Genomic DNA, 258,788 nt, shown 5'->3' with positions numbered 1-258,788 from the left:
ATTACACAGTTTATTTCCAACCTAATTGCAAGGGAGTGACTCTTTAACTAGTTCTTCTGATTTTTACCCCAGGCATACTTTATTAATTATGCCACAGTACATTGCAGGCATTATAAATCTTACTGTGCACATCCCAGTGTCCTTTAAATTGATCTTATGGGCTTTTATGTTGGACTTTTGCCAACTCATTGGTCCAGTTTCAATCTCCAGAGCATTTTTTAATCTAGTCTCATTTTCACCCCTGAATGTGTTGTTAATTTTACAAAATTGATTTAAAAGTCTACTTATCATTGTGCTGTCATGTTTGACAGAGATATTTAACTGTTTGAGGGTAAAGAGATGATAAATTAATAACACTTCAATTTAATGCTTTGAAAAGTTTCAGAATGGAGAGAGAAGTGCTCTTCGTGGTCACTATGATTAAGACCAGGATTTTGCCTGAGATGAGATAATACAGTAATGCCAAAGGCTCCACTTTAGGAAGGTGTAAGAAAAGTGACTATTTGCTTTAATAGACAATCGCAGAAAGGGAACAGATTACCAAGGAATGCTACAAGAGAAGTACCAGAACTGTGGTGAGAGATGGAGAGCTGCATGTAGTGCTCTGCCACCAGACACCAAGCAAGTTGGGCAGGAGAGAATTGAGATGAGGCTCGACAGACCTATCAGAAGAGCTATAAATGAAACATAAAAAGTGTGCAGATAGATTTTAGGTTTTGGAGTTGGTGTAAGGTCACCTGTATCCTCGCTCACACTGAGCACACCTGTGGCTGTATCTCACCTTTCCTACCTTTGCACTTGCTATTGCAGTCAGGGGCACTGGCTGTGGGCACACTGAATGAACAGCTTTGTGTGCTCCATGGTTCACAGACCTGCTCTCATCTGTGTGTGGTGGGGGAACCCCGGCACTGATGTTAATGCTTTCATCTTTTCTTTACCAGACTGGTTACTCAGTTGAATCAAGAAACCTTTTCTTAGCCCTGGGGGTTTCACATGTATGTAACTGCATGACCATTAAATAGACATTAGAAATGTTTTCTCTCCCTCATTCCCTTGGTTTTTTCTTATTTTCTTTCATGAAGCAGTTTTGGTTGGCCACATGCTGAGTCTCTCACTCATTTCAGCATTTAGCAAGAACACTCTGGCAGACAGCCTTGGCTTATGAATTCATTTCCATAATGTTCCGACATCCACATCATGGGTTTATGCCTGACAAGTGGGATATTTAAAAAATAACAATAAAAAATAAGCACATTATAACCCAGCAGGAATGATTTTTGCAAAGTTACATCTTAATGCAAGAATTACGTAGTAGGAGGCTTTTTAGGTCAGTGTAATTGAGCTCCGGAGTTGGTTTGGTTTTTGTTTTTCTTCATGTTTGTTTTTTTTTTTTTTTCCAGTGCCTGCTATAGTTTGATGAACTATGCTGTTTGTGCTGTTTCAGAGATCTCACAAAGAATTAGCAGATGCAGAAAGATCACAATGGTGCCAAACTGAAGCAACAGGAACTTCTGTAGATGTGTTTTGTTTGAGTGCAATGGCCCTCCAGGAAGAGTAAGACATTCAAAGAAATCCCTGTGTAAGTTTTGTGTACATGTTATAAAAAACTTGCTGCTGCTATGTGGGGGAGATAAGAGCAATCATATTACAAGGACTTGCAGTACCCAGGCTTAAGAGAAGTTGTAAGTTCACATGATGCTCAGGAGAAAAAGAAACCATTATCCCCACAGGCAGTCTCCTTCACTTTTCTGTTAGGGAATGAGGCCATGTAGAATGGGGCTAAATAAAGTTGTTCAGGGTTTAAGGAGATTTGCAAAGGTTTTCAACATTTTTTATAGGCTCTCTTCCTCAGCAAGTCATCAGAGATTTCCTCTCAACCTTGGAAAACACAGGAACCTACCAGCACAAGCTGTGCCGACAGCTATTCTTGCCACAGCCAGAGCGCTTCTGAGTGTTGTGTTTCTACAAATTAGCCAACGAACTTCTCACTTTTCAACAAACTAACTGGAAGCTGATGATGGGAGCAACAGAAAACCTGTCACCTCTTCAGTGCTGCTGGCAGGATAAGCAGCCCAGGAAGGTGTTTGCCAGGGAGATCATCGTGCTGTCAGAAGGCATTAGAAGAGTCTAAGCAATGTGAGAGCCCAGTATCCTGGACAACACGTGCACACAAAGTCAATGGTTGTTTCTTGATGTGCTCACAGTTTAAAAGACACATTTGAGATGGAGGTGCTTGCAGAGTTATCTTCTTGTTTTGTTAGCATCTTGTCCTCTTGAACTTGAGAAGTGCAAAATGGACACTGTGGAGTCTGAATATGCAGGTTTAAATTATTAATTGTGTTGTTCAGATCAAACAATTTAGTGTGGCTTGTAACATCAGAAAGAGTTTGTTGACAGAATAAAATAATAGAATGTATTTGTAAAAATGTTGGAAAATTTAAGTGCCTGTGGATTGTCTTTAATATAGATACTGTAAATTTTACTTATGTTTTGTTAAATCAGTAATTTAAAATATTTACAAGTGTTTGCATTTCCTTATTACTCATTCTCTAAAATATCTGAACTGAAATAAAAAAAAATGGTCAAGACAGTTTTCTCTTAGCTGGTTCCAACAAACAGGCCTGTTCAGTCTGAGATTTGAAAGGCTTTCCGCCCATCTGTTTTCTTTTTTGAGTTTTGGCATTTTACCCACTGAGATTAAGTGATGGAAGAGGTAACATCTGTACTCTTTCCAAACCTGGATTACACTCTATGGGAAATAATCATAGTAAATTTGGTGAAATTAAACTTTTATAAAAGATCTGTGACACATGAAACTCTTTTAAGTGTGTGTGTGCTGTAAATACAGGGAAATCATAGCTTGTCCTCTGGGTTTCACACTGGCATACAGTGAAAGGCTCGACAGAAAAAAAGAGAGAGGGTGTTCTTGTTTATTCAAGATTATGCATTTTTCTAACAAAGAGCTGTTTCAGCTAACTTATAATACTGTTTTTCTGCTTTGTGGACTAAAAATAAAAAAGGAAATTGTAGACAATACGGGGAATTCCAGTTTATAAAATAATAACTGGAAGGAGTGCCACTGCTTTTCGTTTTGTAGCAACAAACATGGCACTCTTAAATGGCATACTCTTAAAGCAGGGCTTTTATGCATATAGGGCTTCATTTATAGCACTCCAGCTCCTGCTAAAATTAGTGACTCAGAAATAAGGCATGTAGTCTTCCTTTGAAATAAACTCCTATTGCATGAATATTTCATGAGGATTTCTAGACAGACGGAAGCAGAAAACAAAAACTTGCCTTGGCTACACAAAATGTACCTTGGAATGAGAGTCACTGGGCTATTTTCTAGAAATCTGACAAAGAAGGTCCTGTCCACATTTCTGGAAAATAAGACCAAGCACTGAGCATACTCCTCCAGTGGCCAAAAGGAAACTACTAATACTTAATTTTAGGAATTATTGCTAGGAACAACTTGAAAATAGGACTTTCAACCTCTCAAAAAACTCAACAGTCACTACTATGGTCTTCATTATTTGATTTTGTTTCACAATACCATGAAAATTTTATTGTCTTTTCAGGTGGTAGGATAAAGTCACCCACTGTTCAGAACAGTTAACAACAGAAGTAAATAATCTGAATAACCACCAGAACTGTGAAAGATTTAAACCCCTTCTCTGCTAACTCAGTGAAAAAAATATGGAATTTGTGGGCAGCCAAAACCTGCTTAACCATCTGTTTGTCACTATACAATCTTTGCTTACTCTGAGAGTATTCCATACTCAGCCTTAGGCAAAAACAGTGTATTTCTTTTGAAACTTTCGTCTAGGTGACTTGACCATTTTCTACTAGATGAAGAAATTCTGAATTAAAAACTTCCCAGGCAACACATACAATCAGGTCCAGGAACTATCTGTAGTCCAACATAGGGAAACAATCCCATGTGGTGGCTCAAATCATACCTAGGTAACTCATGTGCTGCTTCGATCCAGTATGCTTTTCATCCTGTACTGGGATGCTACTGAAAGCAGAAGAATATTTAATAGGAAAAAAAAAAAAAAAAAAAAAAGAGAGTAAAATATTACTGAGGAACCAGATGCAGAAGAAAAATTGTATATTATGGATGAAATTGTTAATATAAATGTGAAGTAGTTCTCAGCATCTTGGAAGATCCAGAAATTTTCTATTTAAGATTAATTAAGCACATAAAACTCTGCTTTGTGCTCACCCCCATCCAACTGGGAAACATCTGGCTTTGAGCTATCAGAGATCATAACTGTGCTAATAGAGAGAAGATTCTGAGAGCAGTGAGAATTATTTAACATTTGTCTTTACAAAGGATGTAAATTGTCTTTTCTTAATGATGTTTCAGCTTCAAAAATTTGCAAAAAAAGAAAGTTTGAATAGATAAGAGGCAAGGAAGTTCAGCACACACATAGAAGGATATTCTTTGAAGTTCTTTGCTACCAAGGACAAATTTTGCCATTAAAACATGAACAAAAGATACTTTTACAGCTAAGGACTCAAAAGCCTCTAAATATTGCAAAGTGCTGAGGCCATCTCAGAACAATAACAAAGATTTTGCATTGAAGGAATCCAAGCTAGGACACAGTACAATTGATTTCAGAAGTCCGCAGACTCTTGAAGGTTTCAGAATTCATTTTCTACTAACACTTCACCTATGGTCTTTACAGACATTTTTTATCCATGCTTCAGCACAGTTGCCCTGTTATGATCGATCTTAGGACTAATATGAACTTATCCTTTGCTACAAATGTTCTTTATGTAAATTATAGAATAGAGAACAAATAAGTTTTATAACCTTTTATTGCTTAATGCTTCATAATATGGAACAAAGATTTTATATTGTGTTTTGGAGATGCTTATATAAGGAAAAGGATGAGAAGGCAAATAAATGCATCCTTAACACTATGGTAATTTCCAAAAGGACAAAGGACACCAATGTTTGTTTCGCTGGCATTTGCTAACTAATAAGTTTTTATGAAATTATTTAAAGTTTTCAGTCAAGCATACTCTCATCCTCTTTTCTCCTATGTTCATACTGCATACTCTATGCAACTGAAATGTCATTTTTCTTCCATAACCTCTCATAACCTCTTTAGCATTGAGTGTTAAATTAATTATTTAGATAAAAATTCATAAATTTGTCATAATTTCAAAATATTATGTAACCTACCATGATTCCAAATTCTTCTGCAGACATTTCTGAACTTTAATACTTTTTATAGAATAAGACATGGGATATTTGTGGATTAACATGGCATTCATCTGGTTTGGCTTGAGTAATATGTTTTCACATGTTCCCACCACTTACTGCTACAGTTGTACAAAAATGATATTATTGGTTTATATCTTTACACCTTTTTAAAAATGAGTAACTGTATGAAGAGAGGTTACATTTGCAAATCTGTCTGAGAAGGTTTTGGCTGTTTCAATGGTAAATGTTCTGTGTTCTGCTGGGTTAGAGTTAATTTTCACAGGAAGCTGGGAGGGGACACAGCCAGGACAGCTGACCCAAACTAGCTGATGGGATATTCAATACCACATGAGGTCAAGCTCAGTATGTAAGTGAGGGAACTGTCTGAGGAAGGGAATATCTGCTTGAGAGATCACTGCTTGGGGGCAGGCTGGGCATCAGTTTTCCAGGTGGTGAGTGACTGCACTGTGCATCCCTCGCTTTGTATATTATTTTGTTGTTATTATTGTTGCTATTTATCTTTTCCTTTGTTGTTCTGTTAAACTGTGTTTATCCCAACACATGAGTTTCACCTTTTTTTTCCTCCTAATTCTCCTCCTCCTCACAAAGGGGAGGGGAAGAGTGAGTGAGCAGCCACGTGGTCCTAGTTGACACCTGGGCTAAACCACAACAGTAGTAAAATATAATTATAATTGTCTGGTATGATTAAAATATTATGTACTTACAGGCTGGCAAATCCACTCTTACGACACTATTTAAGTAATTATGCACAGTTATTGCTAGTATTACTAGTCACTTAGTAGTGTACATAATTTAAAGAAAATATATTTGTGGCTGATTTTGCATGGTTGCATTTCAGAGTGAGAGAAGAGCTTCCAGACAGAAATTTTGCTCTTTTATTGTATTGAAATGATTCACTGGTGCATCTGATGTTGGAACTATGCCTCAAGTCTTTACATCTAATCATGAGATAAAGGAAATGGAAATGTTTTTTATTGGCAAAAAGTCAAATGTTTCAATGTAGAGACCCAAAGGCTGCTTACATTTAAGATATCTGGGTGATGCCAGGTGAAACATCATTTCAGGAGGGGCAATAACATGTTCAGAACTTGAAAAGTTAAAATCTAAAATTTAGAATAAAATTTTAATCTGCTTATGGATAAACCCCCTCCCAAAATAAGAAAATGCTCTTTATGTTAGAATGTCCAGTTTTGAAGCAGGAGAGGTGATCTCAAGTGGAGGACAACCAGAGACTGGAAAAGAGTGCTAGAAATTAGGATATGCTGAAAATAGAAAATGATACAAGGTAAAAAATTGGTTACCTTTCTCTGCTTGTTTCTGTTGTTGAATGCATTGATTATTGGCTTCAGCCTCCTCAGCAATGTTCTAACTACTGATTATGTTGACAATTCTTTTTCTTTCTGCTTCATCTTTTACTTTTTCCAAAGTAGCTGGTGCTTTGGAGTCAGTAGCTGATAGAATTTACCTACACATCAACCTGATTGTTGCACTGTGTTCAAAACATTTGTTTGCTTCCTTTGCCATATAGCCTAGTACTAATGGGCAGGTATTTCAAAACTGAGTGCCTTCAGTATATGAAGGGAACTGGCACTCAGTCAGTCCCAGAGAGTTTCCTACCTAATTCCAACTTGATAGTGTCCTCTCAGGGTCAGTGATGGGATTGAGAATGGAACTGAGGAAAGACTCAGGGATATTTTTTAATACAAAGGAGGATGAAGACAAACGTGTGACTGAAAGCAGTGTCAGATTGGACTGCCATTTTAACAGAGCGGTGTGTTCTGTTGTGTTGCTGCTTAGTACAAGGAGATAAATTAATCATGATGTAGGCCAGTGTTTGTGTGCCTTTGGAAAGACTTCAGAAAATAACTGAATAAAATGTGTAGTATATGTGGAGTGTATAGAGGGCAACTTAGAAGGCATAGGCAAGCATGCAAGGAGGACATTAAAGGATGATGGTATGGTGTGCTTTATTTTTTATACTTCTGACCATTTTTATATCAGTACTGAATTAACACATTTACACTGAGTTGTTGTTTTGTTTTTTTTTTTCAATTATTCTTCCTGAACAGTCAGTTACAGTGTCTCTGTTTATTGTTCATACTCTGTTGTAGATGTATTGCCAGATGGTTGGTCAAATCCCTCATCCCTCTCTTGAAGTATATGGTACCAAAAAAGCTCTAAAAATCAAGATTTATTGTACCCATTTGAAGCTTCTACCCAGGGGAATTTTCTATCAGACATCTCAAAGAAGTTCTATTTGTTCTGCCTCGTTTAGCCTTTTTTCTACTTTGTGGATAAAATGAAAGACATTTCTTTTAAAAGTAATTTTCTCAAATCCTCTACAAAACTCAAAATCAGTGACTTTAATGATTCCCTTGGCAACTGGCTCCTTAGGCAACTATGCAGCAATTATAAATAATACTAATATGTTCATCTGATGTCTTTTGATAATAAGTCAATTCAGAATTCTCGTTTTCTTTTTATAGTATGGAGCACTGGTGGTTGAGAAAGAAGCAGAATTTTTTCTATGAGTATGTGTGTGAGAGAGAGAAGCAGAACTGATTTGCATACTAAACTACAATACATAACTGGAAAAATAGGATCAGGAATTCATTTTAAGAGATTTACTTACAGGGATGTTATGACCATCCTCTTCAAAACAAAATGAAACAGGGACCTAAACCTAATTAAAATTATTTGGTGTTCAGTAAACAACCTGTTTGAAAAATTTAATTGATTCACCATAATAAAAAACAGAAGCGTGTCATAATCAAGGTTTTTAAGAAGCAATTTGGATACTTCCATTTCTGTGGCAGCCAATTGAAAACATTTCGAAAGACCTTGATCGTTCCTTAAGGGGACAGTCAGAGATTCCCGGCTGCTGTACCCAAAAATCTGACTGACACAGGTTTAACTGCTAATACTTATTAAAATAATGATGATGATGATAATAGTAATAATAAATGGATCCAGAGGAAGAAAGGTCAAATTTCATATTCTTGAACCTGCAATAGTATCATCATTACTGTTAAAGAAAGAAGAGGTGTAGATGTGCATAACAGAGGTTGTACAGAATATTGTGTAAAAGGCCTCATAATGTGTAACACCTGTGCATTAATGGCTATTATCTGAAGTTGAACTAGCCTGCTTTAATTCTTGCAATATAGTTCAGTGGGTTTTTTTTCCCAAATTATGGAAGTTAAATACACAGAAATCTCACTTGAAATAATGTTTCAGTAATTACAGCTCTTACAATAAATATATTTATGTAGAACAAATATATTTTGTACTTCACAAACAGTACCTCCCTATTAGAACTGGATGTATATTACATTTAAAGAAGGCTGATTAAAAAAATGCTTGTCCACATATCTTCTTGAAGCTGTGTATACACAATAATTTCTGTATAGAAATACTGCTCTGTGGATTGGTATAGACAATAGTCTGTCATAAAAATAAATGCAATTTTATTGGATGCAAAGGTCATATGAAGAGGTTCCTTCTCTTTCCTAAAATTTTCATGAACTCAAACAGTAGCTGATTGACTGAATCTGATGTATCAGTTATATATGTATAGTTAATAGTCTAACTGGCCTTCACTGTTGTTTCCCAGCCTAACATTTTTTTCTCATTTTTAACCTCAACAAGGAATGATTTTCTATTTCTTCTAGTTAATTGGCTGAAGTTTTTTAGTACATTCTAGTCAAGATTTCAACTCTCTGGGATGCAATTAGGTAATTATTTCCAATTAACAGTCAATCTGTTATTACTGTAAAAATTAGCTGTATTGTTCATTTTGTTTTTTAAGTTGTTTATTTTGTAATTCACAACATCAAGAAGGAGCAAAACAGGTACCTGACAGAAGACCAAGAAAATTTAAACCAGTATAAGTAAATTTTCATAAAGAACTATTGAATAACACGCCCAAAAGCATACAGAATTGTGTTATCATGTGCAGGTGACTTACAAGTTTAACAACGCATCTAAAATCTGCCTGATGTCCCAGATTTATTTCTCTTAACTTAAAATAGAGATGATATTTTGTTAAGTCTTGTTAGAAGAAACTACTTAAAAAAACAAACAGCAAAACCAAAACAAAAAACCAAACCAAATTAGCAAAAACTCCTTGTACTATAGTTTCCAGACATTACAGTGTTAATCAGACACTGGAAAGCAAACATAAAACTTTCATGAAGGTAGAAATATCAGACCTCTCTGAAGACAATATTTTCATTGAACTACACATACATAAAGAAAAAACAAGTTAAATTAGTAACATGCCACAGCTTTTAGATTCTGCTTCACAGTAGCATGTCTCACAGTAACACTCCACAACCACTGAAGATGTTGAAGTTCATAGGGTAACATCTCTATGTGTCAGCCCATTTTCTCAAATATGGATCACGATGGTGATTGCCTTCATTTTGAGCACAGATGCAGATGGATGGGTTTAATGTAATTTGCCAAAAATAGCTCAAGTGGGATTATCCAGAATGTGTAAGGAGTGTTAGAAATGTAAAACTTAAATGTCTTTTTGTCAAAGAACAAAACAACACAGACAAATGATTGTTCAGGCTGAAATTGTACAGGAAAGCACAATTCAAAAATCCCTGTTATAAATGAGAAATGTTTAACCAATTATATTTATAAAGGATTAAAAAAAAAAAATAATTATTAATTCCTGTTGCTGAATTCTCCTTTCTGTTACTGTTGTACATAATGGAAATTAGTGATGATAGCACTTCTTTCCACAGTTGGATCTCGATTACTGGCCAGAAACATTTATTTACTTAAAACCCTTTGTCATATTTTCATTGTTGAAGGTGGTGGGGAGCTAACAGAAGTAATTTTATTAGTCTTGATGTGATAGGCACTGCAGTGATAGGCACTGCAGTTTCCCTGGTGAAATAACTAACTAGGTTCTGTGAAAGCTTTAATGGTTCTTTTAGTGCCAAGTAAAGGAAGATTTGAGGCTTTCAAAAGTGTCTGAGATAAGAAACTGAGAAGTAATATGTTCAGAGCTTTATTTTATTTTTTTTTTTAAAACTGATTTATTACTATGGATTCTTCCAAGTAATTGCTCTCAGGAAATTGTCTCCAACCTCTCAATTTTTCTGTGTCCATAGGCAAATGCTAGTTACTTGACATAAGCAACAGTATTCTCAGGTAGGTTTGCAGAGGCTTTTGCTGTAGAGCACGGATGTGATACAAAGGGCAGTTTTCAGGAATGATGTCTAAATCACAAGGCATAAGAAAGGCTCAGAGAAGAGATCTATTCCCTTGTTAAAGAAGGAAAAATGATATGTGCAGGAGTTGGAGAGTTTATGAGCTATAAATTAGAGAAAATGGGTCAGTCAAGCTTAGAAAAGTAAATAACATGGAAAATATCAAGATTCAGGGACCACTGTGCTTCTGTAAAATATTTTGGGAAGCAACATTTATGTCAAGGTTCATTTCACATGCCCATGATATCTTGGGGTTATGTGCATGTGGTAAAGAGACAATCGAAGTTACTGAAGAAGCAGAGGGAGACAGAGGCTTTAGATGAAAGCTGAGGTCTGGTAGGATTATGGTACTACAACAAGAAAAATAGTACTTGGTAGTTTGTTAGTCTCTGGGCAAACAATGTGAGAATTTATACTTTCATATAGATAAATAGAATTATAGAGAAGATAAATGGCTTAATTACCAATTTCTTTCAAACTAAAAAAATTCCCAGAGTGATTACATCTAACCAGATTAAAAAAAAAATGTTCAAAGTTAATTTGGGTCTAATTTAAGGGGACAGACATCAGTGCAGAATATCTGTAACCAGGCAAGCCTATCATCTACATGAGAAAGCAGATACATATTCCACCTATAGCTGATGGGGGTAGTTACCTGCTAGACACAGACTGCTGTTTGAGTCTGAATTTAAAAAGTAGAGAAAATGTATTTGGAAACTATTCTTCTGCCACTATTGGTTCATAGTAGTACTGCAGATAGGTCTTGCTAACATTAACAGAACTAAATTTTTTGTGAATATATTGTGTCTGAACAGTGTATGAAAAAAATCCCTCCCATACCTTTAGTTAGGGTTGCTTTATTCCAAGCGATTCATCTGAGTCTTACACAGATTGCAATCTCCTCAAAAGATGAGGAAAACCTACTGAATATTCCCAGATATGCACTGTGTTTTGTCATGTAAGACACATGGTTAAAGTAGTTATAAAGACTTACTTGCACATAATAGCCCATGTATAAAGGCTACTAACAAGAGCCGTGGTGTGTCAGTAAACATCTGGACTAAATTTGACTGCTTCAGTGGTGCTTAGCCTGTGACAGCGTTTTCAATACTAGAGGCCGAGCACACTGGAGAACCTTTGCAAATTGCATTATGCCCCAGAAGGCATGTCCTTAAAATTTCTATAGAAAAAGTGTTTCTCAATTTGATAATCTAAAGGCTTTGTGCTGGTTTTGTTTTTCTTTTAAATGTGTTTCACTGTGATTAGTACATTTGAATGCCACTGTTTTCCAGACAACTCCCTGATTGAATTGGGGACCATGTTAGTTCTCCCCATGACCCGTCAGAGATAAAGAATTTGTTTACTGTAAATTGCTCACCACTCACTCTTATGCACCATCTGCTACACTCACCCACAAAGAGCTTCATTTCTAATAATAGCTCTTTAACTTCAGAAAAAATAATAGATGTTTCATGTATGTGCATGGGATATAACTGCAGTTTTAATCCTCCTGGTTACTTTACCCTTGCATACTAAGCTTTAGTGCCAATAAATCAATTCATTTTAGATTTCAAACTTTTTGTGTAACAGTCAAAGTTTGCATTATCAAGGAAAGCAATTAGGAGGGTACTATCTTGCCATAAATTTGCCTCAGCTGCACCCATATGTATGTTTAGACTTCATTACCAAATTAATGCCTTTTAACCAGCCTTTTCTCATTCTGTATCTATGAGGTTTTACTTTAGTAACAGGGAAATAAGATACAGAGAAACAAGCACTAGATATAGTAGACCAAATTAATGCCTACACCTAGGATGCATAATGAGTTGGTATGTGGCCCTGGAGCAGAATCCAGACCAAGCTGGATGCCTGAGATGGATTAGGAATGGGAGTTGTAATGGGAACTGCCATCCTAAAATTAACAAGCAAGAGAGGTTGCAAGGAGAGGAAAGGGAGTATCTGACTGAATTCTTGCTCATCCCTATGAAACTCAGAGTTGAACTGAAGAATGCTTACAGGGTGCTTCTATCCACTTAAGATCCTAAGTGTATAGTTGTTTTATAAGATAGGATCCTCCTCATGTTCTTAAAACAAAACAACAAACCACAAACAAACAAAATGAACAAACGAAGAAAATCCCACAAACATGGAGAAACCCCCAATGAACAGGCTTTTCTCTTTATTTAAAATCTATCTGAAAGAGAAACTGCTCCTCTCAACTTCTCACAGTCAAATCTTGGTGGTTCTTTTTTGCCTGATTTCATGATAGCTAGTGACAGTGAAAACCAGAAATGACATAGCATCATTTAGGTGAGAAACAACCCTTAAGATCATCAAGTCTAACCATCTAAACACCACATCTACACATCTTTTAAATACCTCCAGGAATGGTGACTCAACCACTTCCCTGGGAAGCCTGTTCCAATGCTTGACAACCCTTTCAGTGAAGAAATTTTTACTAATATCCAATCTGAACCTCCCCTGGTGCAACTTGAGGCCATTTTCTCTTGTCCTATCACTTGCTACTTTGGAGAAGGGACCAACACCCTCCATGCTACAACCTCCTTTCAGGTAGCTGTAGACAGTGATAAGGTCTCCCCTCAGCCTCCTTTTCTCAAGGCTAAACAGCCCCAGCTTCCTCAGCTGCTCCTCGTAAGACTTGTGCTTCAGACCCTTCACCAGCTTAATTGCTCTTCTTTGGACATGCTCTAGAACCTCAATGTCTGTCTTGTAGTCAGTGGCCCAAAACTGAACACAGGATTCGAGGTGCAGCATCACCAATGCCACTGGTGATGACAGCCTCTGGCTTTACATTTGGCAGCCCCTCACTTTGAAGGTTTGAGTTTTTTTTTTTCCATTACTTTTGCCAGAACTACGAGGGTTTGGAATATACTTGTTAGACCTGCAGTGGGACACTTGGGTTCAAATTCTTTATTGATTCATCAGCATCATATCTCCAGCTTTTAGGGGAGTCTTAGTAACTATCAGGTTAGGCCATGTGTGAACACTTCCCACTCTTTTGGACACTGCAGCAAAGTATACAAGGTAAGAATGTGAAAAGGCACATGAGAAGACCAATGACATTACATCAAATGTTTAAGGATGTACCCACACTAGATGGGGTCATTGGAGCCTGTTATAACTAGCCCTCAACAAAAGGATCGGTTTCTTTCAGCCAAGTATTTGAACCATGAATCTCCAAAACAGCAAAATAAAATGGACTCGGTGGGTTTGTGGCTGCAAGTGATTTCTAATGCTTGGTTAGTTGTACGTTTCTCTCTGCATCTGCTGTTAATCTCTGTGTGCAAGACTCATGTAATCATATCATTTAATGGCTTTGATAGGTGTCCAGTGGGTACCTACTTTTACAGGATCAATTACTGATAAATATTTTAGATTTGCCACCCTCAAACCAGCCCCGGTTTGAAGCCCATCTTTCACAGGTCTAGTTGTACCTGTGTATTACAGAATGTTTTAAATACTAGAAAGTTGGTTATGTCAATGTAATGCAATTCTTCCTCAGGGTTAGCAGGTGCTGCCTGAGGGAATCAAGAGCCCTGATTTTTTTCCAATTCAGAAGAAGGAGAAAGAATGTTTCACATTTATTTATTCCTTTTTTTTCCTTTTCTCAAATTTATTGTTGAGGAATGGTGGAAGTAGACAACTTCACTGAAGTAGCTGGGCATTCCTGCTCCAAATTAAGCTCCTGTTTCTTAAGCTGTTTAAACTTAGGACAGCTTCTGATTTCCTTTCAATTATAAGTCTTTTACCAGAAAGTTCTACAAGTTCACAGATATACAAGGAATATCTAATTTTTGTAAATATCTTCCAGTCTTCTGTAGACTTTTGTTCCAGCTTTAATTATAAAATTGATTTTTCAAAGTCTGAGAGAACTAAGGCATTTTCATATAATTTTACTTGAATTCCATAATTTTTCCATCTTTCCCAGAACTCTTCTAGAAGTCTTTGTCTAGAAGTATCTGTCTTTCTCTCTTTTGGTATTTAGGATGCTCTAGTTCACCAAGTACCTTTTCTTCATTTATTCCATGGGACTTTTTGTTCCATGGAACATGTATACGTGTTCCATGTATATTGTTTAAGTGTATTATGCCTTTACCGGAAGTCATTTAGTCCACTGGCTAAGTGTCATGAAGGAAATTCTTTTTCCTGTGTATTTATATATTTTTTTCTTTCCTGTGTAATAGAAGCATTATTCAGCAAATCTTTCTGTATTTAAGTATTTTCATAGACTTACTGCTTTCATCCTTTTAACGTATTTTCTCTCTGAAGAATCACAACTACATGTGCTCACACAGCTTATTTTAACACTTTCTTCTTTGCAGAATTCTGTTTTCTTAAGTAATCAGTATGAGTTAAATCAAATATCATTATTAATACAAATTTTGATTCTATGTACATGGTATTAACTCTTTTATTTCAGAACATCATCTTACAACAAGTGTAAAGAGACAAAAATTTGTCAACTTTCACACAAAACGCAACTCAAATTCTATCCCACCTCCTGTTTTCAAGAGCCTAGGAGCCATAAATGAAAGTAAACAAAATATGCTTCCAAATTTTATTGTTATCTTGTAATGGTTTTACTATATTTTTTTCTAAGCATCTATGGCAGTTGTCTCTGGGCCTGTCAAACACTTGGGGTTTCCATGTTCCTGCTTTTGTCTCATGATAACTGAGGCTTGGTTAGGGTCACTGATTGGATACTTTGTAAATGATATTTAAGATATGGAAATAAGTTTCTCAATGTGTTCTGCTTTTGAACAAAAATGATTGTATTTTTTATAAGAGTCCTTCAGAAGCTGTCAGACATTTCCTAACAGAAAATTTAACCTTGTAAAGACTGGAAAGGTGTACTCTTCAATAGCATTATTCTTGTAAATATAAGTAATGTTAGGAACACTGGTGGAAATTTTGAGGCCCAGCCTTTCTGTCCACGTTCAGTGTCTTACAACTGAGTTACGACACATTTTCATTAAAATCATTTATTTGCATTTTTAATAAAAAATGGTAGTAATACCAAACTCTTCGATTATTTGCATAACCAAAAGTTAGTTTGGTCAGACTATTCAAATATGACTACTACTGACCACTAAAGTTAAACTATTTCTTAAACAGGAATTTAAATACGGATTAAGAAGCCTAACAGTTTTGACTTAGTATTCACTTTTCTACTTCATTATTAAGAAACCCATCTTCCATATCAGAACTCTCATTTTTATTTAAGCTAATAGTATTAAAAACGAAAATACTTTTTAAATTTTTTTTTACTGCTATGATTGTTAATCTATGTGATTTTATGACGGTGTTACCTCATTCGTTATTTGTAGATAGTATGGATGATATGCAAGGGCTTATTCTTTTATTTTACATTTTAGTAGGGTAGGTCTATTGATGAATGACAACCTATGGGACATATTTTTAAGTCTTTGTAAAACTATGGTCTTAATGTAAATACAAATGGAAGACAAAAAGCAATCTATTTAATAACAGTCAGAAGAGTTTTGGATGAAACTACACATTCATTTATGGAGATGAGCATAATTCCATATCAAAAGATCAAAGCAAATTAATAAAAGAAAGATACATATATATGCAATCCTAATTATTTTTGTCACTCACTTAGGGTTAGGGTTACATATTGCACCTCTATGACAATTTTAAAGGGAACAAATCCTGATATGAATTTCTTCAGTATATTAACAGTACATAATTTGCTTGAGTGACAGAAAGTTCTAAAATACAAGGCTTAAGTTATAGTCTGACATTAGTGGAAATAGCAGAAAACCTGGAAAGTAATTGACAAATCAATTGATACAGATTCTCAGAGGAAAGAGAAAGAAGATGATAATCTACCCTCCCTAAACATGTCATCATAATTTGTACCAGAAAAAATTGTTGAAACCATTAAACAGGACACTGCATAACTTTTCCAATTTTTTTCCTACTATTAACTTATTGCTGTGACTACAGTATGATCTACCATTATTACTCTAAGTCAATCCTTTCCACCTTTAATGCCAACAATCAGTGACATGAGTTTACCACAACTATAGGTCTGCCTAACAACATGGTGTGTGAAAAAAACAAAAATCTTTTTCAGATTTTGTTTTTGTCATAGTTCATTATTATGAATATTCCCCTGCTCTTCTGTTAATGAGGATCTGCCATTTTCCATTCTTTACGCCACTCATTATCATCTTGGCTGTCCCTGTTGCTGTGATGGTTGAGGGTTTCCTGTGAGTGATGGGATTTGTCTCAGCTCTCTGATCATGGCAGGGACAGGGGCTGGTTTATGCCTGCTGGAGTGCACTCGTTCCTAGTCAGCATGCCAAGTCCTGAAGCTGTTTCTTCACAATTGGAAACGAAGCATTCTGCAGAGTCCAAATTTCTTATTGAGCAGCTTCAAACACCCCAGTCTGTATGAGACACTGCAAGTTTGCGGGTTTCCTACTTAGCCCCACTGCCTCCAACACCAGACAGACTTAATTGTGAAGCAAAAATTAGTTTAGTATGTCTAAGTTTTGTAGGTCTAAGTTCAGAAATTACAAATTTAGAAAGGGGAGGTTCCAAAGAGGCAAAGAGAAAACAATTCCAGCTGTCCAATTGCTTAGCTGCTCGTGAAAGTCCCCAGGGCTTGTCCTCATGTCCACTTTCCCTGCTTCCTACCAGCCTGGATTCCTGTTTCTGGTCCAAAGAAACAGGCAACGTTGATGAATTACACTTCACATCTACACTGTCCTTTCAAGACATGAATGTGCTTGGTGACTTAGTCTTGGAGCCAGATCAACTGGGTATTTATAGTTGACTTCCCAGCTCTGTTATGCAGCTAATCAGCCAGCCAGCCAACTGTTTCTCCCACAATTTGGATTTTCGACCTTTTTGTAGGGCTGCTTGCACCCTCATTTAATATATGATAAATATAATAATATTTATTTAATTTAGATGTTTATTAAATATATAATATTTAAATATTACAAATATCACTTATAAATAAGTTTTGTGAAAATTTTGATTTCTTTCTTAATAACTTCCTGTAGAAATCATATATGATGTTTTACTAATACGGATGGGAACTTTAGCAACAAACTGTTCTTCTACAGCAACATAACATAAGCTTATGTCCTTGGTGTTCCTAGAGTCCAATGTGCTAGTACTCCTAAATTTTCATTTTCTGTTATAATAAATCAAGGTTTTCAGTTGCACTTAGGTGAAATTTTCCATGTTTCTATTGTTTTATCATCTTTTATAGCTCTTCGCACAATGCAATGCACATCCCTCCATGCAGTGCTCTAGAACAAGGCTCCTATTTAGAAAAATAAATGTCATATACCTCTTCAGCATGGCTCTGAGTGTTACAAAAGCTGGATGAATAAGTTTTGGTTTTAAAGCTCATCGGGTGCCTGGCTATGAATTTGTGTTTAATTCAAATAACAGTGTTGTCTGGAAGCTGAATGAGGCTTACATATTAATTTTTAGTATTTAAAAGCTTGAGCTTTTGCTTTGAAATTTTCAACTCTAAATAGTTTATGCAGAAATTTTAAAATATAACAGTTTGTTATATAAAATATATGTATATAATTTTAAGTATATAAGAAAGAAACATATTACAGTATAAATACACGATATAGCTACATTTTTAATATGAATATATATGTGTTCATATATAGATGCTCTTCCTTCTTCCAACTTTGATCGTAACATCTGGATTGCTTTTTACCTTCCTGCTGCTCCACTGTATATTAAGTAAATATATACTGCATTCACTACATGTAGTGGTGTTTTCTCAAGAAAATATCTGGGAGATCACTATTCCTTATATTCTATTTGAATAATAATTTTAAAACTAGTTGTGTATAGTTATCACCATTTTCACTACAGTAGAATGTTCTGATTTGCTTATCTTCAAAACGATTCTCATAAAATAAGAAGCTGTTTTCTGTTAAAATATTTTCAGGAATCAAAGATGAATATCTAAACAAGTAACCTCAAAATATGTGGGGATAGGGAAAAATATTAACTATTTTCAGAATCATAGAATGGCTTGGGTTGGAAGGGCCCTTGAAGATCATCTAGTTTCAAGCCCCCTGCCATGGATAGGGACACTGTCCATGAGACCAGGATGTTCAAAGCTCCATCCAACCTGGCCTTCAACACTTCCAGGGGTGAGGCATCCACAGCTTCTCTGGGCAGCCTGTTCCAGTGCCTCAGCACCTTCATGGTGAAGAATTTCTTCCTTATATCTGATCTAAATTTAGCTTCCTTCAATTTAAAGCCATTATCCCTTGTCCTATCACCACATACGCTTACAAAAACTCCCTCTCCAGCCTTCTTGTAGGTTCCCTTTAGGTACTGTAAGGTTGCTATAAGGTCTGCCCAGAGCCTTCTCCAGGCTGAAGAACCCCAACTATCTCAACTTCCTTTCATAGGAGAGTTGTGCAATCCCTCTGATCATCTTTGTGGCCCTCCTCTGGACCATCAGGTCCATGTCCTTCTTATGCTGTAGGCCCCAGAGCTGAACACAGTACTCCAGATGGGGTGCCATGAGAACGGAGTAGAGGGGGAGAATCACCTCCCTCAAACTGTTGGTCACGCTTCTTTTGGCACAGCCTAGGGTACGGTTGGCTTTCTGGTCTGCAAGCACTCATCGCTGGGTCATGTTGACCTTCTCATCAGCCAACACCCCCTAAGTCCTTTTCCTCAGGGTTATTCTCAATCCATTCTCTGCCTAGCTTGTGTTTCTGCTTGGGATTGCCTCAAGCCATGTGCAGGACCTTGCACTTAGCTTTGTTGAACTTTGTGAGGTTTGCATGTGCCCATCTCTCAAGCATGTCAAGGTCTTTCTAGATAGCGTTGCTTCCCTCCAGCATGTCGACTACACCACACTGCTTGGTGTCATCGACAAACTTGCTGAGGGTGGACTTCATCCCACTGTCCATGTCACCAACAAAGGTGTTAAACAGTGCTGGTCCCAATACCGACCCCCCAAGGAACACCACTTGTCACTGTTCACTGCAACTCTTTGAGTGTGACCATCCAGCCAATTCCTTATTCACTGTTTGATCCATTTGTCAGATCCATGTATCTCTAATTTAGAGACAAGGATGTTGTGCAAGCCAGGGTCAAATACTTTGTACAAGTCCAGATAGATTTATTATTTATTTTACCAGGTTCACAAAGGGAAAAATAATTTTTCTCTGAAAGAAATTATAGTGTACAAATGCTTCCAAAGGAAGGTTGATTTTTATATGCTCTTCACCTGATTTATTATTCACAAAGAAACTTTGAACAGGAAGTGAGCTAAATACTGATTTAAAGAGGTCTTTTGGGTGTAATAATTATTGCCCTGTGAAAATCAGAGGAGAATATTGAAAGCATGTTAAACTTCGTGTTTGAAAGTTAAATCTGATAAAAGTATACTTACCAAAACATATTTTGTAAAATAAAAGAAAGCATTTCTTTGATATCTTAAGTTCTTTCTCTTCTGAGGTATAAAGAAATGCATGCTACTTATTCTGTCCTGTATTTTCAGTTTTTATATCTTACTAATTTCATTTTTAGTGTGGGAAAAAAAGTAAGAAAAATATTAGTTCTAATCTAATTTCATTTTAATTTGGCTTAATATAATGATTGCCAATAAAAAGAGGTGAAAATGACCTTATGAAAAAATCTCAGAGGCAGCAGGAAAGCTGTAGTCTTTTCTTAGACCTTATGGACAATCTTCTGTCTCCCAGGGCAAGACATTTAGTCATCATTACCTCAGACTTCCAACCCTTAAGTAAGGTAATATGCTGCTGTCTTTGGGGGATTGTGAAAGAAGTGCCTGCAAACTCTTGGAACATGTTATAATTGAACAATGTCCTCTCTTGTTGTTGATAAGTGATAATTATCACAGACAATGATGGTCCATGTACTAAGTTTTCAATTGTATTGTTCATAAGAATTTGTTTTTACAATGTGCTTATAAAAAGGGAAGTTCTGATATCCAGACTTCTTTTCTTTCAAGATGTAGAAACCACTCTTACTCTAGATATAAGAGCCTCTCTCTAAGCAGCTAGTGACAAGGAAACAAAGGGTTTTGTTTCTTCTATGTGCTGTTTCTCTCAAGATCACAGTCCCTCACCATTGGCACCTCTGGAGAATACAAATTGTACCAGCTGTAGCCAAATCAGCATCAGGGAGTTATAGCCTCACTCCTACTGGGACTCGAGGCTTAGCAGGCTTTTGTAGTCAAATTGTGCTTCAAGCCAGCCCTTATAGGTATTGACAAGAGAGCTGACTTCCTTCTTATGCTTTTTTTTTTTTTTTTTCTATACCTGTTCCCCACAGCAGAATTAAGCAATTTAATAATTGCTTTTGGAAAATGAAATGCACATGGTTAGGCAATTCCTTTTTCATTTTGAAAACATGTTTTTCCTCTTGTTTCTGAGAAAGGAGATGGAAATCATGCTTGCTTATAGCTGAAATTAGTTTGTAACTGGTTAGGTATTTGATTATTTGAGCATCTGTCTTTTAACAGCTCAGATAGTTCTATTGCCTTGAGCAGAAATCAGTGAGGTGAGAGCAGATATTGGGAAAGAGACAGAAATTGTTCTCAGGCTACTCACCATACTAACAAGAAGTCTAGTTGGAGAGGACAGGAGTTGTTGAACTCAAATGGTGAATGTACTGGGAAAATCAGAGACCCACTTTAAAAACATACATTTTTGCAAGTAGAAATAATTCCAGCTGCAAGTCTTTTAGTGAGAAAGTCTTTTCCCTCTGTCATATATAACATCATGAGGGTAAAGAAAATCCCTGATAAAGGAAACAGCATGGACTAGTTGAAAATTCAGTGAGTCTTGTGTTGCCCTGCCTTGCAGTAGTCTTCTGCCCCCAGGATCCTAGCAGACATGTAAGATTGAAAAAAAAAAAAAGTAACTCAAAATTCAACTGACAGAGGAAAAAAAGTGGTTTCCTGCTATTTTGAAATATTTTTAAATCAGTCTCTTCATATCATTTTTCTTTTTAGGGAACACTATGATATTTGTGTTATATCTTCCAATTCTTCACACATCTTCTCTTGTTCTCATGTCTCACACTGCAAAACTAAATAGGACAGGGAAACCGAAAAGAGCAGCTAGGCAGCCTGTCCTCATAAACTGAGCTCGGAGCCCTGTTGCTAATCCAGCTTCTGACAGATACCCTTGTTTGCCCTTATCTAGGATTAGAGATTAGATGTATGGATCAGGAATGTGACATGGGAGGTAAAGAAACACACGAACTAGTAGTGTATTAGATCAAATGGAAGAATACTTTGCTCTGTCAAAGGAATGAAGTAAGAATCTAGCATATTGCTGTTGCTATTCCTCATAAATAAGAAAAATAAAAGTAGCTGATTGACATAAGATTGTGAGCATCCCTTGGGAGGTAGGGGGGAGTAGAATGGATCCCAAAAGAACCACGGGCCTTTTCCAGGACATCTATGTTGTTCAGTAGAAAAAGGCCTATTAAAAGAGTTTGGTTTACAGCTATTCAAAAGATTTTTGTTTCAGAAGAGCTGAAGGACAACACCCTCATGACTGAAAATATGCACTGTCTGCCAGCCCAACATCTGCCTTCTGGCAGAATCCCCAGGACCTTAACCTTCAGAAGCCAAAATATCTGAGAGAGAGAGAACATTCCCCACTTGGTAAGACAGCAAGTGTATTTGAATGATAACTAAAGTTTCCTTTTACAGTTCATATAACATAGCTATACTATACCAAGGGAAAGGACAGAGCTTCTCAAAATAAAGCAAATGATGCATGAACAGAAAGTAAAATATGCCATGTCATTTCTGTCCAAACCAGGGAATATACCATGCTTTGTTACACAGCCTGGCACATTTCTTTCATCTCCTCTGGAAGAATGGATAAAATGTGTAAAATATAAAAGAAGTAAAATTAGTGTAATCAAATCCTTATCTTTCAAAAGTGTCCCAAAAATAAATGGCTCAGGTGAGACCCACTTGGAAACAGTTTGATGCTGTATCTCTGTGTTATATAGAGTAGTGACATTTCTATCATTTAAAAAGCTATTATTTGAGTCTCATGGTAAGATGAAACTAATAAAATGTAATAGCCAATCACAAAAAAATTCTGTTTGTGAATGTATGGTCCTATATGTGTTTGGTCCAGAGAATAATTAATTCTGATGCTTTTTTATTCCCCATACAATGTCACAATAATATTTTTTCCATACAGTATGATAAGAATCTGTGAGTGATGGAGATTTTTTTTTAAGAAAAAATATACTTGATATCAGCTATGGTTAAATCATGGCTACTAATATGTATTCAGCCTACTATGTGCAATGAAGGAAGGAAGATGTCGTTAACCAAGAAGGTATGTGTTAAACAGAAACAAACCATTTTACTGTCCTGGGAAGCAGATTGGAATTGATTGGAAAATAGATAATAGCCAGGTGTGAAGTGTATCATTACCTACAACACAATTTCTTAAGTGCCAAACACACACAACTATCCTACAATACTCTGGCCAGCTCATAGATTGCTCTGAAATTAGTGTCTACCTACCAGCTCAATATATCTCCCAAGTAACAAAGTTGTTTTGCCCTTATGTCTTTTGCAAATGCTTGCACCCTGTAACAAGTCATGTAGTGAGATAAACTACTAATGACTGCAAAACCATGATAATTTGTACTATAAAGTTCTTTAAAATATGTTATGGAGTTTTTTGTTTGTTTTTTTTTTTTTTTTTTAAAAAAGGAGGATTACAATGGCAGAGACCCTCACCAACCATAAATCTCTAAAAGCAGTAGATCACTTTTACAGATAAGTCATTCTAGCACAAAGAGACATCTAAATAATGCTGATAAAACATGAAACTCCTTTATTAGATATTTAGAAAACTGCATTTATAAAAAGTAATTGAAGAGAGAAAAAAAAAAAAAATTCCTGGGACCCTATTTTTTTCCAGAGGAAAAACATCTGAATTTTGCATGTTTAAATTAAAGGAATGGAAGGGGCATTACATGAATCATTGCTATATCCTTATAATTGTTGTCTTAAATACCCTGCAATTATACAGAAAAGAAATCTCAATTTCTGACCAAATTGTATCCAAAGGCCCCATTGATGTTGTGCGTTTTTTGTTTTTTTCTACTGCTTATCTTTGGTCGACTCATGTGGCCTAATCACCCACAGAGCTGAGGACTAACATGAATCCTTCAGATGACTTTGGTAATCCTGGACTGATAGAGTTTTGACATTTAGGAGAGTCTCGAGTACAAAATGTGTAGCATATAGCAAGAAAGGAATACCATATGTAAAACTATCTATCTGTTCATTTATAAGTCTGCTCTGGCACAGTTAAATGGCATCTTTAGACTGGAAGATGCAAATTGTGGTTGTTTGCATCACTGGTTTCCTTAAAAAGATTATAAGTGACAGACTTTCTGCTGGAGTATTAATCTTGCCCCAAATTTTGATGGGGTTGTCTCGGAGGCTCTGAGACAGCCTCAGAAAGACAAAAAACTAGTCAAACAGCTAGAGCTGTCCAGATGGCTTCTTCTTTATTGATGACCCACCTCTTGTAGCATAATTCCTCTGCTGCTTTTGGAAAAAAAAAGATCAGAAATCCCTGTTTTGTTTCCTGTATGGCTCTCCCTTGGTAGTTCGTTTCATTATTGTGGAAATTAATATCAAAGAGAGAACCTGAAAGACATATACAACAGAAGGTTTGTCTCCACAGATACAAGGGCAGGAGGGAGGGGACTGCAAGCATCATGCCCAAATAATGATAAATACTGTGATTTCCAAATGTGCTGAAGTGAAGAAAGAGACTGTGTGTCATCTGCAGATGTGTTACAACTGATTTGATGTTAATTGACATTCATAACAGCTACCTCTTCTCCAAATCTCTTTCAAAATTGAACAAATCTCCTAGTTCACCAAGTATTATTAGTACTTAAATATTTGCCTGTGTTTTTTTTGTTGTTGTTGTTGTATTTTTGTTTTGTTTGTTTGAGTTTTTTTGTTTCGTTTTTTTGGTTTGGTTTGGTTTTTCGGGGTTTTTTTTTTTTTTGGTTTTTCTGTTCTTTTGGCGTCCCAGCATCTTTCTAAATCTCTGTTGAACTGGGCCTGTCTTCCACACAACATGATAGCAGAGAAAACCAGCATTCAGCACAGCAGTTCATTAGCAAGAAATGCTAATGGGAGCAGTCAGGCATTTCGGCTGCCTCAGTATAAATTGAAAGAATTTCAGCCTAATGCTCGTCAAGGCCTCTTCACCAGGATCAGCCAAACTAAAGCACTTGTGTTAGACACAAGCTTCTCTCAGTGAGGGGGCTTTAACTGGACCTTTTAACCTAAAGAAAGAAAGATGTCCTCCTAAACACGTGGGTTTTTTGTTTGCTTGTTTTCTCAATTCTATTTCAACTATTAGGGTGTGGATTTTTTTTGTCTGCATTATCATGGACAACTCTGTTCTCCCTTTTTCAAGAGTGACTCAGCTGAACTTCTGCAGTTCTGCTTGGTGTTGGAGAAGTTATGATTGTTTCTGTACAGGCCAGCAAAGTTCTCACTTGAATTACAGGATCTATGGAAGTGTGGAAGGCATACAGCTAAAGGCGTCTATAAAACTGGTTTGGGGTTTTTTTTTCCAGAATTTTCAGAAAAAAAGTGTGATGTCCAAGAGGTTTAAAATCCCTTTTGCTTTAGGAATACAAGCCTACAGAAATCCTCATGTTTTTGTGTGCTATGAATGTAAAACTCATAGCACCGTAAAATGGCAAAACCATCTTTCTGTATGAACCGAGCATAAAAATAGGTATTTTTCCTACTCATGCTTGGCTTTTCCAGTGCTCTTGAAATAATTACCAGATTATTCCACCTAAAAATATTTTCACATATTCATATGCTTAAACATGCATTTGAGTGTTCCATAATATATCTGTGATACATTAATAAAAATATATCCCTTTCCTGCAAGTGAATATGTCCTTACGTAGCTACATGGTGGAATATATTTCTATAATCTTTACTATAGTTAATTTGCTAATAGTTATCACGTATTTCATGTGAACACGTTCTACTTTGTCACCTTGGAGCAACATAGCAATCCTCCCAGCATTCAGGAACTACTGGGCGCATTTGCATTCATTACCTTTTCACAGTGGAATGATAATCAGAAGGAAAAGCATGGGAAAACAGCAGGTTTCTGTAATTTCTTTCTCAAAGCCAAGTATATACTGCTCTCTTGTGGAACTTGTGAAGTAGTTGCCAGCACTGGATAAAGTTGTCCTTGACTTTCTGACTGTATTATTTTGTTCCACTGAATATTACTAAACAAGATTTAGTGCACATGATGTAGCACTTTTTTCAAACTCTGCAATATAAACTCCAGTCTTTCCTGCTAATGTACTTTGTTCTATTTTTGTCTTTGACAGTCAGCATCCACTGTTGACATAGCTGTCTGTGCTGCTTTTGGAATTAGATTCATGCTCTCTTGCAAAAAACTATATGTTTATTCGTACTGGAAAATTACCTTTTCCTCTCTTCAGGTGACATTGAAATACATCTGTAGTTTGCTGTAGTTCACTCTTTTAATTAGCCTCAATAAGAATATAAGTGGTTTAAAAAAAGGAATGAAAACTTGGGTATTCGTCTGCATAATGTTTGTGTATAAGGTGTGTGTTGTCGAAATGATGGACTCTAAAATCTTTCCTCATGTATTATGAAACTGAGTGCTGAGTAAAATTTTTAGAATAATATTGCAAAATATATCACTGTCCAATCAAAGAATGGAGGTGGTCCAGTCACAGAGCTTTCCTTACTGAGCCCCTGGGAAGCAAAGAGCTTCACAAGCAGGAGAGCTTCTGATATATGGTTTCCTGAGGACACCTGGATGAGATTCTCTGCTTTACTAAAAACATGTGTGTTTCAGTTTATGCAGCAGTTGCTCTACTTTGCCATCCATTTTCATTGCAAGTATTTGAGGCCATTGTCTTTCTGTCAGATGTGGTCAGAAATGTTATTTGCAATTGAGGGATAGAGAGACAGAGAAATTTTATTACCTGATTTACCTAGAAAACTTTAGATAGATCTGTTTGTGCCTGAACAAGCCCTACATGTTACTTATTTTACAGCATGTTTTATCTAGCAAGATCCTAAGGGAATATACAGACTACAGACAAAATTTCCCCCTTCTGACTCAACCTGAGAATTTCTACTGCAAACTTTATACTCAATTTGTTTTGGGAAAGGCTACTTGAGTTCATTGATATAATACATACACAGCAAAATGCTTGACTGGAGAGAAACACTTCATTCCCCTGCTATAAATTCTTGCTCCCACCTCTGCTGAGGAAACAATTCTCCTTAATGCAAGTACTTATCCCTGTAAGCACCAACGATTTTGAGGATAAGTTATGTAAAAGCATCCCCATCATTAAAACCGCACAGACAGTTTTAAGGAGGCTGTTTACCCTTGCCAAGTAAGCCCTGTTCAGTAAGTTGGGGTAGGAGTTTAGATATTTGGTCCACCCCAACCCTTGGAGGAGTACAGCCCATTTTCAAAGGGGATAAGTGAGGTCTTAGAGGGATTTTTAGTGCAAAATGTACTTCCATGAGGAACTACTGCAATGGTTAATGTGCTATAAACACAGTCTCCAGCTCCCTGCATACCAGCTTCTCTGTGTAGCCAAGCCTTGTATTCTCTTGCTTGTAGACAGGATATTCTCTGTTGAAAAGAGGGAGTCTAAAGAATCGAGTCATAATCAGCATGCTTTTGTGAGTCCTGTGAAATAGAGTGAGAGTTACAAAGGAAAAGAAAGTAGATTTTGAGTGTACAATATTTCAGAAGAGATTGGAAGAGGGCATTTTTACAATATTCTATTATGTCTCCTCTTTAGAGAAAGGCTAAGCCAGTGCCAAAGGAATAGTTTCCTGAAGTGCTATTTATTCCTAGGATGGATAGGAGCTGACAAGCCAGCCATCAGAATGGCTTCTTTGTCCTTGGAGCTCCAGGTGGTTTAACAGTGTAAAAAAGTTACATGTTTTTACCAAAATGACTGTTCATTCCTTTTTAGATGGCTTTCTAGTAATTTCCAGTGTATTTTCAAGGGCTTCTAAAGGAAACAAAACAAAACAAAAACAAAAACAAGCCCAAACAAGGCAGTGTATAAGGGGAGGGAGGTGGGGAAGTGAAGATAAGCTAAAACTGGGCGTACACTTGATGTGGAGAGTGTCTCTCTTGCCTTGTCTAGAAATACATTCAACCAGAGAAGGCTCAGAGTCAATGTATTATTAGTATTCATGCTACATAAATAAGAATCATGGTGGAATCATTGCTATAATCAGCTTTTCTAGCAGCAGCATTAACATGGCTATATTGTATCCCATGCATTTTCTGACAGCATATTTAAGGATGTAAACAACAATATTAAAATTGTACTCAAGAGCCTTATAAGAACTTTTTTAATATAACATTTTATTGTTTATTGGTTTAAAAAAATATTTGAAACCTCAGCCCTTTAGGACAGGTAAAGATAATATGATAATTACCTAATGTAGGCCGCAAATAACATTGTTGGTTTTCATTCTTATAATCAGGTTTCTGACCAGTTTGTGGAGATGTAAATTCAAGGCTGAGCAGAGGGGACTCAGAATCTCCTTCAAGCTGTTCTGATGCAGCCCTGTGTGCAGCTGTCTCCCCCACTGCCAGGGTCTGCAGCTGGGTCAGTCAGCTTCTTGCCCACCAGGACACTTCTCCAGACCTCTGAGCTATCTCAGTAATTTCTCTGCAGTGTTTGTAAGGATATATTTATTTTCGTTATTCATTTTTTCGTAATTAACATTAAATTCTTTACTTCTTTTGAAGTAATCAAGCAAAGTGCTTCACTAGTTTAGCAAGTAGTGACACTTAATTTGGTCCAGAAAGGGACAGTAATAGGGAAAAGCAATTGTATATAATCTCTATTGAATACTTGGAGGTAGAGAGAATGCTGACTTCCATACACAGTAGTTACACTGTTAGCTTTTCAGGCAAGAAAAAGGGGAGAGAACTGGCTCATATTGCACAAATTAGGCTATGGACCTGGAATCCATTAACTCAGAATAATGTTGACTTGGCTGAGGTCTGGGTACTGTTGGGAAAAACTGGAGAAAGGCACTGGCCACACTGAATTTCCAATAAAATTACATTGGCAGTTCATCCAAAGAGAGAAAAGTATACACATGCGGGGTATAATGGAGTGATTATATTTTATTTGTATTGTTCCTAGGAGCCAAAAGATGGCTGTGAAATTTGTTGGAAACTGAGACCTTCATTTTGAAAGGTTTCACCATTATGTGTATAGCAAATGGTTGTGCCCAAATGCTTTCCTGTGCAGTTCGTCTGCTTTGCTGAGCTTCTGCAGGCAATGAGTAGCAAAATCTTTCTGCAGATTTTAGTTCCTGCAAGAATGCTGCTCCCTTTATAAGTCTTTTTAACCAGGATTCACTTTCACCTTTGAAAGTCAGTTTTCCCTGGCATTTGGTCCTTATGCTGTTCTTCCATTTATTTGCAGAAAGCGCTTGTTAGTGCATATGATTGTACCTACTCTTCACCAGCAGCGTGAACAGTGCTGTGCTTTGTTCCATCTCTTCAGAAAATTGCATTGTATAGTTTCCTTCTATCTTAAGACTTACTTCCATCTGCTTTTTACAGCTTATTCATAGTATTAAAGTCTTTACTCGAAGTTGTTGTGTGTTCACTAGGCTTTTACCACGTGTGCTAATCTGATTTCAGAAGGGAGATCTATTCATACACACTGCCGATTTACATGTTAATGCTTCTAGGAGTGCTAAGTCAGCAAAAAGGAGCACAAAGAGCTAAAGCCAGAGAAAACATTGGCAGAGCAGGGATTTGCCAGATGTACTGCAGGGGACAGTGCAATGCTGTATGTAAATATATGTAAATAACAGCAGGAATAGAAAAAGGAAATTTTGGTCTCTGATGGGACATTCCCAGTGCTGCAATCTGTGTCCCTAAACCTCCACGTTGCCTTGATTTTATTTCTGCCTCTGCTACATAGGCAACATCCTGGGAGAATTTATAGGACATGCAGCTCCAAAATATAACTGCATGTGTATTTTGGACGAATGTGTTAATTTGCTCTGTTCGGTTTTATTCAGTGGAACTGAATGAACAGGAAACAGTTTTTAGCCTCCGCTGGCCAGAGGCTGAGGCGCTCGGCAGGCGCCACCGTGCGGCCGCCCATCCTGGACATGTGTGTCCCTCTGCCGGGGCGCCGCCGGGCTGCGGCTGCCGTGTCCCCGGCCCGACGCGGGCCGGGCAGAACTGTGCTGTTCCTTCGGACTGTCCCTTGGTTGTTTGGGGGGCAGCGGTTACCGGCAATGTATATGGTTTTCCGTGAGGTATTGATACACTGGACAAAACCTGACGATATTTTGGAGTCGACAAGGTTTGGCAAATGTCAGCTTCTGTTTGATTTTGTGGAAGGTAGCTCACTTGTTATGACAGTGCTAGCTGGTACCTCGTTACATTTCTCCTCTCTCCTTGCTGCCTCAATTACTTTTTTTCCCTTTGCATCTTGTCTTCTGTACTTAACACTGTTGGACTGTCATCTTAACCATGGCTGAGTGTTGCTGTAGCAGGTGAGGGGACAGATCACTGGAAAGCCAGACAAAGGGATCACCCCATTCTTGCCAGACCTCCAGCATTCCATTTATGCTAAAGCTCAGGGTTGTAAAAGCTCGGTTATTGTAGTTAGGTGGGGAGGAGAGGTCGGACTAGAGAGATCCCTTGCCAGGGAAACAATTAAGATATCATTTTATCCCATCTAAAATATTAATTGCTCAGACCTGGTGAAGGATACAGCAACAGGATTTTTCAGATGCAGCCAAGGTCTTTCATAGCAGAAGCCTCAATATTTTTCAGGTAATGAGGCCTTCTGATAACCAAACGTGAAATACTTGCATTACTCTTGTGTTCATTTGCATTCTTATTTTCCACTTTTTTTCCTCCTCAAAACACATAAGCTCACGTTCCCTGGAGTCTTATGGGCTTTGTCTCTTCATTTTATTACCTACTGCCAAATAGTCTTCTCTCCTCCTATTTAAGTCAAGTGCACATTTCAGCATCAGGACTGCTAGGCATAACCAGCTTGGCAAAGTTTATCTTAGCAGCTATTTACTGTAATTTGTAAGGGAGATAGGAGACACTTCAGTTGTTTGACAGCTGCTCTGAAGTCAGTCAAAAGAAGAGATGTAATTTAATTCCAGTGTCCACTCCAGAGAAATCCTTTGAAAGCACTATTATAAAGTGGGAATAGGTCTGACAACAGAAAGAAGCAGAGGACAGAACAGACACCCAAATGTGCCTTGCCCATTATTCATGTGTTTGGTTCAGGCCTTACAGACTCAAAAACTGTCTAATGTCTTGGGCTCAGGAGTATGTCTTGACTCACTAGTACCCTGCTCAGATTGCTGGTACCCTGTTTGCAGTTGCTTGTATATCTGTTTAGTATTTATTAACAGTGTTATTAATGTAGTTTCCAGAGATAGTCCCCTAGCAATAGATGTTGGACACACTGAGACTAAACCCAGCTTACATATGTAGGAAGTTTTCTGATAAACAACTTTGTTCTTCCTTCCTGGTCTTGTACCAAGACATTATAGCAAACTAGTTGTTCCAGTCTTTTAAGACACGTATATACACAAGGAGATCAGTTTTAAACTATAAGTAAATTTTCCAGAAGTCTGAAGTTTGTAATAATTAGCACTTGGAAAAGTCTGTGAAGTTTTTTACCATTCATAGTTTGATGTGCAAAGACTAATATTTGCACTAAAATCTCTGCTAGACATTCATTGCTTTCATTTGCACCTCTATTTGATTAATCTTTTTTCTTGGACCATCACTTTTGTTCAGCAGTTATGGTTCTTCACTCTTAATCTAATGTCTTTGATGTCCTGCTTTGATTCAAAGAAATGAAAGTTGATGGTAGTGTTTGAAAAGGTGCTATTGATGTTAAATGATGAAGTCATTCTGGTTCAGTTTGTTCATTGATAGGTCTCCTTTTGGCTAATTGGTCTAATGACATGTAAACATGTCTAGAAGACATCACGAAAATGACAGAAAAAAACACGCTCTCAATTTGTTTTAGTGTGCTGATAAACTTTTCTGAAGTTTCTACCTTCTTGTTAGAGCTGTAAACATCAGAAGGAGGCTTTATTAAATTGCTTTTACCTCAGACTACAGGGGGCTTTAATGGAAAAGGGAAAAATGTTTGAAACTGTTGAGTCTTTGTTCTTTTTCTAAGGCAAGAACATTGAGAGTTCACACAATGGGATTTTAATAACTGGGTTTATTACCTTCATAGCAGTAAAAAAGTCCAGAGTATCTGGGTTTACTGAACTGGTTAAAAGGATACTAAGCAATTCCATACATTATGTACTAGAAAAAGCACACAGAAGTATGTTATTGTCAAAATGTTAATCAGTCCTATATAACATATCTATGAAGTCTAAGAAGATATTCACAGATTCTGTTTTGCAGAATTTTAAGTACCAAAGTGAACCCTGAAAGCATGGCTGTATTTCTCTGAGTAACTGAGTCAATAACAGCATCCTTTAGAGCCCTTATGGATCCATCTGTGCTAGTGCTGGACCACAACTACGGTGTCTTCTTCAGGAATGAGAACAAGCAGCATGGTGCACCTTGCATTATCATAGAATAATTTGGGTTGGAAGGGACCTTCAAAGATCATCTAGTACAACCTCCCTACAATGAGCAGGGACATCTTCGACTAGATCAGGTTGCTCAGAGCTCCATCCAGCCTGGCCTTGGATGTTTCCATCTACCACATCCCTGGGCAAACTCTTCCTGTTACTTACCACTCACTGTAAAAAATTTCTTCCTCGTGTCTTGCCTGAACCACCCCTCCTTTAGTGTAAAACCATCACCACTTGTCCTATCGTAACAGGCCCTGCTAAAAAGTCTGTTCCCATCTTTCTTATAGACCTCTTCTAAATACTGAAAGGCCACAATAAGGTCTCCACAGAGCCTTCTCTTATCCAGAGTGAACAACCCCAACTGTCTCAGCCTGTCCTCACAGAAGAAGTGTTCCATCTCTCTGATCATCTTGCTGTCCCTCCTCTGGACCCTCTCCAAAAGGTCCACGTCATGAATAGAGCTGCGTTTCTTCATTGCCTCTCCTTTCACCACCACCAAAAAAAACCCCACCATTCACAGATAGGTTTTATGCATACTGCCATATAACAGCTGCACAGTGCCTCCACGTACACATTACCTGGGAAAGTTCTGACCTTCACAAGGTGAGCTGTCCTTGACATTCAGTCCATGGTCACTTCACTTATGAGCTGGAGTGTGAATGTATGTAAAAGTAAACAGAACAACAAGGATATTCACAGTATATATTACTATACATGTATGGCAAGGAGGATAGGTTCCACAATTAAAAAAAAAATACATATATATTTTAAGAATTGTAATTAATGGTGTCATGAAATCAGATGTAAAAGATCCTCTATGACCTTGATTTTTCTATTTCTCCTCATGTAATTGAAATAAATGTTTCCTTTATTGTCTTCTAAATTCAACTGTTGTCAAGATACCATGGTATTCTCTGTGGACTCTGTGTTATCACAATTGATGAATCTGAAATTCTCTGGTATTGCCTCTGGAAGGAGACGATTGTGATTTTTTGCACCAGTCTGTCCATGTTCTGTGAGTACTCTCATTTCTTCCTGCTGTTTATTGTTTCTTCTTGAACAACCATTAGTGTTGGACAAGAAAAACATGCAATCTTGAGAGTTTTCTGTGTCAGGATTTCTGCCTGGTTTGCTTTCCTTGCTGTTGCTGCAGGATCTCATAATTCTGCGGCAGCTCTCTGCTCTTCATAGTACAGTATTAATTGGAATTGCAATTTCTAGTGCAAGCTGTAATATCAAGGCAGGTATTGTGAACAAGTCAATTTTCTGTTACTTCATTTCTCATATCATTTATCAGCTGATCGCCTGAATCATTTAAGGCCACCTCAACCTGACATTGCTTTGGTAATTTCTGTTGTTTTGCCATGTAATCAGACTTTTTTTTTTTTTATTATTTTTATTTATGAAACAGAAGATATCGGCAATAATTAGAGAGTTTATTGCTAGGTTTTGTAAAATTTCTATGGTTACCTATGTGTCTGTGCAGCTAATTTAGTAGGAGTCAGCTGAAAAGTGAGTTCTTTTCATCCTTAATTCAGTGAAGCTGGCATCTTTTTCATCCTTTGAGTCATTAATTATTACATGTTTCTAGCATATTTGTATTGGTGCTCTGGCCCTTGGCTGTGCAAATAAGCAATGCAGTTTTCCTCCAATTTTTTACCCTTTTCCTACCTATATGATACCTCATAAATTGTTCTCGTATTGTGACTGTAGTTGATTTTCCATAGGCTCACACAGTTACACTCCATGCCACTGTACACCTGGACAGATCTTGGTGCCCAACTGTTGTGTCTTTGCTCTGTGCTCACCAGACTGTAGGGAAATTGTTCTGAGAATCAAAATTTAGCAAAACTATTCTGTAGCTTCAGACTTTATTTTATTTCAAGGTACTATTCACTTTGCATGGAAGCCCCATGCATGAGAATCATAAATATTAAAGAGGGTCTTGAGAAGCCCCACAGGCCATTGTTATAGGTGTTATGAGTCTGAAACCAAATCTGGTAATTTCACTATTCATTTTGCAGCACAAAGACTTTTCTGTAAAACAGAAACCAGCCTTTGAGCATTTGTTATTGAAAGATCATCATGAAATAGATATTTGTTTAGCCAGAGAAGCTATTCAGCTTCCTATTCCTCCACTGAAGACTACAGAAAATTTACATCACTCTCTTAGATAAAGATAATGGCCTACAACTGCAAGATTAACAACATGTTGGCTGAATTTGTTAGCATACTTATTAGGGCATCAGCTTTCCCATCCCTAAGTCACACATATGTTCATTAAAAAAACAGTGTACGGTGTGTGAAATAGCCTGCTCTAATTATAATCTAGATACTTCCAGGAAAGTGAAGCTAATTCATATAAACTCTATTAAGTCATCTAACACGGCAGTATATGCCATGAGGTAAAATTGCTTGGATGCAGGCTGGCAACAAGGGAAATATTATGTGATGAGATCATGCTTTTTTTTTTTTTTTTTCTCTCCTTTCAGCCAACAAATTGTAAGCTCATTTGAGAAGTCAGCTTAATTTGATATACAGATGTGGTGATGCCAACCTGGACAGCATTTAGCTCTCAGGAAGCATATCTTGTAAAAGCAAAGCCCAGCTTCTTCAATGGTGGAATGTGTTCTTTTCAGAATCTTTAATTTTTGTACCTAAAAATCTGAAGGTGGTAAGGTAATATCTCTGGGCCATGCTTTCGCTATATTTTAGGTCCATTTTACAAGTAGTGAATAAATATACTTCTATTAGACAAGCAGTGTAAAAAGGAAGTTGAACCTGGCAATTGGTTGTTTATGTGATACACTCAGTGCAGATAAGCTGAAGGAGAGAAAGCCTTTACTGAGTCACTAGATGGTTTTTAAAATAAGGAGAAGTGAATGACAAATTTATTTTCATTTTCCCTTTTTACTTTCATATTTTTCCCCTCAAAGATTACTAGCTGTAGTAAGGGGAGGGTCTTTCTTCACTTGCCTATGATTAATTAATTAGTTTTATATAATGGTTTTTAATATTTTGCAGTCTCCGGGAGCCCAGTCTGATCTCCTTGTGCATGTGAGAAATGAAGATATTGTCCATGTTTGTGTCTGCAAGTGTTGGAACCTATAAACCAAACCATCTGTTATTTTTTTAATCCAATCATATCTTTAATGAATCCAAAACTGTTATCTACCTCAGTGTCTGAACAAAACATAGTCATGCATGGAAGCAAAAATGTATGTTTGAGGATACTATCAGTTATATAATCGCATGGTATTTTTTCTCATAGGGTCCAATCTTTATTCACTTTAGATAGTCAACTGTTACAATTCACTTCTCTGCATCTGCTTCTCAATTTTCTTCCCCAGCCTCCTCCCACGTTCATCTTTCCTCTTGTCCATAAGTTCCTTAACCTTCTGCTGACTCTTTAGTGTGCCATGCCAAAGAAATCTTGGGGGAGTTCAGCTTCCAGTCTTCTAAAAAGTTTATATGGGACAAGGGCGAAATGAAGGGCTTCAAAAGCTTTGTAATTTTTCCTGATTTGAAAGGCTATATAAAGGTTGATTTTGACTTTACAGTCAGCTCCTCCTTGCAGTTCCCCAGTTTTGGATTCTCCTATGAAGTGAAGGAAAAGTAAGGCTTCTAATCAAAGGATTGTCAATTATTTTCTTAAATAAGAAAGTCAACATATGGTATCCAGCTTTGGCTGAAGCATGAGAACAGTATTAAATTGCATAAAGATTAATGAAGGTAAAAGTAATTGAAACAAGTTGTTATAATGGTGAATATGCAGAATATCCTTACAGTGGAGACCTGGGTGCTTTCCCTTGGCTAGCAAGATTGTTTGGCCTAGCAAATGTTCCACTGCTGCAGGCAGTTTATTCTGAATGATTTACTAGTTGAGACTTCTGCTTCTTGGAGAAGGTATGCTTTAGTCTTGGAAATCATGAATATTCGAGCCGAAATCTGTCCAGATAGTTTTTCAAGGCCACAGGTCAAAGTCTTTTTTCTGTTTGTTGGTCTACATGCACATCAGTTGGTTACGTTTTTGCTTGCCTTATTCTCACAGTACACTGAGCATCTGAATGTGCTGGAATTTACTTCTGTTCTTATTTCACCTCATTATGACATTCACATTTCTTCAAATCCTCCTTTTGAGAAGACTTTGTTCAGCTGTCTGCAGCTCATGACTCTTTCAACCGTGCTATCAGTGAGCATGGACATTCCAGGCACTTACCTGTGCTCGGAGCTGCCCTTGCTGCCCAAGGAAGAATCACTCCCTGAGGAAAGCAAAGACTGCCAGGCACTCCTGCTTCTCACCTTTCATGACTTTATGGCTGTAGGCCATACCTTGGGTCTGCTTCTTACTTGAGCACCCCAGAACCATTAGAAGAACAGTGGATGCTAAGAGGTAGTTCAGGTTCAAAAGCAAATTAGTCCCAGCATAGAAGAAAAAGCCACCTAAGTCTGCTAGACACAGTGGCTGGTGGACGACTTCTTGCCTAGGGAGTCCTGAGAAAAAATGGCACTTGGCTTGATAGTGTAAATGCAAGAGAAAGCCCCGCAGGGTGTTATGAAAAGCTTACATTTTTTGTTGCTCTTCAAACATTAATTTCAATTTTTCTACTCATATTTTGCTACTAGCATATTTTGCTAGTAAGTTGTTTTGTAAGAAGAGATGTTATACTACTATTAATTCCTTGCTCATGCTGTCCCTGTCTTCATCAGTTCTTTGGTGAGCTGTAGTTAAAGGCACTATTGGGCTATTTACTATCACATATGTATTCTATTTTGAAATAATTAAACTTCGCTCTTAAGGGAGAGAAGCCTCACAGCACATGCTTTGTTATGTCTTTGATCATATCCAATTTTGCTGTGGCTCGTTACTTTATGACATATTTTCCCTTGTTCTTCTTTGTCCCCAACTACTATCTTGCTGTGTTTAACAGTTAATCCTAGTTAGTCTTCACTTCACGCACTTTTTTGTTCCAGTTGCTCATAATTTTACTACTTTCAGTAACTATCCCACAGGCTTCTTTACCAGGTGTGCTCAGTCAGTCCTTTATTTGTTTTTTTTTTTTAGCATTAGCAAGTTCTGTGTCCTTATTGAACAGTTTTCTAGATCATCGGTATATTATGTAGACAAAATTAGTTCAACTGATTATCTTTGTGACACATCATCTGCCATCATGATCCAGATAAAAGCCTTGCTCATGCTAATAAATATGTAAAAGTATTTCCTACATAAAATATCGTTGTTGATTTTTTTTTTTTTTTTTTTTCTGTTATCACATTGCTTTGCATATAGCGCAGATGAGGTAAATTTAAGATTTTTGGTTGAGTTCTGAATTAAAAGATCCTATTAAACCAGCTGAAATTTCTCCATTAAAAATAGCAAAATGTGCTCTTATGGTTGAAATTTCTCCACTAAAAATAGCAAGATGTGCTCTTATTGTAAGGACAACCTTTGCTTTCATTTCTACACATTCCTCTAATTATTTGAAGCAAGAGTATATACAGCTTGAAAGTTTTTTTGTGTTTCTTTTTTGAATTTGATGTACCAAGAGAGGATTACTTTATCTATATTCATATAACTCAAAAATTAATCCATGTTTTTTTCTCATCCATCTGTCCCAGAATTCTCTCAGCTGCTCCAGAGTTACACTAAAAATCTTGCTTATGGGCACACCTTTTATATAAGTAAACCTAAATATTTATGTTGGTATAACTGAAAGCGAAGCAGTCTAACCATTATTAGTTCAGATCTAATTGTTTAAAAAAAAAAAAAAAAAAAAGATAATGAGTTGAAATTCTTATACACACACCTCCTAGTGCCTACCTCTTCTCCTAGTGTCAGACTCATGTCTCTGCCGCTCCTCTGTTTTCATCCTGGTGGCAGTGGTGGGATGTTGTGGTGAATCATCAGCATCTGGAGTCCTTCACCGTGAGGAATACAATGTTTGTGTTGATCGTTTCTCCTTCCTCAGTCTAGGATCATCTTTGTGTCACTTTTTTCAGTCTGCCAACACCCTTTTATGCTTTTATTCTGTATTAATTGACCTGCAGTTCCATATTACATCCAAATTTACTTTATATTTTGTCTTTTAGGTGATCGATGCTATTTCTTTTTTTTTTTTTTTTCCTTTTTACCCCTAAAACCAGCTCTATCCAGCTCCATGTCTGCATTTCCTCAGGTGCCCATGGGTGAGTTATAGCCAGGGGGTCTGCAGTGACAGCCTGTGCCCCTTCCTCAGCATCTCGTGCTTGTGGCCCTCTTCACTGTACCAGACCTGTCTTTTGATGCACTGCATCATCATGTTAGAGTCTTAAACACTATTCTGCATAGAATAACTGCTTGTTATGGCTATTTATGTAAAACTATGGTTATACTATATGAAGGCAAACAAACCAAATTAACTGCAGACATCTCATACCCTTCCTGCTAATCCAACTTGTTCTCCTCTGTTGATGCTCTTAGCAGCTGTTTCAGCTGGGTCGAAAGACTTCCAGGACATGAGAGAATGAAGCATGGACATGGATATATGTGGCTGAGGGTCAAATATGTACAGTGTTGACAATAAGACAGAAGGGGAAAGATTTAATTATTTTTTTTTTTTTTTTTCCACCAGAAAGGGTACGGCAATATAAAGAAAAGCACAGTCAATGGATTGTACAAATCTTCCATTGAAAAACTGAGAGCACAATGAACAAATTCCCTTCCTTGTCCTTGGGGATTGTATGGCAAATGCAAGAGCTGGGGTTTTTTTTTTAAAAGCAATGAGAATGAAAAGCTGGAAATTCACATGCAGGGATTTGGACAATTTTTTAAAATAATATTTTTCCCCTCTTTGAAAACAATTTAATATAATTCCTTTCTATTTAATTGTCCTGTGATTCTGCTGGGAAAACAAAACAAAAAAAACCCATGGAACAAAAAGCCAAGACAAAACAAAACAAAAGACCTCCCAAGCCTATTTTCTTCTTCTGTACATAGTTCAATTTAGCTGATGTGAGGAATAACTAGGATGTTTTGCACGGTAATTGATAACTATTGAAGTAGGACTTAAAAACTTGAAACAATGTAAATCAAGTAATAATAGATGTTATTATCACATTACTTTCTTATAATCTCTATAGGGTTATTGTAGGTATATAAAGCCTTAAATAGTAGCAGAAAGCTTTATAGCTTATAAGAACTTGTTAAACCTAAAGACAATTTTTAATACATGGTGATAAGGCTTTTTTATGAGATCCATGAAGTATTCTGGAGAAATACACTGTACTGCCATTTCACTGATCTAAGGTGGCAGATGAAAGTCTTGTCATTGCAGTACCACCTCATTTCAAAGAGAATGTGTTAACAGAGATGGAATGTTGCAATTCTTAACTTTAAAATGTTTTACCTTTCTGAAAGGGCCCATTTATAATTTTGAAGCCATTAGACTTCTGCCCTGGCTTCTTTAGCACTGTGATTCTGCAATGGATTTGGAGAGCCATTTTGAGAATTACAACTTCTTGCTTGTGCTGCAAAGCTTACTTTTATATTTCTGCAAAACTGAACAAGTGACTTCCTCATCAACTAGTAAGTGGAGACCATTTAAGGGAGAAATGTAGGGTTTAGCTCCAGTTGCTGTTCTAATGTTGCAGAAAGCTTTTTCTTCATTTTATTAAATTCAGCTTCAGGCAGTCACAAAACTTCTTTCCTTGGGTGAGTGAAACCTGTTGTCACCAATTTCCACTCATAAAATGGAGCTACAGAATGTTTCATTCTTGGAGACTGAAGAAACAGAGTAGTGAGGAAGATACCAAGATAATCCTTAAAATAACAAGCAGCATTGAGCCAGCGAAACTTTATTTCCTACCAGTTTGTCAGACTACCTTGGGACTCGAGCTTCATATGGGGCAATGGTTCTTTGCTAGTAGGTCACAGAGACAGTATTAATAACTGGTAGTTTATGGTTTAGAGGCTAATAATGAGATGAGTGCCTAACAGAGCCTGTTTGTAAAGAGTGATTTCAGTAAGAACTGTTCCTTGCAGAAGATGATACCAGTGAGGGAAATATGCGAGGGCCTGCATGGACATGCTTATGAGAGGTATTACTATTCAGTACTGAGCATGTGGGGTGTTTTACTCTCTATTATGTTGGTTCAAATCAAATTAAGTGATGAAGATTTCTTTCATTTTGTAGAATATAAAAAATAAAAATTAGATTCAAAGCTGAAATATACATGTATGGAGATTCCCATCATGACCTTAAGTACAAAATATAGACCTGAACTCAGTTCTGTGTTATCACATGTATGATGCTACATATCTCAGATTGTTTTAAATATACCTTGAAATCATCCGTACTATCCATGATTTTAAGTTGTTGGTGTAGCTTATAGATAAAGTAACTAAAACCAGAACGTCCATGTGTGTTTAGGGTAACAGTCAGAAATAGGAAATGTAAATACATAAACTCCTGCCAAGCTGCTGCTCACAGAAATAGAGGCTTTTGTTGACTTCTGTGGTTATTTATTTACTCTTCAAGGACATCAGAAATAGAGAACACTTCCAAGCTATTCCACCAAGCTTTCACCACAGAATTGCTGGAAAAATACTATCTACTGAGAATCTGAGCTTCTCTCAGTTGTTGTTCATTGTCATATCACAGTCAGGTTTTACAAAGAGGGAGTTATCTGTTCTAATTGTACATACAGAGGAGACAGCTCTTACTATGATTTTACAATTAAAATTAACACAAAATGAGTATAACAAGTGAATAGTAAAGTAATAGCAATAGAATTGTGTGAATAAACCTGAAATATGTAGAATTAGGTATCTTCAAGGTTTCAAAATATATAGCTGCAGCTTTATTTGCATTAAGAGAGGAAACAAGTCATTTCAGCCTCAAGATTCACATTTTAAACATGCATATTTTGGGATTTGATAGCACGCCTTCAAATACCTGTAAGTTGTCAACTGGTAAATATTGTTGATCTTAAGACCAAGAAGACAGATCAAAAGAGAATTAAGGCTATGACAGCAATCAGTGCAAATCAGAAAACTTCCAACTAAGGATGGAATCTGGCATTTATTTTAAGCACTAAGACACAATGGGGGCACAGGAGGAAAGTTTTTAAGGGAATCAGCTTTAGACTATGAAAGCAAGACACAAGATGTCACTCTTCCTTTATTTTTTCTGTGACAGTTTTCGTATTCGTTCTGTGATACAAGTGGTGTAAGTTTGGGCAAGTTTTTTTTCCTAGAACTTCATTAGGCAGTTCATTAAACATAATCTGACGGTACTGGATAGCCAATGAACTGTGAACGTGTATTCACAGAACTCTTAGCTACATTCTGGTCAGGGGTTGAAATCCTATTGCTGTTTACTTATGTGCAACTCAATGAGCAGCACTGGAAAGAATTAAAAAGCTGAGATTTAAGTCACAGTTTGACAGCTACAGGTAAGAAAGGGTTTTTGTTTTTTTGTAATTGTTAAGGGAAGGAAAAAAATAGAGTTACTTTCAAACCTTACACTGAATTTATGAAGAAACTTTTTTTTTTTATTTGTAAGCTAAACAAACCTAATCTGATATTTTCTGAGAAAGAAATAAGTAATCCTCTGCTGTTTTAAAGAAATACAATGATTCTATGTAGACTATGTTTGAAAATAAACAAAAACTCATTCAATAATTTCACTTTCAGAATACAATAAACTTTAGGACTAGGTTTTGAAGCAACCCAAAAAATATTAAAACATATGTGGGAGCCATCAGTCTCTCATCTGTAAAAAGACAAGTACCAAATCTTATTTTCTCTAAGACCACAAAGGATTTGTGAATACATAAACACACAGTAATAACTGAATAGGTTCAATCTTGAACTGTTTGAAATGTGATTTCTTTTAATATGGAAAAATAGCTATGATTGTGGATTGTGATCATATGGCTTAGTCTTAGCTTCACCACAGTGACAAACTGAAAGTCTTTTAATCAAAGGGGGTCCCAAAACAGACATGGGGCTTCTACTGAGCCTTGTGAGTGCTGAGGGGGACTAAAAATCTCCTTAAAGCTCTTGCCAGTGCATCCCTGTGTGCAGTTGCCTCCCTCAGTGCGAGGGTCTGCAGCTGGGTCATGGTCATCTGAGTGTCCACCAGGACCCCACACTCACACAGCCTTTTCAGCACCAGCATTAATTAACCAGACTGGGAGCAGCAGGATTAGGCAGCATCCAACAGTATAAGCTTGTCAAGGCAGGTCAGAATATTAATACCAGAAATGACTGATGCATCAGGCTGGAAGGGGCAGCTTCAAGCGCTACCACCCGTGAGCACCAGCAGATTGCTGTGAACCTTTTCCACTCCGCGACCACTGCGCTCTCACGAGACACAACCCTCTCCCAGTGTGAAGCTGCCTGTCAGCAAACATTGCTGAAGGTGTGCGGTGTGCCTCACGGTGAGCCTCGCAGCCTTCTACATCAAATTGGGACTCTGCAAAGATGCCCGTTTTCGAAAGCAGGTAGGAGATGCTTCACCCGCTTGCCACCAGAGGACAATCCTCTCCATGGCCAGGGGCACTGCCCAAATTAAGGAAAGCTAAATGAGTCGTCTGCTCCCTCTGCTGGAAAACAAACGAGCAGGCAAGCAGATGCTAAGACACTCCCCCCCCCCCCGCCCCGTAAATCCCCACCCCTGAAAAAATGCAAATCGTTTGTTCAACTCTCTAGTCATTGGCTGCTTTTGCATAGACATTCAGCTTTCCTGTGTCCCAGAAAGCAACCAGCAGATTCAGAAATAACCTTTTTGTGCTTAGAGATGCCAAGCAGATCCTGAATGCATGCTTAAGCTCACTACTGCCTCAGCAGGATAGTTTCCTTGACTTAATACTGTAGATCTTTACGTTACTAGAAGTCTAAAATATTTACAGTGCTCATCTAAGCTTTTTGATTTACCTATTTTTAAATCTCCTTTCACTATACTTGTATTGGAAAATAATATTATTATTTTTTTTTAATAAATAAAGAATACATTTCCCAATATCTAAGCCATTACTCTAGAAGGCTTGCAATCAATTGCCAAAGTCCTACGATAAGTTTTGTTTACTGAGTGTGAAGACCTTATGATATTCATTAGCATATCATAGGTAATTATCTTCTGCAGAGTTTAGATTAGAGTTTTATCATTCTTCTTTCAAGTATCTTGTGTATCTGTTTGTAGAATTAAACAATTTTAAATGGTCTAAAAAAACACCTCTATTACATTGCAGGTAGGAAGACAAGTCCAATGCTTCTGTTATTTCACTGTGTATTCCAGAGGGAGAAAACAGAGATAGCAGGTACTTTTGAAAATCCTGAAATGCCTCTAAAATCAGACTTATGTTCTCTCAAAATTGGATTGAAACCTTTTAAGGGTAGCTTGGAAAGGTTACTGGGGAGGTAATAAGCACTGAAATGGGACAAAAACCCCATAAATTGTCTTTTAAGTGAGATCTTGATCCATTTCTTATTCCCCACAAATAGGTTGTTATTTCTGACCTAAAAATGGCCATTAAGGAAAAAAAAATTAAAATACAACTGATTATATTTATTGGATATTTATCAATCAATTAAATATGCATTGTAAACTTCTATGCCAACAAGGATTGCAGAAACAGACTTCGATAGTCACCCTTCTTTCTTTTTTCAAGAGAAATACTAATTTTAACAAGAATATTTTTGCTAATTTATTTCAGAGAAAAAAAAGAGACTATTTAAAAGGTGGTAATATTTTAGGTATCTGGCTTTTATTGTTACTCTATTCCAGCACAGTATACTACATTTATTTAAAAAAGACATTAAATGATTTTGTGTTCATCTTTTTTGTCAGCAATACACCAGTTATGTAAAAATAACCCAGATGAAAATGTAAGAGGTGTTACATTTTCATGTCATTTGTATTAACTGAATAAAGCTTAGTGACAATATACATGAATTTGCAGTAGTTGTACGTAAACATTTTGTGCATTAAAAAAGAAATATACATAATTTAAAAAATAAAAATGCATTACACAATTTACAAATTAACATTAACAAAAAAAAAAGGTAAACATTCCTCAGACAGCTGCCTCCTTATCCTACAAAATAAATATTCAAGTAAATTAAGTTAGGCAAAATAAACTCTTAACTTTGTGTGAGCACAATTTACATACAGGTAAAAAGACAGATTTCCATTTCACTCAAAGTATATTTTACAGTGATTTATACACAGAGTTTTTAAATTGGTCTCTTCAGATTGTTATACTAGAAAACAAACTTTATTATATTTTGGCAGGAGGGAGTTTCAAAATCGATGTTTTGTACCAAATATAGACAAACTTGTGCAGTTGCATCAAAGCTTCAAAAAGGAACTGCTCCAGGACTCAAAGCAGACACAGTAATCTAAAACCTACAGATTTTAAAAGGAAAATACAAACCACCACATCAACAGGAAAATGTCTACTTTGCTATTTTCTGAATGGTTTCTTTGATCACTGGAAACATTACTTTCACAAACTAACAATCTACGGGAGTGGCTGCTTTAGGCACTGGATTGGTAGAAGCACTCTGATTTTTAAAGCAAATTGCTTTTCATTCTGTACTGATAGTTCACCTATTATTTATTTCTGTTTCAATGCTAGAGGGCTTAATCATCTATGCAACTTGTAGCTTTACATAACATTTCAGCCCTTCTTATAGCCTAATATTTTTTCTTGATAGCGACAGAAGTCATTCTGACTTCAAATTTCCATGCACTTTGTTCATTTGAAGGAAAACAAAAATCTAGATTTTAAATGCAGCACTAGTATGATGCAGATGTGCACCAGCAAAATTCACTGACAGAATATAAAACGTGACACATACTAAAATACTTGCATGGACTGGAAAGGCCAAATATACTTTAAAAAAACCTCATCTTTATTTGTCCATTTTCTAAAGTAATATAAAGGAGATAGCATACTTTTAACTTCAACTTATTAAATTCTTAGACTTCAGACATAAAAATCTTCAAGGCAAGAACTAAACAACAGTTACTGCTATGACCACCTAGTATAATAAAGATGACTCATAGCCAATGAAAGAAATCCTGTTCCCTCAACTCCTTATTGGTCCAATACTATTTGACAACACAGAATCAGACTTTTAAAGGTACAGAAATCATGGTTAAGCTTTATGACTCCACATGGTAGTTATTCTTAAAAAACTTTATAACTTTTCCACATTTCTTTTTGTACATCTGACAAAATAGGAATCAACTAGGTTTTTCTAGTTTTCTAGTCAAGAATGCTGAAGTAATTAAATTCATCAAAACATCTTTTTTTCCTATGGATCTTTACAAAGTGATGCAAGACTGAAGTCCCCAGTCCCGCAATGCGTATGCAGAGGAGCTACTGCTGTGGCAGGGGGCCATGGCACGTCACCAACTGTGGCCAGATCAAGGTATAAAATGAGAAATTAAACCTGTGCAAAAGATTGTTACTATTGTTCCTCTCTGCTTATCATTCCTGTTTGGGGAATACTTATGTATTTGGAGGAAGGTAATTGCTTTGATGTAGTAACGCCACACCAGTAATATAAGTTATCTAAGTTAAAGTAGGACCATAATCTCTCTTGAACATTCACAAAATGCACATTGGTTCCAACAACTATTCTACATGGAACAAAAGTAGATATTTTTAAGGACTGATGTTACCCATTGATGTCCACAAGAGTCTTGTCATCAATTTCAGTGGATCTGGGCTAAAGTTTGCGAACTCGGTGTGCAAAAACTGGTGCTTCTTGAGTAAATAGTGTGTTGAATAGGCAGAAATGGTTTAGGTTATAAAAAAGACCTGAGAACCTAATATTGAACTTTATATAACAATTATTTTTGAGAGGTTGCCTGATAAAAGTTTTATATTGCTTAGTAGTGGCACAGTCACTCATATGTTCAAGCTACATGTAGAAGCCATTTGATGACAATAACCCTTCTCAGGTCACGAATCACACCTGTGATAAGCATGTAGATACAGTGGCAAGTCAATGAGCTTCATGTTGGAAGCATAACACTGAAAAGCCATAAGCATGGAGGAGGTTAAAAGTTTTTATACTGCCAGAGTTGTTAAAAAAGTCATGAGTATTAAAATAGCAGAACTATTGATCTTATTGTTGACTTGCCAGTATACTCATGAGTTTAACTGAATAATTAAGAGTCTATCCAACTGTCCTAATTAGAAAAGACAAAAGGGCTCTGAGTATTGCAACAGTGAAAATGGTCATTACTAGCAGAAGAAAAAAAAAAGGCAAAATGATTTTATTTGATTTGAACAAACAATCAGAATACCTTTTCAGACAGTAAGTATGTCACTCAGTATTACAGGGCAACCACTTTTTCTTTTCTTTTTTTTTTCTAACAAAGTTAACAAATATAAAAAATCTAGTCATAAACAGCCTTCAAAGTACAATAAGAAACCAGCAGGACACTCCATACCAGTACAGGTAGATGGGCCAAGAAACTAGACACTTGTATTACTGCCATGATATAGACTACAAATGGCCGCTGTGACGAGGAGCAGTGGGTACAGTACACGTCGTCAGCTGATTCCATCCAGTCGCAGTCCAAACAAAATGCTACTCTCTTCTGGATTCAAGACCTGTCTACTGGACAATCCTTACACAAGATACATCATCATCCTTTCTGAAAAGAGGCAGTTTCTATGGCAATACTAGTTAAGTGCATATCATGCTGCACTAATATAGTGCAAAAATTTGCCTTACATGTAGCAAAAAAAGATGCAGGCAACAGTCTGAGTTAGAGAAAGTAGAAACGTATTGTAACATTTACAATGGGTATTCTTTTTCCAGACAAGAACTGCTAGAAAATACTGAATCTGAGAATGCCTCCTTTCTGGATGTAGATATGAGGCCTTTATACTTTGGAGTGATAACAGGACAGAATTTTGCAAGTGAGTCATTGCCCTCTGAAATGCAGGTTAACACAAGTTATCGTGAACTGGCAAACTGTTGAACTTGCTCAGTGGGTTAATCCCAGTTAAAAGTTAATACCGTACTAAGCACTAAAATGCTCTTTAACAAGTATATAATTTGATAGAGCAATACATATGGTTGAACTGAGTATATATGTTATTCTTGAATATAGAGTCATAGCTTGGTACAAACTCTTCATGCGTATTGATTATACTTGGTTAATGTTGCCGGGGCTTCCAACTGTTAATACTATGTCAGCTACAGTATTCTGGAAACAGAAGTGGTGCTTGTAGTTTGTAAGATTGAGGAAAGACTACAAATCTCCAACTGTAGCATCTATTAACGTGATTCTGCCAGATTTCTCAGTGTTGATGGTCTAAAGTAAAGCAATAATACCTTGAATATCCATAGGCATTATGAAATCCATCCTTCTTTATCCATGGTGCAATTACAAAAAAAGAAAAAGTCAAAACACTTATTCCACTCCATAGAAAATCCCTGTGGCTTTGGATACCTTCTGATTTCAATCCATTAATTTAGACTCCATTTGTCACCATGAGAAGTTATATTTTACATATCTGCATCTCCATCATAAGCCAAGGTTAAAGGTTTCAGTCGGTTGTTCTGCCTTCTCTGGGGCTTCTTTGGCTTTTTGCTGCAACAATAAGATAATTTGTAAATAGAACAAGAAACTAATAACATGGCAAAGATGGATTTCAGTCTTAAATGAAAGATGAGTGCGTTGTTTTAAGATAATGCATTTGGTTGTTCATGTGTAAAAGCTATAAGCCTAAACCCTTTACTTGGATCAGTAATTATCTCTGTATCAACCCAAAGCAACATCTAATTCAAAGTTCATTTGTTCAGGAACACACTGTTATGGGGCTGATGTGACTTGACAAAATCCTTGGCAGGTAATCCTGCAAGATCAGTCAGTTTTCAGAAAAACCCAGAGCCTGCAGTGCAATATTTGTTCATGTATCAAAACCGTGATCAAGTTCTTTTAAATTATATGACTCAAATCTTAACCTCTGCTAACACATCAATGGTTTTTACAGGAAAATTCCATCTTTAGATTAGTATTATCTCATTATACTTGCTGGAATGACTACAGTCAATTCTAGATGTTATAATCAAACCAGTCATAAATAGCAGGGATATGGCTCTTAGCCATAACCATTCCCCGCCTAGCCATGAATTAAATTTCAATCCAGCAGTATTTCCAATCCATTTGATGAAGTTTTAAAAAATTACCAAGCCAAAAGAAAATGCATGTTTATGCATGCTTTAGTACTTGTCTTCTTTTAGAGGGTAATATAAGCCTGTGCTTCCTCAGTCTTGTCCAAAATCTTATCTCAACTATTGCACTTAGGCTGTCCAAATCTAATTCTTTGTTACCACACCAGTTGTTACAGCGTCTTGCAGTGGCCATAGATTTCAGCCTGAAGAATCTGCAGTGGAGTTGTATGTTAATGGATTTTTTTCCTCAAAAAAAAAAAATATTTTGTTCTTTACTCAGACAGAAGTGGGGTTTTGGGGAAGGTTTACTAAAAACCAAACAAATCCAGAATCCCCTCAAATGTCTACTAGTGCAGTCTGGCCAAAAGCTTGATGCATGCAACCACGCTTCCCTTGCCTTCCACCTGCATAGTCATGTGGATCAGCAATTTCAAACAGGACCAAAAAAAATGACAGGGAGAGCATTCTTGAGGAGTACTTGTTCTTGCAAAAAATCTGTGTTTTCATATACACTAAGACTTTTCAACAAAACATCATTTTATGTATGAAAAACACATAAAGTTTTCAGAATTTTTTTGGTTGTGTCTCTCTATATCCTGCCAAATACCACATCTGTCTTGCCTGATTAGTAAATTTTCTTCTTGTTATTTCTCTCTGCATTTTGTGATACAGATGCAATGAAATTATCATGGACACAGTACGTTATTAACAGAGACAAACTGGGCAAAAATAAACTGTACATTAAGCTATGCCTTTTTTGTAAGAAATTTTAGCCATCATCTAGAATACAGCTGGAGTCCACTAACCTGAGCCTGGACAAAAGGACATAGAAAATTAAACACTGCAGCTCACAGAAGTGCCTGCAGCTTCTACAGCAGCACATATAAACACTTGCATTACAGTCTGTGTGGGACTGCTTGTTTGTAAATAATTAAAGAACTCACCAGGCTAGATAGATCATAGATACAATAAAGATGAGTAAAACAAATGCACCAGCAGCTACACCATAAACCCAGGTCTTCAGCCTCCCATCTAAAAGGAATGAATGTTAGTCAGTAGTGTTTGAGTTAGTCTTATTGAATTATTAGTTCTGACATAGTATAGAAATACTTCTATAATGCAAAATCAATTTCTTTATTAGCACTTACAGCTTAATAAGAGTAAATACTGTTATAAAATGGAGCAATATCTTGTCTGTGCACTTGTGTTCTGCTTTTCAGATGAAGCCAGGATAATCCAAATGGAACTGAGATGTGGGGCAGGGGCAAGTGAGACCCCCAGAAACCCAGACCCTGGGCCTGCTGGTAGCGAACAGTCCTTCAGTGCAATCGCAGGGTAGCTTAGCAGCCTGGAACTCATTTATGCTGTTGGCATCACTTCCATTCTCTCTCTGGTAAATCAATCTGCCTGTTATTTTCATTTTTGTTGCTATTTAATTTTATGTATTGAAATACCTTTAGCATGTCTTACCTCATCTACACCTTAACTGTACATACACAGCTTTCACTACTGCATAAGTAATAGTATCAAAATTTCTTCCTCTACCGTATATGTTTTGTTGTTATAAAACAACTTCCTCTCACAGAACAAGTGAAAATACACTGAAAGAGACAACCCATTCTCATAAATAGAACAACTGTCTGTTAATGAGGACTGCATTTATGTGCAGCTTGTGCAGTTTGTGTGCTGGACATGATGTCCCTGCAGGCAGAGATTGCCTTGATCCTACGTGCACCCACTTCTCCCAGGAAAAGTGACATCACTTTTTCTCTTTGAGGGGTTTTGTTCTGAACCCCGAATGAGTGTGTCACAACCCAAGGTCAGTCTATGCTGTTTGACTCATTACATTTATCTGACTCATTGTGCTAATTTCTAAGTGGCTTTTTGAAAACATTCTTTTACAGGAGGTTAGCTAGACTTGTTGCACCTCCTTAACAATGAAAATTCCATTAAAAAGCTGAATTCTTTCATTTAGAAGGAGAAAAAATATTTCACCAATTCATGTATACTTTCATTGTAAACAAACACAGCTAATTTTTTTCTGACCAAATACTTATTATTTCCTGATAACTCTTTAGAACAAAAAGGCATTATCAATGCAGTTGATGTTTCTACAATGTAATAATATTAACAAAAATTAGTCAGACTGACTTTGCTCAGATTCACAGTAGCCCTCTCCATTGCTGTGCAGTTAAGTTCAGGCTTTCTGTTCTCTAGCAATGCACAGTCTTGCAGTCATGTAGACAACTTGTTCAAGACTAATTAATATAAAAATATTTTAGCATCATTACATTAATTAACATAATGAAATATTATAACTAATAATAACTGATACAAAAAACTGAACCATTAAAGATAGATGGAACAGTAGATTTGACCTGATGTATCCAATGATATGATAATAGGAATGAGAGGAATGCAGGCTTCAGTACCGCTAAATAGGTTAGTTTCTTCTCCCTTAGGCTTATTTCTATTGGCAAATGTAAGGGGGTTTGGGTTGTTATGCATTTGCTTGTTTTAAAATAGTATTATCTCCTTGAAAAAAAGACTGGCATTACCTTGTGTACAAATTTATTTATTTTTGCCAAATCAGGGAGTTCTGTTAATGAGGTCATAGGCTACTACTCACATCTAACCCAGGCTTTCTGAATTCCCCTGGACAGATTATTTCTACATATACAAGGCAACTGGCATATCAAATTCATCAGTTTTGGGTAATACATCAACAGAGACACCTGAAGAGGATAGTTTAAATAACTTCCTTTCTGGAACTCCAATATTATTTGTTGAAGACAGTGAAAGAAATATTTTAAATCTAAATTTAGAAACTGTGAGGAAAGGCATGATCATGCTAGAGTAAATCAAAACCTTTCCAATAGTTACTCGATCCTAGAATTAAAACAATCAAGCATAAATCTCATCTGAAGTGCGAAATGTTTACTTTCTTCCACATTTGCTCATACCTTCACTGAATAAAGTATTAGTTCTATTGAACACCATTGTTTTTGTCTGAGCTGACTTATGTTTACTTCCTAATTTGAATTACTGGAAAACTGGTGAGTTTTCATGAAATCTCTCAACTGCTCCTTGCTGCAAACCCCATGTCTGAGCTCACATGAGCATCCACGTTCCTAAATGGTTGAAGGCGACTGTCTGACATTTCCTTATTTTCAGCACTCTGGCTGCTCCAACTCACCCTCTGGCATTTTCAGGAGTTAGCTAGAATGAGTAAAAGATAACATATCTGGTAAGATGCTATTTTTTTAAAGGAGGACCAGAAAACATTAATTTTATATATATAGATAGATATATTTTATTGTGGATTAAAGTATTAACTATTTGGAGTAAAGACCATTTTATTGCAGGTACAGTACAAGTAACAGTAAATACTAGTAGGACTAATGGGATCTAACATAAGTATTTCTAAACCAAATATCAGAAGTACTGTTGTAGTTCTTGATTTGCAGCATTTTATGGATTATGCATGTTTTCAATTTTCAGATTAAAAACATTCATAAAAGCTTTAGAAAGGAACGAAAACTCTACGATACAAGTGTGTTAGAATATTTAGCTCTAGGTAATTTAAAAGACATTTAAAAAGATACTCAATTTTTCTGTTAATATAATTAACATTTTGGACAAGCATCATATCTCTTTATGAGAAAGTATTTGGTACTTAAAATTTAGTTATTTCAATGCCTAATAGTACCAGGAAATATTTAGTGAAATCTGATTACTTGATAGACTTTATAAAATATTTTTAATGTGAAAACTGTCAGTATTGCACAGCTCTAGAGCTTGCTCAGCTCTAAAGAACATGGTCTGTCATAAAAGCAAATATTCCCTATAGAGACTTAGAGAATGTCTATACTAAATATCAATAATATGGTTAGCTCTTGTCTAACATGAATTAGTTTAAATATGGATATGGCAGAAAAGCATTCGGGTATCTATATGGATTGTTTTTCCACAATTTATGCTATGGTTGCAAATTTTAAGCAGCCCTTACCCTCTGCAGTATTGAGTGCTACCTTGTCACACCTCTGTCAGAAGCATTATTGGTTGAGAGAGAATAATCTAATATCCTGGCTTGCAATTTTGCAGCCACTTCCCTTCTAAAGTCACATTTCAAATAGCATCTGTGAATTTTAACAGGTAGAAGTGATCGAAAGGAAATCTTCTGCAATACAAGATTTCATTACATACACTGATGGAGTGGCTGAGATGGCTAAGGGTTTGCTTATGTCTCTTCCATTGTTTTCAGTCAGGGTAGATGCCTTTCTTCTTAAATGAACACCTAAGGGATTTTCTTCCTTGGAATCACAAAAATGGAAATGCCAGACCCTGCAGCAGTACTTAGCATTAAGGACTGCTCATTGCATGAATTCACCTGGCCCAAAGGGCTGTAGAAACCAGGTCCTTCCTCGTCCTGACTGGTTACTGGAGGGCTGAGTAGGGTTCACAGCTCGACTGGTTTTCACATCTCCCTTTTTGTCCTCCATGGTGGGGATGACCACCACTGGGATGAGAGTGCACTGTTCGAGTGTGCCATCAGAGGACATAACTTCGGTGTATCCATCTTCACAAGTGCACGTTCTAGTCTGTAGGGAACAAGTGGTTTATACTGTGTAGCAGAAAAACTGTTTTCTGTGCGCTATAAAGCGTAACAACATGGGTGACTGGGAGAGAAGACTGTTTTGATGGGTGCTAGCCTGAAGAGTACCTCTTCTAATATTTTTATGCAGGTTTGTAGCAAATCAACAAAGATTATTCAATGTTTAACTGAAAGGCAGAAAAGGGACTGAGGTTTATTTTAACAAATTAATGATTAGCAAAATCTCTGAAAAAACTTCTTGTTGGCATTAACTTTGTAATGCAGAGAGATGTGTGGGAAACCCTCATGGGGGTGTTTTATGCTCCAATGCAGTAGCACATACCTCACTGCAGTAAGCGTGGGGTTGACTGCACGGTGGGTTACATGATCTGTCAGCATCTGGCTGGCGCATCACTAAACAGCCCCCTGTAGGACAGAAAATCATATTTTGACATGCTAATACCTCACCACTGACAAAATTACTGATGTCATTGCCTGCTACAGTATGTCATGGATTACAATTTTATTGCTAATTTGAATTTAAAAGTCCTCTTATTCCAAGGTGAAGGATAATTGGTGTCAGGTATTTTCTTCTAGGTAAAGTAAGGATACAGCACATGTATTTGCATTCATGTGCATTTTGAAGAACTAATGTTTGGCAAGTGAATCTTTTGTTTTTCCCTTTGTTCCTTTGATTGATGGCTCAAAAACCAGTTTAAATGTTTTGTTGTGCTTGAGGGAATAGATTTTGGTTCTTTAGGGCCCTTGTTATGATTTACACACTAAAACTTTGGTCACAAAGAAAATAAAAGTGTATTTTTGGTTTGTATCTTTGCCTGTTAAACTGAAATCAAACTAAACCGGATTATGAATGGACACCTGTTTACTGCTGCTCCTCAGCAGTCACTTTTATATATGCTATCGCTTTGCCTCTTATGAAGCCACACTTCATGCTAGTCTAAGAATTTTCAGAAGGAAAGAAGTATTATCAGTTAAGCATGTACTACATCCTTGATACTGATGATATAGTGAGTTTTAGTATGTATCCTTTTTATACAGCCTGGTTCTCATTTCTACAGCTCTATGTACAGCGCAGTTATTGTTAAGGACCAATACACACAATCAGGCTTTCACTATCATTTCATCCAGAATTATTTTAAAAGACATTTAGAATCAGTTTTAATTTACCCAGGTTTCCTTATAACTTAGAGAAGAGGGATATGCATCACATAGTTTAAAATTTATACTACTATAGGATGAGTTATCTTGCATCTCTCAAATTAATAACATTTTTATACTGGTGTGATATGATGATGAAATCCTGATAGCTGAGGTTGGTCACAACCATAGCAGATGCAGTTAGATGTGGTTACGTAGATCCAAGTGTTAACAGGATGGTCAATGAAGAACAGAAACCCTGCTGGTTGCATAAGTTTTCCCCACCCTCAGAAAGGAAAAATGTACAACCTAGCATACAAATCACGTGCCCGTGGGAATCTATGTAATAAAATATCAGTCATCCAAGGAAGCTGCAGAAGGAAAGAGTTGACTCATCACCCATAGGAAACAACACATTCAAGTAAAAAAGAACTATTTAGCACAATAATATTATGCAAGTAAGTAAATAAATAAAGGCCTTAAAATACCAACAGGACTCATAATAATTAAAAAAATAAATTGATAATGTCTGAATTAAAATACACTACGTTAAAGACAAATGTGCAGCAATAAGGCAGCAAAGAAACACAACCATCAGAGATATGGGTTGATTCTAGATCAAAATAGCTGATCTCCATTGAAATCAATCATGTATACATATCTATCATTTGAGCTGTAGTTTATGCAAACCACCTTCAAAAAACTTTCAAATATTAATTATAATCTGGTTCATAACTGTATACTTCATGCAGAGAAGTTCTTGAAGAACATTATACTTAGGTTCTTTGTTTGAAAACTAGCAGGAACATTTTAAAAATATAATTTTGCATTGCATGGAAACTGGTGATTACATTGTCTGGAATTTTCCACTAGTCTTAATTTCAAATCAGAAAGTTACCACACATACAAATAAACTTTGAAAAAAGACATACAACATAGGTTCAAGATTAGTTTGCCTAGCAGGTCCCATCATGAAAAATCTGCCGACACATGTTCATACACTTGTGTTTCCTGGCCTTTATCACATGATTATTCAGTCACACCAGAACAAACTATTATTTTAACGTTACTGACTGTGACTTATGAATATATTCTAATTTAATCATCTCAGACCCATAATTGCCAAGATGCTGTAGGACCTGTAATAGATAGTATAATACATTAATCTCAATAAGAATTCTTACTTAGAGATTTGCTTACCATAAGAACACCTAGGCAGGAAGCAATCAAGGTACATAAACAGTGTTGCATTCATTGCGAAGTTGATGCATTTTAATATTCTTACAGTACAAGGTTATACTTGCAAAAGAGACCTGGGCCTATTAAGCATTAATTCAAAACCTTGCAAAAATAATAAAGATATTTTGTTTCTACTGTTACAACAGACAGTAGTGGTGGATTCCAACATGAAGAAGTATCGTACTGGCAGTCCATGAATTAGAGCTCCCCTCCTGTGACTGACTTGAGAGTGGCTGGCATTGAGGATGTGCTTACAGTCTCTGGGATTCTCTTATTAATTACTATCTCCTGGGCTGATACAAAAATTATTTAACAACAAATACATTACTCTTAGCTTAAATGAATCTCTAGTTCTGATAAATAAATTCATATAAACAGACATATAGGAAGCTTTTCTTGAATTCTGAGACTTCAGTCTTTCTCAATTGAGGTTTTGTGCTTTGGTTTGCACGAAAAGTAACTACATCCCATAGCTGTCCACTGAATTATCCTGCTACAGGCTTGTGTTGCTGAAGTAGAGAAATAAACTTCTATTAGAATATTTATTAAGATTTGATATTTTGCAATTTTAAGGATATATATGATCTATGCATGATATCAAGATTTGCATCTCTGCCTCTGTATAAGCACTGAAATGAACTTTGATACATAAAAGTTCTATTTATTGTAGGGTTCGAAACCCTAAATTTAGAAGTGTAAGTATGTCTATTCTAAAAAGAAAATACAATGTAAATTTTCCAGGTCCAGTACAGAAGATAATTATATTTACTTTTAGCATTACATGCTGCATAATTCTGGAAAAGAAATTACATCTTCAGTATGCAAAATCATGATGATTCAAGACAACAGCACATTAATTCATGCATCAGAAACAAGTATTTTTAGCAGATTCTTTAAAAAAAATGTTGCCATGTGTTGGAAAAAGACATTATACACCTGTTTTCCAGGTCTTTGTGTGTATATGAAAAGAGTAGTTACCTGTGACATTTAAACCATCTGACCTTTGGCACCACACGGTTCGAGAAGATCCCTTCCAGGGGCTCGCCATCCACTTGTATTCATAACACTGGCCATCTACACAGAGAACATTCACTTTTCAAGAAATTTGATGAGAAGACTAGTGGCAGCCACACTCATCAGTAGAACATATTCATTAAGTTTAATGGCTTTTATGGCTAAGCAGACCCCTCCTTCCTTCACTCAGCAACTTACAAGGGTGCACTGCACACCTGGAGGCCCCAAGGTCTCCTGCACTTACTGGGTACATACAGAATAGACCAGATGTGTCCTGGACACTAGATATAATGGTTGTACACACTGCTCGTAGAGTACGCCTAATGTAGTTAATGGCCAAAACAGATGCTTCCAATAACCTCATAATGGCTATGGCCCATCTGTTGCACAAAACTCATTTAGGAGTCAGGTTCCTTTCCTGGTAAAACTGAGCTTCAGTCAATGCTTCAGTGCTTGGTGAAGTGGCCTGGGCTGCATGTGGCTTCATGTCTCAGCTCTGCTGTACTCCTCTCATATGGCCTGGGATAAATTACAAAGTCTTTCTGACCTTAGTTCCCTTATAAATATGAAATTCCTTTTTGCCCAGTCTGTCTGGCCTCTGAATGGAAAAGAAATGTCTGTACAGAAAATGACTTTTCTTAGATACTTTGTCCAGTAGCAGTAGTAAGCATGGCTGAGACTTTTTAATGTCACTGTCATGTGACTAACAACAATTCAAAGGGTTGAGAGAAATCAAAATTTCATTAAGTATCAAAACTTAAATACTTATTTTTATTAATGTTATCAAGGAGATGAAGCAAATATTTTTCCCATGTTATAAAAACAAAATTTGTTATGGAAACAAAGGGTAATAAATACTCCAAAGATTGTGTTTAAAGTGGTAATACATGATAGGCAGCATTTGAAAGTTTTTCTGTTTACAGTTGATACATGGAAAACAAAAAATTAAGTGCATTTCTATGTCTACTAAATTTGTATTTGCCTAAATTTGATACCACAAACAGAATGAAAACAAAACTATTGTTCTGTATTTTTTTCTTACAGGAAGTGGCCTTCTGTGTATTTTGGTGCTTACCATTGCATGGTCTTGTTTCCAAAGCCTGTTCTGGACAGAGATGTTGATTCTCTAATTCCTGAATGATCACTGCTCGAGATCGGACTTGGATCCCTCCAAAGCCGAGATCCTCACCGTTAACACAGGTCAGCTGACAAAGGCTCCATTCTGACCACTCTCTTAAGTAACAGTCTCCTGTCAAAAGCAATTTTATAAGATGAATGATCTTCAGATGTTAAGAGTTTTTTGCACTGAATATATTTTAGAAAAAAATGTCCAAATTCAGTTTCTTAGTCTTCCCACTTTATAGTTCCTTTCATTCCTCTTTTAAAATGTAAGAAGATAATATTTTGACGCTCTGAATATCTGTGCAGTAGAAAATAGTAATAAAAATATTATATTATACAAAAAACTATTTGTTCTAAAGCAGAGCAGTTTCCTGTAGTATTTGCATAAGATCACTCTCACTTTGAATTTCTGAGTAACATTCCACCCAATGTCTGGATTTTTGTAAACTTTAGAGTATTGTACACTGTATGCCTTATGCTAAATTCGTCTTTGATCTTTAAAAGAGAAAACGTTTTCTGGTTTTCAAAAGATTAATAGTTACTTATCCTCATGCAGAATTTCTCTAAACAGACAGTAGAAACTGCTGGAACATTTGTTGCAAGAAAGGGAAATGAGAAGGTGATTAAAATGACTGCTCTGGCTATTTCATGTTAGGATAACAGAAATTTGCAGAATGTTATCTTATAGAGAGACTGAAAAATAAAATTATACTATTAATAATAACACTAATTAGCACGATGGGCTAAACAACATTTAAGGAAGATCTGAGGCACAACACAAAGAGACCATTTTGTTAAAACTGCAATAGAAAATGGGACTAGACTGTGCACAGACTCATAAATAAACCTTTCAGTTCTCATTATTTCTGTGAAAGAGCTATTAAAAATTCATGCTACCTTGCATTATACTGATGACAGATATAATCAGTAGTGTGTTGACCAGATGCCTGATTAATGAAGGAATTTTATTTCCCAATGTTAGGAAAGCATGCGAAGAAATAAATAATTGAAGAACTGATATACACATAATAGGAAAACAAGTAGTGGTTTTTGGAAACATTAGTTGGAGTGTATCATTAGCACATCCCCACAGGGCAGTTATCCTTGATGGCTAAATGCAAAATTGTTGAAGAACAGGTTCCTGGTCAGCAAAATTTTAAAATCGAGCACTAAGCATATAAATATATATGTATATATATATATGTATGTATGTGTGTGTGTGTGTGTGTACATATATACATTTATTTTTTAAATAAATTCAGCTAATTCAGCTAACCAGAAATCATAGCTACAAGCTTTTTATTCTTCCAATTTTAATTTAATAAGTAAAAATATGTCAAAACCATGCAATTGAAAAGCTGTGTGCAAAGCAGTGATAGAAGTCTCTCTGGTTTTTATTATTTTCTATTTATTGAGGCAACTTTACCTTCAGTCCAGTCCAAAATGAACTGGAAAAAATCCTGAGAAAGAGGAGAGTTGCAAGAGAGCAAAACCAGAGTACTGATATGGAATGATAGCTACATCGGAAATGAAGAAATTAATCCCTATTTGTGAAGATACATCAGTAATGACTCTACTGAACAACAGCACTACACTTCAAACTCTACAAATAAGTATTTGAAATGAGCTGGGGTGGTTTTACTGGAAATTCAACAGCTCTTATAGGCTCTTAATTCTTCTCAGTATGATAGTCATGGACCTGGTAATTTATAACGGCTCCTTTGGATTCAGTCTTTGAGGGCAATGATAGTGCATGTCACATTCAGCAAGTTAAACAGCTAGAAACATTCAAATTTTCTCAGACACCAAAATATTAGTTTCATTTGGAATAGTCCCATTAAGCAAAAAAATAAGGCTCCCTAGCTTAGCGTCCTTAGACTCCTGTAAAAGGCATCAAGTACTTAGCCACTGCTAAAAGTGCTAATAAAGCTGTTACATGATCTAAGCGCTTAAGACAAATATCTAACTGTAAAATAAAACTCTTTCTTGTAAAGTTAAACACAAGTTTTATTTCAAAAGACTTTGTGAAAAATTTTATTCTTATTAGGTACAACATGAGACCGAGACATATTTTTTTATAAAATTTAAAACCTGGTATTTTTTCTAATTGATTTGTTGTCAAGAAGCCACTATCAGAAAGTAACTCTGTTGGTCATTTGATGGATGAATCTAATCAGTAAAGCACATGAAAAAGATTTAATTGCCTGTGGTTAATGCTAGGCACTGATAATTGTAATGATACCCAACAAATCTTGAAAGGCAACATTTATTTGGAATAGCTTTGTTACCTGGACAAGGGACAGTGCAGGTTTCCTCAAGTATCATCTTCTTATTGCCATCTACAACAGGCTCTATTTCTCCACAAAATTCCTCATCTACTACTTTGCCAACATCTTCAGTGGTTCCATCAAAAACCACACAGGAAATGTTCCTCACTCGTGTTCCCTCTCCACATTGAGCATCCTGGGGAAGGAGGACATACATGAATGCTGGACATAAGCTCCAAAAGACTAAATCCGAGCTACATATCACTCTCCTATTATTTTTTGCTTAACTACATATTCATTCCAGCAGGGAGAAAAAAAAAACCAAAAAACAAAAAAACAAAACCCAAAACTTTGTTCTCTACTTCTGAAACAATCAATAAAAACAAACCCTAAACTCTCCAAAACTCTGCTGGCTGCTACTACTGTTTCTTAAAGTATAAGGCTAATTATGCCTTTAAATTGCAAACACAGCAGTATCTCATGTGGAGATTTCTTCTAGAATGCCAATCTATTTCCTCAGATATTCTTTTACAATAGAAAGATTTAGATTATTAGCAAAGATGCTGCTCAGGTAGCAAAGTTTACATTTATACTTTGAATATCTGTAGGACATTTTTATAACTGTTGACAAATATGAACTCTAAGAATAAATCTTTAGTTTTTGTATAAGAGGGGTGGAAAAAAATTGTTTACACTGTTATGAAGCATGTGTCAGAACATATCACAAATATGCCTAGATATGCAAGCTCTGTAATGCCAAAGTCCCATATGGCTTTTACCTCTACTTTGCATGCAGACCATTGACCATATTGCCATCGATAACAAGGTTTTACTGGACAGGGTTTGAATTGCTCCATCTGAGAAGGACAAGGTCTCCCATCACCCTGAAATGGCTGATTTATGGTCCTTCTTCGGATCATTTTTCCTATTAATGAGAAACAGCAATATAACTAACAACAAAGTGGTTAGACTGATTTACTCCTCAAGATCCTTCTACTTTGGTGACGAGCATTGTGTTTGAATAAAGTATTTTTTCCACATTTCACAAGCTGGATTGTAAAATAGGTGGAAAATGTAAATCCCTAAACCAGAGACGTCAGATACTTTATATTGTATCATTTGTACTGCAAGAAGTGCAGGAGGGTGTCTGATTAGGATTTCAGATTGTTCCTGTAACGGCAAACAAAAAGTATCAATTTCATAGTTCAGAAGCCCGGGGAAAAATATTTTTTCTGAATGTGACATATTTGTGGCACTTCACTGGTGATACTGTCTCCTCATCTGGAGTTTGCTACTAGAAAGAAACAATTCATCTATCTCTTCTTCCCTGAGTTAATACACAATCATGTGTCCCGTGATTGCCTGATGCCCACAACCAGGAACAGCTTGCAATTTTCTCTCACTGTCTGTCTGGATAACGTGATATGCAGATTTTGAAGGGCGTGGAGGATTCTTGACTCAGAAAATTAAAATACAACAGGCTTATCCAACATTAATCTTGTCTTCAACCATGAATAGCACGCTATCCAGTGTCATTGAGATACAGGTTCTATTTCAAATACTTATATAAACAGAAAGGGGAAGACATTTTTATCCTTTTACAACTCTTGCTTCTTTCATCTTGCAGTGAATATTAGACCATTTCAGAGAGATCATGTCATATAACAAAAACAATTTTTGTGTGCTAGAAGTAATGCTATAGTGGCTGCTCTAGACTTGGCACCTCACAAGTGTTTCCACAAAAACAACACAGCTGTGGTATTTTAATCTGTATATCGATAAAGACATGAACCAAGTCTGAAGTAAGATGTATATATTTAAATTGTTTACTAAGGCTTATAAAAAAACTAAGGAATCGCATAGATTTATGTACATAGAAACCAGGGTTAGCTGGCCAAAACAATTCATCTTGAACTCCACACTTCAGACTGAGGCATCTGGAATTGAACAACCTTATGATCATGGCACAAATCTTTTGCTGAGAGCAAGCTACACAAGCCACGATGCAATAGCAGAACTATATCAGTCTCCTAGACATCTGTGTTCATTGCCGCTAGCTAGAAGGAAATTCATCAAGTGGAGCCTCATCATTCTTGGATTCACAGCTGCTCCAACTGACATGTCACAGGAGGAAAAAAAAATATTGAAAAATACTGAAGAAAAAAATGAAGATAAGCAATGAGCAGAATTCTTGCATACAGTATTCTTCCTAAACTTTATGGATATTTGCATGGGTGCATAAGAGTGATTCAGCTTTGTGGTCACTGGGTTTATTAGATGGTCATCACTTATTGAAAAAAGCAATTACTTCTTACTTCCTGACTAACAGGAAAATTATAGCTTCAAGAATTACATATGAGGTTGCCATCATCTGTTAAAAACACTGAAAATTTGAAAGCTGTTTTACATTACTATTTATTTATTTTACTTCTACAAATAAATTTTATACTTGTAATGCACAGGGATTTCAGATAGTGACCCACAACCACATTTTCAAAAAGCATAGCAACAATAATTCTCACTTGGAGAAATATCAGGTCAGTTGTTGAGTTCTTGTATATAAACAGGAGCTTGTAAAGGAAATTCTGTCAACATATAAAAGCCTTCGATAGAGCTGTCAGTTCAATTCTTACTCTATAAGGGTTATTTTGAAGATAGAAGTGTAGATTATTTGGGGTTAGAAGACATGCTTTGAGAGGTAATGTCAAGAACTGAAACCTTACGTTATTAGATACTACAGTATCAAATTATTAACTGTAGTAATTAAAAAATCCACAGGTCTTTCTGTTCAGATCCTGAGGTCCTCAGAGCTTTCAGATGTTTTTGCCCAGACCTTTTCCCTGTAGTGTGCTCCCCAAGGAGCACAAAAAGATGAGCCCAGCAGTTGAAAGTGGTTTCCATACACCACTAGACATTCAATATCTGTAGTGACGTATTCCAGACATGATTAGAGAGTGAAGAGGCTTCATTAACTTTCAGTAGTCTGTACACTTTAGTTGCCTGCCACAACAGTACTTTCAGGCTCTTCTTCTGAGACATATTAGTACAAATACATAACAAGAGTTCCCCTATAACTAGAATATGGCTTTGATATCCATTCACTGAGATCTGATTTAAAAACACTCAGTGTTTAGCAACATTTTGTAAAAAACAAGTTAATGTGATCGCAGTGAAAGTAGCGTGTCCCCCGCCTTTATTCTGTGTTTAAAAACACAGAATTTTGCAGAGAGTAAATTTGTTTTAATCACTGTGATGTTCTACAAGTTTAGTTGTTCTAAACTCACTCTTAATGAAACTTAGGAAGAAATTCTTCCCTCCTTCCCCCCACCTGCTGAAAAACAAATATTCAAATCAGTGTTCATCTTTGTCTCAATATATCATTCATCATATCTCACTTTGTTCCCAGAGTCAGAAACTATTCTGGGCCAAGTTCTCCTTATCTTCAGTGAGTACAGTCTCACTGAAGCATATTATTTCCATGAATAAGGCTGATTTAGATCCTCATCACTCTCCCTAGCTAGTCACATTTACTAGTTCTGCAAAAGGAGATATTACCAACCTGTAAGGCCACATGTTTGAGAGCACTCAGACCAAGGGGACCAGTCAGAGAGCTGACAGTTCACGGGACACTCCACCACACAGGATGTATTCATTTGCCATGTCTTCTCCAAACCAAGCTAAAAGTAAATATTCAATGGTCAGCACATAACACTCAGTCTGTGTCACTGTTGCAGGCTACGCATTTGGATACGGTGAATCTGAGACAGCTAAAGCTTTAAGAAAGCACGAAGTCATTATTAAATAAAAGATAAAACACTTAGAACATTTAAAAATCTCACTTCAAGGCAGTCCTAACACATATCTTGATTTACAAATATATGTTTAAATCCTATTTTCATCAATTATTTTCTAAATTAGAGTCTATAAATGGAAGACTTCAGCTCTACAGTATCACTTTATAAAACAGGTGAAGGACAAAGTAATTTATGAAGTAGCAATAAAATATTTCCAAACAGGAATATACAAATGCTGAACTATCAACAGCTATTAACAGCTGAATTCAAGTGATGCTAGGAGCCAGGTTCAAAACTAACAAAAGAAGAAGGATGAACACGCACTGGATAGTCAATTTATGTGTCAGAAGTTGTTGTGGATGCTAAAAGTTTACAGGAGCTCCAGAGAGTCTGAATTCGTTAATGGAAGAGAAATCTGAATATTAAAACACACAGAAACCCCATTGATCAAATGCAATCAAAGAGCTGAAAACAGGTGGCAGCTGTGAGAGGAGTAGATGGATACTCATGTATGTCTGTTCTCCTTACTCTTCCTTAAGTGTCTGCTTATGTCTCTCTCATTTTTCTCCTAATGTGGTATATAATTTTATTATATATGTTATGCTATCCAATCTACTGTATGCAAAAATATTGATATGGCATTGACAATGGTTTATTCTAAAAGACGTAGGGCTTTGTGTGTTTTCTGGAAACCTTTGCAAAATGCAGAATCCTCTAACATCCCTAAAACAAAAGCTCCAAATGCTGGAGGAGTATGAGAGAAGGGGGACACAGAAAATAGCCAGACTCCTGTGTCTTCCCAAAAATACATTCTGTGCTGAGCTGTTCTCTGGGCAGGAGTCAGCCTAACACTATAAAATGATAGAACCTGCACAGTGAAGGACAAGTTTTATAGCCATGCTTGGAGATGGCACAGTGACTACATTGCCCTTTGGTCTAATCCTGTAAACCCATTTCTATGTTCTTATAAACTCCCATGCTCCAGACTTTCCCATTCAAGGAAGAAAAGAAATATTCTCACTAACACATGAGAATATATGATGCAGGGTGGAATACTACTGATGGCATAAATATTAGCATGACAATAATAATCCCTCCAGTCTGTAAAACATCAGAATGAGTTAAAACAATAGGTCGATTATAGTGTTTATGACATAAAATGTGAAAGAAAAACAATCCTGCCAATAAGAACTGATTTGCAGCTTCTCAGTATAAAACAGTCTTCTTCATTGGCCCTCAACAGAACCTTAATCATCGAGGCCTTTCAGAATCCCAGGAGGTTGTGATTATTATTATTTTTTTTTTTAAAGGCAAACTAGATGTTTCAAAACCTATTAATTTTAATGAATGGAAATGTTAATGACATAAAACCAGCAGTTAAGACTTTAAAAAGGAAATAAAACCAATATTTCCTACTAAATGCTAGCATAGAGCAATAATTAGGCGCAACATTAACATGTCCTCCATAAATAAGCTACTACCAGTACTGGAAATGTCTCACCCTGATAGACTCACCAAGTCTTAAATCTGTATTTGCAGTACCATTTATTGAGACAAATGAGGTTTTAGACCTCTGTTCTGTTTTATACATCAAAGAACGAGTTCTTGGCTTTTCTCTGTGGCACAGTATAACCTTGATTATCCAGCTATCACACACAGGTAACACCTGAAACCTTTGGATAATCTGGAATTTGGATAATTAGGAAACCAGAGAACCTTCTTTAAAGTCTGTATTTGGGTCAAATCTTCTGAGCAAAGGCTTTAAAGCCTGCTGAATTGATTCCTGCTAATTATAGAAACACGACTGCTCTCTTTCAAGACTGGCCTTCTCAGCTGAACTTTGGCAGCTACAGAAGGAAAAGCCCAAGAGAGATATTAAAGGTGAAGAGGAGAAAGCTGAAGGCCAGATTACCCACTGTGATCTGCCATTTACATGTCTTAGATACTGAAGTGCTGTTGAAATAGATTTAGGGAACAATTGGCAGGTTGCAGTTTTATATTAATTACACATTATTTCCCGCACCTTAAAGAGCCTTTGTTGTGGATGAGGTGTGGTTTCTGATTTGAGAATGACAAGTACTGGAGGAGTTACACCAAAAGCTATCACTGGGTGCCCTGTATTCCTGGTCACACACGTCAGGGGCAGGAGGCTGCCAGACCAACCTGCTCCATAAACCCTGTGATCCACAAAAAGTATCTGTATTTGCTGAAAGGAATGTTTGGCACCACAGATTAACCTCTGCTGGAGGTTAATCATGTAATCTGACAAGCAGACTATTTGCCAATAAAACAGAAAAGTTTGCTTTCTAATGCAGACAAAACTGCTGGTTTCCAGGTTTTTCTGATCTTTAAGTGAAGGTAAATGAATAAAAACAAGCCCATAAATATGAATATGACCAGGACCAGCTTGCTTTAGGTGATTTGATTTCCAAATACTGAAGGAAAAGACGAGCCAAGTTCTTGTGATGTGCTAATTTTGTAGAGTTAGAGACCAAGTAATCCAGTATTACTGTGCCCTGAGAGTTTGAAAGGAACTATGTTAACATAATGAGGCCTTGGAAATAAGCTCTAGAAATTGATTTATCCTGGCAGTAATCAGGATGACTGCCTAGCTTCTTTAGCTGATTGACTGAAACAAACACAAGATCATATGGATGCATTATTAAAGCAGAACACGGGGGCTCAAAATAAATGGTGCTTATACATGGTGATATTCAAAAGACAGAGTGAAGGGATTTTTTTAATATATAGCTTTTATATGTTGCTTGAACCTCATATTATATATAGGAACTCAGACACTGCAGTCAGATGCCTTCCTTTCTCAGGGATCAGGATAGATTTAGCTATTCTGATCACTCTTCTTTGCATACAATAATGAGAATCATAATTCTGTAAATGTATCTACACATAAATTAAACAAAACTTTTGGTTTATTCATCCATCTTATGATTGTGCAGGGGGAATTCCATTAGCTGTCACTACAAAATTATTTCACCTTTCTCTTACTATCAACTTTTCTAACCACGTGCACTCTGTTTTGAACTTCAATTAATCTTTCTGCACTGCTCTTATAATGCAAAAACACAGGTGAAAAACCAAACAAACAAACTCAGATCCAAGCAAACAAAAAACCCCAAACAAACAAACAAGGGGAAAAAAGAGAAAAAAACACGCAAAACCTCAAACCCAAACCAAAACACCCTGAAGGATTACCTGTGATAAGATTAGTAAGAAGTGCATAGTATGTATTCACATTTTAGTAATTTCTTGAATACTTTCCTCTCGTGACTTGGAAGGTCACAGAGTTTGCTTTCACATCTTCAGAGTGAAGGGTCTGGTAAGATCTGGACAGCCTGGCTTTCTTGTTAATCAGGTTAACAGGTTTTACTCCTCACACTTATTGGATCAGCCTTTGACCTTGTTGTACTGCTGCTTACACATCCATAATGCAACAAATAGTCTTAACAGTATGACTGGGGAATGGTTCAGAGCTTTCTACTGGAAGATGTACCTCTATATCATCTAGCAAACCAAAAGGGCAAATAAGACTCTATAACAGCGGTTGCTGATAAAGCCAGGACCTCACTGCAGTGACGTCTGTTGGCCAGTCATTTACAACAAGTAGCTTTTGAAATATTTTATTGTTGTCCTAATTATTTATCTGAGTAATAAAGTTTCATTTCTTAAATGCAAGAAAGCTCCAGATGTTTTCTGCAATGAGATTTCAGTGTAAAATGTAATCATTTATTCTAAACGTTGCTCAAAATCTTTGGTTAACAACAGGAATAATTTCTTGGCTTTATGTTAGAAGAATTATTTTTCCCCTTAATATCTAATAAAGCATATTTTCCTCCCTTGAAATATTCACGTGGATGGATATTTTCTATCGTGTATTGGTATGAATTAATCAATATTGCAGTCTCTTACAAGCCAAAAGCCATTTTTTTTTTCCTATTAACATATTAAAACATTAACAGATTGCATTAATGCATTCCCTTATTAACTTCACAGAAACTTGCTGGTGGGTAGCCAGATCCTGAGTCTTTTCCTGAGACATAAATGATCAAATTATTAGATTTGAATATAATCCCAAGAGCTATATGTGAAGGAGAAACCTGGAACAAAAGTAGGGTTCCAGCCTCAGCAGAAACCTCCTGCCTTTGCTAAGATTTTATGGATTCAAGAATCCAGGATGTCAGAGTGGGTTGGACAAGCCTATGTAGGTCAGATACACAATTACAAAAGTATTGTCCAATGTACATGACAGGTTTCCTGATTCCTCCCACTCCTGAAGAGACTCTTCTCTATGGGCACATCCTGAAGAGCAGCTAATAAACAGGAAGGTTCAATAGAAAAGGTGTTGGTACCAAAGCTGCTTGTGGAGCTGCCCATTGCAAGTGATTTTGTTTCTGATGTCAAGGTGGTGGTGGAATGGCAACTGAAAGAAGTTCAGTTACTTTCCATCAGAAACACATGTAGGATTGCCCTTAATGTAACACTTTTTGGGCCCCTCACTACAAGAAAGAAATTGAGGTACTGGAGTGTGTCCAAAGAAGAACAATGAAGCTAGTGAAGGGTCTGGAGCACAAGTCTTATGAGGAGCGGCTGAGGGAACTGGGGCTGTTTAGCCTGGAGAAAAGAAGGCTGAGGGGAGACCTTATTATTCTCTAAAGCTACCTGAAAGGAGGTTGTAGCATGGAGGGTGTTGGTCTCTTTTTCCAAGCAACAAGTGATAGGACAAGAGGAAGTGGCCTCAAGTTGTGCCAGGGGAGGTTTAGATTGGATATTAGAAAAAATTTCTTCACTGAAGGGGTTGTCAAGCATTGGAACAGGCTGCTCGGGGAAGTGGTTGAGTCACCATTCCTGGAGGTATGTAAAAGATGCGTAGATGTGGTGCTTAGGACCTGATTTATTGGTAGACTTGGCAGTGTTAGGTTAATGGTTGGACTTGATGATCTTAAAAGGTCTTTTCCAACCTAAACAGTGATTCTATCACACAGCATCACTTGTGTTGCATTCCCATTTTTGTTTACATTATTACCTCCATGCAATTGGAAACGTTTAGACCAACTCACAAAATGTCAGAAAACTAGTGCTGTCAAATTTGAAGTTAGTTCATACATTTGAAAAATGTCTCTTTAAAAATTTAGGGCTTCTGTCTGTTGGTTAGTTCTCCATATATGCTCCTATTTAATATTGCATTCATGCTACATATTTTTTTTAAACAGGCTTGGGTACCTTTTGCAATGCATAGCTGTATACAAGAAGTTAGCATTCAACCTAGCTGCAGAATGGCACATGAGAAATATTTTCCAACACATTGAGTAAATGATTGATACTGGCAGCTGTCCAAGGCTCGATGCAGAAATCGTATCAAATTAGAATGATGATTAGTGTTCTGATTAAGATTTATTACCTTTATTCTACTTTATCAATTATTGTTTCTAAGCCATTTCCTTCAGGACGTAATAATTAGCATATGTTCACGGAGGCACTTAAAAGTTAACCGAAGGAAATTGTATTAAAATCACCGTTGATGGCACAGTTCATTTCAGGGGTACTTAACAATCCATGAATAATGTTGCAAAACATCTGGTGAAGATGGGTTACATGCCGTATAGCTCAGATGGCTCAGTACTAATTATCACCATTAGAAGGGAGCTTACTCACAGGTACCCACTCACCTCTTCACAGTACTTCAGGTCAACTGATTTGCCATCACTGCGAACACAATCAAGCATCCGTGTTTTGATGCCATTACCACAGACAGCCTTCTCACTGAGCTGACACGTGCTCCAGTCTGGAAGTAAGGAATTCATTAGCGTAGCAGACATTTTAGATGAAACTCATAATGATCCAGTCTCCCACCTAATTCTAATTCTGATGCCCTAAAATAATCCTCACAAACAACTTTTACATATGCAAGAGCTCATGAAGCCCAGCTCCTACACATTTTTGGAAACAGTGACTGTTACTGCAAGTTGTGAGTGCCATGATGCCTTCCAGAAAAGCTCATATTTGTTTTCATCTGCACTGATTTTGAGCAAAACACAAAATTATAGGAGAAATACATTTCCTGGAGTTACAGTATGCATGCTTCACCCAAGTTGCAAAGCCTCCAGTAATGTTTTATCTGGATCAAATTGCCTGAATCAGTTTTCAGTACAACCTCCACAGCTCTCTCTGGATAAGAACAGAAAGCTGAAAAACCTGTCCTGTAACATGAATGGAAGTAAGCTCAGGCTGTCACTAAAGCACAAATACCTGTCACATTGTAGTCATAGTGGTAGCAGTTTTTGTTCAAAGTGCAGACTTCTGTCTCGATGGCAGCAGGACAAGACTTTCCATCTTCTGGTTGTCTCAGGGCTTCAGCTGACCTTTCACGGACACCACTTCCATTGCATGGCTTGAAAGAGAGATTGGAAACAGGTTTGATATTTTGTCACCATCATACTTTTTCATGACACATTACAACAACCTTTCAAGTAATACCTTAAAAATCCACAAATGTAATGTAACAGGATCATGCTGTTGCATCAGAGAAATCATCTTCATGTTATTTCAAAGAGAATTTAATCCATTCTTTTACCTTGTAGTACACAGTAGTACTGTGTAGTATTCCACAATAGTACTGTGGAATATTTACTGAGGGGTGCAATTATTGAAACTAATTATCAAAGGTGCAGGAGAATGGAACAGTGTGGAGATACTGTGGCCAGACCCTGTGTATGAGGCAGGTACAGGAACTAGATGGTTCTGTGTACATAGTTTCTGTCAACTAAGAGGTAATATTCCATTCCATCCAAAATGCTAGTTGCTGAACTAGCAGTTGTGGCAAAATCTGCCCTGTGGATGAACTTTGCTGATTATAATCTCATTATAAAACCTAAACATACATCTATCCTAAAAGCTCCCTGCCTCCACCATGCCTCTATTCTTTCTTGAGCATGCTTTCTGAATTGTTTTAGGTCTATACCTTTAAAATCAAATTGAGAGAACTTTACACCAATCAATAACAAAGGTATGTATCACTAGGCTCATTCAAACTCCACCTAGATGTAGAAGATAGTACAAAATACCCTAACAACAGGGGAAAGTTAGGGAAGACACCATCACTGAGAAGTCAAGGAAACAGCATCACAGACTTCTGGGATCAGCTGACAGGCTGAACCTATCTTTCCCCCCAAAGAAACGCTTTTGAGTAAGATTTGCATCTTGATTATACCAAGTGTTTCCCCAAGAAACTTAGACTTCAAGCTTGTATTTGTAATCACATTAGTAGCACTATATAGTCATCTTAAAATACATGTACTTGGTACCAATGTTTATCTTTGCAAGTAAGGTGCATTTTTGCAACTGAAGTGTATTTTCAGACAGTATTTTATCACCAGGTATCTAAAAGAACTTGTACCTGTTGCTTTAATAAATCTCAATATCTGTGGATCTAGTAAAGAGAATCTCACATTGTATGCACTCACATTTATAGTACATATTACACTATTCTTGAATATGTGCAAGTGTGTAAATTCCATGACCACAACCCAACCCTGCACTATTGGTGAATCAATAATCATTTGAATTCAGCATAATGCCAGACTGGCTGTTAAGCACGATCAGACCTGTAGTGCTGACTTGAAATCATTTTGGGTGTAACTGGACATCACTCAGAAGCTAAGCTCAGCCACCCCCAGCCCCCAGTAATATACTGAACACAAGCTGGAATGCAAGGGGGTTCAGTTTCTGCCAAATTAAACCTTTTAACACAACAGCTACTCAAGGTGAAATATCCTATAACTTGGTAACACCTCAGGACTTTCCTAACCAGTTCATATTTCAGTACCAGTGCTTTGGAACTATTTCACTCTCAAACTGGATATTGAGATGCTCACTTTCCAAATGTGGTGCACCAGAGCCTGAATACTCAGTGGTCCTGAAACACTTTTTATATTTGATTTGGTTTTTTTGGCATTCTTTTTTGAAATTGATGGCAGGAAAGCTCTTGACCTACAGACTTTCCTTGTTACAGGATAGTGACATTTTTAGTACAGCAACTGCACTCCTATGGAGAGGCTCACAGCTGGCATCAAAGATGGACTCACAGTCCAATGCCAAAGCTATTCCACCACACAGAACCAAGACCACACCTAAGAACGACCACTGGGGATATTATATTTTGTGTTTTAGAACAATCTCACTTAATGGAAAATAGTGGCACGCTTTATTTGCAACCAACTATCAAAGACCCTAAAGATGACAAGGAAGATAGATATTTACATATATAATCACTACTCAATTCAGCATCTTTGCACAATACATCATGTATAGATTTTTAAAGTATCCTCCTAAAACCATAAATGTTACATTTCAGTATACTTCTACTTCTTACCAAAGAACATCGAGACCACGCTCCCCATTCAGAAATAACACAGTCCTCAGGACATGGTAATGTGCATTTTCTAGCACCAAGTGGCATCTCTTCAGGATCGCACAGATAGTCCTCTACAGTGTCAGAAGGACCATCCACAGTGTTCAGCATGCACCTGGAAAAAAGGGCTGCACATAAACTGCGTTTGCCATGGATTTTGTACAGTAACTGTATTCCACAGCATTCTGAAGTATTTTAGCATTTTGTCAGCACATAACAATAATGAAATAACTCAAATAATAGAACTAAGTATTGATCTATGAATATCCATGAAAAGCTGAAGAGCCAAAAGTAATTCCCACTTTTACACATGAAAGCCATATAGCAAAATGCAGAGTATTTAGATAGTCCCTATCAACAATTTGCTGAGAGTTTCCAGGCAGGTGATTTACTTGATGTTAGCTTACCCCTAAGCCTGAACAATGAAAATCTTCTATAGTTTAGACATATTTTGTGCATGTTTCAACTGATATTTTAAAATCTAGACATATAAAAACATTTAAGATTTTATATTCTTAGTATTAATCCCTAATTTACACAGATATGTTTTAATTACCATTATATTAAAGTAGCAGCTGGAGGCCCAGTTGAGAAATTAATATGCTTAGTCATGTAGAGCTGAAGACAACAGTCTTCCTTCCACAGTATTTCCAATACGGTGGCATCTATTGCTAACGTATCCCTTCTACCTGTCCACAGAAGACCAACTAGTACAAGACCAGAATCATTCAAATTAAGAGGTTTGCATCTGTTTTACAGAATTGCAAGATAAAAGCTCGTATCAATAGGAAGCCATTCACACATAGGGAAATACGCAGAGATTGTTCTATTAGACTACATTTTCTTTTTTTTTTTACAAGTATCTTACATTATCAGACTAAATTAAACTTTAATGACATCATATGATAATAAAGGAAAAGTTAGATGTTTATAGTCCTAAAGGGCTGAAAACATTTTATGTCTTTGATTGGAGTATTAAGGTTTATTTTTCAAAATAAACACTGATTAATTTTGATTTTTCATACTGGAGTTTTTAAAGAGTATTCTTGTGTTGTTGTTTAGATGCTACCTGCGTGAGAACAGTTATGCATAGTCTTTCTAACTTGAGTCAAGCAAGGATTAAGACTTTGACCTATTTGAAGTGGTTACACTGAGAAACAGTGCTATTGTGAACAAAACTGTGTAAATGTGCCAGTTTCTAAACACTTGTGGCAGGGAAAAGAGAACATTTGGCAGTTCACTGTATAAAGCTCTCATTTTGGACCTCCAAACTGAATTCACATTATGCTTTATTATTCAGATGTATAATATCAAATTGCATATTGCTTTGTGGTTAGCCACCAAAGAAACCCAAACTAACCCCCAAACAACCCAGACTCCATGTACTGCTTTACTTGCTGTTGTACCGCACTGTGTGAGACTAATTTTAATTAATCTTTGATTAGAGCTCTAGGATGATGAGCAAGCATACAAGATGCCTAAATCAGGTTCAATAAACAACATATTTCTGGATTTTTCTATTTCACTTCATTCTCTTTTGCCATTTGTTCCTGCAATAAGTGTAACTATTATTCCCAAGTGCTTATGTACTTAAAGCGTTTTTAAAATAATAGTTTCACAGAGAAAGAGGACCATTTCATCTTTCAGAAAAACACTAAAATTTTACATTGCAGTGTTTGTAGTAGTATAAGTACAATATATATTAGTTTATAAACTAGGAATCAAGGTCTATATCTATAACCACTAGACAGAGCCATCATATTAGACTCACTGAAGCTATTTTAATTTACATCAGCCAGTATTCTGGTCCCATATACTTCAGCTGGACTTAACACTACACATTACACAGAATTACATAAAATTTAAATACAGTTAATACTGTTTTACCTGACTTTCCTTGTTTGAACACCTTCTCCACAGTTCTCTTTTAAGTCCACATTGGTCACCTTGCAGACACTCCAGGGTTCGGTAACCCATATGTACTGGCTGCAGTCACTGTGGCAGGGGACTACCTCATATACCTGGAATCCACATTGAGTGTCAGATTTGTTGCAGACAAGTAAGATAAATGTGCAACAGTGATCATGCAAAAAAAAGGGTTAATGGTCTTTTTGGTAAGAATAACAAAAGTAAACTCGCCTAATTAGAGGTTATAGATACAATATTTGATAGAAAACTATAGAAATAACAAAAAGTCAGAAGCTAAGACATACAATGACAGATTCCCTAGTTTGCTCTCCCACTAAACCCACATTATGCCACTTCTACCAATAACATCAACACAACTAACACAAATTCCCCAACACTTGACACTTTGAAGATTCAGCTGAACAGGGTGCTGGGTCATCTTGTCTATCTTGTCTTGGCCAAGAAAGGGTGGACCAGATGATCCTTGTGGTCCCTTCCAACCTGGTATTGTATGTTTCTATGAAAATCTGTAACTAGGCTGGCTCACGAGTATATCTTTTAGAAAAATGCCACTAAAACTCTGCTAAAACTTTACTTCTGTACTTCACATCTCTCCTCAACTACTCCATACCACTGTTGCAGGGTTTTTGTATTTCTAAAGAGAGGTGAGTTCAAGGTAAATTACACTAATACATACTGTTTCACTTTATTTTTCATTGTGGATAATTAAAATCACTCTAATATATTGGCGTGCCAGCATTAGTATTGTGTTTAGACTTCAATACAGATTTGAAACAGTATCTCCCGTGTTTTCTCAAACATATATTACAAAAAAGGACAGACAATATAACCATTAGAGCACAATCAGGAAGCACATGTTAAGGTTATCTCTCTATTTTAGAAACTCTTACCTGAGCCTGAAGAAAGTATTTTCATGAACCCAAGAGAAAAAACAAAGATGAAAAGAAAGATTAGAGTGAAGCATAGGTATTTAAATGGCATTAATTTAGCTTTTATTATAAACAATATTCTATGACTTTTGCCAAGCAACAGGCATCCAATTTTTCCTCTTGGATCTCCCTTGCTGTCGTGGGGCATTTTTGCAAGAAATTTGCCCTTGGAAGAAAATAACAGTTTATAAATGACAACAAGTTGGAAGAGACTATAAATTAGCTAGCCTCTTTCTTGGTTCTTAATACACACTGTTTTCCTTTTTTTGTCTATAACAAGCACCAACTCTTCACACAGTAGGGAGTCCAGTTCCCTAAAACAAGCAAAAATCCTCAATGGTTTTGGAGAGGATACTGGAATTCTCTATTAATTGAAATTGTTCTGATAGCATTAGTGCAACAGATTCAGTGGAATAGAAAGATCTGGCATTTCTCATCCTTCCAAAGTTCCTAAGTCCTTCATTACTTATTTTAATAATGCATAATTACCTGAAGCCCCACGCCTCAAAATTATCTTTAACTTCACATACCATTCTGGGTATCAAGTCAGTATAACTAATATTTCTCAACAATCTAAGACATGGTCTTAAAGAAGTCCTTGATGCTTTTCAGCAACAATGTTTGGGTAGAAAAAGAGGACCGATGGTTTGATTGTTTAGCAGTTAACCTGCAATAAAATACCATCAGTCAAAAAAAACAAACAAAAAAACCTTGAAAAGTGAATGCATATAGAGTCTGGTGTACCACTATGCAGCTGATCAGCCCACGCACAAGAAGACCAGCAGAATCAGCATATTTGGGCCACCTTTGAACTACATAAGCATTAACTCAAGCATAGAGATGGGAGTTGTAAATGTATTTTAAGGAAGGTATTGGACTCAGTGCACAATTTTTAGTCACATGGGAAATGGTACTTTATTTATTCTTGCCCAGCATTTCCAAAATGAGAATAGGGGAAACCCTGTTTTAGGGAAATGTCTCTGTATCTCTCATCCTGGTTGGCACAAGAAGAATACATAAACCCCACATATTCAACAGCCTTTCCAGTAAAATAGAAATTGGATATCTTCCCAGCAAACCAAAGGAAAATTCTGTATTGCATTGCACGTGCTTAGTAGTGTTCTCTTGACCCTACTGGCATTTTTTAACTACAACCAGGGCAGCCAGGGCAGCTGGGTGGTATAAGGATTGTATACACCTGCTGGGTAAGGGGGCAAATAATGCCTGAAGCCAGGGATGTCCTTATTTTCTCTACAGTCTCAGATTAGTCTCTTCATTTGAAATCCTCTGAAGGCCATTGACATGCTTTTATAATAGAACTGACTATTATTATTACATTATGAAGACTTTTAGCCTACTGAAGTGAGTAATGAGCAAGCTTCATTCAGTTGGAGCATGGTTCAGGAGTCACCCTGGCATGCATGGCCCAGGAGGAGAGACACTCGATGAGACATCTACCATTCACTGTGTTCTGTCTCCCTCCAAAATACAGCTGTACACGTCAGCCCTGTGAGATGTTGAATAACTTGTTCTTAAAACTTGACGAGCATCTTAAGCACTGTATTTCAGTGTTTCACTATCTTTACCACTAGAAAGTTTCCCCAAGGCTTAACCCAAATCTGCTTGCAGCAGTCTAAGCCTGCTGCTTTTTATCCTATCCATGATGGCCATGGAAAATGGATTATTTCCTCCTTCTTTGCAACAGCCTTTTATGTACATGTTACCAGACTGCCAGCATCCTCTTTCCCATCTTTTCTTCCACATTGCAGTCTTTCCCCAGAGTACCTAATTCCTAGATCTCAGCTTATAGCATAGCCCCTCTGTACATCATCTTATACATACTTGTGGGCACCAAAGACCCACTCTAACCATTGTGTTTTGTATATGTGCAAATAAGCATGTTACATATATAGTAAATAAATACATAAATAAAACAAATTAAATTTTATAATTGAAGTAAATATTCTGAAGAGTCAGTACTTTTCCAGTTGAATGAATTCTGGATCACATTTAGATTAAATAATTAATGCAAAATTGGAATGAATGTGTATTCCCTGCATGTTTCTGAATTGACAGTGAATGTATTTGAAATTGAAAGATCAGCCTCTATATTCTTCCACATTTCTACCTTTAGAGTTCCCTTCTCATAAAAGTACTATATTACAATTTTATTTTTACAATAATTACATCTTGAATCATCTAGTATTATTGGGCAAGTACCATGTAACATTGCAACAAATCAAATACAAGTCAAAGTACCAGTAGAGGGCAACAGTGTTGCATTCAAGTGCCTAACAGACCGCTAGCAAAATCACCTTTGATGCAGAAAAATACGAGCCTATTATGTACTACATAAATATTAAAGAAGGATAGACTACATTTTGCTCTTGTTGAAATACATTCCTCCTAATTTAAAGCATATTTGCATGCTGACCCGTACCCAGCAACCCTCATTCTAGTTTGCATTTTGTTAAAGTAGATCACAGACTTACTTTATTAGCTGCAGTTTAACACTTATTATTTTATAAATTAGAACTAATTACATTCCCTAAAGTAGAAAATTAGATCAACAAGCCATTTCACTCTGTGCTAGCAAAATGTCAATAGGATAATATTAAGTACCTTCAGTTTTATTCTAATGCAAATTGACAGCACATTTTTTTTTTCAGACTTTGAATATGTACAGAGAAGATTGTGTGGTTGTTTAACATGCCTCTGCAGACTAAATTAAATTAAACAGTAATATGGATATAAACTAACTCTGAAGAGCACAAGTTAATTGACAAGGAAGGTTTTTATTTCTAAAACTCTCCAAGCAAACAGGAGCAAACAAGCTTCAGGGCTCTGATTTGGACTAGTGCTAAACTTGATCCCAAAGACTAAATGCTCATCAGTGGTCAAAGCACTTCCAATGTGCTCTTTGGTCACATTTTTTGGCTTAGTTTCACTTGAAGAAGATGCAGACTGGGCAGCCAGGCTGCTTCGTACTGGAAAATCCAGGGCGGCTGGTGGGACAACTGGGAGACGGACTTCAGAAGTGCATTTCTGACTGGAACCACAGTATCAGGGCAAGTATACCTGAAAGGTCAAGCTCCAGCTTGTCTAAAACCCATTAAAGGCCACTGGGATGATACTGTGTGAGTGTCTGAGAGTTTTAACTTGCTTTCTGATCTAAGATGGTCAGGGAATGACACTAAGAATCTTACCAGTTTGAGCATCTGTAATGAGACATTTTACTCTTTGTAACAGAAGATCTTCAGAAAAGTGGTCTTCACAATTTGCATATAAGAATGTTTTATTGTCTCCAATCTGCACTTCAGATAATGCACTAAATTCTTGCAGATGAGGAACTAATCAAGGCAGATCCTAAGCTCACTGAGGAAACCTAAGTCAACACATGCTCTTCCTTCTATCTGCATCTGCCCCTTATGTTTTTTATAGTTTTTCTACATCAGCAGACAAAACAGCTAAAGGGTTATCTGAGGTATGGAAAAAGCTGTATAAATAATGTAAATATTAATTACCTGATTGACGTGATCTAGCTTTGGACAGGGTCTTCCACCATTGTAGGGTTTTTCACGGAGCCATTTAGACCGAACCTTTACCCCGCTCCCACAGGATTTACTACAGCGAGACCAGTTGGACCACTCACTGAGCTTGCAGTCTGAGGGACATGGAATAATGCAGGCTTCCTCAATATAACCTGCATGAATGGAAAAGAAAGTGAAATCTCTTCATCATGTCACTCTGCCACTTCTCCCCGAAGCCCTCGTCTACTTCATTTAAATTGTCCAAAGTTTGACTTGACAGGACTGTGTGAATAGAGAGATTTCTTCATCATTAGGGAAAAATTAAATTCTGCAGAAAATTGACACATATAGCTGGAGACTGTGTCAGAGTAGCAGCTGAGCATCCTCACTGCTATCTGATTAGGATTCACAGTCACCAGATTTCAGCATTCAAACTTTCTGACAGCTACAGTGTAATTGACACTAACCCATCTCTCAGTTGCACCATTCTTACACTGTAAAATCAACATATATTTTTAAGGAAAAAAAGGTTTAATTAAAAGCTCCTCCATAACTGTAACAAGTAACTCAGTTGTCGTTATACATTAAAAATCCAACTGAATCAAAAGATATGCATCTTACCAGCCTGGAGCGAGGGAACTTAACACCTTGTGACCTTTCTAGGGCTAGAAAGAGAGAGTGGCCTGCCACATTAATGATCTGTCGATTAACAACCATCTGCCCCCAGTAGCACACTGAATAATTGCACTGAATGGAAAAGCAGATGTTTGCTTTGGATAAGTCATCGGTCCTGGGAGGTTGGAAAAGGCTATGACATGGTCTGCAGGGAGTAACATGAGGCCTCAATTCACTGAATGAGTGAAAATGCCTTTCTTTTAAAAGCAACATATGCCATAGCTCTACAATATGTGTCATTTATGCTAATTTTTAAAACAGAAACTATAAGACCTCAAACAAAAAACTGGCCTTTACTGCATTTTTACTGCAACTATTCCTTATAGCCTATATGAACTCTTCCCTTTCCTGTGTCAGACCTGCAGTGTATTTAGTGTTGGCAAATATTCACTTTAAAGAGTAAAGAAACCTTGGTGCAGTTAAAAGTGAATTAAGATATTTGATGAACACAGTTGCAAACCTAACACATATTTAGGTAATATTCTCAAATGATTGGCATAGTTTGCTAGGCATGGTTTTAAGTGTTTCTCACATATCTTGATTTTTTTGTTTGTTTGAAAGAAATCACCATCATTTTCATCAGAACTGATGTTAGCGGCTCTGTTTTTTTAATCTATACTTCTAAGTAAAGGTATTCTGTCTCTTCTGTAAAGCAACCAATATCAATTACAAGTAAGTAAAGACTTAAAACACTTAGAATATTTTAATTCTATAAACCCATTTCTAGTTGCTTCCACTAAAGGGTTTCCACAGAAGGGTTTAAAAAAAGGTTTAAAGGGTTTAAAAAAAAATACAGTAACATTCATAATATTTTCTGGTTAAATTCAGGTGATTATTTTACCCTATATAGCCTTCCTTTGTTTGGAAGTGTTAAATAGTTAAATAAATGTAGAGAGCACATCCTCATTTTGAGCACTGTGGAACTACTGTTCACCAAATGGGTCTTCTTTAAAATGGCTAGAATGTTATTAGCTTGAATTGCAAGCATGTTTATTAAATATCTCTCACCATTTGATTGATCAGCTCCATGATACTGTATGAAAGGTACACTGTGTTAGACAAAATATATTTTTGAAGATCATATCACTGCATATCAGAGGTGGTGACACAGACTGCCCTGCAGTAGTAAATGCAAAATTGATTACATTTCACCTTACCTGACATCTCTGAGTGAGTCTTAGAAATCAGATGCACCCTATTTCAGTGCCTCATCCTACATTGGACTTAGATTGCATAAATATAAAAGTCTTTATCATCAGCAGAAAGAAGCTTCTAACAAGCACTACAAACAGCGCTACACAAAATCATATGCTCATATAATCAAGAAACTACTGAATGAAAATGGAGAATAACAAAAAATTTAAAATAAACAGTTCCCTCCAAGCAATAAAATAAGTGTTTAGTGTCTAAGTGAAGATTATGCTCTTTATGAATTTGCTTGAGATTCTGAAATGATGTCTTCCAATATGACTTGTCAGTAGGCTTTTGTTTGTTTGTTTGCTTTGTTTGGGGTTTTTGTTTGTTTGTCTGGGGGGTTTGTTGCTTGGTTTTTTGGGGAGGTTGTTTGTTTTAGTTTGTTTCTTTAGTTTGTTTTATTTTGGGTACGTGTTGTTTGTTTGTTTGTTTGTTTCCCGGATAAACCTTTCAACTGTAACACACTTATGTCATTTAGCATTTGTTAAATTTCTGCCTCTGTAATTAATGTCTGGAAGAAACAAATTCCAGCTGCCTTAAATACATTGTGCATTCTTAATAAGGTAACTTCAGCTGCTACAGCCTGCTTGAGGAAGACTTTATTTTAAGGATGACTTTATTTTAAGGACTTCATAAGCTATTCTGAGCTATTTTAAATTTGTCTTGATTAATCTCAAAGGTATCTTCCCAATCTAACCCAGTCATTAAAAATTATCTCCAGGATATCACAGTATTTTGGTAGTTGGACAAGTATAGCATGGACATACTTCATAGCCTACCAAAAGGAGTCTGTGTGGAACACACTAAACTACAGCAATTGAAAAATTAGAAACTCTTTTCATTAGTTTCCTTTCAGATCAACCAAATGAGGACAATAAATATTTTTGTGAGATGATGAGAATGTTAGCCAAAAAGTTTAGACAGACATGGTATCAAATACATGATACTATGTGGAAGTCCCAGGTAACATTTTAATTATACTCAGCTGTAGTTCAAGTGATTCCATAAAACATCAAATGAAACCCTATCACTATAGCAACTTTTTTCATGTTATCTATGAAATATCTACATCAAAGTCAGGCACTAAAACTGCTTCAGCATTTAATGCAATAAAGCCAGAACAGCATCATGTTACAGGTATAGTGTCAGCGTTGTAACATGGAAAACTACAAGCCTGCTGATGTGCTAATGCATTCTGGATAGAATACAGTGGGCCAAGTGACATTTCCCACTCACTTTATAATGGAAAAATACTGAACTGCGATCTTATACTGGGTCTTTGATCCTATAAGCTTCATAGAATAGGTTCTGCTCACCATATAGCTCTTTCCTACGCCATTTCTTGGACACCTGGCCTATGATACTCTCCTCTCACTTCTTCCTGTTTGCTCAGAAAAGCTAGCATCAAGACCGAAACTCCCCATGTGAAAATTAACCAGCTGAACAAGAAAAATGGAAGGCTTGGAGATGCTGGAATTGCAGAATATTTTTTTGAGAGCAGAGAGAAAAACACTTATTATTATGCAATATGCAAGAGAAGCATAAAAAATTCCCAACCACTGGTACACTAAGAACACTGGATAAAAAATAGGTCAAGAATGTGAACAGAATAAAGGGATCCAAAAAACGGAGTTTCGCTGTTTCCCAGTCACCTCCAAACAGAAGGAAAAGAAAGTAAATGAGTGAAGTTACTTTTCATGGCAAAGAGTCAGAAGTCAAAACAACTGAGGAGACACAAGACAAAAGAGAGACTGAGGGGGAAGAGAGGAAAGGGTAAGAAGAAACAAGGAGAGAGAGAAGAGGAAAAGAAATGGCTACGAACACAGCATCAAGAGAATTATAAAGACACACTGCATAGACAGAGAAAACAAAGAAAGAGGAGAAAAGAAATAAACATCCCGCCAAAAGCAATATCTTGGTGAAGCAGAAACAGAATGCAATGCCCTCAAGAGCCTACTCTGATATCTCCTGACCAGACAGTGAAATGTAATGAAGAATGTTGCCACAAATAAAAATGGAAAACAAAGGAAAAAAAAAAAAAAACAACCTGCCCCCTGATGTGCATTCTATAGGTAATTAGTGTGTAGGATGAAAATGACCCTGTTACACCTGACATTAAGTTTTTGGCATATTCATCCCTTGGCATATTCTTTTCCTCTCAGGCACCTCACTATTGTGCTCAACAGACTAGTTAGCATTTAGCTGTGCCACTGGACTCCCTTGGAACCCAGGCAGAAGCAGACTTCAAATTCCTTGCAGATATTTCTCTAGCCAAGAAAGAAGATGGAATTAAAAAAAAAAACAACTACTTGTTCCAAATGACTTGTTCCATTCCATTTACTACCCATCTAATGGTACTTTTCAGAAAATGCTTCTCTGAAGCATATCACTTCAGAAGCCTTTCTATGTCAATTAAGTCAACATATGTTTTAGGGTGACTAAGGATGATAATCTCCAAAAGTTCATAACAATAACCCCTCAAATTCAAAAAGCGTATGTTCAGGAACCTTGAAAAGCTTATACTATTTTTGTTATATTTTATGTGTTTTTATTTGTAAACTTTATCCACACTGTAAAAATTTTAGCAAGTGAGAAGAGATAGTGATATAGAAAAATTACACAGAAAACATAGAAACCAGAAATATTACATGCAAATGGGACTAGTGATGCAGATACATGGTTTCTGACATGAAAAGGACATGAACAAACCATTTTTCAGTTTTCAGACTTGTTTTCACTCTAATCTAATCACCCTTGAAATGGTGCCCCTTGCATTAAACAGTGTGAAATCTTATTAAAGAAGCAGGCTTCTAATGTGTGGGTGTCCACATGGTGGAATATCATCCAATTATATCACACAACTGTTTGTGTAATATAATTACAGTAAATGGCATGCTTAGAGCCTTGAGTTTTGAAGAACAAGCAAGATATTACCAAGGTAGAAATACAACAGATGCAGAGAGAAGGAAATAATGAGAGCAGTGACGCTGCTATTAAGAAGAGCTGAAGAAGAGTGTGACGGTTAGGGAGGGACAGTGAAATAGAAGACCAACACTGTAAAGGCTAAAGGTAGTTCCCTGGACATCTGTAGTTGATATTTTGCCTGCTGTTTCTTCTCCTGACTACAGTCTTTCACTGTGTGCTTCCTGCAGCTCGCTCTTCTCCTCACAACATCTGAGGGATGCTGGAGAGATGAGACCTTGGGATAATGTGGTACAGAGCATTGGCCCTGCATGGTCTGGAAGGGTACTAGAAAGAGACACCCATCCCGGAATGCCTGTTCCTTTTCCCAGTGCAGTAGTTTCTCAATTACTTCAGCTCCTGCCAGCTGAACTTCATAAGGCTGTGAAATGGGCAGTTGCCTACTACCAGCAAGAACACGGTTATTTTATCATTAAAGATTTACTACTGAACCACAATTTACCAAATGGCTTTGAACCACTAGGAGTATGAACTGAACTCATAATTAAAACGGAAATGTTTACTGTCCCATTGTTAATTGGTTATTAAATCTGGACTCCTAGAACAAAGTTATTGACAGATGTGACGGATAATTTATAATGGAGGACTTCAATGGACTTCACAATTCATCTAATGACAAAGCAGGTTAAGTACGTTGATATGAGGTTTTTCCCCACAAATTGCATGGCCAATATCTAAGAACAGACAGGCTACTTGAGTTGAAGGGTGAAGACACAGAATATCTTAAAAAGTGTTTACATGAACTCTTTTGTTCCTTAGGACTCACAGAGTTATGCTTCTGCTTTCATGACTAAAATGTCATGCTATGTTTCCAAGAAAAAAACCTGCAATGTTAGAATGGTTTATGTTCTTTAACACTTTTTTATTTTTTTCCCCAAGGAATTATAAAGCTCCCGGATCTCATCTTCCAGCGCAAAGAAAAATATAATTATCTGCATTTCACTTGCAATAGAATATATATATTTCTTGAGAATATTCATATTTCTGCCTAGCCATGGGAAGATAGATTGAACTCCAGAAGATTTTTTTTTTTTCCAGCCTCAAAGCCTCAGAATCTGAGAGTAATTATTAATGCTTAACTACCTTCTGCATCAGCAGTTCTGTCTCTGGTGAAATAACTACAGCTCTTTGGGTCGATGGATGACTGTTTCATAACTGGTGTCCTGTCAACAGGGCAGATATGGTGGCACTATAACACAAAGGCCTAAGCTAGTATTTCTGGTGCAGGGTAATAGGGAGCATATTTCTAGAGAATACACAACAGGACAAATATGGCATCTTGCATATATATATATACATATATATATATAAAATCTTTGGAAAGATCCAAGCAATGAAACAGTAAAGAATCCTAACAACAATTCGAGAACCTAAGCCTACTACCATGCTAGATTAGAATCTCCTATGGGAAATATATTTATATTAAAATAAAAGCTCAACAGAAATTCTAAATTAAATTTTAATTTAATTTTTGATGGTAAATTTGCATCACTTCAGGTTAGAGTACTCAAAGTGAAAAAGAATTAAAAAAAAAATATCCGAATACAAGTGGATACAGAAAGTTCTAACTGATTTCTTGGACCCTGTAGACTCTTATAACAGATGAGATTTTACTAATGCACACATAAGCAATTAGATACAAAACTCCTCGATTCACATTGATACTCCCAGCAGCTGTTGCAAAAGTATTCACTGACACACAGATAGTCCTCTCTAATCCCCTGCAAAAGCCTTGTAGCCATGGAGGACTTTGTAGAGTCAGCACAAATCAATGCATCTCATTTAATTAATGCTAAAGGGGGAAATAATCTCACACTAATAAGGCAGCAGACAAAGTATCCTGGACTGGTTGACTATGCCTAAGGTCTTAGCAATAAATAGACATGAATTAAGAAGGGTAATAAAATCTATATAAAAATGGTGCATCTGCCATGCTACTTTGCTTGCCTTCACCACACACACATAAACAAAATCACCGTTTAGCTAATGTGGGTCATGATTCACAATTCATATATGATGGAGGAAAACTAAATATTGAAGAGTAAATAGTGTAGTTCATAATCACAACAGTGGCCCACTTTCGATTTTTTATCATGAAAATTCCAAGGTAGAGTTTAAAGGGATCGTTAGGAGACCCTTTAAATTTTTTTCACAAATACACTGAAGCAGATTGTTGGCAGACACGTCATTATCCACAGAGCTCTAGTATACTAGTGATGACAGGGATAAAGCTATGAAAAAACAACTGCTGCTTTCCTAATGGAAAACAAAAACAAACCAAAAACCCTAAACAAACAAACAACAACAAAAAAAACCCCAAAACCTCTCTCACTTGACTATCAAGAGAACCATGTATTTTTTGTATTTCTCCAGTAAAATTACCTATGTAGTACTGAAACAAAGCAAGAATCAGAGAAAGGGAAATTTATGTGTCTTCTATTAAGAAAAATGGGCAAACATCTCAGTCACCAGTTTTAGCTGACATTACCACATCTGCTGACAACTGTCAGCTGTTAGCTCCTGCCTGCACTCCACAGAACTGGTACAGCTGAAAAATACCAGTGGCAGAATATTTCAGATGGCTGCTGAATGGTGTTAACTCTTTCATCAATAAATTTAGCTCAAATTTGAAACAAAATATTTCAAAAAGAAATTAAATTTCAAAAAGAAATTAAAGTATTAGGCATATATAACACTGAAAAACAAAACAAAACAAACCAAACCATAAAAAAGCAAATAAGAAAAAACCCACCTCGTCTGTCTGCAGCTGAAACCTAGGTCTTTTTCAGCTGTTAGTTTGGGGTTTATTTTGAAGTACCTGTTAAGCTACAGAAAACTAAAGACCTGCTCCAGAAGGACTCTGTCCTTTGCTTCTCCAGTGTTCTCACCTACCTGTAACAAGAGAGTCCTATAACTGTATTTTGGCTTTCCTTTCTTTTGTTACAGTCACTGCTGTCTTTTTGAGAAACTTGTTTGTACTTGGGACTTTATAGCTACACCCAAAATTTCAAAGATTATCACAAGAATCCTAATCCTTTTATGGGTCTACTAATTTAGGGCCTTCCTTGTGCCACACTCTTCCTTTAGCTCCTTGTTGTCTGTGAAACTGTTACCTCTTCTCAAATCTTTTGAAAATGAAATCTGTCAAGCAGTAAAAAGACCTCAGTAGTATTTGTTCTTCTGCTTCTGCAGAACAACGGAATTGTGATTATAAGCACACAACATTCTGCAAAACAGTTTATGAATTTTTTGGCATTGCATAGCAGGTCTGCCTTCTGATTCCTCCCACTCAAAACAATTTGACTTGCAACACTGACCTGTTCACGGCCTCATAAATTTATACAGCAGTATTTACATAAAACCTTTGACAGTCTCAGTCTCACAATTTGAGTTTCTTATGGCATCATAGCATATCACATGATATATCCCATGATATATTAATAACATCAGTGTGGGTGTAGTTTCTCCTTCTTGTCAGATATAGAGGATGTTGTTGTAGGTGAAGAAGTACAATTATCCCCATTTCCCACCTCATGATTTCATGGTGTCAGGAGATAACAAAACCTCACATAAAAGCAGAACACCGCACAGGAAATATTGTCCCTTAAAAAAAGGTCTTTATTTCTCTCCTAGTCCAAGCTAATTCACCAAATCATATACCATAAAAACTGTATTTACATACTATGCTACTAGGAAAAGAAATAACAGACAGCAATCAACAGTAAAACATATTTATGAGTAAAGCAGATAACAAACCAAACAAACCTCACTCTTCTTTGGATCAGTTATAAAATTAGTAAAAAATTTAGTGCTATTATTTCCATAGGGATATGAGTAATTTTGTTAGAGTTTACAAAAATAACTGAAGCAGGCTTGAATTATGAGTCTTGTCAATTTTAGCTTGAAAAACTAAAATCAGATTGATGGGAAGCTACAAGGTACTTTTATTTGCTAGCATGTGGGGTAACTATTGTGATACCACAGAAGTCCCTTGTTGATTTAGCATAATACAGCTTTTGTGTTTGTTCTTAACGAAAAAAGCCCACAACAAATAGCACACCGAAATCTAGAGATGCTGTCAAACTGAAGAACTGTCATACACCAAGGGCATGAAAACAATAAGAAAAACATAAATACTGGCAAGATATAAGATAAGGTTTAACTGGCAAAACAGAAGTTTATACATGCAGAAGTTTATACAAAGGATCAGAACATAATCCACGAATACAAAGCAGATATTCAGAAAAGACAGCAAACATAAAACATACTGAAATAAGACTGAAACATCTATATCATCTGTTCTAGTCTCCTTGTACCTGCAGAAGTAAGCTAAACCTGAAGAAAAGCTGAAGACGGACAATAAATCAAGTAAGCCTTAGAATTAATCTGTATTATGTGTATGTGCAGCACCTGTTAATAACAGATTTTTGTTCTAGAAGAGCTAGTGTGAAGGAAATAATAATTTTAGTGACATATTCCTTTGTGTCAGTTTAATTCCTTGCTGTCAAAGTCAGGTTAGATACCTCATTCCCTATAAACCTGAAATTCCTGTCAAACAATTTTAGGAAGTACAAGGGATGCAGGATTTGTTCAACAGCAATTCCTAGTTTTATCTGCCCATGCACTACACCATGGACCAAGATAAAGGAACTGCCTCCATCAAATGGAACTGATGAGAAGATATGCACAGATCCCTTGAGCTTCACTATCAAAACTAGGTAATGAAACAGGGCGAGGGGTGAGGGGGGGAATCAAAGTACCAGACACCTTAATAAACTGATCTAGAGGGAAAGAATTCAGAACAACTCCAAAAAACAAAGGGTTCAGGCTTCTCAACTTACAATAAATATAGTAACGACTGTCAAACATTTCCAGTTTACAAAGAGAGCTAAAAGAGACTTCAAATCTCCCACGAGAAAAATGGGATTGAACTGTAGAAATAAAAAAAAAACCAAAGCAATCCTGTATTGTGCTTTGGGAAGGCTGTCTCTGGAACCTGCTAGGGCTAATAGCATGTAAATGGTAGCCTTGGGTATAGTAGGTAAAATAACAATATATTGTTAGTAGCTTTTCTGCAGGATTATTATTCATTGTGGTCACTGTGAGTGTAGGTGGCATTCACTGATAAAATCCATTAGATTAGAATTTGCTATCATCAAGAATTATAATAGGAGAAACAAAGATACTTCTTCCCCTCCCCGTCCCAGCCCGCCCCCCCCCCCCCCCGCTTTTTATTCCTCTTTCATGTCTCTCTGATTCCTGCAATGAAGTTACACCTCAGCATGTACTGCCAGGGCTGGAAAGCAGCTACATCCATGCTCATTCCACACAAAGAAATAGCTCCCACCTCTTTTTGGAAGCTACTTCAAGCAGCACATTACCTACCACATATAACACCTACAATTTTCTCTTGGACATACAGCTTCTTCCCTCACATGTCCTCCCTTGGCTGTTGACATGACAGTCACCATTCTTTGAGCCAATGAAAACTGACTGGCAGCAGGACATCAGTTCCTCTAGTTTTCCAGGCACTTAAGCACTTTTATAATTTTCCACTTCTCAAAGGTCACTCTGGACATAATGTTCAAAGAATACTAACACAGTGCCACATAAAGTTTAAAAAAAACCAAAATCAACAAATAAACAGGAAGAAGTTTCAGTCTGTATTTTACAATGGTGTCTTCTGAACAATTCATATTGTTCCATGACTCCTTTTTTCAGCATTCCCTACCAGCTTTTGGAGGAGCTTTATAATTCCCTCAGTTTATACAACTTTTGGTCATTAGAGGTAGTTGTGCCTTTTGGTACTGCAAACATGGCAAGTGGTCCTGCTCAGGCTAAGTATAGCTATACAATAGAACAAAACTATAATAAGTCTTTGTGGACCTCAACCCAGAACAAGCGTCTGGGAACAGAATTAAAGAACATTCTCAGTGTAGAAAGATTTCCTGTCCCAAGAGAGTTTAGGATTTAGATATTGTCATTCAGATGTATTTATGCAAGTGTATCTTTCAGTGTGAGTTAACTACAGAAAGAGATGATTTTGAACAAAAATTGAAATGGTAAAAAAATTCTTCACAAAATTATCTTCCAGCTTAGCTTTGAGTTATAAAGCTGCATGGTCCATGCATTCCATGGAATCGCAAAGATACAATACAGTTTGGCTTCATGCATTCAGTTCCTAATTTATCATAGATCAAAACAGGAATTAATAGTGCTAATTAATATCCCCTTCAGTCATTAAATTTCTTTGATTAGCTATTTTAACTTTGCCCAAGTAAATAAATGAAATTTCTGTTTTCTTAATTTAACATCATAAAGTAGAATGTATATACAAATTAAACTTACATTGACATTTTAATGGCACTAACATCCAGCTTTCCATACCAATAGGTCAGATTCAATTTTGCAGTGCAAGCAGGAAAAGAAATGAACACCAAAACTTCAATGATGTAAATTAGCACTTTTCTGCCTCACTGAAAATCAGAAAGTGCCAATTTTGATCCCAACACTATAGATGCATCCACTTTAGGAAGGAACACTCTTCCCTTCAGGAGCAACATGAATACAAAGAACATAAAGTCTTTAAATATATGAGCTTTACACATGGTAGAACTGTACAGAGAAAGTGTTGTGTGCTGTTGAAGTCAGGTCAATGCATGCCTGTTGAGGTGTTGAAGAGCAAATGGTAGTGATAAGGCTGTTTAAGGAGATTAAATCTATCTAAAGAATATGTGGAAATAATTTCAGCCTTTCCAAAACAGTCCTGTGCTATCCTTCTTTATGTTTTGAGGATCTGACCCTTCTAAATGAATTTATTCTCAAATTTACAGGTACAGTAATCAGGAAAAACAACAAGATTTTACTTTTCTCTATTACAATACCTAGTTAGTAATTACCATAATCTTACTTTTAAATATTGCACTGTAGGAATCAGTTAAACTTAAGTTTACTATTTTGTGAGTCAGCAAAAACACGTGCTGGGTTTGAAGGTATCTTGGGAGAAAATGCTGTCTAAGCCATAAATATTAATCTGCTAATTCTACTTGAACACACATTATGTTAAACAAAATTAAGCAGATCAGTAAACGGATGAAAGAAAAGAGGTTTCTAAATACCGTGACTGTTGCATCGTGATGTTTCCACAAGTCGATTGTTCTGGTCATAGCATGCCATGGCCTGGTAACGATAGCCTTGTCCACATTCCTTAATGTCTCCTTGTACTTTCATTCCCAGCAATACTTCCAGTTTACCCTCTGGTAAAATACAGTCTGACCAGTTTCCCACAGGCTGAGCACTGTACTTGTCACATGGACAAAACTGATTCTCAATCAGAGGATACAACTGAGAATTTTTGCATTTATCCCTTTTCTTACTTTTTCCTAGAAAGAAGAAACAATTATTTTCAAAAGTTCATATTAGTTTTCATCTCTCCAAAAATTTCATGTAGACTTCTGTAACTAGTGCTTGCAAACAAATACACATGCCTAAAAATATTTACATTAATCTTTATTCGTTTACGTTAATGATGTGAATTTCTGAAGTAATGGATGCCTATAATTTGTACAAAGGCAATATCATTGAAAATAAAGCCATATATTTATATTTTGGATAAAACTTCTTGGGGAATACAGTATGAAAAAGTTAGCAATGAAACAAATATAACAGGCACTGAACACACCTTTAGTGCTTGTAATTACTACTGCCTTCAATTAGAATAGAAAGAAGGTATCTGAAGAAAACTTTCTTTTGACAACACAACTTCATACTAAAAATATACTTCTCTTCATTTTCAACATAAATAATTAGGAATTCACTCTAGTTCAGCTTTGCATGTTAGTCTGGGCAGCACATTGCCACAGACAATGCACCACAGCACAGATCACAGTCTTAGCAAGTTTGAAAAGGTAACTTAACTCTGGACAGGGAAGTATCGCAAGGTGTTAATAGTGTGGTAAGAGAATCTGTTCTTTCTTGTCTTTTAAAAAAAGAAAAAATTCTTAGTCAGGTTTTTTTTTCCCTCATGGAAGCAAACCTGGCATAAAGCTCACTGGAGTTATGAGACAGTCACAGTGAGTCTTCTTGAAGATCATGAATTATTCACTGTCCAGAGGTTTTCTGATTTACAGGGGGATGAAGTGGGGGACAGGGTTTGGATCCTATTACATTCTTTCTGAGGCTGCTAATGGGCTCCCCCCTTAGCTAGCTTTCCTCCACCGCAAACAATACAGTCTAATTGGCAAATAGCACTGTGACAGAGACCAAGTCTCACTCCCGAGGCTTCGGTTATAATTTAGGAGCAGAGCATGTTTTTTTCTCTTCATTCCACGCGGAAGAAATAAAAATGTAGATTAGAAAGAAGTTGAAGAAAGGATTTTTCAAACTGGAAGCACATCCATCACACGGACCAAGGAAAAGTTCGCGGCAAATGGTTGGACATCATTGGAAAACCTTTTTATTCTGTTAACTAAAACCTCAAGAGTTTTCAAGGGATACAACAGAAACTCTACCTACTGAAGAGGAAAATCACCCACAAAATAGCATTCCTAGCTGTGTCAAGAAATGAGGCAGAAAATCAAACAACATTTTGCCTCATGCAGTGGTCTGAGCTGCTGGATGAAGGCAGCGTAAGAACAGAGAACACAAAGAATTTGGGGAGCAAACATTCAGCCAGGGAAAGGACTGTCTTAATCATAAATCTGATGTTAAAGACTGCAGCTACGAAGTTCAAAAGAGGCACACCAAAGCTTAAGGCTGAAAACCATTCGGCTGCATAGTAATTCTAATGCATTAAAACACCATCTGAGAGGGAAGTCCTGGTGTAGCCAAGACCATAAGCAGGAAAAGGAATGTGAGCAGTTAACACCTTATCCTGTTAAAGAGAGATGACTGTTGATTGGTCTGTCACCAATTAAAAAAAAAAAATGAAATCCACTTTCACAAGATTTTCTATAAAAAACTTTTCTATTGGAAGCTTCAGAGGAATTTTAACAGGATTTTTTTCTCAATTACAGGTCAGTGTAAAGAAAACAGAACCAAAGAAACAGACCAAGTTAAATCTGGTAATAATTCAACCTGTTTAAACAATGCCAGCAAGATGCAGCTTGTGCACAGAATCATAGTTGCTGAGGAATCAAAACAAATTGCAGACCTAATCCCTAAACTCAGCTGAGAAAATACACATAAACTAAGAAAATGCATATGAACCAAAAATATAAAAATCATTAATAGGGTCTGCAGCCACTCTGGTTTTCATTACCAGCTTTTAAAATCTACTTTCTTGTCTTTATAAAATTAAATTTGTTTAACCTTGTTTGGGACTGAAAGTGATCTGAGAGTGATGTGAAGGGTTTTCCTTCTCCAGAACAGAGCAAAATTGTTCTGGACTTCTCTGATTGCCTCACAGTAGCTGCATCAGGCTGAAGGGCCCAAGGTCTGTGGCTTTTTGCACCATTAAGCCAATCAGTGTTTGTGAGTTATATCCTTTTTGATATTCACTGAATTGTTCAATACCTACTTGAAAACAATCAGTCAAAGTTGAAGAAAAAAAAAGCTCTTGAAAAAATATTTTCATATTTTAAGCTGTAACTCAGAGAAACCGCTTGAGAGAGTGTAACCACAGACATCTGCTTCTTATATTTGATAAATGTTTATCACAAATAGATAATCTCAAGGGCATAATTCTGTGGAAATGATAAACCAGGACCAGCAACCGTCCTGAACTCTTTGTGCACAGAAGCAGGCTGCAGAATCAGGATTTTGAACAAAGATGGTATGAGAAATGTTTAAATAGAAAACAATTGTGCCCCTTTTGGTGAAAAGATAACAGAGTGTTCAACAAAATTGTAAATATTTTTAAATTTTATTTCCTTAGACTGTATCGGATTGTTGGTTAATTATGCTATTTTAACTTTTTCTACTGCCCTGGAACTACAACCAATGCTGACTTGCCTGTCAAGAAAAGAAACGGTTTGCTTTGCAATTTACCACGTGCGCTCCATTCAGAAGAAACCCTGGACTCCTCTCTTCTCCCATCTTTTCTCTAGCCACTTCCCCATGATCAAGAGGCTGAGACATATTGCAGGAGGCTGTTCTCTTGAGGGGCTATTTTTTGTTCCACCCCCAGCATATAGAGCATGACAGTGACATTGGGTCTGCTTTCTGCCATGAGGACAAATATTGCTTGCTTGTCATAGTGGAACCTCAGAACAACACAAGTTTTAATCAAAGCACTAGCAATCATTAATAAAAGAAGTGTTCTTTTTTGTTACTCTTACCAACAAGAGTGCGTTTTCTTGTCCTGACTCCTCCACAGTCCCCATTACAGGAAGAAAACTTTGACCAGTTCGTAAACTGACAGTCATCTTGGCAGGGAATCTGGCACGTCTGTGTTAAGGACGGTAATGGACCAGCATATTTAAGGCACTCACTGATGTCAGCCTGTCCTCCATCTTGTCTGCGACAAGTAATTGCTGGAAGCAAAAAGGGATGGAGTTTAATTCAGCAGTTTTCTCATCAATGTCTCTATTCAATTTCATAAGTCTACAATATTCTACCACAAAATCACACTGAAAACCCAGAATAGCTATACAACAACCTAATATTTGCCATTGGTTATATCTTGAACAAATATGCTTGACATTTTCAACCTTTCTGAGATTCTGTTTAAATTTCTATTTATCAGAATTTGCCAGGGGGAAAAAAAAAAGGCAAAAAAACCACACAAAACAAAACAAAAAAGAAACCCCCAAAAAAACAAAACCAAAACAACCAACCAAAACTTAGAGACAACTGTAAATATTATTAAGATTACACCATGTTATCCACACCTGTTATACCACTTTTTGCATTATCATTTTTCCTACAGATAGAGCCTGTAACTCAGACACAAAAGCCCTTGCAATGCCATTTCAAGTACTTGAATATTCTATAAGCTATAAAGCTGTATCAGAAGCATATACTTTAGAAAAAGGAACAGACATAAAATTTAGAAACACATTTTAGTTCTGGATAACACTTAACCACCCACAATTTTTACTCTTGAAAAAGGGCTGAGGGACAAAGCATGTCTGCTAGGGATGGAGTTTCAGCCAATAGAGGTAAAATATTTTATAACAGGACAGCCATATCCTGAATAAAAGCCTCTTACTTAGAAGAAAAAAAAGTTTATTTAGAAAACTTCAGGTAGCACAAAAGGAAGAAGTTAGAACACAACAATTTATGAAGAAAAGGGCTGCTTCATTAATGTAGCCTTTGACAATGGTCTATTATTATTCCTCACAGTTTTGTTGTCGTTGTTTTTCACCATGGTTGCTTATCTATTATTCTAACCAAAGCCTCAGTAAATCTCAATCTATTTCCTTGCCCAAAACAACATAAAACTTATTATACAGTAACAAGATTGGAAACTTCTATTTGTTTGTTACACAATAGACTCATTTTTATGATTCTTAGCACCTGACAGCACACAGTCTATGCAGTATCTCAGCGTGTCTGTGGAAAGTAATTTGGCTCTCCAATTGTCACAGTAACATTGCATCCAAACAAAACATATCATTCTGTATATATAAGAAGGAACATAAATATTTTATATTATACTCCACTCCATAATTTAAGCATTGCACTACAATTGTACTGATGATAATTGTTTTATTGTTACGTGAATTGAAAAAAAAAGTAAAAATGGAAAACTTCCTAACAAAAGTATTATGGCTTAATCAATTTCAACCTTTGGAGAAAAATAGGCTTTAATGCAAAGTGTCAAAATAGAAAACTAGCTATCAGTGTGTACTTCCTCCTGGAGGAAGAAGGAAGAATGCTTCAGGAAGGTAAGTGTAAAGGTTTAGTGACCTACGGTTTCAGAAAAAGGCTATTTTGTCTGATGGGTCTAAACTAAATTTCTACCTCATGATGACTGTAGGAAATTGATGACCTCCATGGCCTTCTTCAAGCCTGTGTGCCTACTAAAATGTATCCAGAGGTCCCAAGTGAATTGGTTTTCCCATACGTCTGTGGTAAAACACTGTGAAAGTGGGGGAGGGGGATGTTTTTCCAGAGATGCTAATCAAACAACTTCCCTGATCCTTGTCTGCCCTTTGGAGCAGGGCTGCCAAGACTGTTTGTAATAGGCTCAGTACGGTATTAAGTTGTGCTTATTGGGGGACGGAACAGCTGTACATTTTCTAATACAATTATTCTGTCAAATTCTGTTATTATTGGTGTAGTTTACATGATGAAACCCTTTTTACTTCAGATATAATTTTAGTGATTCCTTGAGAAAAAACAAATATCTAAAAATTGAAAATCCATACAACAACTATTTTAAAGGATGTGTTAATTGTATCTACTACAGGATTTGTAAAATTATACAAAGATTTTGGAAAAAAAAAGGTAAACCAGTATCTTCCTAAATTATGACTTTGCATTCTTGTGAGATACTCGTCTCTGCTAATAACAGAGATCAGTTTCCCTAAGGTAAAAACACAGTTCAGACTAGTTCTACCATGTGGAAATTCACAGAGGTCCAATCTAAATCCTCTGTCTTGAGTTTGAGTTTGGCATGTGCATGCATAAGCAAAATTAATAGCCTTATCTTCAGTGCATTCTCAGGGAGATATAGCCCACCATTTTTTAGCAATGAAAACTACACCTAGCCAAGGAGTGCACTGATTAAGCCAATAACTTTCAATAACCTCCTTCAAAAGTTTAATACCCATTTTAGATACTGTCTCTCCATCTAGTTCTTTGACAGGCTCTAAACATTGTCCATTGAATAACATTATTTTTTTCTACCTAATTGAGTGTCTCTAAAGCCAATATTAATTCTCTTGGTTATTAAACATTACCCTGTGGACAGATATACACTCTGTCATAATTTTTTTCTGACTCATATTAGTGCATCTAACTTATATCAAGCAGACCCAGGTGAGAAGCTCCCTTGAGGAATAACACTTTCTTTCTTTTCCTCCAGATTAACTGTCAGTTGTACCGTAGCAATCAAAGCAGGAAAACTCATTCTTGAGACCTAAATATTTCACCTTAATAACAACACAAATTAGAGGACAACTTGGCATACTAAATCAGTTCCTGAATCTTAATTTTCACACTGCCTGTCCATAACTATTCATGTTACTTCTAGTTGACAAGACCTGGATGATTCACTCTATATTGCATTTTCCTAATGTTATTCTACAGATTCAAGTATCAATTTGAAAGGTTTATACTCCTTGTGATTGTTGAAGATTGGTATTTTTCAATTACTTAAAGTAGGGACTTTGACAACTGTATACATTCCATTAATACATTATTTTGGTCAGGTAAAAGTTTTACTTGACAATGCTCTTACTCTTAGTGCAGTTACTTTTTCCACTCACAACCTAATTTGGGCAAACACAGCCCCTGCCTCTCTGATCAAACCTGTGGTTCTCTAATCTTATTCCATAAAAGTCACTGAGATTGATGACTAACTCACTATACAGAAAACTGTCTTCAACTACTATAATGCCATGCAGTGCCAGACTAATTATTTTGCCTGTAAACCATGTTATATTTATTACAGACATAGGCAAAAAGTGGAAAGAGCGTGCTGCTTCTATTACTGAATGAAGCCCAAGTAATTGTTAAGTAATTGCTAAAACAGGAGTATGGCTAACAGAAAAATCAAATTTAACGTGGAAGTTATTCACTTACTAAATTGTTTTGGTATTCAACAATTATTATCTCCCAGAAGAAAGGTGGGAAATAAATAACAGTCTAAATTTTCTAGACAAGGGACTTTGATGTAAGCAAAACTTTATCTGATAGCATTGTTTACACCAAGCCACATGGGACTACAGGCTAATAAATTTGTTGTTCGCATAACGAAACAATAAGACTGTATTTAACAAGTCTTGTTATGTGTGGGTTTATATAAAAACTTTGCCAGTGTTACCATCATCAGTATACTTCACTAAGATGTCACTGAGATTACAGATTCTGTGTCCCCTACACCTAAAAATTAAGATATTTTATTAACAAATGTCATCTATGTCCTTTGTTTTATAACACAATTGTGATACCATTTTTTCAATTGCTAAGTATTTTTAACGAAAAAAAAATATTCTATTTCATTTCTAGAAAGGCAATAATTACTTCAGCAGACTCCGTTTTCTTACACCTACGATCAATGCTGCCTGGGCTATTATTTCATCTATGTAGATTTCTTTTTCTCTGGGACGTGGCAGACTAGACACTACATGATGAAATGCTTCTATCATGAAGTATCTTAAACTGGAGCACATGACAATAATATTGTGAAAATACAAGCCTGAGCATTATTTACACACCAAAGAGAAAAACAATGTGTTTCTGCCAAATAAAGTTGTCTGGAGATTACGGGTTTTGTCAATAAAAAAAATAATTTCTCATGTACATACTGCTCTTGAGCACATTTGTGCAAATTCTTATTTCCGTACAAAACCTGAAGTTGCTGGTTGTACTTTGCAGTGACTGAAATAGGAACCAGGCAATAGGGCACTCTCATCGGTTAAGTCTTCATTACATCAAAATAGTAGTTTACAGCTCCATAAAGGAGCAGCACTACTTCATGACTTTGTCTACTTTCTCTTCCATAAGGGCACAAAACCCCCACAAAACTAAGTCCCCCCACCCCCATAAGCAATGCCCAGAGGGTGAGGTTGCTGTCCCTGCTTAGCCACAAGCAAGAGGAAAGGCCTTTTGGCCACCCATTCTGCCTCCTTGCCTCGCCATGACTTGACCAAGCCTGCAAGGCCTCCTCGTGTGCTCATGGCCATCCTGAGAAGCTTCCTCTGGTTACCCTGCTCCACTGTCTTTCAAATAACTCCACATATACCCTGGGAATGAAGAACAGTGAGAGCTTGGAATCAGCTCTTTAGTAATCGCTAATTCCCAGTGACATCGAGTACAGCTATTCAGATATTTTCTCTGACAGTTAGGTTACTTAAGCTTCTGCTTAAATTTTACAAATAACCTTCCTCTTGCTATTACAGAAAATGCTGACAGATTTCACAATTTTCATCCCCTCCCGATTACAAAACTCTCAGGAAGATTTTTGGTGCCAAGGACTGAAGATATCATCAAGACATCTGGTCAATTTACTCTTGTTAATTGAGAAGCAGTTTATGAAAATAAACACAACATGAATGCTATTGCAGTAAAATATGGCTTTTCTCTACATTTCCTGTTCCTGATGGATAGAATCAAAAGGAAGTTTCAAAATCCTTGCTGATGCATCCATAAAATCCTTTCTTGGGGGTTTCGAACAAGAGATAGTTAGAAGTCTTAAGTTACTGCAATTCTGTAATACAGTCCTGCCATGTTTATCCACTGGTAAAAGGCAGTGATATGACTACAAATTTTCATTCATAATTGAAATTCAATACAATTGTCATGACTATCTGCCTTCTTCAAAAGAGGATCATGACTACAACAATGAATGTGCTGCTCAAGTATTAAATGCTGTTACTATGCTTAGATTTCGATATAAGCATTGATCCATCACATGCATTAATAATTACAAACTTTGTTCTTTAAAAAATTCCAAAAAAACCCTTGTTCTTGAAACAATAAAAAAATCCAACACCAAAGCCTTCTATTCTCTTTCTTCTGCATTGACCCAAGTTCTAATTTGGCAATGTTCATTTAAACTGACATGATTTGTAACAAAACCTTAATTATACAAGACAGCTAGAAACAGAGCTGTCTTCAACAATGAATCACAATTTTAAACTTTATGATTCACCCACATATCTCTTCCACCAAGGAAGACCAATGTGATAAAAAAGATAAAGAATGGAAATGTAAATAATAAAGCTGTGATACAAAGCAAAGCATGCATATGCTTTAGTTACTCATAGACACAAATCAGACATCTAACCAGTTGTTTTTAATGATCACTAACTTCTAGGTTTTCCTTCAGATTTAATTATCTTTCCAACTAAAATATGAACAGTGCAGACTATTTTATTGAAAATAAACCACTAATGAATGCATAGTCAGATGTGCCTTTTCCCTGCTGTAGATTCCTATTCTTCCTTAACACGTATGCTGATACATTACGTGTTACAGTGTGTGTAGGCAACCAGGTCAGAAAGAGAACAAACTGATACCATTGGCAACATCCTCTTGCACTGAAAAAGAGGAACTGAGAATGGTTCTCTCATACAAGAACGTAATTAGTTGCTTTACTGAATGTCGACAGAAAATGAAAGAACAATCCACAAGAAACGAAAGGGCTGAGATTACTTCGATGAGATTATCATTTCACTTTGTCGTCAAAAGTAAATTACCACAAATAGATGAATGAATGTGTGTTTTCTGCATTCATGAGCATAAAAAATTTGAGAGGTAACTCCTCAATTGAAAAAGAAATGCTGTCATGTCTACATTTTCTACAGTATGTTAAACATTTATACAGATATCACCGACAAAAAGTTAAATAATCTGTTCAAAATATCTTTATTCCAGTATCACATTATAAATGCAGTATCAGAATGTTGTACCATATGGATTTCATATTTCACTGTTTAGTGTTTCCTGATTTGGGGGTGGTTAATAGTACTTGCACAGTAGTAGCTCAGTCTTTTCCGTATCTACATCACAAAATAATCTTTAAATGTTTTATAGTACAGAACTTTTAACAATATATTGTCATGCAAAGTTTTCCATAGCCTGAAGAAGCTTTATTTACAAGCTAAGTGTGCTAGAGGGAGCCATGAATTAGCAGGGAGAGGGGACAAGTTGTCTTCCAGAGTTCGCCTTCAGAAACCGCTGAAATCTCTCTAATACAGTGCAGGGCAGAGCTCAGTCAGCCAGACACCTGCTTTCAGGTCAGCTCCCCTTCAGTGAGCACCTTGAATGATATCAGCTCTTGTGCATGGGACCAAACAAAATAATGTGCACCGCTGAAAACTCATATGTGGCTATTTTAATGGCAGAATTTGAAATCTCAGAGGGGGAAGGGTAATTTGTTAATGAGCTGTGTAGGAGATAACATATAAAAAAGAAATAAAACACACTATCCATGTTCAAAATGCAATTTTCTGAGATATGATGTAAATAAAACTTCAACCAATAACCTCTAGAATCAAAGAGGTATGTTTACCAAAGTGAAATTTACTTTTGTGCAAAAATTAAACTATTACTTTCAAGTCATATTCATTGTAAAGGTGTTCAAGAAAACAGAAAATATTGTACTTTTCTTAATCTAAAGCAAATCTGTACTAGCTAATTTAGCTCCTACAGAATATCAGTTTACATTACTGAACACAAAAATAAAGATACATTCAAAACATTGTCAGGTATCAAAAACACTCCCAGGGTTCCTAATTAATGATTGTTCATCCTACCACTTGACCACATTACACTAGAGAGCTACTTCCATTATATCTGCTTGTATGAACAAGACTACTGCTTGAGTACATTGTTCTTTTCAAAATCCAACTCCGTGTAGTACAATAGGGAAATTCTGCCAATCTGTTTTACCAGATTTGAAAACTGTGTGCCCAGTCATTCCAAAATAATGTATTACTCTGCACATGTGTGTACCACACAACTGAAATTACAGTTTAAGAAAAGGAAAGTCTCAAGATGCACAAGAATAACAAAAACAATTTGCATGCAGCACAGTTAGCTATCTTTCTTTATTAACTGACTTTGAGGCTAAGTCAAGAGATTTAGGTACTACCATGCAAGTACAGAAGATATTTTGTACTATGTGGGCTCCTACTGTCAAGTACAGAAATCTTATTTTTTTTTTATATTGTGTAATCTGAATGTATCCTCCAGAGCTGCTAGAAATAAACTGCATTAGTGACAGACCTTCAAAGAATTACCACAGCCAAAAGTATTTTGTATTAGCAGGCAATACCCTCAGGTTTCATTTTGTGGTAAGCCCTAAATTGATCTCCTGTAACACTTTCTGAGTAAGCAGTAGTACTTACAAGCTTAAGATGTACTCTTTGACTTTTTGAAGTATACCATAACCTCCTCTAATACTGCAAGGAAGGTTACTGACCAAAACATTTCACTTTTGCAGTTAGCAGTGTCCTTGCTCAGGAATTCCTCAGTCTGCTGAGCCAATATTGTTTTAATGGATAGGAGTTTGCAGTCAGAAAAGGCAAAAGAGAAAAACATTCCTGGAATTCAGGGTTGACTAGTAGTTCAAAGCAATTCCATTACTGCAACATAATAAGTAGGAACTGCAATTATTTTCATACTGAGTTTATTTAATGCACCTATAAACCATCTCCTGACTGCACTTAACAGAGTCACACATACACGGTTCTGTTAAATCCACAAAATGCTCTATGAAGACAGGTGGCAGTAAAGCTGGAAAGAGATGCTAAAATTACTTGTTATCAAATGGAAATAGCAGAAAAGTGTCTGCATCACTGGGTTCGAAGGGTCAGTCATTTTGAAGTCCAACCAGAAGCTGGTTAAGAGTGCTGCACTGCAGTGGTTAATTCCAGGGCCAATTCTGTTTAGCATCTTTAACAATCTGTATAGAAAGCATCCTCAGCAAGTTTGGAGATGACACCAGTTTCAGAAGAGCAGTCAATACCTTCCTAGAGGGTAGGGCCGCCATTCAGAGAACCTTGACAGCCTGGGGAAATGGGCTGGCATAGAATTTTAACAGTGTAAATGCAAAGTCCTGCATCTCTTATGCTACCTAATTCAAGGGTGTAGAGAAGTAGGAGCCAGACTCTTCTCTGAAATGCATAGTGAAAGGATAAGAGTCCACAGACACAAATTGCAGCAAGGGAAATTTCACCTTAGATATTAGGAAAAAAAATGCAGTGTTAGACTGGACAAGCTGTGAAGCAAACTTTCAGAGAAGCTATAGGATCTCCACCCTGGGAGATACTTCAAACATCTCAAAACATGACCCTGAGCAGAATGCTATAGTCTGGATGGAATCTAACTTTGAAACTGGCCCTTCTCTGGGTAGGAAAATGGACCAAGTGACCTCCAGACCATCCTTCCAACTCAAAATTATTATATGGTTCTCTGATCCTAAATTTTTGAACAAACACTTACAGGGAGCAAAAGTCTTATATTCAGTCTAAGGGATATACCCATAAACATGTCTTCACATCCTCGCCACGTGAAAAATGTGACAATTTCACAGGAGAATTTACACAACTTTTTTTTTTTTTTTTTTTTTTTTAAAAGCATGTAAAGTCACCCATTCCTTTTGGGTTTGTTTGCTTTGGTGGTTTTGTTTGTTTGTTTTTGTTTTGGTTTTATTTGTTTGGTTGTTTAATTTTTGCTTATTTTTCCATAATTTCCACAAACCCCTCTGCAAACTTGCTTCAGGTAATGATGGTAAAATAAGCTAAACAAACAATACCACAAAATTAGTCACTGATGGGGTATCTGTACTTAAAAATAAATTAATACTGATATTTTATGAATAAAATATCTCCAAAATACCAGTTAGGATGGACTCTACCATACTAGCATTTGGTATTTTCCTTTGCTGATGCACATACAGATAGATAAAATGTTAGGTTATCATGAGAAAAATTTTAGGCATTTCTCACACCATTGCAATAGTAGATGTCTGAATAATTAATGACAGAAACAAAAGGTCTAACCTCTTGCTTGTAGCCCAGGTCCACAAGTCTCATGTGCTCCTGGACTGTCTTGGCGCACATACCAGGGCACTAGCTGGCATCTGCGCCACTTGTGGGTCTTCCACCTGAAATGAGGGGGAAAAGAATCAACTTCAAACAATCCATCTAAACTTGTGGCAATCAAAGTTGAGGCAGCATTAGAAACCACCATAAGCTATTGGTTATTATTACTAACTGGTCAAAGCCAATTCACCACAAACAGTAACAATACTGTAAACTTTTCCCTCTTTCCTATTTCATTTTTTGCTCCTTTTAGGATTTGGCCATTAAGAACACAGGGAAGGAAGGAGGCAGAGGAGGGAAGAGAAAGCAAACTATATATATTTTCAAGGATTTTAAAGTGCAAAGGCACATTAACACTACCTAATAAATACACAGGGAATAGAAACCATAATCTGAGGATTATACATTAATACAAAGCATTAACACATACAAGGTGTGAGAAAAAAAAAATTAAAAAAGAATGACATACAAAATAATAAAAAGATGTGACTTGAATACCCATTTAACAGAAGAACTCATTTGCTATGGATTTATATCTGAGCATGCTCAGAGTATCTTACCAGTCAACAAAATGACATGATAAAATTTGAAAAGTAGATTTAGCAAGTGACACTAACATCTCATATAAAGGGACCCATTAAACAAGGATGAATTTTAAAAACTAGCACACCCTAATAAACTTCCTCTCTTCCTCACTTTGCCTTCCTTCCTTTCCTCTTTCCACCTGTCTCAGTCAAGCAAATATGTGTTGAAGTTTCCCAAATATACTCCACAGATAAAGCTCTAGGGTTGATTTCTGGTTCACATGGTATTGGGGTGTCTTGTAGCAGTAAGTAGTCACATACAGGTGTTAGTGCATTCCTTTCCCTTTCTTTTTTTCCAGGTTTTTTCTTCCCCTTCCTTAGGCATACCTTGCAGCATAACAACAAATGAAGCAGTTCTGCCTTGCTTAGAGCACAAATAATTTACAGACAAAGATGAGGTCAGATGAACAAAGTCAGGATTTTTCATTTGTTTTCTCAAATTTCAAATGATATGATTACAAGGGTAAAGTTTTCACAACAAACAAATGCATTTGCTAAGCTTCATCTTCCAAATACTATCCCAAAAAGAGAAATCAGAAGGAAAAAGGGACACCAGCCACAGTGGGTTTAAATGACTGTAAGGGTGCCTCAGTCACAGCATGTGCACAGGTCAGAAAGATGCTAAAGTAAATATACAGAAGACATTTTTAGTATTAGTTTGTGCCATGAAATTTAAGTCACTCAATCTACCACTGCCTAGCAACATTTCTTCTTAAGTTCAGCATATCATAATGCACTAGCTCAGGTAAAATTTGATACTGAAGACACTAAACAGATGAGGAGTGGCTAGCATTTTAAAAGATAAAACTGTGACTCTGGTATTGAGTAGAAAAAGTTATTCAGCTATATTTCTCTCAAGTCTAAGCTGTCTATGGTTGATTTAGACCACCTGTAGCTATAGCAGATGGGAGAAGCTTCACATTCCTTTTCCTCAAACAAAGAGTCCGGGCACTCACGACCACCGTTGGCAGGGAGCTGGATGATGACTCGGTGACGGGACTGCTTCGTTACTGTGACACCCCCTGCAAAGAGTAGAAGAGCTTGTTTCTCCTACTGCTACACAGGGATGACAGTAATGAGGGTAAAAATAAGATTTAGCATAACAGGTATTTAAGTCAATTGCTATAACAGTGACATACTATTTTGTCCATAAGCAGAAAATAAGGCCTAATAGAAAAAACCCACAATCTCAGCTAAAGACCAAGAAGTAGAACAGAAAGAAGCAGTAGCAATACTGTACAAATGAATATACAGCTAAAGTGAACACACAATTCAAGTGAACAATAATTAAACCACCTCAGTTTGCTGCTATGCTTTATGGTTTCAATGTGTAAATTTGCCCTAATCATTTGCATGCAAAACCAGAAACAGAAATCAATGGAAATAAGTTACTATACTTTACAATTTTTCCATTCAGTAAATACCTCAATAAGAAAATCTGCTTGCCTTTTGCTTATCTCCACAGACAGGAATATAGCAAATTTAATTTACAGTCTTGGTTCTCTCTAGGCTGGGTTTTAATTCTGCTCCCTATACCCCCATTTTCCACCTGGGACACACATTAGCCTATCTAGATACACAAAAAATATTCCAAAAGAGCATGCTTTACATTTAAATGTGAAATTTTATTTCCCACTCTGGAATTAATTTACAGTTTACAGTTTTTAATCATTATAGTTATTCATTATTAATGATAAAGGGTAAATAGTTCCTGTAGGAATTTTTACTCCATTCATCTTCAGATATCAGTTCTTCAGGCAGAAAATTAAGAGAAAACTCACAAATTTATATTAATTCTGTAGCAATACCTAATACACAAATATTGTTAGGTTAAAATCTTGGATTGTTTGCTTTTTCTTTTTTCTTTTCAGAGAGCTGTAGCACAGACATTTGGCTGACTGGTGGGTTATTACAGCAGCTGCGGCTTGTCTGAACACAGAAGCATGCTGGATCACGGCCAAACAATTGTAATTAGGAACAAGCGGTAGGAGAATCCCGGCGGTGACTCTTCACCACCTGGCTGCTTTTCAACACAGAGGAAACCCTCCACTCCTGAGTCAATCAGCTTCAGGAGATGCCAGGAGCTGGCACAAGGGGCAAGACAGACGTGCAGCCCAGCAAAGCTGCTGACCAGCTTGTTCACACATGCAGGTAAAGCCCATGATATAAAAAATGCTTGTGTAGTATGAAAAGTTTGACTCACTGAACAGACAAAAGGCCTATATTGGTTTGCAAATATATTGTTTTTTAACAACATACATGTTAGTTTGTAGTCAATATTCGTGAAGATATGTTCATTGCATCAAGACCTTTCTTAAAAAAACACAGAAATAAGAACAGAAGAGGATGGCATTTTTGTCCAAGACGACAGCAAAAGTATTTCAGAAAGAACCACTAACATTGCTGTAAAATAACACAGTATTTAATAATTAATAACTATTTCATAGATTCAGATTCAATGGTTTTACTTCTATGTTCTTTTTCAATGGTTATAAATTTAATCTTCATAACCCTTTTTTTTATTTGTTAGAATGAACTAAGCACTAATAGGAATTACTGCAAAAATGACTTCATGCTTGTGTCCTTTATAAAGCATGAAGAATTGGCCATGACATTCAAAGTGCATTTATTTGATGTAACAATATCTTACATTCTGATAATATGGCAGCTGTGAGTAATCACTGTGTCCCACATGGGGATTAGCACTGTGTCAAACTTGGGGTATTATTATAAAAATACCTCCTGTTAGGCTTAAAAGAGAAAAACACATGAGGCAGAAAAATGTGGGCAATATTAAGCCAGTCATCACTTTAACTTTATATATGATTTCTGTGTAATAAAAATTCAAGGGAGACCTGCACTGTTTTTAAGACCTTTGCCAAGTGTATTAAAATGGTATTGCAATGTATGTTTAAGTGAGGTCATTAACATCAACTTAAAGCCTGCTGATTTTTATTAGCTGCCCTTCAATCTTCCTTAAAAGAGAAGAAAACAGCCAAAATTATACACAAATGCATATCTATCTATCATCTATCTATCTGCTGATACAGAGCCTCAGGTTTTCTGATGAGTAAGCAGCATCTGTATTTTCAAATACCAAATCTGACCATTTTACAACCTGACAATTCAAATACAGCTTCTATTATTGTACAAGTATCTGTTTTTGTCTTACACTACAAGTTATGTGTCTGCTCTGTGACTAGTTCTCTCTTTATCAGTGGGAGATGCAAATGGCAGTTCATAACATAAAAGAAGGCAAAATGGGGAAAAAACAAAACAAACAGATGCTTATAGAAAATTTAGAGAAATAACTCTTTTATTCAACAAAAACACTGTTTCGTCTTTGCAGGTGCTCTACCAGCTATTACATGCCCTCTGTCAGAAAGAGATTTGTATAAGTACTTTACCAAAAGTGACTGCTAGCCTAAGACATTTTTTTCTTACAATCTGTCTACTAGCACACACTAGATAAAATCACCTTCTTGACAGGAAGAAGGACACAATGTCCAGTCACTGAATGGAGTCACAATACAATCCTTCCTACAGGGAAGCAGACAAGGCCTCACAGTTTCTGGCCGGAGGTTCTCAGGGCATCTAAAAAAAAAAATTGAAAAAGAAGAATTATCAAATAAACAATCATTCTGCAGTGAAGTGGTGAATCATGAGAGATACTGAATGCCTGCAGGCACATGAGGGGAGTGCTAGTTGCCCAGAATTTACCAGCATGGAGCTCAGAAATAAAAACTCTTAGAATTTAAATATAGCTGGTGGAAGCAAGCCAAAACCAGTGCATTCTACACAGGGGATCTAACAACAACAACAAATCATAATTCCTCACTCACCATTCCAGACTTTGCCTTTTCAGTGTTATTTTCAAGCTGCCAAATGATTATGAAGTTATCTAGTTTAGTTTAGCGAAAGAGATTTTTAGCTCTTCACATATTTACCAGAAACAAATTCTGGAAGGAGGCGTATTTAAATTAAATGACATCACTGACCTAGGAAAAAATAGGTATAAGCTGGCCATGATTATGACAGAAACCAGATAAGGGTTTGAAACTGCCAGATCAATGAGACTATGAAAGACTGTCAGAAAGGACAGAAAACCTGGTTTAAGGAAGAGGCTTGATCAGCATACAAAAGGGCTGATGGGTCTGCCACATATGGGACTCATTAACCCAAGATATTTTTCCACCTTTCTGTGCTCCTATTATTTCATCAAGGACAAACAACTCTCTATGCTACAATACTTGTTTTCAGATTGATACAATAACTCTTGCCAAATTACTGCAAATCTTCAATATAATTTCAAAATTACTGTTGCCCTAAAAGTGCACAGAATGTGAACTGTTTGAAGGATTAGATAAAGAGGTAAGAAAAATATCACATCTACATTTTAGAGCTTTTGGCTCATTGCAGAAAATTGTTACTATGACTAGCCTTTCCTCTTGTGGCTGCTGGGCATCTTGGACCAGAGAAACGTTTTTATTTGGATTGGATCAGCTGGAGAAGCTTGGCTTGCATAAGGCATCTTTCTTGTCAGGCTGAAGGGAGCACAGGCAAATCTAACAATGAACTACAAAGAAAACGTGGTCTCCATAGTCAGTGGAGAACTATGCCTGTGTCAGTGTGGGAGGAGAAGCAGAGGGGAAGGACAAGTTGAGTAGCAGCTTTACAGGAAGGTGTTCTTCATTAATAATTCTTGCAAGTTCGTTATTTTCACCTCTGCATTTTCTTGCCAATTCACATAAACCTCTATGAGTATGACCCAGTACTGTGAGCCAGCATCAGCTTCTTGGTGACCTCTTATAATGACATGTCCACCCTTTCTCTTTTCTCTCCAAAAATACCAGTGTGAAAGACTATGAAATATTATAGCTATAGCAACATAAATCTCCATTGCCTCTCCATAAGATATCTACATTTTTAAGGCAAGTTGTGCCTTGTTTCTATGTGGTTCATAAAATCAGATTATGTATGCATAGGTGTATCATATCTGGTCATGTACACTTTAAAAAGACATCTGCCACAAATCATACACATTGACTACACTTTCAGAAATTTTCTCTAATGTTAAAATCCAAAATGCTTCTGAAAAGTATTGAACATTGGATTACTAGTAGCTTTTTCCTTAAAGAACAACAGAAATTATAAACATACAAAAAGGCTGAATTATACACATTCATGCTTTCATTGACAACTTCATCTTTTAGGAGCACTGAACACTATAATTTCTCTTCAGATCCTTGGGCAAAGCAATTAGTTCAATTAGAGCACCATTTCTATCTTTTATATTGTTTGTATTTAGTATATGTGGCTTGAAGTGAAGTATTGATTTTTTGCAGTCCTTACTGAAGGTCAGAAGAGATACAAGCTGAAGTCTGTAACTTGTGAGGTAGATAAGGCCAATAATATTGATTGTATCATACCACAGTAATCCTTTTCATTAAGGGGAGTTTAAAACAAGGTTCCTATTTACATTTTGATGTTAAATGTCTGGTTCTTATAAAATGATCCAGTGATTTTAAAGGGATAATTTGAAGGATCAACCAAAACTTCTCTCTAATTTTACAGGATTCATTTACGACACAATAAAACAGACCTCCTTCCAAAAATTTAAGGTCAAATCAAAGACAAAGACATTAACAACAGATTTAATAAGGAAGATAAATCATTAGAGGCTTTTAAAAAATATAATATGAGTACCAAATAAAAGATATAATGGTCTAATGACTGAATAGAAAACAACTTAATGCAGATACACAACAATTTAGATTACTGAATGTGCTGGCATTATTCCCCATATTTCCATTTAAAGTAAATTAGGAATGAATCTACTGCTGAATAAAGCAACAAATCACAGGCATCACGCAAATATTTAGTTTAAGAATAGCTTCCTCATGAACTTTCTAAATGACCTCTGCTATCAGCTCTTCCAGCTTCAAATCGGTCCTCAGTAGGATACATATAAAAACTGCAAATCTGCATGAAGATTTATCAAATGTACTTTACTAGCAGGTAATCTGTATTTAAAACTGGACATACATTAAACTGCAAAATTAAATCATTGGGCCAAAGAGATGTCTTAGAAATATATGTATATGGGGAAAAAAAGCTCACAAAGGTTGTCAAACTAATGTTCAAACTAATGTCCTGTCAGAGCTGTAATATACTTAACCTCTTCAGTCTGCTTCTGAGAAGATGAACTTATACGGGCTGTACTGTATTTAGACTCAAACCAGTGTTTTCACAGGGAACTGCACAATCCATATAGTGCACTGCCTGCTTGGACGTACCACCAGGACCTTGGAAATGGTGCTGCACTGCACCCCACACAAATGCCTCAAGACTTTTATTTCAACTCAACCTGATGATGATTTTTATCACCCATAAAAACTGTAGCTTCAATTTTGTATTTTTAAAAGATTAATTGTTCTCTCATAACAACACAAAGATGGGGGTCTTTTTGTCTTTGCATGCAGTCATCGGTGATATAAATACAGAGCATTAAGATCCAAAGATAACTACAGCATGAAGATATTTTTGATGATCTTTACTTTTTTGGGCCCACTTGTCCCACGTTGACTCTCACACAGATGACCTTTCTTGTCTGCATCCCCACAGAACAGGTGGCCTCCCCATTCCAGCTGGCAGAGGAGTTGAAAGCAGAGACAGACGTATCCTCTATGCACTGTCCCCATGGGCCAGTCTGCCAATGATACACAGTGCAAGAGTGTTCGTTACAGCTGCGCGTTTCCTGTAGGGCACTGCTATTTGGGCACTGCATTCCTCCTGGAACAATAAAATAGGGCAAAAGTTCATGCAGCGGAAGGAAATAGAGTTTTCTATTAAAAAACAAAAACAAACAAACAAAAAAAAAACCCCAAGCAAACAATAACCATTGTGCAATGTTATTAGCCATATATTATCACTTGGATTAAAGAAATGTTCCTTTTTCCTCCTCCTCATATGCCCAATATGGACTTTGACAAACTTCAGTCAACAAACTACATAAAACAGAATGTACTTGGACAGTAAATGTAAATATGTAATATGTAAGAATGCCAAAATAACCATAACTGCTATAACACACTAATGTGTTTGCAGTAATCTACAGCGTTTTTATTTTGGGGTTCTCTAAAAGAGACTGCATAAGGAGGTCACATAAGGAGGTATGAAGGCTCTAGGCAGGAGAAATGGTTAAATACTCTAGTTATGCATCTGTAGAGGTCACTGTTTTGTCTAATTCACAAAGCAATTAAAAAGATTTTTTGAGCTATTGTCCTAGTTACCAGTGGCTATTTATTAATTTTATGTAATTACTAAAGAGGGTGGCACAGCTGGCAATTTAAAGTCCACATTGAGATTACAAAGTCTTTTGCAGGTAAAGACTGAAATGTGTTCATGTGTCAATAATTGTGAAGAAAAGCTCAGATAATGCTATTTTTGTTGTGTCCGGTTTCAGATGGTATGCTCAATTTCTTATATTGAAGTACTTCAAAGCTAATCTAGGCTCCAAGACCTCCATGAGTAATGAAGAACTCTTTCCTACCAGGCTTGATCAGAGGCTACTAGATGTCTGGCCCTGTGAGTAGACAGCATCTCTGCTAGATATCTGGTGTTACTAGACATACAGAATTTAGTTTTAAGAATTAATTTAAACATTCATGGCCTACACAGGAACAATAGGACTCCTATCTCCAGATGAAAGAACACCAGCAGAAACGTAAATAAATTTTCTTCTTCCCTAAAAGACAAGAACAGTGAGAAGATGAAGAAGAAGAAAAAGAAGAGAGAACAAGAACTGAAAGAGGAGCTTTTTATCAGTTGTCACAGAGGAGCTATACTTCTCACTGAAAAGACGAAATGTATGCTCACACTAAGTACATATCAGAGAACATATGAGCCTTTCTATCCCACTACTGAACTTAGGTTGACCTCCCAGACTAAAGACATTCAAAAGGGAAGGGATTTTAAGAAGTCATTGCTGAGAGAAATTAAACATGTAATCAAAGACACAATGGCTACTTCAAATATTCCGACACTAGTAAGTCAAATATCACAAGTGGTATGAATACTTTGTAAACCAAGTTGCTTTTGTGGAATGTCTAGATCTGCAGCAAATGTGAGGAAACTGTCATTCTAGTGAAAACAAAGGACAAAACCTAAATTCTCAAATTGTTTCCATAGAAATAATTTTAACTTCTGACTTTGGGCTAAAAATGTTGATGCAACCAAGAAAGAGTAAACATCATATTAAATGAGATGTTATGCCAAAGATGAGCTACTCTTAAATTTTACAAAGAGGGATTAGAAAAACCTGAAAACGTGTGAATGTATTGAAGCAATGACTGAAAGGGAATGCGTTCTGGATCAGAATGGATGCAAATCAAGTCTATTAGATTTGCTTTAAATGTAAGTCAATATGCATAGCACCAAGTCCAAACATGTTAAAGGCATTTTCTTTAAAACAAAAACAAAAACATAAAAATATCAAATAGTAAAACAAAATTATGGTTATGAAAGATGTTTCAGAAAGTTATTTAAGCAGCTTCCTTCAGGAAATAAATAAAAAAATCTTCCAACTAATAGCAGCAGATGTGAATATAAGCAATGAAATTAGGAAAGTGAGTGCATTTTGAAAATGAAAAAAATATCAAGGATAGTAAAGTCACAAATTATTTCACATGGGAGAGAAAATTGATCCACCTGATAAGGAGTCTAGACATGTTCCTCCAGTACAAAGGTTAAAAAAATGAGAACTTAGAAGAGATAAGGAAGGTTAATAAATTATTTCTATCTGATGTTAGCTCTAGAAGAAAAACTAGAGAAATATTTAAGCAAATTCATAAATTAAAAGGGGGAGTGACAGAAGAAAGGTTTCCCCAGGAATGGATGCCATAACCACCAGTTCCTAAGGCATTTGAGAATAAAGTGACAACTTAGATTCAGTTTTGACAGCTATGCAAGAATGTATATTCAGGGGAAAAAATGAAAGTGACATTGACTTGTAAAAGAAAAACATTGGGGCATGAATGTCTGCAGCTCAGTGGGAATCCACTTCTGTTCAGATGAAACCAGTAGTTTAAAAAATTATGTAGAGAATGAACAAAATGTGAAAATTATATTACTGAAATATAAAACAACTATCACTAGTACTAAATCTTTCTAGTAATTAAAAATATACTATTTATTTATAAATCACTGTGTGCCATTCTCTCCAGGAAAACAGCATATCCTTGTGCTCCATCAAATTAAAATAGGTACAAAAAGAGTAGAAGAGGTTGGAAAACTGGCAGATAGAGATGCCCTTTCTAACATCTGCATAGGGGTAACAAGATCAGGGCTGCTCAACTTCAAGAGCACTTCACCAAATGAAGGTAGTTTTGACAGGAATATAAAAATTAATGAGCATCACAGAAAAAAAAAAGGACATACAGTACTAAATACATTTTATATAATATATGATTAGATAACTATAACTGCTTCGCAGTACTAAAAGTATTCATTTCAAGGTACAAAGAATAGCTGGAGCTGAAGCATTTCTTTTTGGTTTTGGATACTTAAGCAAAGCACATTTGGAAATAAAAGGCTATCTTTACAGAGGTACTTGCATATTACACATAAAATAACAGAGATATGAATGTAGTTCAGAATTGCCATATGCTTAGATTGATTTTCTGACTGATTTGGAGCTGGTAATGGATAAGACATCTTGCTCTAGGACATTCAAGGATTGGATTTTAGAAGTATTTTTTTTGTTTACACTGTTTTGATAACTTCAGATTTCAAAATGCTTTACAGTTTTTAAAGCATTCAGGGTAATTTTAATTAATCATGTTGATATCACTCATTTTCCAAATGCATGTGATTTCATATATGCATTTCAAAATAATCTTTGTATTTGACTCGTGGATTTTGTGTGTGTGGTGAGTTGTTTCTGTTTGGTTTTTTTGTTTGTTTTTAAAAGCTTTATTTCTCCAAAAGCAGTATCAGCAATTTACTATTTATAAAACTTGGAATGCATCCACCGTACCAGTATTATTCTGAATGATACTGATTTGGTGTTATAAATCAATGCCAGTGTATAATCAATACAGAATCAATCTGCATATCTACTATTTACTGAAATTTAAGAATCATTTAGTACTTTTAAGTCTCAGGTTGTGGACTATGTAGTCAGTGCATATTACTAATTATATAATATTTATTGTACACAGGAAATTTTAAAAATAAAAGAAATATTAAACAGAAAATAAAACAAAAATAGAAAACCCCTAAACTCAAGAGAAGAAGGCTGAGCTATATAAAATGCCTTCGCTAAACTTATGCAGAACAACAATATATTGTATCAGGTAACATCATTATGTCCTTTGCTGTCATTTTAAATTTTGAGACAATGAGTTTCTTGAGTTTCTTACTGTACCATGAATTTGCATGTGACAGTGACACAAATGAGCTACCACTATAGGCAGGCTTACGGACAGGCAAATTTATAAATCATTTCGCCTTTCAAACCTTCAACCTGAGGACAATGATCTCGGAAAATATATGAAAAATGGTTATTGTGACACCAGTTTCCATATGGAGTCACCTCACAAACCATAGAAAGTCTTTATCTTGAGGAAAGGGACTCTTCTCTCTCTTCACTGAATGGCAATAAATCAACCCATCCCAGATGTGCACAACCACACTGTGCTTGAGGCTCTACAGCACATGGTTTGACCATGCGGAAGAGGTGTTGCTCTGAATGAGGACATGCCAATGAGAGGGCCTATGGACGAGGTCAGCTCCTGCCTTGAGGAGAAGTCAGCGCGGTGCTGGAAGGGCAGTCATATCCCAGAGCTCATTAGAAAACTTCGTCACTACTGTAATTTATGTATGGCTTCAATTTTTCCTGTGAAGTTACTGTTGTCACAAAGGAATTATTATAATAATACTGAATTATTCCTATTCTAAGTCATCCCAGAAAATCAATTATACTGTGGCTGTTTCCTGGCAGCCAGTTATGCTAACTTGATGGCTTCTTCAAACCAATTCAGCAGTATAGATAGCTGGGAAGTAAGAAGAAAAATAAGGTCTTAAGTGTGAAATTACATAGCTCTATCACAGGCAGTCATCTGCCGACATTAACATATAAAATGACAGAATATAGAATCTTTATTTCAATGAGGAGAGAAACAGAACAATCATCACGAGACAATACCTTGATAAGAAGCCATCTAAGATCCAGATAAAATAACCTATTTCGTATGTATTTGTAAACCCTCAAAAATTTAAATGGAGTGTTCACTTTTAAATACTGCAATGAACAAAAATTAAGTGCTTCAGATAATTTGAGGGATTGCAGTATTCCTGATGTAAGCAATGCCTGCAGAGCACTTTGATCTTGCCAGGCTTGTAGACTGAATCCTTCATGATTAGCAGGAAGATGCATGTGATCAAGGACTCACAGTGAGAAACCTGGACTCCTTAGGTCATCTTGGAAGCCAAGTTTAGCCTTATTCATAGACTGACAACAGACTTGCACATTCATTCAACAGTTAATGTCCAATCCTGATATAATAGGAATTGTATATATATCTATGTACAATATATTTGTCCTATTGTGTTCTGAATAAAAAAATCTCAAATATCATGGCTATATTATACAGGAATTACTAAATGGTTTATCTAACCTGGTCTTTCTTTCACATCAGCAGTTCAAGGGAAGGTTCAAAGATCCAAAGGGAACACCTGTGGAACCATTCACCTGAACAGAACTGATAGCTATTTTCAGAACTCAGTTTTAATGTGCAAATGGGAATTACTGGTCTTACATTTATGAGACCTTGGGTTTTGTAGCTACACATGATGTTTACAGAGTTTTCATCAACAGTAATTTGCATTTTTATAGGCTCTGAATAGAACAGAGAACTGCATGTTTCCCAAAAAAAGGTTCACATGGAGCTTCCTTTTTATATCAGCAGAATACAGACATTCAGATATATTAATATATTCTGTGCCCCTAGAACATAAAATGACCACTCAGCATCAACCACACAATCAGTGTTTTATGTTTTGGGAATACTCCTGTTCTCTATCCTGCAATTGTGGAGGTGAAAAGTATTCAGCTATTTATCATGCAGCAAATGACTAAAAGGCATAAGATATGTATGAGGAGAAATATGATAATAATTCTAATTTGAGTGAAGCATAAAAAATAAAAACAACACTGATACTTTTTAAATATAACACAAGCAAAGGTGAATAGCACCTTCCAGATAGAGCTGCAATGACATACAAGGTGTATCAAAAAGATGGACCCAGTTTCAAAGCTAATGGTGGCACAAACCAGAGACTTTGATGTATTCCCACAAGAAGTCGTCACGGGGTGTAATGTCTGGGGTGTCTGGGGGCCAAGAGTGTAATGCCAAGTCTTGGCGTCCCGTGCGACCTATCCAGCGTTGAAACAATGTGTCATTTAGATGTCCACCTTTTTGAAACACTCTGTACTAAGCCTTGAAAGCTTATTTTATTTATTTCTATATATTTATTCTCTGGAGTTTGTACAAGAGTGCAAAGGAGCACAGTGTTGAAGATATCTGACCAAGATGAGAGTGAATTGCTGTAAGCTATGTAGACATACCAGGTTGCATCCTTAAAAAAAAAGCACAAAATAACCTCGTCTTGGAATAGTGGTGAGGAGGCCATGGTTCGAGCGAAGCTGAAGCACTACGACCTCTAGGTAATGAGTAGTTTAGGCATCTCTTCACTATTGCCTGTGTGGGTTGAGACCTGCCAGTTTGTGATCACTCAGTGCTGGTTCTGATCATTGCACAACAGACATAAATAAAATTCACACACCTAAAATCCAGCCCATGCTTAGCTGCTTTGCCGCATCTACAGCCTTGTAAATTATACTTAAATGTAAGTTCCAAACTCAGAATAAATACTTTCTAAAAAGAAGCATAAGAAAGTAGAATAATTTTCTAGATAAATTTAGGTTTTCACTTGTGTGGTATGCTTGCCAGGATGTTAAACTTCTGTCTCCAGTAAAATTGCATAAGCATATGGAAAATATATTATCTTGCCCTACACGGAAAAGCAAGAAGCATATGATTATATGTTTATTTGAATTATCATCTAAAAACTTGGTTCTGTCTTTGCCTCAAAAAGAGTCCATTTGACACACTATAAAAAAAGGGACAACATAAACTCAATTCTGTTTCTAATTTTACAAACATTTCTACTTTGTTACACAGATCCATCTAAGTAATTTATTATTTGCATCACCTACTAAAATGAGTATAGTTCTGATTGCTTCTTACACTTGTAGTAAAGCTCCCTTCCAGGGAAAAGGTTGAATGTTCCAGGTCTGCTACATATATATTTTTTTATAATTATCTGAATCACATCAAATACGTGGTATACTTTTAGCAATGAAAATAATTTTGTTTGCAAACAAAGAAGTTTCACTTTTCAGTTAAATTTCATCTTAATTCTGAAGTAATAAAATGCTTAACAGCTTGAAAGAAGAATTAAAACATGCATTTATCCTTTTAAATTGAAGGCATTTAACTTTACCGTCAGTAGTACATTTGCTCTGTTACCCCCAAAAATACTTAAGAACAAACCAAACCATTTATAGGAAGCATGGAAAATCATGAAAGGATATGAAACTACATCTAAAACCTTTTCTTCTTCTCCTTTATATTGCAGCTGTCTTCTCTAGGCATTTGCTGCAGATGCTGCACAGGACCATTTGCATGAATGGAAACCATTAACATGAGTGAGGATTTTCAGGGGTAAAACCAAAGTCTTACTATGCATAAAAATGGTAATGGGGTAAAATCAGTCACTAAGTCAGCTAAGAAGCTAAAAAAGTAATTTGTTAGCATTTGAGCGGTCATCTTTTTGAAATAAGTAAAATAAAATAAAATCTCCTCTTTAAAACAGTTTTAGGTACCATGAGTAAATATAGGATAAACATTTAAATATTTTTTCTATATTTAAAAAAACGACAGGTCCATCTAATAATTTGTTTCTGCTGATCGAGAAATTACTTTGACACTGCAAAGACAGTTGAGAATTCACAATCCAACAAGAGTCTGCAAGTGTATGCGACCTTACCTTCACCTGCATACGCCAGAATGGAGCGGGCGCGCATCTGCTTCCCTTCTGTGGTTTTGCCGGAGCAGGTGTGTGAGCAGGAGGACCATGCGGACCACATGCTGAGTACACAGTCCTTTGGGCACGGAGCTTCACAGACAACTGGGATTGGGTAGATTGCATCTCTACACAGCTGTCTGTCAACCTCTTCTCCTGGGAAAGAAAAAGCCAGTAGCAGTCTATCATTTGTTAAATTAACTTAAAATGAGCAATCTAGTCCAGATGGGCACACAAATAGATTAGATTCTGTTCTTCTATATAAACAAGGTAAATAGATTTTTTATTAAAATGACTGGTCTGCTCTGCTTTTGTTCTAGAAAAACATGCTTAAGCCTAGTTTATTTCATATTCGGCTAAAGTGAATGGCAGCCTGGGGGGTCTTTAGGCTTTCATTTTGTTATTACATATTTGATTCTACAGAAAATCCTAATGTGAACAGCAGAGCATATAATACGCCTATGGAAAACTGGAAACACATGTACATTAATCACCTAGTCTTCATTCATGTTTGTGGGAGAAGGGAAGAAGTAGCCTAACTTCCAGCTCAGTCAGTTTTATAACCCACAATTCATCCTTTGAACTGCAGCTATACATCAAAATATGAAGAGAGTTGCAGTCAGAGTTTCCTGTTTGGTTAGAAAGATCTTAATTTGCTAGCGAAGCCACTAACACATCAGTCTTTATGTCATGGAAGTATATTAAGATCTATGCATTTGTCCTCTGTCACATTCATTATAATAAAAAAATCCAGGTTGGTATAATTTTTTAATGAAATAATAGCTAATGTTTAAATAGCAGGGCTGCTTTTGTTTTCAGTAAGGAAATCGGGGGAGCGCTGTGTGTGAGATCTGTCTGAACCACATCCTAATCACAAAGTGGTTACTTTTGCAAGGTGAGATATGATTTCCTGATCAAATCCATTAATATCCATTCAATGAGGAATGAATAAATGGCCACATATTCAGACATCAATAAGTCTCACTAACAGTGACAAAAGCCTTATGATATAACTTAACTTTAAAGCAAATGAGGGAATAAATGAACTAAGGAGGGAGACATTTGGATTCACTGTTTGATATAGCCTTGTTATAATAGAAACCAGTTACAGAAATTGCTTCCAACAAAAAGCACCAGGAATTGTGCAGTAGCCCAGTATATAATGCCAATTACAAGTAACTGTGAAAAGTTGCATTTAAGATCACACTGAACTTTCGAGGCCCCGATACTCACGAGCAATTAAGGCATGGACAGAGCCAGTCATTTGTAAACATGAAACTTTTTGGGTTTTTTTTTAAAGTTTTCTGAAAAGCAGAAGAGTTTAAAAGCACCTGAATGCCTTTTGTGTTATATGATCCTTGCTGTACTAGTGCAAAAAAACTTCTGTTGAATTAGGATTCAGATGCTGAAACATCATTGAAGCATGTAAGATCTCAATGGGACTGAAGAGGAATGTATTGCATTGCACTTGCTATATTCCATCATGTCAACTCTTTTGTTTTAATAGCTAATGTCAACAAAATAGTCTCATTAAGATTTGCAACGAACATAAGTCTTTGATACAAAATATTTTTTAGAAATAATCATAAAATACTCTAAAATTTTATGATAAAGACATCAGCCAGTATTAATAAGCACCACTCGGATTCTGAAAAGCTAATTCAGTGAGCATTGTGAATGCTGTAAATGAAACAAAAGATCTATAAACACTGCTTTACCCATGCCTCAAATTAGGCTTTTATTGCTTATTAGAAAAATAACAAAATGCATCAAACACTAATCTAAACAGAAACTACATTTTTGTCATTCAAGGTTTGCAGACTCTTGAAACTTTTCAAAAAAGAATCTCTGATAAACTGAGTACCTGAAAATGGAAGGTTCTTTAGTGCTAGTGACATATCATGAGTCCCAGAATTACTAATGACCAAATTCTTTATAAAAAGCAGAAAAGATGAGTGCCATCCATCCAATATTGTATCCCTTTAACTACTGTTGAATATTTTATTCATACAGAATCCTTAGGTACTACAGAAATGCAAACATCAATCTTCCTTTGCTCTGCAAACCACAGGAAATCCTGCAGCTCATGCTTTTAAAATAACCTAGAGTAGTAATAATCATCTGAATTATAATGAACTTTGACATCAAGTCAGTCTCAGAAGCTGAATTTTCCCATACTAAAAATACTAATCTAAGGCCTGCCAAAGCCTTCATAGATCTCCCCCATCAAGTTCCACTTCCCTCAGCGGACTCAATCTCTGCATTTATTGCTCCTTCTCTTGTATCACAGGTCATCACATCCTGGCAACAATGCAGGAGGGATTCCTACCTGATGCATCAGAATGGCACATGTTCAGGTTGATAAGACCGCAAACTTATTCTCCAAAGAATGAGGGGGGGGGAGAAAAAAAAGCAAAAGCTAGAAAAAGGATGAGCCTTACTCTCAAATTGTTCCATCACCAGGTAAGACTCCATGAGGTAAACTGTTGGGACACTTTCACACTTTGCAAAAAATACTACTATTACAACACAGTATGTCACAGTATAAACAAACAATACTATATGGAGCTTATTTATCACCTGCCAATTAAGGTAGCATTAACTTGAAACTCAAGCTATATTTGGGGTCACGATGAGAAATTGTGTTAGATGTGTTTCAGTCTGAGTTTCTATTTCAAACAAACAAACTAAAAGCCTTCACTCCCCTCAAAATTAAAGCCCTCTTTTATCCTTTGCTTTTACGGGGAGAATATTGTCAAATGTATACCTGCCATATTATCATTTAGTTCTTGCCAACTGCCCAATTCTTATCCGATGAATTCAACAGCACAGATATGCAGTTGGAAGGAATCTTTCATAATGGGTACTTCTTATCTTTAGAGAGATATTTTATTTAGACTAAATTGTTTCTGACATTTCACTAATGATTTTACAAACAACTTGACCTTTTTAGTCTTCCTCCTTAAAGTGCATAGTGTAGTCCAGGAACTGCTCAAGAATACACTGGGAACAATGCCAATGTAAAGGCCAAAGTTACTTAGAAAAAGTCCCATTTGAAAAAAATCTTGTGTAGTCTATTTTTTTTTTAACTTTATAGGTATATGTAAATATAATATATGCATATTTTGCGTAAGAGTCAAAAACAGAACTCCAAAACCATGAGTCCAAAGTCTCTGCCCTGAATTATTTATACTCTAAGCAACAGAGTGACAAAAGTAAACACCAGGAAGATGAAAACAGAGTATGACATTTGCACCAGGAAAACTCTTCACCATTTATTAGTTGATTTCCTCATTAAAATCTGGAATCTGGTAATAATCCATATTCAGAAACAGTACCTATGTAGTTGAATGATATTTCTATCCTATGCAACAGACGCGCATTTTCGGCTAAATTATCCAAATTCCACTAAAGGGCATGACTGCATGTAGAAATGGCAGGAGGCAAAAGAGGCTTTCTTTTTCAAGGATTTAAAATGTCAAAAACTGTTTAAACCTTTGCTGGGATTATCACAGACTTGTAAAGACTGCCAAGGAGATAGTCTTTTGAATCCACATCTTTTCCTTGAACGGATATGCTGGATCCAGATAGACAATCAGCAAAGTGAGTTAAAAACATCCTTTGTGGCCACCTTCCTGGTATGGAGACCTTCTAGTATGTGTACACACATCAGAGCTGCAAGTGAACCACTAAACTATTTAATTGCTATAAAACAAACAAAGAAATCCCAAACAAAACAAACAAAAAAACCCCAAACCACCGACTGAATTAGCAATTTTTTACAGATTAAAGAGAGGTAGCTTTTGAATAGCATGCAGGAGGAACTCGCTAACTGTTCTTAAGTAGCAGACTGTATTCATATCACCATTCTTGTTTCATTACATTCACAAAGCAGATATGGTATCTGTGAAAATTTGGTCTAGATGCTAACGGTTCGGCTAGACCACAGAAGACTTGTATTCTGTGTTTGATGTAGTTGAATCATGTCACTCCTTAGTGTTTTTGTTTACTCATCTGTAAAATGTGTCTGATATTTAAGTTTCTTGTAAAATGCTTTAAGATACTTCCAATGGGAAGCATTCCCAGAGCTGGTATCACAAGAGAGACATCGCAAGGAAAGCTTCTTGCTTACTGTGCATCTCTTAATATGATACATGCTTCAGTGCACAGAAAAAAATTGCTGTCAAAATCTGACCTGTTATAAATGGTAAGGCAAGTTCTTAACAGAGGGCAAAATTTTTTAAAGCCTTAAAATGAACAATAAAATTACTGCAAGATTCAATGAGGCACAGAAAACAACTGAGGGGAAAAAAAAAAAAAAGGCAACACAAAATAAATATGCTGCTGGGGTCCTGCACAGTAAGACAAGGAACTTGGTCTCAGTCATATACCTGGAAACCAGCTATAGAAAGGCTGAAGTATAACCTGTTATAAACTATGTAAAAAAATGTCAATAAAACCACAATAAAAGGGATCAAATCAAGAGAGTGTTTAAAACATTAATGTTGAACATTTTTTTAAAATGCCTGTGTTATCAGTAAACTACAGGAATATCAGAGAGTGATAAAACAGATCATGCAGTTACATTTTAAAGTTCATAAAAGAATTCATTACAGCAACTGAGCCTAGATGTTAAAGTTGCAGACTTCAGACTCGGTACTGCTTAGTTGAATGTGGTCAAATTTACTAGTGTATCTGTAACTTTATGAAAAAAAAAGAAAAGGTTCAGTTTTGCCAATATCTCCTTTCTGTGGCTCCTGGTAGCCAGATATGATAGTCTGCTTTTAAGCACAACAGACCACAGGAAACTAAAGTGTACTATTGAAATGTTTTTAAATGTGCACATTTAAAATTATCATGTAAAAATACAAAAGGATGGAAAAGACTGACAGCTCGAAGCACTGCTTGATCGGGACATACTGGTTATACAGACTAGGGTATATACTGTGTTGTGTGTACGGAACTATCAGTTTTCTTGACTGTTGTTTTTCTTGGCTTTTCATTGCATTCTTGGCTGATGCTTCTCTTTACAGTTTCAATGTCTTGACAGTAAAGCGGAAAAGGAGGCACCCAATGTGTCATCTATTGGAAAACAGGTAGGCACCTGGAATACTTGGTAAGGCACCCCAAAGCTCAATTTATCAAGTGCTCAGTGTTTGCAGGTAAAGAAGGTCTGTTATTATTCAATTGCCTTCAATAATGCCTCTAACCGTGAAGGCTACAGGCAAAAAACTGTATTTAGTTCACACTGTGGTAAAATCTGTGAGCTGTGCTGGTTGCCATTTATGCCTGCCTGCCTGCCTGCCTTGCTTCCTTCCTTCCTTCCTTCCTTCCTTAAAAAATAATCAACAGGAAAGTATCGTACTGGCTTATAAAGGTTGAAATAGCCAAAGAGGCTATTCTTTTATTGAATTCCCATGCATTTTCTCATATGAATTCCTTCCACATGAGGAACTATACATGTCCTTATGCTGACACTCTCATTAGTCTTCATATGCATTGAATGACCTCCTCGGACTGGCTGAGGAGTCAAAGCTGTTGTGTTCACTCTGTCCCTCAAGAACAATACATGCCTATGTATTAATATATTCAAGATGCAGTAAAAACAGATCTGTGGTATGTGCTCAGTCCTGTTTTTCATATGGAACTAACTTTATCACTGTCTGTACCCAAAGTTAGTTAGGCATATGCTTCTCTACTAAAAAGTTCATAACTGCTACAACTTTACAATTTCTGCATTATTCCTGTATATATCCAAAAATAGTTTGACTATGAGAGGGGAAAATACTTTAAAAAAAACCAAACCAAACCAAACAAACAAACACAAACCAGAAACAAAGAAAAAAAACAAACTTACAATTCCAAAGTGTCTAAAGATGTTTTCATTATAACTTGGGGCAGAATATAAACAAGAAGTCAGTCTAAAATAAATGTAATTGCCTCAAAATTACAAGAATACCACAACTAGACTGTAACAGTATGGAAAATGCATTGCTAACTGTCATTATGTTAAAGAAAATTAAAAAAAAAACTTCAAGAAAAACACTGAAATAAGAGAAAACATACAAACTTACCCAAATTTGAAGGTCTATACTAGACTTTCATTAGTAATAACCTTGTCTACACTTTAACTGATTAGTCTTATGCAAAATGGACAATCCTTAACACTACAGGAAAGCTTTTAAAGTCATTACAAGTCCATTCATTTTACAGATGCTAGGGCACCTTATATCTGCTAATAAGCCAATAGTAATCAGTTACCAGGATAAACTAACACTATCATTTTAATATCTAATGCTGTTGCATTTGTTTCAAATCACTAAGCAATAAACAGTCCCCAAAGTTCATCACAAAAGGAAAAACCCTGCCTGGCTAGCCTGAACTGTCACAGAAAATTACCTTTTCCTTCCAAACCATGGTGCTGCAGTAGTGTGTGTGGTTTTTTTTCTCAGTGATCAGAAGAGCTAGAGAACTGTGAACTATGTATAGGAAAAAGTGGAGGCCCATAATACTTTCATTGAAATTCTGTACTTTTGCATAATAAGGCACTTGAAAACTGTCTTCCTCAAACCTCCTTATCTTACTTCAACTTTATCAGAACTGCTGATTGGAAATTCAGTCTCGTATCATGACTGAGGTTTGTTGGTTTTTTTTTCTTTTGGCAATTTATTTGTTTTGGTTTTAGGTTGTAGTTTCTTTTCTTATACAAGAGGAACTCTCTGAGGAAAGCTGTCTTTCTCACAGCACATGTCTCTAATTAAAATGCATACACAACTGCAAAAGGCTGACCCAGATTTTTCAGTAGGGAGAATTTAGAAGTTAATCTCTCAAAACCTAATCAAATAAGCCACAGAAAGGGGGAAAACTAATATTTACATGCAATTTATAATTTACTGTCTTATTTAGCCCAACAATCTTAAGAGTATTTGGACAGACAGAAAATAACAAAAAAACAGCACATGCAACAGTATCTGACTGAAAGACTATTTTTTTTGCTCTTGAATCAGTTCAATACTTATATATAACACACACTTTGACAGACATTAGGAAACTTCAAATGTTTTATTAATCCCAGCAGTCTTCATATCATCTTGACAGTGTTTATTTAAATCTGCTCCAAAGATAAAGGCTGTCAACATAAGCTTTAATGTTAGAAAAATGGCAGTGTCCTTGAAAACAGTAGCAAGGCTATATTACCTTGTATGTAATTATCTCCCGTTCTAGTTCTTGAATGACCAGCTGTCAAAAAATCTCTCTGCATCAGGTAGCTTGATAAATTTTCAACATTTGGAATGATTTTTAACCTCTCTAATCATTGAACATAAAGCAACATTAACCTACAATTTACATTCTCAATATATTCTGCTACATTTGCTTAGCAGTTTGGGAACTAACACAATGTGAAGACATGGTGTATTTTCCCCTTGTATTATTCTTATCAAGTGAAGTTTCTGTGCTCATATCAATAGCTTAGATGCCTAGCTGGTAACTCCAAGTGTTAAATCAGTTGGTAATTCCCTAATCATATGTCTTTCTCTCAATTGCTTTTGCTAACCAGTATTTGCATTTAATTATGTCTTAATTAGTTGATGGTTAATATTTGTGAAGTCATTTTCATCTAAGAAGCCTAAGTAGAATGGCACTGATTTCAATGAAGACAAATACACTAGTTTCTCACATCTGTTCATTATGCAGAAAAGAAAGTTTGTCTAATAATTTATTGATATGAAAACACTGTAGGATCGCAAACTATTTGTTGATTTGTGTGTGAAAACTTACTGAGGTTTTGGTTTCAGTGTAGAATTTCAAGTAGTATCGTGCAGTCTATTCCTTGCCAAAAGAAATATTATAAACATGATACTTTAGGCACTTATTCAAAGAAACCCACCATGAATCTCACAAACATGGATGGATTTTTATCTTAAAACGAGAAACCTGCTAGCATTAGCACATATACTTTGATCTTATTTACACATTTACCATGACTGAACACACCAGTGCCATATGGAAAAGGGCACTGACTACTCCCCTTTCACTATGTAAATCCTTTAAAATGGCTTTTAAAATATAATATTAATTTTTAAAATGTGGGTTTAGCCTTTTTTTTTTTTTTAAGCAAGTATTTGTGATGAAAAATGACCAATATTGTCAAGGAATAATACTATACAAAATGAAAATAGGTGGAGCTTGGAAACTCACCATATCCAGTGTTTCTCAAATTAAAGATAACAGCATCTCAATACACTTAAGAAAAAAAGGCCATGAATTTTTAAAAATATTCTTCTATTCCCTAATGAGAGGAAACATGCTTTACAAGCAATAACTTCTTGTTGATGACTTTGTGCAATTTTCCCCACGTATTCACCTTTTGGGAAAAGACATTTTGGCAAGTGAGAATATGTCAGCTTCAAGAACTCACACATTCATGCAGAAGTCTAATTCCAACAATAGTACCTGAGCACTTCTGCTCCTCCTCTTCAACCAAACCAGTAAATGCTACCACTACACCTCAGCTATAGCTTAAACAGTAGCATGTGTTTGCTAACATTCCTCACAAAACAGCTTCTTAGCAGCTATGTTGGAAGAATGCAGAAGCAAGTGAATCCCTGTGAGTAGTTTATAGGAAAGCTAAAAAGATGTGAAAGACATTCTGCTGCAGAGGTAAGACAATTCTGGTTCCAAAACTTATTCCCTGTCCTTAAGCCCATCAAAAATGTCAATAATGCAAATTTCAAGAAAAGTGAGTCACTGCTAAGAAATCCAGTTCTGTGTTCCTTAAACACACTAGGTGAGAGGTAAGGCTTTGCACCATATGCAAAACAGTTACAGAGGTAATCCAACCCAAAATAACACTCCTTACTTTGAAATAATTACAGCAATAAAGGGACAATTCTGAAACAAAAATTAAGAACGTATTTTAAAGATTTTTTTTCCTGCTAAAATTACTTCAGATGGGAAACATATTTGTATGTTCATTGGATGTAACTGGTTAAAAGTAATGAACTCACACCTTCAGATATGACATTAATGCTTCCAGTAATCTCATTTTCATGTCTGGTAATAGAAGAACATATGTACCTCCCTTTATATTAGAGTCATTGATCAGGATTACAGTCATGTAGATACAGTCTAAATGTGACAGAGGGAAATGAAAACAGGGAAAGGAATAGTATTTCTTAATGTAAATAATATTTTTTGATGTACAATGTGGTGTCATTTGGCCAGATTAAACAAAAGTATGAAAAAATAATATTCCATAACTATGTTAACTCAGAAATATACAATAACCTGAGGTATTTGGAGGGGGGTGGGGGGAATAAAATATAACAAGCAAACAAAAAACCTTATTTTTTTTCCATTCAAGCGCAAACTTCTTATTTATGCTTCAATTCCTGATGAGAATGAGAATAGCAGAAGAAACTGTTCTGCTTTCCTCGTCATCTTAAAAAGAAGAACATTTTGTGGTGTCCATTTTTAAATTTTACCTCTTATTCCTTTAAACCTTCTCTTATTTTTCACTACTCTTTTCTAGGTTTACTCAAGTTGAAAAACTAAATTACATGTATTTTGCCTAGAAAATATGGACAAAAGTTTTCCAATTCTCCCTGTATTTATTTACATAATTTTGTAATTGGTAGTCATGAAGGCAGCCACAGTATCTGTTCCCCCAAGTATACAATAATCACTTGGCTACCTATGAAGTTACCAATTAGAAAAAGATATATATACATATATATATATACATACATGAGGTCAGTTCCTTCACTGTACACAGAGGCACACTGAGGGTGTCTTACAGTACTAACTATGCCTTAAAAGGTAACACAGTTTTTTATCTATGACAAAACGCTATAAGTTACTGAGTGCATATTTTGTATTACACATCAAGGACTACTGGAAAACTTCTTGCAGATGATACTGTCTTTGAATTTGCACTACTTCTGACACCACTAAATATCCACCAGCATGAAAGAGGCTGTATCTGAACTATTAGTGATAATGTGTCAGTGAAAAAGACTGATCTAAGTAGGAATACTGAAGAATTAATCCAAATTAATTAAAATGGGACTTTGAAGAAGATTAGTTAAACTGTATTAGCAGTTTGTATGGCTATCCTTACGCAGAATGAAAGAGAAAATAATTAATAAATAGAATTAAGGCCACCTTAAAACTGAATAAGAGGATTCAGATACATGTTTAATATAGTTTTACTAATATTATTTTTGCAGTTAATTTGGATTAACTTTCTTCACCATGAGGGTGGTGAAACACTGGAACAGGCTGCCCAGAGAAGGTGTGGATGCCCCATTCCTGGAAGTGTTCAAGGCCAGGCTACATGGGGCTTTGAGTAACCTAGTTTACAGGAAGGTGTCACTGCCCATGGAAGGAGGTTGAAATTAGATGACCTTTAAAGTCTCTTCCAACCCAGAACATTCTATGATTCTATGAACTTTCCTTTCTCCATGCAGACAAGACAAAGTAAACAAAACCAGAAACATGATCTGCCTTTAGCCAAAAATCTGCTATACTTTATGCTGTAGTAGACAAGTACCACAGGAATAGTGGTCCAGTATTTCTAATAGAGCTAAGAAGAGCACCTACGTGTTGCCTAACAACAGGAGTAAGCTTTTCCAACTGCTTGACAGGTGGTTGAAATATTTTCATGGTTCATTTGTTAATGCAGTCTTACTGAGAATGATAAGGAACAGAGAATACAAGTGCATTGATCATAACCAAGTGCAGTTGCCTTCTAGTGTCAAATAAGCTAATCAAACGTCATTTTGATATGAAAGAAAAAGTAAGTTTGATGAAAGGCTATGGTCCCATTGAGAATAAAATCAATATTAGTCATGGGACCAAGTGGGATCGATATGTCAGACCAATAGGCCATTTTAAGCAGAATGGTGAAAGACGGGAAAAGTGCTGACAGAGTCATAAGGAAACAAGAAGTCACAGTGCAAATCTGGAGGATAAGATCACTTGAAAATTCACAGTGTGTTCCTAAGAACACTTGGCAAAAGCACCAACTCACCTTAAAAAGATACAGCTGATCCCAAGACCAACTGGACAGTCTCGTAAACCCTTCCCAAACAAGACATTTGCATTTTTTTGTAAAATGTTACAGACACAGTTGTGTTTAAAAGTGAAAAAAATTCCTTTGTCAGACTTCAGAAATATTTGCAGTGTAATTTTGAACATTGGAAATAGGATTTAAAATACAGGGATCTGAAAATGCAATATGCTTCTATTTTAGCATTTCACTATGCCTTTTTGATTATTTAGAAAACAAGAACTTTTGTTAAATATGGGGAATTATATTACTATTTTTTTCACTACCAGATATTCTCATCAAATTTTTAAACTCATCAGATATGGACAAGTAGAGTATTCTAACTTTAAAAATGTTTCACAGGTATTTTATTGTAACTGTTATTTTAGACTTTTCTCTTTCCTCTCCAATAAGCAAATGTTAAGAGGAGAACTAGTCCAGGAAGGGCAATGGAATGTCAGAGATTTCAAACAAGTACGATTAGAAATTATAATTCTGACGTGCTGATCTGAACTAGATTAACATTCAGGGATGTGAATAAGGAATAGAAGCATAAAAAGAAAATAATGGGCAAGATTACAAAAACAGTAGCATGAAAACAATGTGACAGCTCCATTAACATCACTAGAATGACAGTGCTCTCCACAGTCAATCTTTCCAACAAATCCCTAATAACCTGCATATTTTAAACAGCTACCTTAAATGGCCTAGTTTTCGAGAGACACTGAACATCCATAAATTTCATGAACTTCACCCTTCTCATTTTCTGCATAAATATGAGTTTTGAAGGATAACTAATACATTTAAGCTCAGAAGTTCACAAAGTTGCATCACAAATTGATTCATAAATACTCCAGCAACGCAGTTTCATCACCAAGTATTTTCCTGGAATTTGGCCACCAACATTTTAATGTTATTCCTCTCTTTAATGCAAGAGTATAACTCACAGCTAAAGAGAATGACTAATGACATGCAGCTGACAGAATATTAGATGAATTCTTCAGTATGTCAATTATCTAATATTTCACTACTATAAAGTGAATTTGAAGCAAGTTTACAGCTATATATTCACAAATATCTGTGATACCTCTTGCCACACAAATACACCTGTAACTCAAAAGGACTTTTGAAAGAATAAGAATTATTTTATATAGTAAAAGATGATTGCAAACATTGTCTTTGCATTATTCATCCAGCTGCAGCTAGTAAAGAGTTGTCACTCTGTATGTAATCTGACAGCTCAATTCAATCACAGTTAAAACACAGGACCCAAGAGGTGTAAAAGAGATCACTGCCACTGTCATGTTTACACATTTCTGAGAAACAGTTTTATAATTAATTTCATGGGTGCTTCTTTCCATGTCCTACTACTGGCAGATAAAATGCAGTCTTTGGAGAACATAATTTTATCCATCTTGCAATGAATATCTTCTCATCATTACAAGTGAAAGACACAGCATGCCTTTAGGGAGCTCAGACTGCAAATTAATCTTGTCCTTTGGAAACATTTTCATAACTGATTCCTCTCCAGAAGACTAAAACTAACCTATCCTTTTGATTTCTGCTTTCTCCCAGCCTCTCTGTATATGGTTTCAGACAAACAGCTCTCAGGAAAGCAACCAGCAGTAAATATCACTATTTATAAGAATAACCTATGCTAAATTAAGGAAATACAACAACATAGTCATGCAACAAAACCGAAAGTAGCAGGAACACATCTGCAAGTATAGGGACCTTATAAATTTTCTACTTCGCTAGTAAGTTATACAAGCTAACATGCTAAAGTCACAGAAATCTGACAAATGTCACTGCAGATTTGAACCTACTCAGAAAAATTGGTGATACCATAGAAATAAGAGCCCCTTCCCCTACTAGAAGGACATCACAGGTATTCTAGAAGCCTTCCACAAGACATAAGAAGCTTCTAGCTAGTGTTATTCTTCTTTTTCCCATCTTAAAAAAAAGTCCATTCTGAGACATTCAGAACAAGATATATGATATAGTTTCTACTTAATGTATTTTCACTGGAAAAGACTAACACAGCAATTTGCTATTTATAAAATAATATCAGTACCAATAAAGGATGTCTCAAATTAGTAAAGTTAAAACCAAATATCTGTTAATTCCTAGGGCAAGATGTATATAGCTAATCCATAAATTACCCCCACAATTACATCAGGAGATCAAACAGCAGTAAATGCCAGAATTAAAGACGCCTTTGTAATATAGGTTTTTTTCAATTGCATAATCACATGCTTATTATTTTTCCACTGGGTCCCTTCCTCCTTCAGTTCACAGATTGGGAACTCCTTAATGAGTAGCTCTTTGGTATTTTTAGTTTTATTCTCTTTGCTCAAGGCCTGAGCCTATGTTTTATTTACCACACATTAATTAAAAGTGTTATTAAAACAGAATTGGTAATTTTCCTAAGATCTTTCCATCGTAGCAATCAGACGCCCATTAATACTTGCATTTTCAGAACACTTAAGATGTAATAGGTCAGTATTACTTACGTTTTGCTGATGCTGAACAAATGTGAAGCAAAATTAAATCCTGAAGAAGGAGACAACTAAGGCTAGTTGTCTCAAAGACAAAGCATTCATTACCACAAAAAGCCACTTAATCCCCAAAGCAGATACATACGTTTCATAGCAGGTTCTGTGGGGAAAATGTCATGTAGACATAATTAAATAATTAAAGACTTCCATCTGATACATTCTACATATGAACCAGACAACCTACCTTAACTTCCTAATGTTTGAAGTCTTGGCTTTGCAACCTAAAATACTTATTTTTGACATAATATTTATTTCCAATTTTCTGGTTTAAAACAGAAACCAAATGAAAAACAGTACTTCAGCCATGGGTGTTGCATTGACTTTGGACACTTACTGCTCTGCAGGGTGATGTCATGGGACAAAAGCATGAGCAGACTATAGTGCACTGTGTTCCAGCTCCAAAAGTGATGAATTTCCTTCCTTCCTCCCCTTCTCTGGCTTCTTATCCAGACGAATTTTCTCCAGACACTAATTCCAGTCAGTCAACTCACTGTGCCTTTCACCCACCTCTTCCAAGTTCCCTCCAACTGCTTGTCAAATCTCCTCTTGGGCTGACCATCCCCAAACTGAATCCTCGCCCTAATCCCTGTCATATAGAGAAATTTTGCAACTTCCTTTGAGTTCCTTACTTGCTCTCGGTAAAGTGTTCTGGCAGAAATAAGGGTCAAATCCTACCTTTCCCCAGTTCTTAACCTCATTGCTTGGTCAGTATCAGTTTCTTCCTCTTGTCTTCCACCCACCTTTTCACCAAATCCCAGGTACAAATCCATTATTTTTCCTCTGCAACAGATCTGTGACTCTATGTAGCTGAAAACCTGCAAAAGGTACTTGCACCCCAAAATCCAGAACAGATGACTGGGAACACTGGAGAAGGTTAAATCCTCAGTTGTTTGCTCTGATTTTAAGTAATCATTGTGGCTGAGTACATTTTATTCTTCGTCTAAAGTTTTCTTAATTATTTGGTAGAGATGGTGCTTGTGCAGTGCACAGGAGTTACAAGAATTGCAAAATGACACAGATTATCTCAAGCCTCTTTAAGCTCCCACTGGAACACTTGTGAAATCAAATATTTCTTGGCAGATAAGAGTGGTTTTACATTAATCAGGACTCAACACAAATTATGATCTGAAAGAAAGGTCAGACAATGAGCTGCTTAAGGCGAGAAGTACTGAGAATAAAATTCCTATTTTACTGGCTCAAAGTGACTGGCTAATGAAGATATTTTAATTGTCACTATTTATCAAAACACTAGTTTCACAGCTCTGAAGTTTGATAACATTTATTAAGAAAATTTACCATTATCATGCAGGTTGTCAGAAAATATAAATAGGCCTGTAAAACCTTTTTCTCTCAGATGGAAAATTGACTCACATCAAATACACAAATACAAAACCAAGGAAATTCAATACTGTGTCTATAAATCCAGTTTTACAACCCATCCGTAAGTCCATAAACACCTTTTTTTCATAACAGCATAATTTGAAGTAACAAATAGAAAGATTGTAAAGCATTAAACTGACCTTCCTAAAAATAATACAACAGTACTTTGAAATGTATCTACAGTTATGACTCTCTGCATTATTATTATTATTATTATGAGGAAGCTTGGATTCTAATCAGGACTGAGTTCCTGCTTTACAGACTGCTATGTAAATAAAAATTCATGCATCAAAATCTCCCCTCTCCTAATTTGCCTGTTGCTACTACAAGCAGTTCTTGCAATATCTTACTCTTCCATCTGGTTGTGCCATCAAAACTAAAGCAGGTTACTAAGAGCATACATAATATGAAACAGGTAATTGCACTCTCTGCGGTATATTTCACGAATATTTGTACTTCCCGCTAGGTCAGCTTCTACTCCTAGACGTCCAATAAATTTTAAGTACACCAGTACAGCTTCTCTGCAAAGATATTATAGTATATTTCAGAAGTAAACATGCCAAAACCCAGGGAACTCATCTGACTAGAGTGTCTAATTATGATCTATGACAAAAGAAAAAGATTTTGGTAATTAAGTTAGCCCACCTATTTTTAACTTAATTATATTCTTTATGAACATTAATGTCTCTGCAGGCATTGCCCATACCAACTCTGTCTTCAAAAATGTGATAAATTGGAAACAAGGTCTATCGCACTGTCATAAATGATATTTGTTTATTGCACAATGCAGATGAAACTCTGGCTTTGTTTTATTTATCCCTTTAATGGAAATAATCACATCACATTCCAGGCCAACTATTAAAGACACTCAGAAAGCAAGTGATGCATTTAAGCCATCCTATACAATGAAATCACTTAATGTTATACAAACACTAAAAACACCGGCTCTTATGTGGAACTTAATAGGGAAATATCCACTTTCCTAATGTCAAGATGAGAGGCAGAAAGGAATTAGTAGGATATATTAAATGTGACTCTTTATTGAAAGAAGAATTATCAATTATCAAACTTCTCAGAGAACTGAAATCGTATAGTTTAAGCAATAGTGTGCACTATTTTTTCCTTATATTCCTTTATACTAAATAAAGCAAATCTTGTTAAAATGAAATGCCTTAGAAGTCCAATGCTCTGAAATGTCATGGCCTGAGAGTATCAATTTTAAGGTCCTTTAAACTGACTCTGTTTTACCGTCAGTAACAAATTCTTACCTATAACAAACATCCAGTCAACATACTCAATAGTTTTTATGTAACCAGACAAATCAAAGGAAATAAAGGACCGGGTTATAAATTTAATATCCTATGCATCTACAGTGAAGACCAAAGTGTGCACCTCACATTTGATTTAAATGCCTCAGATGGTCAACCTAAAAGCTGTCCGACAGATAAGAACAGTTCAAATCAATTCTACAATGACAACAGCTCAGAAATTAATATTGGGAAATGATGACTAATGCCCATATAACCAAGTTCCTGTAATCATAAGGCAGTACGTGCCGAAAGAAACTGTCATTAGCTACTGTATTTTTCTACTAATTGACTGCTGAACATTGGCCAGATTTTGATCTGGGTTCTCTTACAGGATTAACTCAATAATTCAATGTAATTCGAATTCCAATCTGGCCCTTCTTTCTTTTTAAAGAACTAAGTCATAAAGTGACACAAAGTAGATATTTTCTTTCTAAGTAATCATTAAAAAAATCCAACCAGTCTGGTGGATTCTTCATTCAATACATATAGCCACACAATGGAAAGGGCAGAAGTAGATTCTTTATAACTGGGCACACATATAAAGTTTCCATTTATTGTCCTATTGTTTTCCATTATAAAAATTAATGAAGACCAGAAGCTATTCCTTTAGCATGTATTTGACTCAAACCATAAACCTATAGAAAGAGTCAATTTTTAAACTAGTCAAAATATTTTAAGTGAAAATTGTTGCACAAGATGATCTTCAGTTTTTCCCGGTTTATTCTATATATTTAATTAGATGCCTACTGTAAGAAGATATAATGTCACAAGCTAAAAATTAAGAAACTACATACAGATGTTGATCAGAAAACTATAGAAGAAAATTTAAACTACATGAAGAAGTTTTATAAGCTTTTCTTCAAATTAAAACTCAATAAAAAGAAGACAAGAAATATTACAGAAATAAAGATTTCTAAGTCTAGAGGAAAACAGAAAAGCAATTAAATCCTATAGGATTGTCTTATAGCTGAAGTACACAGTCTTCAGTCAGTCACACTAGCTGAGAATAAGCACATGTAAAGGAAACGTACACAGTTCCATTTTGGACAGTACAGTGTTTGAGCCACTCCACACAAAGTAGCTGAACTAATCCATTTGAAATGCTAACATCTGAGTGTCTTAACAAAACAGTCTTGTTTACCTTCTGTATCTTTTAATTAACTACCAACACCACGGTTTAAATTCATGCTCCAGTCTCAAGAAGACCAGACCTGCGTCACCCACATATGTCCAGGTGCCAGAAGGGAACCTGTGGCACTCATCTATGTCAGCACGTATCTATGCCTAGAGTACTTCAGGAACAATTTTGCTACTTCAAAGAGTTGCAGGAATTTGCCTGTACACAAAGAGCTTTGCTGTTGCCATGGCTCCCTCTTCTAAGGCTCGTCATCTCTCACAGCTGTGAGGCAGGAGATGGCACTGAGTCCATCCTTTTCCCCTGTGGAGCTAAATGTAATCCAACAATTAGTGAACTCGAAGAAGGTCCGGAAGAAATTTGCCCTTCAAAAGCGAGATCTGTTTTATCCAGAGTAATACATGCAATGGTACAAAGCTCAGTATATTATAAAGGTTGTAAAGCAATTTATTATTTAAATGTTCCTACAAAATGAGCAAGTAATTTCAGCCTACTGTCTGAGGGTCAGAAGAGCATTGCTAATGCTACAGCCCCTGTGGTACCTGTGTTGCAGAGTTTGGCACAAAGGTAAAAACCTAAAAAAAGTGTAATGCATGAACCAGCATTTTGTAGGCATTTTCAGCAGTAGATAATTTTGCAGACTTTTATGTTAGAAATTATTTTGCCCTGTTTACATATAAATAGCACTAATGTATCTGTTATGGAGTGGAAAGGTGGTCAGCTATCCTACAATAGACTGAGTCTTTAGTACAGAAATATTTTTGAAATGGTATTCTTCGCAGATTTCCATAGCTACAGAGAAATAGGGATAATTCTTCTGTTGTAAAATCACTCTTCTGAACGACATTAAAGGACTTAATCATAGATAATATGTACATACCTCTGTGTGTGTATGCATAAAAGTTTGCCTTATATATATTGCATAAATATATAAATAGATGAATTATGATTTACTAAAAAATGTCATTCTATCATTAGCGAAAGTTGATCTGTAGTGTGTCTCTAATTATTAAAATAATGCATATAATAGAGGAATTCTGATCAGTTTCTGCCTAGTATTGGAGTTTCCACAACTGAAAGGTTTTTTCACAGAGAGGAGCTTCTTTGTAAAATTTCCTGGAAGACTAAGAATATTTATTCTGAAATGTTCTTTCCACAATAAAAGGCTGAAGTTCCATTTATATAATAAAATACATCAAAGTTCATTATAGCCTCTACAATGACAACCTAGGGTACTAACTGTCATATTTTTTTTCAGCCTGAATGAAAATTCAGATTACTGCAATCCGCTGTGGAAAGAGAATGACAATCATAAGCCTCCAGCAACAACACAGGAGGATAATCTATTGTTTGCTGTTGTCTCAAAGGCTGTAATGACTCTTATCTTTACACCAAATGGAAGAGAGAAGCTCATTCCAATTATATAAAACAATCTCACAAACACTGTTACTTGATTCTAATTGCAAAGTAAAACACCCAGGTCAAGACATGTTATCCCAACTAATTATGCTTTAAACATATATAATGATACAACAGTCAACAGAAAGAAAAGATACTCATCAGCATGGGGTTTATCTTCTGATAAAGCAGTATATTTACAGTACACAATGCTTAAGTCCCTTTGATTCAATCTCTCCTATCCAGGCACTGACTTAAGATTGGCTAATTAATTCATATGAACTAAAAACCAAAGCAAAACAGAATAAACTCTTGAAAATACTGAAGAGGGTATTGTTAAGTAAAAATTATTTCAGATTAAGTAACACAGCAAACTCAATCAACAATTAATTCTCTCCACATGTCGTTTCCCTTCACAGTCATTTTTACCTGTAAAACTGAACGAAACTCCGTGTGCCATTTAGAACAAAATTATGACATGCGATTATCACACAAATTATCCCATTAATTGAACCACAGTCTTCAACTGACAGTCAATGCAGTCTTCTCCAAGAAGTGCTCAAAGAACACTGAATATCACAAATTTCATATTATGATTCATTTAAACCATGATGTTCAGACAATGGAAGAGTAACATTCTCCAAACTTTATTTTACTGCAAACTACCTTGCAGATGTAGGGCTTGATGTAAAACCTGCCTGATTGCGAGGTGCTGCTCTCCTAGATTTTGCAAGCAGAATCTGGATGCCTGCAAGAAGCATTTGATGAAGGATACACATGCCAGGGTAGGAGGCCAGAGTACTAGATGGGAGTTACTAAGGTTGGTGGTTCCTCACTTCGCAATTTGCTTCTACTGTATCATGCTAATCTTTCTCAGGAGAGACCCAAGGAAAAGTCACTTAGTGTTACTGGTGAAGATCACAGAAGATCTTAACTAAGAGAAGGAAGTAATTTTGAGGGAGAGCTGAGGCAATCCACTGCATTACTCTCCATTGCTTTTGCACTCTGTCAAAGATATTGAACCTTTGTGGGTGATTAGACCTTTGCAAAAGAAACCATAATTGCAATTCATTTTCTCCATTCTTTGAAGCTATGTCCAAAACTCTTTAATCTTAAAGACTAACAGGCACATGGCCAAAGCCTGATTTCTCCCTCCTTTTGGGATGGATTACTGATATAGGCAATGTATAATGTCATCTAATTACAGTAATATATAACGCCATATAAGTCAGAAAGACAAAGATTAATACTGTCAGTAAAGAAGTTAATCACAAGTCCAATTTTGCCAAAAAAGACGTTGAAGTGCAGAGAGCAAATCCTGTGAGTTTGAAACGGAATAGAAAATACCATACACATAAAACTTATCTCAAAGTTGAGAAGCTCAATTGCATCTTCTAAATGTATTATGGTTACAATAAATTATAGCCAACATAAATGTCTGTATTACAATCTCAGAAGAAATTAGGCTGATCAGAAGTTAGACAAGTGAGCAAATAAAACTCCTCAAAACTGAAGGTAAACCAAACTATGTGAAATCTAGTAAAGGAAAAAAATACACTTGATTGTTTGGTTTACAATTTTTTTTTGCTATTAAAAAGAAAAAAAAAAAGATAAAATTTCAGAATTACATAGGGAAAAATTTAATTTATGAGGAAAAGGCCACTTTTCACCTGACAATATATACAAACAAAATTTCAAATATTTTTAGTGTTGTTGTCAAGAAATTATTACACTGTGAAGGGATTGTTTTAGGAAAGGAACATAAAATGTAGTCGATTCAATATCATAGTTCTAGGCTAATCTGAACATGAAAGCTGAAGATTTAAATCTCTCTATAATCAGTTCTTATTACTTCTGATGAATTTAATTATAAAATATTTTGTGTAGCTGTTAAATACTCATCAGAGATGTACACTTACTTAATCCTCTATAGGGAGGTAGAAGTTTCTTAGCATAACTACACTGTAGTCAGTACAATTATTTTAATTCACATGCTGCTCTAAACTGTAGTATTATGAATTAATAAGGAATATTCTTGCAACAGTAATCCATGAGTCTTCCATAGATTAAAGTATTTTCTAAGCAGCTTTCAAAATAGGTTTTCATGACTGTGTCATGCAAAATCTGTTTTCTCTCACAGAGGATAACTAAATAATGATGGTATTTTTTCTGACCTTTTGAAAAAGAAAGACAGCCTGGACTGTCAAACCAACTTCTTAACACATATCAAACCATGCTTTTTAATAAATACATTATTATTTTTCTTCCAGCTATGCTTAGTGCAATACATCTTACTTTACTCACACTTTATATGGTTTTGGGCTCAGCAGATCAGATTTGTTAGTAGGATTACATCAGAAAATTCAGTCAAGTCATTGCAGGCATGAGTCTGACCTACTGAAAAGCAATAGCCATTTCCTACTGACTTTTCTCAAAGTCTCTTTGGGAACTTTTGAAAACCTAAAGCATGTAGGAGAAGGAGCTTGATCCTAGAGGGACCAGAGGGCCTATCCTACTTAACCAATACAACAGACATTTCTCTCTGTTCCAGTCATCTTGGTCTTAAGGACTGAGAAAGCTGAGAACAACAAAAACTGCTACCCTTTTGGACTATATTTTAGCATCTTCACTCTAGTTGCTGTGGACTGTGGGGAAAAGCATCTTACCATCACTGTTGATGCAGACAACAATAGGAACCTGTGTACCAGTGCCACATGGCTTTTCATTGTCAGGAATGCACTCCTCCAACCCCACGATTCTCCAGTCATAGCAGGAGGGCTCCTCACATGGGATGGCTTCCAGCAGGTGAGGGCAGTTTCCTGTTCCTCCCGTAGGCTCATTGGTGATGCGCCGTTTCCTTAGTTTAAAGCCTAAAATGTCCATGAAAATAGAAAAGAAAGAATAAGTCAATTCTAAAATGCAAAGTGAAGAGGTTTTTATCTATCTACATCTAAGTGAATGGTTAAGTTTCTCTTCTGTGTAAAGGATACCACGGACACTCAGTGCAACACTGCATTTAAGAGAACTGAGTAGAATTAGTTGAAGAAGGAAGGGAGGTAAAACTTAACAAGATCATAATGAGTTTTGAGTTTATTCAGTAAGCTTTGCTTTGAATCCCTGTTTATCCTAGTCATATGTACTCCAGGAGGGAGACAGGAGTAATTTCCTGTGCATCTCTCTTGCTGGATCATCTAACAAATTGTTGACTACATTGGTAACTACATTGTGGGGTTGCCATTTCTCAAACATGTTGTTTGTTTTCTTCTCAGGTACCTTCCAACAGGGATAGATTATAAAGTGAAATCAGCTTCTAAACACTCTCCTTGTGAGCATTTACAAATTTCCTTAAGACTACCTAGGCTCATTTTCAATTGGAGAAACTCATGGGCCTTTATACAGTGTGTCATCTGCCAAGCCCATGTCACCCTCTGAGAACAAGCCCTTCTCTCACTTTCAGGATGGCATGTTGAAAAAGCCAGACTAATCTACAGTCAGAACAACCTAACCAAACTGAACAGAATCGGGAAATAGTTTCTTGTGTAGAGTTTCTGATATATCTGATGAGAATATTTTAATTTTGGCAAAGTTTTCCTTCTTTTCACATCTCTTCATAGTCTTTGTTTCATCTTGATATGCAGACAGGTTAGTAATACACATATTTTATTTTTATATAAAATATTATGTATAACTCTTTAATATCTACCAGGACACAAACTAAACAGGAGAGATTTTCCAAAGACATGTGTGCAAAAAATAATTCTTTGTTTGAAGATGTGCCTCTTAATTATAACAAATATTACTCTAAAAATATATTTCCATGTATCTATTTCTTTTCTAAATTGAAGAGGTTTACTAAGCCTGCCACAAAAGACTGATATAATTTCACAAAAAGAACCCCAGTGTCTAATGTAACAAAGGTGGCAAATGATCCACAGTAAAAGCTATTCCTGAAATATGTAGAGAGACTCGCTGCTAAAACTGGGAGTGCCAGTACAACTTCCACATAATTCTCTCAGAACTGTAAATGTAACTGTAAAACAAAATCTAAGTATTTCCAGATAAGAGGAAAACATTGATAGCTGAGAAAAGATTCCTGGTCATGTGTGCAGGAATAAAGACTTGCATAAAATACATCCTAATACATTTCCATTAGGCAAGTGTCCAAATCAGTCTCACAAACCTAAACATTAGTCCTGAAAATGTAGCAAATCTTTCAGTGATGAAACAACAACAGAAATAACAGGCTACTTGACTGTTATACTCAGAGAATACTCAATCCAATGGGCTTACACAATGAACTGCTTTTTCTTTCTTGAATTGATCAAGGTCAGGTCACATTACCCTGAGACAGCATTGTAAAACTTGGATTATTGCTGCCCAGACTGAAGGGCAGCTAACAGTATATCAGGAAGAAGCAGCTAAGCTAATGTGGCAATTACAGTTGCTCCTTCAAGTGGACATATGTGGCTGCTCTTTCTAATGAGTATTTTCAATCAAGGAAGCTTGTATTCTCAGCTTTTGTCAGATAATCACATCACAGCAATGACTTGGCCACTTTTTCTTATTTAGGGCTAGAAACCTGAAGTCTTCTTACGTGAAGTCCTTGTCACTGTATTCTTGCTTTCCAATATTTTGATATCAGGTTACTACAACCTGTTTTGCATAGGAATAAACTGTTAAACACATGAAAATTGAAACCAGTACATATGTCACCAGTAAACTGTGTCAGTTATCAACAGCTAATGGTCTCAACTCTTTGCCAGAGAATGCTTTACAGTCTACTGGTGAACTCTTAAGCTATCACTGAACTGTAAACCTTTAAGTGACTTGGACACTATCCACCTCAAAGGCTGCTTCTGTCCTCCTTTGGAAAGAGAATTGTGATTTGAACATGTACACAAACCGTATGCCTTTCAGTTTAAATTTTAAAACTGGAATTGACTTGTAATTACCCAACCTGATCTTGAGAGCTTAGTAAACAGCCTACATTTTTGCCAGCTTTGGTGGAGCAGTACTGATAAACACAGTCCTAATTCAATGACCTTTTTTTTGATGTTGAGGCACTGGATATAGTCTTCTTGGTACAAAATTCAGTATGCTTGCATAGCCAGTGGTCCCTAGTGACTTAGGAATAAAAAATAATCACCACTAAAAGGCTTCACTGAATTTTTACATACCCTTCTTGGCCTGAGGGTCATCACAGCTTTCATAGGTGCATGGTCCCCAGGCTGACCATGCTGAGGTCTCACACTCTGTAGGACAGGGGATATGGCACAGCTGGGAGGTGCTGGGAAGAGGTCCCGTACACAATTTACGGTCCACTGGCCTTGAGGCTGTCAAAACAAAGTCAACACATTTCTTACATGTCATCACTCACGATCTTTTATTCTAAGAGGAAAGCACTATCCTTCATTCAAAAAGACTGCTGTCATCATTTTAATCTGATGAAGTGATGGTAAAATGCCTATCTTGAGAAAATGAAGCAGAAACCAGTTTAACTCCCTGCATGAACAGAGCCAAATCTGATAACGTGGAGTTGGGAAAATAGTAGATATTGCAGCACCCTCTTGGACCTGGTCCTCTCATGTAATGGATAGATGATGTTACAACAATTGTCCGCATTGTGCTCTGTGTAAATCAATGTCTTGCTGTCTTGTTCAGTTTGTCTTCACTTAAGAAACTGAAGAAAAAGCTGTATAAATCCATTTGCTCCTGTGTGATATTATAACTTCAAAAGCCTGCCTAATTAATGTTTAGAAGATTAATTTTAAGCTATAATCTGAAACACAGTTAAAATTATGACCACATTTTGTTTTTTCTTTACTCTAAAGACCTTCAAGTGCACATTCAGCAGTAAGATTTAGTTTGAGAAAGGCTTTATTTTAGATACATCTATGGTTTGCATATAAATAATTAAAACTCTGCTCAAGAGAATTGATTTTTTCATTAAAATATTAATCTAAAGAGAAATGTCAAGGCAGATTCTTGTGTTCTTTAAGGACCAATAAGCTCTGGAAGAGACCAAAATCACCCTGCTCCTTCCATAATTTACTCTTTTGAATTCCCAGGTTACATAAATAAGAAGACAACTCTATAAGGTGCCAGACTAAAGACACAGAACTCTAAATCAAAATATACTATTCATTACAAGTGAGATTTTAATTCTCTTGCATAATATAGGACTTCACAAAATATTAAACTAAACAGAGAATATCTGCTGGAAGGCAAATTGAAGTCTGTTATACTCATTCACTTCAGTTGATTGAAGAAACATGCAATTCCTTAGCTTAAAACACACTCATCCTACTCCCTCAGCATTTTTTCACAGGAAATTTACCTCATTATTTTTCTGCCATCACTACAAATAGTCTCTTTTGATGGAAAGAGCTCTCTGATTAAACATATTCTGAAATAAGGTCAGAATATGACAAAATATCCTTCTGAAAGACAAGATCAATAACCGTAGATACAATCTTAAAGTAAACACCAGGTTGTTTAAGCATGGTCTCATTTGTAGATATATGTGTCTCTTTCCATTCAGAATTCCTAAGTAGATCATTCCAGTTATAGAAAAAGCATTTAATTCTCACTTTTTAAAGGAAAAGGGAATGAAAAATCATCGGCCTCCCTATTCTGGCTTCCCATGTCGCATCCTTGGCACAGTTTTACACTGTGTTGCTCCATACAATGAGGGCATGAGGATGGCATACAGTTATTCAACATCACTGCCTCCAGCTCACCAATCTCTTAATAAAAAATGATACAAGAACAAATATTCCAAAATTTGAATAATGCTATGTTGAAATTAAATTTTATGACAGAACACTGAATTTTACAATAAGCATGACATGGGCACCTAACATGCATGATAGTCAACATAATATGCCTATCTTGTGTAGAACATGGATATAAATACAAATAATTTGCCTGTAATTCAATTTGTATTGAATAGTTTCTAATAACAAAATAAAACTGGGGAAAAAAAAAAAGTAAGTAATTGCTAACTGTACTTTTTTTAACCTTGATTTAATCAAGGAATTGCCCAAGTGAGACAGCTGAAATTAAGGGTCAATTACACCCCTGAGATGACGCCTTGCTTCAGGGAACAGAGAAAACATTCTGCGGAATTCCTTGCTTAATCTCCAGGCTGTATCAGGATAAAGCACTTACCATCAGAGTAGTTCATGGTCTGTTACTCAGAAAAAAACCAGACACCTTTCATCATTAGCAAGCTTTAAGTAGCAGATAATAATATCACAGGTGTTCCACACCTCAAATAGATATTTTTAAGACTCTGCCAATAGAAGTTACTACTGTGCTATTATCATAATCCATTTCGTTTCAAGTGAAATTTGTGATGGTCCTGAATTTCTAAAATATGAAGAATTGTCACTGTGTTTGGCTTTAAACAGACTGAGTTAAATAACAAGAATGCAATTTCAATTTTTTGGAGGTTTCTGTCCAGTAAGAATTCTAGGTCTTGTCAGCAAACACTGTAAAATAAACTTATGGTGGAAACACTTACTGAAAATATCTACCTTTTCCATGACTCATTAGAGTGTAGAGGAAGAAACAAAATGCTTTGGGGACAGGTAAGTGGTATCAATAAATCTATCAATATGCTGAAGTATTTTTGAAATTCTCTTCTTAGAATATGTGATGTATAAATGTTTGCTACCAGATGTTATATATTGCTGTTAAAACAAAAGAATTCAACAGTAGGACAGACAAGTGTTATTCCAGATTATTACAAAAAAATGTTTCATCATTGAAGACTCAGGATGCATTTCACCCAGGATTACTCAGAATTTTTTCTTTGAGATGACAGTAAAATAAGAAAACTTTGTCTTGCCTGGGTATCTTAGGAACATCTTGATCCCACTGATTTAAACAGATTTTTTTCCAGCATCAAGAAAGTATAATGAACTCAACTTTTGCTGCTTATCATTTAGCAAGGACACTTTGAGAGAGGATGGTGCTGGATGCAGAAATTTGCAGTTTAAATCCCTATATTATCTCTCCTTTAATACTCTCCTGTGGCAGCAATAAAGACAGTTCTTTATTCCTTGGCAGTGATGCTGAATGCTGATTAGGTTGTGTATAATACTAGAAGCTCTGTGTGGAATTTGACCCAATTTGGGGCCAAAAATGGAAAGAAAAGTGAATGCATATTGATAATCTCTCTTCTTCAATCTAACTAAAAAAAAATTTGCTCAGTTTTGAATAAATTTCAGATTTCAAGTAATGACCTAAAAACTAAAATGAGATTCTATCACCCTGTCCTCAAATCATCCAGTATACTAGGAAATTTTAGCTGAATATGTTTTATCCCCTTGTAAAGCATCTCTCAGAATGACTGCATTTGAAAAAGAACTGAAAAGAAAAAAACACAGGTCTGTTCTTAAGTTCTTGCTACATTTATCAAGATCTCAACCTCTTCATTCTTCTCCAGGACCCACAAACATACCAGTGCCCAGTACTGACCAGGCTGGCAAAGAGAGTTAATCTCTACATGGCTGCAGCAGTATAAGCAGATACAACTCCATTTTCCTCCCTCTGGTCATTTGTCGCACTGGTTTCACAGCTAATAAATTTATGCTCGTACAGGAATTTTCCTCCCATCCTCATTCTATATTGAGAGTTTTAAAGGTACTTGGAAATGGATGACGCAATCTACTTCATAGGCTTACCGCAAGATAAACTTCATGACTAATAGGTTAAACAGGTGAACAGAGATGAAACAATTTATGTGGGTGGCAAGTAAATGACAGAATTACAGTGGCCTCCAGGAATCTTGATTATCGGCTCCCTAATTACTACATTCAGCATTGCCTCTTCTTCCTCAAGTCTAAATTTGTGAATTCTGATAGGAGACAATACAGACCTGAGTGTCATTGAGGATTCTGGTTTAGCTAAGTATTAAAAGTTTAAATTCTTTCAGGATCCCTAACTCAGTGTTTTAAATCTACAAAAGGGACTAGAATTAATAGCTGTTATGAATGCAACAAAGCAATTCACAGCGCTCAGAGTCAGGAGAAATATCAGTCACTTGCTGAAATGGCTCAGGAGCGGGAGCAGGGAACTGTCCTGGCATCCACACTGGCTAATGAACTTCATTAGTTTGAGTTCAGGCCTGTCACTTTCAAATTGATCTCAAATTTTCTGAGAATGCACAAATCCAACTATTTCAAAGCTATATAAACACGTTCATAATAGACATTCAGCCAATGTAGTTCCCCTGAAAGGGACGTTGCCTCCTTTGCACGCTTTTGATTGAAAGGCTAAGCCAGAGGCCTTAATTTACCTACCTGTTATTTCAAAAGTGATCGATAGCAGAGGTGCAGCACTAGCCTTCGACTTGCTCTGTGACTGACTTTCTGAAATAACAGGGAAACGCCACCATAAGTATATGAGAATGGAGGTCTTCAAAGCAGGCTTACTGAGACAGCATTCACTACAACCAACAGCAAACGAAGGCGTTTCCCCACAGCTAAAACTGCTAGATGTCTCCCACAGGTTTCTCCCCTCCTCAAATCACTCCTAGCTTCTAAATGCTTTTGTTTTTAGAGGCACTGATTTGCTTGTTCCTAGGAGGGCCTGGAAAGCAGCTCTTGCCCACACCAAATCCAAGAAAGGAGGGGGGAAGGAGGGGTGAGGGAGGGGGAAGAGAGGGAGGATGAATGGAGATGCAGCTCTTCTGAAAATCTGCCTCCTAATACAGAAACACCCCAGAGCTCCTTTTTAAACTAAGACCCACTTCACCCCTAGTTTGAGCTCTTGAAGAATTGTTCTCATGTTTATGCATCCAAAGACTAGTTACATTTTAATCAGCTTTCTGGGGCCTGCAGAGATTACCTCCTGATGGGCTCTGCGTATTCCTGTCACACTCTGATAAGGGCAGATTTCACACCCGCCTAAGCCGGCGAGACTTCACAGCCTACCAAAATCCTAATCATCATTCTGAACAGTAAGCTGCCACTGATTTTATTGTTACCTCTCCTTAGCTGGGAGCTTTTACTCCTTTACTCTAAGGTGGGGGCATCTAAACTCTGCTCAGCAGAGGCGATTTACTACAAGCCCTTGGATAGAAGCTGATTTCCATTAAAAGAAGCGGCTTGAAAGCTTCTTCTTCAATAACTACAGTTGTGGGGCCAATGGAGCACACAAGTCACACTCCACTGATCTGAGCAGTCACACTGAGACGGATGTCAGCATTAATACTGACCACAAGGTCTACTTCTACCTGCAAGTTTGAGAGCACCTTTAGCCCACAGCAGAAATGTCATTATCCTGCAGTTTGGTCAGCTCTGCTCTAAATGTTGTATTATAGGACTTGTAAAATGATGTTACTTTTCCTAAAATGTATGGCTGTATTTATTTCTTTATTACTAATAATGTATGTTTGTATAAAAGAGCTATGGAAGAGGATAAAATTTAATTAATGAGCTAAATGCATTTAGCTTAATTAGTAATTTCTACATCCATATGTATGCAGAAGTAGAAGTAACATAAAATACTCAAATGTTGTTCTTTAGTGTGTATTTTACAAAGCGAATCAAATATTTTGTCTCTTAAGCTACTCTCTCTTGTCTTAAGAAGCTGTACAGAATGTAGTAATGACAAGGAATCACCTCTTCTCTCTTTCCATTCAGGAAGCAAACTCACAAAATCACATTGGCTTAAAGTTCTCAAAGTGACTGAAGAACTTGAACAAATCAAGAAAATAAAAGGAAAGAAAAAAAAATCCCTAAGACAGGAATTCTACAGTATATGAAGGAACCACATCTAGAATTTTTGACTCACCTTCCCCAAGCTCTTTCTTACTGAGGGATATTCTTCCCATAAGAAAAAAATGTTTCAGTAAATATTAAGAAAAAGTAATTTGTATCTAAGAACCAATGTTTGCAGCATAGAGAATGAAATCTACTGCAATTAAGTATTTTAATCTAAACCAAATTTTTTTTTAAGTATGGTTAAGAGTAACCTGCAAGGTAAGAATGCATTCATGACAGAATCCAATGCCTGTCAAGAAGCTTTGGAATTCTGGAGTCCTTTGATTTCACACTAATTCTATTGCAAGTTAATCAAAATTACCTTCTTTTTCCTTGAGAGTATTTAAATAGGAGAGGAGATTTTCATTAGCTTGCACGCAGTACATTTCCCGAGTTTGAATGCCACCTCCACACAGTGCTGTCTGATTTCCTCGCCTCTTGTCTTGTTGACTAAGGAGAGGATCGACCCGGCATTCTGTCCACTCCGTAGTCCGCCAACCATACCTGGATCAAATTTAGTTAATTGAGTCTTTAGAAATCATGAAGCCATTCTACACATCATTAAGTTACACAAGCTGAAACACCTTAATAGCTTTATTCATTTTCTAGAAGGCCTGAGCCCCACAATTTCTTGGATGTAGAGATGCATTGTCTGATATTTTATGTGGGTGGAAACTTTTATTCTCTTATTTCACTTTTAATATTATCACTTCATAGAAAGGTCTTTTCTGTTCTATTCCTGAAACATACTGCACATATGAATACTTTATTTGAGGGAAGAAAAAGTTGATATACAGAGACACATAGCCTGTGTTCAGATAAGCTGACTTTCAACACTGTGACTCTTGGAATTTTAGAGCTAGATAACTTATATAAACCAAAGGGGGGAAGGGAAAAAAAAAAAAAAAAAAAAATCAAAGAAATGTCCATGCTGAGAAACATAAGAGCCAGAAGAGGAGAGGGAAAAAAATCACCACAACCCAACCACCCAAAAACAAACCCCAAAGCCTCTTGTTAATCTTTGATAAGAGAGACAGAAGTTTCTCCTGAACATCAAGGTTAAACTATAATTGTATTTTTTTATTATTACTTCAGAAAAACCTTCCAATAAGTTCATTTTTCACTGTGAATAGGAAGATGGCTCTGCAGTACTGAAGCATCCCTACTAGGTACTGATGAATGATGAGAAGATGTGGGCTTTCTAATCAGTGAATACACAGGAAAGAAGATCTGTGACTCCCTGTTAAAACTCCAATCAAGATTACAAACTGCAAGAAATGCCACACACTTCTCCACTCAAGAAGTTTTTTTAAGGCTAAATCAAGCAAATTGCTTCCCAATGTGGCTGAAGATGGGGAAAGATGACATTTCAACTCTTAAATTAAAAATATGTGCTACAGTCAAAGATGCTTAACATCAAATGACATTTCCCCAGACCCTTTTCCCAGTTTGATAAAGAAAAACACAGTTGCAACTTTTAACATTAACCTCTGTTAGCTGGTAGGGATTACAGAAATCTCTTGCATCATAAAGTGCTTGCTGTCACCCCTCCTAAATTTTAAACAGGGTTAATTTATTTAGTATCTCTGTTAGCCTCTCCCATTTTCTATTTGGAGCCCAGTCCTGTCTTTGTTGTGCTGAACTTGAGCATGGTTGTTAATCAAATGTTTATCACCTCTTTCCTATGTTAAGCATCTGTCTGCAAAGAGACAAGTACTTCAAAAAACAATGGTTCTCGTAGAAATGTTATGTAGGGAAAAGATCATTGGCAAATTATTACAATTGATTTATTACGGTCTTGACTTTGCCTGCATATGCACAAACATCCCCTTTTAAAAGTTAACACTAATAAAAAATATGTATTTTTGGTTTTCCTGCATTTAGAGAAGGAAGTGATTTCACTATAATAGCAGCTATTTGCACACTTTAGGCTTTTAAGAAGAGCACTGAATAAGCAAAGTATATTGAAGCAAAAAATCAAAACCATTACTTCTTTAATAATGATTTGGTTAATATTCCATTACCAGCCCGGCATGCTTATTTGAAATTCTTCATTTTAGTATAGGGAGAACTGAAATGAACCAACTTACGTAATGCACGGTGCCACACCATCTCCTTGAGAAACACACTGCTCTGTTTCTTCTAATTGTGGGCATTCGCTTTCACTGCCAATAGGGAGCTGCTTAATGGTCCGTGTTCTTGTACGATTCCCTTTAGGGGTTGTCATGTCAAAGCAGGTTTTGGAGCAGGGGGTCCATTCTGACCACTCTGTCACCTGGCACTCCTTCGTGATCACACAGGACTGGAACGTAATGGGTAACTTGTCTTGTTTGCAGAAGCTGCAATAAGAGAGCATTACAACCTTCAGCACACGTTCACACTCAGTCATTAACTTCTACAGAAAAGTGCAGTCCATTGCAACACGCAAAGACAGTAAATATTTGTAAAGCTATTAAGTTCCAGTTCACATGTATTTGATCCCAAAAGATGAGGCAAAAGGGCTTTTGTTTAAACTGACTCAAACCAGATACATATAATTTGCTATAGTTAGAAGTGTTCGATATTGACATATCTGTGATCAAAACTAAAATATAAATCTTCGTACACATATAGAAGTAAAAGAAGCAAAGAAATCAATTTTCCACAGGTTTTTTTTCAGTTTTAGGTATACTAGATTATTTTTTCTAGAATGAAAAGGAAGTGAAGAATCAATAACAGAGATGTCTACACAGTATTTTTGAAGAGAACCAAGTGCTCAATGTCTTCTTCAGCTGATTTGCAGACTTTAAATTGTTTAAAAATGCAATGTCAAATATATTGAATACTTGGTCACTAATTATTTGCTTTCTTAACAGCTGGTATGTTTCTACAGAGATAGCTCATGATCTAAAAGGGGAATGATCTCTCCCTTAAAATAGAGCCTTCCCTGCTAAAGTGAAACCATAACCTTAATTTCCTTTTCCTCATGAAGGCCATAATTTCATTTCCATCCTACATCTGATTGCTTCATTTGTACATTACATAGGTTGTCAGCAAGATTTTCTTCCTCTAAATGCCTCTGCATTTTTAAACGCTATGTTCTAATGAGAAACTAACTTACTTCTACTTTAAAACTTGAGTCACAATAGGAAAATGGGCAATAAAGAAGCTAAAATTACAATTAAAGCAATCGTAACTTTAATTCCTTATTATAATTACAACATAAATATATTTATCATGTCTGTTTTGGAATAAAATTCTGGTTTCTGAAGCAGTTAAACAGGCAGGGAAAAGATTTATTGACACTGTAGATGGCACAATGAAACGTTCAGTACCAGTCCTATAAACAACTCAATAAAAGCTCCTTATTTTTTTTTTCTTTTAATAGAATAGAAAATAGTACAGAATAATGAAGATGTATAACAATTCTATTGCCATACAAGACTTTGGCATGACCATATATGCAACATTGTGTTGAACTACTATTAACAAAATTTTGTAATACTTGAAGTAGGGATACTTGGATGAGACTAACAGGAGATTTGAAAACATGATAAATGAAAGTACTTCTACATACAAGAGGCAAAGCAATTATACACCTTGGTAACAGAAGATTCTATCTGTGGCAAAAGACAGTATCAGCAGGTTCAGAAAGAGGCTGGATGAATTTGTGGACAATAGGTTTATATACCATCCCTATAACATTGACTTTGCAACTGCAGAAATACAAAGGGAATGGACTGCAAAAGGCAGGCAGGGCTCATGTGCTTGGTTTTTAAATAGCACCTCCCTTTACCACTGCTGGAGAAAACGGGCTGGAGACACTACTGGGCTTGGCAGACCATAGCGGATTACTCAATCGGGGATTTCTTATGTTCTTATTATGTGAAAGGTGGTGGTGAGGGGGAGAAACTAATAAATGATAGACACTGTTTATTCTGCTTGAGGATAGAACTACATCCTGCTTGTAGTGAAAGACACTCAAAGCTTTTAAGAAAATTTTTCTTTAATAATGAGCTTTTTTTCATTTTCATCTAGCCCCATCTGGCACAGGGCTATAGCACTGTCAAATTCAATATAACAGTTTCTGTACCTTTGACAAAACATATAGACTCTTTTATCCCACAAAGACACATATTTTAATGACTGGAGAAAAGATTTATTCCTTATGAATTCTAACATGGACAGTATTTGCAAATCCTTCTGGAAAACAGATGAATTTTCTTCAGCTCCTCCCAAATTCCTTTCTAACATGACTGCTGTGAGAGCACACAAAAACAACCTCTTCATTCATATTGTGACTGGGGCTGAGTTTAATTATAGGCACACATTCCTAGGGAACATGCACAAAATTACCACCACAAAGCAGCTTTGGTGTAGAGTGAAAAGATTAATTAATGATGTGTAATTCTCTATGGGCTTTTCAAAACTTCTTTACGAGAAGTGCTACATGAGAAAGACTAATATTAATTCTCAGAAGTTGTCTTACTACATAGATAGATAGATAGATAGATAGATAGATAGATAAACAAACAATCTTCCTTCAATGACGTTACCTTCAACCTGCCTGTATCCCCAAACACTCATGAACCCTAAAGTTGTCCCTGGCTCTGACAGTCTATGATTCCTACACAGCTTCATGCAGAGATTATTTCCTTCCCTGATAAGGGAACCCTCCACCGCAACATGAAGGATTCAAGTTCTTTAGAACGATTGATGTATTTCTCCTATATAAGACCTGGAGCTGAAGTTGAGCTCAAAACTAATGAACTTACCAGTTTATTAAAAAAAATATATTTTGACCTAGTTAATTTCAAAATGAATTTTTATCACAGATTTTCTGAACAAAGTGGAAAAAACTGACAAAATTGAGCCAGTGTACTGAGAAAAAACAAAACAAAACAAAAACAAAAAAACCCACACACTTTCACATAAGTGGAATTGGAAAAAAAAACACCTCAACAACAAACAAAACAACCACAATAAAAAAACAAACAAAAAAACCCCAACACTTTAACAGAAAGTTGTCAATAAACTCCACTCAAAAACTAAGGCCAGACCTGCAAATTCATTCACTTCCTTAAAGATTACTATAGGTTCCTGGCACTTTTCAGATTCCAAGTGCTATAGGCAAAAAGTTTTTTAAAACAGTTTAGACTTATATTTGTTCACAGGACTCAGCTGAAGAGTTATTTGGTCAGTGGCACAGATTCAGCAGGCTAGTACATTCTTGTTCATGGTCATTTTACTTTTTATTAAAAGCTGTTGTTGATATAGCTTATATAATTAGAATGGGCTTTTTTTTTTTTTCTTGTTTGTTATTATTTCCATATGTGGGTATGAAAAGGACCCAAATAGAATTGTACCATGTTACTAGCCCCATTATTTATTTGTGATATTTGATAGAAGAAAAGTAATAGAATTAAAGTATGCCTCACTTCAAATATTTACTTACAAATTTAATAAATTTTAAATGAGATATAAAACAATCAAATTATTAGGTTCTTGTAATCAGAACATAAATATTACAAAGGAGATAAACAAGAGGCAAAGTGAGTTGTCCATTTGTTTTCTTGCTTGCTTATTACGAGCATGCAACACTTGCAGTATTACATAAATACTGACAAGTAACAGATATTGTTGTAAGTCACCAGCAAACAATCTCTTTACTGTTTAACATACTGTCATATTATTTTTGTGAGAGGGCAGAGGCAGTCACAACTAGCAAAAGAAGCGTCAGATAAGCAAATCAGCTGCTGTTTAAACACTTCGTTTTCTTTGAACAAGTTAGAGAAACTGTGACAGCTAATTGCAAATGACCATAATCAAGTGTTTTCCTTCGAGAAGACATACTGGATTGCAAGACTTGTAATTCTTTTTGATGCATTCTAGATCAAGAAGGGACTCAGTTAAAACTCTTCAGTTATGTAAATGAGGTGCTTCAGTATCTTTGGAGGTAATACGGTAGTTCCAGAACAAGTTAGAGATCACTTCCCTCACTACTGCCTTTCCCTGACACAAGTGCGTATATATCGATTACCTGCAACCAAACTAATCTACACTTAATTTCACATTGCGTCTCTACATATCCCTCTTGCCCAGGAAATTTAGGAACAATTAATTTGATGTTTCAAAGTCCCCTCTCATTTTTCAAAGATATTTTTTCTTCTTCTTTTGACACCTTCAAAATATTTGGAAAAGTTTTTCAAACTTTATCTTACCAAGAGAAACAGATGTTCCTCATAGCTTTCAGTGTAAATGACTATCTATAGACAGACATTCATAATTAAACATACTAATCCTGTATTGTATAGAAATGCTAACTCTGAAGGTCATTTACACGCCATTTAAAAAGTTCAACATATGTAGTAACAGTAGCTGAGGAGGTTGATCATATGTCTTTTAAGTGTTTGATCTTGGGAAACAGATTGATTCTTCATCAAGACCAGGGATTGTCTTTGCTACACAAAATAGTGCCTTCTGAGTTTGGAACCAAATGTTACAGATTTGGTCTCCACAAATAATTTAAAGCAAAGCTTAATTTCATGAAGATAGCTCTGCACTTTCTGATTGATTTATGTCTAATTTAGTTAAACAAAGTTAAATGAATCTTCTCACAGGAGAAAAAGCAAATGGGCAGGTAACACATCAGAACATAAAAATGGATAATTAACATTCATTTCATGATGCCACCCAAACCACTAGAATGTTTTGTGTATCTAAGCATACACTATATGCAAAGTTAGCCATTCAGAAAGCACATGGAGATCACAAATAAGTCCTCACTATCAACCCATACAATTTTGTCCAGATAATTTCTGGGTAAGCTCAAAGAAAAGTACATTAGTTGCATTAAAATGCTGTTAAAAATCAACAGAGCAGACTAGATACAAGAAGACGTAGCATAGGGGCAACATGTAAAGTCTGCAGGAACTTGCTCTCAATTTAGTGAGCACATTCAAAGACAGCATCCTAAGTGCCTGTCTTTTGGCAGGGAAGAGGGTATTATACAATTTGAAGTAAGGCTGGGATTTGAGAAAGTATCATTTCAGAAAAAAGACAGACCTAGTGGTGAATTGAATCACTAAGGTACATAAGCATGTAGATGACATCATAGTGAAATAAGAAGGCAAACCCAAACAAAACAAAACATCACAGGGGATGAATAAGCCCTGTTGCTATTAAGCCAACATCAAACCTATTCCTGACCTCAAAGACTTAGATCAGGTAAATGAATTTTTAAAAAAGGCATTCATGGTTCAAAGGGCAAAATACAGAACATATTGCTGCTCAACCTCTTTTGGAGATGTATGGTCAGAAATTTGTGTCTGCTCACGTTCTGTAGCTTTATTTTTGCTCTTACAGCAATAAATAAAAACTAAGTATTGCTTTGGATAGGAAGGTTCCCCCTGGGGATTTCAAAGTAATTTATGAGATAATTAAGGCTAAAGACACATAAATAATGAAGCTTGAGGCATAAGCCTGGAGCAAATTGCACCACAGTACCTATGTACAAATGAGCAAGTTGTGTAGTTGAAAGATATCTTTGGAAGATAAGCTTTTAAATATGTGAATAAAATCAGATTAGTCAAGTGGTAAAACAATTCTTTCTGAGGTATCATAAGTTTCTATTACAGGGTGAATTGTGGTCTTACAATTTTTAAAAATCAGGACAACTGTATTTTATATGGCAATGATCTCTTTGAGTGTCTGTAATATCAGTCTCAAAAATAATCTTTTGAATTGTATAGAAAATTAATAGAAGACACCACTTGAGTTTCCTTCTCTATAATCTCAACTGGGATTTTTTTTTTTTTCCCCAAATAGCTAAAGGCAATCATGCTACATACATAAAGCCAAATGCACGGTCTCTTCTCCCAGGCAGTCAGCAATAGGACAAGGGGGCATGGGCTTAAACTCTGCCAGGGGAAATTTAGGCTGGATATTAGGAATAAATTCTTTACAGAGAGAGTGGTCAGGCATTGGAATGGCCTGCCCAGGGAGGTGGTGGACTCGCCATCCCTGGAGGTTTTTAAAGTGAGGTTGGACATGGCACTTAGTGCCATGATCTAGTAAACAGACTAGAGTTGGACCAAGGGTTGGACTCGATGATCTCTGAGGTCTTTTCCAACCCAGTCGATTCTGTGATTCTGTAATACATGACCACGCAACTGATCTATAAATTTATGCAGATTGAATAAGAAAAATAAATAGGTTTTAATAAAGTTATTCTATGAGCTCTACACAATTTACTGTACAACTGAGAGATTTTCTACTTTTGCTGGTGTTTCCTCCATATCATTTTCCTCCATATCATATCATGCAATGTGATACTTGCCTTGTGAGTAGCAAATGGAGGGCAAAAATGGAAAGACAGTAAGTATTCAGTCACACACCACACCCCCTTCAGTTTTCCAGAAAACTGTTATTTAAAGACTTCCTGAACTCAAGTTGCGTCCTTGCACTGACGAGTCCTTTACAGTTTTCCTCTGTGAATGAGTGTAAACACTTTCTAAACCCAAATAAGATCCTGGGATCTACATCATTTTGGAAACAATGAGTTACACACCTTTTTTACTCACCAGTAACTGTTGATAGCTATTTTTCCTTTAAAATTGCTCTGTTAATTTCTTTTTCTGACTTTAGGACTTGCATAACCATTCTCTATTCACTTCCTTTGTGGCATTTGAGAGCTTAGAGACTTCTGTAAGCTCTCTCTTCAACTGTCTCTTTGTTAGGTCCAATAGCTCTCTTTCGCTTAGTCTCATTTTATTTTAACACTGTTACATCCTACAATCACAGATCATTTCTACTGCATGTGCACCTGGATTTAAGGGCTGTTCAAGATTCATTCTGATGACATACCAAAGATCTCTGCACATCTGGACAATCTCTAACTTAATGGAAATATGAGGCCACATATTCAACATATTGAGGAAACATAATTCTGAAGATCAGTTTAGTGCTTTTCCCAATACAGCTGGTCTTTGTGTTCAAATGTAACTGAGCTCCAATGTGGGGTTTGCAATTTAAATATAAAATAGTACAGTAGAGAACATGTCCTTTACAATAAATTCTATTCATTCACCCAGTGCTGATATTTAAGAAGAACTACTAGTTACTGGTTTCATCTATAATATAAAGTAATAAAGCCCAATTGTCAAGGCTAATGCAAGCCAAATAGTCTCTTCAATAACTTTCATCTGCACTATTTTGCCATATTTTCCCTATTCCTTCACCATTATCAACATTCAGCTTTGGTTTTCTTTAATGAAATTTTCACAGCTATTCTTCCTTATTTGCATTCACTGTGTATGTTCTCCTGCAATTCTGATATATTTATTTTTTCTCCTAGTTGATTTCCAATTTGATTACATACAGAGACTTCCATTGTTCTGAAATGAATAGCATTGCTGCGGTTCAGGAGGAAGACTGATGCCAATACAAACTTTTGACACTCACAGGAAACAAAAGCCATGGCTTAGAACTGGACTGAAAAGGATTTAAGCAGAATTTAACTGTAAAATGAAAACTGTCATCTTTCAAGTCTGGATCAGTATTTGATGTGGTAGTGGATTATGCCCATAGGTCCTTCGGTCCTGTGGCTCTGAAGTTCCCTACGGGTTCAACTGTACATCTTCCCAGGCTGCTCCAGCCCTGGCACAGCCAACCTATCCTCAGACCTGGTATGGAAAGCAGACACTCCCATATCTTATGATCCTCAGGAGAGCTCAGCACAGCAGATGTCATCAAGAGAAACCCAAAAGGCATCTATATTGTCAGACACCACACAAAAAACCTAGGGAGATAGGGTATTCTTGTTGCCTCTCTCATGCTATATAATATCACAGTGATTAGATATCACATGCCCTTGGTGATCAGGAAGGGCCTGGGGTCAGCACCCCCTCTGTCAGTTGCTTTGGGGAAGGAACTTTATCATTGTTTTTGAAAAAGGCTACTGCACTTTTAGCAAAGAATACAAGCTCTTCTTGTATACTAAAGCAAAACACCAAAAAAACATGGTTATGTTTTGAATACTGAGGACTGATTGAATGAATTAAAAACTCCAGTGGAGTGAAGACGACATAACCAAAAACTAGGCTAACTGCCTGGAAGAAACTCATACTGAGTATAATATGAGGAGGTTCAGCAGTTCAGCAGAAAAAGACCCCTGCTTCTGAAAGTTTCAGATCAAAGCGCAATCAACACGCTGAAGAAATCCAGAAACATCTGACAGATTTTAAAGTGGCTTCATCTAAATACTAAAGAAAAAAAAAACAAAGACTATCTGGCAGATAAAAGAAAACACAGAGGGTTCTCTCAAGGCAGAATAATTTAAACATTTTCTGGCCCTGCACGTCCTGCACACCATCAGGCATCTCCCACAACCAGCTGTATAATCGGGAACCATGATGGTCTTTCTTGAATTCTTGCTTATCTCATGAGACATTATGTCATTTAATACCATTAGCAAAATGGTTTTCAATCTTTCCCACCAGCCGCAAGACGAAAACTATTGACATACAAGCCCATTTGATCAAAAAAACTTATCTGCAGAAAGACTTGGAACAGTGACAAATTGCTTAGAGAACACCAAAACCAGATGTTAGTTTAGCACTTGTAAACCAAACCACAGGCACACAAAAGCAGTGTTGTAAAGGCTGCATTATTGACTGAAGGGACATCTAGAGCTAGAAGCAGCTTTCAGCAAAAAAATCAGAAAGCAAATTTGTGATTCAAAATACAACATTTTTAAAACCTCACCAAAACAAACCACTAGGCTGAATGGACAATCAGTGTCCTTGCAAGACACCCTTCAGGCACAAATGGACATTGATCCACCTCTCAAAGAATCCTTAAAACAATGAAGAAATTAAAGGAGATTGGAATACAAGCATATTTTACTTTTCTTAGTAATCTCAGTAGATTTCTTAGACTTTGCTTAAATCTCAGTAGATTGCTAAAACAAATAAGAGACTGTAAAGAACACTTTTCAAAGACTGCATGTGCTTCTTATAACTGTAACCTCTTAGTGAAGGGGTAAAACATGTAGCACGTGAGACCTTATAGCAGCTTTCCAGTACTTAAAGGGGGCTTACAAGAAAGCTTGTAATAGGGTTTGTAGTGGGGCTTGTAGCTTGAGAGGGACTTGTAGTGATAGGACATGTAGTGATAGGACGAGGGATAATGGCTTTAAACTGAAAGAGAATAGATTTAGATTAGAGATAAGAAAGAAATTCTTCACCATGAGGTTGGTGAGGCACTGGAATAGGCTGCCCAGAGAAGTTGTAGATGCCCCATCCCTGGAAGTGTTCAAGGCCAGGCTGGATGGACATTTGAGCAACATGGTCTAGCGGAAAATGCCTCCACCCATGGATGATCTTTCCAACCCAAACCATTCAATGATTCTATGATTTAGATCCAGAGTTTTGGTAGCCCCCCAGAGTTATGTTAAAGACATAAAGTGTAATCTTTAAAATCTAGTCATCCTCAAGAGTTTCAGTTGATGGTTGGTACACACTTGTTTCTTTAAAGAAGTTAGTGAAAATACAGTGCCTGTGTTTTTTCCTAGTGGCAAATGTAACGAGTATCCCTCATGACATGGTTCTGATTCATTTTCTCTACAGTTGCACTGTAGTATTGGTCAGATTGTACATTGTTCTGAGAAGCTGTTAGTGCCTCACAGTATAATGGATTCTTATAAGCCCAGAAACAATGAGGTAACTTTTATTCATTTACAATTCAAGTACTGTCCACCTAAGTGCTTTTCACAAGACTACTTTCCCATGATCCTTTCACAAGTGTAATTAATTCTGCCAACAAAGATGTACAGCCAAACTAGTTTTGAAAAAAAACTCAAACCACTCAGGCTTTCTACATTACAGGGGAAAAGAAAACAGAGATTACAACTACTGTGTCAAGGAAAAATATATCGGCTAATATAGGCAAAGCAAGATGTTCTACTACACCCAAACAAGTGTCAACAACAGCTGCTGTCAGGCTATTGCAGATACCATGAGTGCCTGAGGAGACAAGAAAGCAGAAGGGTTTAGGAAGAGGTACTGTCTGTCACAGTCCAATGATACAGTGACATGTATGCATATTACATGCTATAGATAATTTTAAAATGGGTAGAGGAGGTTATTTGGAAATAGTCTACCTAGATGACTTATTAGAGGGAGGTATTTCCCTTTGTCAGTGAGAATTTTTGTTACACAGCATTAATCAGCATTTACTTTGATGCTAACTGTTAGATACATGGAGTTATTGGCAAAGAAAATACAACACAATGACAAACTTTGTGAATAAAAATATGCAATATTGATGTTAAAATAAAAATATATATTACTAAAAATTATATTACTAATATTAGTTGTGTTTCATGTATTATTTTATATTTTTTCCCTGTATTGATGCTTAGCTTTGACAATATCACTGGTTTCACCTCAGAGTCCAACATCTGGAAAAAAGTGATCAATATTAGGAGGCAGGCTGGACATTTGATTTTCAGTGGGACCACTGAAAGTTGGGCAGTGAAGTATCCAACTCTGTTCTGGGGATCTACAAGTCAAGTAGGACTCCGTGACTTCCCATCTTGTGCAGTCCTCCACTCCTTGGGGACAGCATCTCCCAGGAAGACGCTCAGCTCACATTCTGAACCATAACTGTATAAAGCTCACTGAGGAAACAGGGATATACTCTATGTCCCAGATTGTGCTTAACCGTCACATAATAAAAAGAATAAAATATGTCTAAATAAATAATACATTCTAGTTTGTTCCTTATGGGTCTATTTACAGACTATGATATGAAATAAATATAAAGATGTCCAAAATTCAGAAAAAATATCGCTTGATTCAGACTAAGAGTTTTATATATTTAGGCATATTGAAGTCAATTACCTGTCTGACAATGATGCAGAAAAGATGCATAAAAGTATAGTGTAGGAGAACCTTGTTTAAAGATCTCAGGGCCTGATTTCATTTGCCACTGTGCATCTTAATCTCTTACTAAACTAAAGCTAGAAATTCAACATAACATTCAATCATAGAGTTCATTCCTTCATTTGTAGGATTTATAGCCACAATGATTATCAGAATATGTAATTTGACCCCCATTACATTACAAGCTATTATATTTTGCTAAGACCAATTACATGTATTTGAATAAAAAATGTATTCTAGAAAGGCATCCAATCTTGGTGCTTTACACAAAAATATATGAATGTCATATATCTAAATGACAGCACAACTGTTCATTATATGAAAAGAGTTAAAATATGTTGCGTAGAAAGAAATGGTTCATTGCTGTTGTTTCAATTATTCAGAGCAGTGTGTTCTTCTCCATCTTAAATCTAGATTTTGGCATGGTATGTCAAATGTATGGCAATACTGACAAGCCACTGTCAAAACAGCAGCCTCAGTGAGATGATGGAGCAGGTACTTAGAATAGAAAGGAACACCCAGTGAATAATATTATGCGTATCCACAGAAACTATTGTCTCAACCAAAATCACATTAAAAATCTACACAATGCTTCTGACTTTCAGATTCATGGAACTTCTAAAAGCACAGTGAAAAATGGTAGGAAAGCAATATATTTGCATTCTGTTTCTTTAATAATATTTTAAATTTTAATTAACCTAATGCGTCTAACAATTACCCTGCACTTTTTAGTTATCAGAAGGTATTTCTTCCAAGATTACTGTCTTCTTCCCTGTTCTCCGTTTGTTAATAGCATGTGTCTCAGTAATTCCAAGTTAATTTATTATATCAAGACTGCATATAGGTCAAGAACCAAATATGTGATAATTACAGGTCTTCTGTTACTGAACCACTTATGACTTCTAAACACTTAGAGTGTGGTGAGCTTGGAGGCTGTAGAGCTGCATTTCCAGTAACAGAAAAAACACAGGTACACACATGCACGCTTCCATCAGATCCTCCATGAACAAGCTCAATGTTGCTTGTGCTCCTTCATCCTGACAGTGTCCTCTCTGCATAGCTATTCCCTCTCCTTCCCACAGCCTGCATCCCTGAAGCTACTTCACCGTAGCCACTGTCACCCTCATACACATCACCTGTTCTGCCTTTTGCCTCATGGAGCAGCTCAGAGAAGTACAGAGAATCTTTTAAGGCTATTTCTAAGTAAGGAAAATATTATAGGCTCTAACAAACTGAGCCACTGTATTATGGGTCTGCATCTCTCTTCTATTTGCTCTCTGACAGCACATACCTCTGGGTGACTTGCCTGCTTCTCCAAATCAATAGCATAAAGAAAGCAATAGGCTTATGCTGTATTGTTCTTTATCCTCCTCCACATAAGTCTATAATTTAAAAGGAGAGTGAGAGTCCATAAAGTCGATGGAGGCATTTGTGGTATGATTTGGAAGGTAAGCACTTGGATTAGAAAGTTTCAGAACCTGGAAAGATGAACAAAGTTAAACTGAAAGTTAAACTGCCATCCTAAAGGAGCGGACTCTCTCCTTCTGTCAATACACCCTCAGGTATTAATTGTTCACTAGTCTAAATACTCAGCTGGCCATTCTCTAATTTCTCAGTCCCTGGGTATTCAGCTTAAGGCTTGTGGCCACTAGTGAATATAGTGGCTGTGCTTCAAGCAGATACAGGTCTGTGTGAAGTAAGCTAAAAAATCAGGCATTATATATCTCAAACTGGATGTCCAAAATTAGCAAGACAATTCAATAATTTTGGCCCTACTGTCATCTCTCATGTCTCAACTATAATATAATACTGGAATAAAGAAAAGCTTAAATTCTTGCAAACTGAATAGTTAGTAAAGTGCTGAAATGAGACCATTGTGAAAACTTCCAAGAGAGAGTTTAGTTCATTGTAAGTTGCGGATATAGTTTGCTAGATATTGTATGAATGTACAGACTCAGAGATGAGGATGAAAATTAATAATAACTACTTTCTGAGAAGGACATAGGTGAAACAAATGAAACATGATCATGCGATCAAATGCATAAAGGGGCTAAACCAATCTGTGCAGAAACTGGTCAGCATTTCTTAAATTTTGGATACTTTTCTTTCCCGCCCTAGATATATCTAAAATTTTACTGTTTCTTGAATATTCGGCTTCACAAACAGGTCTCTGGCAGAGAGGTGCTGCCAAGGGAACATTAACCAGTTCTGGGAACTGCAGCAAACATGCTGGTGAGGACAGTTTCCTACTCGATCTCCTTCATTTCTCCTCCCAGGCATGGGTGTTTTGGTCCCAGCTTAACCAAGATAAAGAGGCCATATTCAAATGCTGAAGAAAGAGAAAGGAAATAGTGCAGAAATTCCTGGGATATTTTGCTTTTAAATAGGCAGTTGTATCCTTGCAGAACTGCTTTAAATACAGCTTTAACTTGCAGACATTCAGGCTCAATGATTCTTAGGAGTTGCAGGATGTCCCCACATCTGCAAACCAGCTGCTACAGGGGAACCTGATCTGCGTTGTCAGTGAATTTCGAAATCTTTGCTGGAAACATACAGGCCAAGAAGATACTCTTATTCTGTTCCATTTTTTTACAGTTGTCTGTGCTCATAACCTGGTCTAGTCCTTCCAAATATCAAATTATTTCCCCAAAAAAAGAAAAAACAAAACAAAACAAAACAAAACAAGGAAACATTTTGGAGGACCAGTATTGTCCTCTATACTAACAGCAACACTGTCCATGTTTTGCCAGTTATCCAGAGCAGTTATTTTATAAGTCAACTTAAATTACTGAATTCTTCTCCAACAATTCTATTTTTAAAACATTTTCAGTACATCAGAATTTCAGACTAAGGGAAAGATAAAGCAAATATAGGCCATGTAACACATACGTTATTGCAGAATAAGCAATACAAAATCCAATATTTCATCCTTCACAGGACTCTATGTATTGTTCACTCGGCAATAAAGTGTATAAATTACACTTTGATTTTCTTGTTTCACTTCTCTTTACCATGGTGTGCTGGTGTGTCGGGAGAATTTGCCTTTTTGAAGTTTTGCTGACAGCGTCACAGAACCATTTTCTCTGGAGCACCCTTCTGAAACTTGTTTTTTGAAACCATTTTTATACTATACCAATTTTGCTACCTCTGCAAAAAATATTACTCGCCTGAGGGTTTTTCTTCTTCTTTCAGTCATGCTGCCAGGGGGCTGATTGTTTCTGATTGCTAAATTCAAAACCCCCTGAAAATGGACTGTTCAAGCTGAAGAGCATTTCACATGAGCACGGCAGGTTTTCCAGTCACCTTACTTGTCTATTTTATTTAGTAACACAGTTACTATGTGATGGAGATTGTAAAATCATTTGAGCTGGCTGCATTGACAACGTGGGCAGAAAAATAATTCTACTGCTTGAGATTCTGTAATGCCAATCATAGAATAAAGCATTTGATCACTTAATGAATTGTGCAGTGCAAATGAAACAAATGGATATATAGCTGGCATACATAGGTCTCTAAAAGCTAAGGTATCAGTGCCAGAATTTCTCACAAGTGATTTAAACAATTTTTCTTGTTTTCACTATACAACTGGAAAAAAAAGGATTCTATGTTAAACTTCATGGGAAGACTATTAGAAACCCTTTGTGCATATATAACATAAAACTATATCCATTAGACAGCAAAATATCCGCTGCATCACTTGGATCATTTTCTCCTGTGTGAAGAATCACTCCTACATTGTATTATCTATTATTTCAGTGCCTCAAGCAAGAGGGTTTCATCTATTTCCCTGCTACAGCCTGAAATGTGCATATATGGCATAATGTGCTGAGGTGTCTGAAATTAAGACAGTGTTACTAATTTGAGTAAATGTAAAGATGGTGAGTAAAGTATGCCACATTGACTTTCAGTTATGCTTTTTTAAACTTTCTCTTACCACTTATCAGAGCCTCAGCACATGAATGTTTCTCTCTCTTACCCCTTTCTTTTTAAATATGATAGTTCTGAATTATTTGCTTAACCTTACAAAAACCTGGGGACTTTCAAACAGAGTGGCTAGCTGCTATCTGCTAGCAACCAATATGTTTAATAAATTATTCCCTGTATTTAAAGGGTAATGATGTTCCTGGGCTAGGTACAGTGTGGAGTGCATGATATGAGGCTGGAAAACAAAAGGCTAAAGGCAACTTCTTCCTGTACCAGCACTGAGCCAGGGCTCCAGCCAACGCTTGGGACTGCCTGAGGAAACTGAATTTGAAATTCCTTTTTCAGGCATTCTTTCAAGCATGAGTCAAAATCCGAAAGAACTGTAGAAAACCAGAGCTAGAAGAGACTACGAAAAACTATGCAGTCAGCCCCTCTTCCCTAACCAAGAGTTACTCAAGGTGTGTCATTACTGACATATGCATTTCTAGCCTATTCTTATAAACTTTTGAAGATGGAGGCTACACATTCCCCATGCAATCTTTTCCAGAGTTTCACTATTCACAGTTCTGAGAAGTCTGACCTCAGCAATGCTGTGATTAGCCCATTATTGCTTCTCCTATACATGTAGAGAACAGTTCATTCCATTCCTCCTTGAGATGGGTTTTTACATACTGATACACACTTCACATCTTCACTTATCTGTCACTCCTTCCAACTAAACACCACAAATCTTTCAGTTTTTCCCTCAAACCAGGGACCTCTCATCATTTTCATGTTTTACTGCTTTCTCTTGAAAGGAAATATACTCAAAAAAACGTTTACTACACTTGAAAAGGTTGAAGTGATTACAAGTTCTGTGAAGGAATGTTTAACTGGCACAACAGAAATTCCAAAGTAAAATAGCCTGAAAAAAGTTCATAAACACTACCCTAGCAGCAATGGGTGTCAGCCTCATTCAGTAAGATATCTTAGTCATTTCACAGTTCAATTAAAATAGATTAATCACGTATTGAACTACAGGGAAGGAAATAGAAAGAATCACATCAAAGACAAAACCAGATAGACTAGACTGAACGAAGATTTTTGAGTTGGATAAAGACATTCTGGGGGACAGGAGGGAAAAAAAACATAAGGTAGTGAGAGAATGCCAGGTAAAACAAACAGAAGAAAACAGGGTTGCAGAAAAACACTCAGAAGCCTATGGAAAGAGTTATCAAAACATCTGTGACTGCCAAAACTCTTGAAAAGTAAAATAATAAGCCTTAAATGCCCAACATCACCTCTTCCTAACATGCAAGACTTGATAGAGAGCAAAAACCTCCCTGAGCCCACAGAAACAGTGCAGACATTTCACAAATACCTTCAGACTTTTGGAGGTAATCTATCTGGACAGACAGAGGCTAGGGAGTTAGCACAGTTTAATGATGCACATTCATGTGATACTTAGCATGATCATCAGGACAGTTTTCATGTTTCATGTCACAGAAACATCTTCAGCTTGATAGAGTATGTTTATTTTGGAAATATTGTGTGCCTCCTGTTGAGACTCAGGATTATCTAAAATAATACCACTGTACACTTACACATGCTTTAAACAGAGAAAAATAAAGATGTGCAAATTAATAAACAGTGATTACCTCAGAGCAGCAGTTTTCCCATTTCTGTGAGTACATGTGACCTGCCTGGTTTGGTACCCAATTTGTATGTCCCAATATTTGTTCTCCTGCCTATTCTGTCTGTTTCGGTTCCTCTTCTTCTTAATTAACTCACGAGCCTCGGGATCCCGAACTGCCTTTTCTCTGTCCTTTTCCTTGTCTTTGTTCTTCCCTCGTTTCCTTGCTTGCCTTACTTGTCTCGAATGGGGCACGGAGCACGCGCTCCAGGGTCCCACGCTGAGGCTATACAGGCTTTCTTCAGCAACGCATGGGCTAGACTGACAGACCTGAAACTCAGTCAGGTTAGGACAAGCAGACCCACCAAACTGCGGTGGAGCCACAACGTGCCGAGTTCGATGCTGAAGCCCATTGCCACAGGTCTTGGAGCACTCTGACCAGGGGGCGAATTCGGCCACGATGCAGTCCTGCCGGCATGGGATGAGGCACGCCTGCTCCTGGCGGGGCTTTGGCTCAAAGTACTCACAGATGACATCCTCAGCTGGCACCCCGTTGGACTTCTGGATACAGGTGATGTCCCTTGTCTGGATCCCTTCCTCTCCTCTGAGGCACTCCAGGGGCTTCTCGTGGCTGCGGGAGAGGACAGGCCGGCACTGGTTCCAGCTGCCAATCTGCCAGTCGTACAGCTCCTTGTGCCAGTCACAGACCCGGAAACAGCTCTGCTGGTTATCAGGCCGCTCCTGCTGCTTGCAGTTCGTGGGCAGCGTGGTCCAGCCTTCCACATGGGCGCACCACACCGCTCGCGTCTGGATGCCACCTGGACCGCATTCATCTCCCATGCATCTCCCCCACGGACCTGGAAAACAAGAGAAGATGCTAACACTGCAAACTTAATTGTTTTTCTGCCATGGTGCAAAACCAAGTTCACAGAACTCGGGGTTGCATTTCCTACATGTCTAAGAATCTAATTCTGGAGAAACTTGAACTTTGAAAACACAAATCAAGTATGGAATTATTCTCCATCTCCTATTTTTATGATTACAGATACATATCACTTTTTATGTTAGACAAATCGAATATTTAATTTCAAGAACATATACAGGAATTAATCACATTAGAGAACTAAGAACTGAGTAATCACAAAATCATCATGTAATTTTGACTAGCAAGATAGGAGTCAAAGTCCTCCCCTCCAAGGCATGAAGCTAATCTTTTCTCTCACCTGCATGAATACCCTTTCCTGGACTGTTTTGGTTTTTGCTTGTCATTTCTACTGAATCACTCTTCATCCCCTGATGCCAACTCATATTGCATTCTCTTCCTTCCATATTATGTTAAATAATGAGAACAACGACATATTACATTTTGAAAAATAGCGGTAATTTCAGGTAAGCCACTTCTACTCTTTCCTTTATTATAACTAAAGTAAAAATTAAAAACCAGTTAAGGAGTATTTGTTCCACACAATCTGTGAAATTATTATACGGAATAAGTTCCTGAAGACAGAGACATGCCAGCTGGTAACTCTCCAAAGAACAGAAATTATCACTTTTTTAAAATCCCTAAGGTCTACGGTAAATACTCAATATGTTGTTATAATTAGCATCAACAAAACCAGTAAAACCTGTATTCTTGAAAGCTCATATGGTTGCTTTTCCATTGTTAAAAACTATAATATTCACCTGGTTCAACTCAAAAAATCTGCAAATCAAAGAGTAAAAAAACCTGTATTTTTCAGGGTTTTTTTTAAGATGTCCCCTCATATATATCATGCCCTGACTTACTATGAAAGAGGAAAAGAACAAGCAGTTCAGAAAAAAAACTGTAACCATTTCCCAAAGAAAGGATGTCTAACTGCCCACAGTTGGTCACACAGAAGACAATTTATCCGACTATGCAGTGCTCATGTCCCATGAAGAAATTTGGAACAGGTCACACAATCCTCATTGTTCTGAATGACTCCAGTAACAAGACTATTTGCGTCAATAAAGCTGTGGGAGGTTCTGGGCTGAGCCTTTGTTATTTCCAAAGCAGGTTAACAGAATAATTCTTGTACCACAGTAGAGTAGGGTACAAATTATTTATAACACTTTATCATTGAATGACTGAAAGGAATATGAAGCCACATCTTATTATTGATTCCCACAAGCTTAAACTTTTCAGTGACTTCAATGTAATTTTCAGCTGTTCATCCAACATCAGCTTCAGTTAGCACCCTGGAAATGGGCTGATGACAGTCCATATACTTAGTCTCTGCTCCTCATTGCCTCTTTTTTAAGCAGACACTACAGCTGAATAGTTTGTTTATAGTTCTAAAATCCTAAGCATTAATACTTTATAGCAATGCCAGATGGCAGAGACCGATAGAGCCCATAGAAACTCAACAGCTTACTTTAACCCAATTGTCTTATTTGGCGGAAAGAAGAGGAATTACCATTTTGTTACTTTCTTTAGCTTTCAAAAATAAAAAATAAAAATAAGAGATGTATTTATAGCAATATGAACACAAACTTGCTACAACCAAGATTATTCTGAGAAATACCTTTACTTTGGAATTTTTGTCCTATATTGGACAATAATTTCTGTCATCCACATTAATCAATATTTCTACCAGTTAAGTTATCCACATTTTTTTTGTATCATCACAAGGCATTGTTGTTAACCTCAAATACTTGCTGAGGAATGTCGTTGCCATACATTCTTTATATGGACCTCAAAAAGAGAGAGAGAGGAAGCTCCTTTGCAATTCCATTTACAGGTACCTATTTCTCTCTACAAATTATAACAAGATACTTCGAAATTAAGTGGCCCCAAACAAATTGCAAGCAACAAGGCCAGGCATGGTTCTCATTTGAAAATAACCACAAAAAAAGCAGAAAATAAATGTTTCTGAACTGAGTAAAAAGGTTTTGTGACTTTGTCCAAATAACAAGAAATGCATCCCAAAGTAGCCCTAATACAGTGTCACTTTGATTTTGGTGTTTTTTTGTTGTTTTGTTTGGTCGTTTTGTTGTTTGTTGGGGGGTTTGTGTGTGGTTTTTTGTTTGGTTTGGTTTTGTGGTTTTTTGTATTTTCTTTGTTGTTGTTTGTTTGTTTGTTTCTCATTGCCACAGACTGAAGAGAAAGCACTCAGTACATGCTTACATTTGTTTGCCTGCTGGTCAAGACCTAACTGAAGATACATGATCAAAAAAACATGAAGGCAGAGGCTTTAAATGATCCTGAGAAGTATGAGAAAACCATGTACAAGTCACCTGAAACATATGTTTTACATTATATCATGACTATGGACAGCACATTTATCAAAACATTTGTAAATGTGAAATTTTAGGGTAAAATTAATCTCACGGAAACTAGTGTAGTATAGATATGCAACTTTGCTGTGAAAGAAATCAGCAGAACACAGTATAAAGAGTCTCACCCACCACTATCACTTAAAGGCTACAAGAGCTGTGGGGTGGCTGCACTTTCACAAATCCTAAGCTGATGTTAAGCACTAGTAACAACAAAAGTCTTTAGGAAAGCTGTTGAGCCTAGTCAAGGCCCCATACGATGTTTTAATTTGCTCTTTATGAATATTCTTTAGGTTCTCTCTGTCCCACTGAAGCAGTCTTCACACAGACACTCTGATCTCCCTGCTGTGCACTGATCCAGTTACGCCTGGGCAATGGGATGTATGTGAGCTCAGACCATTTCAGACTGAGGGAAAGAAGCTGCTGCTGTGAATGCAAAGTAGTTTTTCTTAGAATTTGGTTTGAAACATATATAGATGAATGAGACATAGTTTACCTGTAGAGTAAGCTCTGCATGTCTCATGAAAATACCATAATTTATCCGCTCTGTCTTTAATCAGCGTTTTACAAATGGCAGTTAAAGGAATAAATAAAGAAGCAAGCTTCTTTTTCTGTTGTTGGGAGTTGTTACTGAAGTCTTAGTGAGTTTAAAATGTCATTTGTAATTCTTTGTCTTCTAAAGAGATTACTGTGAAATACAATATTAAGATTCCCTCTAAGCTTCTGGAGGATTAACATTTATTTTTTTTTAGGGAGCAGGAAAGTAAGTGAATTAACCATCACTGCAAGTTTATTCTGAAATTTCAGGAAGTTATTACAATTGAGGCAAAAAAATCAAGACAAAGCTCCCACTAAACCACTGATAGCTCTGCAGCTAAGAACAAAGTAAGCAATTACAGTATTTAATCTTATATATTAATTATCACTATTTGAAAAAGAAAAAAACTAATTTTAAACTTTGACTCAGGGCAGATAATTCTATCTGAAAATACCTTGAGCACTTCTCCACATAGAAATACAAAAACAAAAAAAAAGACAAAACAAGGCCTCAACTATCCCCAAACCTAAAACTAAAAATGTCTTAAAACACTGAGCAAGACATTAGTCCAATTTTTAACAATTGAGGATTACACTACTGATTTCATCTGAATTTTGCTTTACTTTCAGTAAGAAATGGTTTTGACCCATTTTGTGTTACTGGTTTGGTGCCTGTAAGTAGTATTAACAGTTTAATGCCAGAGAGAGACTCAGACTGCACAAGACAATGAGCAGCTTAGTTTCCAGTATTTTGAGAGGATTTTATTTAAAGAGACTATTGAGGAAGTGATTAGCAGAAATCTACTTTTCCTAAGTTCAGAAACAAGCTAACCTTATCCATATTGGAGACCTCAAATTTCTTTTTATTATGAGGAGGTTGTGATGAGGGCCAAGAAGGTTAACTGGGTGATACAGACTGAGAATCAGAATGACAGCAGTATTACAAGATACAGTTCAAGTCTAAGCAGTAAATCTCGAGAGAGGTCAAAAAGACACAGATCAAGAAGTCTTTGAAGGACTCGGCAGATGACAGTGAATGCAAACTGCAGCCCCTGATAGTGCAGCCGGTCAAGGAGCAGGATGAACAGCAGACTACCAAGAATATAACAGCATCATAGCTGCCACCAAAATCACTGCAGATCCACTAAATTAAAATATGATAAGCATGTCTATAACTTGGTACAGTGTACCTATATTTGTTTTATACAATTATGGCAGCAAAGAAAAAAAACAACTGCTGATGCAACAAAGTATTTTTATAGCAGGCAGTAGCTAATTGTGGAAGTCTAAACAGGAAACTGAGTCTCACTGATAGAGGCATATTGCCTGTTACACTGGCAAGAAGTAACACAGGAAAATGTAATAATTCTAGATAAATTATTGATAGCTTTCTTTTTTTTCCCAACTGCATACAGAATCTGAGATGCTGCCAACACTACAAGCTGGAAAGACAGTTTCTGTAATTTATACTGTTGGGAGTGCCAAGACAGTAGAAGATCATTGATAGACAAAACCTTTATTTTTGCCTCTTTCTCACCCGTGGCGGGACTCCCTGGGTGCTATATGATTTGCTGCTTGCTCTGTTTGCCAGCAAACTCTCCCCTCCAGGAGTGCTATGGATCACCTTGACTGCCGTTTCTGTTTAATGCTTTTGTCTTTCTCAGCTCCTCTTTCAGAGGTTGAAAAGAACAAGCAAGGCAGTGTCTGCATCAAAGAAAATTGTTCAGGATATGTAAGATAGATAAAAAAGGAAAGGAGTCGCTACATAATAAAACATAACACCTGTGATTCAGAGGAAGATAATGGAGAATCATATATGCCTACAAATGATTTGACTCCTGGGTCAAATGTTTTATTTCCTGATAGTATAAGGGAAAGTGACTAAGCCACGTGGTAGTTCAAATAATTTCAGAATCTGAAAAACAAGTTCTTAACATTTCTCATATTAAAAAGGAAATATAAAAATTAACATTAAAAACCAGTGATGTAGATTAATCTAATCTACAAAATTCACATTGTTTCTCGAACTTCCCAGGGCACACTTTCAAATAATGGGAGAAAGATAAAGGTGAACTTGAAAGTATATAAAAATCAGCCACTTAGAAATCTTTCTAGCTGAGCACAAAATTATTAAGGCAGTTCATAAGTGTGGGCTCTTTTATTTTTTCCCCTATTAGTACCCCTTGGGAAAATACACTCACACATGTTTCTGATATTATCAATGGTGCAGTAATTAACATTATCCATCTGGTTTTGAATTTTTCATAAAATAATGAACGTAACACACATGAATCAAACCCAAGAGTAACCATACCAGCTTAAATTTTGACATCAACATCACAAAAATCATAACATTTATTTTATGTTTCCCTAACTAAACAATTTCATTCTAGAACCTTACAAATTACTGAAACAAAATTTTCCTTTTTTTTTACTCCGGCAAGTACTTCTTTTGTATAGTAGAAAACTGGTCTATCTTAAACAAGGTTGTGTGCTTCTTAACAACAACAAAAAAAAGAATTTAACATGCTTTCCCAGTGTTGATGCAGTGGCCTCCTCTGCCATAATTCATGGTAGCTTTAACACCATGTTTGACTTGGTAGAGGGACTTTTTGTCTGCTTTGTGCTTTTTCTGCCTTAACATTGTGACAATTTTAATAATGATTTTTATTTTTTTTTTCAATCTGTTGTAAACGTGGAGAGGGTAAAAGGCATCTATTTCTGTAATACAAGAAAACACATAAAGAAACAAAATGGTCTCAAAAATTTTCTCATTTATTTACTATAATGCTAATTCATCCCTCATACAGTCAGGCCTGAAAACCTAGTTTAAAAAAAAAAAAAAAGAAAAAAACAAAGAGAGAGAGAGAGAACCCAACCACCTCCTTATACTTGTCACTGTTTAATATTTATTTTGTTGCTCTGCCTGTGCAGATTCAATTTTTTAAATAAACTGCACCAGGCCTCACACTTTTCATGCCACCTTTATTCTAAAAGTAATTTGAATGTACAGCAGCATAGCACCCTGAAAATCACTATCTACACCAAAGCTATTGAGAGCCTCCAGCTCACAGTAGCAGTGTAACATGATAATCAGAAGTATATGCTAGCACATACACAAACATGAAAGGCTGACAGCTCACAGTGCAGAACTGTCTTTGTGTTGTTGTCATAACCTGTAATGAAATCCTTTCCATTATGCTTATTAAGAACTTAAGCTAATTCTTAAAACAGATTTTAGAAAATTTTTCCTCCAAACCTTTTTTTTTTTTTAGCATAAGTTTCTCTAACTATTCATTTTTCATTTACATACTATACAGTAGCAGCCAAAATGAATATTGAATGAATACAGGAAAGGAATACTTAATTGAAGCAGCATGCTTTAAAGAGAAATAGAACTTCTATGTTCTACAAAGCAATCGCAATTGCTTTGAGCCTCTAATGATGTTGTAATAAATACTTCTGACACTGTAAGATACTGAATACCATTTCTTCTACTCCACAGCTTGTTTACATATAAAGCTGGTTCATGAACTTAGTTTCATTAGAGGTGGTGTTAAACCACACTAACTTATTCCTCAAACTCCTCTCCTTATGTTCTCTCTCTAGTCACACTACTGGCTGAAAAGCCAGATAATACTCTTATGACAAAATGATGAGTCCCACACATGGCAGACACTCTTGCAGGCTTTTTTAAGTTGGATCAAAGGCTTTATTAACCTTTGCTTGTACCTCTCTGACACATATCTGGGCTATTTTTTTCTGATTATTAACAGTCGAAAGCTGCTCTGTATCTCCTGTGTGAGACAGCTGTACTGAGTCACACCAAAGACCTACCTACCCCAGTATCCATCTCCTAGAGCAACACAGAACACAGGGTTGAAGAAGGTATAGAAAGAAGGTATAGATGGTGAGCATCTATGAAGCCTTCCCTGGTACCCTCCCAGCATCCCATCATTTCCAGTTCACACACCATAGTAGATGCGTTGGTATAACCCTTCTAATATAATAAATACTTATACATGGACATCAGATGAAGAACATTCATGTGTTCTTCAACTGCCTTCTAACAATCATCAGTTTTAGAAAGCACATTAGAAACTCCTAAATTTGCTGTTCTTTTTTTCCATGCAAGGCTACCAGAAACGCAATGACAGAAAATGCGTGGCATGAACATATTTTTTCTTATGCAGTTGGCAAGGAAAACAAACCAAAAGCCACTCCTATGAACAGCAGAGCATATCTGTGAAATCAATAGTTACTTCCAACTATTATACAGACTGCAATAATGAGTAAACATTAACAATTTACCATGAAAGTTCTATAACAATACAACAATAACATCACCACAAAGTATTCTTATTTGTGTCCCTGCAGATTTTTACAGCTCTGTCTGCATCAGAATCTGATTCTAAGGGATAGATTATCGAGAAAACCAGTTCAGGATGCACTGCCCATTAAAGAGGAGGATTTGATTTGTATAGATTGAGATGACGTTTCCCCTTGGTTTTGAACCAAGATTCACTGTTTTCTCCCTGTAGGCATTTTACATTCAATTTACTTACAAATCTCAAAGCAAATTTCACTGGAAATTGCTGTATTTTAACTGAAACACTGCTAAGAGAATATCTCACTTAACCTGATAATCTCATTGCTAGTACTATTCTCAGTTACTATAAACGGGAATGCAGATTTTTGCACTTATTCAACAAACTGAGGCTTGCACTTCACTTTTCATCAGAGTGAACCCCAATTAGGTCAAATGAAAACACACCACTAGCCCTTGTCATGACACTTGGGCATCAGCAAGTATTGCAGCATCAATTTCTTTATACTATTAGGAGAGTTTATTTTGGTGCAGAGTCTCATGTGATTGCATGGCAATCGGCCATATTGAACAGGTTACAGGGACTTTAAATCAGATCACTTTCACTTCTATCCTGAATAATTCTGCAATTCAGTTTGTTAAATTTATTTTCTTCAGTACATGCGGGCTGATATATTAAAAAGAGGAGGCAAAATATTTCTGTTTCAATTAGCATCAAGACCAAGTGAATGCTTTTCTTTTTCTGTCTCTGTCTCATTTTCTGTCCTTTTATTTCTTTCCCTTGCTCATCATAGGCTCCTGCTGTGCTGCTGATGGCCAGAAGTGCTAGTTGCGAGGCTGCCGCAACCACAGGGTCCATCCGTCAACACAGGCCATCATGCCTGTGCCAGCCCAGCAGTTTGTAATCCCAGTCTCTGCTTACATTAGCCAAGGGCAAACAAGTCAAAAACCTCCTGCGCTGAGATATGAAGAAATTTACTGCTATAGTTTTTCGGAGACGGGGTACAGCTTTTCAACTAGACTACTAGAACCAGATATCAGAAATTAAATGTAATATCTTTGCACACTGATTTTTTATGCAAGACATAATGTCAGATGACATAGCAGGATGTTGGTTTTATGAAAACACTACAATTTAGTTGCATGAAGTCAGAAACAGATTTAGGTTGTACTCTCAGCCCTACTGCCAGCCTGCAGAATGATCTACCTCAGGGGTGTCAAACTCATTTTCACTGGGGGCCACATCAGCCTCCCGGTTGCCTTCAAAGGGCCGAATATAAGTCCTAAAAATTATATTTGGCCCTTTGAAGGTAACCAGGAGGTTGATGTGGCCCCCAGTGAAAAATAGTTTGACTATCTACGTACACCATTCCTGTTTCCTTGCACTTCAGCTTCTTTCGTGTAAGGCAGGGACAATAATCCAAATTTTTAAAGCCCATTTAGATGTATTGATGGAAACCAGTGTGCAAGAAGTAAAAAGCAGTAGGAATACATGTCCTGCCATTTTGTCTCTGGAAGCACACAGCTTACTCAATATCTTTCCCTCGAGTTTCAGCCTAAATCCCATCTGCATTGAAAGGTATGTTTTAATAAAAAGGCAAGAAACCCAGACGATAAACTGCTGCTTTTTTTTTTTTTTTTTTTAATACTCTTAACATAAGTCTTATTCATAGAGTACATCATGCTTACTTCTCATCTGTGTCTTCCCTCTGCCTCATTGGTCACAAGAGAGCTAATATAGATATTCAAGGAACAAATAAGGAAGGTTTCTCATATCTCTGGATCCTTTACATTTGTTTTCTTATGTTGTTCTCATGGAACAAAATAGAATAGGAGATGTGAACTTAATTAATATCACTTAGGTAATGTTCTGGACCTGTCATACCTTGGGTTTTATTCTAATTCATTGGAGCAAAGAAAGTTTTATAAAATTGCATCTGCTAAGTACAGAACATTCCATAAAGGGTCAAATTTATATATTTTTAATTTACCTTTAAATATTTAATTATTTAAATTGTCTATGTGTTGGACTGAAATAATCCAGTCATAAATCCTTTGAAATGCACTAAGACTTTATGTCTTGCTGAGATACATTCTCCCAAGGATATCCTCTGTTCATTTATTATTCATTAGCATCTACAGTTTGCCAAATTCCTGTGAAACTAATTTTCAATATTCAAATGGCAACTTCCCCCTAAAATTGTGGTGTTTTCATTATACAGACATGGTACTAAAAACTATGGGAAGGAAAGACAACTAAGTCATGTGGATGTACCCAAAATATAGGTGCCACTGTGTATCAGAAGAGAATAGACGTATATTAGTTTTGAAGAAGACTTGTCAGGACCATATGAAACCTGTCACTGCAATGTATGCAAAAAAAATTAATGTCTTAATCTAACCATTCTATAAGAAACTGCTTTAATTCCAGACACAACTGAGATAAATAATTAATTTTAAAAGTGACTATTACTTCCATCTGGCAAATGTGTAATTGTATCAAAATAAGTGGGTTTGTCTATTTTTGTGATGTTGGAAATATATCTAATAAACCCTTCTGCGTAAATACGATTTTTTTAAAAAAAATTGTTTTAGAAATAAGTAATAAGTAATAACTTATATGAAATATTAATGTAGGCAGTCATTTCAGTATCTCAGACTATATCATAACTTTGGCGTTCAAACAGAACTCCCCGTAAATCACAGCAGGCACTTCTGCTTAAAAATACATGAACTTGATCCGGTATTATCACACAAATCTTTTACAAGAACTCAAGATGTCCTATTAAAAATGCAATGAATTGCTATTGCAAAAATTCAGAAATATAGAAGTATTTTAGGGAGGGCATCACAAGAATACTCTCGTATCAGAAATCTCAAGGAAATTTCTTAAAATTCCTGTCACCCATCAAAGAAACAGAGATAGGAACACAGTGACTGACCTCTGCCTTACTCTTCCATTCTAGCACAAACAGCACTTATATTCTTAGTCTTACATTTGATTTCTAAAGTTACTTCACAGAGGTGATTTCATAAGAAATAACAGCAGACTCTTTTAGCAGATGCTACTAGGAAATTACATCTCTTTTACTCTTCTATCTTGACAGAAGAATCCCTAAATAGTGGGTAAAACTTTTGCTGGTTTTGTTTTGGTTTTGCTTGGTTGTTTGGGGTTTTTTGGGTGTATGTGCTTTGGTTTTGTTTTGGTTTGATTTGGTTTTTTAATATCACCTTAGACCTTCTGTGTATTTGGAAGGATTACTATATTCTTACACTGGCAAACCTCCCAATAAAGAGAAAGTGCTAAAGGAAAAGTCATTAGAGAACTTCAAATGTGCAAAGCTACAAGGTTGAAGAAGGAACGTAGCACTGGGGCAAACTGCATGTTTCTCTCCAGAAAGGCGAACATGATAAATTATTTTTTATCTTTTCTATTAATTTGCTTGTTCTTTGGAAACACCTCCTAAAGTGTCAAAGTTCATTAGTGAGGAATGTCCTTGAATACTCCTCTAGAATTATTTTATGTCACTACTAGTTTCCTGTCCTCAAAGACAACAGATTTCCTTTCTATTCTCTTCTAAACAGGTCCTCATTCAGCCTTCAAGAGAACTAAGAGAACGGTAAACCTTTGATTTGTCAGACGTTGTGAAAGCCTCTAGAAAGGCAAAGATGACAGAAGATACATCATGTGTTACTAATCAGATATTTACTGAGCCAATTCTTTTAGTTTAAATTTTATTTAAAAAAACTCCCAACAACATATAGGTCTCACAGAACTGTTGTGTAGATTAAAACAAAAACCAATCTACCAAAAAAAAAAAAAAAAAAAAAAAAAAAAGACCTCAGCATAAAGTAAAACATGGTAAGAGAGCACGATGTCACTTGTAAATGCTATTAAAAAAAGTAAAGGGAGGAAGGAAATCAACCTTCAGTTTCCACTTTTTCAGAAAGCCAGCCACAATTCTAAAAGCATATCCAGTAAAGATAATAAACAGAGTAGCACTTCCTCTACTAAGTACACTTCTGTGAAAGGCATGCCATTGCTAATGTAAAAATTCAGGTTACTACAGGATATTTAAATAATCCATCGTATTTTACAAACAGTGATTTAAATCTAGTCTTGACTATCACCAAATTCTCATTGTCAGCAGAAACTTATGGATCATTTGATCAACCTCTGAGATAAAACTTGGCGATATTTAATTTTCCACAAAATATGACCAAAAAAAAGCAGTAGAATCTTTTCAGTGGTGCCCAGTGACAGGACCAGAGGCAATGGGCACAAACTGAAACACAGGAGGTTCCTTCTGAATGTCAGGGAGCACCTTTTACTTTGCGTGTTTGAGCACTGGTACAGGTTACCCAGAGAATACATGGAGTCTCCACCCTTGGAGATATTAGAAAGCTGTCTGAACATAATCCTGGGCAACTGGCTCTAGGTGACCCCGCTTGAGCTGGGGGATTGGACAAGGTCACTTCCAGTGGTCCCTTCCAACCTCCCCCATTCTGTGATTCTGTGAAATACACATATATCGATATCAAACACAAATATCACGAAGGAAGTATTTGTTATGTATTTTCCAGAATGTCAGTTTCCCAAACTTCACTTTTCCAAAGTTTAAAACATTATGTAAAGACTAAAAGACATCATGCAATCGTGAGTAGATACAACCAGAATGCAGAAAGAAAAGGTTATTTCTTAAGGTTTTGGGTTCATGAATTACAGAATTTAATATAAAGTCTGTACCTTTCTAGACATGGCTATTTAATTCCATGCCAGAGATTCTGTATCAAAATACTGACAGGAAGAAAAATTTGTTATGAAAACCATCTACAGAATTGTAAAATTAAACTACTAGATAATTCCCATACATTTAAAATCTATAATATGTATTATCACTTCATTAAATGTTAACTACACTAGAAATCAATTCCCAAACATTTTCACTATTATTAACTCCAGCTGAACAGAGAAACATGACAGATGCAAAATGGCAGAAAAGATTCAATGTTATACATCGAGAAGACTTTGTAATGCACTCTTTATGGATTACCAAATGCATTAAATCTCCTTGTTTAAGCCTCAATGAACAATGTGTACTTATATACATATTTTCATTTTCAAAAATCTTCCTTCCACTAATTCAAAATATTTGACAAATTTGAAGCTCATTTTCTACCCAGTGAAGCAATAGTCCATGTGCAAGTTTGATCTAAAGGAGGAAATAAGTATTGGGAGAGATCTTTGTAGTTGAATGTGGGCATGATTAATTACATCAGTCATACTAGTAGAAATTTTAGGACATTGTGTGAGTACTTATGAAGAAGCCACTGCAGCTGGAATTAGGAAAAAATGTATTTTAAAAGAAGTGTCTATAGAGCCCAGTTCATCAAAACTGCTGAAATTATGCTGTGATGTCAGGTCAATCAAATGCCTAGGTAGCTGAACATTTTCCTTAGCTGCACATTTTTCAATTGTGCTAATGATTGATTAGACCTGAATTCTTGGGTGTAGCTTTACAGCAGAACTTCCAGAAAGACAAATCCAAGAGCACCTCTTTGTGTTATAATAATATTCAGTTAACAGCTACTCCAGAAAGCAACTGCACCTGAGTGGAGATCTACTGTTGCATAGCCCAAGAAGGCTCATCAAACTAAAAACCAAATCTTATCCTTTTAAAAGACTGAGCTAACATTATCCTGCTTTAGCACAGCTCCTTTGCCAACATCACTTCAAAATGTGATTCTCTATTTTAATTCACCTTCAGGTAAGAAGGATAACTCATTGGCAAGGAAATTTTAACAGGTCAGATATTTCAAAATCGATAGCAAACTGGGTTGGAGATATCTTTCAGACGAGATGACTTCAATTAAAACAGCCCTCACCAGAGATAAAGAGTAGAGGATGAAGGTTAGTTTTGGACAAAGAAACACTCGCCCCCTTGCCAAATAGGTGATGCAAAGATACTTATCAGCCTGAATTACACTGAAAAATCTTCAAAAGGCTCTGAAAAACAGAAAGGTCGTTTTATTTCAAGGAGACTCCTAGTAAAGGGATAAAAGTGAATGAAAAGTCTTTCCTAATCATTTTTACAACTCATTAACGTTAAAATGTTTGCTGGGCTCAGTAGGAAAGGAAGAAAAAAAACCCTTGTTATTTCAGTCTCAGAGGACATTCACAGTGATCTTCAGGCCACTGTGATTTTTTTTCCAAAGAACATCTAAGAGATAATTACCCACCAGGCTACATTAGCAGCCATAAAATCTCTCTCATCCTCTTCAGATGCACTATGGAAGAACAAATTTTGTCCAAGCAAGGATACACATGCATTTGGCCTAAGTCTCCCCAATAATGTAAGATTTGACTCAATTCCAATTTTAATGGAGAACTGGAGAAGCTCTTGCTCCCTCTTAAAATATAAAGTTCATGGTTGGGTAAAAACAACCTCCCTCATATAGAAGCATAACAAAGTAATTATAAATCAAATGCAGGAGCCTAAATTTGTCTTATATACTTTGACCTCATTACTGAATCCTCAAAACCACTGCCTTTTTTTTTCTTTTTTCCTTATGATAATACTACTTAAGATGCTTATTTTACTTGCAGTAAAAAATATTCACAGTCATATGGAGAACAGACACACTAAGAAGGGCACAGTTATTTTTTCAACAGCAGGTTAATGTAAACAAGGGAAAGCTCAACCCAGTGTGGCACCATTGAAAGGAACAAAAGTCAGCTGGGTAGCAAATAAAATAAAATTTACTTCCAGATACATGCATTTCCTTATTATATGCAAATCACTGCAGTCTACTTAATTAATAAGCTCTGCATTTTTCCTTCTAGTTCTGATTTTGAAAGGCAATAAAGGCACTCCAGAGTAGGATGTTATAGTAGTAAGAAACCTGACTTCATGCCAGTTGATCAGCAGTTCCTAGAATAGCGCAAGATCACATAAATCTTATCAGAGCTGGCTATTATAAAACAGACAAAGGAACTCAAACTAGAAATGAAACTTTTCTTCTTTTTCAACCATTCAAACAAATCACCAAGAAGATAGCATTCTATCCATAGAAGTCTTGAGATTGAAACTAGATGCTTTTCTGGAAGATGCACTCTACTACTCTTATTCATTTTATTGATCTAAGGACCAACCACATCTGACCTTACTGCTTTAGACATTGTGCAGCTTCAGAGAAGCGAGTGTCCAAGTGCTACCTCACAGAGTTCACAAGCTGGATCAGGCTCAGGAGAGACATGTAAAATGCACATGCAGAATAAACAATACGATGCCTGCAAACCTGCTAATTGGATTAATTTTTTGATTTATTGCTTGCTTTGCTGGGTTTTCCCGGGAAGGTTTATGTCACAGTATCACAGTATCACAGTATCACAGTATGTTCTGGATTGGAAGGGACCTCAAAAGATCATCTAGTCCAATCCCCCTGCTGGAGCAGGAACGCCTAAGTGAGGTTGCACAGGAACATGTCCAGGTGGGTCTTGAATGTCTCCAGAGAAGGAGACTCCACAACCCCCCTGGGCAGCCTGTTCCAGTGCTCTGTCACCCTTACTGAGAAGAAGTTTTTTCTCAAATTTAAGTGGAACCTCTTGTGTTCCAGCTTGATCCCATTGCCCCTTGTCCTATCATTGTTTGCCAACGAGAAGAGCCTAGCTCCATCCTCATGGCACTCACCTTTTATATATTTATAAACATTAATAAGGTCACCCCTCAGTCTCCTCTTCTCCAAACTAAAGAGACCCAGCTCCCTCAGCCTTTCCTCATAAGGGAGATGCTCCACTCCCTTAATCATCTTGGTTGCCCTACGCTGGACCCTCTCCAGCAGTTCCTTGTCCTTCTTGAACTGAGGGGCCCAGAACTGGACACAATATTCCAGATGGGGTCTCACCAGGGCAGAGTAGAGGGGAAGGAGGACCTCTCTCGATCTACTAACCACCCCCCTTCTAATACATCCCAGGATGCCATTGGCCTTCCTGGCCACAAGGGCACAGTGCTGGCTCATGGTCATCCTGTTGTCCACCAGGATCCCCAGGTCCCTTTCCCCTACACTGCTCTCTAATATGTAATTTCCCAACCGATACTGGAACCTGGGGTTGTTCCTGCCCAGATGCAGGACTCTACACTTTTCCTTGTTAAATTTCATTAGGTTATTCCCCGCCCAACTCTCCAGCCTGTCTAGGTCTCGCTGGATGGCAGCACAGCCTTCTGGCGTGTCAGCCACTCCTCCCAGCTTAGTGTCATCAGCAAACTTGCTGATAGTACACTCTATTCCCTCGTCTAAGTCGTTAATGAATATATTGAATAATACTGGCCCCAGTACTGACCCCTGAGGTACTCCACTAGATACTGGTCTCCAACTAGACTCCGCACCATTGACTACCACTCTCTGGCTTCTCTCCTTAAGCCAGTTTGTAACCTACCTCACTACTCTATTGTCTAGACCACACCTCTGCAACTTAGCAACTAGGATGCTGTGGGAGACTGTGTCAAAGGCTTTACTGAAGTCAAGGTAGACCACATCCACGGCTCTGCCATCATCCATCCACCTTGTAACATTCTCATAAAAGGCTATGAGGTTGGTCAAGCATGACTTACCCTTGGTAAAGCCATGCTGACTGCCCCTAATAACCTTCCTATCCTTGATATGCCTTGAGATAGCACCAAGGATAAGTTGTTCCATTACTTTCCCAGGGACAGAGGTGAGGCTGACCGGTCTATAGTTACCCGGGTCCTCCTTCTTGCCCTTTTTGAAGATTGGAGTGACATTTGCTTTCCTCCAATCCTCGGGCACCTCTCCCGTTTCCCAAGACTTGGCAAAGATGATGGAGAGCGGTCCAGCAATGACCAAATGTCAGCAATAGTCCAGCTGATGTCAAATAGAAAGACAAAAAACCATAGTGAAGAGTGAATGACAAGTGTGAGTGGAGCTGAGGTACAGTGACTGTGAGAAAGGCAGGAAAAGAGGTCTGAAACAGTCAATCAGAAAAGGACAAGAGCAAAAAAATAGTGGATTTCACATTCAAAAAGCTTACATCAGCTGCTTCTGCAGCTTCTACCACAGGTGGGTGTCTTCAGCTGTCTCAAACCCTTAAATTATCTTGCCTCAGCCAAGCAAGAACCTTACATAATTTTCAAGACAGGCAGTAATTGCTCAATCCACTCAACATTAGCACAATGTTTTGTTGCAGAGCATCTAAAGATGCTCAGACAAGTAACTTTTTTCTTACACCTGACACGCTGCCTTGTGACCAGTATTGGCAGCTCAGACACACTGTCAACCGCCTGCCCAATTCAGGCAGCATAGGCAGAATACTGCCCGCATTGCTGACATAAGGTAGGATTCTTTCCCACCACATTGCTGTTTCTGGAGCCAAAGGGCAGCCCGACTATCACCTCCGTGCAAAAAGCATTTGCACAATTGGCTGTTTCCACCAGATGACCTGGACACCAAGCTTCCCTGGCAGCTCGTCAGGGTCATGGCATCGCTAATGACCCTGTGTTTGCTATCAGCCATTAGGTGAGTCACTGTAAGGGCGCTTTGTTGCTCCCACTGCCTCAATAAAGCCTTGTTTCATAGCGTGGTGTCAGACCTCATTACTGTTCAGACCACAGCACCTGACCATACATTAAAATTAGACACCAGCTAAAAATCCAGAATTAAATTTTAGGTACATGTTAACTCAAAGTAAAAGTGAAAATACCATTAATGGACCAGGAAGCATTTTGCCAGCATAATTTCATTTGGAGTACCCTATGACTATTACACAATCAATCTATTATATGTTAACAGAGGAAAATATGACACAAAAACCTAATTAAAAGATGCTATTGGGAATGTTTATTTTCATGCCTTTTAAGGATAGGTAAACTACTATGTGTGCTATCTACAAACCACTATTAATTAAAAGCTACAGAGAGTACTATTTTATGAAGTAACTGAATATATTTATATTGATTAATAAATTTGAATTAAATGTATTTAAAGCAATAGCTTTTATTGGAAGTAAGTTTTGGTTTATAAATAAGCAGACAGAATATGCACATTACAGTGAGAGATTTTAAAAAACACAGCTATTTTTAGTGTTCTCCTTTTTCAATAATTCAAATACTAATAGCTAAAATTTAACAATAGAAGCTCAAACAGTGATTGTACTACTCCCTTGGTGGCCTTTAAGACCTTGATTTCAGTCAGTAATCCATGTGCTAACAGACTTTCCTCTATGACTAGAAATTATATCAGAAGCTTTCGTAATTTCTCTGTAAGAAATGGAACACTTATCCAAGCAAATTCAATATTAATTGCATGTTTCACTTCAAATACTCTTTACAGCCAACAGGCTTTTCAACTATCAGCAACTAAATACATCAAGCATTCTGTACAACTTACAGAGTAGAAATAAGAAGAAGTCTGTATGAAATGCAAGAGATTTTCTCTGAAAGAACCTGACATTTTCTTTAGATAATACGGATTATCTGAGATGGCCTGTATTACTATGATGTCTTCTAATTATTTTTCAGCTTCTCTTTGTTACTCTGAAACCTTTCAAACAAAGGTCTGAAAACAATAAAATACTAAAAGCAGTTTCTGTGACTGAGAATAGCCATATTTCAGTTGTGCTGCAATAACCATCAGATTGATGTTCTGATTTTAGCTTGCAAGAAACACTTTAGCGGCATGAAGACTGAGCCATTATTATCTCATAAAAATCTACAAATTTCAGGATCAAAATAAGGATTTTTTTTCACCATTATTCAGGTGTATGCTCTTTTGTCAGTTGGCAAGAAAGATTCCTAATAAATGTACTGCACAATTTAATAGAAATCTACTAAAGCAACTCAGTCCTAACTGGAGCTTTATGTTAATATTCAAATATAAATGACAAATATATGCATTCCCCTTTTTGAAATGTTAAAGGGCTGACTTCTACTGTACACATAACAGCCATAATGGAGTAAGATTATTTCTGGTAATTTGTAGTACCAGCCCATTCAATACATGCAGCCTACTTCTGCCCAGTGATGCTTCCTGGTATTGCTTACAACTTTGATGAGGTTATATGTACATATGGACCACTTAGGTTATTAACTATATTATGTTCTGAAAACATGGCAAACATTACATTGAATTATTATTGTTCAGAACATGGGAATGACACTGTTTGGAAGTACTATGCTTGAAAACTCTGAGGTTGCAGCCTGGGACCAGTATTGGTGGGGAGCAAAGCAGTGACCCAGAGTCGTCTTCTTTGTCCTGCAGAACACAGAATTATTTTGTCCATTCTCTCACAAGCTGCAAGTAGAAGTGATGGCAAAAGGCGCAGTTTCACACTATGACAAATCCACATTCTGAAATGATACTGCAAAATAACCATTTGTTACTTCCATTTCAGTAGTGCAGAACTGGATCTCTGAAAATTTGCTTCAAGAGACAGAGGTCAAAGAACTAGTGACAAAACCAAGGGCCCTCACGTTTCAGTGAAACGCATTTTTGCTTCCCAGGAAATACATAATGCCTTTGTTTGACACTGCATATGTGTCAGAACTACTTTCAATGTGGAGACAATACAGTAAAAGATTCCACGATATATGCATATTGAGAATAAACATTTCAAAAGATATTTCATTTTTTGTAGTGGCATTTTTAATTGGTTAAAAAAGTACATTTACTCAGCCAAAGAGAAAAATTCCTTTATTCTTTCAAAAGAAGCATGAGATCACTGCTGCCAACCATTGGTTGCAACCATCTGTGCCTCAGGGGGGCACACAAATATTGTCACCAGCAAATCCTGTCCTCTCATTCCCATTTCTCTCTGCTAGATGGATACATAAAAGAATCAGGCTAAGGCCTCTCACCTCTGCCCCAGTAGGGTTTCTAGCACCAATAACAATTTTACAGTCCAGTTTGCTTTTGTCTGTGTATTTTGAAAGGCCCAATATGCTGGATGATTAATACTCACATAGGGAATGTTTTCTTGACCTGAAATTACATGCTTGCAGAGTGCTAGGCACCAACTAACAAAATGAATTTTATTTCCCAGCAGTTTATGGAAGAGGTGGACAAAACGGATAGGTCAATCCTGTTCTCAAAGGTCAATCCCAAGCCAATAAGTGTGCCTCTATCTTAAACACCCCAACTGCATTCGCACTGTGGCCAAGACAGCATCTCTTGAGACTGTCCAAAATGAAAAATGATGATCCAACAAACCTTTGCCTCCTCTATCCAAATTCTTATACCACCTAACCCTATGAAAAGGCTGTCTGCTTTAGTGTCCACAGTAATTTTCCTACTGAGGCATATTATGACAGGCTAACATTCATAAAATGCATGGAGAGAAACTGGAGGTTTTGCCGAGGGTTTTGCAGAGAGAGGTGATGCCATTCAATGGACTTATCTTTAGAGACATACTTCATGCTAGAGGCAGTAAACAGAAGTCAGTGTGAGCTCCCTGTAACTGTATTCTCTGGTGACTGGAAGTCTCCTACTTGTACAAGCTTTGGACCCTTAGGTACAACAGGCTTTCAAGGGCACTAAGCTTCCAAAGATACACACCCTCTCTCAAACCATTACACAGAAAACATGCTTCAGAACACGCACTCAGAGAATACATTAAGCCATGCTATTCTCATGCATATGGAACCACTACTTTTTTTTTTTCTTCACCCTTTAACTTCCCTGACAAACACCTTTTCAATATAGCCAACCTTTCATTACAGTTCTTGGACCGAAATTCAGACCCCAGTACAAAGCAAAGCAGGCGGGTGGGCTTCCTGGTCTTTCCTTTCACCCTTAAGGTCCTTTCACATCAAAGGTTAATAGCTTGGTTCAAAACAGGCAGATCTCCAACCCCCATCCACTGGGGAAGTTAGCACTTGGGAAGCTCATCACCCAGACTTGCCATATCATGTTATTGCTGATACCAGCTTTTGAAATACTTCCACAGAATATTCCAGACGGCTATGCAGCAACTCCTAGTGGAGGCTTCCCTGAATGTTCTGCTGACGTCCTCTTTCACAGACACGAGGAGGACTGCTTGCTCCTCTGCGCTTGTTATTTTAGACCTGCTCCAACAATCATTTCAAGGTCAGGAATGTAAGCTATGGAAATTCTCCAACACCAAAGCACAGTAGGAGTACATCTAGTAAGGCAATCTGGCCCACAGCTGTTAAATTGTACCATTATCCTGAAAATTGGGCTAAATAAATACATTAAAGCTGGGGGAAAAAAAATAACACACACTTGGGGACACGAGACAATCTACACGCTTAAACTGTCACTGCCAGGATGCTGTAATGTTCCTGAGGTCCATTACCTGTGAAAAGCTGGATTACTAGCTGGGTTACAAGCACATATCCTCTAACTTTTGGTCAGTCCTGAAGTGGTCAGCCAGTTGGACTAGATGATCACTATAGGTCCTTTCCAAAGGGACAATTCCATTCTATTCTGTATGAACCACAGTCTGTGGTTGGACTCCTTAACTGTATAAATACCTATTTCTGTGAATCTACGAAGATCTTGACTTGATCGCTCTCTAAACATGTGTTACTTCAAAACAGCTAATATTGTCTAAAGAAGGGACTTTAAAAGCATTTATTTAATAGGTCTTATAATTACATCATTTTCTTGTGAAAAACTGAATAGATCTGAGGTGATGGATAGCTATGCTAGGGGTCATATTTAGCATTCACACATGCAAATAAGATGATGTGGATCCATGATGCTAAGATTCAGACTAGCCTTGTCTTTCATGAACTTGTTAATAAACAGTGACTATTTGGTAACTTTTCTAATAAATTAAGAAGGGGCTTCAAACAAAAGTAGAACTAAATTGCAATTCAAATCAAACCAAAACAGGAGGTTCCTCACATAACATGTAGAAACATATTGGGAACTTCTTGTTGAAGGTGATTACGCTCAAAAATCAGCAGGACATGGTTACAGAGAAAATATTTAACAATAGCTATTAAGACAGAAAGGGATTACCATTGGCTTAGAAAGACACAATTTGCTAGAGGCAGGGATAATATTTAGAGGTGGTATCACTATGTGATTGTCCTCATTTCATACTCTTCCCCAGGGATCCAGGAACAGACCCGGTCACAGAAAGGACATTGTGTTAGCTCAGCCTTTGCTTTCACTTGATATGACTTCTCTCTTTTCTTATTCAGCACATATAAAAACACATGCTGATAAAATTCTTCCTTCCATCCCCAAATGATCACGTTTGTCTTCATAAGATCCAGCAAAATCCACCCTGCTCAGCATGTACAAAAAGTCACCACACAACATGAGGAACTCTGTAACAATTTGACCCTTATAGAAAATCAAGATGAAAAAGCATGAAAGGACATGTCTTATCAATAACATGTTACTTCAGAGAGAAAGGATTGCTCATAGAGAGTTCAAAGCAAGGCCAAAAAGGAAAACTTCCTATATGGTGTTATTTGTAAAGAGAGAAAACAGTGCATGAGCCACAGCTACTGTAGGTTTCCTCCTGCTTTAATTCTGGATATTTTAGTAAACCATAGTAACATAAATCATAGTAAAAGTGAGGTTTCCTTCACTATTGTGTAGAATTAATCTTCTTTCTATAGTGTACAAATAGGAGACATTTCCAATGTGCATTTTTTTCATTGCCCTTTTTTTTTTTTTTTAATACATTTACGTGATGAGCTGGGGGAACAGTGATATGCTACTAAGTTTTTATATCATAAAATGTGGGTTAATTTTGGCATTAAAAAAAAAAAAAGTGTTTTTATACCCTGTATTAATTAAGAGCAGGATAAAAAAAACTGTCTTAGAGGATTGGAAAACTCCATCAGATCTAAATATTAGAGTAATTTTCTATACTTTACCATTCTAATCAATAAATAGGAAAGTAAAACACATGCATGTCTACCTAGAATCACAGTGTATTAAGACTCTATAACATGACAGCCATTTTGCCTAATTGTAACCTACTCAGGAAATATAAAGCAGCTCACAAGAACCAAACTTTTAAGGAGCCTGAATATTTTTCAGTTTGAAGGAAATAAACCTCTCATCCTTTGACAGCAAGACCCCATTAGAGAATGTGCTAATTGGCTGCACCCTTTGGTGCTCAGTACACTCCACCTTTTATTTCAAAGCTGGGACTGTACCTTAGTGTGAAGTTATCACATTAGTCAGTTCCTGTGGTGAAATACCATGTGTGAAACTACACTGTGTCTGCAAAGTGACTGAGATTCACTTTGACTGCAGCATCAGCACAAAGTTTCTCTCATATGCTATTGAGCAAATGTGATGCACTAACGTGTCTTTTCCCACTTTATTTTAAAAAGTATCAGAACTTTTCTGTTTGAATGGTAATGTCATTTTACAAATGTCTGTTGCTACTACTTTCACATTTAAAGGTTATCATCTTTTAATAGAAAACAAATTAGGTTTCCATCTGTTTACATTAGAATATTCTTTATTAACCTTAGGAAAGCAAAAATACCCTGCAACAGATCATCATATTTATATAGGTTTATCCTTGTATATTTAGGTAGTGTGAATAACATAGATATAAGTGTGGATTTGAAAGGAATTCGTGTGACAACAGAGGCTGCAGAAGTTGTCATCATGAGTGATACAAAGGAAGCTTGTTGAAGAAAATCAGGAGGGACACAACTGTGATGTCTGTCTACTAACTCCTGTAGAATGACCAGTGAAAGATAATAAAGCTGGAAATTATACATTCTAACAGCTTAATCAGAAAGAACTAAATTATACACACACACCCCATGCCTCTAAAAGAACTAAAACCCACAGTCGCTAGTCCCTCAGTACATTAAACGCCACCTAACCACGTGTGTGAAGCCTGAGCATACGTTAGACAGCATCAGTTCTGCATGCACTGAATCACCCAGTTGATGCCATGAGCTGTTTGATTCTTGATTCACACAGTTACCTCAGGAATTATAAATATGTAATTATATACAATCTTCCTAAAAAGCATCTGGTAGAAATTGCCTTTATCAAATACTGAAACCTTCTTTGTTTCTTTAGCTATCCAGCCTAACATATACACACACATTCCTATTCCTCCACACAAGCAAAAATATTTGCGGAAAAATGCCTAGGCAATGTACCTAACAGTATAAAAGCTGCATGTTTTAAAACAAACAAACAAAAAAACAAACAAAAACAAAACTAACAAACAAACAAAAAAAGTCCAACTCCACCCAGTTTTATATGATGAACATGACCTCATATGGTATAAAATATTGCTTCAGTCAGTTGGGGTCAGCTGTCCCAGCTGTGCTCCCTCCCAGCTTCTTGTGTACTCCCAGCCTACTTGCTGGCAGTGGGGTGCACAAGAGAAACTGAAAAGTCCTTGACATAGCGTAAGCACTGCTCAGCAGCAACTAAAATATCAGCATGTTATCAAAATTATTCCCATTCTAAGTCTGAAACACAGCACTATGGCAGCTACTAGGAAGAAAATTAACTCTATCACAGCTGAAACTGGGAAAATGGCATTCAGGAAAATCCTCAAACATCAGTCAGGGTATTGGCATTAGAAAGGAATGCGGCCATAGAAACATTTTTTATTTTGTTTTTTCAAACTACCTTTTCACTCTGTAAGGATGGATTTTTAAAACTTCAGATGCTTTATGGTATTTAGACAAGCAGAGCAATATATATATAACATACAGGATCCTCCATCTCATGAACGAGAGGAGAATGGAGCAGTTGAACACATTCTCAGGTCAGTGAATATCAGGCAATACTGTCCCTTAGATCTCAGCTCAGTTTATAACAATTCAGAGCTGCTACTTCTTAAACCATAATGACATTTCTGATATTATTATCAAAATTGTCCATCTGAATTCCAGGTAGTTTACTTCTTTCTATGGGAAAGTTGTTTTTTATTTCATTTTTTTTCAGAAAAAGGCCTCCACTCTAAATCCCACTTTGGAGTGCATATATGCTCACATTTCTGCAAAACGTCTTAATGGCTTAACACAATGCACAGCTTTTGCTACATTACTTACACTTCACAACTTTTTTTTTTTTCCAAAAAATATTGTAAGAATCAAAATTGTATTACTCCCATGGCTTTAAGATATTTTATCTACCCTGATTTTGTATTATAAGCATTTCACCTAATAACTCTTTTTTTATCCTTATACAAATTCCAAAAAGTTATTTTCAGGATTAGAGTTATTTTGGAGATTATTTTAAGGGATTACATTGATGCACGTTCCCCTTCTCAGAGTAATGATTATTCACTGGACTTGCCTGCAAGCCTGTAACAGCATTTGATCTTTTATGATCTCATCAAATTTATACTGATTTTTGCATATAGCTTCTATTTAAAAACACAAATAGAGTCATCTGTAAATCCCAGATCAGACATTTTTCTATGCCATTTTCTTTTTATATATAAGAAGGCTATTTCATTCATTGATTTTTTTTTTCTAAGTGAACTTGCAAACACAAAAGTTTAAAATAGTGAGAAGAAAACACTTAATGATCTTTAAATAGAATAAATGGATTAGCAGATTATTGCATCTGAAGAAGGGTTTTCTCTTCAGAGTAAAACAGCACTTTTGTCTTTAAGTCTGTATTTTTTTCCATTATTATTTTGCAATGTTAGGTTTGCTGTCAAAGAATTATAATGCTGTTCCTCTGTGCTTCACTTAAGTATGTGTAGGAAATTATTAACAACTATGATATATTTTGTTTCTGAAAGAAAAAGAAAGCTCAAACAAACCTAAATTAAATTTCTACTATCAAAAATATTAGCAGCATTAAGAAGAAACACTTCATGAACTTGCTTTGACAATAAAACAGGGACTAATTGGGTTGTAATTGACAACAGAGACTGTTGGATTAACAGAACATATTTTTGAAGTTATTAGTTTATTACACAATTAGTGGTTTCTCTGAACCGTAAAGAAACATTGATATTTAATTAACACAAGAAGAATTTAAAGAATAAGTCTAAGAGAATCCACTGATGCGTTTGCAGCCTTACTTAAGCCTATTTACACAAGAACTTTGTACAATCTGTAGAGCAGAAATCATAAAAATATAAAGAAACAGGTGTAATTTTTTAATCTGACATTTCATGCCTATGAAACCTTGAAGATAAAATATAAGTCTGAGATCTTTGAAACTCATGAGCTGAAGCAGAATGTATCATGTGATACACAAAGAGATACCACAACAGAAAACAGTCACGGTAACATTTCTTATGAAGAAAATACTGTTGATAAAAAAATTATCCTTTTCTACAGGATTCCACCTATTTCTTGACATTAATGAATTATTTGGGGACTTAGTGTAGTGGTATAGTGCTAATACTGCTGCAGTTGTCAGAAGATCATCTCAGACCACAGAGGAGGGAAAAAGAACTTTTACAAGGTGCTTTGAAGGCATGGAGGATGAGCTACTACACTTCACATATGCGATATCAGCAGTATCAGAGGGAGACTGACTGAACTGCAGCATCATAAAAGTTAGATTTCGGGAAAAATAAAATCTTGGGAAAACGGTAATGAAGAACTGAAATGCACCACCTCATGATGTCACAGGTTTCCCAAGTCTGGAATTCCTTAAAAACAAGTGAAGGCAAACATCCCTCAGGATGTACATGGACATCAAGTAATTATCAGTTTCCTGATTCTGTGTTTATGTAATATAATATTTCTGTGTAAAATATCATCATGTGATTCAATGAGTTGAAGTACAACTCAGCAAGGGGGCAATACTGGGGGAGTAAGTGAGCAAGGAAATAATGATACAAAGATTGTGATCAAGGAAGGGATCAGAAACCTCTAGCTCAGACAGTGGGCATGGCTTAGCTTTCCAGGGAATGGGTGAGCTTGACTTGTTCTGAGATATCAGTGAGAAAATGCAAAAGGCAATGGGACAAAGCCAGAGTGAGAAGGGTCAGAAGTGAGAGGCAGAGTTCAGCGCAGCTGTTATGGATGACAGCTGAAGTTGCTGAGCAGATGAGATTACAGAGAGAAGAGGGAACATGCCAGAGAACTGTCTTGTGACAAATCCACTGCACTGAATCACCATCTTCAACACTCTCTGTAATTCCTAACGTAATCTTCCTTTCAGAAAGGGCTGCCTCATTTGATAAGCCAGGCAGTGATTTTCTGATGTGCAGGCCTCTCTAGGGGGTCAAGATTTCTTCAAGAAGCAGTGCTGTAAATGAGCAGCCACAGCCCTTGTGTGAAGGGAAGGAGTGGCACACAACAGAGCATAGCAAGTGCTGCTATACTTGACAAGTGATTTTGTACCTGGTGCTATGGCTTAGCCTATATGGAAGATATGAGCACAGGGAAATACAGTTATTTGGAAAAAGTGCTGCTAATGACATGTTGGGATTCTGGTCATGTCTGATTGGGTATGGTAGCAGTCAACACAGTCAGTGACAGAAGATGTTCTGGGGGAAACAATTTACGTTGCAAAGCACCGTTGCAGCTGAGAACCTTGCTCACCTACTGATCCCCTCAAATTCCACAAAACATAAAACCTGATGTATTTATACAACGTTTAAATGACAATTTGTACCTTCTAGTCAAGACAGAGTCAGATTTCCTTGGCTCCTCAAATAATTATTTTTTCCTTCTGTGACAAGATAAGGGGGTAAGAGAGCTGAAAACAAGCTTATTTGTGCCACCATTTAAAAAATGTCTCATTTCTTCCTTTTTTGCAATCAATATGGTTATTTCTACAACACACACAATGCACACACAAGAGTGTGATGGCCTCACAGCTCAGATGCCATTAAGGATCAGTAGTTTGGCACATGCAACATAAAGTGCACCAAAAAAACCCAACCAGACAAGGTTGGGGCAAAGGACAGAACGTGTCTCTCCTGTATCATTTTCAATTACAGTCATATCTTCTACAGGTCTGTACATCCAAGCTGGGGAGACAGTACAAGTAGGCGGTTTGTGATTTTATTTTATTTTATTTATTTTTCTATGGAGCAGTTTGGACAGCACAACAACATAGATACAATTATCTATCTTTAGTGGTTTTTGGTAACATGCTTCTAAAATAGCTATGTAGGAACACCAGAATATACAAACCACTGCTGTTTAAGGTAAATACCTCATGTATTTTCTTATGCAAATCTTTCATTTTACTGAAATATTTTTGAAATTTCTGGATTTTTCTTAAAATAAGTAGGCCTTTTACCCTGTTTCTACTTGTATATCGCTATTTTAAAATCTAAATATTCAAGTACTGTTAGCTGTTTCCCACAAACTGTTCTGTTGGTTTTCGGTTTTTGGGGTTTTTTAAATGTGTTGGAGCATAAAGTGAAATGCATTCCCTTTCCAGTTTCACTTTGGAAGTAAATAAACATTATTTAAGCCCTTCCTGCAAGACAGCTTGAACATCTCCTTGATGCTCACAAATACACGCTTTATGAACCCACCTTACAAAATGAATGGTTCCTCTTGTTTTCCTTCATGCAGAAATGGTCTGATAAATACAATGACATTGCCACAGAAAATAACCACAATTTCTTGTCACGTTTTCAGTGGCTACACGGAACCTTCAAGCCAGATTCCTAACATCATGTTCCTACATGATCCTAAATTTGTCAGTAATGATACAGAAATCCCACCTACCTAACATACTCAGAAAGTATTCAATGAATATGATATTTTGACAACATTTTAAGTTTTTCCTTTACTGAATGGACAAAGCACCAAGCATTATTCTTTTGCAGTTGCCACGGTTAATTCTATTAGCTTCTCTTTTTTCCCTGAACATTAGAAGATTGACAGTGAAATAGATCTTAATATCAGATTTGATATCCGATTAAATTTTAAAATGCTGTAGCTGCTATGTAAGTTTTCATTATAAGAGCTCCCTGAGTTACTGGTTTTGTACTCTTAAAAATTTAAAATCAGTAGTCATACCATAATTTCTAAGATCTTACAGTGACCTACTAATTTAGTTCGAAACCAGTAACAGTATCAGTACATAATACCCAAAAGGTTAAATAAAGGAAGAGCCATCTGCAAAAAATGCTCCTTTACACATTACATTATCTTTTGGCATTTCTGTACTCATTAAACATTGTTGCCAGCTTTTGAGATCCAAATTTAAATCTTTGACAAAAATATCCCATAACTTGTGTGGCAATCAAAACGCAAATCTGCGATGGTTTACAAGCACTACTAAAAAGTCAATAAAACACACTTGTTACATAGCTAAAATGGTGAATTTGGGATGAAAGAAGGATAAACACGAGAATTCGTCATATGTTGGATAAGAATGTGCAGCTTTCACATACACACTATTACTGTGATTGCTCGAGCTGTACATGTGTCAATGTTAGATACGAAAAGCATATATGCATTTACTGTAACAAAACAACAACAACAACAACAACAAAATCTAAGCTAAATATCACTCACACTTTTTTATATTAAAAAATGCTTCAGAGCTCTAGGACAGTACAGAATCTGCACAAGAGGCTGTGATGAATGTATGTAATCTAGAGAGACTTCTGTTACCAAAAAAGACACTCCAGAAGATGACTGTTACATTTTGATTTGACAGCTTGGCTCTGTCCCAAAGGCTACGCTCACTGCATTTGCAACAGAAGTCCAGTCAAATCAGTACCAAGCTAAAAAGTAATCACCTTCTGTGAAGACCATTAGCAGATTAAGCCTAGGAAATATATTTTATTTAAAAAAAAAAAAAAAAAAAAAGTAAAAAGTTACATGCATTTATCAAAGGGCAGAAAACCAATGGCTTGTACATAAGCCATCTTTTCAATTGTATTTAGGTAAGTGATTAGTCTTCCTTTTATCACTATCATCTTACTATTTGACTTCATCATGGCCGTACTGTGACCTAAATACAGTAGATATATCAACAACCAGATCAACTCCAATTCCAGCTGCAGGCTCTTTAACCCTACTGATATATTAGGGATGACTGACAGTAGCTCTCTTGGCTTGGCTTACAAATTACTTTATTCGAATTAAGTGCATCTATAAGAAAAGTAACTCAAATTCCAGAAATAATTTTGCTGTATCAACTTCAACAATCAAAAGGAAAATGGATCACATGAGTGAACATGCACAGTAAGGATGGAAATACACCTTGTTACCACACCTTCAAAGGATGCAGTGTTACGAAATTATGTATTTCAGGACCAGGTTAGGAACAAAGAACTGTTATCTTTTTCTAATGACTTGAGACTAAATCCAGCCATTCTGGATTGAGCAAAACTTTCAGGGCAAACCAAGTGGAAAACATTGTGAGGTTATCCTGAAGATTTCCAGTGTCATCTTGTCCAAGAGAAACAATTAGGATCGTCCAAATGAAGCAGGCAGTGATTCAGTCCCTAAAACTCTTGATCCTGTGAAACCTTTGAAAACACGAGCACCTGCTTCCACCACTTGCAGTATACACCCATTGCTAACCATTGCTATGAACATCAGGAAGATGCAGTTCTTCATTAGTTAACCTGAAACTATGCAGTAAGACATCTTTCTCTCTCCTCTATTTTTTACCATTGCTTTATATTCCTTGGACATCATCTTTCACCCTCTAGCGTGCATTGTAAACTTTAATTTATTTTATTACTTACAATCCCCTTTTCTCCAATGTGATGGTTGATCACAAAAACCTTATGCTACTTTTTTTTTTCTTTTTGCATTTGGCACAAAGTTAGCTTCGACTTTGCTCTTTCCCCTTCCCCACCCCCGAGCCACCCCCTACTCCTAAGGCGGGGTGCCTGCTCTACAGACAAATAAAACCTCTTCATGCTTTCTGTAGGGCTGATGTTGTTACAGACTTTCACCTCTCCCAGTCGCATAAAATATGTATTCTCTAGCATTTTCACTGCTAGTTTTAGGACCTTGCTCATGCCACATCTATTGACCTTGGCTGTCACAGGCCAACAGGAGTCACTACATGGAATGGTATTAATTTCTATATTTTTTTCTAGACTGTATCAATTAGACATTTTCAGAGTCTAACTGATATGGACCGTAGTTTTTGGTCACCATTTTGGACAGTGCTAATGCTATAAAATATTAGGTGCTTTCCACCCATTCATATCTGCAGTTTCCATTAAGGATCTGGCTATGCCCTCGTCTCTAAAGGTACAAGTCATATACTTACAGGGTTGGTGAAGTCTAGCACATAAGCTATATGTGTTTTTTTCACTATTATTACATGTGTGATACCTAAGTCAGACTGTGTTTTGGATATCCATTTACTACAGGGACAAAATGGACATTATGCCATTGTGGAAAAATAACCATACAGAGCAGTTTATATAGGAGCTGTAACCAGTGCTGAGCCCTTCACTCTGCCAAGTACTTCAGACAGAGACACATTTCTACGAGGGGTATTCTTGTCTTATGATTCAGATCTCCAGTTTAGGTAACAGATGAAGCACACACACATGCCCACATGGAGCTATAATTAATACTTAACACAGGAGATAAAGAAATCCAAAGAAATGTGTCAATCCTTAACACTTGTCTTTGTCTCTGATCCATTATTTCTCTAAAGCACTCTCCACACTGAGCCCAGGATCCCCAGACTCTCTTTGGTCAGCCATTGAAGCCATCTGTATCAAAAGGTGATGTGCTACCCCCTTCGTGTATGAAAACATCTGTCTGATACTTCTCAGACCCTACAGAACTCTGTCCAGACCTGAACCTTCGATCCTCTCGCAAATCCTTCTAGAAATTTTAGAATGTTGTTACCTTCTTCTTGTTTGCCATAGTATTCACTTGCATTTAACTGCCGAGAAGTCAGGATACATAGGCTTTGGAAATGTGTTAGAAATTACATCTGAATGGATAAATTACAGACACATGACATCACTTTTATTGATCCATGTCAGGCTTTCTACACATTACACAATTTCAGCCCAAAAGTAAAAAGTTAAAGATATTACAAATAATTTCTAATCTTTAACAGAAAAAAAAAAAATAATCAGTAAATCCAACACAAGGGCAGTCAATTCCATGGCCTTAGAAAAGCAACTTGGTTATAGGACATAAACAAGATCAGAAATTAAATTTAAAAAAAAATTAGTCCACAAAATCGACAAACAAAAAACCAAACCACATACACATGGTTCGGGCTGAAGGCTTAAGATCATCCAAAAATAATCTCAAATTACACAGTGGGCTGATGCAGCTGAGAACTAGCCATTACCTCATACAACTGCCATATAAATTTAGCAAGTCTAGAGCTGGCCTGTGGGACTGGGCCAGGACTCTTCAATGTCTTTATAAAAGACTTAGACTCAGGACTTGAGGGACTGCTTAGTAAGTTTGCTGATGACACAAACCTGGGGGGAGCTGTCGACACTCTTGAGGGCAGAGAGGCCCTGCAGAGGGATCTGGACAAACTGCAGAACTGGAAAATCACTGACCACATGAAGTTCAACGAGAGCAAGTGCCAAATTTTGCACCTGGGACATGATGGAACATGGCAGGAAGACGTGCCAGGGGAGGTTTAGGTTGGACATTGGGAAAAAGTTCTTCGCCCAGAGGGTGGTGGAGCACTGGAACAGGCTCCCCAGGGAGGTGTCACGGCCCCAAGCCTGACGGTGTTCAATAAGAGACTGGACAACGCCCTCAGACACATGGTGTGAACGGTGTAGCTGTCATATGCAGTGACAGGAGTTGGACTCGATGATCCTCGTGGGTCCCTTCCAACTCAGGGCATTCTATGACAGCCAGTAACAAATAGCTGGCTGTAGCAAAGAAGGCTGGAGATCACTTTTTCATTGGAACCTTGTACTTCTACAGAATGAATTTCCAGATTTAACACAACCAAGGAACACGTAATTTTACTACTTTAAGTCAACAAGTAAAATCTTTCCACACTTGTGCACACGTGCTGTAAGAGATCTCAGATACATAGGCACTACACTTCCCATCTGTATCACAGCCTTCGGTCAATGAATTATTTATTTCTTCAGTTCTATTATACTTCAGCTTCCTAGGCAGACATTTCTCTCTGTAGAGCACGCAGTTCTGTTGCAGAACAAGAATCACATCAAAATGACTTTCAGAAAAGAATGAGTCTAAATGAGTCCTAAATGGGTTATGTAATTTTTTAAATACAGCTGGCTCTACTTTCCAAACTCTTGTATCTATACACCTCTCAGTATCTGAATAGCTTGCAGAACTAAGCACATCTTTCAGCTATGAGATAATTATTTTTGGTTCACTTAATACATATATACCAGTACCAGAGGCCCAAACACCCCAAGGATCTTTCTGCAGCTATTGGCACATCAGCACTTTTACTACAGCACAACTCACTGACTTTGATCTCTCTTTGAAAAGATTCGGCTTATGCTAAGGCTGTTTCTCCAAAAAGAAATAGGCATTTCAGAACAAAACCTTACACAATATTAATTAAACATCTCTGATTCTCTTTTTATATTTTCTCTCACTGCTTTAAAATATATGATTTTCTAAAAGTCTGCAGGGCAGTGAATCCCACTCCTGAGTTTATGGGCATTGGAAGAGCAGCTGTCACAAACAAAGACTATTTTAAACAAAGAGACTACATAGTGTGAGTCTTTTGCTGTGGTAGAAAGCATGCCAACAAGGGATCATGAAATCATTGGCACTATCATTCTGAGGGCTCTCAGGCCCAAAAAACACCCAGCAGCCTATAATCATTTCCTGTTCTTGGGGTACCTTCATCCTTGAAGGTATGAAACACTTGTCGTGCAGCTCTCTGCTGCACAGCAATTCTCATTCACTTTCTGTAGAGCCAAAATTAATGTTCACTTGTGCTCAGAGTTCTTATTGCTAATATTAATAATATGCTTAGACTGAAAGTTCATGGTAATCACATGCATGCACACATAAACCAATACATCAGTGTTTCCTACTTGAATACTCTTTATCAGTGTTCTTACTCTGAATAAAGAACTCCAGACCTGACATGGCTAATTACCCTGTGTGTAAGTATGGCTTTGGGATCTCATTCTACACATGCACGTAATTCTAATGGAAAAGGTTAAACTGTCTCATTGTTGCTCTCTGCAATTTGATAAAATGTGGAGTTAAGAACAAAATAAACCACTTGTCAGTAAACAAAGTTCTTGACCAAACATCAGCCCAGGGCTTCCTAAGACATAAATGGATATTAGTTGTTTCTATGAAGTATTCTAATGTAAATAATCGCTTTTGGATTGGTGGAACAGAAAGCACAAATGTAGCTAAGTAAGAACAAATGACAGCCAGAGCCATTACAGTTTATTGGAGAAATATGTTCACTTATAAATTTACTTTTAGCCCATTTATATTTAGCATATATGGACAGGCCTGATTAGATAATATTCCTACCTGCAAAGTCGCCATCTGTTTGACAACAACAGACTTTTTATATCTGCATATACATACATGTAGCTCTGACACTGGAGACGCATGTGTGAAACATGCACCTCTATAACTGCTTTTTAATTACTTCTTTGCTATCATCAGCTATGAAATAGATTGTTCATGACTTAACTCCAATGCCACTTGAATTTCTTCTGAGTTAAAGTTGCATAACAGAGGTTAAAATGATTAAGGTTAATGGTTATATAGAAACAAAGAAAACAGTGGTTATTAATGGAAAAATATATAAAGTATACACTTTATGGATCACAAGTATTATATAAGTGTTTCCCTCCTACACCCCACCTGCTAATAAATCTTCCAAACCTCTGATAAAGAGTTCCTCTAAAATATGAAGTTCTTCCTCCTCTCACACTCCTACAAAAATTAGATGATCCAAGGTCAATTATGAGTGTTATTCAGTATTGAGACAAGATCCAATTTATACTATAATATATCATAATTCTACAGTGTCAGAAAAGTCAGCACTGTCATTTGATTAGCTGAATCCATTCCAATCTGAAAACGCCTCTGGCTTCACTATTCTGATAAGATTGTCGTCTCACTGAACTCTAAACAATACATGCATTGACCCCTGAAAAGAAAGGCAGTTTAAGCTGCTTGTGTGATTCAAGGGAAAACAGAACCAGACATGCAGCATATATATACAATTAAAATTACCAGACTATCTTGGCACACATGTAAACAAATATCAGAGCTTTCAGACTGTAGATACCGAAAATGTACGTCTCTAAGCAGAAATACATTTGTGACACATTATGCTACAACACATCATTTATTTTACAGCACAAAATCTATTTCAATGCATTTCACATATACAGCTCTATTGAAATTCAGTTTTAGAATCATTCCCAGAGCACACTGGAAAACAGGTATACAGGCTTCAGATCTTGCTGCAAGGTACAGCAGAGGATGCAAAGGTAGCTACCTTCCAAAGGTAGCTACCACTACCATACAGCTGCACACCAAACTGATTTGCCTGCCTTTCATGGCCTTCCCTCCTCTGGGATTGTGTAAGGACAATTTACCTAAAGCAACACTTGGATCTAAACAATCACCATGTAACTCGGCTTTTCCACCAGCAGGATCAAATCAAGTTTCTTTAACATAGTGATAAATAGCAAGTGCTAATTAGCCTAAAATCAAACAGCAGCAGGTTTGGCATGTGTTAATTCACTATTTGTCCCAAACTCGGGCACCTGTTTCAAAGCATGCCACATACAGTTTTAATCCACCACTAGAGTCCAGTTTCCAACTACTTTGGTTCTCAGCCAGAAGAATGAGGAGGAAAGGCTGAATTTTCTTCCTCTTAGTCTTAAAGAAAATATAGTGGTGAGGCACTCTCTCAGACACATGGCATTTCACAGCACTTCCAATTTATACACTAGAAGACCTGTTAAGGACTTGTCTACCCACAGCATTTCTCAAGAATCTGATCTTTGTATCCTTAAACAACTTCTAGAGTCCTGCTAGACTCACATGTATAGCTAAAGGAGGCCAAGAGTGGCATGTTCAATAACACCATAATTACTATTTCTTCTTCTTCACTAGGGATAGATACAGAATGGGCACAGCTGCAAAACAAGCCTGACAGTCACTGACTGAATTCTTAATTTTCAAAAAGCGAGCCAGTGAGAATCTATAGAGAAAGAAGAGAAAAAAATAAACAAACAAACAAACAAAAAGCAGTCTGAAAACTTCTGAAAAGGTGGCTGCAAATAATTACTCTAATTTTTGTTGACATTATTAGATGATATCATGCTGTGTTCATATAGGACTGCACTGTATACATGCATACAAATATACACTAGGTAAACAAGAAGCTTCTAAGAATGAAAATTTTATATCTGAAAAAGAACATGCTTGAGTTTGTTCTTTCTTCTTAGCTTGAAAGACTTCAAGCTCTTACCTCAAACATTACCCATAATGACTACAAAAAGAACACATCAACTGTTTGGTTTTTTTTTTCAGTAAGCTGAAAATGGCAACATTCAAACAGACATGGAGGTTTTTTTTATCCCCTGAAACATTGGTGGAATCATTAGTGGATTTTATAACAGTGAACTAACATTAAAAGTCAACTGCAACCTCCTTTTCAAAAACAAAACACAAGTTACCTACCAGTTTTAAAAAGCAAATACTTAGCAGCATGCATGTGGTGGTTGCACAGAATTTACTACCATGCATGGAAATGGAAAGTTGACTCTGTAATTGATACACGACAACATCACCATCCTCTTCCAGCAATAACTGTAGCATATACGGTGAGGCTTAAGCCCATTACCCTCCAAGTGAAAGCCTTAAATTCGAAATTTTGTGTCAGAGCGATTATAGAAGTCTAGTCTTTTTATTTGTTACAAGACAGATTTCTATTAAATTGTGTTTTTTAAATCAAAGCTACAGCAGCCTCTTTCACTTTTCCCCTGTATATAAAAACAACAATCCTTTGGGTTTTATTCACATTATGTTGCAAAATACTGCTTTGTTTTGGTGTTTGGAGATGGGAAGGTGAAATGGAGGTGACCCAGTTCCCTGAGGTCAGCCAACACTAATAACACCAGCCTCAGGAGAATACTGTCAGTGTCCCATTTCCCTGAAGGTCAAGCAACTGCTGCAATCATTCAATGAGGGACTAACAAGACAATTCAAAAGTCCTTTTTTTCTTCAGGGGTAATGACATGCACCCATGCTGTTCCAATGGTTTTAAATTCTTGTAAACAAATTTCTATTCACAGAAAGAGCCTTTTAAAAGGATGCAGAAATAAGCGTGGCAGCTACAGTAACATAAACAACTGGGAAGGGGTTCCTTTTTGCTTTTCAGTAAAGATTAGCTAGTAATTATTAAATACATATAACATGCAATGAAATCTGCACTTGTGCAGAGGAAAGGAAAGGGAGAGGGAGAAAGAATATGTTAATTAATTCATTAAAACTCTGTACATGTTCCTGCCCTACCCAGAATTTTGGTTATATGTCTCCATGCTGGGCACATACCTAGGGCCTGGCCCTGCACATCACACAGCCTCCCCATTCGCATCTCTCCTGCAGATCTACTTGAGCCAGTCTCTTCATTCTCAGAGCTTTTCCCAGCCCTGTTTTCCAAAGTTCTAGTACAGAATCCACATCTAAAGTGCAAACACCCTCACTACTCCCAACCCATTTTCCCTTTTAACTTGACCAAAATCTCATCCCATATCAGTCTCCTTACTTACTCAATATCTAGACCCTGACTTCATTTTCCCAACAGCCGTGCACAGGCAATTACACATAGAAAAGTGGGGTGCATCCACCAAGGAAGTGGGCAAAGAGTAGCCTGAACTTTGGAAATTAGGAAATCCAGCATCCAACTCTAAGCAATTGAGGATAATGCAATCCATTTCAGTAAAAATAGGATCAATTAAAACACAATCCCCTGCATAAATGAAGTCTGTGTCAACAGTTCCCAAAAACTGCAAAAACTCACAAGGCATAATGAATACCAATGGACCTAGATGTTTGCACAGCTCAACTTAGAAAACCTCAAATAAAACAAAGCTATCACCCTGCCTGCATGAAAAAGTTATCGAACTATTTTGTTAATTATATTTTACTTTTGTTTTATAGTACAGTATTTTAGTATAAGCCTGCTGAATATGAATCTGGATAACTAATAAAAAAACCCAACAAGAACAAAAAACGCACAAACAAAGCCACACAAACTAGAGAGATAAGACTATGCTTAATATACATATATATCAGTATGAAATATATCACACTGTTACACAGAAAACATAATGGACAAAACCAGAATCACATAATGGTAGTTTAAAGTGATGTTACAGGAATCCAGAGTAAGCACAGATTAAAGTTGTATAAACTGTAATAAAATATCAAAATTATATTATGCCCTTTATGACATTGGCATCACAAATCACCAGAACTTATAAGCAGTTGTATCTGAAAGTAAGTTCTGGTGTTCTAGTGGGATTTCGAAGTTGTAGCAAAATTGCTTAATTTGCTTTCTCTCTTTTAAAGTATGTGGCTTCTTGTTTCACCAATTTACTTGAAGTCTATGGAGAGGCTTCTGGACATCTCTGTCATAAGGCACTGACTTCACAGTTCTGCTCTGAAGAAATGTAATGCGTGGTGGAATTAATTATTTTAGTCAAGATATGGCTGTTTGCTAAGTGAGAGCACAACCTTGCAAAGAAGACCTTGTCTTCAACTTTTCTTTTTTCTGCACAACAAAAGACAGCAATCCATGTGGGTTTTTTTCCTCTTGATTTTTTTTTACTGCAGTGAACTTAAAGAGCAGCAAGGAAAGTTCACGTTATTATTGATGTAGAAATATGTCCAAGATCTGAAGGTAAACCATTTTTTATTTTGTTTTTCAGATATCTCATTTGCAAGTTTCTGTAAGGCTAGGTATACAAATAGTAGTTCAAGTGTTTTTGAAGATAAAATTATTAACAGAATGGAGAAAACAAAAGGTGGAGTCCTTTTCTAAAGGAAATTCTAAAACAATCAAACACTGCTAAATGTAGATGGAACTAACCATATACAAAAATAAACATGAGGGAGGTAAGAATTTTCTGGTTTATACTAATGACATTTTAAAAGGAAATGTTACTATTAGCACTCTTGTACATTATCTCCATAAAACCAGGAAGCCCAAATCCTCTCTCAGAAGAAATAAGTCACAAGAGGACAAGACATTATCTATCTATAGCTGGAGTTCCTATCAGATGCTCACTTAACATATTAAAAAAAAAAGGTTTTTCAGTGGTTTGCATCCACATTATGATATCTAATTCTGACACTTCCATGACAGTTCTCTGTGAAGCAAGTTAATGGGCCAGATACTCTGCTACTTGAACTTGACACATTATAACTGACTATCATGAAGTTAAGGGAATATACACCACCAGCATCTGGCCTGCATGTTTGCTGAATTTAAAACTCAGATTACTGTTTGTCTGTCTATTTTGGATCAGGAGGAAAAGAAAAGTTAATGGTAAGTATTTCACGTTTTGAAATTGGGGGCAGGAAGAAGTTATATATGAAGAACAAATGATTATTCATGACATAGAGATAATTTAAAGCTTGCTTTGGTTTGGTTTGTTTGTGGGGGGTTTTTTTGTTTGGTTTTGTTTGTTTGTTTTTGGTCTTCTTTGGATGGAGAAGGAGAGGAGCAGAAGCTCACCCCAAAAAATGGCAGGACATCTACTAACTATACCAAAATACATAAAGCCTTACCCTTTAGAAACATCCATCTTTTTAAGTATTAACTAAAAAAATTCAAAAGACCTGCTTTCTACTTAGAGGATAAAGCTGAAAAAACCTCTCATCAACATACTCAGTTACTAAAACTGGCCAATATAGCTACAGAAAACAATACAAAAAATTAAAATATTGGGGCACTACTAAGTCATAAGACTAGCTAATAACTTGTTTTTAATCTCAACATCATAAGCATTTTACCACATTTTAAAATACTACAACATCAGGCAAAATGAAAGCTCAGAGAAGCAAAAAAGATGAAAAATTATCACTACCAGGTAGTTACTGTGGGAAAAGCATAGCCCTTTACAACATGAATTTCACCATTTTCAGAATTCCAAAGTCCATGGTTCAACAGAAAGCTTAAGATATATTTCCTGTAAATGTCTGATTAAAAATCATTCATCATCAGCTTCAGTGATAATTTTGTAATAAACTATACAACACATCATTTTCCGCACATGGCTGAAATACCTTGATAGAAAGGTGAACTAGGCAAAATGAGAAATTACATTACAAGTCTAAATATTACAGGGAATAATTTCCACCAGATGGATGAAAGCAACTTTTTTAATGCTGGAACTATCCATATTTTATTGCTGGTTTTTGATTAAGATTAACCATCCATTTTTTAAAACCTCTTTGTGTTTCTCTGTACCTTGCACTGAAATAATATTTACACTCACAACTAACATTTCAAGGTTGCTTCCCAGTCTAAAGCACCACTGCTTATCACAACTATGTACAATCATGAATCAAACATCAAGCTGCAACTGTAAACATGCTACTCCAAAATTAAAGGTTCATTATTCACATAATAGACGACATGTTGAAGCATTTCATAATGACACAGAATTTCCCTTTTGACTACTTTGGATCTTTGATCTGTTTTGGCCTGAGGTCAGCTGGCATACAGATACTTTAGGCTGATTTCTGTGTATGTATGTTAATGATTTCCCTTTTCAATCTTTTGCTCCAAATTGTCTTAAATTGGCATTGACTATGGTAATATTCAGTAAATGGTCTTCATAAAATTGTCCCAGTGCTGGTTATAAATAACATTTCAGGTTCAAGAGAAAAGAATTCTTGATACCAGAAGGGATTACTGAAATTGATCGTGATATCATTTAAATATGCATAGTTTAATTGGGTTCATCACCTTCCATTCACAGCATTCCCTTTTGTGGGCGCTGATACACTTACTCTTTTAGCAAACCCAGATTCTTCTGTAAACACTGGATCCAATTTGCTTTTCAAAACCAACCACAATTCACTTTGAATGACATCAGCCTAGGAAATATGAGCCTTGAAAAGGCTCGGCCTTTTCTTTGTTATGATGTAACCACATAATGCAACATCACATGGTCAGAACGTTTATTCATGCAGTACAACAGATGCATAAACAATTGCTTAACTTCTGAAAGTGTATTTTTTCTACTTGCAATGTTAACTCAAAGATAACTAATATAAAAATGACACTTCTCGAGAAATTAACATGACAGAAAGTCTATAAAGGAGTGCATAAGCAGAGTTGGCTGGAATATAGGTTACTCTTTCCAACAGTCATGAAGATTTTACAAAATCACCAACTGATATCAAGGGAAGCATGTGGTTCATGCCCAGATACCGTAAATCTACATGGACCAAATCCATAGTCTCTCTGTGAAGCCTTCCCTCAAGCAAAGTACTGCTGCACTTCAAGTAGGACAGGTGCTTGGCTGTTGGTGGGCAGAATGCTGAACATTTTTTCAGTAACACTTTTGCAGCATTTGAAATAATAAACTGGAATAGCTGAGTGTTTGGAAGAATAAGCAGCAAAGCACGTGTGTTCCTCTTATGCCAACAGGCAATTCCTTCATGTTACAGCAACATGGTCTACTGGTTGGATGTTTATGAGTTACAAGCGAACAAAGAAACACAATACTGCTGAACTTAAATATTTGTGATTTAAATCTTGGTTTCCTCTTTAGACTTAATCAGCTATCTTTTCTCATTTTATATTGAAGGACACAATCTACAGTATGTCTATATGTGTCATCTCATATTTAGGTATTTTAATTTCCAGATTCAATCAGCCCAGGCTTATTTAAATATTTATTAGGAGAAAGGTTAACACAAATCGTTCTGTTTGGATTCTAGTGCAACCTTTTGGGGTAGCAGCAGTATAAGTGCAGTCACTGCTAAATCACTAATAACCCCTCCAAAAGCTTGATTTTTACTGCTCCAGATTTGTATGTTAAAATAAGTGTTATGATGAAATTAAACGAAACTTTAAAATTCGTCTTCTTATTCTGACTTACACATGCATAGAAAATCTTTGAATATATTGTTATAAAGATTATATCAATAAGAGATTGTTACTATCATTTCTCAGAATCTGGAGAACTGCATTCTTCTCTTGCATATGGACCTTGCTCATCCATTTTCATGAACTTTAGAAGAAAATAGAATTATGCAGCATTATGCAGCTGTCATTCATTTTAAATGAAATTAATATATTACTGTCCACAAGAAAAGTGAATGCTCACCTAGGAAGCATTTCCTTTTGTACAGAGAGAACACAAGATCTGCATGACATTCAAAAAGAAGATTGGAATGATAAGAGAAGGAATAAAGCACAAAAATATTAATGTGAGTTTCAAAGGGTGAAATATCACCCTAATATTCCAGTTCAGTTAGAGTGCTGAATGCATGGACATAGCTGCTAAATGTGATAGAATGGGCTGAATGTACTGAAAAATGTTCAGAAATTACCAAAATTATTTACACTATATACAGAATAGATCTCTAAATCTACAAGTTCTGTACCTAACATCTTTAAACACACTCATTTAAGTACATTGTTAGCAGGAAATCGGAAAGAAACCATGGGCTGGACGTGGGCTGGTTAGTGAAGGATGATATGGCAAAGACTGATGTACTTCAACAGCTTTTTTTCCTTAATCTTCACAGGCCATGACAGCAAGGTTGGGGAAGAAGGGTGAAAGCCAACAGTGGAGAGTAATGAGGTAGAAATATATTGGATATATTAAAAGAGGAGCAAAGAGGCCACTGCCTGTAATCTACAATACTGGAGGAGGATAATGAGAGACACACTAACATTAGGCAGATCCAGAGCAGTCACAGGTAAGGTCATGAAGCACATCTTCTTGGAAATTACTCACAAATATGAAGGACAATAAGGCTGTATCATGAATACTCAAAATATTCAAGGGAAGATCATTTCTGCACATGAGGAGAAAGCAGTGCGATACAACTTGGCTCCAAGAAGGCTTTTGATGCTGACTTACACGGTCTTCTCATTAAGAAGAACACCAAACAAATAGACTGCTAGATGATTTGAAATCTAGCTGGACTGCTGGGTTCAAAGATGGGTAAACAGTAGCCTGAGTTGTAGATAGTGTTCAGCATTGAGGACAGTACCCCAGGGACAGATGGTGGGGCTCATCGTGTTCATGCTGCATTGTATTGTATCTGCAGATGATACTAAATGAGGAAGGGTGTTTGACACACTGAATTGCAGTTTCAACCCACAAGCACATTCAGAAACTTGAGCACGATCCACAGTGTCTCCCACCCTTTCTAGTTCACCTGAGCATCCTCAGGTAAATAAAAACATTCTGTACATGCAGGGCTCTTATTACTAAAAAAGAAATTAATACTAATTAAATACTGTTTGCATCTGTACATGCAGAGTATCTGTGGTAGTGTCGACTTCATTATTGTATACTACAGAAATTACAGGATTAGATTCTCTACCTAAAATGAACAAACTAGTACCACTTTATAATTTCTATTAATCATTTTCAGCCAATAAAACCCATTTCCCAAGGCTGACCCCAATTTACATGCACTTTCAGGTTAACTAAAAGTACACATGCTTCTGGTGTGTGAATTGTTTTATTAGAAGGACTGGTTCTTACCCCATCTTATTTATTCTGGTCTCTAACAAATGAATTCCAAAGAGGCAGCTAAAATCAAATATGTAGCAGAAATAATCTTCACCTGTGATTAGAAAGGCACATTTGAGCCCCACATAGGAAAGGAGGAAGATGATCATAAGAAGTCTACAAACTTTTGTGGCATCCATTTGCAGTCAGAGGTAAGTAGTCATACAGTAAAGATGAGAAACTGACTCAGACATATCGAAGAAGAAAGTAACATGTTCTCCAGTAGGTGTAACTGTACATTTCATGCATTTTATTCACTAGACACAAAAGCCTTTGCAAGAAGTGGCATGGAACATCTCAAACTGGAGAACTCTACAATGATACAGAGGTCTCTTAAACTAGCAAAAAAAAAAAAAAAAAAAAAAAAAAATTAAAAAAGTTAGGAAAAAATTGAACGGGCAAGAAAAATTAAAAGGTAAAAAAGTCAGGAAAGCTTTACCAGAAGACAAAGATAAGCTCAAAAATGCTTATAAATCTCTCAGAAAGGTTAAATTTTCTTAATTAGGTAATTGTTTCTTATTTAGGTATCTGTCAAATTTCCCAGCCTTTTCTTGGACTTCTTATTGCGGTTGTGGACTTTTTTCCAAGCAAACCAAACAACAAGAACAAGCAGCAGCAGCTGGACATTGTCAGCAAAAGCTAGGGCTTAAAAAAAAAAATAAAGAGCACCAAACTGTTCAAAATTTCAACAGCATTTAATTCTTTTCATAGAATCACTGTCTGACCTTCCAGATTCCTCCTATGTCCATCCACAGTTGCATATGACATATCTGTATCCAAAACCCACACACCTCTCAAAACCATAACAAACCACAACAGCTTAAATCTGGCAACCAAAGGCTCCCTTGAATCTGGACAGATCTCCTAGCAAGCAGAAAAAAAAAGAAGAAAAACCAACACTGCTACTGTGTCATTTGCACTTGGAGTGACTGCAAAGAGAACTGAAGGTTGTTATTAATAAGGATTCCTGCTGTTGTGTCAGTCAGTGATTTATCACTTTCACATCTAGGTAGGAGGAGGTCAAGCTGCAGAAAAGAAACAATTCATTCAAGATAGCATTTCTCTTTCTGTGGTCCTCTGCTGAAAAAAAAAAAAAAAAGTAATTTCTAATTACTTAATGACTGTCTATAACGGCAGCATAATCCTGTACTTTCATATTGACATTAAATATGCTGCCCAAAACATTCTTCAGAGAATGCGATTTTTTAATGACTGATTCGTTTTCCTCAGTCAAGTGTCCAACTCATCCGACTAAGTATATTCCATGTCTTTTTTATGATTTGTACAGAATTACAGAATTTCATAATTTAAATTACTGTTGGAAATTATCACACATACTGTGATTTAAGATACTAGGATAGCTGTATTTACTTGTTCTGCTCTGATAATTACTATGAAAGCTGAACGATGTTTTCATAACACTGATGGATACAATACTCAGCAATCAATCATAATGCTATCTGTATAAAGCAGTTGAAAGACAAAATGTTGGAGGTTTAAAAAGCAACATCACATTGTGAAGGAGTATGTTGCCTGCTTTTCTGATGAAAATAATTAATCCCAAAAAGAACAGCACATGTGGCATCATATTCCTCTTCAAACTTTTTAATATCTTTTCCAAGTTGTCCTCTCATTACCAATTGAATTTGCAAAACTCTCCCTGACAAGTTTTTTTGCTGTCCACAAATCATGGCCAAAAGAGAAGTCACCCATGGTCATCTAACCATAATTTGATCTGCTTTTTACCCCATTAACTTCTCACTCATTTTTCCAGACAGTTCCACAGAAGGTGAATTGCAAAGTGAAAGACAAGGTACTGAAAAGGCATATCTTTCATGACTAAGGAAAGAGAATGATTTTTCTTTTTATGCCTCCCACCTCCCCTTGTCAACAGCATCATCCAGAGCATCTACTGGTCTCACTCCCCACTCCAGTTTTATTCAATTGATTGTGCTGGAGTCAGTTGTTTGCAGTAACAAAAGATCATCTTTTGCTGTTACACAGCATCACACACGAGACCGTTAGTGCAGACATAAAGGTACACTGTAGCTTCCTAAAATTGTATTATCTTAGTTCATTTTCATCATTTCCCAGACAAGCAGGAGATCAGGATGAATTGGAAGACAAAAACAACAAGAGCTGGGTTTTGCCCATTACATTTTTTCTGGATTTTTTGTTTTGAAAGGCAGGTAGAGGAAACAAAGTCAAAATATGCTGCTAGATGTGGATGGGAGGGAGCAAGGTTTATTGTCAGGGTGGCCACTAAACCTGGCTCTTGACACCGTGACTTAGCCTAGATTTGGTTTAGTCAATAGCAATCACGATGTTATGCTTGATACTGTTTTCTCACTACCATTTTCTTGCATCATTTTCACCCCAGACCACATTTTATTTATTTTTCAAATAATGCACACAGAATGCAAACAGAGAGAAAATTTTAGCTTAGGCAGTCAAAACCACAACTTTTGTTAAAATGCTGTTAGCTTTTGCCCAGAGGGAGAGAAAATTATCAATGCCATAAATACTCTAATTGTGACAAGTTTATCAAGCCTACAAGGAAGCTGATGAAGTGTTTTTATTAAAGGGAATAAAATTAAGACATTACTTAATTTTTCTTGGAAAAGTCTTTTCTAGAGATGGGACTGAGTATTCCTTGGGTCTACATTCAAAATCTCAAACCACATTAATTTTGTTCTGAAATTTCTCAGGATTATTTCATTGCCTTTCTGGACAGAGCTATTTCATTAACTACCTTAAGAAACATAAAACAAATTACCTTGTGCAAGTAAAGCTGATCTAGGACTTTTTTTTTTTTTTTTACCAGAGTTATTGGACAGAATCAAAATAATAAAAATTACAAGGGCTACAGATAACAAAACTTACTGCAAATACAAAATGTATCTTTAGTTTTTAAAAAAGGAGAAATATGTGAAAACAGACTTCACAGAGGAAAAAGTTTACTTCATGGAAGAAAGTAGAAAACATTGTTCATGGGGAATAACACAAAGAATGAAGTAAATTTGCTTCTGGAAACTCCATTTAGACATTAGGAAGTGAAAACATTTTAAAACAAAAAAGTCATTTTAATAGCAAGAAGGTTAATGTATTGTCAGATTGCCCATTAATATCACAAAACCTCTACTAACATAGATTTAAGACAAATTAAACATGACTTCAGTGATGTTTATCTTGCCAAGGCTGAACTAAATGTTCCTTCTAGTTCAATTTTCTACAGTGTTATGACTTTGCTTCCTAGAACTCTATGTTCAGAGATTAACAAAGAGTACATTACAAATGTCAGAATCACCCCCATAATATTTTTAATGAGCTAGAAATTAAAATGTCAAGCTTTGTGAAACATAAAAGTCACATCAGCTGAGCTTCTACTCTAGTCTGATAAGACATTCCCTATTACTAAATATTGTAGATAAGGGTTTGACAATAACAGGCAATCCTATCTATTCAACATAATACAAGAATGACGCCTGACACAACCCAAAATTCAACCTACCAGGATAAATGATGTGTTGTCACATTGAAGGAACAACAAAGTGGAAGACACAATTGACACCTACATATATCTCATTAAAAGAAAAATTTGATTGAATACTTGACTAAATGTAACAGATCTTTGAAACCAGAAAGCTTGCAATTAAATTAGTCCTATCTAAAACAAATGAAAAAGACACATGACAACAAAGAAAAAATATAACACTGACAGCTGATGAATTACAAACAAAAGCTAATAAATTTTGCTTTCCTGACCAGAGCATTAAGTGCTCTGTGTGTGCATATGTGATATACATAATATGTAGAATATATGATGCATATTTCATATTACACATTTTACATAGTATCATAATAGTATGCAGTATATAAACCATCACATATTTATTGTATAGATAATATACATTAATTTATTATATTCTATATTATATTGATAATGTATGCTATCACTTGTTAATAATATGTTATTTATATACATACATATATATGGACACATGTTTTTAACATATGTCAGGAAGATCTCAGATCCAGAATAAAACAGATCCAGAACAAAACATTCAACTAGACACATGAAATTTGCTTTGGCCAGCCATAGGTGGTAATGAGAATCAATCTTCTGGTTTCAGCTCACACAGGCAAAACAGGCAACACAGGGACTTGAATCTAGGTTTACTATATCTCACTGTCTACACCATTGAGGTCACTTCCATACTTCAATTATTTATACTCTCAAACTTTATTTGCATTCCGTCAGGTGGTAGACTGCCTGCTCTTTGTGCTGAGGTTGTTTTTTTAGTTTATGAATATACTGCTAAGACTGAACTAAAGGTAGGCCTGATGTACTACCTATAGATGGAGAATATGCTTACTCTTTGATAGCTTGCAGCTGGGGAGACTTACATCATTTTGTGAGGAGTCTGGAGCACAAGTCTTATGAGGAGCAGTTGAGGGAGCTGGGGCTGTTTAGCCTGGAGAAATGGAGGCTGAGGGGAGACCTGACTGCTGTGTATGGCTACCTGAAAGGAGGTTGTAGCATGGAGGGTGTTGGTTTCTTCTCCCAAGTAGCAAGTGACAGGATAAGAGGAAATGGCCTCAAGTTGCACCAGGGGAGGTTCAGGTTGGATATTAGGGGGAAAAAAAAAAAATCTTCACAGAGAGGGTTGTGAAGCAGTGGAACAGGCTGCCCAGGGAAGTGTTGCACCATCCCTGGAGGCGTTTAAAAGTCATACAGACGAGGTTCTTAGGGACATGGTTTAGTTAGGTTAGGTTATAGTTGGACTCTACAATTTTGAAGGTCACTTCCAACTGAAATGATTCTGTGATTTTCTTACAAGATAATGGGAGACCAGTGAATTTGGAAGCCAGCTGGTTACAGTGAATTAGAAATAAGATTTAGATCAGTTATATAAACAAAATTTAATGGCCTTAACCTCTATACTGGAGTAAAAATGCAACTTGCAGTTATACTTTTTCTATATAGATACACACACATAGATAAAGCTACACAGTACCTATCTACAAAGTACACATAAACTATATTTTTCTTCTTTAAATTCAGTTTAAAATCAGCAGTAAGTAAAATGAACAAGGACTTTAGGATATTTTCCTATTCATATTTTCTTTCAGTTTTTAATACATAGATGGGTTAAATTTAAATTAAGTATAACATTGTGGTTTAACCCAGCAGACAGCTAAGCACCATGTACAGCACTTCACTCACATCCTGTCCCCCAGTGGGATGGTGAAGAGCATCGGGGGAAAAAAAGTAAACCCCCCTGGTTAAGATGAAGACAGTTTACCAGGACAGAAAGGGAATAAATAACAGTAATAATGACAATGATAATAATAATAACTACAAAAGCCTATATATAACAAGTGAGGCACAACGCAATTGGTCACTGTCTACTAACTGATACCTAGCCAGTTCACGTGCAGCGGTTCCCCTGGCCAGCTTCTCCCAAAATATATTCTGAGCATGATGTCATATGGTGTAGAATATCCCTTTCACCAGTGTGGGTCAGCTGTCCTGGCTGTGCCCCCTTGCAGCTTCTTCTGCATCTGGCACAGCATGAGAGGCTGAAAAGTCCTTGACTATTTACAACATCTAAAACATCAGTGTATTATCAACATTATTCTCATTTTAAATCCAAAACACTGGACTATACCAGCTACTAGGAAGAAAATTAACTTTATCCCAGCAGAAACCAGGACACATTAATTTTTTTTCCATGGCAATCCCTTAAAGCTGCTCAAAATCCCTTTCAACAAGCATTCCAATTTTGCATTGCAAAGCATCAGTAACCAAAGGAAAAATTACCAAATAGCAAATACCCTTTTTTGAATTTTCCTACTGACATATTTTTTGCAACAAACAACAGTATGCAGTATGTAGTGCAAAAAGAAAGGTATACAGTAAGGAAGATAATTTAAGGTTTGATTCAAGTTTACAAATGAAGAATATTAGATATGCCTTAAAACAGACAAGCAGAGAGACACAAAGGTGGGTTAAGCAATCCACCATGGTGATCACATTTCAGTTTATTTGCTATATATCAGCACCGACTGAAACAAGTCACACTAGATTAAAACCAAAGCAATACTGAGTATATGCAGAGTGATTAAAGAGACGCAGGTTTTGTCGCATCACAAAATGGTTTAAAGACTTACTGCCAAATAATCTTACTGCTTATGTGACACCAATGTCCACTAGACTTTTAGCTTCAGTCTGTACCATTTTGTTTCAATTGCTACAATTGAAAAAAATACGATCCACAAAATTTTGATTCTAAGCTTTATTTTTTGCCCACGTAAGAAATACTTACCTTCAAATTATGAGAACCTACTGTCCAGCAAAAGAACAACCTATCAATATCAATGCTTTGCCAATTATACCAACATCAGTCCTTCTACATTTGCAGGAATCGCAGTTGTAGGAGAGTATCACCTATCAAATCTCTTAATGGCAAAGTAATTAAAAGGCAACAGAATAACATTACATTCACTGACACATCCGAGGCTAAATAGGCCACCACCTACTGTTTCTTCGCAGTGAATATATATAAAAAAATAAAATCTACAGTTAAGTTTGTCTCCACCAAAATAAGAATGCTTTGCATATCAAACACAATTATATTATGTGCACTCATGAAATTACTTATCACACTAGTGAAAACCAGCCAACTAAAAAAAGAACCAATGAACACGCCCCCTACCCTCTCAAGTACCACTGCAGGGATTTTTTAAGTTGAAAAAAATAAAAGTAATGGATCTCATGTAACTGTCAAAGTGTTCATTAAAATCTTTAAAGTACACAAAAAGAAGAAATAACACTCTAACTTTTACCAAGAATTGATAAAAGGCAATGTTGAAAACCTAAGTACTAGGTGTTCCAATTTTCCACAGGTTTTCTGTGAACAACACAAAAGTTCCAGCATAAATTGCTGGATATTTTAAGTCCCACATTCTTCAAGAATTCAAAATAATCCAAGAGCTGAACAACCCTCATATTTCAACAGGTCTAGTGGAGTTTTTAGATAAAGAACAGTAGTAGATATGTAAAAACCACTAGTGTCTTTGAACACTGCCTCTTCAATTATCAGTGTCCAAAAAATCCTGGACAAGATTATTATTAAAATTTATATTTTTTAAATTTTAGTTTTAGAAAGGACACATCACAAGTCTAAGGAAAGGGAGAAAAAAAGTATTCTGTTTTAACATCAACATTTCCAGAGCAACAATAAGGAAATGTGATGCTTAAGAGAAAAAAGAAAACAAAACAAAACGAACAAAAAAATAAACACAAACCAACCAACCAACCAACAAACAAACACTAAACCAAACCCCAAACAAATAATCAACCAACCACACCTAATGCTAAGCCATTATTTTTCAGATAACTATTTGCCTGGATAAATCATTTTTCAGGCTGAAATGGTCTGTGTAGGGTTAAGTCAGAGTATCCCAATGGAACAAAAAAGCTGTTGCTATTTGTCAGAGCAGAGCCCTGGTAGAATTGGGTGACACTGTGCACTGCACAAAGCTAATGCGATTTTCTGACTTCAGAACAACACAGAAAAAAAGAGATGCAACCTTGTCTCTTCCATGTGTGATACTACAAAACATTATGTACAAAATATTAAAAACATATGTCAGTAGAACAATCTATTCAAATATTTCAGCCCAGGTTAGCTGTGTCTGCATTTCTCAAGAAGCTGGTGACAGTAATCACTGCTTCCTCTTTCTTACAACCAGCTCAAGGCTCCTCAGCTTGAAAGGCAAAATTCAGCCTCGGCAATGAAAGCAGAGGTCACAATATGCGAAGTAAGGTGTGCAGCTGAAGGGGAGAGAATAACTTAAGGCATCTAAGCTGCTGGCATATTTACAGATGTGCACGTGTATATCGTAGGAGAGCTATGAGGTTTGAAGGACTCCAGATGGGTGAAGATTCTCCAGGGTGCTGAGTGGGATAGATGTTCTCAAGGCAATTTTACCCTTCAACCAGGAAAAAAAATGCTTTGTTGAGTCTAACTTTGCATTTTTAAATGGCAGTGACTGAAGTAACATATATTACATTTTAGTTGTGCGGAATATTTTTCTCTAACTCAGAGAAGTATCAGAAAGTATTAGATACTTTTTCTATTGCTTACAATAAAATCATGAAACCATTGTTATTGGAAGAGACAACTGGAGGTCATCTGCTTCAATTCCCCTGCTCAAGATTAGCCACCTAGAGCAGGCTGCCCAGGACCACGTCCAGGCAGCTTTTTAATGTTTCCAAGGATGGAGCCTCCAAAACATCTCTGGGCAATCTGTGCCATGCTCAGTCACCCTCACAGTAAAAAAGTGCTTACTGATGTTCAGATGGAACCTCCTATGTTTCTGTTTGTGCTCACTGCCTCTGGTCCTGTCACTGGGCACCACTGAAAAGAGTCTGGCTCCGTCCTCTGAATCCTTGCTTTGGGTATTTATATGATTTAATAAGAACCCTCCTCACCCTTTGCCCCTCTAGGCTAAACAATCCCAGCTCTCTTTGCCTGTCCTCATAGAGAAAATGCTCAAGACCATTAATCATCTTTGTGACCAGAACTGGACCCAGCACTCCACATGAGGCCTCATCAGGGCAAAGGGGGAGGATCACCTTCCTTGACCTGCTGGCAGCACTCCTCCTAATGCAGCCCAGGATATCATTGGTCTTCTTTGTCACAAGGGCATGTGGCTGGCTCATGTTCAGCTTGGTCCACTGGGAGCCCCAGTTCCCTTTATGCTGAGCTGCTTTCCAGCTGTGTAGCATCAGCATATATTGGTGCTTCGGTTGTTCCTCCCCAGGAGGTGCAGGACTTTGCGCTTCTCCTTGATGAACTTCAGGAGGTTGTATCAGCCCACTTCTCCAGCCTGTCAAGGCCCCTCTGGATGGCAGCATGACCCTCCAGCAGATCAGCCACTCCTCACTGTTTGGTGTCATCAACGAACACACAGAGAGTGCACGCTCCCCCTTCATCCAGACCATTAATGAAAATATTGAACAGGACTGGACCCAGTATTGACCCCTGTTGTAGACCACTACTTACTGGACTCCAATTATGTGGCACAAGTTGTAATCAGGACAGTAATTTTGGGATCTTTTTTGCATTATCTGTGCAGTTGCACCACACAAAGCCAGAGATGTCATTACATGCCAACAGTGTTAGTTCTATATTAAATGACAACATGAAGAAAAATAATTTCTCTATACTACAGTAGAATAAGGAACATCTAATGGGTATCATTTCTAAACAAGAACCACCTAATCCAAGTCAGCATCTCCATGAAGAGAGTTTAAAATAATGTGCCTCACCATGGTACCCACATCAAAAACCTAAACACATTGGGATGGAGAATTCATTTCTCTGTAACTGTAACTATCAGGGCAGAGCAACTCTCTAGCAGCCCGAGGGGTCAATAGACTACATATTAAATTTTTATTAGATTTTTTTAACCCTTCTCATACTCTCTCTGCTCTTTTCTTTATCCCCAAATTACTGTTTTCCTTTCTATCCAATATTTATCTGTTAGCAATGAAATGGGATTTTTTTTCCCCACATCTGATCCTCTCTTGTTGCACACTCATAGTTCCCCTGTTTCCTAGTTCTGTATATATTAAATATTACTGGCTTCACATAACATTCAAACTTTTAGATACCTGGTTTGGGTCATCCTGTGACAAAGAAAAAGAGGTCTGTAATTAGATGGATACATACATAAATGTCAAAGTTGAAAGCATAGCATTACGTAATGAATTCTGTATTAAGGAGTATTTTATAGGTTGCTCAGAATTTAAAGTCAAATGTCTTCTCATCTCAGCTCTACATGTTTCATTAGCATGAACAGGTTTTGACAGCATTTTTCTCACATTTTGTACATTGCTGTGTATTTGTAGAAATGTAGGAGGCCAAAATCCACGGTTTACAGTCACTGAATTTAACTGAATCCTACCTTAAAATCAGAAAGGAAGATACAGCTTGTATAAACACCCTAAGTGTCTAACAAAGCAGCTCACTACAGTCATTAGCACCTTTACCACCAGTGGAACTACACTTTAGATTTTAGGAAGGTGGAGGAGAGAGAAGTCATGCCATTGCTGCCAGAAGTCTCATAGCCCTTACTTGCTACGTCTCAAAAAACCCCCTATGATTTCTGTAAGGAGGTACTAGAGCTGAGGGCAACAACTACAGTGCGGGGGAAGTTTCTCTCTCAGAGAAGCAGCAACTTACCGGTCATGCCAAACTATGCAATGCAACCTGACAGGGCTCTCCCACTCTCTTCACAGATTGCTGAGTGCCCACTCTAACTATTTGAAAACTTGGCTAACGCTTCATACTAGCAGCTTCTTAACGCAGCCTACAAATCTGGCAGTGTTACACTGACAATTACATAAAGGCTCAAACAGGGAGTGAAAGGGATTCTCTAGCCAGTGTGGCCAGCACAGGCACCACAGCCAACAGTAGAATCTCTTTTGAGCAATTTTTTAGCCAAAATGACACAGATGAAACAGAGTGCATGGTGCTGGACTCACTCAACAGCCAGCACGACTAATCAGCATGGGCACAAGGCAAGGACAGCAAGGCTCTGAGGTGCTAGTATACAGCATCACAGCTTGGGGGTTAAGGAAAGATTCAAAACACTGGGTAAAATTTTGAAACAGGTCATACACTGAGAAGAAATATGAAAAAGTATTAGATATAAGCAGTGAATTTAGGATAAGTTCTTTATTCCAGCTACAGGATGTAACTGATAGACAGTGTAGAAGAGTTGATATACAATACGTAGAAGAACTGATATACAATTGATAGATAAGGTAGAAGTCAGCGAGTATTTTACCTGATTTTATCGGTAGTCAAATTCTACCTGATTTCCCTCAGTGGGGACAGTAACTAGTTGTTTTCCTCCCTGGGTGCTCACATTTATCCTTTTTTAATTTTTTTTAATGATACTTTAGTCACTCTGGAGCTTCCACTTTTCTTTCAGATTTAAACTGTGCCTTTGATTGTTTAATGCAATTAGTCCAAAACTAATAAAAAGAATTACAAGAGAGTCAGTTTCCTAGAAACATATGCTACAAGACTACAGACTTTGATGAAGGAAAGAGCAATGTCAAGGAGAGAAGTGTAGAAACACAGGGCACTTAATTGTGACATTCAGCAGTTTCTCTTTCAAGCACATTCTCATGAAAATTGAAATAGGCCCAAATACTGATTTGAGATCTGACATGCAAACACATAGCCTGCTATCAAGTTGTGTTTTATTTTTGGCTAAGAATTCATTTAGTCTACATATTGAATTATTTGTCTGGATATTTAATCCTGACATGACAGAAAATTTTACTGTTGCTTAAGGGGCAGTATAAGGGCTAGACAAGTTTAAAAGAAATTATGGCAACATTTGCAAAAGATATTTAGAGTTAAAACAAGCCGTGTGTTATTGCTATAGTATGCATTAATGAATTTTATAGCATATGCTAATTCTCCCAGTACTGCTCATTACCAGAGTTATCCACTTACAAACTCCTGGCCAAGCCTGCCTGTAAGAAATTAATTCAATCAGTTGCTGAGGTTGGGATTTTACAAGGGCTGGATGTAAACTGGTATGTTGAGAGTTCAATGGCTCTATTTCATACCACCAATACACAGATATTTTGCATTTATTACATTATTTGAGTCATATAACTAGCAACACAGATGAATGTAAGGATGACAACTTAGAAGCTACACTTACTAAAAATAATTCCACAAGCCTTTTGACACAGGGGACAAAACTCTGCCCTTTGAGAGACCTCAGCTTGATTCCAAGTGCTAACAGGGAGGGGGGGAACCCCAACACATAACAAAGGAGTGGTACACATATGCCATTCAAGACTAAGCTGCTGGTTAAGAGAATAATGAAGCTCTGCAGAGTGGAAAGAAGCACCAGGCACCACAGGACCTTGAGGGTGACACTGCAGAGTACACCTTCAGTGCCGTGATAAGGGGGACAAAGAAAAGCCAGAGGTAACAAAAGCAAGGTCAAGAAGCAGGGCAGAGCAAGCCTGTTATCAGAAAGTAGATCATGCCAGCTCAAAAAGAGTGTGACCTTATAAGCATAAGATCTTAGGACCAGAAGATGAAGGACTAGAAGACTCATAAACAACACATTCGTATATTCCAGACCAGTTAATGAAAATGTATACATGGCAATTGAGGAAATAACAGTATGAAATAAAACCACTCTAATTTGGATGCTGTTAATGTTACCCTAAATGTCAGTAATAGCACTACAAGGCTGCTGATAAATGGAGAACAAAAATAATCCCTAGATTGGTAGAAGTATACACTGGAACTAAAAAATCATAATAAAAAATTTAAGAGATTTAGACAACTGGGTAAAACAATAACGCATGAACGCCTGAAGATACCTTTTTCTCCTTTTATTTTGAATCTGTAATCTTATAGGTTTGGAGCCAAACTTGAGACTATAGCACTGTCATTGGAACATTTGACTTCAACTTACAAAAGCAAATCAAAGAGCACCAATACAATTTTTTTCCATAATTCTTAGTGTGACTTTTTAAACCTTATAGAAAGTACTGCTTACGAATGCAAACTGGAAACCCAAAATACATCAGAGACTGCTGGCCAATGCAGAAGAAAGGACAAAGAAACATTCTTTCTGAACAACTTTGTTTAAAATGAAGATGAAAATGCATAGGAAATTGAATAGGTGACAGCATAGTTTTCTGTTTAAACGCCATCAGCATCATATGTTCATTTGTCTTCTATGATATTTAACTCATTCTAAAAAACCTCAAATATTTGTGGATCTGTGGTTAATTTAAACAGGTATCTAAGGACAGGGCTTACACTGGCTGAAAAGATGTTCTACTGTAATATATTACAAACTATTAACATGCCAAAAATAATTTAAAGTTGCCACGTTGCTCTGCTACTGGTATAGCAAAAAGAAACCTTTATTGACACTCACCTGGAAGACAGTACTAATTGATATGTCTCATTCAGGTATTTTTTAAGAGAATGATAAAAAGCGAAATAAAATAAAACTGAATTGTGTGTAATTCCATACAAAGCGCTAGAGGAATAAAACTAAATATTCATAAATATTGCTATTCTAAAGTGAGTAATATTAAATGTAATAAAAATTTTATTTTTTGAAACAAACAGTGCTATTGCACTGATACACAGGCATTAGGGTGTGTCAGCTGGGATTGGTAAGAGAAAAAAGTTGGAATAAAATAGGTAGTCAGGTTCATAGGAAGTATATTTCCACATTCTTTTTTTATAAATTGAATAATTCTGCTTTATTTTAAAATGAATAGGCAGAATCAAAGTACAAAGGTGTATTTCAACAAGGAAGTATTACCATATGCTTCTGCTTTCCCACAGAACTACTATTAACAATATTTTCTAGGATGCAACTTGGCTCATGATTTCTTTCCCTACAGGAAAGAGAACCATATCTTCATGTTTCAGGTTACTTCAGAAGATATCCAACTGTTCTCCTGTGGGTATACATTCGATGTTCAGTACAAAAACAACCTTGATGGAAATGCTATATTATGTATGACAGTGGCTTTGCTTCAGAGCTGATCTAAGATATTCTTCTCAGACACCTCTGAGAGATCTGTTGGCAAGAGTAGTTTTTTCCAGATGGAGCAATACTACAGCTGTACCCTAGAAAGTGGGAAAGCTCCCAATCCATTTTCTAGATTGAGTGTCTGTAGTTTCATTTTCCTTCTGTCCTTTTACCCAGGTGAACTTCATAAACAGAAATTTAAAGACCAAAGCAGTAGGGTTGTTTCTTGCTCTTGTTAACTTCTCAAAACACACTTCATCATTCAAGATGCCCTGCACAGTTCAGAACATAGAGGTATGAATTAAATATGAACAACAGGAACCTATGAGCAAATTCAGACAGATTAGGTAATGTGACATCTTGAATCCATTCAATGCTCTTTCTAGAATTTTAACTGTTAACTATTGTCTCTTGTGACGGGATCCTTATTAGTGCAATATTCTGAAAGCAAACATCTGCATTTACACATCTCCTATGGTTACAATTCAGTATGCAAGCTGCTGCCTCATGCTTGAACACTACTGACAATGGGCAATATTCCACAGTTGCAGCAAAAACTCAAAAAAAAAAAAAGAGAGAGAGACATTGCTAACATTCAGCATATAGTTTTATCATTGACAGAGAAGCATTTTTACATCACTGGCTTTGTGATGCTGCTGACTCTGACCCCGCATCCTCCAGGCCAAAGCAATCACAGTATTATGACCAGATTGGTCTCTGACCCAGATACAGTACTGATTATTGAAGCTTTCATTTGGCAGGAGTAATTCTGACCTACTGTGCTAATAATTTTGCTGATGGAAACTAATTAAAAAGCAGATAGTCTACACACTCTCTTTAACCTCACTCTTAATAAGCTCAAAATGAAACTTTATCAAGTCACACTGTGCAGAGGGTAAATAAACACATACAAACACACATGTGTATACACACTGGAATGATGGCTATAGTCCTATGTTATGAGTGAAGGTAAAACATGCTAAAACCCAGACTAAAGTGCCCTGTGTTTATGTATGTCTCATCACTGACCAAGATAAGGATGAGAAACTGAAGTGGCTATATTTGCACCTCCAGGATATTTCATACAGGTCACTTTAGGACAAGCCAAAGAAGTCTTGACTTTCACAACTATGTAAGTATAGCATCAATGCTATAAGAAACACATACTGAATGTTAAGTAAAAGAGAAGAATAAATTAATAAATGCTTATTAGATTATCTCAATAATATGAAATAATTCAACATCTCTAGTTACTGTTCAAATAGACTAACTTCTAAAGGAACTAGCCAGAATAGTCAAGTGCTTAGAGTGAGGAGTTGTGAATACTCATGTTAGGACAGACTGTATCTCTTATAAGGAATTAAAAAAAAAAAAAAAAAGAGAGAGAGAGGGGAAAAAAAAAGTAGGTTATGTTGCAAAAACCCTAAATCAACATTCTACACAATATTCTAAGGAAAATCCTGTGCACTTGTGTATGGACACATCATGAGTAATGCACCAACGTGACTAAGTCAACAATGATGGCAAAAAAATAACTGTGTAAATTATCTCCTGCTAAATCACTTCAGGTTTCGGAATAATCCAACAGAAAATAATCTTCATTGATTAAATCAATATATGTTGAAGAAATGCATGTAGATCAATTTCTCTTTATTTCTCTTTGATCTTTTTGTGCTTCATCATAGAAGTGGTAGTTACAGACATTTGAATGCAGCAAGTTCAGCAACAGCAGAAACTCGCCTGTATAAATTAATCTAAATGCCACATTTTAACCAATCAATATCTACCAATTTGTCCTAAAGATAAGCATTTTTCTCTCATTCTATGAAATATTAATTGCATCTATACTAAAGGTCCCCCACAACTTCATGATAAAACTAAATAAACATATGTCTTCTGTGAAAGTTGTTCAAAAGCCTGAACCTCTTATTTTGTTTTGTATAGCACTTAAAAACTGACAGCCTGGGTGGCACTATTTAAACAGTCTTCTACACCACTGGCTTGTCTCTGCGAGACTTATCGATACCAGAGTTAGGCACTTGGTTACATAATGTACTTTTACCTCTGAAAAAGAGCATTAGATTTAAACAATCTTAAATCAGGCTCTTTGACCTTTTTCTGATTACTAGTGCTCACTCAACCTTTTCAAGATGAATGGTGGATATCTTTGTCCAAGACAGTTTATTCAGCAATCACAATATTTCCTATAAGTTAGATAGATTGAGCGGTCACTTAACAGGGAGAAAGGCCAGCATCAATTGCAGCAAAGGTCATTCAGTCCAGCTATCATGTACTGCATTAAATTGTCATCAGATCTGAACAGCAATTTCATCAATAACCCATCCAACTAGAATGACTATGAAAGTTGGAAACTGTCCACCCACCCTATGGTGGGCACAGAGCAGTTGGGGAACTCGTGTGTCCCTGTCAGGCAGTGGTAGCAAAGGCCAGTGCAGAAACACCCAAAGGGAACAACAGGTCTCACCCACCAGTTTGGAGGAAAAGTAGAGGGAACAGAAAGACACTAATAAGCCGATGCTATACAGTATAATCTTTTCCACAGTACTATAAATACCAGCCTACATGCTACAAAATTAAGAGTGCAAACTCTTTTCATGAACCCTGGACTTGAACCTTTGTGCAAAATGTCTTCCATCTCACAGAAAATGGAAGTGATACCCTGAGAAAACCAAATCAGCAGAAAGGTGTTCATTTGTCATTTATGAGAAGGCTTAACTACCCTGCCTGCTAATGTCTTCAGCTTGAAATTTTGCTGTATCACATGATTTTGGGTGCTCTTATGGTCACTCTGAGGACATCCTGCTCTTTCCAGGGCTTCAAAGCCACTGATCTGTTCTGCTGACTCTGCTTTCACAATGAGTAAGGTGCAATAGAATAAATATTTAATGGAAACTTTAAATAAGTAAATAAAACTATCTAACCTCTGATACAGAAAAGTCGCAATTATTTTGATCCATTTACTATCAAATTCCTAAGAAAAGCCTTTTAGCTTTTATCGTAACTGTTTATGTTGTTGAAAAAACATTATTTCATTATTTTAATGAAATATAAATAGTCCAGTTAACTCTAAAAATTCCCATAAATGTGAAGTGTTCAAGCAAGAAATGTTTACACAATTTAGTAATTTATATTACAAGGAAACATAAGCTCCAAAAAGAGAGTTATTTATACTTTTTTTTAAGAAATACAATTAATTACTTCTATATATGTGCAGCTTCAGGAAATAAAAGGTATACACATTTTTAAAAAGCCACACATTACTGTGCTTTTATTTTGCATATAAAATTTCAAACAGCTACACTTACTTTTAAACAATATCCATATTTAGATCCCTTTCATATTTTCAAATAAATTATAATCCCCTCTGAAAACAAATATGAAAGTGGATGCCTGAGCATTTACAGATGAAATCTACACTGTCTACTCAGGAATCTGAAGAGTAACAGCTGGTGTTACATCCAATCAGAAAAGACAAGCAGTACCATATGGCGTATTTTTCTAATGCAGTTCAAAACACTGAATATCCAAAATACCGTACTTAAGAGGGAAGGAAAAGGGAGTTGAAATCCAACCATTACTAATAATTAGTCCACTCCACCAATAATTGGTCTACTTTGCTCTAAATTATTTAGCTTCACTCCCAGCATGATCTCTCACCTATGATGTTAAGGTCTAACTATACTAAGGTCTAACATTTAAGCAAAGCAAAATGATTTACCATTAATAAAACCTTGCTCAAGGAAAGTTGCCCAAAATAAGAAAAGACCATGTAAACTCTGTATTTTACATTTAAAATTATTTTTAGAATCACTTAATTACTATTTTTTTCCATTATATGAAGCAATGTTATTTCTAAATACTAAAAATGCTCAGGTGAGCATTATTTACAGTTACGCTCCCAAGCAGAGACAGCCAGGCATCATTCTCCTCTGGGAAACAAACAGCAGCAGAAGCTTTGAAGAAAGATGGATTATTTCAGGACATACAAAAATTGAGAACATAACTGACTTTTTTCCCTTCCAATTTACACTAAAAATCTATTCTGATGAATTTAAGGCTCATATTTGAAGGCATCATGGTATTAAAAAGGAAACACCAAAAAAAAAAAAAAACAGGTTTAATCAGCAAAATGTTCATTTTTCTCTGTTACCTAGAAACTTTGTTTCTAACAAAGCACAAAATGCAAACTTTTAAAAACTGGCAGGAAGGAATGTTACGCTACACTTTAAGAGAAGATGCTACCTCTGTCTGACAGAGATATAAAATCATGATCTCTATAAATACATAACTATATTTCTGAGAAAAAACTGTCACCAAGTCCACTGAATTAATGGCAGAATACTCTGACACAAAGAGAACATACTGTATGAAAACAATATGCTGATAAAGCAGTATTAATAGTACTATGGGTTTCACTTATAGCCAACCACTGTATTGACAGCTTTAACATACATCTCAAAAAAAAAAAAAATGAAAAAAGAAAACCCCAACAAATATATGCATATATATGCACATTATTTTTAAAATATAATTTTGTGACATTGTCAATATTTTTCAAGAATGTATTTTTAGACAGTTTCAAATGTTCCTAAATATAGTTATCTACAAGCAATAAAAATACTACATTATAGGCAACTAAGTTGAAAACCCACATTAAAGGATTGCCTTATTTAATATATTTAAAGCAAAATAAGATTTGTTTCCTTATTAGCTCTTAGGTCCTCGCCTTTTCTTACATAAGGTTAACTAGAAATTAGTTGAGCTTCCCTTGAAAATTGTAAAGGGATTTCATAACAAGTGGGAAAAAAATGCCTTTTTCATAAATGAGGATTTTAAATTACATCAGAACAGAAGCAAAACAATCCAAAATTACATTGGTGCTAGCTGTATTCACAGCAACATTTACTGCTCCAAAGAGCACTTTGTATAGCAACTCACTGGCCAGGGTGAATCCATCTGTCCTCCTATTAGTCCATAGCTGAGAATGAAATGGATAAACTCCAAACCTCCGGTTTGAGTTTACTGATTAAAGATCGAGTCTAAGGCCATCTGCTAAGTTGCAATAATCTGTTAGGATGTCAGAAATCCTGACACTGAGAAACAAACAGCAAAGATCTTTCAGCAATGAAAACTACATTAAATTCTATAGCATCACTATAATGATATAGGTATTTCCAAGAAGCTACTTATACTTTAATCACTGCAACCTATTTAAGAATATTCCAAAACACAGAAGCACCAGGCCATGCTGGTGAAACGTGTTCTTACAAGCACATCAGTAATAATAGATTCTAATCATCTGCAAACTAAGAAACTCTTAATTGCACTGGTCTGAAAAGAAATTGCATTCCAAGATGCCTTATCTAGTTTTTTGTTTGTAAACAGACTACAAAAACATCTTGTTAGCTACTGTGAATGGATGGATGGCACTGAAACTGCAGGGAGTCTTACAGCTGAAAAAATGGGCATACATTCATTTCATGTTTTGCTCAAATCTCTATCCCTGCAGTAGAATGAATGTTTAGCTTCCCATATTGCACTGAAAAGGAACATAAGAATACTAAATTGGAAAAAATAAAAACATCTTAAAAATTAAGCAAAACAAAGACTAATCAAAATTATTTTTTTAAACAAATAAAACACATGATTACTAATTTATCAAAAGGCATTGCACATGCATGACCTTTAAAATTAATATGGGCTTTCTTGTACACTGCCAGAAGCAATTTCTTTATCTTTACCATCATTGAAGATTGATGCAATATTATCAAGACAGAGAAAAAACAGGAAAAGCTTGGAATCATACTGAATTGCAGCTACCATGAAGTAAATTTGTTTGAAAGCTTTTCCATTAAGTAGGTTTTAAAACAATATATTATTGGTTTGAAACTTTTCTTGGGACCAGTTATTTTTAAACACACGTGATATTCTATGCTTTGAAAATGGAATAGCAATGAAAAGCTTGTTTAAATACAAAATTGGAACCAACAGCCAGGTCAAGGGTACACACCTACTAGATTTCAAAATGACAGGTACTATACTTCAAAAATTTAAATCTCAGAGATTTCTTTGCAATCACAAGTAATAAATTCCTTTTTGCCTCTACTGCACTGGAATTTGAAATTATTTTTCCCACATAATTAAAAGACCTCAGAGGTGGCAAGAACCATATAAGTATCATTTTTCATTACTTCAGTTCCATAGAAGATGTTGGTTTCAGTAGATGCAAAAAGGAGACAGAAGTGGGTTGGGCACATAGAACAGAACAATTCCTAAATAAAGTCTTCAACCATCAACTACAAATGTACAGTAACTAACAAAAATCTACATAAAAATTTCCCCAACTGTCACCCAAAGAAGGCACCCCTCATTGCAACTGAAAAACAACCTATGTTTATCCAAAACTCATGTATTCACAGGTTTACCAAGTCTGTTTGTTAAAACTCCATTGGTATTATGCTCAGAATAAATTCTAACAGACACCCTTATTTCTGAAGGATAAAGGATTAACCTTTTCTTAAAAATCAACAAAAACAAGAAGAAATGAAGTGCTACCTAGCTCCATTTCATCTTCTGGTTCCCAGTCATTTTAATTCAAGGGATTAGGCATTACTCCTTAAGTAAAGCAAAAAGGCTAATCTACCTAATACCTAAGAATCTTGTGAAAAGGAAATAAGATCAAGATACACATACATTTTATGTTTCTTTTGAAAGCAGATTTTAACGTGGCTAGTTAAACACAAGACAATCAGCAGTGGGCAATTTGTTTGTACATTATATCAATGAAGGCAACTAAGGCAAATTCATTGAAAAAATTTGAAAAGAAAGTGAAAGTTCATGAGCTTCTGGAAAGCTGTTCTACATGCTGGTCTTGCAGCTAGGTGTAATGCCAACGACACAAGAAGAAACAAAAGTTTAAGGATGCTTCCATGATCAGAAAAGCCCCATCATTGTGATCTCTATTAAAGTTTAACTGATATATCAAAGGAAATCTTAGTGTACTGAGCTGCATAAAGCTTAATAGTTTTAAGAAGAAAGTAATAAAATGTATGTTAAAGTTGAAAGATTAATTTTTAGCATAAAATATAAACTAGAATGGTAAAAAGAAACACCTAGGAACTTCTCAGGGAAAATATTCCCCCCTTTTCACCCAATAAACAGGAAGCTGCATTCATATGCTTTTAATCTCAAGCCTTCATTTTTTAGTTAAAATTTAAAAATACTAGTTAAATCTCTTCTCTGTAAACATTTAAAAATTATGTTGGAGCGAAATACTGCTGGCTTGTTCTGACCTTTATAGGGAGAGAATACATTTGCACTAAATATCCTGTTATAATAGAAAGATTCAAATTTGCCTGTCAACCACAATAAAAAGGTAAAACTCACAGATTATTAAATCAAATGTAATTAGGAAAAAGGCAAAAATTCCTGTTAAGGGATTGCATAGATATGTATTGTATTTTGATTATTAAGCTTAGACTAAAAGTTTCTCACCTTCTTATGAAGTGAGGAAAAAGGTGTGATCTCTTAATGCCACATATTTGATGATATCATGAGCATCACATGTGACAATGTAGATTGTAGCCTGGGAAGTAAAGCACAGCAAATTACTTACAGCTTTATCAATTTCCTAATCTGGCACTCAAGGTCGTCTCCAAGGCCACAGACTCTAAAGAAACAGCAACAAATGTTTTCTGAAGCACCAAATGTCTCTACGGAGCGCAGCTGAATATGAAAATCAAGTTTTGCATTGCTATCATGGTGTGGCTGATATTCAGGGTTTGTAACTTACATATCTAGAATATTATAAACAAATGTAGCAGAATGGTTCAGGCCTTGTCTTCCAATTTCAATTAATCCTTCATAAAAATTCTTAGCACAAGAAAGACTGACTGTGTCTCTGTTACTTTTCCCTTTGGAAGCACATTAAAACAACATCACAAAAAGGTGAACCGTTATTTCTTGTTGCAGGTAGGGGCTTATGGCAACAAGCACACACATCTCTTCTCTAGAATACTGAGCAGTTATTGAACAGGCAGCTAATACAGACCCAGGTTGCGGGGGCAAATATCTCATACAGCATCCATTAGCTCGCTGAGACAGAAAGGGATAGGTTTTGAAAGTCATACAAGTCATATGAGAAACTTGGACGTGGACCTGTACACTATCATCTCTAGCAAAAAAAAAAAAAAAAGGCAAAAAGAAAAAAACCCATTTTTCATCTATCTGTACTGCTCCTAGTATTCAAAATATTCAAGAAAACAGCGCATATCATATCCAATTTATAGTATACGACTCTGTGGCAACCCAGTTATCAGAAGAAAAGGCTCTTCACTTGAATAATGTAGCTTTGTGGCTTTTTTGTTTGTGTGTCTATGTTGGTTTGGTTGTTTTGTTTGTTTTGGGTTTTTTGTTGCTGTTTTTTGTTTGGTTGGTTTGTGTTTTTTTTTTCCTTAAAATGTGTTCCCCATGAAAAATTCCAATTTCCATGTGCTTCATAACTTTATTTAATAAAGTGATTAACAGTCAAGTCAGTAACTAGTAAGTATACGTATTTGGGCAATGATCACATTTCAGAAGGAAGTAGTTCTCAACTTGAAGTCGGAAGATAGAAGTCACATTAAACGAACTAGAGCAGGCATGTCAAACTCATTTTCACTGGGGGCCACGTCAGCCTCATGGTTGCCTTCAAAGAGCCAGATGTAATTTTGTAACTACTCCTACATGTAAACAGTCCTAAAATTACATTTGGCCCTTTGAAGACAACCGCGAGGCTGATGTGGCCCCACTGAAAATGAGTTTGACACCCCTGAACTAGAGTAACCGTTGTGTAAATGGCAGATACTGTGCTCCTTGTTAGAACACTAATAGGTTGATTTATCAAGAAAGATTAGAGTTCACTACATGCAGTTCGGCTAAGTGATAGCTGAGGGGCATGAAAATTGAAAAATACTCTTCTTCAGTAATCTAGTCATGAAGCGAAAAGGGATTACAGAAAAAGGCAAGCTAGCTATAAAATAGAGCAACATGCAGATAATAGCATAGTCTTTCAATTACAGTGATAGAAATTCTACTCCTTAAAATATTTACAATAAATGTAAAGCAGAGCTTGGGAAAGACATGGCAGATTGGGAAGAAAGAAGAGAGAAGGGGTAATTATTCAGCCTCATTAAATTTTTCATCAGAAGCAGCAAACTATCATCATTTGAGCATTTCCTTTTTCATTAGAATGCTTTTTAATATTGACATGCAACCAATTATGTTCAAACTAATTCCCAGAATACTGTGAGAATGTAGCTACTTTCAGAAGTTTTTCCAGATTAATGAACTGCATTATTTTTTCATTAGAAGCTGCAGTGTGCTCTGAGACATACAAAGTGGGGAACAAAAAACCACCCAGAACAGAATGTATTTTCCACAAAGCCCTTGGCTTTCCTAATGAGTTTCTATCTTCAGGGAGCCTTCTTCATTTTTACTTTAAAAATTCAAAACCAAAAGCAACACTACTACTTCAAATGGAATTTTTCTTTATAACCTAATGCAGCAAATTACATTAATTCTCTGTCTGTTAACTCCAGACATAGGTGAAGTGATATAACAAAAAAGTAAATATATTTTTTTTTTCCAGATGTGCTATTCATTAATCTGTTTTCCCTATCTAGCTTAAACTACTTCAATAACACTCTGAAAATTTTGTAAACCTTAGCCAATGACGACTTGTTTCTTTTCATATGCTTTCAACGATAAAAAATTTAACAAAAAGGCAATACATTATCCGATTCATTATACAGAAAGCAGGGTGCCTTTGTTTTATGACTTAGTATATTTTGTCTTTTCAAAATAACTCTCTCTAGTAACATTTACATAAAAGGTGATGAATGTCTGTCTTAAATGGAAAAGAAATTGCAACACTGAATCACATTAGCAACTAATACAGGCATCACAAGACTGAAAACTCATTTTTTGCTCTTCCTTTTAATATTTTATCTTTAATTAAGTTGCACCTTTTTTTCATCTCAAGTCCTCCTTAAATCCATATTTTGTTAATGAATGCCTGCCTCTAGTACTGCTACTCATTGCTCTCAGGGGATTATGTACTGACTGGATTCTGTTCACAGTATAATAATAATAATAATAATAAACTTCCTGGATAATAGTGTTTCACTTGCTGAGAAAACAATATATTTATAAACGTATGGCCATATATTGAAGATTGCTTTTAATTTACTAAACCAGTAAGGTTATTAGTTCACAAGAGGTACATACAATCTTTGTAAGAGATACATAAGCTACTTTAGAAGCAAATTATCTACCATCATCTTTCGTACAATGGCTTACACCCAAACTAGCATCTATATATGAACAGTAACAATATGTAATTTACTCTCAGAGACACAAGTTCACTGTTTCATCTGTTTCAAGTCTAATAATAATATGAAAGATTTTCTCATTGATATGAACACACCTATATTCTTTTTCTTAAATGAGAGTGATGACATTATATTAGCAACAGATTTCAGCATTTTGAGAGACTTTTTTTCCCTTTGCATGGCAGTAGTTTTTGGTACACTGAACTGTTACTTCTTTTCTGATCAGCAATCTCCCTTTATATGTGAAGCTTCAAAAACCATACCTATTTTGGAAAACCTACTTCTGCATTTGAAAGGTAAAATCTTTATTACTCAATTTTAGGTTTTGGACCTTGATCCCTAAATGGTATTACTTTTGTTTTAAGAGAAAAATCTAAGCTGTATGTTCTTTAGGAGAAACTATGAAGCACTCAAACTTAGCAAATTCAGTTATTTTCAAGGGAAGGCATTTCCTACATAATATCCTCAGAGAAATAAAAATAACTTATTGCAGAGTTAGGATAAGAAAAAGATAACGATGATTCTATCTCAAAAACCAAGTTCTCCTATACCCATATAACAAAATCATAAATTTAGAGCTACTTCTATCACATGTACTTGGTAGTACAGCTGATAAAATATCTTAACATTGTACTATGATGAAAGAACCAAAACTCAATTACAATCAGTACCTATATTCATAATCTTGATTTATTCCAAAAATATTTTAAAGCATAATAAACACAGGGTAGAAAAATGAAATAATTATCACTAGCAAATATGTAAATTACCTATACAAATTTGTCACGGTATGCACTTAGCAGAGTTTCGGAGAACTCACTTTTGTGCAGCACAGCCCACACTCCTCCTGCAGCTTCCTACAAAGACATGGAAGTACAGTATAGAAAATAACATGAATTTCCTAGTTTTGTGGTTTGGATACCTAAACTATTCCCAAGATGCTGACATTCATATATCAACTTGAAATATGGAGAGCCACAAGTCATTCATCCATGTCATGTTAAAGACTACAAATCTTCCTTTCATGCTCAGTCGCTTTATCACTCTCTTCCTTTCATTGTCTTCTACATGGCACCAAATGTGTCTTACTGGAATGAGTTACTCTTCCAATGTTGTCATCTAAAAAGCAATGCTGACTGTGAATTTCATTTAGGTTACAAAAGAAGAGTGGTTTCAAAGACAGCCTTCAAAGTATGCCTCTTAAAAATAGCAAGCTAATCATCAGCAAATCTGGAATTTCTTGAAATTAGCAGCATATATAAACAAACCACTTCTGTTATTCAACACAACCACAAATTCAAGCTGTGCTTCTGTTTTAGTCAGACAGTGAAAACATAGGTAACCTACTGTTATAGGTATTTTAAGGTAGTGTCATTGGATCCATATAGTGTTGTTCAGTAATCTTTTCAGACCATCATATATATCATACATGCAAGCATGCACACACACATAAATGTATTGTTGGAAATGTTCCACAAAAATAGCTTCTAGACAGATGCATTAGAAAATTCATGCTAGTTAAAAATATTCTATATCTTTTCATACAGTAACTGCAACCTTCTCTCAGCTCTCTGAATACGGCAGTCAAACAATCTATTATAAATATTTGTTTTCAACAGAAAATAGCTGCTGTTTCTTGCCCCATGCTTTTCATGTTTGTATTCTGTACTCATTTTAACTTCTTTCTTCCTATTTCCCAAATGTGCTAATCCCCTGCATTACATCCATTTTTGCTTGCATATGGCAAGTGTGCTAAAGTGTTGGTTTCTTGGGAACTATATGGTAACTATATCAAAAATCACACGTCTCAAAGTTTCTTCTGTTTGTTTTTTTTCACAGAGACCTACAGAAAGCTATACTCACACAAATGTCACCTGACAGAAGAGGAAGCAGATTCCCAATGTCATCATTTGTAAACAACATGCAGAACTGAGACTGCATTCAAGATCCAGCATCTTTACTTGCTTATAATATTGGGGTGTTTTTTTCTCCTTTGTTTTTTTAAAAAATTAGATTTCATTTATGTTCCCTGTTGCAAGATGTATCAATAGCAGTCTTACTGTTACTGTAATGGCTTTTACCCTCTTTCTCCACCTCTTCCTCCAATCTGGGCATTATTTTGACCAAAAATCATAAGCAAATGAAGTAAAACAATAAAATGGGACAAAATTCATCACAATGTACACTTGATTCAACAAGTCAGTAGAAAACTGCAAAGCAAGCAAAATTTTACAGAACACAAATAATCTTTTAGGATAATCAAGCACATTAGTATAAAATTCATAACAAGAGTTTTGCTACATGCAAACATAAGAAGGGATGACTGCCAAATGTGTGAATGTAAAAATACTAAGTAACATTTAAAACCATTCCTCTTACTACTGAAAACATTTTCTTCCAACAACACATTTTCGAGGTATTTCATAGACAATCCTGCTTCCAAAGTTTTTCACAACCCTGTTTTTGTATTAGAATAATTTTCTCCTCTGTTGTCCTCTAGTATGGCATCTTGATACCAGCTATTTGAACTACTTTTGGTACTTGAAATTATTTGAATGTTCTTTTAGAATGTTAATAATTTACCATCATATCTTTGTAAACAACATCTTTAACAAGTCTTAATTATGTCATTTAGTATAAAGCTGTGGTACATAGGAACAGCAGCAATTGAAAAGAATTCAATTGTGCTAGGCACTGTACAAACACAAGTCATTATAAAACAATCTCTCTCTGTTCTATTCTTTATTTCTCTAATGGCTTAGTGGTAAAATAGCGATTCCCCAGCACACAAAGGGAGACTTATATTATTGTTCACTAATATAAACATTTCATTTTGCATGATACAAGAGGTAGATGGTAATAACATATCTCATTAAGAAATTTATCATCAGACTAGGAGATGTCATCAATCTTTAAAACATTTAAGTATGTCTCATTACATCAGAAACCATTTCCAATTAATATACTCAAACGCACTTTATGCAATATAGAGAGTCAACACAAAACAGTTACTTATTATCTCTATCTCCCTCTCTCTCTCAAAATACCTACAGAAAACTTACCAGTATTCGGACATTTGAAAGCTTGCTGTGTTGCCAGCAATACCATTCACTAGGGATCACACAAGAATCCCCAACTTCGGTCAGTCAGTAAGGGATGCATTTAATGCCACTCCTTCCCTGAATTCATGCAAATACACCAGATTTTCCTTCTCTAATCCAGAGACATAAAAACACCAAAACAATCTTGACAGTGTTCACAAAATACAGAAAATTAATTCAAAAAAACAGCTATTGTGGTCTACTAACAACTTCCAGAAATGTCAGTTGCACCAGTGCTAATTAATGCTGAGAACATGCTGATCGCTACAATAAATGCCTGTTGGATTTTATGTGAAATCCAGACACTGGTATGTTTAGCACTGTACACCATTCATATGAAAGTGGTAAATAACAGGATTTCTAGGGAAGATTAATTTGTGCTAGTTGTAGCAAAACTGCTTACATTAATTTACGTTTGACTGAGATTTAATATTCAATATGGTTACTTTAATTGTGATCATTTAGGAAAACTTTCACCAAATAACATGACTTTTTTTAGAGTTTCTAGATAAGTTTCTCTCATCTTATTCTTCCATTATTTTAGTAACTTTGTATATTTTTACTGCCTCAGTAGGCAGAAACAGACGTTAAAAGAAAGAAGAAATCCATAAATAGAAGTCCAAGTCAATGCTACGGATGTGTCCAGCTGTAGGCTCTGACAGCCCTTTGCCTCCTCTGAGGTACCACACCAAACCACCAGACCTTCAGCTCCTGTCAGTCTGAATTTAAACATATTTTTACCCTCTTAAGTGCCTCACTACTTTTTTTTCCAGCTTCGCCAGTCTAAGAAACAGAAACAAGGGTTTCTGACTGGACATACATCCAAAAAAGGGTCTCCCAGGCCCATTACACAGAGAGGCCTGTTTGTGGACAGAAAACAGATCATAGAGGAATGAAGAAAGTTATGAATGCAGCAAAGGACCGTTAATAAACGGAATAAATATATGTAGTGTCATAAACCCCAGAAATTATAAGCTACAATATGTAGACTAACGTGATATTTAATCTACACCACAGCAAATATTACCTCAAAATATAGATTACTATTTGTATTTGAGAATACCAGGCTTTATAATATGGGAATTGGGCTTTCTATCAAACCTGGAGTTACTGTGTTAAAAGACACATGCTTCTGGCATCTGAACAGCTGAGTGGATGAACACAATAAAAGACGACATCAATATCAAGTGGAGTTGGGAACCGTAAAGTTAAACTCTGGTCTATAAGATATTAATAAACTGAATTGATCTAACACAGGAACAGCCAGCCTACAGAAAAAAAAACAACCCATAGCTTTTGAGGCATTATCTTATTCCAGCGGCCCTAAAAACTGGGGGACTCAGCTGATCCAATTAGCATAAGCACTTCAGGGCACTTGCTAAAAACAATCCAGACATTCACAGCTACCAGCACAACATGATCAACCACCATTTTCCACTTTTCTGACAGCTTCAAAATGCCATCCTCCAAGTCAAGTCAGCCATTACCCCAGAGTACATTACTTGTTCATCTTAACTAGAGGCTTTTCATATCAGCCATACTTTTTCCTGTTTTCCTATTTCAGATATGGAAAAGTAATTGCATAAGAAAAAAAATTTCAGCAGCACATTTTTCTCCAAACATTTAAACATTTACTTTGATTTTGTTAAATAAGGACAGATTACTAAAAAACATGTATAAATAGTTTCCTTAAAGCAACCATTTTCTATATCTCTGCCAAATGTTTTGTTGCCAGGATGCACTAAAAACCCTTTGCATTCATCAAAGACTCAATATTTGCCTTGTTCAATTTCTGTTGAATAAAAAAATCTGAAAGGATATTTTAAAAATGAGGGCAAGGAGCAAGAGTGATGAACATGCCTATATGAAAATGAATATTTTCTTATTTGAGTCTTAGATTGACAATGCCTATTTGACTGTATAAAAGTCAGATTTAACTGGGAGACAGTCAACAGTGTGGTTGCTTAGACACACATTACAGAATGCAATAGAAGCGGTAAATTCTAACTCTAATAAATATGAATTTATACAGGGTGTATGCAACCAACACTTAACCACATTCAGTCCTGGAGGATCGTTTATATTTTAAAATCAATGAGGTAACAGTAAAGCATCTTTATCACCTTTTGCTTGAATAGTTTTTATTCTTTGAAAAGCTGAGTAAATGCAGCTTTTACTAATATTCTTTTTATCTTATTCTGTAACTAAAGGCCTGAGAATGAAAAAGATGAATCCTGAAAAAACACTTTTTACATCAGCAGTTTAAAAATCTTGACCTATCCCCCATCAAAGATGCATAGGTACCAGCTCAAGTTCACCATGCCATAAGTAGGTCTCCATTTCCCTTTGAAGAGGTCCTCATTGTACCCTTTCATCACCACATGTGAATTCCCTTCCCTGTCAGTCAGGCGTCAAGTTAAACCATCTTTTCTCATTTAGAATTTTCCCTAGGTTTTCACATGTAATCCGCCTCTTCAGATCACTTCTTCATAATCTCTTTAAAATCGGGAGTTTTCTATTTACTGACACAGGCTTATCTGTCTCCAGCCTCAAGTTGCAATTACTGCAGAAATTCTTTACTCTGGTTTTAAGAAAAAAAAAAAAAAAGAAAAAAGAAAAAAAAAAAGAAAAAAGAAAAAAAAAAAGAAAAAAGAAAAAGGTGTGGGGGTGGAATTTTCTGCTATATGATGGAACAGCTTCAACAAACAAGCTGACACAAACCTTGAAAGGTAAATGCTTTAATCAGAGGTCTTGTTAGGTACTTTTTCTGTCTCCTTCTTCCCTTGTGATCATTCCTGTCAGTGCGTATTTAGGCACATTTTGAAATGCCTGCTGGACCACTGGTCCTAGGAAGAACTTCTGCCTCCCTTGGGCATTAATATGAGATATGAACACTCAGTCCTGCAAAAATAAGGACAGTTCTAGGGACATACATAGGGAAAATAAATATAAGGATGTTTTATTCAGTGATTTTGTTTGTTAGCCACCAAAGGTGTTAGATGAGGAATTTCAGACAAAGTGTTGGAAATTCTCCTGTCTCCAATTCTACTTGTGGCACCAAACTATTTTTAAAATACAGTTAGGCCTTGGAACATGTAAAACTGTAAAACCTGACAAGGATGCACGATGCTACAGACATTGTGTTTGTTCTACTTTGTGCGTAAGTGGGAAACCAAGAAGGTAAAGATCAGCAGGGTTTCAAGACTGAAGTTCTTATCAAGAACTTCTCTCTCTATCTGAGACCTGGTCAATAGTCTTCAAAACAGATAACGATGGTAAAGGCACTGCCTCCCAGATCTTTTTCTTATAACTTTTTTTGTTCCAGAGAGATCAATCCAATGTTGCATCTTCCACTTCAGGAGTATAACATGCACTACTTCAAATTGTCAGAAGCAGCAGTTTTACAGGGTGATTGAACCTTGCTGATTTTGCCCAGCTCTTCTGTAATTATATTAGTAACTGTAGGCAGGCATTACACCCAACAGTGACAGCACATCACAGATCACTGTGTCGGTTGATTTAACAAAAACAAATCAAGCACAGGGTAGAAAGAAGGAGAGTTCTGATGTGGCAAGTAATGCCTATGCTTAGTCAGCTGTGTACAGAAATGGTATATACATGGCCTGCATCATGAAATGACAGACCGAGAAAAATACTCTTCAACTTGTTTTGGAAGAGCGATAACCATATGGCAGTCTTTAAGAATCAGCAGTCCTCATATTGTTCACTGCAAAATTTCAAAACTTACAAATACATCAAAATCTTAGCCTATGGTGAGCAGCATAAGCAAGACTATAAGCTGTTCTTGACTATGAAAATTTCACTTTAAAAGAAATTGAACAATAGCATTTAATGAAAATTATCACACAAGCAGTTTTTAATGAATTGTGCCTTTTTTTTTTTTTTATATACAGAAACAATTCAAGGTGGCATTGTAATAGTTAAGGTGGAATATGAAATAGTTCAGGAACTCACACAAGTTCAGTGTAGAAGTGTAGAACCTGGGCCAAACAACTATTCATTGCAAATGAAATCAGTAGGCTCAGAGAAGGGCAATTACTGATGGACAAAACAGGTAATTCAAACATTCTTTCAGTTTCAAAAGTCCAATGCTTGCCAGTGTGTGTCCACCTCACATCAGGGGAATCACCAGCTCCTAATACCACAACTTCTGTTCTATGAGTTCCTAAAAACTGCTGTTCTTCATGTCAAATCATCAAGCAGACAGACACTGTGACTCTGGGAATCTAGCTGTGTCATCACTTTGCTGTGAAGAGCCAGAGATGGAGACTTTGCTTTAATTCACATTTAGGAAACCAGATAGCTTTTCCAGTCACCACACAAAATGAACCAGCTGTGTATTTGTGTCTGAAAAAAAAATATACACATCAGTCTGCATGGTTTGGAATGAAAATGTTTGGTGAGAAACCCAGTTTGAAGATCAGTAACTATGATCAATGACGTTCATCTAAATGCCATTCCAAACACTGAAGGTCCATTAAACACACCAGGACTGCAGCATATATATGCAACAGCAAATATCCATTCACACAAGAGAGCAAAAAAGCTATTAAAGCCAAAACTTCAAAGAAGTTTCAGTTGGAGTAGAAATGACATAGTGACAATATCCATATCACAGGAAGGTGGACATTAGAAGGAGACTCCTGGAAATCATTTAGTCCAATATCCCGGCCCAAAGCAGGTTGTCCACAACATTGTTCATGCTGAATCAAAGATAATTAAACCCCCAAATGGTTAACCTAAGTATTGCAAACCTCAGATATTTATGATAGTAGACAGGAGGATGGCAGTAGACAGGAAAAGCCATGGCCCCTAAGAGGTTTTAAGGGGTTGGAAGTAAACAGCTGACATTTGAATTAGAACTCTCCCATCCCTCCTCCCAAAACAACAAATATCACAATTGTTATTTTATAGGAGAAAGAACAACTCAACTCAAACATCATATCACCTGCAGGTTATTGTCAAGGGCATCCTTAAGAAAATGAAATGCAGTAAACCACTATAGAAGACATGGAGTAGCATAGACCAAGACATTATTTCAAGAATCTTTAGAAATAAAAATCAGACACATGCAAGTCATGAACAGCACTTAAAAAAGCTGATGTCAGACTAAATTTAATACAAAAATAGTATGTTTCTCAAAAGATGGACATAACAGGTCCCAAAAGGCACATAATCAAGCTGATTTCCTAGACAAAGTCTAAGCCACACATTGCTCTGACCTGTTTCCTTCATAGAAGGAAAAGTAAAATACCATCTGAGTTGAATGAGCTCACTACTGTTCAGTTTTATTATTCCCTCTGATACTTTAGCTGAACTTCATGCACCTCATAGTAGATATCCCTTCAGATCACTGACCAGCTATTTTCCCAGTTCACTTTCTAGAACCTCCCACAAAAAGAAGGAAAACAGCAAAACTCAAACAGCTAAGAAAAGGCGTGTGAAGATTCAACTGGAAGCCAAACACAGATGCATTACCTTATTCACTTAGTCTTGCCATTAATTGTTTGAAAAGAGACACTTTTTTTTTCATCACGTTATCTTTGAATCATTTATGTTATTATATTAAATACTGTACAGTGAATGTGCTTATACTAGCCCTTATTGCAGGCAAAGCAGAGGAGAGGAGAGAGGTCATGGAAGAAAAGCTGAAGGGAAGAACTAGCTCTTCATCAGGCAATATAATTAGCTCATATCTGTTCTAAACAAAAGGTCCTTAAGAGTGGTCTTTGCCACAAAGGGAGAAAATAGGGAGAAAACAAAAGCCACCCAGTTTCCTTCTATCTGGTTTAACTGACTGACTTCAGAGCACGTGTACTATATGCAAAGTAAGCGGCAGTAAGTCCACAACAAATGACAGCGCATGTTCCTAAGTATTAGTTAACTACCACTGCTGTTATTCTCAACCTATGTTACTATTTCAACATTTTTAAATACAGTCTGTTAAAAAACAGAGACATAACAAAATGCTGGAAAGTTTATTCTACTGACGCTTAGCAACTTAGAGTAAATATAAAATGCTTTATGAAAATGCTACATTATTACTATGCTTTTGCATAAACCTATGCATGTATTTTATTTCTTTCAAATTGTGTGCTGAACATTTACAAAAATGTAACAGAACTAAAAACTATGTTTTGAACTTGTCAATGGTTTAACAGAAAAAAAAGGGTCACTGTCATTGTGCAACCCATCTTTCAGTCAGAAGTGAAAGTTGCAAAGGATTTTTCCTTCTTCAGATTTCTCTTTCTAGCATTATTGGAAAGCTTGTCGTCTTGTTTAAATGAATTTCCTTTTAATCTTCTCCCTGAGCTGCCAGATAGATGGAGCCTCTTAAAAAATTCAGGATATCACTGTAATTGTAAATTGATCTGCTTCTGTTGCAGAAGGTTGGGGCCGTCCATCGAGGAAAGAGACTCTCTTCTCAAAGTTGTTTTTCAGACAAATGATTAATTTGCACTCTCGCTTACTACTATATTATCCTTTAATAGAAGAGAAATTTTTAAACTAATCTACTACTTTTGGATTATTTTATTTCTTGCAATGTACAGGAAAGAAAGCCAACTGCTGAAGCAAATGTGAAACATTTACTGGCTTGAAATCTTTAAATTTCCTAAAGAAGACTTTGATTTTACTGACATAGGCACTAAAACTGCATTAGACAACCAAAATGCACATATTTATCACTGCTAAAGTTCTGAATTGATGTAATGTATTAATAGATACTGGAAAATTCCCCGCTGATTTTTAACACAAAGATTGTAACAGTGTTTTGACTATGCAATCTTCAAAACAGACACGTAACTCATTAGTCTCAAAGTAGAGGAAATTATCTATCTAGTTCAGTGCTGAATCCACATAGCCTATTGCCTTTGGCTCTTTGGTTATGAGATCTGGCATCACTTGGATTATTTCACCTAATCCATCATTAGCTTTCACATGTCCTATATACCATGTAACAAACCTACATTTAACAAACCCAACTCCTCATCAATTACCATGCTGAATATATTACATGTCAGCACAGAGCACAAAGATTAGACATGCTGAATTACATCTTTCTTTGTGAAATACCAATATTTTTAGAGCACTGTTAACATTGCTGAGCCCAACTGTAACACACGTTCCTTCCCATTGTGGACAGGCACTAATGTCCTGACCTTTGCTATTTACATACAACACACAGCTTCTAAACAAAACGAAAAGCCTCAGAAGACACAGAAAATACATAAGAGATCCCAGTAACAGTACCACATTTGTCTTTTTTTTAATTACCATATTTGCTTGGCTAGCGGAATCCTGGAAGTTGACCTATTTTTTTTCCTATAATCCTGCAAGTAAACATTAGTAATTTATATCTAACTTTCTTCACATACACAAAGCACACCAAAAGGTTATTACTTACAACAAAAAATAAATACACTGTTCTTGCTCTAACATAGCATCCTTACTTACCGGTCTTCCACAAATACACCGATGAAGTATGGAATTCACTCTGTGCATGAGCATCCCGGATTCCCAGCAGCAGAAGCACTAGAACTCCCACGCACTGGGCTGACACGGCAGAAACCCCTGGACCACGGCAGAAAGCAGCACTCCCCTCGCTCAACCCCATGCCTCCAGCAGCCTGCTGCCGCCTCCAAAACCCGCAGCAAGACCTCGAAACCTTCTTCAAACAATATTTCCTTCTTCAGAATTTCTTCATTGGGAGAAGGGGGCTGGAAACCTCTCTCCCACTATTGTGCATGGCAGTTGAAGAGGAAAAACTGTTTAACACCAGGGAACAATAGAGTCCTCGCTCGCTCTTGCTGCAGCAGCGGCTGCCGCTGCTAGTATGGTTGCTGCTCCACGCTCTTCCATTCAGTGGTTAGTAGCAGTTTTCCATCAGCTAAAAGCGAGACAGCTGTCCGCAGGGGGCTCCAGCTGACTGAGCAGGTTATCTTGCTCTGGGAGGCAGCAGCAGTCATTTACACCAGCTGGAGAGAGTGAGAGACAGAGAAACAGGGATGAGGAGAAACACAAATAGCCCAGTGCTGTAATCTCGACGCAGAGAGTGACTGCAAAAGCCTGCCTTCCCAGACACGTCTCTCTCTGGAATATCCCAAATGATACATACATAGAAGAAAAGAAGAAATCATCATCAGACATGCTTCAGAAACACAAGTCACACAACCAGAACAGATATAAACAGAATTATATATATTGATTAAGAGACCATAAGACATTTGTTCTTATAATAATACGTATGCTGCATTAACCATTTTGTAAACAACAAAAAATAAGTGATTACACATGCATTAAATAGACAACTAACAAGGGAAATAGAAGAAAATGCAGAAAACAAAAACAACAGCAAAACACTAACTTGCTTTGCATATTCATCAAATCTGTTTCAGGAAATAACACATAGCTCTCTGCTGTGAGGACAGAATATATGTGTATGATAATGTGTATGTATGTGTAAGCACATCACCTCTGTGGTAGATGAAGTGTGCATGTAATATATAATGCAAGATAACATCCTTTCCTAGCCAGCAAGTATGTACACATGTATACATGCATAAATGTCAACTGCGTAATTTAAAATAATTTGAAGATCAAGCTATCAATCATTTTTAAAACATACACTGAGTTTTACATATGAAAGTATTCAGGATACATTAGGCTGTCATGATGATACAAAAACGTAGAGACAAAGCTTTTTAAATAGGGATCTTTATCTTTCCCACTCACTACCCAGTGAGCAGATAAAATAACAATCCTAAAGATCAGGTTTCGGACACCTATAAATTGGGAAACAAATGAGGAATTCTCAGAACTGCTTTCATATTCAAAAAGTTTCATAAAAAATACAAACAGCTACAAAAATACACAGTAAGAACACAGGGCCCAGAGTTTGAAAATGATGGAGCTATTGTTGTTTAAAGAAGAAACCTTCAGTCAACCTCTCTTGGGACGCCTGTCATTTTGCACAACCTTCCCAGACTCAGCCTTTTCACATGCATTAGATTAAAATCAGCTGTGATCAAATAATTCCCAAGTCCTTGCCTGTTTAAATATTCTGACATCAGAGCAAATTAGCAATGTTGAAGGTTGCAAATTCGTCTTTGTTTACTTTCCGCTCTGTTACGCCTCTAAGAGGGAATTAAAGGCTCAGGGAGCTCTAGCACTGTGAGGCTGTGATTAAGAGAGATAAGCAAGTGTGGATTACTGTTCCTCAGCTGTTGAAAAACAGGCAACAATCAGGAGATTATAGGTTGATAAGAGATACATAGAAAGCCATGATCTTAACAAATTTATAGCATCCTCATGCAGAATTTGTACCTTCAGCTAAAGCACTCACGGAAATACATTTTATTCACTTCTGCTACATCACGCTCTATTCATTTTAGGAATCATGGAAACCACTTCAGTCTTTGCTTTGTTGAACTGGGCAGAATATTGTTTTAAATCAAAAGCCCCTCTGTGTTTATAGAACTATAGCAATTTCACAGGAAAAATTTGGGTTAAGTTAGTCACATGAACTTTATTTTACATGCTACATAGAGGGACTTGAGAATATTTGACCTAGTAAAAATAATGCCAGCTTCATAATTTATGAAAAATAAGACTAAGAATTTAAATGCTTAAAAAAGTTTTAAGATGATCAGAATATTTGTGGTAAAAGATTTATTGACTTGCATAACTAAAATGAAACATATCTAACTTATACATTCCTTTTAAAAATTAAAAGTATAATGTTGGCTTTTTAGCTTGAGCTATGCATCAGGGGAAAAAGCAAGTTTATGGAATGAACGGGGAAAAAGGCACCTATTTTAGAGTTATTAAACACAGCAGATTTTACCTAGAATTTTTATGAATGTATAAAGAAAGCATCTGAAACTATTTTGTACGTGACTCAGATCATCTGGAAACATCATCAGGGAACAGATCATCCATGTAGTTGGCACATTGAAACAAAGTGGTTTTTGACAGCAGAACAAAGCAATGTGAGAGGGTGAGCACACAGACACAAACACTCAAATATTTACTTACATTTATGCAACTATAGGACCACACACTTTAAAAACTTCTTTAAATAGAGATTATTAAAATAACATAATCTCATACTTTTTCTATGGTTGTACCATAAAAAGAAAATATAAAATCAAAACTCAATCAACTATGAATGAATAATTTCAATTTGTTGTTGTTTTGTTTTGCTTTTTGTAAGAAGCTATGAAGAATTTAAAACTGCTCAGAAGTATGTCACAGAGACAGAATGGAGGGAATATTTATTAAGCAAATGTATTTCTTTTTATACATATATATTATATAGCTGGTTTGGTAAACACTAGATCACTTCTGCAGTGCATACACACATTTTCTATTAATCAGGGTAGGGAAAGCCCTGTGAAACCGTGACCCAAGGAGTAGGCTGATGCCTGCAGACAGAGACACCCACACCAACCTAACTGCACCAGTTGGACTTTGGACACAAGAGGCAACGTATCCTGATTACAAGTTTCAGCTGCTGCCAGCATGCCTTACTGGGAGAGCTGCCGTCCCTCTTTACTACCCCAGTGTATCCAATATGCTCTTAACTTCTTCCTATTTGCTGCAGTGAACACAGGACATCCATTCTACTTAACAGGGCAACCACAATTTCCAGCGCACACTGGCAACTCATAACAGGGCAACCACAATTTCCAGCGCACACTGGCAACTCATCTTCTAATACGTACCTAATGATCACAATTTATCATTTGTTTACAGCTTAGACATTCCCAAATAAATGTTTAAGTACTTCTGAGAAGAAACCTCTAGACAAAGCATAGAAATAAAGTACAATCGACATTAGTGTCTGTATCACTAACAGAAGATTGACAGTGTTGTACCTTGGAGCACAAGCATATGAGTCTCAGTAGACTTTTATTCAGATACAATTATTTATTTGAGCCACAGCAGCTATATGGAGTCTGTAAACTGCTTGCACAAGTGATAGACAAGTTAGCACGTTTTTTGTTTTCTAGCAAAAAATACTACTAACCTCAAAGACCTTTATGAAAATGAGGTAGAGTTAGCCCTGAAACATTAGAACTATTTGGCCATGCTTCCTAGCATTAAACAGAGAATCACAAACCAAACATGCAATATCTTTTACTTAGTGGAAAGAGAAATGAGAACAGATGCAAATTTCTTAGCCACTGGGTATGAAAAGCTGCCTGCCAAACAGAATCACCTTTCTAGTATTCCTCTGCTAGCAGGCAGTCCCATGGTAGCACTCTTCTCTGTTTTGAAAAGCTGTGAATAAGAGTTTCAGGATGATATTGTAATGTTGTCCTTCCACATATAGTGAAGTCAAAGTGTGCAGAGAATACAACATATATTCAGCACATTTGTTTCTAGTGTCATCAATACTCCACGAAGAAGTGTGTCCAGTGTGACTTTCATCCACCTTCAATTTCACAGTCTGGTTAAGCCAGAAATTTTTCGAGAAGTTTCAATCCAGTCTTCTAGATCTACGGAAGATGTTTTACAAACTCTGTGGCTGTATGCCACTAAACCATATGTACTGTATATGTACTAGAATACCACAAAAATCACACAAATTCTGAAGAATGAAAACTGTTTTTCTTTCTTGGGTAGAAAATTCAAAGTCCTCCTCATGTGAAGTGTGCTCATTTTGATGTATCTCAAATACTTTTCCCCTTCACTTAGCCATGAAAATACCAAGTGCTGCCAAAGACGAGTAAGTCAACTATCTCCCTGAAAAGTGTTCTAGAGTTATAATGATTTTATAACCGCCAACACCCATTGAATAATACACTATCATACATTTCTGAAATGCACTCTAAATTTGTAACACATCAATCTCATTCAGTCACCATATTAGGATGCCCTTAGATACATCCTCTGTATGGGATGCAGTGGCATGGTTACACCTCTGAAATTTAAAGTAGAAGGTAAGAAGGTGCGGTATGTTCCCTTACATGTATGTTTGTTTTGCAAGACCCATGATCTATCATAAATAATCCATCTAACAACTCATGAAAGATTTTGTTCTCTTTATTCCTTGACATAAACTCATGTGCCAAGCCTTCTAACCCTGCATTTTGTGGCAGCCTGACTTTCCTGCATATGCATTTTACTACATATGCAAGTATATTATAAAAATTCTCTTGAGATGGAACCTACAATAATTTTATTAGATTTTTGAGAAGTTCAGGCTGGAATAAGCTGTACAGGCTCTTTTAGGCTGTGCTGCAGAACACTGAGCACTCCTCACCACACTCAGTAATCGTCTATTATTGTATCAGTGCTAGGCAGCCTAGTCAGGGAACGTGCAAAATATATCCTAAACATGAGCAATTTGGGGGGAAAAAAATGTTGCAATATACTTCATTTCTCAAAATCTGGCAGGTCTATTCGGTAACTCCAAAATCAAATATGCTGTGCAAAACTTGCAGGTGAAGTGTTAGTTTTTAGGTATACTAAACACATGACCTCTAGGTGGCACACTCGACCATATCATAATATGCTATTTATGGATTAGAGAGACCTCGATTTTCTCTTTTCAAGGAGTGATATTATGTCACATCCTCTTTTCAAACTTTTAATCTAAAACAAACAAACAAACAAACAAGCAAGCATCACCTTTCTGCCTCTTTCATAGAAATAGTACAATTATTTTTGCTTTTGCCACAGTAACTGCTTTTACAAACATTAGAAGTATCATGATGCCTGTTTGTTAAATTTATATCCTTTGTTTGGATCATAGATTTGGAGGACAAATCAAGAACTTTACAAATTATGTATGTGAGCTGTGCAGAAGTAAGGAAGCATTACATGTACAAAATCACTAGAATATGTTAATAATGTATACTTGAATTCTTCAGTGTTTCTTGATTCCTTCGAAAAACTTTGCAACAAGAAAAAGTTATTTTTGGAAAATTACTAAAGAATCTACATGCATGAATGCATGTGCAGCAAACATCTAGTAGTCTAGTTCCGACTTCACAAATGCTTTGCTTTTATTAAGCTAAGTTAGTAGTTCTTGGACAGATTTCTTCTGAGGTTTTTTTTTGTTTGTTAGATTATATTGGGGGAAGTGTGTGGTGTAGTGTTTCGTTTTCAATCTAATTTAAATCTAGTAGTTTTCCTAGCCATTCTTTCATTGGTAAAGGGTAGGTTTTATCAGGTTTTTTTTTAAAAGGGGTGTTGTTTTTTTTTTTTTAATAAATTTGTACTGATGTATTTCAGTAGTTCTCTCAGTTTGGTTTAACACCAAACAACACTGGCTGTTGCTTTTTTTGTAGGTCTCTTTGATAGGTAACAATCAACATACTCAGCGTGGAACATTGTTGGAAATAAACTATTACTTGTAAGAAAGGCACATTAACATACAACCAGGAGGTATATCAAGAACTGCTTGCTGGAAGATAAAGCTAGAGGAATTCCTATGAGAAATCATTGAATTTATTGAGGAGGTCACCTAGTTTTGGATCAGGCTGCCTGGTGAAAAAGTGTGTTTATGGTCTTTGTCTGTCTTCCAGAAAAATGTACTTTTTGACTTGATGATACAGGAAGGTTACTGGGCTTAATAGGACAATAACTTTGTAAAATGCAGTGGCCCAAGAACTGCAGGTCAGATTAAATCAGCTAATTCCACCTTCTGGCTTTAAATTCTGTGAATTAACTTCGTCCCTTCTGCACAGATTACATTGGCCTCTACGCTGGTTTTTGCTGAGACAGAGTTATTTTCCTCATAGTAGCTAGTATCGGCCTGTGTTTTGGATTTGTGCTAAAAACAGTGTTGATAACACAGGGATGTTCTGGTTACTGCTGAGCAGTGCTTACACAGAGTAAAGGCCTTTTCTGCTTCACACACCGCCCCACTAGCAAGTAAGCCCCGCATGATGGAGCCCAGCTTTCCTGGAGAGGGCTGAACACCTGCCTGCCCATGGAAAGTAGTCAATCCCTTATTTTGCTTTGCTTGCATGTGTGGCTTTTGCTTTACCTATTAAACTGTCTTTATCTCAACCCACAAGTTTTCTTTCTTTTACCCTTCTGATTCTCCTCCCCATCCCACAAGGGCATAGTGAGCAAGCAGCTGTGTGGGGCCCACTTGCCAGCCACGGTTTAACTACAACAGCTTGTAAGCCAATTGCATGAACTAGAACCTTTCCAAAGATCAGAATTAGCTGCAGAAGTCTCCACGAGAGTTCCCTATCAGGAAGCATCATCTCTTGAGAACTGAAGTTCTCAAACTTTCCTCATGACTTCAGAAATCTGTTTAGTAGCTTCTGGTAGAACTTGCTGCATGTCAGGAAAATACAGTATGCACTTTTCATTGGAAAGCCAATAGCATTGATACACCAGCTTGCTCCAAGAAATTTTGAGCATATTCAAGTACTCAGAAGCACATGGAGTAAGTCCTTGCATCTGAAATTTATCTTGCAGAGACTATACATACAGCATAATCCTAATCACGCACAAAATTCACAAGTAAAATAAAATAAAAACTGCAGTTAGGATTTGTAGTGAGGTCTGCATCACTACTCTGACTCCCTCAATTACAATTTCCAGTATCTTGAAATTGACAATTTTGCAGTCTAATAGTAATCTTATAGATAAAGCTAAAGACAAGACCATCCTGGTCCCAGTAATTTCAACTAAGAGAAATAATCACTACTTTCTTGTGTTAATGTCAAGGAAAAAAAAAAAATAGGTGCAGGAGGAAAGCAGTGAGTTTTTAACTTAAAAGCTCTTTATAACCTGTACTTTGGGAAAGAAACTCGAACTTTGTTTCTGTTGTTCTCTCTGTGTTTCTGCTGTGATCAGCGTGGTCTCCTCATTATAACCTCTCAAAAGAAGCCTGCACGCACTTAGAACCTCTTCTGAAACTGTGGTACCAGTGTGCATTCACTTAGAGGGTAATGAGGGTAAAAAAACTAAGATTGGGTACACAAGTGAGACTAAAACACAAAGCCAACTTCTAAAGCCACTGGGATAGAAAAATTTGAAAAGATTAAATTATCAGAAGAGCTAAGAAAACAGACAACTCTGGATAACAAACTGAAATGGGAAAAAGTACTGTAAAGTAGTGGTGATAACCAGAAATTTGTGTAGGTGTGCTATTTATTCTTTTACCAAAATTGGCATGGATCTACAGCTTGTATACCTATGTGATTAAGACTGCACAAAGAATGAAGCTTTTTTAATGCACCTTTATTTACCTCACTTTCAGAAACTTCCAATGCAGACATCTGTAATGGAGAAAGCAAATCAACAAAGGTGACCTTAATCACCAGTAGAACCAGTTTTCCATCACCAGGGACTTTTCAAGTCAACGCTCCTCTTTCAATGTGTGCATGCACTTTTGGAGTTTAGGTTTCTAAAATCAGTGGGAACAGCTAGCCCCTATGCCTAACATGAACTTAAGCTGAAAATAAATATGTTTACCCAGACAACATGCTCACTGGAGAAAAATAATAGTTAAAACTGATAGCTGTAAATGCAAATAAGTAGGGTGATTCACAGGTCCTGAAAAGTAGGCAGGAAGGTTTCAAAGACACAATGTAGAGGTAAATGCTGAAATCCCTGACAGGAGAAACAGAAAGATAATGGAATAAACAAAGAAAATCAGTGCCCATTATTGCCTTTGAAAATCCTCTCTAGGGAGAACATACTAATTTGCACATACCAAATCACCTTTAAACAAAAGCCACCTTCAGTCAATTTTAAACCTTCTCCTTATTAAAATCCTATTGATTGATCATTCTTCATCTAAATGCCTGATAAGCCAATTTCCATTTTCAAGGAGGGAAACGTTGGTCTTCTTTTTCAAGCCATAAATCACTCAAACATTTTGTTATCAATCGTCAAATTAGTTAAGTAATACAAATTAATAAGAAAATTAAACAAGGATGCTTTCTTAGTGAGTTGTTTCACTGTGGCTTTTTTTGGTTTCCATAAATGGATAGGCTCTGTGGTAGTGACAAATACAATATAATTGGAAATAGCTTTTAATGATTTGTTAACTTCTGAAGAGTCCTAACTTGGCTGGCCAAAAGTGCAGCTGTGTGTTTTGTGCTGACTTCAACAGATTAACAAACAAGAGGAGTACAACTTTAGGAAACTGATTAAAGGATTTTATACCATTTTAACATAAGGTAAGATGAGGTGACATTTAAACCATATAAAATTAACAATCAAGGTTCGATTGTGAATTACAAACTAACCAAGCCCTAAGATAGAAACACATTATATCATTAATAATCATATTTTGCAGAATCTTAGGTTATAATTAAAGTTACAGCACAGAAGATAATATCTGAAAATAAATCCTTCACTATCTAATTTTATATAAAGGATTCACAAGGGCAAATCCTTTCATTATTTGACAGGTGGGAGGTGGAAGGGAAATCTGCTCTTACTGATCAACCTTCCTACTGAACTCTGTGCCCTTGTGGCCAAGATGGCCAACGGTATCCTGGGGTGCATTAGGAAGGTTGTGACTGGCAGGTCAAGGGAGGTTATTCTCTCCTTCTACTTTGCCCTGGTGAGGCTGCATCTGGAGCTCCCCAGTTTAAGAAGGACAAGGAACTACTGGAAAGGGTCGAGTGGAGGGCTACGAAGATCATTAGGGGACTGGAGTATCTTAGGAGGAAAGGCTGAGAAAGCTGGGTCTGTTCAGCCTGGAGAAGGCTGAGAGGGGATTTCATCAATGCTATCATAAGGGCAGGCATCAGGAGGATGTGACCAGACTCTTTAGTGGTGACCAGCAATAGGATAAGGGGCTCTGCTGTTAGAGCACCATCTTCTGCTACACACTACTGCACCAGTATTTCTGTGACAAAAAAGAAAGCAAGTAGCCAAATCTAAGCACTGAGATAGGTGACATCACAACCACATATAACTGGATTTTCTGCATACAGATCTCAATGCACTTAACACATTCTGTGTACTGCTGAAAAATCTGCATAATCATCAGCATTAGGACTAAAAGTAGAGCTTCACCAGGAAATTCAAACCAAGCTTAAGGTGATGTGACACTTTCAGGACAGAAACAGAAATTCATTAAATTGGCACCATTGTTCTTTCTTGTGGTGACAAAAGACATTATTTACAGTTTTCTCAAATGGCTATTATAATTGCATATCTGAAAATGAGAGAAAATCTTTCCAATTAACTGTTAGTGGCAGGTCTCATGCTTCCATGATTTTTTCCCATGAGGCTCAAAACTAAATAACTGGTCTAAATAACTGACAGTTGCATCTATATGTTCTCTGCAGAATATATGACAACTTACTTTGAAATACTGCTCACTAAAGAAAGAAACAGTGTGGAGGAGATTAAGAAAACAATGTGTTTTCTCAGTGATTCCAGTGTTACTGAAACAGCACCGAAACTTGCAAAGCAGCTGTCTCTAGATCAGCATTGAGTTCAGTTGTTATCATCCAGCTAGATAAGTGGAGCACAATTTCTCTGGGACAAGTAAATTTAATCTACACAGATGAAGAAGGGTAGGGAGTGCTAAAAAAAATGAAGCATGACTATGAAACCAAAACAGCAGTGTTTGAATGACACTGAGTTCAAGTAAAACAACCTGAGTTCAGGTAAAGAGACAAACAAGTTTTAGCAGTGCAAAACCAGGCATGTCATGTATAAAGCAGATGTATCAATAGGATAAAAATAATTCATGACTTTTTCATCTTTATGCTTTTCAAGATACATATTGAATTTGTGACTTCTACAAACAAAATATCAATACAATTTATGTCAGCTTAAATTCTCTTAGCACCCATATACAAAAACAGATATCATACGCCTGACTTTAGTTGTCTGGCTGATATATCAGCACCTAAGTTAAAGCTAATTCACCTCAGATATCCCACATAATGAAAAGAAAATGTCAATTTTTGTAATATGTAGCTAAAAAACTCTAACCAGTAGGCCAAACTCCATCCACTGCCAGCAGACACTTCTACGTACACTCCAAGATGAATGTCTCCATCATACATATTGACTCTAAGAGGTATTTTCAATGTCTGCAAAAGTTATTTTTAGTAAATTTTATATCAACTACAAAACCAAATAATTCAGAATTTTAAATGAAGAAAAACAAACAAACAAACAAATCTGCTTCCTCCCAAAGCTACTAGAAAACCACTATAAGCAATCTGCTTTGGAGACCTTGGAGAAAAACTGCATGTTAAATTACCAGACCATTTTAGTTCTTCCTTCTTCCTACAGATATACAGTAATAACAGTAACATATGTAGAAGTTTGCCCGTATCTTAATGTAGCATATGCACTTATCTAAATGAGGATTTTAAATATTATATGATCTTAGAATATATACTAAATACTGAAACTTGCTGAATTAGCAGGACATGTTATGCCTCACTTAGGCTCAGTAGGGTATGATTCAATAAACTGATCCCCTGTAAAGTTACAGGGTTGCCATAGCAAAGTATTACATGGATAGGATTCAGAAAAGAACTCCATTATATCAAACACTTTGAGCAAGCATATGCCTACACCAAATCCCCTTTCTCTGTCAATAACTGGTTGACTGGCAGCCAACAAAATGCTTGATTGCCAACCTTGTGAATCAGAATTTTTTTAATGTAAAATGTAAGTATATTGAGTTATTTGACTACTGTTTGACCAACTGTTACACAGACGATTTTTTGTAGTGTTCTCTTTGTAAGCAATTCTACAAAAGAAAAATAATTAAAATATGAATAGGGAATGGCATTTTCATTGCACTTCCATCTTCAGAACACAATTCAGAAACCCAGTCTCATTTATTTCCCCATTTGAAAAAAAGTGCAAGAATTTTGTTTCTCTTCTGTGTTTCATATTTTCTTTCACATTCCCATCCTTTTGTTTACCTGAAATTTCAAGTAGTGATCTTCAGATGGTATCATAATGAAGCAATCTCAAATGAGTTTCTTTGGCTTTGCAAAATGCAATACAGAAGATTGTATTCATTTGATTTCAGAATCGACCATTAGCCACTGTATTCTTAAACCGTTGAAAGAAAGAATATGGAATCAAACAATAAACAAACCTAGTGCATACCTCTAAGCGGAAAGTAATTAAAACAGATAGTAAACATTTGCTTTATTGTTTGTTTTTCCACATAAATTATTAGTTTTGCAACAGTTCTCTAAATGGCTTTCACTTTAACTGCATTGCAAAAATGAGATCATATTCATTCTATGCTCTTCATTAACTCAACTGATGGTATTTTAATTCCTACAACATACAAAATCTGATGTTTGTTTTGCAATTTGACATAGCCAGTGTGTGTTGAGGATAATTAGCTTCACTATGGCAGAACAAATGATTTATTTGCAAAGCACACACACTGCTTTTTAACAAAGATTATCGATAAACTTTCAAGGTTTCAAGGTCTCTCTTACAGAAAAGCAACTACTTCATTTTAATTAACTTTTCTGTACCCTGATTTCCCTGATAAACTAATAATCCATATTCTATATAATAGTAAATGCTTTCAACAGGTCTAGAAGAAGATGAGAAAGGACATTTAGCACAAGTGTTACTTCTGCTATACTGAAACACTTCAGCATTATTATAAACAATAAGTGCAGTTTAAAAGACTAAGATTTAACCAGAAAGGCAATAGCATTACTAATTATTAAATTATGTTTCTTTTTTTGCCCAAGATTTCCTATAAAAAGCTAAATACCACACCTATATTTTAGCATTAATTCAGTGTCATATAAATGAAGCTGAACAATTACATTCTCACACAAAATTATTCTAGTAATCTATTTTCAGAAATACAACATAGGATCCATTATAGGACCTCTGGAAACACACACTTATGTTAATATGTTATGAACATCGATACAGGCCATGGATCAACAAGTGACAGAAGAACACCAGAAAAGTCTGTAAAGGTGCACCTTGACAGCATTGTGGGCTGATTTGATTGGCAGTCTGTGGCTGTCTGGCTAATTCCCACCCACCCATGCACCAATAAAGATGGTGGGAGGACACAGGTCACACAGAGGGTCATGTCCATGCAGCAGCAGAATGCCCAAGGTGGGACCAGTGTGCCCTGTCAGCAAGCCATTGCCCACAGTCTGACACTGAGGCTGGTCATAGGGAGTGCTGCTGTGTCGTGCCGCCCCTGGTTCAGATGTGCCAAACCACTGCAGTACTAATTGGGGTGAGTCTCAGTTGACTTTCTAGATAAGATTCAGCTAACTTTTGAGATGTGTATGTGTGTGTTTGCATGTGTGAGAAGATTTCCCTGACACAGTCCATCCTTCCTTGCTTGGTCCACTAATAAATTGAGAATGAGAGCACCAAATTGTATAGTATTCAACTCCTCCTCTCCCCATCACAATGTAGTTAGAATCTTCCCCCAAAACGCTAGCATTTTAGGTTCTCCATACTAAAAATAACTTTTAGACCTTACAGTATTCTCTAAAAGTGTAAAGCAAGAGAACTAATCCTACAGTAAAAGAACAACCACTGGAATATATCTCTTATTCTTTAATACACCCTCCCCCTAAAGATAGAAGTAGAATCATTAATCTCTTACTGTGGTAACAGAAAAGAGTAGACTCAATGAGCTAGACACAGTCATCAGACTTTAGGTCAATCACACTTCATTTAATATTACTCAGATGGAAGATGACAGTCACTGTGATCTTCAAAAAACCATTCAATATTAATATTGCATCTAGAAACAATAACTACAAAGAGTTTTGTTTTCTGACTGATACACAACAGCATCATTGTGGGATACAGCAGCAGTCCTAGCTTATTTTCATAAAATTTCAAATTACGTTGGTAAGAACAAGAGAAACAAACTTCAATGTGTAAATCGGAACTATACACAGAACTTAAGAGATCCTTCAAATCTTCTAGGTAAATTAACAGAAACACTAGCCTGAGTTAAAGCCAGTAGGTAAACTGGTAAACATGCCCTAATGGTCAGTTTTAACCATCCCTACATAAAACTACCAAACCAAATTTTACTTTTCTATAAAACTCTAACTTTCTACAGATATCAGATGACACAGGGAAGGAAGAAAAAAAAAAAAAAAAGACACCAAAAAAACCCCAACCATCCCCAAACAAAAACACCATACATAATAATATAATATTGTAATAACTGCAATGATTTACAAAAGACTACAGCTCAAACACCCTGAGTCTGCCCTCTGCAGCAGGTGCAACACCATTCCACAACGTTGAGCAGGAATCAGCACCTTGGACAGGGTCTTCTCAAGCCCCGTTGACGTCAAAGACTTTCTGGCTTCTAATCTGCTCACCAAAAAGAGCACAAGGAGCTTCTTCACAGCATACTCCTTATTTTCCATGAAATTTTTCCACTAATACATGCATAGCTAGTAAAACATAGATAAACTGGCATAAGCCTGAGGTCATCCATTCCTTATTTAGAGTCACATCCAGAAACCATTATAGCCTAAGACTGTGCTACACTTTTTTTTTTTTTTTTAACATATATAAAAGTATCTGTATGGAAAGACACTGTAAAATACCCCCTAGAACTTCTTAACTCTATTTTACAGGAATTAAAACAGTATCTTTGAACTCTATCCCTGTTGTCCTCAGAAGTTAAACTATTTCATTTGCTCTTTGTCCTTATTACATCAGAAGAAGTCATAGTACCAAATAAACACAAAATAAATTGAGCACAGGGATGAAATGAACTAAAATCATACTTGAAAAAATCTGTTCAGAATATAATGGTTTTAATGGGAAAAAAAATAAACTATACACTTCCATCAAGAAGAATGTAATAAAATATTATCAAAGTTAAAAGAAAGAAGTTTATAGAAAGGGAGAAGAGAAATCTAGATTGGTACAGTATCTGCAAGTTTACCTTTAAAAAAAAAAAAAAGGTAAACTAAAAAAAACAAGCAACCAAACAAACAAACAAACAAAACCCACAAAAACAAAACAAAACCTCACAACATTGTTTTCAGGGTCTTCCCCCAACCCCCTTTGGATGGCAATTTTTTTTCATATTTGTCATAAAGAAATTACACATACTTCTAAGATGTTCCATTAAGAAAAAAAAAAAAAAAAAGGAAAAATTAATGCTATTTTAACACTATGAACCATTTGTGATTTTATTGAGCCAGATGAAACTGTTTTTCTTCAACTCAGTGCAAACAGAATTAAATTTAAGCTTCCAATTATCATGT

General features: G+C 36.4%; 1 protein-coding gene across 1 annotated transcript; it reads right to left on the bottom strand.

Annotated features, from left to right (window-relative positions):
* Positions 1-47,711: 47,711 nt before the first annotated feature.
* THSD7A (thrombospondin type 1 domain containing 7A) lies at positions 47,712-244,207 on the bottom strand (the record flags this gene model as incomplete). Its single annotated transcript, XM_080339999.1, has 28 exons — positions 244,042-244,207; positions 165,710-166,541; positions 149,316-149,564; positions 147,548-147,729; positions 145,762-145,830; positions 141,631-141,786; positions 139,120-139,323; positions 117,587-117,778; positions 110,032-110,266; positions 106,953-107,068; positions 104,364-104,496; positions 102,849-102,952; positions 93,510-93,704; positions 90,351-90,614; positions 78,376-78,554; positions 73,881-74,014; positions 71,955-72,108; positions 69,833-69,974; positions 69,253-69,368; positions 63,334-63,451; positions 60,554-60,699; positions 59,796-59,970; positions 57,461-57,634; positions 56,350-56,445; positions 53,318-53,400; positions 52,771-52,981; positions 49,325-49,412; positions 47,712-47,796 (listed from the first exon to the last, which is right to left on the bottom strand). The coding sequence occupies exons 1-28, from the start codon at positions 244,199-244,201 to the stop codon at positions 47,712-47,714; spliced, it is 4,992 nt and encodes a 1,663-aa protein (XP_080196125.1). The 5' UTR covers positions 244,202-244,207.
* Between the last annotated feature and the right edge of the window lie 14,581 nt (positions 244,208-258,788).

This window comes from Nesoenas mayeri (assembly GCF_963082525.1).
Source record: "Nesoenas mayeri genome assembly, chromosome: 2".
Classification (NCBI taxonomy): Eukaryota; Metazoa; Chordata; class Aves; order Columbiformes; family Columbidae; genus Nesoenas; species Nesoenas mayeri.
The sequence above is the reverse complement of the archived record's forward strand: the minus strand, read 5'-3'. Positions and strand labels throughout refer to the sequence as shown.